Source organism: Chelon labrosus (assembly GCF_963514085.1).
Source record: "Chelon labrosus genome assembly, chromosome: 16".
NCBI lineage: Eukaryota > Metazoa > Chordata > Actinopteri > Mugiliformes > Mugilidae > Chelon > Chelon labrosus.
The window spans coordinates 19,585,452-19,873,809 of record NC_140349.1 but is presented as its reverse complement, the minus strand read 5'-3'; the positions used below and the strand labels follow the sequence as shown (position 1 = coordinate 19,873,809).

General features: G+C 42.0%; 5 protein-coding genes across 6 annotated transcripts in view; 3 read left to right on the top strand and 2 right to left on the bottom strand.

The window, feature by feature from the left end:
- Positions 1-90,851: 90,851 nt before the first annotated feature.
- On the top strand, positions 90,852-194,071 carry LOC311501297 (retinoic acid receptor beta-like; the record flags this gene model as incomplete). The annotated part of the gene is made up of 8 exons (XM_084563022.1): positions 90,852-91,384; positions 136,808-136,956; positions 160,408-160,549; positions 172,213-172,373; positions 181,168-181,344; positions 188,398-188,602; positions 192,302-192,460; positions 193,779-194,071. Exons 1-8 carry the CDS (start codon positions 91,072-91,074, stop codon positions 194,069-194,071), a joined length of 1,599 nt encoding a protein of 532 aa, XP_084419148.1. The 5' UTR covers positions 90,852-91,071.
- Positions 194,072-201,920: 7,849 nt separating this feature from the next.
- top2b (DNA topoisomerase II beta) lies at positions 201,921-223,921 on the bottom strand. 2 transcript variants are annotated; one of them, XM_084562843.1, is made up of 36 exons: positions 223,311-223,921; positions 220,763-220,927; positions 219,406-219,496; positions 217,772-217,835; positions 216,423-216,568; positions 216,000-216,097; positions 215,209-215,421; positions 214,570-214,743; positions 214,375-214,476; positions 214,134-214,271; positions 213,889-214,027; positions 213,250-213,407; positions 212,416-212,541; positions 212,216-212,326; positions 211,931-212,036; positions 211,696-211,805; positions 211,393-211,485; positions 211,088-211,202; positions 210,782-210,903; positions 210,000-210,148; positions 209,557-209,788; positions 208,441-208,575; positions 208,120-208,320; positions 207,834-208,029; positions 207,648-207,739; positions 207,324-207,479; positions 207,033-207,116; positions 206,525-206,719; positions 206,161-206,287; positions 205,633-205,785; positions 204,210-204,417; positions 203,916-203,998; positions 203,530-203,625; positions 203,139-203,270; positions 202,949-203,034; positions 201,921-202,418 (listed from the first exon to the last, which is right to left on the bottom strand). In XM_084562843.1, exons 1-36 carry the CDS (start codon positions 223,350-223,352, stop codon positions 202,236-202,238), a joined length of 4,821 nt encoding a protein of 1,606 aa, XP_084418969.1. In that variant the 5' UTR covers positions 223,353-223,921; the 3' UTR covers positions 201,921-202,235. The 2 variants fall into 2 exon arrangements, with proteins under 2 accessions (XP_084418969.1, XP_084418970.1); XM_084562844.1 differs by lacking the exons at positions 216,423-216,568; positions 217,772-217,835; positions 219,406-219,496; positions 220,763-220,927; positions 223,311-223,921 and adding an exon at positions 215,666-215,691 and having other exon boundaries at positions 216,000-216,094.
- A 111-nt stretch (positions 223,922-224,032) lies between these two features.
- ngly1 (N-glycanase 1) lies at positions 224,033-233,273 on the bottom strand. Its single transcript, XM_084562845.1, has 12 exons — positions 233,146-233,273; positions 232,609-232,723; positions 232,237-232,482; positions 231,232-231,394; positions 230,911-231,130; positions 230,645-230,766; positions 228,748-228,893; positions 227,238-227,348; positions 226,962-227,147; positions 226,264-226,449; positions 224,817-224,994; positions 224,033-224,725 (listed from the first exon to the last, which is right to left on the bottom strand). Exons 1-12 carry the CDS (start codon positions 233,244-233,246, stop codon positions 224,550-224,552), a joined length of 1,950 nt encoding a protein of 649 aa, XP_084418971.1. The 5' UTR covers positions 233,247-233,273; the 3' UTR covers positions 224,033-224,549.
- A 449-nt stretch (positions 233,274-233,722) lies between these two features.
- Positions 233,723-237,382, top strand: oxsm (3-oxoacyl-ACP synthase, mitochondrial). Its single transcript, XM_084562846.1, has 2 exons — positions 233,723-234,762; positions 235,587-237,382. Exons 1-2 carry the CDS (start codon positions 233,768-233,770, stop codon positions 235,987-235,989), a joined length of 1,398 nt encoding a protein of 465 aa, XP_084418972.1. The 5' UTR covers positions 233,723-233,767; the 3' UTR covers positions 235,990-237,382.
- Positions 237,383-286,328: 48,946 nt separating this feature from the next.
- Positions 286,329-288,358, top strand: part of lrrc3b (leucine rich repeat containing 3B) — a 2,373-nt gene continuing 343 nt past the window's right edge. Inside the window, exon 1 of the mRNA XM_084562701.1 lies at positions 286,329-288,358. This exon is cut by the window's right edge and continues 343 nt beyond it. Coding sequence (XP_084418827.1) covers positions 286,507-287,289 — 783 coding nt within the window. The 5' untranslated portion in view covers positions 286,329-286,506 and the 3' untranslated portion in view covers positions 287,290-288,358.

The following is a 288,358-nucleotide window of genomic DNA, read 5'->3' as shown; positions in this document are numbered from 1 at the left end:
TTTTTATCTTTCCTTTTTTTTTTCTTTCGCATGCTGCAGTGACCCAGATTCTCCACGAGATCATTAAAGTTTCATCTGATCCAGTGTAACGTAATCTGATCTAATATTACTCCAACTTTGGCTTTGATGTTTGTATGGCCAAGATGGGCCGTTTCAAGTGGTTCTTACTACGCCTAAAGCTGTGGGGTTTTAACTAAACTGTACATTTAAACTGGTGATGCCTTCTCTTAATGACTGCCCTGGGATTTTATTGTAAAACTTTTTCCAGTTCAGGATGTATTTCGCTCACGTCTTTCTCTTCAGATTATGTTAGAATTGTCGCGTTGGGTTTTACACGAACGCCGATTTTGACATTAATTATCCATTGAACCTTCTGAGAAATCATTATTTTTCTTGTCATAATCCTTGCAACAATATTGAGAGCTAAAATGAAGTAAAGCAGAACAACTTAAACGTTCCAAAATACAATGCTAATAATTACAGAAATATTGTTACAGTATTTCTCCAAAGAGCAATGAAAAAAACGACTGTATAAAGGACCTATTGTATCTAAATCTTCTTCTTCCTCCTTGTTGACAGTGACTCACATTTTTGAGGAAATAAATGCACAACATGCACGACAACACTCAACCTGGCACATGCATCCAGAGTAGTGAAATGTTTCTGTGAGTTTTGGGCTTTGGTGTGACACAATGACTTGATAGCACCCCCACAGAAAACATTAAAGTTGCATCCCTGACAGTTTGTCTTCAGTTCCCCTCAGCTTAGCTTACTAAGTCTATACGATGCAATGCCAGTAGCAATCATTAGTTAAGACTCAGGTGCTCATAAAGACACAATTTCAATCAAACTCTAAATACTAACCTTTATTGTAATCACCTAATGGTTTCAGGTGATTTTGTTGTGCCAGAGATGACTCAACAAAGGAGTGGTTGCCCTCAGCGTAGCTTACGTAGTTTATTTAGCTAAGCTGCAATGACAATGGCAATCATGGGTGAGTTTAAGACTAAGGACGAGGTACTGGGTACTCAGATGTTTTGGCTCAGTGGCTCAATAAGATGCATAGAGAGAACTTCGGTCAAACCTCAGGTGGTTTTGTTCTGACTACAGGGAAGAGAGGACTCGGCAAAAGGGTTGTGCCTCCTTTGGTTGCCTGGACGATAAAACCATACCTGCACCAAGCTGGTCGAGGTGCCGCCCTCATACAGCAATAATACAGCAATCAGCCACAACATTATGACAGGAGAATGTTCAATGTTCTGCTGGGAAACTTTTGGATCTGGCACATTTATGTGGATGTTACATAGCAATGTCAGAGACACACACAAAATGGTTTAGGAACAACTCATAAAAGTATTAACTATTATTATTATGTACAGTTAAAAAATGGTGCAAGACAAACTAATCAATGCAAAACTTGTTCAATGAGTTGTATATGAACAAATTCCCAAGATCAAATCGAAGGGTTACTACAAAACTGCAGTGCCCAATAGAAGCCCAGTGTAGCACTCCATTTGGATTTCATTACATGGTGTGTTTCAACTGATACAGAGAGGGAAAAAAAACCCCTGCATGCAACAGTAACAGATAGTCCTCCAGCCAATCAGAGCCTTTTAGTTGTAAACAAATTCAACACCACGGTTCTCAGGTGACGTGGATTACTATGTCGCTGTCAATTGGCCTGGCAGAACTTTACTAGAGTGTAATCAGTTCTCAGCAGACCCCAGACCAACGTTCTGCCACAAAAACTTGGAAGTTTCCAGGCAACTGAAATATTCTTTTCAAAGAAAACCCAAAGTATGCAATGTACACTGTTAGCATAATACGTCGCTGTGCTAAACAATAGGCAAGATTTTTCATCCTGGTTTTCAGCAGCAGATTCAGGCTGGAGTCTCGGCTTGTTTGCATGAGCCACAAGGAAAGCGGGGATAACTTTATTTATACACCGATCAGCTACAACATTAAAACCACTGACAGGAGAAGTAAATAACATTGACCATCTTGTGACCATACAATGTTCTGCTGGGAAACCTTTGGACCTGGCATTCATGTGGATGTGAGTTAGACATGTAGCACCCACCAAGACCAGACCGGACACCCCCACCCCATAGCAACGACACTCCTTGATGGCAGCAGCAACAGGCACACACACAAAAATGGTTTAGGAACAACTCAGAATAACATGACCTGGCCTCCAAATTCACTAGATCCCAAACTGACCAAGTATCTGTGGGATGATCCACAGTCGCCCCTCCCCTCAACCCATAGGACCCAAAGGTCCCCCACTAACAACATTATATTACCAGACACCACAGGACACCCTCAGAAGGCCCACGTCCATTCTCTGATGAGTCACAACTGTTTTGGAGGCACAAGGGAGACCTACACAATATTAGGAAGGTGGTCATAATCTTATGCCTGATCTGTGTTTATCTTGAAGCCCCTCTCTCATTTATTCCTTGGTGCTGATGCAATGATGGCAACAAAGCATGTGACTTGTGACATATGTAGCAATATGAACAAACCTTGACTGTTGTCTGACATCAGTGTAACTCTGTTTCTTCCTCTCCGGAGCTTTTAGCATGCTACACAGATTCCATATTCTTCACACAAGGCCATGTCTTTGCTTGAGTAAAACAGTTAGTCCATGTAAAAGACATTCTCAACCAAAAATCCCATCAATCTCTTCCATGTTCCCCATGACGCATGCCTTAAAGAGGAATTCTTCTTGTTTTTGTGGTTTGTCCGGAGTGCCATCCAGCAACGGCAGAAACAAACAGCGACATGCCAGTTGCTGACCTCGTGAACCTGTCCTCTCTCCGATCTACTTCACCTATAAATAAAGTATCTCTGTGCAGTTGAGTGCACGCTCCCTCTGGCAACTGGGGCATTTTGTTCTGGGAGCTGTCAAGTAGCATTACGATCAGCATCGACATGGAGCCCTCCAGACCCGTTCACACACATGTGCGCACACCTCCTAAGTTGTTTCACAGGTCACCGTGCAGGTGAACGCACATTAACCTGAGAGTGAGACCGCCCCCCGGTAGTTTGGTTGTTGAATCTGATTATTGCTGGGATAAAGTTGTCTTGTGGAGTAATGTCTCAGAAAACGCTGAATCACGAGGTCATGTAAGATTATAATGTGGCCAGAGAGAAGCATAGTTAGGGATAGTTCTTGAAATCCGTAAGAAATGCAAACACTCATTTGAGTAAATTCAAGGATTTGTCTGCCAAGTCACACCACAATGTTGCTCGCCTAAGTCTACTGAAAAAGAAAGACACTGTAGTATGCTGACACCGGTGCACAGATTGCGCACAGTAAGCCACTGAGTTATTGTCATGAGGGTTAGGGTGGGGGGCTAGTGTGGGGGGTGGTGAAACTGAAAGTGGGCATGTGGTTTTCCATCTTGATGTGGTTTGGTTTTCGGTCTCATTATGCTCCACTACGAACAAACCTAAAAGGACCTAAAAAACATAAAAAACACAGGTTTGCTTAAAAGTTAACATAACTATGGTCAGTAATTAGTTGTGTTCTAAAGAATGGCTCTGACTAAATAAGGGGGAAATTAAAACACGGTTTTGCGTAACTGATTAGTTACTGATTCCATAAGCTTACAAAGATTATTGTTGGTGTAACCTTAGTTATTGCACACGTTAGATTCTTGAATTACTCTAAGGAAAGTTTTATCATATTAAATTATGTTGTTGCACTTTATTTATGTGATGGGTAGCATTTCCCCCTCCCTCCTTTCTAGTTCAGCCACACCCCACAATCACAAATTGTTAACAGGTGAGACTAATCACTTCCGTGGTCCCCTCTTGTTAAATGTAGCTGTGAGCAGCCAGCAGCAGGTTGTGCCTCACTCTGTCCTGACTCCACGTTGTTGCGGAATGCCGATATCCAATTAAGGTATGCATTTGTGGTCCTGTCTGTTTTATAAATGCTGGCACATGCATTAAGCACACCCCTTGCATCTGTACAGGTGTGATTTCAGGAATGAGAGCTAACTGGCGGTGACTGCTCCCCTTGCTCCCCCTTATGCTGTGCAGCACTTAGTGTGGTGTGTATGTGTGCCAGATCAGACTTGGATAAATTGTTTGGTCATGTAGCTCACAGTTCCCAGGTACGCAACTTTTTGGTTTTTATGTTTTGCTAAAGACATCCTTTTCAGTGGTTTTTAGATTTTACCCATTGAAACATTACATATCAACCATAGGTCTGTGATTTTATCTCCATGTTATGATATTCTAACATGTGCTTTTCATAACAGGAATGAAAGTGATGATGTCGGCTCCCGCATGACCTAGTTGCTGTATGTGTAAAGGAGGAGCTCTGGTTACTGCTGTTTTTGCCCCTTTACAAATTTATTTTACATTTTTACGGTCATATTGTTTTGGTTATTAATCTTAGATGGTTGATTTGATTGGTTTCATTAATTTAGTTATTTTGTTTGTTTTTTGTTATATTTCCTTTCATAAACCAACCTCTTGAGGTCGTGACATTTCAGCCCCTTTTTAGTGCCAGTACAGGTGGGCTTTCACAGGATTGCAGGTGGTGAGCCACTGGGTGGCGGGTTCCTCCTCCCTGGGTCTTATTGCATGCTTAAATTTGTTGTGTGCTAACTTGTGTTTTTTTTGTGTTGCAGTGTGTGTGACCTTTTCTTTCCCATACCTGGTGGTGGTGACGCCCCCCTCCTATTCCCCTCACTCTCACTCCTGCGGGCTTCCCTGACATTTCCCATCTTGTACTGGTAATCAGCTGTGTAGGATGTCCTTTTTTAGTAAATTTTATCTACGGTTCTGCAATAAACCTTAAATTTTAACTTGACCCTGTTTATAGTCACTAATTGACTTGTGTCTAAATAAATGACATATTTTTGAAACTGGAAACTCACGTCTCTGCTCCCTTTCTACATATAAGAACCTGTGAAAGTGGTGTATATTCTCTGGGTGAAATTCCCAGAGTGGCGTTGTCATATTAGCTGTCAGGGTTTTAGCCTTCCCTCTCCACATTTACATGTGGATCATTTCAAGAGTTATCTATGACCCCTGTAGTCAGAGAGAGAGAGAGAGTAATTTTGGTTCCTACTTGACTTAGAGGTGTGACAGTCTCACTGGGCTTGTGTAACAGAGGAATAAAGGGTGTGTGTGTGTGTGTTGTCCTGCCATGTTGGTGCTGATCGATGAAGACTCCAGTCTGTAACTAAAAAACGCTACGCCATTAAATCAGAGTTAGATTGGCAAAATTTAGCAAGACGTTCTCGAGTAAATTCTCTTAACATTTTAAATATTTTCTCTTATTAAGTAGATAAGGCCGAATAGGCAGGCACCGTTAGCAGGCAGCTGGTGAACACAGGGGACTGTTTAGCAGCAGACTGATATTCCTTGGTTGGTGGAGACCAAATCAGAGTTTAACTGCAAACTAGGAGTGAATATTGGACTGATGTGGGCTGGGTGGGCAAACCATTAGTTAGCTAGATATTGCAGTGTATCTGAGCTGAGTGTAACTGAGTTATGTTAATTGGTTCTTTAGATTGTACACCGATCAGAAAACAACATTAAAACCACTGATAGGAGAAGTAAAAAACATTGACCATCTTGTGACAATACAATGTTCTGCTGGGAAACTTTTGAACCTGGCATTCATGTGGATGTGATGTCACAAGGTGTTGACCTGGCCTCCAAATGCCCTAGATCTGATCAAGTATCTGCGGGATGATCCACAGAGGCCCCTCCATTCAACTTATAGGACCCAAAGGACCCCGCTAGCAACAATCTGTTGCCAGACACCACAGGACACCCTCAGAAGGCCCATGTCCATTCTCTGATGAGTCACAACTGTTTTGGAGGCACAAGGGAGACCTACACAATATTAGGAAGGTGGTCATAATATTCCGCCTGATTGATGTATTGGTCATTCTTCTGACACTGAAATATCTTTTTATTCTCTTTTCCTTGTGGTCACTTGCAGTCGGGTTTACACTTCTTATGGTAATATATTCTAGCAACATTTAAGTGGAGAAAGAAATGTGCTAAATGATGCCATGGAGGCAAAAAAAATTCCAAATTCATCAGTTTTAAAGTTCTGTATGGTGAGCAGCCCCTGATCTTGTTGTGTTGCGAAACTTGTACACTAAACGTCTGACAGACACAGACCTAAACAAAAGACATCGTGTTAATACACAGTGTAGTTCGGTAGCAGACCCAGCGACCCAGACTGTGGCGCTTCCTTTCAGGCCACAAATCCAGCGAAGACAAGTGGAGGTTTGGTCGATGTTGAAATTTCTGCTCAACACTCAGCACTCCAAGTGTGTAATCTCACCAGCTGGTTGGACGGTTAGAACGCGCGCGCGCACACACACACACACACGCACACACACACTAACCCTAAGCTCGCACTGTCACCATAAAAGCCTCCCCCAGCAATCACATCCAAATGCCTCACTGCGTTCTGGCAGTAGTCCTGGAAAACTGATAAATACCGCTTTGATATGGTTCTTTTATTGCCGTGTCTTTCTTCACCCAGAGTATGAACACATATAAAACAGGAGATAATCACATATGTGATCTGGATGTTTGGCAGTTTTATGGTTTTATCTTATTGGTAGAAGAAGTTCTGTGATCCTGTGCTAAATCGTGCAACACAAAAAAAACAGTCTTTTGTCGCCATCTAGTGGCCATATGTGGTAACTGTGCATACGTCAAATTCACTCTGGATAGTTTGCAACTGGAAGGGTTGTGGAATGTGCCTGTTTTTAGTTTTTGCTGCTCATTTTAGAAAATATAAAAACCTCATAATTCCAAGCTCATGTTTGGTGTCCAGAATAGATGTAATAAAGAACAGATGTTTTAATGTTTGTTGAGTTTAGTCTAATGTGAAGAGAAAAAGAAAAGAATAAAGACTTAGAAAACAAAGCAAACATGCAATATTCAACATGTTAAATGTAACCATAAGTAATTTGTGCACAATAACTATCCAGCTATCCTAACTATGCTAATTTCTTTTCCAGGAGTTTCCCTGCAAGAGCCTGCTTTTTTGTACATCACATTTTTTTTTTTTTTTTTCCCCCAACTCCTCGTAATGATGTTTACCAGCGTTTAATGCCACCATAAAGGGAACAGCTCAATATTTCAGCTCAGATGCATTCAGTATGCCGTAACATTGTACTCCGGGACATCCGCTTTACTGGTTTTGCATGTTTTTGAAATTAGTATCCAGGAAACCATCAAACATCAGCACTCAGCTGTGGCATGAAGTGATGCGTGCTGATAAATCGTGCCTAAAACGTCTCCAAATGTCGCAGCGCATTTATCAACCAAACGGGCCAATTCAGCTGTGGGCCGGGCTGCCACTGGTATGCAGCATTTTTGGACAGCATAGCCCAGACATTTTTAGCATGCGCGCTCACTGTATTCTGCTGCTTTCCTGGTCACGTCTGGTACTCAGGCCTCACTAAAAATGAACGCGTCGCGTGGGATTTGGACACACCCAGAGAGATTATTTTTAGGAAGGAATGATAAAATAAGAAACGACAAAACCCGGAGGAAAGTTTAAGAAAACATAACACTGATGAAGAGTCCAAGATGGTTTAGTAATGCATATTTGAGTGATGTTTGAGAACATAGTGTGCTCATAAATTGTGTTAAAGACCTTTATGACCTCCAGTAAATATTTCCTGTAGTTTCTCAATGCTTTTCTTTCGATACGTTTGCATCGGTGGTGGAGAGGAGGACAAACTGTTATCAGTCCTGGATAACCCTGACCACTTTCTCCACCACACAACAGACAGAAAACAGAGCACCTTCTCCAGAAGGCTCAGACAACTTTGTCTCAAGGAACTGAGTGTCATAACTGCACTGTTGTACGAACACATATTAAAAAGAAATGGTATTTTTATTTATTTATTTATTTTTTCCAAGCAATTACAACAAATCCTTTTCCGCAGTTCCACAAAATACCTTGGGGTCTTTCAGTTGGCAGAGAGTCACTGAGGCCTGTCCAAAAACTGCAGCTACCTTGATCTCGTGAGGTTACCCCTGATTAATTCTACTCTCCTGGCTCATGTCCAATCAGTCTGTTGTCTTAAAGCTTGAAGTGTCTTGGAAATCCTTTATTTATTTCTTTTTTTAAAGTAATTTATTAGCTGAAACTAATTGTTGTTACAGAAATCCCAAAAGCTTCAATGAACTTTAACAATTTAGTAGCCTTACGTTTCCACAAGGTTTAGGAGTGTGTTTATGGGAATCTTTGACCACTCTTCCAGGAGTGCTTTTGTGAGTTGGACGAGGTCTGGCTCACAGTCTTTGCTCTAATTCATCCCAAAGGTGTTCTATCGGGTTAAGGTCAGGACTCTGTGCAGGCCAGTCAAGTTCTTCCACACCAAACTCTCTCATCCATGTCTTTATGGACTTTGCTTTGTGCACTGGTGCACAGTCAGGTTGGAGCAGGAAGGGGCCATCCCCACACTGTTCCCACAAAGTTGGGAGCATGGAATCGTCCAAAATCTCTTGGTATGCTGAAGCATTCAGAGTTTCTTTCATTGGAACTAAGGGGCCAAGCCCAGCTCCTGAAAAACAACCCCCCCCCTCCACCAAACTTCACACTTCTCCTGGCAACCGCCAAACCCAGATTGGTCCATCAGATTGCCAGATGGAAAAGCATGATTCGTCACTCCATAGAACAAGTCTCTACTGCTCTAGAGTCCAGTGTCGGCGTTCTTTACACCACTGCATCCGACGCTTTGCACTGCACTTGGTGATGTATGGCTTGGATGCAGCTGCTTGGCCATGGAAACCTATTCCATGAAGCTCTCTACGCACTGATCTTGAGCTAATATGAAGGCCACATGAAGCTTGGAGGTCTGTAGTGGTTGACTCTACAGAAAGTTGCCGACCTCTGCACACTGCTGACTTTGTGGCTGAGTTGCTGTCGTTCCTAAACGCTTCCACTTTGTTGTAATACCACTGACAGCTGACTGCGGAATATAGCGAGGACTGGACTTGTTGCACAGGTGGCATCCTATCACAGTACCACGTCGGAATTCACTGAGCTCCTGAGAGCGACCCATTCTTTCACAAATGTTTGTAGAAGCAGTCTGCATGCCTAGGTGCTTGATTTTATACACCTGTGGCCATGGAAGTGATTGGAACACATGAATTCAGTTATTTGGATGGGTGAGTGAATACTTTTGGTATTATACTGTATGATTCTCTAAAACTACTATTTTCTCAGTCTCATGTCCCTATGCCGTTGTTTATTCCTATAACAGTAACTATATGAGCACTGTGTACACCCACATAAACATTAGCTAGCCATTCTTTGTTAATCATTAGCAACCTCTCATGCAGCATGCATCAACTATATTTTATACTCTAGTTTATATCATGTTCAGATACTTTATACAGATCTCTATATGACAGATGTATGTGTCACCTTGTTCCTCCTCTTTCCTGCTCTTCTCTCTCTCTCTCCCTCTCAATTTCAAGTATTATTGATGCTTTATAAGTAAAATGTAACTGAATTAGAAGCACTAAAAGTATATGACTGTAAACTAGAAACCGCAGGAAAGTTACCAGCAGTAGAAGCATTCAGCTGAAATACAAATATGAAATATGAAATAGATGAATGTCAAAACTCTCCTCAGTTACAGTACTGCAGTTAATGTGTTTAGTGGCTTCATGACAGAATTCTCTATACAGTACCTACAGTATATAGGTTGTCTAATTATAATTTAGTACCTTTGTGGTATTTCAGTCTGTTGCCACAGTTACAGCAGCTCAAACTTCAGTCATGCTCAGGTGGAACAGGAGATTCTTCAAGTGGACCAGCTGGGTCCCCTCACTAGGGGGAGTGCTTGTTTTTCATATCGGCGTCCCAATATACCCCGACATATGATATCCTTGATGATAAGACGGCCATTTTCAGAGGACTCTATTGTATTGTGTCATTATCTGCTCCGTGTTATTGTTTCCTGCGCTGCCCTCTCTTTGACCCCTTCAATGGTTCCCCTGAGCTGTGCTGCAAACTCAGATAGATGGTCCTCTGAAGCCCGGTGAGCTTACCCCACTGCCTGCTGACAGAGATAAGAAATCATACACCACGGGGCGAACACGGGCCTACATCCATCAGAAAATGAGAGGTGTTGTTCTCAGCAAAAAGCTTTGAACAATATCATTTAACTACAGCATCGGGGCCCCGCTGGAAAGTCTGCGAGGAGCTCAGGAAGGAGTGAAGGAGACGGATGCAGTCGTCCGGTTTCTGAATTCCAGACAGAGGAATGATGAATGCTGGGTGTTTTGATGAACCTCCACTGTCAGTGCTTTCATCTTTTAGTGATAAATTCTCCCGTTTCTGCTGTGATGCATTCACGGACCAGTCCCGCCGCGGATGGCCGGATTGAGTCTCCTCTCCGGAGACGCACACACAAAAAGACTAAAGATGATTAAATTATATCAGCCGGCCTCGATGAAAGTAGCGAATGAAATCATCCATCATAACCACAAAGTCCATACAACAACAAACAAATAAACAAAAGAACGCACCCACAAAATACCGCACATTTTGGGACTGCAATGGGAAAAAAAGCAGGGCAACACACAAATAAAACAAAAACAAATCTCACAATAAACTGAAACACACAAATAAGAACTGCTGGAACAACAAAAAAAAATTATAAAAAATACAATACACAAATAATTAAACACTCAATAACAGAAGATAAGCACAGAATGAAACACAAACACCCAAAAATAAAAATTAAATAATTCAATGAAAATGATCAGAAATAAAAGAAATACACAAAATTAAAAAAAAAAAAATAAAGAAATGGATGGACGAGCTCGCAGGAAAAAACAAAAACACAACTACACCTGCAAAAGTTAAGCACACAGTATTTGGCAAAAAACACAAATGAACACACAAAATAATAAAATGCAATACAATGCAATACAAATGAAAAATGAAAAACTAAATAATCCAATAAAAACAGTCAGAAAAAAAACAGAAAGAATAACACAAAAAAAACAGTGAAAATAGAAACATTATATATAATATAAAATAAAAATAAATGAGAGAAAAGCACAAATAAGCTCTCAGAAAGAAAACAGACAATAATGGAAGAAAAGTGAACTGAAGACACAACATAAAACTTCAAAAATAGATAGATAGATAGATAGATAGATAGATAGACAACTTCATTGATCCCTTTGGGAGGTTCCCGCAGGAAAATTGACATCTCCATCGCATACAGCACTGTCGGACATACATGTACACAAATTGGATAGAAAAACAGTGAATAAACCCCAAATACCCAACACCCAGAAAAGAATAATAATAATATATATTCTGACTGTACATACGTGGCTTGTTATTGCATCAATATTGTGATTGCACATGGTTTGTTTATTGCACATTCTTAGAGAGAAAAATACCAACTGCACATTATTATTGCTACCCTATTATTGCAGATTATTCAGAAAGTGAGAGAGTCAGAGAAGTGAGTGGTGGTTAAACAGTTTGATGGCATGGGGGACAAAGGAGTTCCTCAGTCTATTTGTCCTGCACTTTGGGAGGAGCAGCCTCTCGCTGAAGGTGCTTCTCTGGCCACTGATGGTCGTGTGCAGAGGGTGGCTGGCATTGTCCAGGATACCCGTTAGTTTTTTTTAGTGTCCTTCTCTCTGCTACAATCGCCAGAGGGTCCAGCCTCGTGCCAACCACCGAGCCAGCCCGCCTGGTCAGCTTCTCCAACCTGGAGAGGTGCTGCTTTTGAGGTGCTCCCACCCCAGCACGCCACAGCGTAGGACAGAACGCTGGCGACCATATAGAATATAACAAAATATAGAAAAAAACAAAAATGCTCAGAAATAAAGAAAAACACAAAGAACAATAAAGAAAGGCGCAAATAAGCACACAGAAAGAAAAGAGAAGAAAACCAAAAAATGGCCAGAGATAAAGCAAAAACAAAAAATTCACACAAACCAACCCGAACCACAACTTTTCCTCAAGAGTCTTCGTCACAGAAGAGGAGTGTTTTGAACAAAGCATTGCACTGAAATGATTGTCAACCTCCGTTCTCCACCTCTGTTACAGCTCTGTGTTGACAGGCCCGAGCCGCCTACAAGAGGACAGAGGAAATAATATGAGCACCAGATGGAAGAGCTTGCACAACCGGACCCTCACCGGTCTTATCTTAAAGCAGGAACGGTGTCAACTCAGTGGAGATGAGACAACAAAAACACAACACGGAGAAAGTAAACCATATTCATTGGTCTTCTTCAAATCCTTGATTACAACAATGGAGATTAACAAGTTAAAAAAAAAGAAACGTGGGAACCAAGTGTGAAAACAAATCTAGAGTTTATTAATGAAATGAAAGAAAAAAAGGAGCCTGCAAAAATAGGGTGAACAACAACACAGCAGAACTACATGCTACTAAAACGGCCCCTGTCTGTGCCTGTGAAAAACAGAATTTCGAAATGAAAGTGAAAAAAAAATGGACATTTGCCCCCAGGACCACAGTTGCATGGCTCAGCGCGAGGGGGACCTGGTTTATCACCGGCGTCTCTCCTCCACTGTATAGATGTCCGCTAAGCCACGATGAGCCACAGTTTATCCTCTCACATCAGCTCGATAATTATTTCTCTCTGCGGCGCAGGCCTGCCAGCTCCGCTCCCTCCCTCAGTCGATGGCCAGTAAGAGCCCTCGGAGCCTCGGGACAACGTGGGCATCGATCCGTGTGCGCGGGAGTGTGTGTGGTAAACATGTTGATGACACATAAGACCCTCTGTACGGGCTCTGAGATGAAAAAGAAAAAAAAAAAAAGCATCCGGTCCTGGAGCATCTTTCAGAACGTGGGCTTAAAAGAGGATGATGGACGCCAGCAGCTTCACGTTCATGTTGGAGTGGCCAGAGCCACGCTGTGTTTAGAAGCAACCCACTAAATACACGCTATGAATACATCCAGAGAATATTTATATGTGAGGAATAGTGGTTTTCTTTGAAAGCTCGATGTGATGTAACGTGTGTGGCCTGCTTCACCTCTGATATGAATTCAGGCACTGTGGAACATGAAAGAAAAGATCAATAAAAAGATCTATATTAATTTTGTCCAAGGCTCCTGGTTATGTGTTTTTTTATTATAAAAACCGGGATGGTAATATTCTGGTCTCCCTTGAGCCTCCAAAACAGTTGTGACTCACCAGAGAATGGGCATGGGCCTTCTGAGGGTGTCCTGTGGTGTCTGGCAACAGAATATAGTTGGGGGGGCTTTAAATCTCTTTAAGCTTTTGTTTCTTCAGCATAATTTCCAGCCACAGAATGCAGCTATTTTCTCCATAAAAACCCTGACATTAACAGTGTACGCCACCTGCCGGGCACCAAGCAGCGGGGGGACGAAATCAGACGAGCTTGTTTAACATAAGGCAGCATTTATAACGCGGCCATTTAGGTTTATACATCATCCATTAAAAACCACAATGCGGTTAAAGTAGGCTGAATGTGAGACTCCAAATGATTGACAGTGCTGCTCCGTGTTAACAGCTTGGTAACCTTTGCATTATCAACTTTATATGTTAGCAATCTGTGTGTGTTTGCAGTTTTGTCTGCTGCCCCAAGTGGTGAAAAAGCAAATAACATGCACATTATTACTATTAGCAGCTAGCCAGCAACCAAATTAGCCTCACACTTTTTTGATATTGAGTTTTGAACCTTTTCTGTTCCTCTGTTTTTGGACTTTTTCTGGTTAGTAAGGATCACTTGCCTTGTCTTTCAGTTAGTTGTACTTCCTGTCTTTGTCTGTATTCCGTCCCTTAACGTTGCTCTCACCTGTCTTTACTTGTCTTTTTGTCTCCTCTCTAATTAGTCCCACTTGTCTCTCAGGACACTGTGCGTACATACGGTCCTGTCTTAGGCCTGGGGCCCCGGTGTGTTTGTCTGGGTCGTCCTGGATATGCCTGTTGTTTTTCCTGTCAGCTTCCTGTGTGATTCCCAGTGTTCCCTGCTTCCGTGCATTTTTTGACTTCTTTTAGTTTTTTGATTGTCTTTTGCTTGGATATCCTGTCATGCCACCTCTGCTCTGTTCTCTGTTCACCATGTTGTAAGTTCTCATTAAACTGACTTTTCTTCATCCTGCCTTGTGGCTTAGTATGTCTTGCCGTTGGGTCCTGCCAAGGTAGCTGCTACTTCCTGACACATGTCTCAGTGTCCACAGTCTCAACCTTGGAGCAAGGCTGCATTAGACTTTATCATTGTCCCGTATTTTGATCATCAGGGTGATAGACATTCAGTTGAGACCTCTTAACCCTTCCAATTATTACATTTTTTTTATTTTTAATATTTAATAGCATTTCAGTTTCACAAATGGGGGGCTGGAGCCTATCCCAGCTGTCATTGTCATTGAGTGAGAGGTGGGGTACCTGATGTCCCTGGACAGGTCGCCAGTCTATCGCAGGGCTGACACAGAGAGACAGACAACATCAGCTAACACCCTGTCTATGCCACTTTGCCATTAAAAGCAACAGTATCTTTTTGTTTGGGGTCTTTCTTTAGATCACAGGTGCACTGACAGACCATTGAACTTGCAGTCCTCCGTCCATCAGGTGGAGTTTGTCCTGATGGACAGATTGACTGTGAGGCCCTTCAGACTCATCCTCCCCTCTGACTTTAAATGACTCTAGTTTCTTTAAACCTGGTGTGTGTTTCCCATAAATGTGTCCGTTGTGGTTCTTGGAAACAAGGAGCCTGCACAAAACGGATGCATCAGGTTACAGATCACAAGCTCCCTGCAGCTTTCCTAAAAAACATTTTATATTGTTTTAGACAAGTCTGACCGAAAGTAAACACAAAAGTTGGCCACGCTTGTCTTAGATCTCTGTCCAAGGAAGCTTGCTCTCTGGCTATGCAAATTCCTGCAAGGTTAATCCAAGGTGTACTTATGTCCTAAGTACACTCATTGTACTGCAGTATTGCCCACGTGTACCACCAGGCAGTTGAAGCACATAATCGTTACTTCGCTTCACCATCGGGGTGTACACTAGAAGACTAGCAGTGCGCACTAAAAGACTGGCTTCAGCTGATTTTTTGACCGCATGATTTGTCAAACCAACTGAAACCAACTGAAGGCATCAAAGGACAACAGTTGTGGTATGCACTGCAATCAACTCCTCCTGCCACAAATGGAATATTCTCTCCTCCATTCCTGTGGTCCAGGTTCCCTTTGTCGCCACTCTCCCGCTCTCACTGTTCACCATCGTTGTTTTGATATTCCCATTACTTTCCGTCGTCTTCTGACGCTATTTCCTGTGTCCCACCCTCTGTTTCTCATTGGCTGTTGGCAAGACTTGGTTGCAAGTGTTGTTTGGGTCGGTAATCAGTTCACAGTACCCCATTGCTTCCAGATTCGGGTCAGATTCGGCCAGATTCGGACTGCGACTGAGGTCGGGTTGGGTCTTTTCCCTTCACTCACTTGCAGATTGGCGTCTTCACCCCCTCACACAATAACAGATTTTTGTGCCAACTACCCTTGCCGACTGTCCCCGACTAGTGCAGACAGGTACAGACTTTGCCCAACTGGGAATCATGGGTAAGATCTGTCTTGTAGTGTCTTGTAGTGTGTCCTCAGCTTTAGACAGTCTTGAATAGTGAGCGTAAACCCAGAATATTTTCTGCTCTTTAAGATAAGTACATACAGTTTTTACTTACAATTTCACTCTGAGATTTATTTAATGTGTCTTCTACACATCATATTTTGTGTTTACACTTTCATGTACACATTTGCAATGTTTTGCATTTGTAATCTGACATACGCACAAAGAAGCTAAGAGGCTATTTCACAACTCCAATTCATATTTTCAGATAATATTGCTAATACTTAAATATCATATTAATCCCTTCTAAGTGCTAATTGGTTGGGTCAGCTATCAAAGGACATAAGGTATGTTTACTGATGAATGTATCGTGACTAGAAATCCAGACATCTGTAACCAGGCTAAAGATACCGAGGCCTTGAATGAATCTGGTTGTTTATGCCGACACCTACCCGGGTAAACTTAAAATATAAAAATAGGAGCCGTGACTGAAATTCTCCTCGGCATCTCCTTCAAGGTGTAAAATCCAATCAGCATGGCAGTGTCTGCAGGAACCGAGCTGAGTGCAATCATCAAAAACACTCTGAGAGGAGTGTGATGTGCCATCGATGACCATCACTCTGAAATATGACAGACATTAGGCCCTACTTGCTGACTTTACATTTAAAAAAAAAGATGCGATCCTCTCAATATGTCCTGCGCCATGAAAAAAAATAACAAAAAACAGGGCAGAGGAAATTAATGGTGAGAAGCTGAGCTGACGGTAACAGATAAATATAAGCAGAACATGGCTGGGATCTACATGTGTGCACATTGATCAAAAGCCGAGCAGCAGCAAATAGGCTTTGTGTAATTATGCTGGTGAATTGGAGCGTAGGGAAGGAACGTTTGTCCTCTCAGCTCCTGGGCTACACACCAAACTTGTCTTCTCCACTTCAAGCGTGAGTCAATAGATGGACGAATGATGAACGCTTCCTGTCAAACGCAACGCCTAGGTCTCTGTTAACCGGGACAGGGAACTACGCGAAGACGTTTCTTCCGGAGCAATCTGATTTGAGTCTGATATCACTGATCACCTGTCACAAAGACTGAGATCTTGATTCTGTTTCAGAGGAGGAGATCCAGACTTGATAGAGATTTTATTTTGGTCATTTGTATAAGCCTGTCGGGCAGGATTGACGATGGCGTGAAAAACAATTTTCAAAGCATCAGCACTGTCCAGCAATTACAGATGTTTCTATTTTCTTCCGGTAAACAGACTCTGACTGTGATTACCAGGGAAGCAGCAGGAGAATTCAAGTTCTTTGGAAGGATGACAAAGATAGTGTTTTTAAATGTGTGTGTGTGTTTCTATAAAAAAAAAATTCTCAAACTAAATGATTAAATCGAACCTAGAAAATAAAAGCAGGACACTATGGTAATATTGCCATTGATGAACACATAATAGTCCCCTGTAGAATACAGTATAGTATAGTATAGTCCCCAAGTATAAGGCCACCCAGTCCATCATTTGTATCTGTTGTGGATGTTCTTTTTTATTTTTTGGAGTACGTTTTGTGTCTTTTGCTGCCTGTGCCTTTGTGCTATGTTGGAACATTTTTCTCTTTTTTAATCTTGTACCTTGTTTTTTTATATTTTATTCTTCATAGGTTTTATATTTCTTTTATTTATTTAGTGGCTTTGGTAAGGGAGCCTAGCAAAGTAAGAATTCCATTGTGTGGTCTAAGCTGCTGTTTTTACTGTGAAGACAAACATCTTCAATCTTGAGTTTTGTGATTGTTTAAGGTTGGTTCAGAATTTGCCATCAAGAACATGAATCTATAAGCCCAATCTGCCTTGTGTGAAGTGGGTTTTCAACAGTACAGTCTCTACTACGAGTTCACTCAGAATTGTGTCAAAAGCAAAAACTTGTCCAACTTGTCTTTGATGAGCCACGTCAAGGGAGAAACACTGGATGGAGATAACAGGAAGGCACAGTAAGACAACAGATTTAGAGCTATGCTGAGTAGAAAAGCAAGAGATGGATGGACTGCAAGCACTCTTAGAGGAATAGAAATCTGAACCGCAATGGTGGCAGACCCACCTGGACGAGACCAGAAAAACATAGCCTCCTCTTAAATGGTTCTGCTGAGGCTGCAGATGGTTCAGAATTTGGGCGCCAACAACATGAATCCATCCAGGTCGTCCAGGCTTCAGCTGGGGAAATGGAGATTTACTGATCAGTGTCACAATGGTACTGGAGAATTGTTCTTTCTGAATAAGATCTGGAGCCTAAAGAGGACACGAAAGTCAGTTGAATTCATTGTTCACAAATCCTATTAGAGAGGTCTTGTTATTCAGTGACACAGTGCATTGTAATAGTAGGAGTAGTCATTAGAATTTGCTAAATTGTGACCAAAGAGACATACACTGATCAGGCATAACATTATGACCACCTTCCTAATATTGTATAGATCTCCCTTGTGCCTCCAAAACAGTTGTGACTGATCAGAGAATGGACATGGGCCTTCTGAGGGTGTCCTGTGATGTCCGGCAGCACAATGTTGTTCGTCCAAAAATGCAAGGTCCAAATGTTTCCCAGTAGAACATTGCGTTGTCACAAGATGGTCAATGCTGTTGACTTCTCCTGTCAGTGGTTTTAATATTGTGGTTGGTTGGTGTATATGATCAGCTGCAATACAAAGAGGAGCTATGGCATTCTATTTCTACGGTAGTCCATCAATCTCTTTTTACCCAGCAAAGATGTAAATAAATTATTGACAAGGCAACACAGACCGCACCGGTGAACATCTAAGGACTGGACATCGACATTGTGGCTAGATATAAATACCTGGGTGTTCACCTGAACAATAAACTGGACTGGTTGGACAACATTAATGTCCTGTACAAGAAGGACCAAAGTCGCCTACACCTGCTAAGGAGACTGAGGTCCTTTGGGGTGTGCAGGGCGCTACTCAGGACCTTTTTACTGCTGTGGTTGCACCTGCAGCTTTTTATGCTGAGGTCTGCTGGTGTGGCGGAGTCATGGAGAGGGGACAAAAAAAGACTGGGCAAACTAATAAAGAGGGCCAGCTCCATCCAGGGCTGTCCTCTGGACTCAGTGGAGCAGGTGGGGGAGAGGAGGAGAACAACCCCTTTCACCCCCTGAAGGAGACGGTTGGGATTTTAGGTAGCCCCTTCAGCCAGAGACTGCTGCACCCACAGTGCAAGGAGCATAACGTCAGCATTTGTTAACTCTGCTGCTGAGCTTCGTTCTTGGACATCTAGAAGACATAATATATCTATCTGTACCTAATCATCAATGTATTACTTCACGTCATTGCTTCATGTCATTTAGGTGCAATACTTGGTCTTCGAGAGCAAGTCCTCCTATTGGAGTTTGTCTTTATTCATGATACTGTATTCATGCATGTCATTATGTATATTCAGCCTCCTTACCACTTCAGCCTTCCATTAACATTAGTTGGTTTTTCACTTTTTTGGTTATCGTATCGTATCGTATCGTATCGTACCGTACCGTACCGTACCGTATCGTATCGTGTTATCTTACATTATCTTACTGTCACATTTCTATTATTTCCATCCAGTTTCCTCCCCCAACCTCCCTAATCAAATAAGCGTTGTGTTTTTTTTTTTTATTTTGATGATTTTGAGTGAACTTGAGAGACTGTCCATGAGGAAACTCTGGGAGGTCAGCAGTTTCAGAAATACTCGACATAGCTAGTCTGACAATGTATAATTTTATTACCTTCAGATGTTTGATGTGTAATTTAAGCTCCTGACTTCTACTGGAAAGTTTTTATGCACTGCATTGCTGCACGTGATTGGCTGATTTGCTTGGTTTAAGAAGTAATCCAAGTAGTAATCCAATGGACACCACCTTCTGTATCCATCCGTACACCTCTCCTTAAGATAAAACCAAAGCGCAAACCACTGCATCAGAGCCCTTAGAAACAAACTTTCCCCTCACAAAAATCATTATCTAAGAGACGAGGTCGAGAGTGGATTTTCCTTAAAACACTGTGAGCTCTGATCTGTTGATGTGGGTCAGCTCATCTGCATTTTTACCGCTCTTGAGTCTGCTGCTGCTGCTGTGGGTCCCCGGCGCTGTGCGCTAACAGAGCGAGTGGGTGTGGGAGACTAATTGAGTGTCGGGGCTGTGTGAATAAAGCCACTCTGGTAATCGTCTGGCTCAGCAGCAAATGGGAGCGATAAGGAGCGCCGAGTTGATATGGTGTCAGAAAGAGGAGTTTCCCTCCCCTTTGCTGCTATCACTCTTTCCTTTCTCTGGCTGTCTGCAGATAATATCTCCAGGAAGAGGAATGCACACTCAGGCCTTAGCGCTGATAACAACATCATCTTTTGCCACTGAATGGGCAGCAGAGGGAGGGGAGGGTGGAGTACATTAGGGAGTCACTGGCAAACAGTACAATATCTGGGCTGGTGTATACATCTGGAGTAACAGCAGGACCACAATAGTACGCTATACGTGTATATCTCTGTATTATAGAACAAGCTGCTGGTTCCACACATGCTTGGTACCTTCAGATTATTTTATCTCCTTAATATGATGTCTGTAAATCAAGCTAATATCTACAGTATATTACAGATGGGATGGTTAATGTTAATGTGAGGAATAATGGTCTAAAACAGCGGGTTTAAGTGTTTTAGACACTTGTACGTCATTGATTTGATTATCTAATGAGAGCAGAAGGCATTAGCTAGAAAGATATTGGAGCAGGCGCCCAATACCATGACCCTCCAGGGATAAAAAAAAAAAACAACAAAAAACCACAAACTGTGTTCCTCAAATGGCCGCTTGAAGTTGACTTTCAACTTTGGTCTCTGTAGCTAAATAATGACAACTATACAGGAGCACATTTTTATATAACTCACCTGTTTCCACCATTACATCAAATTAGACGTAAGTAAGAGTGCGGCTACTGCCAACACGCGGGGGGGGGGGGGGGGGGGGGGGTTCATCCATCTCCATATAATGTCAATGTCACTGTGCCAGATCTCTTGTACACAGCGAAAAAACACAGTTAGCAACAAACTGAATGAATAAAATGACCTAAAATTTCCATCAGGAGTTGGTACAAACATAGATAAAAGAAAAGTGAGTGTAGGATCGGGGGTTGCATGACTTCAGATTTTTTTAAAGTCGACTTTTATGTAATAAAAGTCAAGTGAACACAAAGTCATCGCTGATGATATCTCACGTATAAACACAGTAGAAAGTAATGCTTTGCAACAATTATCTTGACCTTAATACAGCTGAGAAGAGACAGCTCGTGCTACATACTGTGCACTGCAGATATGTAGCAACTCAGCATCAGTAGAATTGAATAGTACTCCACAGCTTGTTGCATTTCTCTGAGGCCTTCTCCACGTACTGCAGCTAAGGGTCCAAAAATTCTCAAAGAATGGCAGCTGGATATCTGCGGGATATGTAAAATACATGATGATTATAAATTTATAAGGTGATACTAGTTTCCATCTTGTTCTGCTGTCACCAAATGTCCAAGGACAATAAATGAAATGCTTTAAAATGAGGAAAATTTACGATCCACTGGGATGCTTGTGGTAACCATCTGTCATTTAACATTGTTCACTGGTCCTAAGTCCAGACAGGTGTACTGACTCATTGCACAAACTGTCCCAGACCTGTTGCATCTCCATTTCTCTGTCAATCCAACTAAAGGGATGTTCTTCTCTGTGTAGAGCCGTGACCATTAAACTTTTTTTTTTCTTCTAGTGAATCAGTGTGTCCTGAATTGGGATAAAACGGGAATGTCATAATTGGTATTTTAAGCGGTCAGGTTTAGTATAAAATGCAACCGAGGAGAGGGTCCATATAGCAGAGGAGGCTGAATTAGTGGACTTTACTGGAGATTAAGAACATTTATGGATAATCAGCAGCTAGAGGACACAGAGTCAGGTGAGAGATCGACCGCAAGACTAAATACAAGTCGTGGATTACAGATATGGCAGCAAACAACAGTGACAATCTGGCAAAGGGAGGGGCAAGGGTTGCTGGTGTACATACAGAATGCCAAGGTTAGGGTTAGGGGGAGGTCGAGGAGGGTTAAGATAAGGGGAGATTCTGAGGGCATCTGGTCAAAAGGTGAAATATAACAAGCGTGGAGAGGGTGTCAAGTCAAAGGGTAAAGCAGAACATCCTGAGGCTGAGGGGTGGAAAAATGGGGAACAGAGCAGGTGTCATCTGAACGAATACAATGGTGTCTTTGAGTGATGTATGTCAGAAGCATGCAGGTTCAGGTCCTAAGACTGCAGACTACAGGTATGTAACCGATAACCTTTGACCTTTCATGGTCATAGAAGTTTAATGTGGCTCTTTGGCTGTCTGGTCGACTTCTCCCATTAACACAGTAACTGCTGACAGCCTTTAGGCGTTCCGTGTTTCTACCACAGACTCTTCGTCTAAGGTTAGATAAAAAAGGAAGGCAGAATCTACACTGTGTGTATCTAATCCTGACTTTTATAAAAATGATCATTTATTGCTCATGCACCCCCAAAGAGGATGTGCAGTTGTTTATGGGAAAGTGAGGTGGCTCTGTGCAATCTCTGTGCTGTTCCAGTAACTGGGTCAGTGTATACCAAATATGCTACTTACGTAAACTCCCTGTCTTGCCTTGTTAAAGCTGACAATTTCCGTCCTATTCCTTTTTTATTGTCGACAAATACCAAGAATAGCCCCAAAACCACAATGAAGCCATCCTGCCAGTGTATAAGAGCTTGATATATTTCATTCCACAGGCGTATGCCACATATTTCCCACTGAAAATTATTAAAGCGTATGCTGCTGCGTATACATGACACACGTACGCAAACAGACGCGCTGATAATAAAGCACATTTTGAACATCTATGACAGCCGCAACGGAACGTATGATTTAAGTGTCAAACACAACTGTATATGCATCCAGAATAGAGGTGCCATGTGAACAAATTTAAGGCGTAATGTTTTGGATAGTCACAGAAAATGTCACTGATCTGCTGATAGGAAATTCACATGTGGGTGAGACAAAATGTTCTGCACAAAATGAAAAAATACGTCAAGTATAATGAGACTTTAGTTAAAAGAAATACACATAACACTGTATATTGATTTAACAACTGTGTGAATGTTTGTTTAAATGTATACAGTGCATATATGCACTGCAGAAACGTTGCATGATTGGATGCACATAAAGATAAATGCAGTATGCTTTATATGCATTTGCATATTGCATACTGACTATACTGTTTATATGTGTGTACTGTGCTGTTTGTGTGCCGTACACGTTACAACTCACAAGACGACCAAATATGCTTCAATACTGTCACATAAATGCCAATTAACGTTCCATTGATCTAAATGCAAAGTGTGTTAATGTGTTGTTTGTCCACCACGGATGATGCCAAACGACTCATTAGGAAAGTTTGATAAAACACTGTTTCATCAAATTCATCAAATACAAATTCATCAAATGCCATGCAAACACTAACAAATGAGTCTTTTATGCAGCGACTGTCTGTCCTGTCACTCCATGAGCGATGAGAAAAGGAAAGTTCCAGCAAAACATCAGACTGATCATTAAGGATTGATTACAAACTGGGCAAAGTGTCCAGGAGCCGCAGGCCTCAAGGGGGCACACAAGACACATCCGTCTCCACAGTTTTAGCTATTTGAGTGTTAACAAAAGTTGACCTGGAACACTAAGGAACAACTCAAAGTAAGGTGGGCCGGCGTGATTAGCTAGCTATCATTTTAGTTTATAGTGTCCCTAAGTGTGACACCACCACCACAATATGTGCTGTCCCAGATAATGAGGTCTGGTTGCAGGATATGATGGGAACTTGGAGGAGACGGGTTCACATTCAGAAGGTGGCAGGCCCCACACACCTTATATTCAGGACCCCTCAATCCATGATTATCAGAAGGATAACCCAGGTAGTATACTAAAGGAAAAAGTGTCTCTTCTGTTTCAGCTTACATGAATTCCTCATCATGGTCCTGCAAGATTATGCTTTTCTGATGTAACCAGACAGGAGGTCATGTGATAACCAATTGAACCTGTGCAGTTTCTCACTGCATTAATAAAAGCTCTAGTTCAGGTATAATTCGTTTGCAAGTCGGCATGCCTCCAGGAGTTCACAGGATTTCCCATCTTCGCCCCCCGTGGGGATACAAGCAATCAACAAAGCAAATCACTTGAGGTTAGCTTACAGCTGCTCATCACTGAGACTGTGATTCTGTTGTAATAATCTGTGCCTTACACTTAGTACAGTACGACCCGATGTTTAGTTTAAACCATGTGAGTGACTGCTCATAGAAATAGGCCAAGCCGTACCTTCGTGTGTTTTAACAGGTTTGCAGATCAAGAGTGTGAGTAGGTGATACAGACAGTGGAGGATGTGGTTATTAATCACATGGCTGAATGTGTAAAAAACAACTTAAATTACTCATCATGCCTGCTTTTGCAATAAAAAACTGTTTTTCTGGTTAATACATACAGTAAGTCAAAGTTTGAATCCATTTCTCTGATTAGTGTCACTACTCTTACACAGTACGCAGAAAAATGGAAGAAAGGCGTCTAATCGGATGAAACCTCATTTTCAGCTGAGGAGGCTCAGTGCAGCGGCCCAGAATGAAAGTCCTCTGAGTAGTAAATGTTGCGGCAAGCAGCGTGAGTCAGCTCATTGTGCCATTACGTCTCAGGTTCATTCCGCGTGGGGCATCTCATAACCATGCATAATCAAGCATTTAGGGAACAGTCACCGGCTTTATCTGTTTCATCCAAGAAAGCAAAAGCGTATATTTCTGTAGTTTCCTTGGAAGTGAAATGGCCCCCGGTAGTAACACATTCACTGGAGTTACAACAGAGTTCAGGTGATTTCACCCCGTACCTGCTTGAGCTTCTGGACACAAAGATCAGAGGTCATGGAGGCTTCTGCTCAGGGGCTCAGGGGTTCAGCGCCTAAGTGCACAAGCACACTCAGTGGAGTGGAGGCCTGCTCAGTAGAGTGAACACACAAACAAATAATTGATGTGCTCCTCTGGACATGATGCATTTGTTGAGAAAGTATGACCATAAAAGAAGTTTATTTTCATTGCATATGGTATATACAACGATCAGGCATAACATTATGACCACCTTCCTAATATTGTGTAGGTCTCCATCAGCACATTTCTTTCTCCACTTAAATGTTGCTAGAATATATTACCATAAGAAGTGTAAACCCGACTGCAAGTGACCACAAGGAAAAGAGAATAAAAAGATATTTCAGTGTCAGAAGAATGACCAATACATCAATCAGGCGGAACATTATGACCACCTTCCTAATATTGTGTAGGTCTCCCTCGTGCCTCCAAAACAGTTGTGACTCATCAGAGAATGGACATGGGCCTTCTGAGGGTGTCCTGTCGTGTCCGGCAACAGAATGTTCTTAGTGGGGACATTTGGGTCCTATGCGTTGAGGAGAGGGGCCTCTGTGGATCATCCCACAGATACTTGATCAGTTTGGGTTCTAGTGAATTTGGAGGCCAGGTCAACACCTGTATTGTTGTGGCAGATCGAATGAAATACAGTTTGGTATCTAACCAGAAGGGCAAATAGAAAAAAGTAAAAATTAACCTAATCATAGGGAACAAGTTACGACTATTGTACAGGCTACGACTTTTGTTAAGGAAGTGTCACGACCTGGCTCGTAAGCCGTGACAAAAGACAAAGAAACACGGTAAAACATAAAGGTCAACCGATTTATTAAAATAAACCAAAAGAACCCATAAGAATTAATGAGATTTGTGTGTGAAGATCAGTGTGTCTGTTGATGGGTGCATGATAGTGTATGCGTACTGTTGAAAGGTGTTAACACAAAACAAACAGGCCAATGCCAGCACAACCAAAACCCAGGTTGGAGTCCAGGTGGAAGATGAGAGAGAGAGAGAGAGAGAGAGAGAGGATTGTGACTGCCAGGTTTTATAAGTTCAGGACTGGCCAGGTGCTCCCAATTGCTCCAAATTAGACCCGCCCACTGAGGTACCTGCAGAAACAGACAAGACAAGACAAGGGGAAAACACAAAACAGGCCCTAGTGGCAGGTGGCCGTCACAGAAGTATTTTACAGTAATAGTATTTAATCGATGTAATCCCAATTTGGGAGGTCTGTGTATATACACAAATGGGGCAAACTCTCTTCTGGAGCATTTTTGCATTTTTAAATGTTTAGTGAATGGATGCAACATAAATGTCATCCATTATAAAGACCAACTTCATAATTCATCATCCAGCAAACATTCGAAAAAACCTAATAAAAACATTTAAAGTATGATGAAAAGTATCATTATCATGCAGGGTAAAAAAAAACTTTAGGACTCATTTCTTAACATCCGGTGTTGCTCGCTGATTCGCCAGTGCGCCGACATTCAAAGACACCTTTAACAGATTGAAAATGTCAGATTTTCTTCTCAGTCTCTTCTTTACCCCCCATCAAATGTTGTGGATTTAATAAATCCCAGAAATCTGGAAGGGATCTCGCGGATCTCCGCACTAGGGAACTGCGTAACGGTGCCCCGCTGAAGTCATTAATGAAGGTGAACTGTGCTCCGCGGGTATGAGCGCCACCTAAACGCTCGTGTCATGTGGTTAACGGTGTCAGCTTAACGAGCGCTCACATCACGCTGGGTTAGACCCCGTGTTGCCATGTTGCGGTAGCGCGCCCGTTAGAAATAATAAAGAGCTCCGTCTGTGAGCGGCGGCTGCGCGCCGGGTCGGGTGTCCTGTGCCAAAAGGACTTCACCTCACCTCCCTAAAGAGGAATACCAGCGGCTCTCCTTTCCTCTCTCTCGCTCGGCGAACGCCTGCGTTCGGGCAAAGGTTTAACTGCTGAGGGCGAGGAGCTTCAACTACAGGATGCACGTTTGAAATGAAGATGTCAAGACCAGACGAGGGGTGCGGGTAAGTTTCTCCACGCTTTTTTTTTCTTCTTCCGTGTCTGGGTGCAATTTTGCAACGCATGACTCAGAATTCGTGTAAAATAAAAAATAGAGGACAGAAAGAAAGAATGAAAAGTGGCAGGAAAGTTAAGTGAAATCTGCTGCAACTCATTGATCAGTGAAGTGGGTCAGCGGCTGACGCGAGGGGGGTGGGGTGGGGTTGTGGGGGTGTTCTTGCATCCAGATCCAGGCACCTGACGGGTTTGTTTTGGCGCGTCCGGGAAAGCGAGCATGGGTCAGGACATCCTTGTCTTTTAGCGTGTCTCTGGTGAGGGTGATATTTGCCACATGATGCCAGACACAGTTTGGGATGATGGTGCTGGCGGCGGTGGTGGTGGGTGATGCTTGGGAATGTGACTGCTCATACCTGTTGCGACCATGCTGACCAGCGTGAACGTGTGATCCATCGCTGGTTTGATTTCCTCTACAGCGCTCGGCATTGAGGTGTGCAGCACAGCCACCATCCAGGCATGCACACTCACATCACAGCAACAGCATTCCCACCGTGCCCATGCAATCTCATAATGTGTCAAAGTGCGTGGCAGGTGTAGGTATTCATGCTTGGTTTGAATAAAAAAAAGCTGAGGGTGCATTTATTCATGTCCAGCTGCACAGGTAACTTAATGAAATGCATCAAAACTAGGTGCCAATTGATGCACAAAGAGAGAGGAGAGGGTGGTTAAAAAAAAAAACAAAGAAGCAAGACGTAATTGTTTGAGGTCCTCTTCTGCTCCTCTCCCCTTGCAGCCCGTGGGGGTAGGAGAGCTTGATTGGAGGCTCTCGGTACCTGAGAGTCAGTGAGAGGCTCCTCTCCTCCTGCAGGCTGTGGCACAGCGCAGCTCCTTTTGAAAGCTCATTTCCCATGCTTTTCATGCCTGCAGTTTAAACCCTTTGATGTTTTTCTCCCGCTGAACCCTGTGCATTGAAACCGCTCCCCGGTATGTTAATGTTCTCTGATTGACTTGTGAGTCTTTTAATTAACCCACTTGTATGCGCGCGGCGGCATTGTCCTCCGCGAAATGCCATCAGAGCCGGGGCAGAATGACGCGCAGCCGTCGGGAGTTTCAAAGTCAGTGGCAGCTCGGGCTTTGAATGATGTCTGGGTTGATATTGTCTGCAACTTTTTTTTTTTTTTTTTTTTTTCTGAGAGGCATTTCAGCCCTGGATGAAAATAAATAAATAAATAAATGAAGAAATAAAAAGTACATCGCTTTAAACAGTGAAGTGGTGGAGCCTGTGATTAAGACTTCAGCTACACTATGCAATATTAATGACTTAGGAAGATATCAAAGCATGAACCTCAGAGATGCAATAGCCTGAAGTGAGCCTGTATTAATAATATGCTTAATTCCATCAGCGATGTTTCTTCTGTGCTTTCATGTTGAGCCTTGCACCCAAATCAAAGCCTTTTAATCATTCCATACATTTCCATTTTCTGAAGATTTACATTACCCACATGTGAGCCTCCTCCTCCTTCATCTACATTTGTTTTTAAACCTCTTCTCAAACTCGAGCAAAGCACCACCTCTTTGCATTTGTTTTGTCTTTGTCTTTTTTTTAATCAGGAATAACACAATTGCCACTGTAGCACAAATATGAGGAGGGCTGAAATGAGATTAGAAATGTGATTGCCACTAACAGTCAGCAGGTGGCAAAATGCTCTCAGGGATAAGAGGAGATCTGTCAGACTGCTGTGTGACATTCTGAAGGGCAGCTCGCAGCAGCCAGAGACGCTCGGCGCACTTTCAAAGAGTTGCGGCTGCTTCTCTGTCTCATCCCATTTAAGTCTCTTGAAGATGAAACTCAAACCTCGTTAAAGGAACACATTCGGCCTTATTGCAGTGCTGGAGTCCTCCTCTCTGCAATGCCACTGAGCATCGCCTTCAAATGTCGTTTCATGTCCACATTAACCTGCCATAGGGGGACCCTGGGGCAAAGATCGGCTATGGGGACCCTGGTGCACCTCAGGAACATTTCAAGAGTATGATTTCCACAGGCACAAACACAACCTAAAATCACTTGTTGAGTAACAGATTAGTTGATTTACAACTTTGATAGTGATAATCTTACGCACAAAAAGTCAATTATTATCTTCTGTGAACGTAAAACTTAAAACTGGCCTGAGAAAAAAGATGTGATTATCTTCACGTTAGGATTTTGGAAAAAAAAAATCCTGCTATGAAATCAGTTACGAAACAACAGACCTTGCTCGAGGTTTTCGTCTCGCGACTGCATCTTGACAAAATATGTCTTTGCGCCAAAAATATACCGTCAACCCTAAATTACAAGTTTGTTTAGGAACAATTCTAAGACAGTGTAAAGATACGCAGATGAACAAGTCAAGTTGTGCAATTTTAACATTTGAACAATGCATTATGTTGACGAAAAGTTTGCCACAAAATATAAATGTAAGCATATTGGATACTGTGCATGTTTAGTATAAATGCTTCAATAAATTGTATGTATTGGAATTCTGTATACCATACAGAAGTAGTTTAGTTGTATTTTATATAACTAAAAAAGACATAAGGAATACACTGCAACTAACTGAAATAGAAATACTGTGTTATTTCTACTTATAATACATGCAGTTCAAGCTGTAGTTCAATTAAATTTTCCGTTCAATTTTGTTGTGAAGTGCTTGTTTCAAAGAGGAATTGATTTGTTTTTTTTTTATGACCACCTTCCTAATATTGTGTAGGTCTCCCTTGTGCCTCCAAAACAGTTGTGACTCATCAGAGAATGGACATGGACCTTCTGAGGGTGTCCTGTGGTGTCTGGCAACATAATGTTGTTAGTGGGGGCCTTTGGGTCCTATGGGTTGAGGGGAGGGGCCTCTGTGGATCATACCACAGATCTAGTGAATTTAGAGGCCAGGTCAACACCTTGCACTGTTTTTCATGTTTTTTGAGTTGTTCCTAAACCATCAAGGAGTGTCTGAGGGTGACTGGTCTAGGTGGGTGCTACATGTCTAAGTATGATACGCATGGTAATCAGTAAATAGTCTTGTATTTATATTATACTTTTCTACCCATTGATACTAAAAGCTCTACCCACTCGTTCACACAAACACATACACTCACTCACCAGTGCCAGACATTGGGAGAAACAGTTCTGACCTTGTTCATAGTCATTGCAACCTCTAGTATCCATGTAGCATCATATCATTTCTTATGTGAGGAATGCATCTCCTCTCCTGGTTGTTTCTTTTTGTTTACCTCCTTCGCCGAAGCAGCCATGTATGCTCCCAGAACGTTCACTGGGGCGGAGGGAGTGACAGATCTTCCGCGTACCGCAAGATGAAGGGGAGGAACAAAGGTGTCAGGAAGCTAAACATTGAGCCACATAGAGATTGACTGCGATTGCTTTTAATGATGAATGCATGCAAGGTTGGTTGTGTACAGTTGTGCAGAGGAATTGTTTGGAGACGTTCCCTCTCCCTGCATACCAAGATAGAAACCCTGGCAACAACCGTTCCTTCCTCCAGGGAGTGGGACTCCAAACTCTGGCATTGTTGGCGCAATCATATTAGTCATGGGCAGACAGTCAAACAGTGGGCTTACAATTACGAGTTTTTCTTCTTCAGCAGAGCCAAATATTGTTCACTGTCTGAGCAACAGAATGTAAATGACTGTCACTGTTAAAAGGTTTGAGGCTTTAACCCAAGGTTAAAGAGGTTAAGGGCAGGTGCATGGATGAGGTCAGTGTTCAGGGTACACAAACCCTTGTTGCTCTAAGAAATGGAAGTCCTAACTGTCAAAGGACAAAGCATCTAAGCTACTGTTGGTGATAGATGTCTGTTGTGCCACTATCTGGTGTAGTCGGACTCAATTTATCAGAATATCTGGCAACACTCCATTGGGATGTCATTATGGGGCATGTTTCGACAGAAAAGGAGAAAAAATACCTCTGGCTGCAACGGACTAGTCCTGCAACCAAAGCAACGAAGTACTGGAATGTGATAAGGGCAATCTCCACAAATTCCTTAGTTGCTGTTAATTGTGTGATAGTGGACTTGTAATGACTCGCTTCTCCATTGGCAGAAGTTTTCTTGACTACGTCGCCGTTACTCTTCTGTCCAGCGCCACATAAAGCAAACCCAAACAAGTAGACTGGCCAGGGAGATATTTGCTGGAGCATGTTCAGTTTCCAACAGAATGATTTAAGACCAACTTTCCACCACAAAAAAAATGAGTATGTGTGGAAGCTGATCTGGCTCCGACGCTAAGTATTAGCTGTATCTGCATGCATGTTCCTGCAGAGGAATGGGCAGAACATTACATAAACTCATTCATATATTGTCTGAAATGACCAAAGTCCATCACAACATGTTACTAGACCGACTGGAAATCTGGACTGTGGTGGCTGAGTGTACAAACATGACTTCCTCTCGGCTAACGTCTCATGTCTCTTGAGTTCAACATTTCCACTCTTCATCAGAACTATTTATATAATATTATCACCAGCCTACTCTGGCCAATAGCTCTTGGTACTGTATGTGTTTTGAACAGATGAGTTATTGGATGTTCCAAAATTCCTCCTTTTGAAGAAAGATAAGAGAAGCATTTATTCTTGGACACAATGAGGAGCGATTAAGAGTCAGTCCTCAGCTCCGGGCGCTAATGATAAAGACCCCAAACTAAGCCAGATATCTTGGCGTGACCATGGACTCTAAATCTGAACATCCGCTTTAAGACAGTCCCAAACTGTCAAATGAGACACAGCCCCCGAATAATTTCCTAAACAACGGACGCCTCTGTTGTGGTTACAGCACCTCACCTTAATGCAGGAGGTTGCTTTTTCAGTTAAGCTACACAGGGTGCTAATATGCATTAGTGAATCAATGCACGTGTCAGCCAGCGTAAGCTTTAAAGCACAATGCATCCACGCACAATAAATGCGCTTAAGGATGGAAATGTTGCTCTTAATAAGGATATCACAAATAGCAGCCGCTCCACTGTTCATCCCACTATCATATTATCTACTACAAGCGATAGCATAATTAAACACATATGGCGAGGGAAAGCAGTAAATGAGTAAGATGGACCGTGTAATGTGAAAAGTCAGGGAGCGAAGGGGTGAGAAAAAGAGAAGACAAGATTATAGAGAAGCCTTTGATGCCGAGGCTGGCTATGGGAATCCTAGTGTGCCTTCAGGGGAAAGCTCCTCTCACACAACATCAATAATGAATGAAAGATATCTTGTTCAGTGGAAGACTGAACTTAACTGGCATACTGATTTGTTACCGTGAACCTTATGTAAAAATTGCATCAGGGTGTTTGCTATGCTTCATTAGACAGATAAGGAGCTGTTTCACTGGTGACAACGGGGGAGAAAGGGTGGGGTGCTGAAACAATAAGAACGAAAAAAAAAAAAAAAAACGCCTCTTGTTTTTCACAAATGTCTTTGTTTTGAATGGTCGCTTAACTGATGAGGTTAGAGCTTCACTCAGTCCGTCTATGGTTTCTTTGTTGATTAACCGATTAAGAGTTGCCGCACGAGCCGTTAGCATCTCATCTAGGAGTGTTCGCCTTATCCTGAAACCCAGCTGACAGCTACGACGACCGACAAGCAGCTGACCACCAACCAGACCAAACTCACTGTAATAATGCAAAAAAAACGACGCTTGCTGTCTCGACGTTTTGAGACCGGAGAGAGCCTCAGGATGTTTTTTTGTTTTGCGATGCTCATGCGTAGCGGTTGTTCTGCTAGAGTAGGCTGTTTTTTACTTCTGTGTGCAGAGCACCACTTTAATAAGCCTCTGTTTCATACACTGTTGCCCATAAAGTTGGAATAATTTTGCTTTCAGACACGTTCCCCTTTTTATTCCATGTTTTGAGAAGACTTTATATATCACGAATAAATCACACAGCAGAGGTAGAAAATCCTCATTTGTTTCCCATTATTAAGTATACAACAGCATCCATAGAATATTTGAGGTATGTTTCTATAGAGTCTATTTTTAATATAGCGCATGTGAATTGGAAAGAAAAGCCAGAATTGCTCTAAAGTGAGACTGCATGCCATAATGTATATGTACACGATACTAGATGCTATGTAGCGTCAAATCAATCCTCCTTAAGAAAAATATTATGCACTACTAAGCCGACTTTTCCATATACTGTATATCTTCATTGATTAAATATAAAATGCAACATTCCAGCACTGTGTAACTTAGATGTCCAGCGTAAGCACTAATTTATTGAGGTTGTTTCCTTATTATTCACCGCATTTGATCTAAATACTGTTGCAATTTCCCCCTAGACAGTTGTCATTACAGATGCTAATGGCTGTATCCATAAATTTAAACGTGTGTGCCACTGAACTTCTGGTGTGGCTTCTTTTGAACAGCTGAAGAATCCCACATACATAGAAATACTCACTAGAGAAACCATACCGTGTAATTCACCAACAAGACCACACCTCAGTGTGTACAAATAAGTTTTGACCATGTTAAAGGGAGAGAAAGGTAGGGGATGTGGTTGAGAGGGCTTGAGGGGATGGGATGAAGGCGTCGAGGGGATGGGATGAAGGAAGATGTAGAGACTGATAGTGGTTCTCTGATGTTCGGATGGAGGAAACCAGGGAGTGAGATTCAGGCTGGGTGCATATCTCTGGAATCTTCAGCTCCGTGTCCCCCCGGGTCCTGCAATGAGATTGTAAAGGAGAAGAAAGAACGGAGTGGGTTATGGGGGCGGTGGGCAGTTTGAGAATTGAGCCGAACAGGCGCAAGGAGAGGTTAGACGTGCCTATATAGCCAGGTGTGGGCAAATGGATGTTTGAGGTTTTTTTTTTTTTTTTTTACATAACTTCACATATAGAATAACACCATATTTGACCACAAACATGTACCTCCTGATTCTGAGTTATTATTAGTTAGAATTTAGTTGTCTTGTGGGAAAACATTTTATTTTGTCTCTATTACTTTAACCTGTTATATTATCATCCCTGTACATCGTATGAATCCTTTTTTAATTCTACCACTTCTTAACCCCAAAGATGAATACGAGCACTGATCTGACAGCACACTGTACACCGTATGATCAATTACATGCATATCTGTAAACTTTGTCTGACCTGCCTCGAAGCACCTAATTGATATAAGAAGATGCAGGCTTCAATATTTACTGTATGTACTGTATGCGTTCTCATTTTCCATCTTCAGCACGCACAAGAGCATGTACTCTCTACAGCCGCCCACGCTCCTACATAAATCGGGCGCACTGCATCATCGTGCATCTCCATGACACCTTCCTGTACAGTTTTAGCCCCATGCAATTTGTCTCTTATTGATTCTTTAAGCTATTTAGCTGCAGGATGAACACAGTCGTTCTCATGAATTAATCACGTGTTCGGTTCTCTTACAAAAGCGTCCATGAAATGATCATGACACAGTGTGCTGTATCTAAGAGAGGAGGCTGAGCTGACGATAATTCAGTGCGATAGCGGCGCTCAGAGTGGAAGCACTGACTCTTTCATGTTCCGCGCTTCCCGCCTTATAACTATTTTAACAGGGAGGAGAAGTGGGATTTCTCTGCAGCAGAAGTTATTTGAAGGGCATGTTACTGTGCTTTAAATACTGCTTTAATTTGCAATGCAAATGGCTTCATTCTCATTTGAATAATCCTCTTGGTTACCTAATACTCTGGCATCATCATGCTCTGTAATGTGTCTGTCACAAGCCTGCTGCTGTGGCAAACTGTACTCTTTGTCGGTCCTTGCTCCCTGAGCTCACGGGTCAGAAAGCGTTTACAAGAGCATAGTGGTAATTTTACAGCGTCTCGGGTCTCTGCATGAGTGTGGTTTCTCAGTTCAAGGCGGGTCGCTTTTTGCTAAATATAACTGGAATCTCAAGTTTTTGGAAGTTGACATATTGACTTTTTTGAACAGTACACATCACTAAGTCAGAATGAAGACGCAGAGATGAAGTGATTATTTTGTAGCAATGGTGAATGTCATAGAATGGAAGCCAGACAAAGTTTCTCACCTACAAATCTTTTGTAGGTGAGGAGGATGTGCTGGGACAGTCAACTAATTTAAATAATATGGATGGGCTTTATGGGGTTACGGACAGAAGAGTAACGTAGCAAAGTAGCCATACACGCTACATGAGCTCTGTGGAGTGCTAATGGAGAGATGAAGTGAAGTTGCAGCAGAGGCAGCTGTCATAGCCTGGAAGACAGACGAACTCTGTCACCTACAAATCTTTTGCGGGGAAAAGTTGGTCTGGAAGCGCTCCGTTGGGTTGAGAGTCCAATAATTTGGATGGCTTCATGCGGTGACAGACAGAAGAGTAACGTAGCAACGTGTGTGTTGTCTGAGCGCCATGGAGCTGGGTTTGTTTACAACAAAATAGCTGTGACTGATTGTAGGACTATCCAACTGTGTGCAGAGGTAATTATGTCATTTTTTTTCTGATTGGGCTGAAACGTGAAAACCAATGAAAACCAAATGGAATGTTACCAGACTAATATTCTGATGAGAATCGAGTCCGACTACACGGGGCTATGAATGTGAAGGTCTAGCAGTGGATGGTGAGTGAACACTCTGTTCTTGTAGTCAACCAAACTGATTTTGAGTGATGCAAATAAGAGATAAGTTGCAAAATAAGTTATTTAGCATTATTTTGTATGCAAGTGCGCTGTGGTGTTGTGTTGTAAGTTTAGTGCTTCACCTTCAACTGAAACTTAGGCCTACTGTCACAATAACATAGCGGTCTAATCAGGTTATGTTTATAGGGCAGAGCAGCCTTTTACTTGATCTTGAATGACAACAGCTCTTCAGATGAAGATGTACTTCGGATGATGAAGGAGAATTACTCGGAAATAGCATTAGACCATTTAAAAGAACAACCATTCAGAGCTGAACACGACTCATCTCCATCAGCCCTGATGCTTTTAACTCACAAAGTAGCGTCCCGGGAAACATTTTCTACCTGAGAGCCAGGTCTGGCAATTACTCCAGTGCTGTCTTTCAGTTGCCTGGTGCTCTAAAAAGTTTTACAGAATCAGAACTGGAGAAGAAAAAACAAAAAAGTTGGGGATGCGTCGGTTGCCCGCGCCCCTCTTCGCTCCACCTTTCGGCTTGACTACTTGGAAAAACTATACTTCTGATTTCAGATGTAGTCGGTCAACTTGTCATACAGACCCAATCTAACACTGAACACACTTTAACGACCAGCACCACACACCCTAAAGGAGCACGTATGGCTTACACCTGATTATTGTCACCTCATTTCACACGTTAGGGAATATTCGGCACTGCAGAGATAAAGTTTGCCGAAAAAACATATATAAGCTAGTTTTGCAGCTCAGCAGTGACCTTTTTCCTGCTGTCTCCGCGTAGAAGAGCTCTCGCTGTCACACCTTCTGAAATGTGGATTTATATTTGACATAATGGCTGAGGAGCCTGATGCTGTAGTTCTAATGGTGCCAATAACAAGAGCAACAAGAGACAACCAATGATTTTCTCGATCATTTCTCTTCCTCGCCCTTATTTCACTCCCCGCCTCTCCGGTTTCCCTCTCCGGTTTCCCTCTCCGCCATCCCTTACTTCTTTAATGAGTTTATTTCTGGGCTTTTCTGAAGGTAATTAAAGCAGCCGCGTCAGAAAATGGAACTCATATACGCTCCCTGCTTAGCTGTGCGACTTAGCTGCCTTTTCATGTGCGGGAAGTAGGCGGACACAAAGAGCTACACTCGAGTAAGTCTAGTTAACAACAGATGAAGAAACTCATCCCGCTCACACTTGCTTCTCCTGCTCTTTTTCCTGCTGAGAGCCGAGAGTCAAGTCACTAATTATAGCAGGGATTTTGTCAGGGTTTAAACCTCTGTTGAACTCCAGCCTGTCTGGCACTACTTCCTGACACTTCCTGACACTTTCTGAACTTTGAACTTTGATTGTCAAAGACACCAGACAGGCCAAGGGCATGTCAGACTTTAAAATCAAAGTTCTATTCACACGCATTCAGTTACTTGTCTTTGAGAGCTATGGAACATCTACTCACAGATGGGTCAAATACATAACTGAAGACTTTGTTTTTTTTTAATTTTTTTTTTTTTCTCTGGTGTTGTCAAGTTCTTTGGGGTTGGAAGTGGAGAAATAATTTGAAAGTCTCCTTTGTCTTGTGCTCAAGGACAGTGGAATGAGTGAAGTTCCGCAGTTGTCTGCAGAAAAGACTGACTAAGCTGCATTTCTGGAAAGTCAAACTGAGGACAGTGAAGATTGAATTGAAAACAAACAATACAACAGACAAACATGCCGTAGATGTTGGGACAAAGATCACGCGAGTCTGGGTGTTTAGTCCTCCGCTGTACAGTACTTGCTCAAGACCTCTTTCACAGCGCAACAAAACGATTCTGCCATGGTGATTATATTACACAGAAGCCAACTTAGTTGTAAGTCTTTTACTTTTTCTGACCAATTTTAAATTCGCTGGTCTTGGTTTCTGTTGGCAATTATAAAACATGATCAGTGTGTAATAGGGTTTTAATTTTAAGAACAGAACAGAATAGACTTTATGGACATTTACATAGGAACACTGGAACTCTTGTGCAAAGTTCCCTGAGTCTGCTTTTTTTTATAAAAAACTAAACAAAAAACAAAGGTCAACATTTTAAGCAGAAGCAGAGTAAAGAGCAAGAAGGAGAAATAAATACACACACTATTATTACTGAAATATACACACTTTGTAAAACTGTAAAAATACACACAAGGTTATCGCACTGACATTACTGAAAAGATTAGCTCACTGAGAGACTCATAGAGAGAGCGGGTGGGTTCAGGTAGCTGAGTGAAAAGTAAAGAGGTAAGAAAATGAGAAATAGGTGCAATGAAACACTGTCTAACTTTCATTCATTCATTCATGCATCTTCTGTAACCGCTTGTCCTGCGAAGGGTCGCGCGGGGGGGACTGGAGCCTATCTCAGCTGTCGTCTAATCTAACTTATTTAACTTATTCATTACTTAAGTTATTACATCAGTGATTATACCTGAAATATAAGTGAAACCTGCTGCATGATGGTAACAAACAGGGAATCATTTACCTCAGCTGACTCTATTCCGGCAATCTCCCTGTAGCTTTCGCAAAGAAACAAGCCAAACGTGAATCAGGATCAGAATCAGAATCAGTGTGTTGTGGAGTCTAAGGAGTAGTGAATCATTCTGAACAACTGTTTGTGAGTCTGGCTTTAAGTGCACACAGAAATGAACTCCCTGGAGCGGCAATCTAATGACTGCATCAGTAATCTCCATCTGGGTCAGCTTTAAGCGTTAACTAGACCAATGATGAGAGTCTATTTTAAAGTCTGACCAGCTAATAGAATTCTATTTGTTGCAGTAGGGTGTTAATTCATTAACTCCCTTAAACTGTCATTGTAACAGATAGACGATTAATGGTTCCACGTTATAGCAAACAGAAGAGAGCAGGAGCTGCCCAGATCTCTTTTGGGTTGTTCTAAAAATTTGAATAGCCATAATATAAGTAGACATAATTCACTGTTATAAATGTGTGTTTTAAGAGATTTACAGGGATAATGGGATGGTATAAAAGATTGTCATATAAGTTATTTACTTTGTATTTTTGGCTTGTGATATGCAGCTGATATTTGCAGCTTGCAGCCGCGTGTGCTTTACAGTATGCAGTGCGTTGTTGTGTTTGGGGCTGGTGAGCGATGCTTCACCTCTCACTGAACCTTCGGAGTCAATCGTTGCCAGAGTGGCTGCTGGCAAATCTGTTGCCACACTGTGCCAAGCGTTTGTACCCGTCCGCTGTGTCTGACGAGGGAGGGGGGCGTCCCTGGCATCTTGCCCCCCAACCACCCCCCCCCACCCCTCGCTCTTCCATTCCTCAAAGACGGCAATGATAAGAGGGGAGCAGGGGGAGGGCGGGTGAGTTGTCAAAATCCTCTTCAGGCTCTCAGCTTGTGGGGCCAGAGCCATTCAGCATGTTTCTGAAAATCCTGCTCGGTGAGGACGAGCAGAGGCAGCGCGGTATCAGCGAGCATGGTGCTGGTATTTAACTGTCACTCAGGGCTAATTATGCGCCACGCTGCATTCCAGAGGTTATTTTCGGGGAAGTTAGCAGAGATGAAGACTGAGCAAGGACAGGTCTCTGTATCTGTACTCCACCCCGTCCTCCTCGAGCCTCTCCTTCCTGCCTGACTTTGCTCTCTCTTCCTGTGGGGACATGACTGGTGGAGCCTGTCAGTTAGCTAGGCCTGTGTAACGTCAGCACCCTCTCCGACAGCTGACATAGTGCAGTCTGACTGCATGAGAACTAACTGAAAGAATCCTCCCGGTGTCCTGCAGCTCCCTCATTATTATTCTTCACGCTTCAAATGGCTGTGGACATTTGGGACCACCTCATCACACGATAATGCGGTGTGGTAACATTTGACCTGGAATTGCACTATTAACACAGTGTCTGCACAGGAGGCAAAGTGTGAGCAGCAGGTTAGTGGAGCAACGGCAGAAGAGTTTACACGTGAGGCTGAGTACTGAGTGTGCCGTGTTTGAGCTGTGCACACTTGCACTGTGTAAAACGGGAGAAAGAAGACCTGTGTGAAAGCGTGAATCAGGAACAGTCACACGACCTGTGCCGACGGTGGGAGAAAGCAGCTAAAACGTATTCTATGTAGGTTAGATCTAGATATTTGAAGGCTTCACAAATATTATGATCATAAAAAGCACAAGCAGGTTACCCGTGTTCGATTGAATGAATGATTTTTAAACACTGACACCCTCTAAAAATAACGGCCCAAGTCATCTGAACCAAGTCATATGATAACCCATTATACTACAAGGGTGGAATCACATGATGTGTCCGACTGAGGATGTAGGCCATTACACCTGAAGTACTCAGCACCAGTTTTGTCAAAAAATTACTTAGGCAATTATTTTAGGAAGGTGGCGATATTATAATATATCATGTACTGCAGACTAAAATGATTCTCTGCAGGAAAGTGTTCTCTCCCCCTACTTCCAGTCTTTCTGGAAAAATGACTTAAAAAAAATAAAATACGGTTGTTTACTCACCCATATAACTGTTGTGTAATTCGTATTCCTTCGGGAGATAATTAGATCAGCGTATATCCATGTAGTGGGAGTGACTGGGGCACCGAAACACAGCCTCTAAATAACGCATTATCTGCCGCGAAACTCGTTCATTTCCCCAATATGTTGTTATCGTACGCTAGTGCTATTCCCCGTTGGGTCCGGAGTTAGCTGCTAGTTTTTTTGCAACATGGCTGAATATTTTTCCAACTCTGAGGTTGTGGACGAACCATAGCAGTAGCAAATTACAGGTAAACAAGCCGACCGTCACAGGTGATGAGATCAGAGATGACATCATCCAGGTAAGAAGACGTCATCATCGTATGATGATAACAGGTAACTCCGGACTCAGCGGGGAACAACACTAGCGTACGATAACAAAATGTTGGTGAAATGAACGAGTTTCACGGCAGATAACGCGTTATTTGGAGGCTGCGTTTCGGTGCCCCAGTCACTCCCACTACATGGATATACGCTGATCTGATTATCTCCCGAAAGAATACGAATTACACAAAAATATGGGTGAGTAAATGACTGTATTTTAAGCCAGGCATAAGGTCAAGGTTGTAAAAAACAGTAGTTCCCCTTTAACACATGCTCTATCAAGACACTGCTGCCATTTATTCTAAAAGTAAATACATATGTTCACTATTGGCTGCTTATTATGGGTCGTAATTTCTCAATATAAATATTTTGCAGCTATTTGTATATCCATAAAGTGTTACCAGACTAGAATATTTAACCAGAATATTTATAATTTTGCTATCCTGCCCATACTGTCATTTTGTTAAGAACACACTCCTGAAGGACTTTATACTTTCTTATACGAGTCGGGGGCCTACTTTTAGATGAGGTCCAGTGCAGTACTTTTAGTGAAATAGGGCTCTAGATATGAATGCATGGCTTAACAGATACAGTTTGTGCAAAAAGCTGAAAGTCACACTGTATTTCCACGCGCATACACTCAAGATCAATGCCAGTCTTCTCGTCTCACGCTCGGAATGAGAGCAATCACACCCAACATGTTTAAGATGTCCTTTAACTCACAGGCTAAGTGACAGAGATGAGTGTTTCCTCTCCGCCATACCCTAAGTTTGTGTTCTCTCCCACTTTGCATTTCCTGGTAATTTGCTAATTATATGACGTTCTGACTTTAATAATTATCACGCACTTACAATGTGATTACGGAGTCTAATGATTCCACATGAGCACGATTAGGATATTTTTTTTTTTATTGCCACAATCAAATTTAGTTCGATTTCGCAGAAGAAGGCAACAGCGCAATCTCTCGCTGGAATTTTAATTACACTCTCTCGTTTCACCCGCTGTAAGCACACATTTCTGGCCCTAGGGAAGACTTCCTGACATTCCTGCTCAGTTTCAGAATAAACAGAAGAAGGAGACGGCCCGTCTGTCTGTCTGTCTGTCTGTCTGTCTGTCTTGTGTCACATGTGAGTGCGCCGAGCTCTCAGCGCTGCTCTGTCGCTCGTCCGGTTAATGTGGAACGAGGAGCTGATGGTGTACGTGAGATGTCTAAACTGAATTTGATGCAGTTACTGAAAAACTGTGATGGTGACAGAGATGATTGCTTGTTCTATTACCCAGAAGCAAGTTGGAATGGAGTGGATATGAAAAAGCACGACAGACATAATGGAAATAATCATCAGTAATGGTTGTAGATGCGCAACTGCTGCATATCAGTTCAACTACTTGATTGTTGATACATTGAACTGGTTGTGATTTTATAAATTTAGCATTTAATATACATATTAGTGTCTTCATTGATGATGCTCTCTGCAGCTCAGCTAAGCAGTGACTTATTTATTTCTTTATTTTTTTTAAATATGCTGCATTAGACGCTGAGCCGTTGTCTCTAGCTCAGGTCTTATTCAGGTTAATCTGCCTACATGAACCTTTGACTAAGCCCCTCTCTGTTATCATGAATAAACCAGTTAACAATTATTCGCTCTGCCCGCCCTGACTGATCTGTTGAGTCTTATAGGGAGAGAACTAAAGGAACCTATGACCATATGGTGTCCACGTGCTCGCGTGCTGAATATGAAATGCGGAAAAGGGGCGAAATATTATATACCCACTCATGAAAGTCATCAGACTGAGTGAATGCCACTTAAGCTAATACCTGCGCACTGATTAAATTATGTTTTACTATCATATTTTTCATTTCTGCTAACAGTGTCAGCTGAAACTACATTAGTACAATCACAGTCCAGGAGCACTGTATTGTGTGTGTCCAAGGGGGAACCCAAATATTTAACCACACAGAAGATTCACGAAAATATGAATGCTTGCTGGTTGCAAGTTGTCATTTATCATTTTAACGAACAGAACTGCTGCAATATACATCAATCAGGCGGAACATTATGACCACCTTCCTAATATTGTGTAGGTCTCCTTTGTGCCTCCAGAACAGTTGTGACTCATCAGAGAATGGACATGGGCCTTCTGAGGGTGTCCCGTGGTGTCTGGCAACACAATAGTGGGGGCCTTTGAGTCCTATGGGTTGAGGGGAGGGGCCTCTGTGGATCATCCCACAGATACTTGATCAGTTTGGGATCTAGTGAATTTGGAGGCCATGTTTTTTGAGTTGTTCCTAAACCATCAAGGAGTGTCATTGCTATGGGGTGGGGGTGCCTGGTCTAGTCGAGATGGGTGCTACGTGTTTGAGTGATATCCTCATGAATACCAGGTCCAAAAGTTTCCCAGCAGAACATTGTATTGTCATAAGATGGTCAATGTTGTTTACTTCTCCTGTCAGTGGTTTTAATGTTGTGGCAGATCGGTGTATGGCAGCTGCTTGTGTTCAGATCTTGAAAAACCTGTCATCTCTGCTTTGACCTCAATGGATATCATGTCTGTTATTACCTTAGACCTGGATTTTCTATGCCTTAGAACTCACAAAGATCTGAAGATAACTCACCATTTAAATGACATTACTCACCCACTGAAAACAGAGCAGCTCTAAAGCAATATAACCCCAACAGATTGCATCGCAGTGTCTGCAGACTGAAAAGAACTGGGGCTATTTGCCACCATATTGAAACCACCCAAACGGCCAGGCCAGCTGTATTTCACGGCTTGACGCTGAGCGGACAGTATTCAGACTCACTCGGACCGTATGCAACAGCGACAGTCGCTGACAGCTAGCCAAATAATGAATATGCTGGAAAAAAAATCCCTTTCCTTCTCCACTGTGTGGGCTATTGGCCGATCATCCCTGTGGGGAAACCGCTGATGCTAAGCACCAGGTGACAGTGGTGAGGAAAGCTCCCTATTATCAGGTAGAAACTACCAACTGAAGCAGACCAGTGACCTCGAATGGCTGCGGTGAGAAGAGAGCATTGGGAAAAATGTGAGCCAGACCAAAAAAACAAGGCAGATTTGTGGGGCCAGTTAATGGAGCAAATCAGAAACGAACAACTCCAGATGCAGACATACAGACTGTACCTGCAGAATGGTACAGCACAAGAAAGAGAAGACATAAGTGGACATGCAAGAACGAAATGCAACAGTGACACTTAAATGAATGGAGAGTAAACAAGAGGAGAGAGGAGAGGAAAAGAGATCTGATGACGTCTGAATGAGAATAGCTGTTTAAAAAGAGAGAAAAATACTAAGATTTTGCATCACAAGTATAGAAATAAGTCCTTTGTGAGAGGATAAAGACTACTAGTGACTCCTGCCAGGGCTGTTTCTGTGTTAGAATGTAAGCCCTGACTGAAAATATTCAAACAATTCCTGTGCAAATGTTGAAAAAATTGATTTTCAGCGTCTCTTTCAAGGGTTTTAGACATAAAGGAGAGAATGGTTATACTGCTGATCTACCGTACAATAAAAGAAGGCTTTTTAAGTTCAGGTATAATTACATCACCCTTAAAAGGATGCAGAACCTAGGCTGTTAATGAAGATTGATCAGATCTTTATATGGAAGTGTTAATCGAGGGCAGAGCATTCTTGAGAAGTCTTGTTTCTCACAATGGAGTTGCCAATTACCATAGTTTCTCAGAGGGTGAGTCGCTGAGCGGGGAAAATCGATTCGAAACGTGAACTAGGCTTCTATTTATGGCTGTGCTCTCTCCGTACTCTAACCTAGCCTGCCGGGTTTCCTCAGCTAACAGGGGCTACGTTGGGTCAGTCGACACTGGCGACCGGTGGTGTGGTACGAACCGTCCTGTAAGCCTAGCCTCCACGTTACATTATTCATCAGGTAGCATTCCAATTGGCTCTTTGTGAACCCGGGGCCACACCTCCAGCCAGCTGGGCTAGGTTGTCATGAATAAATTAATAAGTAAAATACATTTGATTAAAACGGTCTCCATATGCTGGAGGGAAGAGGGGAATGTGAGCTGTACGGAAAGATGGATGTAGAGAAATGGGAACAACTCTGATCGAAGACTCACTAGATAGTAGACTCCTTAGAACCAGGTTAAAAAAAAATACTAATACAAAATTTATAATGAATGAATTATTTTGAAAAAACATACCAGTGAGAAGAGAAATTAAATGATATAAAAAAATATACATGTCTGTAGTGACGAATATTAACAGAAAAGAGGAGGTTATGATTCATTACAATACAAAGAGGACATTTTAATTGTCTGTAAGAGATTTCAGATGATATAATTAAAGTTAATTCCCTAAACTTTAGTTGAAACAATGCTTATCCATGCATATTTAGCTTGAGCAGTTTCACTTGGTTAAGCACGTGGGTGTTTAATAATCTACAGCAGAAAGCAAAATTCACAAGCCACTCCTGTCACTTTCATCTACAACAAGATCTTTCTGCTCAATTTAAAGCTCCCATTTGATTATGCTACCTGGTCAGAAGCAGGCACCTTTACAATGTCACGTAATTCCTTTTTTTTTTTCTCTTAACCCTCAGGCATCAGTTTAATTTACTACCCTCATGAGTCATTAAGGACAAAAATGTCCACGTCCAAAAAACTGCTATAAAAACGTATAAATCTCTTAAACCGTTTCAGCACTTTACAAAACTACCAAAAATTCCATCATTTTGAGGATTTTAACCCCTTAAATGCCAGTTAGATCACTTAAAGTCACTGAAAATAACTAAAAAAAATGAGTCATTTTCCATAAAACTAATGTTGGGAGGCTGGGGCATTTTTTTTTTCAAATCAGTTTTGGATATGAACAAGATTATCTAAAATATTGACTTGATTGCATTATTAGTTGCAAGTAAAATCCTCAAAATGATGGATTTTTTGGTAGTTTTGTAAACTGCTGAAGTGGTTTAAGAGATTTATGCACAAAAAAAAGCAGAAAATATTAATCAGTTAAGTTTTTATAGCAGTTTTTTGGATGTGGACATTTGTGTCCTTAATAACTCAAGAGGGTAGTCAATTTTTTTTCCACAGTGTCCTGTTGACTTACTAGATTTATTAATTTTTTTTTGTTTTTGAATTTCAAACTTTGTGTAGAGAGTGACTTCAATACAAAAAATGTGCTACATGCACTAACACAGCCAAAATGATGGCCAAGTGAAGAGTAAAAAAATTTGCTCAAATGGACAAAAATGTCCCTAATGATGCATGACGGCTAAATGGTCTCTACTTCATCTGCTGCATTGCAACATTAAATAATCCTCACATGTCTGTCAAAAGGTAAAATTAAGAAGAAAACGATGAAAAATTCAAAGTCTATCAAATAGAGGTAGAATGAGGAACACACTGGAAATGATTGGACTGGTGATGGCTGCAAAGCAAGTCAAGAATGCTTCATGTACAGTAGGTGTAATCTGTATGCTGCACTGACTGCAATATTGGACACTAAATATTAAATGGTGTCAACCTGAACATGCTGAACAAAAATGTGCACCCGTCTGGATTGTACGTTCAGTTAAAATATGCCACCACAGAGCACAGCTCATCCTTTTTGTCAGTGTCAGGATTAGTCCATCAGGTTACTTACAGAAAGATTTACCTCGTGTAAAGGTGGCCATGAGTATTCTGCCTTTAATGATTATTCACAAATAAAATGCTTCAACTCAACCCCAGCTATATATTCAGTGCCACTTCACCTGTTCAGCACCCCAGCAGCCAACAGGCTTCCATCCCATTTTATCCGCCTCACCTCAGGGCTGATGGAATCCATCACCTCTGCCGAGGCCTCTGACCTGGTCTAGGCAGTCCAGTCACGTCTGCAGGCCCTCAGAGCTGTCTTAAACACTGCACAGATCATCTAGTCTCAGCTGCTTTGATCTCACTGAGACGGCACCGGCTTCTCAGAGGCAAAATCCATACTAAAGCTTTCGGACTTCACAATGCCGAACCAATCTAGCAAATGATGCTAGGATATGAGGAGCCTTACAAATGGTGGTTTGATTTCCGCCTCTTTAGTGAGATGGACTCCGTAGAGGCATCCAGAGAAAGAAAGAAAGGAAGAAAGAGAGAAAAAAAGGGAGCATCGCCGACTGGGCGGCCAACAGAATACAAATGGCTACTTTCGTGTTTGGCCCTAGAGAAATGTGTTACTCATGTGCACCAAAGGCAGAATGATCTGCAGTGTGCTGCAGAGAGGAGCTCTTGACACCAGACTCTGGCTGTCTATTTATTTTTTTTCTAGCAGCACTTAGTCTGTGTCCTGCGGAGGACAAGATATGATGAGATTAATGATTAGGTAAAATGAAATCAACGATCCCTTTGTGGAGCTGAAGTTGTTGTTGGAGCAGTTATGTTGTAATATAATCCAAAAAAAGGGAAATACTTGAACCGACAAAGAACATGTGTCACAATTTGCATCAAAGTAAATGTGTGTTACTGTGGGGGCAATAACAGCAGAAGACCACTGTGAAGCAAAATAACAAAAACACTAAGAATCGCATAGATTAATGCAGAAAACGGATACATAAACCTTGTGCTCAAGTTGCAGATTTATTGTTTTTTTGGGTGAACATAAATATGTAAAGAGGAGAAAACAATGTGCTTGGACTCATTTTTGATCCTGTAGGTACTTTACCTACATTATTTACAACCTGACTCAAAAAAGTGTTGTTTTGTCCCCGAGCCTAACTGACTTCCTGTCTGCCTTTAATAAAGATGACAAACTAACAAAAAATACCTCAAAGCAATTAAATATCTGACTCTACATGCCTGCTTAACTGAACTAAGGAAACTAACCAAGTTGCCATTGTAGAACAAAACATCAATGAGCACTAGGGGTTGCACAAGTTCAGATTTTTTCAAGTCAACTGTTATGTGGTGAAAGTCAAGTCGACACCAACTCATCACTAATAAAAACACAGCAGAAAGCAATGCTTTGTAACAATGGGATCTATGTTCTTGACCTGAATACATATGAGAACAGACAGCTCATGCGGTACATAGTGTGCGCTGTAGACATGTATAGCCTGTATAAAAACAGGCAGCAACTCAGCACCATCAATAGCATTTAATAGTACTCCACAGCGCGTTGGACGGGATAGTATACTCAGGTTAAAAGAAATTCGGTATTTCTCTGAAGCCTTCACCGAGTACTGTAGCTAAAGGCCTAATAACTTTGACAATAAAATTTGCCAGCAAATTGTTCATTTGCAGCCTCATTCTCTCTGTTACCAGGGGACATTTGGTGAAGTCGTAAACTAACTGCTGTAGATAGGCTTTGCATTGCACTGCAGTAGTACATTAGTTGTGTTGATGCTTAAAGCGTCATGGCGCAGCATTGAAGTAGACTAGTCAACTATTCTGTAGAATCCTTAATGAATATCAGACTCCAGAAAGTTATTCATAGTATCCATTAATGCTGAAAAGAGTACCCCCTTATTTGTGTGTCTGCACTACAGGAACTGTCTGTCTTTTTTAAATTTCCTACTTGGGGGAAGGTACTTTCCCAGCACAAGAAGAGCTTCGAGTGATTTAAGTGTACAGTGGTTGGTCCAGGCACAAGACTATGTTGATCAGTTAAATACAAGAATAGGTTTTAAAAACAAATGTACAAACAGTGTGGAACATCAGCCATGTCCTTAACGTTACCCTGAAAAACAGAACAAAATTTCAAGAAACTAACAGTTGGGGCTTTATTGAGTCTAGATCTGAGGCTGCTGTTGTTGCTGTGTGTTGTGGATGTTATTGAACAGTTTGTTGCACTAAGTAGCCCTAGGGCCCCGTTCGGACCTTGCATTAAGAGCTGTCCTGGGGAATCCGATCACAAGTGGCCAGCTTAAAGTACAGGTGTGAAGACACCCAGGAGGCATTGAGGACACATTTGAAATATACAACCACATTTAGTGCTCTTGCGTCAGCTGAGTTTTACCTCATTCATTCAGCAAAAAAACAACAACACGGAACCGCTATTGTAAATGATCGCATGAAAAGGAAAAAGCATCGCAAGTGATGTTCATTAGTAATGAGAGCCTTTTAGAATATTCTGTCCTTGTAGCTTTTCACTAAATAATAAATCAATCTAAACAAGAATTAACAAAGTATTTAATATGAGTACTCTCTGTTTGATTCTGTCATTAAATAAGCCATCATCATGTGGTTAATTATTGATGCGGTCGTGTTGGAGCCCGGTGGAGTTAAGTGTATTTCCTCAATAATCACCGGCGTCTTTATTTTCCTTTATTACCAGAGATTGCAGTATGTATGGAAACTCCCAGGTTTGGAGTTATAATCTGCACAAGATCAATTAATAATAACTTAATGTGCGTGCCAAAGTCATGATTCGCACACACACAAACAAAACAGCGCTGTTCATGGTTCTGGATCCATTAGAGACAGGAGCTGTTACAATATTCTGCTGTTCTGATGAGGTAGGACCAACACGAGGGAGCAAAACTGGATGAAATAACAGGGTTCAGTTTAATGGGAAAAGCAGGGTTATATTCATGCACTCACATGCAAGGGCTGATGGAATAAAGAGAGACAGGTGAGACCAATGAGGGGAGGAGCACGCAGACAAAAGACACAATTCAAGCAGGTGAGTGGAATCGTAGACAAAGACAGGAAGTAAAACTTAAATCCAAGGTCTGAACAGGGTCTAAGTATGTTCTTGAAGGTGCTCCCCAGGTGAGGTAGTTACCCTCAAAGAGTCTCCAGAACTGTCTTAAAGCACATTCATGCTGTCAGACATTGTTTCAGGAGCATAAGTTCCACTGATCTGTGTGTGTGCGCGCACAGATGTGTGTGCCTGGCACTGCATACAGTAGGGTGCACTGTAGACGAGTAAGCTCTTTTGACCTTGCTGCTGTTTCTTCGATTTTCACCACTCACCCTGAGTCAGACAAATTTAATGTGGTGCATTGATCAGGTTGCTACTGGAATAAAACTCCCCTCTCCCGCCCTCGACACTCCATAGCATTCTCCCGTGCACACACAATCAAACAAAAAAACGCTGATTAATTGCACGTCGCGGCGAGTGATAGATGGTGACCTCTGTTTTGCCTTTGCTGTCGTCACTGTCCCACAGGATGAGGGATGGACACGAGAACACAACCCAATGATCTTTTTCCCATCCAGCACAAAGCCTCTGAGTCTGAATAATTCAATTTGTATCCACCAAAGCTGAATTTGTCATAGCTGGTATGTGCTCTCAGGCTCTTTACCCATCATGCTTTGCTCAGTACACTTTGATGCACCGCACTCAGTACTAGTTCGAAGGTATCCGTGTTCACATAGGGAAAGCCAGGGTGATCACAGGACTTCCTCAGAAATGAAATCAGGTGCAGGTTGGACTCTAAAGGTGCCAAACGAATAGTGACATTTTTAGAATTGAAGCATATCAGATTGTGATGGTCTCAGTTCTAGCTTCTCATCCACAGCAGTTACACCTTTAAACGCTGTTGTTTCTAAAAAGGATAATTCTGCTTTACTACACCAGTTTAATTGCTTCTGTATTGTTGCTCATGTAAAGCCAGGGCCCTTTGTCAGTTTAATTTGTGTTATGATTGCCTTAACCATTATTGTTTAGCCAGACCAAGGGCCATTTATGGTCATCGACCCTATCTTCTGTGAGGACCCTCTGATTGGTGTTTGCAAATGTATTTTCCGTAATTTCCGAAACTTTTTGTGCTGAAAGAATGCGGTGCTCTTCCATCACTCAGATTGCAACTAAACAGTTGGCAGTGTTATCAGTGCAGTTTTGCTGTGATCCTAATACCAGTTTTAATGATGCAGAGTCCTTAATGTAGTCTTTTAATGAGCATTGCTCCACTCTGCTGGATATAGTAGCACCACTTAAGACCAGAACTAGGACCATTTGAAACAGATGGATAGATGATGTATGCTGTCAGCTGCTGGAGAGGAAACTTTTGCAGGGCTGAGCGACGGTGGCCACCTATAACATAACAATCTTTTTATATATATATTTGTAGTGTAGCCCAGAAAAATGACCCCATTACAAATATAATTTCTGCCCCAAATAGACTGCTTACTAACATGGTTTCAGTGCCCCGTTCCACGCTTTCCATGTTTCTTGATCCTTTTTTGTGTTTTGGTTGAAAAGGTAATGGCTAGTATTCTTGCTGTGACTAGTTCTTATGTCTTCAGCTTCACTTCCATTTCCCCCTCTTGTGAATCCTTTTTTGGAGCTGACATGTTGAATGATTGGCAAAATTAAACTCCCTTCCTTCTTCAAGAAAGACAGAATCCAACCCATTTTAATGGACCTGACTTGGATCTTGTTGTTCCCAAGAATCATTAGTATTCGTATAATAGTATTCCATACTGGACTCACCTTTGCTTGTATTGTACTACAAACCTATGCCATATTGTGGCACTGGCCCAGAGGAGCCCCAAAATCCACACATTACATGTTTGATAATTTGCTGCTTGTGTTTCTAGCACCGTGGTATGTGTTTAAGCATTTCTTGGTCATGGTTACTAGCTGCAGGCAAGAAATGATGGCCAAAACTAAGGCTGGACTCTTATTTGATGTTTTGACTATTTCACCTGATAGTCCACTTCCTACCTTCCACCCAATCTTTCAGCTGTTTGGCACTTTTCAGCTCTGGATGGAATTTGCTCAGTCATTTTTCTTGTAGTGCATCTTTCTAATATTAGCCATCCTCCACCTATCTGGTGTCACGTAAGTGCTAGAAATTACTTGGTCTAGTGAAAAACAGTATACGCTGACACCTTTCTACAAAATGGACCACAGAATATTGTTACTTCTTTTTTTACGTCTCCAGCCCCAGTTATCATGTAGGCTTCTTACTTTACAGTGTCATGCTTTCCACTGTTTTTTTTTTGTTTTGTTTTTTCATCGAAGCTGAAGGAAATGAAAGGGCTGCTGTCAAATAAACAGTAGACTCATGGGCGTGACCTGCATGTGACCCCAGTGAGAAGGTCACGGTGGAGACTAGCAACAGTTGGCCTCTATTCACCAGATAAATTTAATAATCCTCAGTGTGTTTGTGTCAGTAAAGAGGATGTAAATGACGAGAGAGGGAAGAAGCCTGATGGTCAGAAAACAGTTTGAAGGCAGTAGATGCCTACAGGCTGGACTGTAAGTCAAGTCCAAGTCCAAAAGTACGCTATATGAATTCTACATCTAAATATGGCTTTAGTCGAGAGTGACAAAGTTTATGAAAATCAGTCTTCTACCAGCACCAAAGCTGATGTGGGTGTTAGCTTAGCAGCCTTTGGGACTGTCTCAACCAGTCCATGGTTGACCAGTGATTCCCAAATAAGAACTTAGTTTGCTCTACAACTTTTCTCTTATACAAGTTAAGACACTTTCAGTAAAGCACAGCTGTCAACTATTTGTTACTTGTCCGAGTATACCATTGTCCAATGTTCTGGTGTTGCATCTTGTCTAGTTCACCTCAAAACAAACCTCAACAAGCAGCACAAAGGTGAGATTTATACGTTTTCTGTAGTGTTTTCAAACTGTACTTTTTAGCATTACTAGAGAGTAGAATCCTTGTGTGAAGACAGTTTAGTTTGGCTTGGTTGACCTCCCCATGTCTGCTACAGAACTTTTCTAAGGGAACCATCCAGCACCGTCCCGTCCACTACAAGGGAGACAGTCACTATGACTAGACACAAATCAAAAGTTGCCAGACTATGTTTCTTGCTTCTGGTAGCCTTCCTCCAGAGTAAAGTCAGCCAGGAGCACAGGTATGAATGCTACACAATAACTTACACTTGTGCAAAACTTGAGGAAGATGTCAAGTGAGGTTGACGTCTTCTGTAGCCCCCGCCAGCTATCGTCTGACCTAGCATTTCTAAACACATTTCCACCCAAATTGTGTCTTAAATTAGTTGTCTGCAACTTAAACAAGTCTGCTCTGTGTGCTTTGCTTCTTCCTGCAAAGCATACTGTATCTGTGTTTTCTGAAATACTCTGCAAGGTGTTTGCTAACTTTGGCCTTTTGCTGTCTGCTCATGGACAGACAGCACACAGTGGGTTTATCTGGGTTGAAGGTTGTAAAATCAAAGAAACAAGTGGAAAGATTCTACAATTCTCCTCAGAGCTGACGTCAACTGCTGCAAAATCTGGTAGACAACTGTCTGCGGTTTCTCCACTTCCAGTGTCCACTTTTTGTTAAGTATCCTCTGTTAATACAAACATATTCAGAGCTACTCGTTCAAGTCACTGGATCCTTTAAACCTTAATCCATTACATGCACACTACTTCCCTTCATCTTTGGTCGCAGGATGTGAAAGCCACACTCCCGGCATGCCAAACCATGTAAATACTTTGAGGTTTTACAATCTTCCAAATTTTCTTCATATGTTCCCCACAGCACTTAGCTCTCAGGCTCAACAGGCTGCTTGTGGTTTTAAAATGAGATATTCATCCCTGCGTGTTTACACAGCTGCTTTTTTACGACGAGAGCCTGCCTAGGAAAAATGGACGGAAGGTTGCAGCGCTCAGGTCCCACCTGGCGGTCAAGCCAATGAACCTGTCACTTGAAGACTTCATGGGCTCGCCTCACGGCAGAGTGCACATCTGCTTACCGTACCTTTAAACTCCCCCCTCACCCACACCCACACACACACACACACAGTTGATCAAGACTGTGAATTAAGAGTGGAATGATCACTCCTCCATGCTTTTGTGATGTCTGATGAAAGAGCGGTGCAATATCCAAATCATCCAGAGTGTGTTGCATTAGATGTACAAAGCTCTATTTACTGTTTAAAGCATTGGCAGAGGTGGTAGGGATATGTCCTCGGGGTAAAACTTTATGTGTCGTTTAGTGCCTTAAAACCCATTGTAACTCTTATCTAGTCTGAATTATTGACCCTTAACAACTACTGCTGCCGCCGGCTTTAGGACCTCACTATGGATTATTTTTGTCACTCATTCATTTTTATGGCACTGGTGATCAAAATAAAGCTATGGTGAAGTGCACTCGGAGAACAGAGAGCTCTGATCTGATTGGTAGTATATTGTACAGCTCTACAAGGGGTACTTGTCTTTTATGGCCTCTAGAAAAGCTATGTATACAGCTTGGTTAATTGAGAAAACAACTCGGCTGTGTAGTGTTGATGTGATTCAGCACCTTAGCTGGAGCCACAGAGCCTTGGAACTGGTTTAGGTCTCAGTCTGAGACACAAATTGCATTCATTATATATTAAATAGAGGTTTATATAGTTGCGTACAGTTTTAAACAAACATTATCTTTATAGATGAACAGAGTTCAGTAAAATGAGAAAATACTGCTTCATGTTTAAGATATTAAAGCGGACTTTTAGTCAATTACAGTACATCAGTTGCTGTTGTATGTTCAGTTCTCTCTCTTACGAGAGCTTCAACTACAGTTTTCAGGTGTGTAAATGCCCAGTGTTTTCATATTGATGGTTCACTCAAGCAAACAGATCTGAGCCTGTGCATATCACTGCCCACGCAGCTGCATGATATTTCACGGGACTTGTTCCGTGACGTTCCTCCCCAAGTTCCGTGCTATATCAGACAGCCTGGTGCTGCTGATGCTACACTACGCCTGAAAAGGCCATTTGTCTTGGATGATGATTTGTGTCCCATTTAAATGAGCATTAAGGCGTGAGGTTTGCTCAGAGACCCGGGGTGGGAGATGGATGACACCCTGGAGGGGGCTGGAACACTGCTCCGCCTGCCTGGATTTGTCAATATGAAGGAAGCTGTCAAACTGAATCAATAGGGGGAGGAGGGATTGCACTCGCAAAGCAATTATAGCTCTGTAATTGATAAATATCCTATTTTTCACTCCAAATGTCAGCCATAGATTTATTTTCACGTCATGGTCAATCTTTAATTTGGTATTTTACAAATTACAGCATCTCATTATTCCACAGAATTCAATTGTGCCAGATTTTTGCCTTTCTAAGAATGTGCACAAATGTGCAAGATGTAAATTCTCTTAGCGGGGCCTTTGGTATATAAAACAGGCAGTGGAGCTAGAAGAGAGACATGTCGGGTACTGGTAAAGTATGCACACTGAATATTTAATTAAATATATGCTTATGTAAAAGATAAAAGCAGCACATCCTCCATTTTAATATCAAAAGCCGCTGAGTTCATTACTGATTTCTCATCTGCAAAGAGCAAAAAACAGAAACTCTGATAAGTGGTCCTGGGAGGTTCTGCAGACACCCTGCTAAAATACGCATCCAGTATAGACAGAAGCTGTAGTTATACACCTTGGCAGGGTGCCAGACATAGATCAGATGGCAAAATGCACCGACATTGTGCACTCTTTGAAATGAACACATGTAATAATGTCAAAATTGTTTGAATTGTAAATGAATGAGTTAGAGAACATACAGTAGGTATACATACACATGTTGATGTAAACATGTAAGACAAATCTAAACTCATCATTAATCAGCATCCAAATTTAGAAAAAGTGCAGGTGAAGCAAACTTCACTCACCTAAACTAAATGGAAAGTAGTTGTTTCCAACTATCAATCACACCTGCTGCTATGTGTCATTATGTTTTTCTATGAAAAAGCTCTGTTTTGTTGTTTTATGGTCCACAGCCTATTAACCATTAACTTTACAGCCCTGTAGTTCCACCTATGCAACTGAAACTCCTTAAAAAGTAGCTGAAGAACTTGCCAACATGTGACAGACTGTTCCATATGATAATACAGGGTCTGAATATTTAAGTAACTTTCTGAAATTCACAATCTGACGCACCATTGATGCTGAATTTTGCCAGGTTTTTTGATTTATTTCAGTATTTACGGCAGTTGTTTTTGTGAACCTGGTGTCAGAGACGTCTGCAACAGGTTTCCTGGTGGCGTGACACATTGCTCTTTTGATGTTACTAGACACCAAGAGCAAATGTGTCGTCCATGACACATAGGAGACCTCTGACTAGACAAGTATGTGGCACCCTGGGAATGAGAGCAAGCTCAGTTCCACTGTACCCTGTCTTCATTCTCTCCACCTGAAGACATTTAGTCCTGCTATTGCACCCAAACAAGTTATATTCTACATCAAATCTATAAAGCAGCATCTGCAATTATAGCTGAATGAGAATAAACTAATTTCTGTGAAGAATATGTATTGCTATTATCAGTACTGGATGTTGTATCTTAGGACTTGTTAAACAAGATAAGCTTGAACTTTCAGCTAAAAAAATAAAATAAAAAGTCGCACGTCACAAGTGATTTTATACAAGGCTTGGATATGACCAAAAGAAAACCGACTTTGGCCTGACAATTCACTTTTGCCAGAAAGAACAGGGTTCAAACTTTGATCTATTCTCAGCACATATGGAAACAATCTCCAGACATTCCAGCCAGACTACAGCATGTTTTTAGAAGCCGTTTAAATAGCCTCATTTCTGGCCACGGTGAGTAGAGTTTCAAAGACTGTATAGATTCAGTTACTGTCTTGCACAGGAGTGAAACACAGGCCAGCAGAGAAAGAGAAGGAGGAAGAAACTGAGAAAAAGAAACCCGCTCGTGTGTGTGTGTGACAGAGATAAAGTGTTGCTGTTTTTATGGGTGCATTAATATAAGCGTGCCAAAAAGAGGAATACTGTAAATGCCATACTTAGTCGGAAAAACTGTAATTCCAGCCATCCACAGAGATGAATGGGCGCTTGTATAAAAAAATAAAATAAATGCAAAATAAATAAGTAAATATGTGAGATGAAGTTCAACATGAGGTAAATAGGAGTTCACAGAAATATCTCGCTGTTCCACAACTGGGATTTCTTCTCAGCAATCCCTCTGAGGTGTTCTTAGAAATGTATTCAGTGTATTTATGAGAGTCCGTGTCTGAGGACACTTTCTCACTTGACACATCGAGGACACAATGGTTTTAAAAAAAAAAGAAAACTGCTGCAGAAATAAAAAACAAACTGCTATAAACAAAGGAATTTATGGAGCAGTCTGAAAAAGCTCTGTGCAAATATTCACTTTAGACTTGCTGCTGAATTATCTTGCTTGAAATGAGTTTGACAGAATGTTAAAGAGGGGAAAACATCAGGAAACACCCTGAAGCACCAGGACTGCTTTGTTTTGATAAGTTTGGGAAGTCTTTATTGGAAATACTGGGCTTAGAACTCTATTTGATGTTCCCTGAAAAAAAGGCACATTTCCCAGGCCTGTGAAAAAAATCATAAAATTCCATCTTTTTATCTTGTTTTAGTGTTGTATCCCTGTTAGCTAAAATGGCTTGGGCCAGCAGTGGCCTAAATCTGACAAGCCTGTGATCCACAAGGGAAATTGCTTGGTCACAGTAGTATGTATAAACACTCTTGAAAAGAGTCAAAAGAAAAATAGAAATGAAAGATGTAGAAGATTTGCGTATGTACAAATCTACAAGACATAGAAATGGAAATAAATATACCCTATATACATAAGGAGGATAAATGATAAGTTGTAAAAATATGGATGGACAGACTGGTTGGGCCAGCCCCATGGGCCGAGACTGGCCCTGTGGTTTCTCATATGGAACCGATGCTTGACCCAAGTCAGGCCAAGTCTGCACCATCCATAGCCAAGTTTGGCAGGGTTTGAGTGAGCTCGCTCCTCTGCTGCCCGGCCACGGCCAAGTATGTCAACATTCAGCCAAGTTTGCTGGCCAGCTGTATATCCAGAACATCATCTGATCACAAAGTCGCCACTTCCATACTTCCAGTTTTTTTGTTATTAATTTTTCCTTCCTCTTTTTTTCCTCTTTGCCTTCAGGGTTAATAGTCGTTCTAATTAAATTCCGGACACTGTAGTAGAATAACGGCATCTCAAGGTTCAGTTTAACCTGAGTTGCCAACCAGATCTCACAGTCTTTAGTTTCCCAATAGTTTGTACAATTCCACGAAAAAGGAAGAAGATATCAGAACGTGCACTCCAACAAGCTAAACAAAAGAATGTAGAGTATGTGAAAATCATGTGTGATTTTCAGCAAACAGGTGCACTGACATGCACTGGGTTAATCAATAGCAGAGGAGCTCATATCAGAAAAGACCTGGAAAGTCTTCTCCGCACCATCATGTAATTCAAACAGTACTTAACAGGATGCATGTTAGCATGGATCCAGCAGGCGCACCATGCCTAGGGACATCTTCACCAATCCGCTATTGTGGCTTTACACTCCTCACCCTTTTCTCTACTTTTAGGCAATATAAGTTTATTTAACTTTTCAAAATGTAAATAACTAAAAAGAAATTAATGGTTTGTGTATTTATTTAGTATTTGGTCTGCTCTGGCCTATATGGCCAATGGGAAGCCATTAACCACGTTAGCATCGCAGACTCAAAGGGGAATGGCAGTAGTGTATCTTAGCAAAATATTGGTGAAATGAACGAGTTTAGTAAGATAATGCGTTATTTAGAGGCTGTATTTTGGTGCCCCAGTCACTCCCACTATACGGATATACGTGGATCTATATATCGTCCGAACGATTCCATATGACACCAAAGTTATATGGGTGAGTAAAAAATCAGATTTTATGCCAGAAATAAGGTTCAGGTTGTAAAAAACGGTAATTCCCCATTTAATGCCCTGGCTTTAATTGGAGGAATTCCATGTTCGGTTGATTCAACCTTCTTGAAATAACAAACTCACCCTTTAGGTTTCGAAAAAAATATCCACCTGAAAATTAAAATCCGACCTAAAAAAAGAAATCTAGTCTGAAACATCGATTTGTGTTGGATATTTGCGTTAAAAGGTTTCAGATCAAATGGGCAGAAACAGTCAACTTCCACTCCCATTACAAAAAAACTATATTTGAATTTTGCATTTTTTCCACTATTTTCCTTTAATTGTGGGGCGTAACAATCACTTACATACATTAGGCTCTGCACTGGACTATTATCACCTCTCCTCCACTAGAGACATGAATCCTATCCCATAAACGCAGCTCAAGTCTTCTGTTTTTTTTTCAGAAAAGTTACCATATTGAACCCATTTCATATTGACTAGATAGCTGTAGCTGTATTGCCTGTTAATAGTACCTCAGCTGCACAACATGAACTACTATGTGATTCATTATCATTATTTTTATTATTTTGTAATTTACACCCACTAACCTGCAGATTTTGCTGCTTTTCTGTTTAATATCCCGCCACCTCCCCCCCAGCCCACTCACAGCCCATCATGGTTTTTGAATGATCAGGTTCTTTCGTCCATGCTCGCCTACATTGCTCCGCTAATGTGTTGACTCCATGACACCTTAAATCTGACATTAATGACTAACTCTGTCATCAGCCGCCCCTGTTAATGACTTCAGTCATCAGCGCCGTGGATTAAGGCACGCCGTCATACCCCGAATGAGTTGTACATTTTGTGTATAAATATGCACCGTGAGGAATATTAGCTGCTCTGAGCGTTGCCATTCTGATTTCATAAAAAGGTAATGAATTGTTAATGGCATGATTACTCTGAAAATAGAATAACTGTGGAGAATGGTCCTGGCATTATGGCTCCCATAGCTTTCCCTCCTCCCCTCAAGAAATGGAAGGTTATTCATTATGTGTCAATACTTCCCACAGTCCATTCGTCTAGCTCTGATCAAATGAAGAATCTCATTACAGAATATGAGACCCAATTATTCTGTCTTTGGAAGCCTCAGAGGTCAGTGATCACTGTTAACAAGTGTTTTGTCTCCTGTTTTGTCGCTGACGGATTTTACTGTGAACATCTTAGCGCAGTGTTTTGCCCACGGGCTGGAAAAGACTATTGACTTTTATTCATCGCTTTTTTTAATCAAGGTCTTACATTTGAAAGTTTGCTTGTTTGATGCTGTGTACAAGGCTGGAAGGCTGTACTTTGCCTTTGAGCACGGCTCCCTAACATCAAGGCAGGCGTGTGCATATGTGCTGAGCGAATCTCGAATCTAGAATACCAACAGCAGGGTTGACCATTCATATTACTTAAGTGCGGTTTATGCCTCTGCGGGACATAGACGGCGTAACCTACGCACGTAGATAACGCCAGTGGGAGCCATTTATACTTGTGCGCTCGTCAGTCTGGCTCGCTCTGTAAAAATACCACCCAAATGCTAGTCGGTGCTGTGTCTATTTTGCCAGTTGGGTTAATTTTTGGTTCTACTTCCTACTCCACTTTCAACAACGTCAGCCAACACTTTCTCCAAAATTTCTCCGAAGACGAGTCATGCTAATGTTTGTGTCTCTGAACCTCCTCAATCAACCTTTCCCTGATGTGTTCCTTTATCGATCGAAAACTGCTTAGATGGAGAAGCAGGGCGAATCACAGCTCTTGCGGTCTGTGTCGCCTGTGACGCGTAGTTAAATTTCTGGGGAGGTTACCCCAACGCTGTACAGGCTACGGCGTCGGGGTCTGGGTAGGGTCAAGTTGACGCAGAAGCATAAACCGTGCATTAGTATTCTATCTACTAAAGCTCCTGATATAACAACATGTAAATGTGTATGCTGTTTGCGGGTGGTGGGGGTAGGACCCAAGAGCAGGACACAGCGAGCTGAGCTAGGGTTCAGCGTCTTGCTCAAGGACGGTTCGGCATGTGGAATGTTCATTGGATCTAGCCGCTGACCCTTCGGTTCCCGGACAACCTGCTCTACCTACTGAGCGAGAGCCATTCCACAGTACCCTTTGTGAACTGGATAATGCTGCTGGAAACAAGTTGAATAGGGCAAGCAGACCGAACCAAAACAGTGACGCACTCACTGACTCACTCTTTTTGTCGCTCTTCCGATGCACGTCATGATGAAGCATTTGCTTCATCTGTTGGCACGTTATATTTGCCTGCTCCAACGTGCGATTGAGTGATACTCCAATGGCAACTCCAGCAATTCATCTAGGCTTTTAGTATTTTGAGTGAAAAGGGGTGGCTATTCAATGATTATTGGCAGAATGTACTGTTGAGAAGTCATGTTCCAAGGCTGCAACATCTCGAACAGATGTTTGTGTACAGGCCTTTGATACAGTCTGCCTGGCGCATTCATGACATTGAGAAAAAAATAAAACTATAGCCAGTCTTATCTTTTAATGCCGTTATATTTGGCTTGAAAATTGGCCCGTTTAAAGATATATATAGGAGGCTAGTCACGCCAATAAATCAGTCTGGCTCTCTAAACCCCTCACTGGTCAAACCCAGTTGAGTACCCTCCAGCTTCCCTCCACCGGTAAGCCGCCTCAATGAGCTGTGATGGAAGTGAAGCTGAGAGGCTGACAGCAGAATGCTCACCTGAGCCTCCATTTGTCAGCGGCGTCTTAATATTTCAGAGGCTTCCTCAAACAGCCATCCCCAGCAGTTTCTGTGGGTTTCTCACTGCAGGCAGCTCCAGCACGGGCTTACTTGGCTTTAATTAGAGAAGGAGGGCCCTTATCACAGGAGCAGACGCGGCAGCAGTAGCAGCAGTAGGCGCCAGGATCCTGCTCTGAATGTTTTATCAGACCCTGGGCTGCCAGAGAGCACTCGAGTAGAGGTGTCAAACAGAATGTGGAAAAGTCCCGAGGCGTTGTGTATATCAGCACAGGAAGATGTTTGTATTGGGGGCGTTATTTGTGGGGGGAATGACTAGGAAACCTGTTTTGGTCTGGCACGCTTCCAGTTGCACACAATGTATAATGATCCTCTCATGTCCTCTTGGCATGTGCACATGTTTGGTTGTGTATCAATAAAGTAGTCTTCACGAACTGTGCAGCATTTTCAATTCACATCCCCTCACTGGGTAATCTTTCACAATAAAAGTGGAAAGTTATTTGGCTGTGCGCTTTAAGCATTGCTAGATATTATGAGTGCTGCTGCTTAAATATGAGCAAAAAGTGCCTTATGAAAAAGAATCTTTCGCAGAAATGAAACCGAGCCGCGTGTCTCACGAGTTTGCAAGTGGATTGAGACAACAGCTATAACATATTTATCTACTTTAATTTATAATGGCGCTAGCTATGAGTCCATCACTGGCTGGTATTTTACAGGAAAGATTACAGGCAAAGGAGGGTTGAATCAATTATTTAGGCTAAAATGAAAAGTACAAAAGGAGCCATATCGCTGCCTGCAGCGAGCTTTGGAAATTAGGTCAGTTTCATAATATTCTAGTGGGATCTAAGCTCTGCAGCTGCTGCACTGAAGGAGAACCTGGAAACAGAAATGCCTTCCACGGTTGGGGCTGATGAAAATCTTCTGCTCGGTAGCAGAAATCATTTAGATTAATAAGACATGTGACCAGTCACCAACGTTCTGTACAGCTTGTTTGGTTTAATATTAGTTTGCTGCAGGCAGGAACGATATCTCACACATACGTATGTTCTGTATATGCTATACATTGACATAATAACTATTCTTTGCAATAGGAGTAGCATTCGAGAAAGCTTTTATTTTATTTATTGATCTGACTACTTTCTAATGATGATTCTGCGCAGAGATTTGGGACAATCAGACTTCTGATAAGTCCCAGATCTCGGCCATGTGTGACTGACTGTGGGAATCAAACTGAGGGGATTCTAGAGTCTGTTGTTAACCAATGTTACAGAAAAATACATTGTCTCAATTAGCTTATTTTTCTCGTCCAATGTCTGAAAGGCAGACGCCATGTGTCATCATGTTAGTTCCTAAATTGGTTGTTAAGCGTCAATACTTTAACTTCTACTTACTCATTTTCTTTCAGCCTATGATAACAATCCACACCACAACACAAAATAATATGACGCTAGTGGATGTTATTATGTGTAATAGAAATAGTAGTATAGTAGCAGTATATGTAGATTTGTAGATTATAGAACAGTTATCTATTCCAAATTCCACTACACGACTACACGATGTAACGGGACTGAACGCGCAGATTCGTGTCAGGTGGCGGCCCCTCAGGGAGGTCTCTTACTGTCATAGATAACTTAGCACACTGCCATTACTGTAGTTAAAAGTTTATCAGCCCTTGGCCCTTCTACTGGCCTGGAGCCCAAAGCAGTTGCCTTTTGCCGTGCCTGTCGACAAGCTGATTCAAAATTCAACAGTGCTGAATAGTAAGCAAGCATATTAGTTCTGTCACTGCACTAAAGTACTGCACAGTTTTTATGTGTTTTACTTTCAGCATTATGATTAAAGTCGTCACATTTATGTAACAGCCATGGTTTGTATTAAAATATTAAAGAAATGCAAATCACTGATCACAGACTGAACATCTAAATAGGGTACAGTATAGCTGCAAAGCATTCATCTTCTGCCACCAGTAACTTGCTAATAATATTTTAGTAATAGAATCAGTCAAAACACACATTAAACACATGTTTAACGTGTAACACATTGTATTGTAAAGGTCTGGGCAGCCCTAACATGAACAAAATACTGCAACAGACAAAATAATTCTCAAATCTTCATGTATTACGAAAAAGAATCAGCAATCGTGACATATGCATGACCCTGGTTTGCAGTACACTTGTGTAACTTTACTTCGCTGGCTACTTTATTCATCTACATTTCTGAGGAAAATATGCAACTTCAGCACTATCGACTTGCAAATGTAAACGTCTCTCATGGTTTCATTTCAGTTTGTGTTAAAATGATTTAATTATTCACTCAAATTCAAACTCAAACTCCCCAAATTAGAAAATAAATTTCAACACACGCCATCCCATAAATTATTAATAATAATTCAGAGCATTTGAATCAATATGGCACCGCAGTACTCTTTTTTTTTTCTTCTTATAACAGTCATCAGCAATGCACCATACCAACCTGTTCACCAGTCTTCAGACACCAAGAAACCTTTTTGGGAGTTTAATCCTCATGCTGTAGCGTGTTGGTTTAAAGATTGTTGAAGAGATGCTAATTGTAAAGCATCAAACGAATACTCTGAGTTAACAATCACTCAGATATGAATTATCAAAGCACCACAACACGTTTTTTTTCTGTGGTGTTTAAACATCACAGAATTTCGCTGCTCAATCCTAATCTCGGATAGTTTCCCACCGTGGGCTATCTCTGTGTGCTGTGGCTCGAGTTAGAAAAGGACATGATGTGCCAGGGCCTGTCTGGACTCTGCTGGGGTTTTAATGAGTGCTCTCAGACTGGATCAAGGTCCTAGGGCTGCTATCAAAGAGGAGAGGGATTGGAGGCTGATTATCCTGCCATCAAGAGCTGGATCTTCCCTCGACTTCAGTCAAGCACATCGACGTAAACTTGGCTGCTCACGCTTTATAGGAGAACACTCTCAATGTCTGACCACGCATTCTTACATTTATTACTGGCACGTAGGAATTATCTGACTCTACAACCTGAGTGGAGTCTTATTTACAAAACTCCTGACAGGCTTTTGCTGGTTTGCAGCTCTAGTAGCAATAGAGGGGAAGTTAAACGCCATGGTTGCACTTTTTTTTTTCTAATCGCATTACTATTACATATTAATGCAGCTGAAAGCATAGTTGCATTTGCTGTTGTGTATAATTCAAGCAGTGATGGAATATCTGAATCAGCTGCTAAAGACTTTTTACATATACCGTGCTCAATAAATAAATCAAAACCCAGTGAAAAAAAAAGTAGGCACACTCAACAGCAAGGATTGAACAGAACTTACTGAATTAAAACAGCAGTTCTGAAACTGAAAATCATTCACTCTGGAGTGGAGGTTTGCTAAAGCAGAGAGTGTACCACAGGCAAAGACAAACAATCACTGAATGCCCGGAGTGAACCGATGTGTTAGGAGGCATCCCTTCTGTTCCCCAAGGCTGGACTACTGGTCAAAAAGAGGCCTGTGTGACCCTGAAAAAAATCTAATTCTGTGATTTCATGTTGTATTAAGCTGATTTTGTGGATACTTTTGGGAGGGACGGTCTCAAAATTTGTTTCTCCAAAGGCCTTAGAACAGGGGTGTCAAACTTATTTTGGTTCAGGGGCCCCATACAGCCCAGTTTGATCTTAAGCGGGCTGGACCAGTAACATATTAGAATAATAACCTAACCTAACCTAACCTCCAAATTGTCCCCTTTGTTTTAGTGCAAGAAGTCCAATTACAGTAATGAACTGTGCTATGCAAAACATTTTATGAACAACCTGAAATTTCTTAAGAAAAAAAAATGCTATTCGCTCTAGGTGTTGTCTTCGCTAATCTTACTAAATTAATGGACAAATTAGGAATAGCAGTTAATTTAAGTCGTAAACTTTGCAAATTCATGCCGCAGACCAGATTGGACCCTCTGTTGGGCCAGTTAGGGCCTGCGTGCCATATGTTTGACCTCCCTGCCTTAGAAGATAATAATCCTAATATGACCTATTGGGAGAATATATACATCTATGAACTATAAACGTATATGTTTCAGTCAGTACAGTCAGATCTGCAGCCGATCTACTACAGTGTTTGATGGGTTGTGGTGCTGCACTTGCACTTCCGGTCAGCTACATAATTTAATTTCTGTTATTTAATATCTTTGATGTCTACAGTTTTATTTTACAATGCATGTTATAGTAAGAGTGAAGAGAAATCATCCTTCAATGAGATTGCGTGTCCAAACTTCTGTGGTTCTGTACAAGAGTAATTCTTAAGCCAGGAGAGTATTGCGTTAATTAAAACAACAACATAGCTGTATATATGAGTGGACCAACCATTTACAAAATGTACATTTAAATTTCCATAAGATCAACCCTTATGAACTGATGAGTTCACCAGCTATTCTAGTCCAGGAAAAGAAACCTCACGTAGCAGAGAATAACTCCCAGCATAACATTTGCTCACTCTCAGTCACATAACTTAAAAAAAGCCCAAGCATGTTAACCCCGATTAGAAGACAGCAGATGCAAACCACTGATATATGAATGAATAGATCCACAAGGATAAGTCTTATCTGGTTTTATCTCCGCAGCACACTAACCGCATTGGGGCAGTCTGGATTTCACAAGGCTGACCTGGAAACACTGACTTAGTGTTCAAGGCCACAGGATCCCATGACTTAGCAGACGGCAGTTTTGGCAAAGGAAGTTCTCATCTTTGTTTTTTGTTTGCCTTTCCATTTGGACCCCACAAATCAGTCATGCGCTCCCAGAAGCTCTTTAAAAACATCAACGCTACGTACACAGTCGCCTGCCTCCGCCCTGCAGGACAATGCGTGGCATTGTTTGAGTGTTATTCCAGAAAGACCTTGGGAGACAAAGAAACATCCATTAACACGAGGGGAAATCATTAAGCGATTACTCTTGTTATTGCTTCTTAATGAAGGATTGCACAATAGAGCACCACCAGTGTTGGTCCTTGTTTTTAAATAGCAATCCTAAATTACACTGGACAGCTGTAGTGTGTCTGCTGCTGATTATACGTCGTACTGTTTGTACGGTTTGTAATTCCAACCTGCCCGTCCGGTACGCCGTACAGTAGCGCTAACATCTTATTTTTACAAGAGTTATATTGATCATTTTTGTGCTCTTCAACCAGTTTATGCCTGCATTGATTTCTCCCAGATCCCCGGCACAGCCCATAATGAGAATCGGTGCCCAGTCTGATCCACATTATGTTAAATGGTTCTACTATAGTATACTATTGATGATGTCTCAACAAACTCTCTGGCCCGTCGTGACTTTTCTTTCTTGGCCTTTTATGGTTCAGTAAAAGCGGTCAGCACTTTGAAAATATAAGGAAGAAGTGTGTGTTCGTGGCTGCACTGCAGAGAGCTGCTGTCACATCTGCTTCTGAAGCTTTACTTCAGGGTAGCTGCAGTCAGGTCATGTGCGAATGCCCAAGTTTTTTTGAAATGTTTTCAGTTGAATGTGCTTTTTATTTACACACTTACAAATGTGGTATTTTAAACTTAAATGCAAGCACAATGCTGGTGCATGAAGCATTTTGACACCAAAAAATAAGCTCTTGAGAGTTTCTTTACCTTTTTACATTGAATGCATTACACTGACCTCATATATACCCTGGCGTATTGAGGTAACACTTTGATTTAATTATGTGGCATGTTTCAACGGATATGTGGAAAAAATGCACGCAATTGGATAGTCCTGCAGCCAATCAGAGCCATTTTGTTATAAACAAATTCAACCTCACAGCGTTCAGATAATGTGTATGACTATGTAGCTGTTACTCTTCTGTCCGTCACCGCCTAACGCTTGCCCAAACGATTGGGTTGGCCCAGCAGATATTTGCCAGAGCATAGATCGACTCCAGTCCAGTTTGCAGCCGCAAAGAAATTAGTAGAAATGCACGTTGGACTGGCTTCCAGGCTACCTCATATGTGTAAGGAAACCACAAAAGATCCTCTCGTATCTGTTGCGTATAGCCAGAGTCAATATGTTGTTAGGGTTTAGGACAAAAAAAAATGTGCTTTTGTTTCATGTAACCAAACATGATGATAACCGTGCTGTGTCTCAAATCACTCTGGACCTCTGTGCTAAACCAAACCAGAATCTTTCCTTAACTCTAACCAAGAGCTGCCAGCGGCTAGACATAACCGCAAAAACAGTTGATTCATGCTGTAGTCATTACATGTCAATACAGTACTGCCAAGTCTGTCAACCTCTTATTATATAAATAAATGTTAATTAACAATACTTTTCATGGAAATAATAGAAGGCATAGTTCTGTATTTGCTGTATCAGGCATATAGACCGATCACCCGTAACATTATGACCACCTTGTCATAATCACTGACCAAGGGAAAGATCGTCTTCCTGCCTAGTATATTCCACCCACTGGGAAGTGCGATGATAACAAGCTAAACATTTTATCCCCCAAGTTGATGTGTTAAAAGCAGGAAAAATGGGCAGGCGTAAGGATGTGAGCGACTTTGAGAAGGGCCAAATTGACATTGCTGGACAACTGGGTCAGAGCATCTCCAAATGGCCAGTATCTATCAAAGAAAGTTGTCCAAAGAAGTAAAAGCCATACACTGGCGACAGGCGTCAAAGCTTATTGATGTGTGGCATGAAGGCTTGCCCGTGTGGTCCGATCCAACAGACGAGCAACTGTAGCTCAGACTGCTGAAAAAAGCCGGTTCCGACGGTAAGATGTCAGGACATACACTGCATCGAAATTAGTTTTGTATAGGAGTGTGTAGCCTCTAACCAGCCACCCATGCTAACCACCGTCCACTGCCGAAAGCGCCTTCAATAGGCATATGAGCATCAGAACTGTAACAGAGATCCTCACCAGTTGGTGGTTATAATGTTGTGGCTGATCGGTGTATTTGATACTGGCAGTTTCTAGAAGACAGAGACAAGTCATTGTCACAGTGAGTCAAGGGGTAAGCTCAGTTATTGTCTGAATTCCTATATTCCATAAACACATGCAGTAGAAGACACCATCTTAGTACTCAGTTGTCCTTCAGCAAGACACTGAACCTCGAGTTTCTCTCAGTGGCGTGTGGAAGTGTGTATGTGTAGGAACGAGTTGGTGGATGCGTCATTGTGGCTGTAAAGTGCTTTGAGTACCAGTAGGTAGAAAAGCTCTATATAAATACAAGACTGTTTACCACTTGATACCATTTACTCACTAAGTGCAGGTTGAGGTATTGGAATATCTACCTATTATAAAACACCATTTTCTACTTCTCTACAATCCAGAGACAAAAAAAAGGTATCTTCATCCCCATTACATTTATTTGATAACATTAGCTGTGAAATAATAGGTTGAGACAAAGCTTTCCAGATCCGTGAGCTTCCCCGACCCTTATCAGCAACAATATTTATGTGTCGTACGCATGAATGCATCACATATTCATTCGGCGCCTGTTTTTTTTTTTGTCAGCGTACTTGGATGGCATCTATGACCCTGGCTGACCAAGGATATTGTTGAGCAATGTACAGTACATATTTTACGATTAGAATTTCCCAAGACATTGTGCTGTTAGGGAGTTATCGACCTGCAGCTGTTTTTACGTTCATCCTCCGCTATAATTTGCCATCTTTTCCTCTTACACGTGACACAGTTGTCGTTTTGCATGTCAGGCTGGTTTCCTATGTCCCTCCTGAGCAGAGCAGAGCAGAGCTGCATCGAAACTACAGTGGGAAGTACGAAGCACGAGAAGAGGGAAAAAAGACGAGGCTTTCTTTATTTAACGTTGTCTTCCTCGCATCCCATCATTGCGTCCAACTTCCCACTGCCTTCTGCGAAAATGAGCAAAATCAATTGTTTCCCGTCAAGTTGGTTAAACGGGGTGTATCGTGCTAGAACAGAGTTTTGGCAGATGACACAAATTTAGCCTTGGCGCTCCTGCATCATTTCCTTTCCCCGCCGTCCTGACACGGCAGCTGAATGACAATAGGACCGGAGGCGTCCCTGCGCTCGTTCCTGCCATGCCTGAATAACAACAGGGAGGAAGATGGAACGCCTCTCCGGGCGTCTTGATGCGTTTTCATCCTGGTGTCCCCCAAATGCAATCAGCGAGGGCGCGGAGCGGTGAGGTGCCACGTGCCTCCGAGCCCCAGGGTTAATATTTGCATGAAGATGCTGTCGATCAAAGCGCGAGCCATCTCCTTTCATCGAATCACACAACATTTGGAGAGGCTGGTGTGGATTTCAGGGGCAGGGGGATATTTGTGAAAGACAAGGAGAGTGTGACAGTCGTGTTACTTTGATGAAAGATTTCTTTGTGAGGGAGCAACAAGGTCTGAAACGACTGCGTTACTGAATCTTGTGCTGTTATCGAAAGGAACAACTACAGCTGAATGCATCATTTGAGTGATTGTTCAAAGCAGCATTACCTGATAAATATGTTTTCATTCTGACAATGCATTAAATTATAATGCTAAAAAAAAATATTACAATGTGAAATTGCTCTTGAGCTTTGCAGAGTTTAGTGAGCTTATTGTTGAACTGTCAGGCAGGTAGCTGTTTCCAGACAAAAAAACCAAAAACAAACTCTATAATCCCACTGCATGCTCATCTCAGGAAGTATGGATGCTATTTCCCCCATGAGCCCAATAACTAAAAATAACGTAAATATTGCAGCTGCAACAACACAGCTGCAAAGAAATCTGAAGTGCTGTTAACAGTAAATGTGTCATGTGCAGATCATATTTTGGTTTAGCAGTATTGATAAATTAGACAATCGATCGTTAGAAATCAAATTTAGGATGATAAATGTCAACTAATGTATGTGAACTAATCATCAGATAATTTGTTGTAATTGCATTTGAGCCTGGTGGTAACATGGTGATGATAAATCAGGTGTTTGTCAGCGTCAAAATGCTGCATCAGGCTTGTTGAGTTCATTCAGAGTTAACAGTAAAGTTAAAACGAGTCCACCGTCCTCCTTCAGAATCTCCGCGCCTTTTAACGCACTTCCAAATTCTCGCCGAGCGCAGATCGGCTGGTGGTTAATATCTAAATTTGAACCTCCTGCCTCGCCGCTGAATTCACTCTCCCTCTCAAAGGTGCCCTAATAAATCAGTCATCCACTGATACGCATCTCTCCTCAGAGCTCAGACCAGTTCAGTCTGCAGCACGGAGGCGAGAAGGAGAAAGTCGAAGTCAGTCAGGTGGATACAGAGGAGCCTGTAGGGCTCGCAGGAATCTGTAAGCCGCGTGTCAGTATGAAATTTTAATGATGGCGGATGGTTGGGCATGAGTGCTGCAACGTCTGTATTAGGAGCTGCAGCGCTTGGCAGGCTGGGAGTCCTTGGAGAGACAGATGAGGAGCTCATCCAGGGGAGGAGAGCTTTGATCAGCTCCTCTTATTTCCATATCGCAATACGCCAACTGCTCTTCCCGCTAAATGAAAGACGACATGGATTATGAGTCACTGGGCTCAAGTGGCAGAGCCGCACATGCTTGCTTCTCGGACGAAAACGAGAATGAGGATCCATTATGCTTTTTAGTTCATCCTGTGCCAATGCACTGTTATTTTTGCCAACATTTGCACGCCTCACCTGTAGTATCTTGACCAGTTTTTGCATAGAAATCTTAATTTTACACCCTCAATAAGTCTGACGTTCATATTGACTTGACCACTGAAATGAAGCTGGTAGTGAATTAAGTGCTGCTGATGCTACGTTGTGCGTGCTTTCTAATAATGCTTTGTGTCTGTGGAAACAAACGATACCATGTACAATAGCTTAAGCACTTCTGTAATGTGCATAAGCCAAAAAGCAAGAAATGCAACTAGGATAGAAAAATAAAACAAATTCTAAAATACAAACTAATATACAACTCGGCTGTTTTTCTAGATATGCCCTCATTTTAATGTAAAGCTACAAATGTTGAATTTATGTCTGTACACACTGTACAATAAATTGTTCATCCAATAGAACTTCTGTGCAGGCAACGACTAAACCTCAGATGATGTGATGATAAAAATGTACTTAAATTTAGAAACAAAAACCAGTTGGTGGAGTTTGTTTTACGATGTTTTACGATGTAAAAAAAAAAAATAAAAAAAAAAATAAAGAAAAAAAAAGCTGTTTCGACCATGCATCAGACCATCTTCATTATGCAGGTTTAAAGGCTCCATATCGTCACATGACTTCCTCTTTCGTGACCGCCATGACTACCAGGACCACTAGAGGGCACTGTTGCTCGAACTGACATATATGTAGTACGACATGTAGAGCGTAGAATGATTTTGTTACGGTTCTGGTGAATTTAAATAGTTTTTGCACCAAAATAAAAGCTGAAATGTTGGCTGCTGTTGAGAAACCAAAGTGTATTTGGACTTGCCGTGTGATGTGGGAGAAAAAAGCCTGTCAGTGAAACATCTCGCAACCGCTTGTCTTGCTAGCGCTTGTTGATATCCATTACTGGCTTGTGTAACTTCGTCTGCCATCTCGCTCGGTTTTCACTGACCTACATTTGTCTTCATGTTTGTGCTCATGTTGATGTGTTGGAGCGGTTCTAGAAGCAAAAACCTTTCTGGTAAATGAGCAGCAACAGTGTATGTTTACTCGTGGAATCAGAGTTCTGGTAGCAGGGAAGAAACGTCTCAAAACATTATTTAACGCCGGTTCTCTGCATTTCTAGAAATAAGCTTCAGCCTTATATGAATTCTTCTAGTGCGTATAAGGTACTTTGGTATTGTTTATACTGTACGCTGGTTATACAGTGTGCTTGTCTGTTTTTTTAATACAGCTACTCTGTATGTTTGATGAATGGAGCTCTTTTCTTCTCCTCTGTGTTATATGTTAATCTTCTTCCCACTGACTTGTTCTGTTTTTTTTTTTTTTTTTGCACTGGCATCGAGCTGATGCACTATTCCTCAGGGCTCCAGCATGCATTGTGTGCTTCTGGCATTTGAGGATTGGGTGCGGGGCGGGGGGTACATAAAAGCAAGGAAGGAATCCACAACAGTAGCAGCAATGTGAGATATAGCCATGACAGCTGTACGACCCCCAAGCTTTTTTTTTTTCTTTTTTTTTCTTTTTTTTTTCGCAGGAGCTGCAGTTAAATGAAGATGTTTCCAAAAGCCTCGTCTCTGCGTCTTTGATCAGGGCTATTACTGCCGCACGTGTAATGTTAATCTGCGGCGCATAATGTCCCTATTGTCTCGTAATAGAATCGGACGTGATGGATTTGTCTTCGTTTCTAATTTGTCCCCGCTCTGACACCTTCAAAAGATTATTTTTTTTTTTTCCCTGCTGCAGTTATGCCACATTGCAGCATCCCTCATTCTTCTCCCCGCCATGCTCCTACACAAACTCCACCCGCCCCACTTGGCCCACTTTTTGCTGCATATCCAATCCATTACGCTGTGGTGTTTGTTTGCTTGGCCCCCGTAATGACGGCCACGATGATCACCAAATGAAGTGCGCCGTCGAGTCAGTGAGAGTCACTCGCTGACAGAGTGAAGGGATTTAGAGAGGCTTTTCGGGCTGTTTTCAAATCATAAATGAAGCATGAAAATGAGTCAACAAACTTGACTTGAAAATAACAAAAAATATCTTAATGAGTTCTCCTGACACGGGATATCCTGCAGATATTTACTTTAATTGCGTGAAATCAGCGTAAATGTGAGCGTGGCGTGTTCGTGGACTCAGGCAGATTATTTGGAGGCTTTTCATCTGTTGTGAGCGATGTGCTGAGCGGCATGTACACTATTACCGAGGCACAAGACAAAACCACCGGCTAATGATGTTGCTGCGTGACTCTGATGAATAATGATCTTAAAGTTTCTGCCGTAAATGCAGCCATAAGCCTTTCAGGAAAAGAAGTTCCTTTGAGCATCATTTTTGTCTAGAGTTCTAGTTTTACATGAGACCTTCGTGTGGAAGACAACACAATGTGAAACTCTCTGTGTGTCTTTTAGCTCCCATGAGATTCGGGTTATGTTCAGTTTCTTTAGTTGGACTATTTGTCCAATCGTGATTAGACAAAAAAAAAAAAAAAAAAAAGCTGCAGAGGTAGTCAAGCTCCTTAAGAAAAATCACTGAGACTCTAATTCGCACAGAACTGTATTGCAGTATTTCCGGCCATTTGCCGTGCAATTATGGACAGGACATGACCAATTAGCACGGCTTCATGAACTACTGGAGGTATTTATAAACCAGAAATGACAGGAGGTGGTTTGGGCGGGTAGTCCGTGTACAAACTTTTTGAGTCACATGACCAGGATTCAGGGCATACTCCGTCTTCCTCCCACAGTCCAAAGACATGCTCATTAGGTTCATTGGTGATTCTAAATTGGCCCCCGCAACCCTCCAAGCAGTTACAGAAAATTAATGAATGAATGAATGAGTGACCAGGATTCACATCCAGAGTCCCGTGTGTGGTTAGGCGCTGGCAACAGAAACCACACCGCCATCCTTGTCCTTATCTAACATTATGAGCGGTCAGAATCTAAGCATGATCGTAATCAAGCAAATTAGAGGCCACTGGGGTTTGGCAACAACCAAATGTACTTCTTTCGCCTATCTTGCAATTGAATGTGTTTTCTTAGGGAAAACACTTTTAATTAGAGAATTAGGGGTTGAACAACTTCAGATTATTTAAAGTCGACTAATATATGGTGAAAGTCGAGTCGACGTTGACTAATCGATGACGATACACTTTACAGCGTATTGCACGATCATATAATGTAGCCGAGATTAAAAAAAAGCAGTATATCTCCGAAGTCTTTTCCGTGTATAGCAGCTAAAGATTTAATAACATTAGACAATGAAATTCACCATTCTTGATTTGCAGCCTCCTTCTCTCTGCTACCGCAGGACGTTTGGTGAAGTTGTTAACTGACTGCTGTTGAGAGAATTTGAACCGTTCCTCTGCTAGCATTAGCGGATGCCTTTGCAGATGCATTGCAGTAGTACATTTGTTGTATTTCAGGACTGACTCACATATTCTGCATGTCATAGAATGAGCTTAAAGGGGAACTACTACCATCGTTTACTCACCAGTATCACTTTTGTTTCATTTGCACTCGTGCAGGAGATAATTAGATCAGCGTATATCCATATAGCGGGAGTGATCAGGGCATCGAAGTGCAGCCTCTAAATAACGCGCTATCTGCCGCGAAACGCATTCATTTCGACAATATTTTGTTATGATTCGCTAATGCCATTCCCCTCTGTGTCTGGAGTTAGGTCAATCTACAGACCCCGGATGATGTCTTTTGACCTGGACGATGTCATCTCTGAGCAATCAGAGGCTACCTTATTCTGCTCTTATCAGATCTGAGTGGAGTTTCCAGGTTCCTCCCCAGGGAGTATCTGGTCACTGCGGCTTCAGGTGGACAGTGTACAGGAATCAGTAGGAGCTCCTGCTCCTTCTGGTCCACCACCAGTGACACAAAACTATTTGGACGTGTTTTTTTGGTCCATTGAAATAAACACAGTTCACGCTCAACGCCATAGAAAACTGAAGCATGGCTTGGTAGTTGAATTCTTTAAGATGATTTTTGATTTGTAAAACATATTTACTTCAGCTCAACAGTCTCACATGAGTCATGGATGGTGATTAGACGCAGATAATAAATGTATGCAGGATGAGTGGCACTGTAACAGTTTGTGATATTTTTCGGTTCAATGAGAATCTGAAACACTAGACCAAGATTAAATCCCCTCTGCAGCAGTGGAAATACCCAGAGAACACGCACAAAACTGAGTTATTTTTAATTTATCTTCTCAGTATCAACCACACTATTGTAAATCCGGGGTATAATGACTCTCTGTGGATCATTTGTACCTCTTACAATACTGAGACAATCTCTACAGCCCCCATAGTATCCAGACACACCAGATCACCCCTCTTTCCATTTTTAGTTGCTCATTGATAAAAGAAACAGGACATGCAAAGTGCTCCTCAGTCAGAATATGACAAAGCACTGTTATTGTTCCATTAGGCATTTCCTCATGAGATGTTTGTGTTGGCCCTCTGCTCCAGCACTGCAAATCTTCTCCACTCCCAAGTGTTATAATCACGTCGGGGCTTTTGGTTTTGTTTGTCCTTCACCCGATGATCATTAGAGCAGGTTTAAGTATAGTTTTGGAGGCTGTTAAGGAGGAGAATGGGACTGACTGGAAAAGCAGCATACACGCTAAAAAAACACAAGCAAAAAAAAACAACAAAGCAACAGAGGGTAGTAGTCTATAGGTTGCCGGTGTAGGAGACATGTTTTGCTGATGCAGCGTGTATTGGTGTTGTTAAAGTGTAGAGGTTGATAGAGGTCACTGAAAACTTATAGCTGCAGTTAAAGTACCAGAGGTGAATTCATCCAGGCCTCTGCTGCCTCTGCTGCACTTACCGTGTGTAACCCTAGGTCTAAATTCAGGCTCAGGGTCACTGACATACAGTGTTATGTAGGGATGAACGACTACCAAGTTTTTAAAGTCGACTGATATGTGGTGAAAGTCAAAAGATGTCGACTAGTCGATGACGACCTCAATACATATTGCAGTGTTTCACACAAAGGAAGTTCCGGAGGCTTTTCTGCAAGGTAACTGGAGCTTTTACACAGGCTAGCCCATGCCAACACCCTAAGCACCCGTCAGTCTGACACTTGTAAAATGCGGCTCTCTGCAAAAATAAAAAATAAACAACAACAACAACAACAAAAAAAGCTCTACAACCACAGCAACAATGTCAACTAATAGAACACAACAGAACTGAATATGAACACATGAGCTTATCAGTACTGTGAGCTGCAGACGTGTTCAGCCTATAAACCGTCAGTAGCATTTAATAGCACTTTACAGAGTGTTGTAAGATAATATAATGTAGCTGGGATACAAAATAAAGCAGTATATATATCCGAAGCCTTTTCCGTGAATAGCAGCTAAAGGTCTAATAACTTTAGATAATGAAATACACCATCAAATTGTTGATGTGCAGCCTCCTTCTCTCTGTTACCACCAGTGAAGTAGTTAACTGACTGCCGTTGAGAGGATTTGGACCGTTCCTCTGCTAGCGTTAGCGGATGCCTTTTCAGATGAGTGTGCATTGCAGTAGTACATTTGTTGTATTTCAGGACTGACTTACATATTCTGCATATCACGGTAGAATGAGCTTCATCTTTAGTGAAGTATTTCCACACACTTGATAAACCGCTGCTAGTTTGCTGCAATGACCCTCTGGGCTCCTCACCTGTTTTCTAGGATGCATCCGTGCTGTTATTGTCAAGTGATCAGCGACTAGTTGACTTCCTGTTTAAAGCGTCACGGTACAGCATTAAAGTCGACTAGTCGGTAGTACTCCTACTGTGATGTAGCTGTATTTGTAACAGTGTTACTGGGGTCTCTGCATGCAAGAAGCAACCAAGCCTGGCCTTTCCATAAGCCTGGTAGGACCTGAACCATGATCTACAAGCTTGAATTGTGCTTCTTTGGGGTGCACAGGTTGCTGTGTTTCTACTAGGGGTTGCACGACAGCTGAAAGAATTTCAGGACTTCTGTCATGTCGAGCCCCATGAAACAATGAAACCATCTCGGAGAAGTTGTCAAGCGGATGTGCACACAGTGGGATGCTCGAGCTTTTTTCACTGACCAGTAGTCAGATTGAATGTGGCAGAAAACTTATACAAAGCTCTGATTAATGAATCTCTGCGAGTGTATTTTCTGTTCTTGGACTGGGTTCTGCCTAAGTTCACGGACATTAATGAGCATTTTCAAAGCGAGAAAGTTAAAATGACTCTGAGAAAAACAATGTGTGAAACTTACAAGGCCATCCTTTTATTTTTCATGGACGGGGACTGTGTTCTCCAGCGAGACATCACCCCGATTAGACCCAACAGACGCAGCAAAAGCCCTACCCCACACCCGTAGGTGTGATGCAGCTCCTTGGTAGGAACAAGCTGCAACCTGCCGTTATCACGGACTTTCATATGCGTTGTCAGATGTTTCGCCAAGGTGCTTGCGGAGAAATTAAGAAACGTTACAGGTTTAACGACCCGGTCCTAACCCAAATCGAGTGCCTCTCTCCTGCCACCGTGATTGATGCACAATCACGATCACTATATACAACTCTGTTCCCTCTGATGCAAGCTGTGCCTCGCATTCTGGACCTAGCCGACACAGACAGTGTTCAGGCAATAGATAAGGAGTGGAGAAAGATGGCCTTGATGAACCTGCCTGACAGGTCCGCAGAGATGGATGTGGTATTAATAATAAAAGACATGGATGGGAAACAAGTATTTAAGCACTTGGCATCATTATCTGTGCTTAATGTGCTTGTTCTCCCACATTCAAATGCCTCATGTGAGCGTGTTTTCTCGAACCTTTGACCTTCTGTGATTATAATCATGTGTTTAGATGAGATTATTGTTAAAGTTCACTTCATCCTGTTGAGGCAGTTCTGCATGCAGTGCGAAGTTTCGATGCTTTTTGACGGTTAAGAACGGAAGCGGTGGTCGTGCAAAGAGGTGCAATGGGAGTCCAACAAGCAAGCAAGTTATATGGCGGTCTTGGATAAATATTTTGTACTTTTATAGTATATTCTTTAAGACCCTCCGACTGCAGGGTGATTAGGGGTAGGAGGAATTACATCACAATGTTGTAGTGGCGTGGTGAGCTTCACTCTAAATGTTAAGATGTGAGAAGTCACTCTCTCAGTTAGTCTGATGGTCAGTCCCAGACATAATTTCTTGTGATACACATCGCATTTGTGCAGCTTTGGGGTCCAGCTGTGAAGGTTTTGTGAGCCTGACTGCTGTATCATTTGGACTTAGTGAAGCACAGATTTACCACGCCACAGATCCCAGCCTCTAATCCTGAGTGAGGCCATTTAATACCGGGCTGCATGCAGCTTATCACTAAATACCGTGCTTGTTTCACAGCCATTCTGTAACCATGATTTGAGTGACTTTGAAGGCAGCATCGTCTGCTCGGCTTCTTCCTTTTTTTTAATTTTTTATTTATTTATTTTTTTTTACCCACTGCCTGATTTCTGAGTGTCTGAGCTCCGTAATGAGAATCTGTCACAGAAAATCATGTGACTCAGTTGAAGTACTTAAACTATCTCCCCCACTGTCAAAAACATAGTCATGTCAAGAGCTAGTTAGTGCGTTTCTAGACATATGTTACACAGTCCACAAGAAAAAAACACACAAAAAAATGTATAAATACAAACATTACAGGGAGCTTCTGCAAAACTCTGTCCAAATCTGCTCTTTTTAGCTGTCGCAAACAACCATTAAACTAATCGCTAGACTGACTGTGCAAAACATGTCATTGTCAATTTGCATTGCAGCATTATAAATGTTTTTAGCCAGAAGCACCTGAGAAAACTTGTACACCCGTTCTAATCTAAATACGCAGTTTCCATTCAGCTTTTCTTACTCAGTTCATCATAATATGCATAAAAATACTTGTACTTGAACCTGGCAGCTGTCAGAGGCTTCACACACGGACAGAAACCATCCGAAAGAGTGATCCATGGGGGAAGTGAACACAAAAACTGATAAACAAGAATGTCTGGGTGTTTATGTGCAGATTCTGCGGGGCATTAGCAGGATATCTTGTTTGAGCGAAACAAAAACAAATGGGGAAAATGAAATTTTAGATTTCTGCTCTGAGTCACAAAAGTAAACCAGATGAGGAGAAAAAATGTGATCGGACTGCAACTACTTATCAGTAACGCTGTAGATTAATCTATCGTTTGCTTAAATGTGTGTATAAAATGCTAGAAAATTGTGAAAAGATTATAACACAGAAGAAACACAAACGTAGGACACAAAGGAAGAACATAATGTAACTTCTTAGACTGGCATAGACTGACTCAGTTCTTGTCAGTCTGAGTCTGGTATTACAGCATTTGGATTTCATTATGATGTGTGTTGGAAGAAAAAAAATGCAATTGGATAGTCCTCCAACCAGTCAGAGATATTTTGTCGTAAACAAATTTAACTCCATAGCGTTTAGATCATGCAGATGACTCGGTGGCTGTTACCACTTAAAGCTGGCTTAAACAATTTGATTGCTTCAGAGGATCTTTACCGGAGCATTATCAGTTCCTGATGGAGTGACTCCAGGCTAGTGACTTGTTTTATCTGGTTAATGAACTCAGAGATCAGACACAATAGGGATGAGATAGAGATGGCACTATGATCCATGGTGGAAAAAGAACTTCGACAGACTCTGGTCAAAAGTCAAAAAGGTTTCTTTAATCAACGATTCACTAATTACAGGTTCTCTCTGGAGAGAAGCTCCTCTAGCTCCCTCCCCTACACACACAGCTTTTATACATCATAGTATATGGTTTCCATGGTAATGTGAGAACTCTTATCACTTGTTGCTTGCGACATCCTCAGTGCAATGACTTTGTGAAGACAGAAGAACAGAAGAGAAAACATCGAGCCATAGAGATGTTACATAAAGGGTCATAAAGATGTTAAATAAATCCATTGGTTATACATTTAGTTGAACTTCTTGCAACCAGAGTGGAGCAAAGCTTGTACAGATGGCATAGTGTGTGGCAAAATGTAATTCACTACCTCAAATTCAGTGCACATCTGTGCTTTGTGTACTATATCTGCAAAACAAAAACATAACAACTTTGTTATTTTACATTGGCTGGTTTGAGTTACTTGAATCCGTAGTAAATATTTTAAATGTTATCGATGTCCTCGTATTAAAGCTTTATGTCCTTTCTGGATGGATCTATAATCGACTTGTGATGCACCAACACGCTCCTCGAGTAAAGTGTAACATTTTCTCAGACTTGAGAAGTTTTGCTGGAGCCCACGAGGAGGCAGAGCTAATTGGATGGATAGAGCCTAATCAGGACAACAACCCTATCGAGGACAAGGCTATTCCATGCAACGCAGACAAGAGGATGCTGAGGGGGGAAACAGGAAACAAAAGACAGAGCCCGGCGACTGTTGCCAGAACTGCTGGTACAAACAAGGTGATGAGCTGAAGTGGTTGACTGCCTCGAGGTGTGGACGTGGCTCTACTGGCTTGAGCATATGTACTCAGTGATGACAGAAAGCAGGCAGCTCGACACGGAACTGAAATACTTTTTTTTTTTTGCTGTTAGGCTCGCTTGTAAGCGCATGAAGCTGGGCTAAATAGCTGAGTTTGTAGATCTGTGAGCGCGAGGCGGGAGAAGAAAAGGCCTCTTTCCTCTGGAGCCTCAGTGAGAAATGAAACAATATTGTGCCTGGCTCGGCTCCAGGCTCAGCGAGGGGACGGACAGCTCGGGGTGGCTTTGAGTTTATGAAAACAGCGGAGGATGTTGCTGTGATAGATTGCCTGTAAGGGTTTCTCTTCAGATCTAAAAAGGGGGCTTATGTCCCTTAGTGCTGGCGTTAACATGATGTGCCTCTTCTCTTTATTGACAGTTTATAAGGCATTGTGCATTCCTGAGCCTGTTTCTATACCAAACTCCACTAATTACACTCTTATGTAATGGCCCTGTCCTTTGGCCCCGATGAAATGAGAAATATAAGGCTAAGCATATTAGATGTCAGAGTCCTGATGGAAGCACTGCTGCTTGCTGCTGAGAGCGTATTTTTCCAGTCATGTTGACGCTGGTGATAAAATCACATTACATTAAACATGTTTTCTTCTGAGCTAAAGCCAGAAGATCTATGTCATGATTAGCAGTCACTGCATCTTCCTGAATAGTGTATTTCCTTTCACTGCCAAAGCCAGGCAGTGATTTAGCTGACAGCCTGTTTGAAGGGTATTACTAAAAGCTACTGTATAATCTATATTTGGTGGACTGAAACAGCTTTTCACGATCTTTCTTCACATTGAAAACTATTTCATTAAATATTTACACAGTTTTGTAGACTCTGCAACTACAAGTCTGTACATCGACAAAAAAACAAAACAAAATAAAAACAGCAAACTAAATCAAGGGCAACATGACTTGTAGGGCTTCTTGAAGACCTTTTGCCACTCATGCAAGGGGTTTAAATGGGAACATCTGTAGGTGTTGCCCATCCGAAACTCACATGACCTGTGTCTGTTTACAACTAGACACTTACCCGTAGTTGGAGGAAACTGTTTTGACCCTGTTTTCCTTCCCCAATAAATGGCACTCTAACGACCCATTATCAGCCAGAGACTCTAGACTCAAGCTGTGACCAAGGGTGAAACTTCTTAGGGACAGATGTTAAGACCGTAGATTGTAGATTGATGGCAGATTGTATGTCAGTCCACCTCCCCCCTTCAGAGACACTATGACCTGGATGACCGGGAACCTTGCCGGACATATTCAACTCTGCAGGTATGGAAGAGATTCATTTATAAGTGAACATTGGCATATGAATAAACGCTGAATGAAGGGCTTCTCAGTTTTGCGGATGGTGTGGTTCTGTTGCTTCATAAGATATTTACCTTCAGCATGCCAACAACCCTGGCAGTTGAGTGTGAAGCTGCTGGTCTAAGGGCCCTGTTCAGACCTTGTCGATCTGATCTGGGCAGTAAAACAGATAGTGGTAGGTAGCAATAGGTGGATTGGTGTAATGTCAATGTTGATGTAGGCCTTGCACCTTGTGTTATCATAATTGATAACCAATGCTACAGTTGGGATTCCTCACAATGTTTTAACAACACACAAGGCAGAATCAGAATCAAACACTAGTGTGGAGTCTGTCAAATCTTTCAGTCAAGTCAACACTAGAATCTATGACTCTGCAATGACCTAATCTGACCCAGTGATCATATCAGACAAAAATATGGTCTAAAAGGCACTAGCATCAAAATACACTGATCAGCCATGACAAGTGAACAACATTGACCATCTTGTGACAATACAATGTTCTGCTGGGAAACTTTTGGACCTGGCATTCATGTGGATGTCACTTAGACACGTAGCACCCACCTAGACCAGACCAGGCACCCCCACCCCATAGCAATGACACTCCTTGATGGCAGCAGCCATCTCCAGCAGGATGCAGCCTGACACAGACACACACACAAAAACGGTTTAGGAGCAACTCAAAAAACATGAAGAACAGCACAAGGTGTTGAAATGGCCTCCAAATTCACTAGATCCCAAACTGATCTATTGTATCTCCCTCTCCTCAACCCATAGGACCCAAAGGTCCCCACTAACAACATTCTGTTGCCAGACACCAAAGGACACCCTCAGAAGGCCCATGTCCATTCTCCAGTGAATCACAACTGTTTTGGAGGCACAAGGGAGACGTACATAATGATCATAATGATGTGAATGGATCACAAAGAAATCCCATACTTAGGGGAAGGTTCCAGTGTTTGTTTTTGAAGTGGTCTCTTGTTTTTTGGCTGGTGGATTTAAGGGATTCAGAGACTTTTGCTCAGTCCTGTGAAATTTAGTCTGATGGAAAAATCACTGCCAGTAAGTTTGTTGATTTTAGTTAAAAGGAAAATAGACTCTCTTTGTGACTTGAGAGGACTTTCAATCAAGTTTATATACGTATAGGTATTACGTGGAATTGCAGCTTTTGTTGTTTTACTCAAAACACCCCTTACAAAAACTTAAGAAACTATGTGGCCATTGTATTGTAGACATGCATAATACCCTTGCTGGGGTAGACGGGTCCATACACCGCACCAGTGACCGAAGAGCAAGTGTCTGTTGGGAACCATACATCCCTCAGAAGCTATCATCACAGCCATATGTGTGTTTGCGTGTGTCCTGAGGAGACAGTGGATAGGGTTGGTTAGTCACACTTAGCATGATTAGGAGCAGCTTTCACACGTTTCCCCGGTGTGCCTCTGTGTGGAAATAATACCCAGAGGAACAGGCTCAGCTTGGACACCTTTCTGTCTGAGCTTGTCACACATGTGCAGGTAAAGATATTTGTGGACGTGAGCTCAATGTGAAACACCATCTTCTTAAGGGGCCACTTCACTGATTTTGTATGTTTTAGCCCATTAATTCAAATCGTTCAAATTACTGCTGACTATTCCGAGGCGTGCCATACTATCTCCTAAGCTGCACTTAGTTTCAGTTCATGTTTCTAGTAGTGTAGTATGGTTACCTAACCTGGCTTTCCAGCCTATCCATGTGAGTCGTCAATCAGTCCCCAAGGGTCTAGTAAAAACCAATTCACAGGGATGCATGGAAAAAAATATGGTAATATTTTACAGTATGCCTATGTATGTAATTGCAAGAAGAACTGTCAGTATCTTTGGTAAGTAAGTTTCAAAGAGCATCACAAAAATAAAATCTTGTTAATTCACCTGCAGTATACCAAGACAGTAAACAATACATATTCCTTATTTTCTGGACACTATTTTTGATAAGTTTTCTTTACACTACTTAGTGAATATTCGTTGAATCAATCCTCAGCTTCTAAAAAGAAATTTAAATTAAATCAGTATATGGGCGAACAGTCACTGAGCTCTTTATTATAAATAGCATGCTAATACTGGCAATAGAAGGTAGTAGCTGCTTCGGCTCTCAATCAGCCTCAATTGTTCTTCCACAAGAACTCGTAGCATTCCTTTCGTTTCCTGTAACATTCTGCTCCACGTTAAAATGTCTGAATGTCGATGCTATGTAAATTAGAATTTCAAATTGGATCAAATGGACCACATAAACGGTAAATCTTACTTTACCTCACCCCCACTCCACAACAGCACCAGCAGCAAACCTGGACGTTTAATACAAGTCTACGCCGGCTGCAGGCTCACATTTCTATTTCTGGCTGGCAGGAGAGGAACCTAACCTAACATGTGGCGGTCTGTTGCTGTTGTCCATCCACATCAAGATTGGATGTGTTGTGCATTCTGAGATGTTTTTCTGCTCAATATAAAGATAGAGTACCTCAGTAATGAGAACTCTAGCTCAAGATGTTTTGATGGTGAAAACATAGGAGAGGTGCAGTTTCAGTGATACACAAACAAGTCCATCTACCCAAACAATGATGCCACATTTCCCCTATACTCAGCTGAAGCCCCCTCACCTGAATCTGCAGGTCAAGCCAACTTCTAAATAATTTTACAAATAATGTAGTTACATGTCATGATGAATGCTGCTCAATCACTGATTAGTCAAGTGCTACTTGGGTGACATTTTTCTGGTTCTTGGCACAAGTTCCCAAGAACGTGTTTGAACTTGGAGGTTTACCAGAGCTCACTGGCAGAGGGTTTGTTATTTACGTCCGTATTGCAAATGAAGAATAAAATAAGGGACAAAAAAAGTCTAGAAGAAGGCAAGAACTGGAAACCAAACTCAAAGACACTGTCACATAATCACCACTGCATGAGACAGAATGAACTGGTGAAGCTGTCTTTTATGGAGAGGCTCGATGAGTAGTAGTTGGCATGCAGGTGATTTCAATCAACCAGGTGAGAGGGCTGAAGAGAGAGAGAGATACGCCCAGGGATGAGCTGCCAGAGAACACAGGAGGGGGAGCAGAATATGGAACCCTGACAAGCTCAGGGAGGACAGAGTCCAAGGATGTCATCAGTGGTTGTTTGGTTAGAACGAAATGGACATTTAGCAGGCACGGAGAAAAGAAGACCCGGCTGGTAGCATTTTGAGAGACGCTGAATTCAAAGTTTTGACACATACAGTGGAATAAAAGCCAGGATATCCCAGTTTTCTGTCACTAGTCGACTCCTCCTACTTCTTGGATGTGCAAAACTAAATCAGTTGAGTGCTCCTTTAAAGTGATGCTTTCCATTTGTTTGCAGTGATTACATGAAAAAGCACCTTTCCTCTTCCTTTTGTCTGTTACTAATAATTATGCCTTGCCTTTCCTTTTGTTTCACCCAAAAACATCTTGTATGCAAAAATATTTTCCCAAGGAATAGAATACGAGATAATGAATGTGTGCAACATTCCTGATATTTTCTACAGTGCAGGCATGTGTGTGTGTGTGTGTGTGTGTGTTTCAGTCTGTTTCATGTGTTTGTCCTTTGTGGTAGTGTGTGGGTGAATGTGAATTAATAAAGCGAGATGTACTCTAACACCTGATACTCACAATGGGTCCCAAGAGTCCCAGCTAGAGCAGCGCTCTATGCTCAACATGAAACACCCAGCTCTCCTGCATGTATACCACACTGAGGAAGTTCCCTACATGTAGCATAATGAATAATGCACATCATGAAAGAAAAAAAAATCCATTCATAGCTCCTTTATGAATAATGAGGGTAACGTGTTTGTGCAAGTTTGTCTGATTAGGTGAGAGTCATATATCTTGTGCCTTAAGGGTGCAGAGACTGCTCCCTCTGATTTCCCTGCACCTGAAAATGATGCAGAAATGATTTTGTAATTGATTCCCAAGTGATTGATGTACAATCAATTGTTGGCAGAGCCCCTCTAGCCTCAAATGGATAGCACTGTCTATACCTGTTTTGCCATTCAGGTCTATTGACCTTTCTCTGAGGCATGTTAGCACCACTTGGCCCAGTCATTATGGCTGTGATCCAGATGCCAGGGGTCGGGATCAGGGGAACCTCCATCTATCAGAGGAGCTGCTAAACCAAGCGGAAGATAATAATAGAGGGTGGAGACTGGAAAAAAAAAGAAAGAAAACAATGCAGAAAATCAGTGATAACCATAGAGTATACTGTAGCAGCACAGGTGCACAGCAACAGTTCTTGATGGAAAATTGAGTTTTTGAATCCCAGGTCATTGTCCTAGCCTGAAAAGACATATGACTGCCTTAAGCGGAACACTGAGGAACCACTGCCATTTAAATCTCCAAAAGAAACACCATCCCCGCAGCAAAGTGGACGAGGACCTAAACAGAGTCTGAGGAGATGGGACCTAAATACTCACTGCGTGCTGACACATAAGTCAGTGTTTAAGTCAGTGTATTGAACTATCCAGAAGCTGAAACAAAGGCAACTGGGCTTGTTGTTTTTTTCTTGAAGGCATTACAATACCAATCCAGGTAGCTTTTTCAGTTCTTAATGGTGAGTTTAGGCTCTAATCCGTGAGTGGTGCCCACCTGAAACACACATGGTATTGAAATTGGTTTCTTATTCACCTCTAAAGCACGTGGTGAAATTCTTGTGAGTTTAAGACCAGTTCTTAACTTAATGTAAACATTATGACCACCTTTCTAATATTGGTGTCTGGCAACACAGTGTTGTCAGTGGGGGCCTTTGGGTCCTATGGGTTGAAGGGGCCTCTGTGGATCATCCCACAGATACTTGATCAGTTTGGGATCTAGTGAATTTGGAGGCCAGGTCAACACCTTGTGCTGTTTTTCATGTTTTCTGAGTTGTTCCTAAACCGTTTTTGTGTGTGTGTCTGTGTCAGGCTGCATCCTGCTGGGGATGGCTGCTGCCATCAAAGAGTGTAGCTGCTATGGGGTGGGGGTGCCTGGTCTGGTCTAGGTGGGTGGTACATGTCTTAGTAACATCAATACGAATGCCACATCCAAAAGTTTCCCAGCAGAACACTGTACTGTTAAAATTCTGCGCAGCACAAGAGTATAGTATTTTGCTACTTGCAACACAGTGTACAATATCAATAAGTATAAATTATACAGTAGGTTTAGAATTGTACATATATTAATGCATGTGTGTCATCAAAAGCAAATGAAATAATTTCATGCTCCATAAATAATGATTAAGCTTTAGAAGCAACTGCTACACGGAAACTACAGCCAAGCTGAACTGGAGTAAAAAACATAAATGATTGAATAAGCTTCACCGTGTATATTGCTGTGGCACATGTGAATCACTCCATCAGACTGTCACTTCCACATGCTGCGCTTAATGTGTTCTATTTTTACCCAGCACGTGTTGAGTGGTTGTGGTTTATGCCCGCTATAGCAGCAGGAACAACATTTCTAAATTAGGCCTCATAAATTATTCTTGCTTTACCCCTGGCTTCTTTCTACAATGGCAAGAGAAGTCTTGTTAAAAATGACTGCATTTAGAAATTGCAAGATACAGCTGCAGAAGACAGTAACTCCTCAGTGAATAACACTCGACAGCAAAAAGTTATGTTGCAGTATATACATCTTACAAAGTATTCCCAGATGAATTCTTCTTCTTTGTCTTGTACGCGGAGGCCTCTTCCACAACTATTCAGTTCTTTTTAACAGGTCATTTGAGCAACACCGTTTAGTCTGCCATCCGTTTTGTTTGGATGGTACAATCTCTTCCTAGTAAGTTTAAATGTGGAGCCAGGTGTCTGAACCGTTACTTAAAGACGTTAGCAGGACCTTGATAATTTCAACGACTGGATGCCAAGTGGATAATGTGGGAAATGTTTGGCAAATTTTGCAGAAGCAACAATACTCCAAACTGATAAACAAGTCAAGAAAAAAATGACTAATGTCTACATGGCTGACCTCTGCAAAAAGGCACTCAGTACTGTCTATAGCAATTAAGAATAATTTCATCACAAATGGAATAGTATTCTTAGACTTAAAAGGATGTTTACTTGCTGAGAGCTGCAAAACACATAAATGATGGAAAAAGGGATGGCAAAAGGAACAAAAAGTTAGTATGAATATGGCAAAGAAGAAAACTTTCTGAAAAAAACAAGGCGTTTCAAGGTGCTACACACAGAAAACGATAACAGAAGTTTTTCTGGCTTAGAAGGTTTTCTGACCAATTTGAGATCCTCTGGCAGGGAATTATTGGAAAATAAGGGGCATGAGCAGCAAAACCTCAATCAGCTTTGACCACAAGGCGAGCTTCATACCAGAGGACGTCAAAGAGCGAATGGGCTCACAGAGAGTGGGCTCACAGAGAGTTAAAGTATCACAAATAAAATTTTGGCTGGTTGTGAAAAATAAAAACAAGCAATCAAATATTTAAATCAATTCTAAAGCCAACAGATGACCAGAGAAGGTCAGCAAGAATTGGAGCAATGTTGTCACGTCTACTGGACCAAGTTTGAAGCTGATCATCAGCATTCAGAATGAACTGAAGCCTGTGAATGTTTCACATGTCAGTAAAGTGTATTGCAGTAACAAATGAAAGGTGTTCCTGACCTTTCCTCTGATACAAACAGTCCAACCTTAGAGATCAGTCTAAGCAAAGTAGAAACAGCACTTGACAACTTTTGTCACCTGAGTACTAAAGGAAAGACATGAATGTTAAAATTACATTTATGACAGCCTGCATTTAATATTACCCAAGAAGACAGTAAAGGAGGACGTCATTACTACTAAGCATCAATTGGACAAACAGTTGGGTGTCATTATCAGTGTTAAAGGATATTATATTTGCTGAAAATTTGACCCAGTGAAAACACATTAACAGAAAAGAAGAGGGGCCCAGACTAGAACCCTGTGGAACCCTGCAGCTAACGAGACTCCAAAACTGGCTATTGTAAAAGCTAATTATTTAAGAGTTATTTAGGAATATATTTTGTCAAGCTCTAAAATGTATCAATAAAGTTCTAAATTTTCTTCTGTGAAATGATTAAGAAGACCCAGTTTTTATTTGAGCCATCAGTGTGACATTTAACGATTGTTCACCACTGTGTGATTGTGTGTGCGTGTGTTTCCTCCCTCTTGATTGAACTTGTTACGGTAATGTGTGTCTGACAGAAGGGAACCCCGGGGGAGGGAAGTCTGCTGGAGCCGAACAAGCTGCAGCTCTCCTCCGGCTGGAAGCTGCAGCATCTCTTGTCTCCCACTGCTTCAACCTGTTACTGAGATACAGACAGCTCTCCACCCCTGACCCTAGAGGACTCCTTACACAAAGCAGAGTACATTTGAGAATATGAAAAACAACATTTCTAATTAACCATATGCAGGATTAACAACTTACTGCAAGTGGCTAAAAATGTTTTTTATGGTAGATGTCGAGGAAAGATGTGATTGCATCTGTCTACATCAGTCAGCCACAACATTATGACTGCTGACAGAAGAAGTAAATAACATTGACCATATTGTGACAATACAATGTTCTGCTGGGAAACCTGAGGACCTGGCATTTGTGTGAATGTTACTTAGACATGTACCACCCACCTAGACCAGACCAGGCACCCCCACCAGACCTACACAATATTAGAGGTGGTCATAATGTGATGCCTGATCAGTGTATGTTGGACAGGAAAGGACAGGATTTCATCTGTTGGTTTGTTTAACTTTTGGACAAATTTATAGCCTGGACCAGGCCGACTTCCCCCACCCACAACATTTTTGCATCACAAAGTTGGTCTGGAAATGCTCTGTTGGGGTCTGGTTATGCCCCACCAAAGATCTGCTGGGCCAATCAAACTGTTTGAGTGGGCTTTATGCAGTGGCTGACAGAAGAGTAACAGCAACAACGCAGTCATACACGTCATCCTTCGTTCTACCTTCTGTTCGCTTCTCTCTCTTTTTCTGCCTCTACCCGGCCGGGTAGAGGCAGGTACAGAATGTGTACAGATTTGAACTATTACTTTAAGCACAACCAGGCTTCTGTGTTCTTCCAGTATTACAAAAACTGCTTAACTATGAGCTGCCACAATGAAATGTGGTTTACTTCTCCATATGTCCGTGTATTGTTCAAACAAAATCCAGAAAACTGTGCTGCCTCAACAACATATGGGGTATGGAAAAGGTAAACAAGAAATAAAAATGGAGCCATGGACTCAATGAGTTACCTGGGGGATACAACTCTAGTCCTGTGTGTTTTATGAAATGTCCAATTTGCTATGAGTAGCTCCTGTTTTCAGTGGCTGCACAGATGTCTCCCTCGTAGCCCCTATTCAACTCTCCCTCTTCTACTCACAGGAAACTGGGTTAAAAGTCTATGCTGAGCGTTTAAGCCCTGCATTAAGTAATCTGGATCACATTTTAATACCACCTCCCTGCCATCCCCAACAACTTGCTGCAGAGAGTCAAAGACACTATCTGGTGGTTGTTAATTAGAAAGTGTGGTTACACATCACATTAATAGCCCCCCGGCTGCAGATTACAGTGTTATGAGCACCATTATGCCGTAGCAGTTTATAATACTGCTAACCAGAATTCAGCAGAGGCCACTGATCACACCTCAGCCCCACCCAGCCCATATTCATTTGCGCCTCCAGTCAGGCAGCAGCAGCCTTTGTTTGAGGAAACTCATAGGGTAGATGTGGAAGATGAAAAGAGCTGCAGTTGATTTATATACATACTATTTCTTCTGCTGGATAGTGGGGAATAACTTGGAAATTCCCCAAACCTTGCGGAATTACAGTGTCAGTCTCAACAAATGGACCAAACTTATGGTTTTACTTTATAAAGAGGCTGAGGTTTTCTTTTAATCTCCTCTTTCAACAGGTTTTCTCTTTGTGGCAATACTTGTTGCCGCACCTATTCGTCTTTTTGAGGGTGTAAGAAAGAAGATGAATAAATGTGTGCCTCTAAATTTCATGCCATTTACCAAGTAATAACAGAGATTCTTTTAGGTAGGAGTTGAACGTGAGGAGAAGGCACTGCATATAATACAGCTGTCAGTTACTGTCTGCAACCATACTCTCTACCGCCACATAGTTTTTGAAGTTTTGGAAAACGTTTGATTAATTTTTTTCAAGCACAGTATCCCTATGAATTACATTCCCACTGGACGAGTAACATACATTCACTTGCCAGTTCATTAGGCACACTAGGGAAAACTAATGCATTGTCATCCATGACTGTTCTCATGTGTCAGAAAGGTGGTAGTTCAACTGGATGATCATTTTGGAGGATGCAGTTTGTGTGTCTGTTAAACTGGACTGAACTAAACACCAAATTGTTTCTGTCATTTACTGTGTCCCATAGCCCACTGACTAAAATTCTGGTTGTCACAATACAATTTAGTAGTACTACAATCCACATCCTCCAGAAAGAAAAGTTAAAGCTCTCTCGGTTAAATGCTTGAATACCATAACCTTCACAAAGAAAAGATTTAGTCCAGGACTGTTATACTAGAATGCATTCCTTTTTCTCTAGTGGACTTAATGAACAGGCAAGTGAGTGTATGTGCTGTATAATGTGCTTTCATCCAAAATAATGCATAGTTTTGAGAATAGGTTCATGGTTGAGTCTGCATGTTAATAATAAGAGCACAGGATATATTAAAGCTCAATCTTTCTGTAACCTTCACCAAACATTTCAAACACTATAACAAGACTTCGCCCACCGACTGGGTCAATGTATGCTTAGTTACAGCAATGTCTAGCTGGCATTCACTCCGAGGTATAGTTTCTCAGAAGTACTTCTTAAAATGTACAATTTCAACCTCGTCAACAATCATTGACGATGATTCTTTGGTTTGTATGTTAGCATGATGAGGTTTTCCAAAAAAATGTACCAAAAAACAATACATGGAGTATTTTTGAAAGAAAGAAACAACTTTTCTTTTACTTACCTGACTGGATGTGATCGTTGACACTGTATTCTCAGCTGATCGTAATGCCTTCAACAACATTTGTGTCAGGAAAGCCATTGCTGGAGAAAAAACACCTGAAAGCAGTAATATGACGTTTGGATTTTGGTGTGATTATGTAGTGAACCTTTTAGTGTTGCGGGTGGCCAACTTTCAGATAAGTGCGGCAGACTGATCTAGAATCGGCATCTCACAGTTACACCTGTGGAACCGAGCGGGAAGAATTTAAAACAGAAAAAAAGCAAAAGACAAATACAAAGTGACGGTCACACACTTTGTTATACTCAGTCAAATCCCATGGGTTTCTTCTGTTGGTGAATAGGACTGGATATCTATGCACGAGTATGTGTGGCTTGTTTCATTATCTAATCTTAAAGGAGCTACAGAAATGGAGCCAACTATTAACTCATGTGTGTCTGTGTTCCAGTGTTGGTGGAGCGATCCTCTGAGTCGAGCCGGCTGACACTTTAAACTCCACCGCCATGCATCTCTGGAGTGCTGATGAGGTGGTACCACGTCTGCTCCAGGCACATTAACCGCAGCCAGGGGGTCGCCCGATGGCCTCCCAGCCTCTCCACACCTCAGCTCGCTCAGTGCTCAGCGCGCCCTCCGCCCGTCGCTGTGATGAAGACCGCCAGCCGCGCCCAGCCGCGCGGCAGTCCTCCGCTGGTCCAGATGAGGCGCTACACGCCGGGGGTCTACCCCTTCCTTTTCCCCTCCGTCATCAGCTCCCTGCCTCAGCTGCCGCCGCCATCGCCTCAGAGACTGCAGATCCAGCAGCCGTCCAGCAGTGGCAGCACACCATCCCCTGTTGGTGAGTTCTGCTAAGCTTCCATTCACACTCTGCTGTAAATGTGTACCTGACTGATTGAATGCAAAAAGTGGTCAGCAAGGTCGCCTATGACTTTGAATGGGATGCAAAGTGGGTCCTAAATCTTCAAAGTGGAGGATTGGTAACACAGTATAGTCTGTTTTAGTCTTTAAAACACTTGTGAGGTGTTGACTGAAAAGCGCTTTTAGTCTTCAGAGGTCCATTTAGATTGAGAAGACTATTGTAGCTGCAAACTAAAATCTTAAGATATCACAGTTGAGAGTTGAGGCTAATCAGACAGAACATGACAGCAGGAGCCCAGACAACGGCGAATAATCTAGACAGCTGCACAGCCACGGAATCATTTCTTCACTGTAAGTGGCCCTTGGTGTTTCCCACCGCTGCAGAAATATGTCGACACACTCTCTTTTTTTCTGTTGCCTAAGACCGAGTTCTGCTGTTTTCAGCTTTTAGCTACACATATCTCCTCCCCCTCGTTCTCTCCTTCTTTTGTTCCACCTCTACCTAAAAAAAAAACAAAAAAAAACTGCTCCGACATGAAAACCAGCAGGCGGGTTCACCCACGGGGGGATTCTTCTCCAGCGAGGCGCTCAGGTGTGCGACTCCTTGTGCTGACGAACTCTGAAGTGTAAATAGACTCAACACTGAGATTCGGGCAAATTCAGAGGTTTTATACCTGTTAATTTGACTGGAGAGGATCAGTGAGTGTGTGACAAACAGTTTTGTGGCTATAAATAGTTGCAATGCACGCTCTGCATTCTTGTCTCAATCTGGATAATGGTCTGCGTTACATTTAAAGAAAATTTAACAAATAATATAAACCCCCAAATAGCTGCACCCCAAATAGTGCATTTAGTTTGTACAGTACACTCAACATTTCACTCGTGTTTAGATCATGACTTACAGTCAAAGCTATTTCACATTAGGTGTCTAGAGCTGCTCCAAAAGCTTCTACCAGTGTTGTTTGAAATGACGCATGTTGAGTTCTGATTTGAATCATTGCCCTGTTGTAGAGCCCAGCCTCTTTTCACTGTCTTGACTGAGTGCAGGACACACAATACCCAATATTTAGTGGAATCCATCCTTCTCTCCATCAACGCAGTGTTTCCGTGTCACCGACTGCAACGCCTCCTTGGCAGAATGTTTCCACCTTAATGCTGAAGATCTTTTGTATAGTCCATTTCCTCTAAATCAGCGCTTCTTATTTTTCCCCAAGCATACCTTTGGTGACTGTAGCCAAAGATGTACAGATGAGCTTCCTCTGACCAGCGCACTTGTTTTCGAAACTATCTGGCTGAACCAGATGTTACTTTGTAGACTTCAAACTTTTGACATTTGTGATGACTTAGACTTGGATGCACTTTGTTGATCCATAAGCGAAATTGCTTGGTCACAGTAGCTCAGTTGCACATAAAAAAAACAAAAAAACACTCTTAAAATCGGCATAAGACAATAAAAATAAAAACAATAGTATAAGCCAAAAAAATATGAGATTTGCACGTGTACAAAGTTACGAAAAAATAGAAATAGAAGTGTATATATACTATAAACATGGAGGGAAAAATGCTATAATATGGGCGGAAAAGCACTGACATGAATTAGATGGAGTTATCTGTTACAGAAAGGTGAGTTGTTGTACGGCTGGATTGTGTATGGGGTGAATGAAAAGGGCTCCTTCTGATGACTCATCCATGTAGATCCTGTTTGTGCATCGGTGCTGCAAATTAAAGCACTTTTACATCTTTCCGTAACCTTCCCCTGCTTTTCAGGCCTCGGTTAGCTCCATTTCAGGTCGAAGATCAGCTTATCACGTTCTGAGATGTTGCCAGGTAGAAGTGGCTGCCTAGACTTTCGCCAACAAGGACATGGATGTCAGTCAGAGAGACAAATGACTGTAAATAAAGCTATAGAAAAACAATGTCTAAGTAGATTTAGTTTAAAAATACCACAAAGTTCCTGTGTAAAGAAGATGAAAAGAATATCAGTGCATTAATATAATCTCGCCTTACTGACTGATGCAGGACAGGGCGAAATATGAAATATGCAGCAGCATAAAAATATAGAAAAAAAATAACAGCAATAACAAAAAAGTACATAAAACGAGAACAGATGTGGTCTCCGCCTTGATCATCCTTTGGTGTGAGCAACAAACTAAAGCCGACTCTGTATTATTTACAACATTAGAGACAAAGAGACAAAAGAATAAATTCACGTCTGTCTGCTACAGATATGAACATGTCTGAACTTTGAACATTAATAAATCAAAACAGACAAAACAAACAGTAAGGTAATGAGCACCGCTGCTGAGTGTTATTCACACAAATGACTCCCGCCGCAGTCTCCCAGGGGGACGTACTCAAACACGCGCTGTTTTGGGTCAGCGGTCCGGTTTCGCTCTGCCTGCCGCCTTCTACCTCCGCTGGGGGATTCACAAAGGAAGCTGAACTCCGCTGCATACATCACTCGCCTCCTGGGAACCCCAGCGGCCCAGTCAACTACACATGTGTGAGTGTGTGCGTGCACGAGAGACGGAAAGCAGAAATAAAGACAAAAGAGATATTATAATCAAGCACACGCATTAACACATTTATTCAGAATTTTCCTCTCACATTTCAGTTCAAAAGACTGGGGTTTTCGTGGGCTGGTGCTTGTGCCTTGTTTGATTCTTTTCTGTTGTTTGGACTGAATTTGTGAAGCCTTTTATATCGAAGGTCTATTGAAAATCTACTGTGACCCTGAGGCTTAGTGCAGTGCAGCTTGCACCGCCTCAAATAGACAAAACATGAGCAAAAAATTATGAATGGGATGATTTACTAACAGACTATGTCCCAGTTACTTTTTCCTGAAACCTCTCACTCCTTCACCACACACACTGGTATATCTGATGGCCTTAATAGCAAAAAAAAGATGGTAGCCTAAAAAATATGAGCAGCACTTAGCTCATGCTTTTGTCCCCAGTTCGCTCCATCTTATAAAAGATCGTGTTTGTGAACATGCCTCATAGCAAGAAGGTTCTGGGTTCAAATCCATCAGCCGACTGGGGCCTTTCTGTGTGGAGTTTGCATGTTCTCCCTGTGTCTGTGTCGGTTCTCTCCGGGTACTCCAGCTTCCTCCCACCATCCAAAGACATGCTCGTTAGGTTCATTGGTGATTCTAAATTGGCCGTAGGTATGAGTGTGAAGGGTTGTCTGTCTCTCTGTGTTAGCCCTGAGATAGACCAGGGTGTACCCCGCCTCTTGTCCGATGAGAGCTAGGATAGGCTCCAGCACCCCTGTGACCCTCCAGAGGACAAGCTGTTACAGAAAATGAATGAATGAATGTTTTTCAGCATTTTGACACCAGCCCATTTTCAGCGACGTCTCTAATTTGTAGTTAAAAAGATGAAACTTTTCAAACACAGCAGTTGATTCCACATTTTGTTCCCTTTGCTGATGAAACCTGTTAAACAATACGACAAAATGCAGTGAGGAAAGATACGCCTGCATTCAGTTTCTGTTCTCACAGAGCTCTTTGGTTTCCGCCCTGTCATGACGCTCTCATCAGTAATCAAAATGAGCGGGAAGTGCTGCTCAATTTCTGGAAAAATATCCAAGTTTATCACTGCCCAAAGCCCCCCCCCCCATCCCCTACCTACATTCAGGTTTGGATACTTTGGCAGTGAACATCCATATGAAAGCCTGCTACTTTTGTCAAATACTGTATGTTCAGTCATAACAACCCCTCATTACTTTGACAGAAACGTACAGGGTTCACAGTTACAGCAATTTAGTTGTTTAGAAACATCAGTCATGGTTGGCTGATGTCGATAGGTGAATGAAATGAGGATGACCTGTTCTCAGCACTAATTACAGCCAATGCTCCATTAAAGATTGGGTCACAGTACCCTTTTTGGCAGTGGGTGATGTTAACCCAGTGTTATGCCTGTGCATAACACTGGGTTAACATCACCCACTAACTGAGCACAATAGTCTGCATCTTATCTATCGGTAGGAGAGTACTGTTACCCATGGCACAAAATAATAAAAATAGAAGCTCTGCATTTTCTTAGTGGAGCTGTTTATTGAAGGCCAGTAAAATCAAGTTAAAGCACAGTATTTGCCACTGGATCCAACACTGGCATCATTTCCAGATTCATAACCAGCACAGAAAAGCGTCACCTAAGCATGTCAAGGAGTTGGTAATGGATCCTGTCACTCACACACTTCCGACCTCTCCCCATCTGTCGCTCCCCCTCCCTGTACTCTCTTTCCGCCTGGCCTTGGGGGGGATAGGGGGGATGGGGGGGAGGGGATACCTGTACTTCCAACCTGTCAGTGTCCTACCTGCTTACGACCCCAACAGATTATCAAAGCCTTCATCTGGCAGGGGAACGTCGACATGCTCCTCGTCTCATCCCGAGATGCTTACGGAAACATTCCCGGCCCATCACCCGGGAAATGCCTTTTTCTTTCTGAAAGCATCAGGCCTCCAGCGACCTGTCAACTGTGATAAGGAGGCAGGTATCTAAGGCTAGAGCATTAATGTTGTTGAGGTAAACTTGCAGTACAGCTACACTGCAGTAAGATGCTATACTACTCTAGTGTGACGGGATTTAAGCTTTAAATCTAAGGGGTCCATTTACATCTATCTATCTATCTATCTGTCTGTCTGTCTGTCTATCTATCTATCTATCTCAAAAAATACTTTGTGGTGTCAAGTAGTATGTAGTTGCTGTGCAAACAGTTTCAGTCAAACTTCTACATTACTATTTCTTAAGTAATTAGTCAGTCAGTTATGTGAGTAGCATTGTTAGGATGCACATAATCCTGTGTGTGTGAATGTAGGAAAATAACATAAGAAATTACCTGCATGGATAGATGCCACTGTGAGACAATACACATATTATCGATTGATATTCAAATCACAGGCTAATTTAGTACATCTCATTCCATTCTTTAAATGGGACCCGAGTTACAAATGCCGCACATGGTGAAGTCATTACAATACAGATTTCTGCAGCACTAATTTTGTCAGTACAACAACGGAGTCATATCATACTGCTCTGTGGCATCAGTGAGTACATTCACTGATGATTTAATCTTACACCACGTTGACCTTTTTTCTTTCAAATTTAAGTGTGGTTTATACTTCTGCGGGAGGTAGACGGCGTAACCTACGCACGTAGCCTACGCACATAGCCTACGCCGGTGCGAGCCATTTATACTTGTGCGCTCGTCAGTCTGGCTCGCTCTGTAAAAACACCACCCAAACACTAGGCGGCGCTGTGTCTATTTTGCCAGTCTGGTTAATTTTTGTTTCTTTTTTTTGCTTCACATTCAACAGTGGCGACTGAAACTTTCACCGAAATTTTGCAGAAGATGTGTCGTACGAATGCCCCTGAACCTGTCATCTTTCTTCGGTGTGTTCCATATTTATTGATCCAAAACAATCAATTTGAAAATTCCGGAAGCAGCCGGAAATACTAAAGCGGAAACACGGTACTACCAAGCGGACTAATCCCAGCTCTTCCGGTCTGCGTTGTTGTGACGCATAGTTACATTTCTGGGGAGGTGCACGTCAGGCTACGGCGTTAGGGTCTGCGTAGAGTCTGGGCTGTCGGGGTAGCTATGGCGTCAAATTGACGCAGAAGCGTAAACCGTGCATTACTTTGCAGTAGCTAAAAGAGAGTAATCTGTCTCTTTCCTGATGGACATCTGTGTCAATGACAGTAACGTAACACAAAGAAAAAACCTGACATCCTCTGTTTCTCTCACCCAAATGATCTCACTTATCATTTTTTTAAAGATACTTTTTAAGATACTGTCACTCAAAGTCAACTCACCACTCCCTCCAGATTTGCCTCTACAGCTGTTAGAACAGAACTACAGGAAGATGACTCTCTACCTTATTGAGCGTGCATTCGTCTTTCACACAGCGATTGTTGCTTTCATTAAATATGCTCTCTCACAGGGGTCACCCTTTTATCTGCCACGATCTCTTACACAATATGCGCGTCACCTTTAAAGCAGCAGAGGCACTTAAAGCAGATGCGTGAGCTCGGGGAGTGGAGTCAGACAGGCTCTTTAACGCAGTTACAGAAGGATGACACCTCAAATGTCATTGTAACAAGACCCATATGCTAAATGATACGAATGCACGGACGTGCGTTTTGCATGTGGGCAGCTTTAACGCGCCGTGTACTGCTCTGAACAACACGGCACACCGTAACTAATCTTAAAAGAAACTCAGTATTGCTCTCAAACTTGGCAAACGCACACTCACACCTACACGTTCATCTGTTTTCCCCAAGATGAATCCCCTCCTCTCTCCCTTCCCCTTCCTTTGTGCGCCTCGCTCATTTCAAGTCACTGTCTGCCTGACTGCGTGTCAGTGTTTTCCTGTTGTTATTTTAGAATCCATTGCGGGATATTTAGGTCACTTGCGGTTTCCAGCCCTGGCAAATATGAATAATGCAGACTTTTCTCATTACACCATGTGCTAACCCTCTGGATTGAAAATCAATGTGCACTCAAGTGGCTGGCAAATAAATGTAGCTAACCTGCCAAGAGAAGCGAATGAGAGCAAGGACTACATCTCACAGTTTACCCTAAGGTTTAACAGCATTTCTATTTTAACAGGTTCCAAGCCTTTCCCAAATACAATATGCTTTTCATCTGCTGTCTGTGAGAGTGTGATGAGAACAAGGCTTGTGAAACGAAAGGAAAAAAAAGGAATGAAAAAGATTACTGGTCATTGACAATGCATGGAGGAATGTCTGAAAATGAGACCATTGTCTGCGCTCTATGACTGATTGAAAAAGGGGCTGGGAGTTTTTTTTACCCCCACTGTTTCCAACCTTTCAGTGCACTCCCTCCTACAGTTCAACCATAGTTCACATTGCCAGGAGTCTCCGCACCACCCGCCCCCCACCTTCTCTGTGTAGCGTTTGGAGAATCCTATGCATACATGCCGCAGCACATTCCATACATAGACTAAACCGGTGTTTACTACAAGAACTGCAGTTTGTCTCTTGCTTGGAAATGTGCCCGAGCTGCTGCAAGCAACACCAGTTACCCACTGCCATCGTACTGGCCATGGTTTCTTTTATATGATTTTTTTATGGGGGAGACCCCCCGACATCTGGCACACATCTGGAGCTCTTTAATGAGACGCTCAGTCTGCCCAACTCTTTACTCCGAGTCCACCATCAATCTGCTACTCTCTCAAGATGTCAAGAGATTTCAGCCCTCATCTCGTCTCCGACAAAAGCCAAATGATGTCGATTCATGAATGATAACAGTCTCGGAGGGGAAACATTTTGGAACGGGGTAACTCTAATTGGGGAGGGCTTCAATTTAGAAATGCATCTTATGGTATTTAATCCCCAACGCAATAAGCAACCTGTGAGCCGAGCTGTGCCGATTACAGAGCTTACTGTAGTTTATTGATATAATTTCTGAGCTTTGCACCTGCGGGCAGGCCGAGGGATTTTCTGCGCCGCGTTTGTGTCTCAGAGCCATGAGAATGAGCTTGATAGCGCAGGAGAGATTGTTGTTGGGACTGGATCCAAGCTCATTTTAGATTTCACTTTTGGAAAATAAAAAAAAAACGATTCCTTAGTACACAAACAAACGAGTACGATTCAGTTCTTAAAGTGTTGTTGGTATTTAGTCAGAGGCAGCATCCAAATGCGCATCCTAACATATGGCTTCCCCTGCCCGCAGTCACTGTTCATTCTTCATGGTAGTCTTCCATGAATCAAGAAAATGGCTCTTTTTGTGTGTTCATTAATAGGCACAACATGCGTTCATACAAAACCCCAACTATTCTTTGAAAGGACTTTGATTGAAAGCCGGTCTTTTTAACAACGGCATTCTTATTCTTGCCCTGTAGCAGCTTGTCTAGCTGTCCAGGCTCTTATTTATTACCCCTTGAAGATGAGACAATGAAAAAGCAGTTCTCAGAGCTCTGTTTGCATTGAGAGGCCCACAGTACAAAGCAGCCGGAGAGCATCTCATTGTTCGACAGGGCCAGCAGTAATGCGGCTTGCTTCAAAGATCCCTTCTTTTTTGGTGGTAGTGGGTGGTAAGGGAATGGAGGAGGAGCATCGCAACTAACCATGAGGAGTAGATTTCATCACAGGAAGGGATGCGGGGGGGAGGGGGGTGGCAGTAGAGTGGGGTGGAGCTGGCGATCCAGAAGTCAAACACAGGCCAGCGTGAACTTTCAAGTGCTAAATTTGGTTCACATTTATAGGAAGCTTTACCACACTCAGGTTTGTGGTCTGCAGAGGGTGCAAACACTCTGAAATGTGTTCGAAGCTTGAGATTTAGATAAATGATCACAGGAAGTGTATCCTGCCGTTGCGGTTATGGTTTTCATAAGAGTCTTATACGGCGATGCAAATAGAGCCTGGTAGACGCAGCAAAAAAAACGGGGGAGCGAAGTCCAGTTTTCACACTGCATTTCCCCTTCGTTTGATCTGGACTCAGAAATTGAAAAGGGGGGTAGGAAATGAGTGGTATTCTTAAGCTCCCCACAAAGAAGCTATTTAGTGTGTGTTCATGAGTTGTGTGTATGAACCTGCAATTATGAGGCACACAGCCCAAGTCTGCACTCAGAGATAAGTTGGACGGATGTTCGCTCTCATTCATAGAGAGCCAATGCGCTTTGCTCTGCTAAATGGGCTAGGGATACTCCACAACGTGCAGCCGCAACATACACACAGAGACGGAAAAACATGGGGATATCAATGAAAAGGCACACACACAGAGACACACACACATATACAGAACACACACCAATTTCTTTGTTTCTATTTCTGAAAGGAGCTTGAACAATGCTTTCCCTAGCCCCTTACGCAAACCGTGATCATCTCACTGAGTAACTACAGGAAGTGCCTTAACACTAACCCCTAATTGCAATCTTTACTTTATACTGAAAAATGGCGCCACGAGGATAACATGGCCACACAAGTTTAGTATTCCTCAAACAACTGTCCTCTGCAACAGAATAAAAATAATAATCACACACACACAGTGCATATAAGCAATGTGTACACACTCAAGCCTTTATTTGTAATTTTCATGTCATTTCCAGCCTGTCCTACCTATAAAGGTTGTGTGCCTTTGCAATTGTCCTTAGCAATTACATTTCTGTTGTGCTCACTTTCAATTGTAGCTAAAATAAAGTGGTTTAGATAATCGGGCTACGCTTCTACTTTTGTGATCCTCTAACCTTGCTCCATTGGATATTTGCCGAGTTTGGCATACGGTGGTATAATACCAGATAAAAACTATGTTCAAAGCCACAAAACCAAACAAATAAAGTTGTGAAGGCTACTTAATATGCCATAATGTCCAGTGCTGATGTTCCTGAGGTTATTTCATTCTGAAACGTCGGCTAGGGTAAGATAAATTATATCCCATGCACCCTGGGTGGTGTTCTTTAGCAATGAGTGCTGGTGATATTCCTCAGCAAAATAACAATTAATTGTGTGTGATTCGGCTGACGAAACTATTGTTGCAATTACTGAAAAGGGTCATCTTTTTCTATTAACTGTTGGGATGCTAATGGGAACCTGTGGCCTCTGGAACGGATGTTGTGCCACAAACAAATTCACCGCCCACGCAAGCACGCGCTCCTTACTGGATGAGACTATTGTGCGACACATCCATCCAATATAAACACATTTCACCAGAATCCTGTGTTGGATTAACTGGAATTAGCCTCTAGTGTTGATTTATGTGCACTACCGCTGGCAACCAAACAAGTAAACAGAGATCATATGGCCGTGGACGTTTGGAGGAATGAGAGGGGGCCAGTTCCCACAAACACTCTGAGCCCTGCTTTCTCTATTGTGATCTGTCATGCTGTGGCCTAAACACTGAGCGCTTGTGTTTGAGGTGCGTCTGTCTCAGCTGAACCTTTTGTGTAGCCGGGGCGCTATATTTAGCCTCTGGTCACAACTTAGATCCCAGCTCATCAATTACATTAGACTGAGTGCATTCTTCTAGCATGTGGCTACCAGAGGAATGGATGTTGGTGCAGCAGTAGAGTGAAGAAAAGATAGCAATGTTAGGAGAGTACGGCCATCACATAGAGGCTGCTTTCTTCAGTCCTCTGTCCATTTTCTACTTGGCTGCCGGTTCCTGGCCTCCACCAGCACGCACAATCCATGAACAGATCCCTCTAATCGAGTGAGTTTGTCTTGGGGAGAGGCCAGCAGACTTTGGAGCCTTTTTTTCTGGGGTTGGGGGTTTGAGAGCTTGAACAAAAGGTTGTTTCTGTGTGGAAGCTGTTCCCTCATAGAGGGAGCCTGGTTCACTGTGTCTGTTTGTTCCGATGCAGGCAGGCAGGCTTTGAAAGGCGTTAAGCCACGTACTCCTGGGTCCGGCAGGACAGCGTCAGAGGCACTGGAGAGCTCCAGTGACTGATTAACAACCGCTGGATGTATGGAGCTAAGGCAGGGAACAGAGAGACAAAAGACGAGCTGAGAATAAATAACCCAGTGACAAATTGATGGTTTCAACATTGTACTCCACTGGTTCAGCATCATTTAAAAAAGACATTAAATGATTTCAATGACAGACAAGGAAATGGACAACCACGGAATGATGTATTGACTGAATACTGATAGATTTTTCATGGTTAAGAACTTTTGTAATTTGTATACGTCAGGCCAGTCTCACAGAGGAATAAGAAACATTACCGGTCCTTGACAGTCTTTCTTTCCTTTCATGGGACTAAATACTGATCTTGTTCATGCTGTCATTTTAAAACCAAGCTTTTGCTCACTTTTCCACTTTCAAGTAAAAATGTTCATTTATAAAGGTCAGATAGAGAGTGTCAGCCTCTGGTGACATAGGAGATAATACTGGTTAGGGCTAGGGCTCTAGGAGAGGTTGTCTACTTTTGACTTCTTAAAAGAAGAACTTTTTGTGAAGAGCAATTCATATAAGATGAGTGATTTTTTCATCCTGTTTTCAATCATTTTCATTTTCAGGTCTTTTGCCGGTCACGTAAAGACAGCTGAACCTGTAAAAATCTGATAGAAATCACAGTTGAACTCTTAAAACCTAATAAATTGGTCTGGAAGCCAAACCAACTTCCCCGCCTACAAATTTTTTGCGGCAGAAGCTTGGTCTGGAATTCCTCCACTGGGAGCTAATTATGCTCTGGCAGTGATCTACGAGGCCAATCAAATCATTTGGGCGGGCATGTGGTGATGGACAGATGAGTAACAGTTGACTTGAAGTTGTCTGAATCTGAGGGGCTGCCGTCGGAGAAGCGAGCAGTTTGGAGTCCGCCATCACATCTGTAAATACATATATGATAGCGGACAGCAAGATATTAACAGGGAAGTCATTTTAAAGGAAGGCCGGTTAACTGTGATTAAGGAATTTGTCGGGAATTCCTCAATCACTTAACGCATTCTTCGTTGCTCTCTGGTTGCAGGGCTGTGCAATTTTGTGCAGAGGTATTTTTTTCTCGGTGGCTGAAAATGCGACCCATAATGAAATCCAAATGGAGTGTTACCAGACTCATATTGTGATAAGAATGAAGTCTGGCTACATTAGACGACTAGCACGTTGCCTTTGACTTGAAAATACAGTTCCCAAACAAAGAGATTAACTTTAATGATAAAAACCGTATGTACTTTTTTCCCCTCTCCCTCTTAATCATCTTGACCTCTATCTTTACAGAGAAAGGCTTGGTCTAATACACTTATCAATCAATCATTGACTGAATTTAAAATTACGTTGATTAAAAGACTAGGAACACAAACCTAATGGTGAACCAAGAGAGAGGAAGAAGAAGTAATGGATTTTACAAGGAACCAGACAGATGAAGAACGCGTGCAGCAGAGGAAAGGTTCAGTATCGGGGGGGGGATGTTAACCATCCTTTGGGCAGGACTCTACTCCGGGTCACTGTTGGCCCTCAGGAAGGCCCTACTGCATTCCTGTCCTCTGGGTGACCCCTCCTATAGGGCCGCAAGACTTATTGGAGTAATCAGGCCCTGTCAGCACCTTGGTTATGCTGCATGGACTCAATTCAGTAAATGTGAATTGGACGTGTAATAGCACCTGATGAAAAGTAAGTTTGTTTGCACTGAAAGGAGTCCCTCAGAATTTTTCCTTTCTGTCCACTGTTTTCTTTTTTTTTTAATATATATACTGTGTTTTCTTTCTCCCCTTTGACCCTCTGTTTGTATCAGGAATGGGAAACTAAATGTACAAGGAAAGTCCGAGACCAAAGCCCAGTTACATAAAAAAAAGAAATGTAGATTAGGACCAAGTGTCATATGTGTGCAAAAGTGTAAAGAAGGGTATTCAACGAGGAGAAAAAGGGGTAACAACATTTTTATGCTGGAAATACTGATAAAGATATAAGGTAGTCCGCAAGTCCGTTCACCTGTCAATGCTCCCAACACTCTCTAGCAAATTTTGGTAACGCACGTTTATGCTATCCAGTTAGTCTTTTTCATTTTGCACACTCTTCTTGGGCCATCCCGAGGATACATTGTTACCTCTGTATGTACTGTATGCGTAGCTCTAACAGATACATTAGAAAGAAGCAGCGTGTTGCACGACACCATGAATGAATGTTTTATGTGACTTTCCAGGAACTCCAGTTTTATCTTTAGTCATTTTGATCATGAGGTTCACAGAGCCTCGGGCTGAACGTACACTTTTTTTTGTTCACGTTGAAACATTTTAGCATATTAATTTTCGCTATCATTCGCTTCATTTTTCTGCAAGCTTGCATCCGCTGTGTGCACAGTGACACCTCTTTCCGTTCAGTTCGCTACCCATTTGCAGTGAACACACCTTAACGTTGCCTTAGCTTAAAACATGCATCCTCTGGGTGCCGTTTCCACTTTTACTTTTTCAAGTGACAGTAGAATAGCTGCAGCACGACAGCTACCTGGATCTGATCAGCCACACTGCTACCGTGCATGGCATGTGTAGTCTAGTACACAATCAATATAGACTTTAAGCCTAAAATATGTTCTGAGCTGCAGTGGTGCGTGTAAAGTTCGACCTGCTACATGGCCACTGAAGACAGTATGTGGGTCTGATGGCATGAAAATGTACCTCTGGTGTAGAGCATTAGACTTTTACGTGTTCTTAAATATATGTTACATATAATTTAAACAGTCAATTTATTCTTTATAACATCAGTGGGACATGGTCTTCATTTGTGTGTTTGCAATTACAAGAACCACTCACAGCATGGGTTAGCATTATGGAGACTTAATCAACATATGAGCGTGTGAGATCAGATTTTATATAAGAGGATGTTAAATACAAACAAACAAATGAAGTAATAATTAACACTGAGTCTGCATAATACTGTATGTCTTTGCCTGTTGGGTCATGACTATATAGACTATGTTTGCTGTTTTGTTACTGTACTGTGATGCTCTGGATTTATTTTCCTCAGACACATGGGGAGAAAACAGCAAAACACGAGCTCGGCTGAAAAGTATTGATTTTCTGGCACCGCCCTGCTTAGATTAAGAAATGCCAATACGAGGATTCCACCCCGACTTTCTGGTTCATGTTGAGTTCACTTGTCATTTTCTATAATTCTGACAAAATCAAGATGCTTAACCGTGATGTAGTTAGCCATGCTGGGCCGCCCTTGGGCTTTCTGATTAAATTAGGCGTCTGTGTTCCGCCATTTGGTACCAGCCTGAAGTATTCCCAACACTTAATGGGGGCAGAAGTTATTTGCTGTTTAAAGAGGGGATTTGAAAACATGAACAATACTGCTGTTCATAAATCCAGCAATTAGGAGTCTCCCAGCTTTCTTACAGTTACAGTAAACTGTTTACTTGTCCTCACATGGCATGCTGTGACTGTCTGTGCACACAATGCATCAGCAGTTTTTATATGGGATTTAGATTCTTAAGCCATTTATGTTACAACCTGGATTGAGGGCTGCAATATGGAGGGGAAACATGACAACAGAGCTACAGAACAAAATATTTGTTTCGATATACTATAGTAAAAAAATAAAAAAAATAAAAAAAAAAAAGACAAAGAAGCTCCGGATGTCATGTGGTGAGCTACTGCAGTCAAAGAGTGGTGTCTCCTCAGATCATTCCAGCTGTGCCCTTTGTGGCTGGTTAAACTGATCAAGCCCATGCACCAGCAAAAGACACTTACATTGCTTACAACCCCAAAAAATAAGCAAAGCCCCTCTGCAATTTTGTTCCTTAAATGCGTCAGACCCAGAACACAGAACAAGACGAAAGGGAAAGCCAAGGAAACAGCTGTGCCGTTGCCATAGATCAAGGCTGTTATGCCAATCCCCTATTACCCAATGAGGCAACATGTATGCAACACCCTGGTCCTAATAAACCTCATCTCCTGGATAGTCACAGATGTACTTCCTAAGCATACTCCCACATGCGTCAAGACTTAACGCTCTGTTGGGCTCCCTGTTGGTAAGATGTGCCCAAAATATAAGTGCATGGATGCCCTACACTTGAGGATTTTACACAAATTGCTACACTGAAGACAAATCCCACACAAAAAGTGGAGCCCAACAGATTCAAACCAAGTACCTGCATCCTGTCTAATTGGGATTCTTTATAGTCAAGTTTATTTTTAAGGGAATTCTTAGAGAAGTAGTTTAGCAGTTTAGGAAATACCCATACCATCCTGGATGGAGTAGGCTCCCGTCTTTATACAACACCCTGACTCCAACTCTGTACCGACATGAATCTGAGTATTGTTTTGAATTCCTTCGAATCTGCAAAGCTCTACTGTGTAAAACGGTTTGTTGAAATGGTGCAGTACCGTTCTCTAGAAGCGGTTGTTGTTCGTTCTGTTCAACAGTTGTGAAATACTAAACCCGGTTTCACTTTATTTATATTTTAATGCTGACCCAGTGGTTACATTATAGAAGCTGAGTATGGCACAATTGTGTCTCAATCAAGCTATTTTATGTGATTAATTAATGTGATTATGTGCAGTCTAACCTAAAAATTATCATTTTATTAATTGGCAGTGCTACGTGACTGCTCTGGTGGTTAATGGTTGTATTTTTGTTTCAGTGGCTTTTTGGGTTTGAGCAACAGATATTTGTGCCTACCATCACCACACAAAGCTCAAACACAAAAAAAGATCCAAAAACCTGCATACACGTTGATATTCTGAACGAGCCCGCTGCAGGGATCAGGCCTACCATTTTCTCATTCAATGCTGTTGCTGATGGAGGGAAAAGGGCCTTATACGAGATGTGGTGGAAAACATAGGTGCGGCAAGATGAAAAACAAATCTGTCAGTCCTTCTCTTGTAATATAGTAGTACGTGGAAGGGCAGCGTTACGTCTTCTTCTCATGTTGGATTGAGGACAGATAGGAAACTTTGTGACTTATTATCTCACCTTGTGGTACAGAGTGGTATTACAAGAGGTGACATGCTACGACTGGTTAGTTAGCATGCTTCCGCTGATATATATGAGGCACAATAAATAGATGTCTTTGATATCAAAACTGTTCATATCTTCATATTCTGTTGTGGATTTTTGACATTTTAAACAACAATGGCATGTCTGCGCATTTAGCCATTCTTTTACGTATGCAAGTCTGTGACTATCAGTGTGTCTGTGCATTTATGTTCGAGATGGTCATCAGCAGAAAGAGAGTGGAGGGGAGAGATTAGGCGACTTTGTGTGCTAATCCCTGTGAAATCACGGGCCCCAGGGGTGAGGTGGGGAGATATGCGAGTGCCTCTCTGATCAGACGGGCTGTGGCTCACCGTGTGAAGCCGCCTGAATGCCCAGTAATCTCTCCCCAAGCTACAGAGAAGCCCGCCTGACTGATGGGCAGCTCCCCTCACTGCAAACAACAGGCTTCTGCCTCTAAAGCAGTTCATCACGGCCAGGACTGGGAAGACTACAGGCAGGTTAAGGGGGTGAGGGCTAAGGTGACGGTTTAGCGAGGAGAAAGTTGATTTTGCTGTCAATTAACAGGTGAAATTGCAGCAAGGTTCCTTAGTTTCCTTAGAATCTGTCTTATTTTTATCAATCTCAATATCGATGTCATGACATCACGACTCATGCCCTAGTCACACGGGATTAGTTTTACCTGGGGACGTCCTGTGTTTCAGAAATTCCCCCCTACGTCTCTGTTTCATGGTTTCATAGTTATGTCTCTGTTACTTTCCTCCTCACTCCACTGCATGTCAGAGGACAGCTTTAATTACTTTGCAAATTCTAATAATAAAAAATATATTTTTGATACTATTGATCCCAGGGAAGAAATTACGAACGACCTGGCAGTATTTAAATCAGCCCCACCTTTGCCGGTGAGAACATTCACGCTTGACTTAATGATTTCATCCGTCTTAATGGGTGAATGGGTCAGCGACATCTTTGCTTTGCACTCAAACGTTTCTTCAAACTTTGATTCATAGCACATCCTTCATCATTCTTAATGACAAGAGGTAGAAAAAAGACACGAATCAAACAAAAATCTTGAAAAAGTAAAGTCCCACCACCAAATCACAGAAATGCCAATTTGCACTGGATTGGTATTCTCACAAGACCTCTGTGTTACGAGAAATCGGGTAGATAATTTCCACTATAATTTTTACTTTACAAATTACGGACAGGGACAAGATCACACACAACCTCCGCTATTATTACAAATTACCGGAGGTCCCCACATAAAACTAGTCCAGTGCGAATAGGGCTTTTAGCACGCTTGAAACACAGTAGTTTGTATGACTTTCAACTGCCACTTACACCTCTTGCCTGATAGCTTTGTCTGAGCAATGCCCCAGCTTTATGAAACTCTTTATGACGAAGCCAAAAAGGCCCAGCTTTTCAGATTGCATTGTGTCTGCTGTATCCCAGCGATCATTCTTTGTCACAATGGCAGCAGGATTATCAAAGTAGCCGAGACGTCCTTCTCAGCACCGTTCTCAAAGATTCCCCGAGGGAATCTCAAATTGTTCACAGGCTAGGTGAGATGTGTAGTCCCTCCAGGATGTCCTGGATCTCCACCTGTATCACCTGCATAGGGAGCCATTATATTTCAGTTTATCGGGTTGCTGGATCCTCATCGGGCTCTTTTCTACATGAAGGAGCTGTGGTTCCAGCAAGTTCACACATGCTGTCAGAGATACATCATTCCTTTATCTATGCTCACACAATAAAGTGACGTGCTGCCTCACGTGGAAAAAGGCTTGGGGTTTTCATCACAGCGGTGCTATTCTAGAAAGTGAGATCATCAGGTAAACTGTTGAGGTAGCCGAAAAATAAAAACATCGCACTTTTTCTTGGAATAGGGAGCTCTGATCTCTGACAGTGAGACTATATGTAATATAATATATTGGTTAATTTACAGGCCAGTGTTTACCCCACAGCTTTTTCACTGTAAGAAAGTTCTTCACATGGTTTACCAATGGAGATAGGGTGAAGATCTATGACAGTTAAAGGAGACATTAATGAGTCGACTTCAGGGCAGATGTAGAACACAGTGGAGGGAGCCCAACTATCTTGGAAACATCTTGGCATCCCCTTGGAAGACCTGGGCATTGGGAGATTTGATGTCTGGGCTGTGGGATTGGGCTATTTCTTTTTTCTCCAATGCTTCAAAGTTCAGCACTGGCAAGAGTGGCAACTTATTCTACCGAACCGACATGATTACAGCCTGCCATAGAAACTAACATTACAGATACTAAGACATGAGTCAAGTAAAGATGGACCTGACAAAACATCAACTGGATTTGTGGGGTTTCTTGAAAATGTTTTACCACTCGACCAAGTAGCTTCTTTAGTACTAAAATCCAGGTTTGGAGTGGGGGTTTAACTACTACACAGGATTGGCAGAATCTGTTTTGATCCTGTTTTTATTCCCTGACAAATGTTACCAATGACTGATCAGGGACTCCAGTCTAAAATTATGAACTATTTGTTGACAGATGTTAAAGGGGAACTACTGTTTTTTACAACATGGACCTTATCTCTGGCATAAAAAAAAAAACAATAGTTTACTCACCCATATAACTTTTGTGTAATTTGTAATCCTTCGTGAGATATTTAGATCTGCGTATATCCATATAGTGGGAGTGACTGGGGCACCGAAACGCAGCCTCTAAATAACGTATTAACTACCACAAAACTCGTTCATTTCACCAATATTTTGTTATCATACGCTAGTGCTATTCCCCGTTGAGTCCGGAGTTACTTGTTATCATCATCCGGGGTCTGTAGATTGACCTAGTGACTGGTAAACAAGCCGACCGTCGTGGGTGCGCAAGGCGCTCAGAGATGACATCATCCAGGTCAGAAGACATCGTCCAGTCTGTATCATGTGAGTTTCTGATGGCCAGCAACCACACGTGTTCCTTTGTAAACCACAACTCCCCACCAACCTTTTAGAACTGAAGAAGCTACTTGAATCAATGGCAAATATCTTCAAGAAATTACAAGTCCAGTCGCTCTTGTTTTGTTTTTTAGTAGAGCAAGAAGGCCTTTGTTGTAGATTTAACAAACAAATTGTGCCGGACTGATTATAACATTTTATTGCATTTTGTAAGAGAAAATACACTCTCACACACATACATGCATGTGGAACAAGAAGATATGCACATGCACTCACAGATTTAATTGGAAATGAAAATGATCCATCAGCCAGTGTTTTGCAGGAGACAGAAAAGTAAACAATAGAGGCAGTCACATTAAGACACTTAGACAGAAGTGTAATTACTGCTTCTCCATCGACCCAAATTTCCAGCAGGGGACCCATTGTAGAAGGTACTTATGCTGTTAGGAGTAAATGAGCTCACTTTATTGCCTTCTAGTTTGTAATGGTTCTCTCTTCCATAACTCCGGCCAGTGGTACACGCCTTTAACCAATCGCAATCAGCCCGCACAGTCAATGTTTATTAGCTATTGTCTTGTATAGGGCAGACAATAATGTGCACTTGACTTGAAATGCCTTGTCATGACCACAGGAGGCTGTGCTTATAAATTAAACTCTGTGCATTTTAGTCCAGTGTAGAGGTGGTTCATTACACGTGTTATTTTCCTCACAGCAGGAAAATGTACATGCATGTACTTGAAGATTTGCATTACGGCTACAGCAAGATATGCTGATACTCAAAGAACATGAAGCAACTTTTATTCAAGATTGAAATTACTCTTTCATGAAAGAAGTCAATATCATCACATACACAGATCAGGCATAACATTATGACCACCTTTGTAATGTAGGTCTCCCTTGTGCCTCCGAAATAGTCGTGACTCATCAGAGAATGGACATGGGCCTGTGGATCAGGCTTGTTCCAGTGCATCCAACAGATACTTGATCAGTTTGGGAACTAGGGAATTTGGAGGCCAGGTCAACACCTGCTGCCATCAAGGAGTGCCATTGCTATGGGGTGGGGGTGCCTGGTCTGGTCTAGGTGGGTGCTACATGTCTAAGTAACATCCACATGAATGCCAGGTCCAAAAGTTTTCCAGCAGAACATTGATTTGTCACAAGATGGACAATGTTATTAACTTCTCCTGTCAGTGGTTTTAATGTTGAGGCTGATTGGTGTATATTCAAGATATACAAGTGATGGAGAAAGATAAATGTAATTAATAAAGAAAAAGGAAAGCTTGTACTCGCACCTTTTATTACTCTGTAACGTCTCATATGTCACTTGTTCTTTGGTACGGCACTGGTACTGTTACATAGTATTCTAGTTTAGTTTGTTAATCAGTCTAATTTGTGACATTTAACCTTTTGTTTTGTGCAGATAAGCAAAACTTCTCAACTCATCATATGTCATCTCATCCTTTACTTGATCTGATTTCCCTGCTCATGAAAGCAAGCAGAGGCACCAAAGAGCAAGGGTGAGCAGTAGGTCATCTCGTTAACAAAGAACAAATCTGAATCCAAATTGTATTTTGGTATCAAGCCTCTGTTTCCTGTCGTTTTCTATGCGGCTAATTTTAAGCCGGAAAAATTGAAGGAGGGAGGGATCAATACACTCCTGTGACAGTGAATCATGATGAGTCCACAGGTGGATGTTGGGAGATAATAAACCAGCAGGGACTGAGGAGTGAGAATAAACCTGACTGACGAAACTACCATTCACTGTGGGTGTTCGTTGGTGACTCAGTGAGATCCAGGTCACACCAGCATCCACGTGAGGCTTTATTATATATCACTCAATGTTAAACTGAACCAAAGACTATGAGAACGTTTGTCTTGGTGATTGGTAAAGTCATAAAATATGGACAAAGAAACACAACAAAGGGGAAAAAATGACCATAAAATGGCTAGATAAAGACTAAAAACAGAATGACGACGCAGAAAACCTGCGAAATGACCGCAAACAAAATACAATGAGACACGAAATAGCTATGAACATGCACAAATGTTAGGTGGTGACGTAAAACACAAAGCCACAAAGAGACACAAATCAAGATATTTATAACAGATCAGATGTAGCTGACAGATTTATACTGTTACCGTGGCGCAGCAGCATCATTCATCAGTAGTATTATCTCCGCCTGCTGTTTCGCAACACTTCTATCTCCCAGTACCTTTATGTATGAACAGTATATATTTCATCAGCGTCATATCGTTGCTTACACATATCACACCGCAGCTGCTTTTTCCGACCTTCACCAAAGACTGGATTCTGTTTCTGTTGATATGCTAAATACCGAGCTTCTGATTATGCGTCTACAAGCACTGAATAATCATGAAAGGGGTAAAATTACATTAAATTGATGGCAGTGATTACACAGCTCACTCAATGTTTTGGAATTTAACATATATTATGAGTTTTGCTTGGCCATTGGACAAGACAGGGTAATAAAACATAGGCTTTGAAAACCTTCAGCTCATAATATGAAGAACAGTTAGTGCTTTCATCAGTTAAATTATTCTTTGACCACTGACAGTGTTGACAACCTTTCCTGTAGTGCCCTGTGTTCAAGATGGCAATGGTTCTTCCTCTTTTCAGCATGAATGTGCTCAATAACTCTGAAAGCTTTGCTTGAAATTTGCATTGATATTGAGTGAGTGCAAGTGGAAATTTTGATTTTACAATATGAAAGGCAGAGGAATATCACGTATTAAGCATATCTCTATAGCCCACAAAAGTTTTGCGGCGGAAATTTGGCCCGTCGTTCACTCAGTTGGGAACTGATTAATAATAAAAATTATTTCTCCTTTACTCATCGCTCATGGCGAGAGTCTTTCTCAGCATTTAACCCATCCATTCGTTCACACAGCAGGGTGTACACTCGGAGCCGTGGGCTGCAACCTGTGCAGTAACAAGGGAGCAGTTTAGGGGGTTAGAGACTTGCTCAAGGGACCTCAGCCCCAGCCAAGATCTGCCGGGCCAATCAAATCGCTTGGGCAGGATTTGTGCGTAAGAGAGTAATGACTCTGATTGGTTGTAAGAGTAGATAGAGTTGTGCAGCTGTGGTGCAGTTATTGTATTATATTTTGCGTGTCATGTCAGCAGCAATACACGTAACAGCCACAACATTAAAACCACTGTCAGGTGAAGTGAATAACATTGACCACCTTGTGACAATTCAATGTTCTGCTGGTAAACTTTTGGACGTGGCATTCATGTGGATGTTACTTAGACATGTACCACTCACCTAGACCAGACCAGGCACCCCCACCCCATCGTAATGGCACTCCTTGATGGCAGCACCCAAAAGGATGCAGCCTGACACAGGCACACACACAAAAAAACGGTTTAGGAACAACTCAAAAAAACATGAAGAACAGCACAAGGTGTTGACCTGGCCTCCAAATTCACTGGATCCCAAACTGATCAAGTATCTGTGGGATGATCCACAGAGGCCCCTCCCCTGCACCCACAGGACCCAAAGGCCCCCACAAACAACATCCTGTTGCCAGGCACCAGAGGACACCCTCAGAAGGCCCATGTCCATTCTCTGATGAGTCACAACTGTTTTGGAGGCACAAGGGAGACCTACACAATATTAGGAAGGTGGTCATAATGTCATGCCTGATCGGTGTATGTAGCATAGTGGGAGTAGGAGAAACAGTATTTCACACCTCTGTATGTTTTATTAACATGCTGTGAAAGTGACAATAAACACGACTTGGCTCTTGAATGTGTAAACAAGTCAACATGTGCCAAAGTAATTAAAGAGCTAGCTTATCATTTATATTAACCATTAAAGAGCTGTCCTTATGACACAGTGGCTCCTTTGTCATGAGGATTCACAGATGACTTTTTCCTGTGGCAGTTTCTTGTATGTCTGGGCACTAAAACGCGGAAAAGACGCTACTTGTATTTTACTTCTTTATCAACATGCATGCTATCATGCTTGAAAACCAAGACCAGGCAGAACATCTCCCAACGCAACGTGCACTCTGTATTTTATGAGCTCTTTCGCTCTCTTTTGATTGTTATGTTTTGACTGCATCAGAATCATTCTGATTATGTCTATCCTAAACTCACATTGCGTGCATGGTGATTCTTGTTATGACTTGGCATGTATACTATGAGAAGCGTTCCAGATTGCCACTGTTAAAGAGGTCACCTGCCATGTTAAACAGCTCCACTGTGCCATGGTCGATCACAGTTTGCCCCCGTTTACAGTGGCGTATGACTGTTTTAGGGGAAATAGCTGTCCATGTGAGATCGACAGAAACCATTGAGTCTGGGTTTTATTATTGTTCAAATGTGTTATTGTCTCCGAGTCGCTTGCTGAGTGAGAAGGAAGGGGACACAGACAGATCTCCTGAGGGTCACAGGGTCACAGGGAGCTGGTGAATTGCAGGACTGGAACTGGCTTCCTCTGTTGTTATCAGACGTTGGCTGAACCAAACACAGGCACACAATCGGTGGAAAGAATTGACAGTGCAGTCTCCCAACACATAAATACAAGCCATGTCAAAGTTAGTAGGATTTTGCTACTTTATTTCATTAGGCATCAACATTTGGATGCTTCAGGGAAGGATCACAGAGCAGCAGTGAGTCATGATCTTCACCTGAAAAGAAAGACACACAATAACTACAGACAGACTAAAAAATAGATCAAAACCACTACAAAGAGAGAAATTTGACAACAAAAAAGATGCAATAGAAGTACAAAAAAGACAGAACAATCAGATGCACAGCTCCAGAGAGATGCAAAGTGACTACAAAGACGCACAAAGAAACAGAGAAGCCAAAGTTGCTACAAAAGGACACAAAGAAACATTGATGACAGAACTTTCACGTCTTTGCCAAGGAGACCCTTTCTCTAAGATCCATCTAAGGGATCCTTTAGTGAAGACACTTGATGTTTCTTTATGAATTTATCACTGGGAACATTTGTCAGGTTGTCCACAAACCAGAGGGATGGCCGCTCAATTCCCCCCGTACTTTGACCACATGCTGCAGCACCCTTGAGCAGTTGACTGAACCTGAATGTGTGTGTGCTCGTGTAATCGCATGAGTAGATGTGTTGCTGTGACTGTAAAACACTAAGTAACACCTAACAGACCCGCAGTAGACACAATGAAGCAGCACGTGTTTAATTACCAGAATACACACGAAATACTTGTAAATCTAAAAAAAGTTTTGCACTCAGTAGTGTAAAAACTCTTCATGTGTTCTTTGCCTATTTTGAAACAGATACAAGTTAAATCATTAATGGGAGATGCATTTGGTAGACCTGGAGTATCTTACCATAACACAATAAACACATTCGATAAACAGCTTTAACACACATCACATGACACTTTAAAGTGCATATTTATATCTTCTGTGCTTTGATACACAACACGTTCAAACAGGAGAAATAATGAAGCAGAATGAAGAGAAAACCTGCTGTCATTTGTTGGGAGTTGGCAGCAGTTTACACATTTCTGGATTTCTAAAAAAAAAAATATATATATATATATGTCTGCTATGTTTTATCATGTTTCATGATGTAGGAAATAGGGACTCAACTTGTTGGCAATGCGTCAAGGATTTACATAGGAACAGTTCGGGCAGAAACACAGAATGTAAACTTAATTTACAAGAAAACTTCACATGGCAGCTATAAACAGTAAATCAGGTTTATTTCAGCCTGTCATAGTTCTAGTTAATGTACTTTTTGTGGCTGTGTTAAAATGCTCATTTTTTACATTCTCTGCCGTCATTGCACAGTTTGAAGGAAATGAGGAATCACGCCAAAAATTGCACGTACACTGATCTGCCAAAACATTATGAGGAGAAGTAAATACCATTAACCATCTTGTGACAATACAATGTTCTGCTTGGAAACCTTTGGACCTGGCATTCATGTGGATGTTACTTAGACATGTAGCACCCACCTAGACCAGACCAGACACCCCCAGCATGACACACACACACACAAATGGTTTAGGAACAACTAAAAAAAATCTCAAAATTCACAAGATCCCTAACTGATCAAGTATCTATGGGATGTACTGGAACAAGCCTGATCCACAGAGGCCCCTCCCCTCAACCCATAAGACCCAAAGGCCCCCGCTAACAACATTCTGTTGCCAGACACCACAGGACACCCTCAGAAGGCCCATGTCCATTCTCTGATGAGTCACAACTGTTTTGGAGGCACAAGGGAGACCATCCCCTATTAGGAAGGTGGTCATAATGTTATGGATCGGCATATGTGATGATATGTGAATCTTTTTATAAAAGCGTAATTTCAATCTTGAATAAAAGTTGCTTCATCTTCAAGTACATGCATGTAGGGAGACTAACACAATATTAGGCAGGTGGTCATAATGTTATGCCTGATCGATGTATAGTGCAAGCTCCCTGCAGCTTTCCAAAATTGTTGTTTTGTTGTAAAAGGTCAACTACTATCTGCATTACGTATCACCATCTGTCACCTCATCACCTGTATATTCATCCACCTATGGCAGTTTGCTTGAAGGATGACAGAGTTTCAAATAAACCAGAACTGTCCTTAACTCAAGGTTCACTTGCTTTTCCAGCATCTTTCCTCCTCTTTAACACCAGATAAGGAATCCAGTTGAAAGCTTGATAATTCTGTTCCAATTTACTCTTTTACACATTGGACACTCTGAAATCTTCCCGTACCAACTCTGCTTGCTTGTTTCTTTTCAAGCAACAAATTAATAATAAACTCTCCATGTGCTGATTTAGCAACGATTCGGGAGAATGAGTGAGAATATGTACAGTACTGTGACTGCAAGCGATTGTGAAGGGAAAAAGCAAAATGTAATGAAGGGATGATAAATATTTTTTCACCCCTTCGCCTTTGCTTGGTTTGTGATTTTGTGACTAAAGCACTGCCTCTTCAGATGAACTGCTTTAGTCTGACTCGCCGCTTTGTTCAGTCCTGCAGAGGAGGAGAGCCATTGAGAAATATCTGTAATTTATCTTTCAGGATCTTTCTTCACAGCATTGGAGTTAATATAATCCAATAAATCCACCGAAATGCTCAATATCATGTATAATTTTTTTTTTATTATTATTTTTTTACAAGGTCAGTTTATGTTGGTGTACAGGAATCTGCTGACGGCTGCTTCAGCTTTAACAGTGATGACAGCGAATCGGAGCTTTAAATACAACCTGAAAGGAAACAGCTGTTGATCGTCTGCCTGTTCCCGCCCCTGCTTGTGCTCTTTATGGAAAGAATATAGACATTTTCAAAGCTTATGCACCATCTGTGTGTGGCTCATTTCTAACAAGATCAAAAAAAGTCTGATACGGAAAGGTATTAAAATCCATAAACACTCCCTTACTGTTCACATATGAAGAATTTATGCTAATGATGCTTACCGAAATTAATCCTAATCTTCCGTTTCACCACGTATCACGTTGCAGCACTAAGGCATAATTCCAGTTCACGCTTTGGCATGATATTCAATCTGAATGGAAAATATATTTTCTTCTGCCACGCAGCTTCAATTAAATTACCAATAGGCTAAGTGCAAGTGTAACTAAATATAGCTGTTTGAACGGGGTTTGACCCACCAATGAATTGTGAGCACCAAAGTCAGCTGTGCTCATAAATATGCTATGAAATCAGGGTTTCTTATACAGACGGAATGGGAGTTAAAAGTGCACCTGAAGCTGGAGATGAGGTGGGCAACTTATCCACTTACTGTTGAAGCTCAATACAGAGTAAAACAGCAGCCGCTGCACGTGTGCTATCCTCGAAGCTGTCAGGCTTTACCCGGCCTTATTAAATGATCAGCTACGCTGTGTATTGTCACAGCCTGGTGAGTTTTGGCAGTGACAGCCATGAGCTGTGGAGCACTGATGCCAGAAAGCGGCTTATCTTGATGGATGGGTTCATTATCACCTTCTAATTACAGGTGGATTTTCAGGTGGATTCATTACCTGGGCTGACCGGGGTTGCGTGTATGTGTGCGTTCGGGGGTTACTGTTACACCGGCTGAACTACAGGGGGTCAGCTGGTGTGTGTTGGGGGGTCCAGAGGTTCCTGTTTCAGCTCTGCTGTAGGCTCTATGCAATATTCATGAGCTCCATGGGGATCAGTGTGCTGTGCAGCGCTCAGGCTGCCTCTGCCTCTCAGGCCGCCTCCGTTACTCCATCCTACACTATCACCGGTGGTGGTGGTGTGGATCTGGTTCTCAGCACACCGACCACTGAGGCTGCTGTAAATGTACCATAGTAAAACAGCCCCTAGGGTTATCCTAGTAATTTAGAATTACACTTCTTCAAAACTGGGAGATTCACTGGAGATTCATTGGATACAAGCTATTTGATAGCATCTATTTATAGGAGCCCTCCTTGTTTTATATATGACCATGTGTTTTAACGTTGGTGACATCGCTATAGTAATTTCCACACATCAGGAGACTGTGTCAGACTCATTCTGCTGTAAATACTTCAATGGCAAGTAGGTGGCACAGAGGAGGACGGGACACGCTTGAAATTCTCAAGACATTTACCTATACATTTACTTGCCCCGTGTCCCTAAGTCAGCTTAATATCTGGTTCAGCCGACATGGACATTTGTGTCCTCACATCGAGCTGTGCCGGTTAATGTCTAGACAGGCTGAAGGATGTAGTGTAGACGTGAAAATAGCATCGTTAGGATTCATTTTCACTGATTTGGCCACCCTCCTGCAGAGCCAAAGAATACATTACTGTTCAGCTTGTTTTCACATGCTGCGTACTAGTCCTCATGATGAGTATAATGATAATATGTGGTGTAGGTGTGCATCAAAGGCTACGCTGGAGACAGAACTGATCTGTTGTCGGCTCCAGCTGAAATGAAACCTTTCAGGCTGTCAGTTTTCCGTTGTTCATAGTTTCCATTGCTGATAAAGTGCCACAAAATATCACCAAACTATTCCTGTTTACTTTTCTGACACTGGAAGCAGGTCCTTTAACATAAATAGAGACATTAAATACAAACGAACCTTAGTCTTAATAAGACAGTCTTAAGGCCTTGGAGGGATTGATTCAACAAAAAGTTTCCCAGCAGAACATTGAATTGTCACAAGATGGTCAATGTTATTTACTTCTCATGTCAGTGGTTTTAAATCAATATGAAAGAAAACGCCCTCACATTCATGTTTCAAAGAGGATCACTCTAACTGGTGTGCGTTTCTAGTGTGTATCACAGCCCATTTAATTCTCTGCCTTCAATTAAGATCATGAAATAAGCGCTGGAGTCCTTGCTGGCAGGAAACGCCAAGACTTCTTTTCATGGGTTAAACTATAAAATATAACTGTTCCACATAGTATGCTTCTTAATGGATAGCTGTATGTGCTGCAGAAATTTGAGAAAAACATTAGATTATTTAATAATTAATGAATACATTACAAGCTTGCATGTTAGCAGCAGGTTCCAGGGATGTGGCAAAGTTAGACAATTATAAAGTTTTCCACTTTTATCCAGACTGATATATATATATATATATATATATCCCTCAGAATGTTGGATGAAGTTTGGATAAAACCTACTGCTAGGAGAAGTGTGCATTGTACTGTGTGCACGCAGGAGATGTATTTCCTGCAAAAACAGGTAGATATACAACATTAAAATGCAAGCTGTGTATCCATAGCCTATCATATGCCCTATTAAAACTGCACCATGTCTGGGGAGAGGCCCTGCCTTAAGGACAAACTCAGCGAACAAGTGTCCCAGCCGTTGTCATTATATAAATTACAAGCTCCGCGACTCACACAAATACAAATAGAACCAACAGATCCGTACACTTTTCAACTTTGCCTACAAGAAAATAGCATCTGCCGCAGCTAACAGCGATGCTAGAGGGAGACAAATCTCCAGAAGGAGACGACGTAATGAACATTAGCCAAGAAGTTCAGATTCAGGGAGAAGTAGTATACATGATACTGACTGAACATGTCAGCATGTACTTAAAATATCTCTATATCAGAAATTGGCCCCTGCACAGTGTATTTGGGTTATGTTGAATTATTAAGGCACATTTTAATGCAGCAGCTGGTCAAGGTGGAGTTGGTTTGAATTATTTCTGATACCTTTGCCATCTCTTCGCTAAGTACCCTCTAAGGGCGTAAAATCGATATCAAATTGTGAGTAAAATCTCTCAAACTGTTAAATTTCTGATGTCTAGTTCTACTTTCAATAAGCCCAAGAGGAATGCAGAATCAAGGTAAGTTCATCTCAGGCAGAATGTTTACCACCACACAAACACAAAATAAAAACCACCCTGTCCAGAAGAAACCTTGTATCTGGTTTGCACTACTGTGGGGGGTGGCGGTGGTGGTAGGTGAATGTTTGCAAGTAAATGTGAGTTTTGGAGAAAGTAGTTTTTTAACCTTGAAAAGAGTCTCCAGAATGCAGCTAAGTCATGTATTTGGATGGGGCACTCTGTAGTTGCCTACAGCTCATATTTGCTCCAGGGGCCTGGAGAAGGTTAGTCTGTCTCTGAATGTACACTAACCTTGACCTAGGTGAACTTCCAGCTACTGTCATTTCAAATATTATTTTTAAAGACACTATTCTTGTTCCTAACCATTTGGCCATGTGTTGCTCTTAGTTACATTAATGCCACAGTACTGTACATATTTCACTTGTCATCATGTCTTATTAAGCGTAGAGGGACGGGAAAAATGACTCAACACGATAAAATGTCAAACAGTTCAGTTCATGTGGTTTGCAGTTATAAATAATGAGTTATGAGCAGCTCATGCTGTGTGCAGTACCAACAACACTTTCAGTCAGGAAGCTTCCCAACAGTAAAATTGTTCCTGCAACATGTGCAGCTGGGGCTCCTATAAGGCTGAACTCTGTTTTGCGCTTGTTTGAAGTGATTAATTGCCTGAAGTGGCAGCTGCATCACAGCAGAACAGCATGTGGATTTTAGCTCTAAAAGACTTCATTGCCAGTTTTGGAAATACAAATATATGGCTTTTTTACTTTCCAAAAGCTTGTCACTGTGAGTTTGTGTTGGCATCATGGCTGCCTCCTTGGGAGCGTGGTTGTGCACATTCTCTACCAGTAAAATGTAGTTCAGCTCTAAAAAGTTCAAAGAAGAAATTCCATCTTCAGCAAGAGGATGTGTAGGGGCTCATCTGCGCCGTTGAAGATACACTGCCTGGCCAAAAAAAAAAAACTTGGCACCTGGATTTAACTAGGCAAACAGGTACGAACTGTGTAGCCTTAAAAAAAACACTAATCAGTGAGGCTAACCAGAAAAAAAAGGCTTCAATTTGCTAGGGAGCATAAAGATTAGACTCTGGAGCAATGGAAGAAGGTCATGTGGTCTGATGAGTCCAGATTTACCCTGTTCCAGAGTGATGGGGGCATCAGGGTAAGAAGAGAGGCAGATGAAGTAATGCACCCATCATGCCTAGTGCCTACTGTACAAGCCTGTGGGGGCAGTGCTATGATCTGGGGTTGCTGCAGTTGGTCAGGTCTAGGTTCAGCAACATTATGTGCCCAAAGAATGAGGTCAGCTGACTACCTGAATATACTGAATGACCAGGTTATTCCATCAGTGGATTTTCTTCCCTGATGTTCACGGGCATATTCCAAGATGACAATGCCAGGATTCATCGAGCTCAAATTGTGAAAGAGTGGTTCAGGGAGCATGAGACATCATTTTCACACATGGATTGGCCACCACAGAGTCCAGACCTTAACCCCATTGAGAATCTTTGGGATGTGCCGGAGAAGGCTTTGCGCAGTGGTCAGACTCTCCCATCATCAATACAAGATCTTGGTGGAAAATGAATGCAACACTGGATGGAAATAAATCTGGTGACATTGCAGAAGCTCATCGAAACAATGCCACAGCGAATGCATGTTGTAATCAAAGCTAAAGGCGGTCCAACAAAATATTAGAGTGTGACCTTTTATTTTTGGTGGCAACTTTTTTTTTAATTATTTTGGCCTGGCAGTGTATAATGCTTGATTGTATGTAGACAGTCTGTGTGTTTGGTAAAACGCAAGTAAATCTGCCAGGAACACAGCTTCTTAAAGTGGTGACTGAACTGCCTCACAAGTTGAAGGAGGTGTGCAGAAAGAGTGTGAATTTGAACCCTCAGAGACACTTTGCGTATCAAAAGGCACAAAATGGTCCCCATCGTATTTTCACGAGAACAAAATCTGGGTTTCTGGAGAGTATTGATCTGAGACTTTTTCTGAATTGCTTGTGCTTGTTAAGTGAACATGACTGTACGTTTTCTGTTATAGTTAAACAGTTTAAACAAGTTAACAGGATTCTGTCTTTGTGAATCACTGATTAAGATTCCAAGTTATCAGCACTCAGTTTTGCTGAAATTAGAGACCATCCCTGCTTTAAATGCTGATAATTTACCATTCCTGTTCCCAATAATTTATGATAAAGAATGTAAAACATTCATCTGTCCCTCTCTTTTTAATTTGAGATCCAGCTCTCCATTACAGTTTTACTGTGAAATATAACCTAGAGAACTCTAGAAAATAATATTTATTATCTCATTCATTATCTGTTCCTGCTTATCTTGAAGTGAGTCGGGAGGGGGCTGGAGCCTGTCCCAGCTGACAATGGGTGAGAGGTGAGGTGCAGCCAGTCTATTACAAGGCTAACACAGAAAAGACAAACAACCATTCATACTCACATGCACATCTATGACCAGTTTGCCTAACACACATGTCTTTGGACTGGAATAAGAAGCCAGAGCACCTAGAGAGAATCCACACAGGCACAGGGAGAGCATGCAAATTCCACACCCAAAACCCTCTTACTGTGAGGCATCAGCAAGAAGGTAACTCTCCAAAAGCAGCCACACTTACAAGAAGCCGGTGGAATGACAAGGGAAAAGCACACCTCTCCTGTCAGAGATCAGCTGTATCGCATATCACTAGTTATATCTTAAGTTGCAGGCAAACTAAAGAAATGCATCAAAATTAAACAGATGATAATCAGAAAAGGTATATGTATTTGTGTGATTTTTTTTAATATTATTTTGTAATTGTACTCAAGCTGTGTTATCTGCTTCTCTTCTTCTCAACAAGTCAAAGCTGAAACACTACACAATGCTTATTTTGAGTGCAAACACTAACTAAGTGAATTTTAAAATTCACACTACTCCACACAGATCCGCTGTGAATTCAGTCATATTAATCCATTTCTGAGTGCGCAATCAAACGTTGTACTTAAGAAATTATTCGATAGTTCTTTTCCACAATACAAAAATGATCAAAACAAAAGCAGCTGACTCAGTCGTTGTGCTATTTTAATCAATGGAAAGAAGACACAGGAAGCCTCAGAAATACAGTGCCTGTCAGTAAAAAGAAACTTCGATTTGTTCTCATCTCAGCCAGTTAGTATCATTATGAGTCATCCACAAATCATGCCACTGAGCAGCAGCAACAGTCACATGCATTTCGATTAAGAACTTAATCAAGAACTGCACACTCCCTTTTGTTCCCCTCATAAAAGCCTAATTAAAAAAGTGTGTATAAGTGTAACAGGACCCGTCAACATAAGTCAAAGTAAAGTCTGCTATTAGTCATAGTAATAAATAAATTCCTCCTCGTGATTAATCACGTTGTCTTCCATTGTTTAGCGCCATCCCTGCGTCACAAATGTCCTATGAAAGACGAGATACAAATCTTTACTATAAATAAAGTTCGGTGCAATTTCATAAGCGCATAAATCAGAGGCATGGTGTTTTAAATGGCCATATATCTCGGTAGGAATGAGGCACTTTCATGTCGCCGTGCGTAAAAAGCAACACCCACCAGAGCGCAGACAGTTAGAGCAGCAGTGAACTAATACTATTAAAAAAAATAAGAAAAAAAAAAGAAGCTTGTTTCAGATTTTAAAAAAACCGTCGCGTTTTGTTCTGTTCCAGCAGAAAATAAAAAAAAATCTTTATTATTTTCTCCCTGCGCTTCTTCTCTCCGCCTTGTTCCGCGCTGCGGAGCTGCAGTGATGTCAGCCTGCCTGGGTCATTTGAAGGTCAGCAGCCTCGGAAGGGTTCATACAAAGTTCACTCGCATATATTAGGCAATTCAATCTTTCATTCTCTGTGGCAAAACTAGTTGGAAATGAGCTGCACGGGGGGACGGATAACCCATTCGTCATCGCAGAGGAAAACGCGTGCTTTTAAACGCCGTTCGTGTTATTTTTGATATTAGGAAAGAGCGATCCTCCGGCTCCGGCGAGCTTTACCGCTGCTTTCACTGCTGTCGGTGAAAACCCGTCGGGATATTATTGTTATTATTATGGAGGGATCCGGTTTAGACGTCCGTGGCAGCGCACAGTGTGGTCTAGATGAGTGAAAAGATGCTAACTGAGCTGTTAGAAGAAGTCGTAAAGCATTTTGCTCCGAAATAATTCATGATCCCGGTGCGGGACGAAGGAGAAGAAGAGGAGCGAAATCTACCGTGCCAAGAGGAAGAAGAAGAAGAGGAGGCGGAGGAGGAGGAGGAGGAGGTGGGGGGAGCAGAGGAGTTTGATGGAGTTGTGTGCGCTTATGCCGGCGATTTTATCCATAACGCAATAGAGTAGTTGAACGAAGCGCCCGTCATCATGTTTGACTGCATGGACGTGCTGGCCGTGAGTCCCGGGCAGATGCTGGATTTCTACACGTCCAGCCCGTCCTCCTGCATGCTGCAGGAGAAGGCTCTGAAAGCCTGCATCAGCGGACTGGCGCACAGAGAGTGGCAGCACCGCCGGAGCGCACACTGTAGGTCCAACTTCTCCTCCTCGTCTCTTGTTGTTGTTGTTGTTGTTGTTGTTGTTAATGTTGCTGTTGTGGTTATTGCCTCACTCATAGCTGTAAGGATGAGCTCTAAACGATGACGGGCCAGTGCTGGTGCACATGATTCACAACAAGTTGCCATAAAGGGCCCCGCAGGTGATAATTATAGTGAAACTAGTGAACATAATGAAAAGTCTAGCAGGATTGTTCATTCTTAAATCTAGACAGCAGAGTTTTTGGAACTCTTGGAAAGCTGGTGCATGAACGCATCACGTGTGTTGTATTAAATGTTAGAATGGATAGTTATTAATAAACACATCAACATTCACGGGGAGAATGTTATTTATGAAGCAGCCTAGTCACAGGATTAAATGGGAAAAAAACTATTTTTTTTCTTTTCCTAGACTGTGTAGAAATCTCTTCCAGAGATCATATTTCATGTCAACCTCGCGCCTTCATAAATTCTCAGCAGTGGAAGCAACTCCGAAATGCTGATGTATGGCTTGTCTCAGATCAGTTCAGCTCAGAAAGCAGCCTGCTGGCTGGAGGAATGCAGAGCGTAAACACAGGCGGTGTTTCCACACCTCCCTCCCCGGGCCGCACATGACAGGAGGGGCGGCCTGACGAGCCGCGACCTGCGCTCTCTGACACTGATTTAGATAAACGACCCCGCGGACTTTTCAACAAGATTAGCGGCCTGCTATCGGAACACGAATTGGCCGAGGCTGATAGATGGACTGCTGGTAGTTTTTATCCAGGAGACTAAGTGGATGCATTAAGGACAGCTGCATTCTTGAAATATTAGAACGGATCCTTTCTATTATTAAAACACCGCCTGATTGAATCCACTTTAACTGCACCCTAAACTATAAGAAGACGCAATGCATGATAATTATTATTTACCTAATTGGTGGAAAATGCAGGGAGATGGCGTGCAAGCAATGCACCTTGAAAAATTAGCCGCATGATATTTCAGATCTATCACCATCAGACCTCGCTAACCCTGCGCTCATGAGGCGTTTGTCAGTGTTTGTTTTTCGCTGTCGCCCTGCTGTTGCTGCCCTGTGATTTATCCTCATCTGATAATGACCAGCCTCCAGCTGTCATACCTCAGGAAGCGTTTGCCCAAGGGCACTTCTGTCCTAAGCCTCAGTCTTATCAGCGGAGGGAAAGTGCAAAAGTTTCGGCCGCAACCTTTAACCTATGCAGCTGCCTCACGCAGCGCTCGGCAGCCGTCCAGGTCTCCGATGGAGAGAAAACGGCGACAGTTTCCATCCAAATAAATCTGCTTGCTATATATATATTTTTTTAATCCTCAATCACTGGCTTTAACTGTAAAATGTCAGACTCTGCTGTGGTAGTCCCAGCGCGCAGTGTGGCATCTTTAAACGTCTCGTCGTGTCCAGGATTAGCAGCTCCAAAACTCCAACAAAAGCAGAACATCTGTGGGGATTCATTTAGGGAGCTCCTACCAGTATTTTTGCTCAGACGATTTATTATCAAATTTCTTTGGCAATAATTTTCCGGTGATCTTCTTAATTAGGTAGTTTAATAATTTCATCTTATATTATGCTTGTGATGTTTTATATTTGTCCTCTGTTTAGAGTCAGAGTTCACTTAGTGTGTGTTTTATCATTTATGAAGTTAAGAAAATCTATTAGAGGAATAAGGAAATCGGGAAAGGATTATATTTTGGATATTTTGCCGTTATTAATCTTGTGAATTCACATCTTCCAGATAATAAGCATTCATCGTGAGTTTATTATTGGTAAAATCACCCCAGCTCATTTTTAAAGTACAGTAAAAAACGGTTAGGGGCAAAACACCTTTTAAATGGCATTAAATGGCCTTAATTTGCTATGTAAACACTCAGCATCAGCTCAGATTTTGTAAATGCCTTCAGGGGACAGTTTAGTTAAATAAAGCTTCAGTTAAATTTAAATTAGTCACATATGTAGCTTATGCGTATTTACTTATTTGTTTTTTGTCTATTATTTGAAAAGCAGCTGTCGCGGGCACTTTTTGACATATATTTTTTAACAATACTTAGATCCTACTGTCAGCGGCAAACACACACACACACACACACACAGCTGCTCAGTGTTTTTTTCGGTCACGTGTGTTAATCCTGTAAAGTCACATCTTCCATAGAAACGGGCTCGCGATCATAAATGAATCGGGACGTTGTTTTTCTTCAAGTCGAGAAGGAACCGCGAAATTTGTGACGAAAACATCCTTTAAATTACTTTTAAAAATGTCCTCACTTTCCTGTGCAAACATTCAACATCAGCTCAGCTGTCTTTAACTCGTTTGCTGGCAAGTTACCAAAATAAAGCTTACTGTATTAGATTAAGAGCGTTCTAACCTATTTAAATATTTGTCTGTGTCCCATGCCTTGGAAACACAGCTGGAGCTCTGCGACAGAGCTGTAGGTCTTATTCTTTCTTGTATTTACATATAGGTATAAATGTTCTCAGCCTAATAGCAATTAAGCTTAATGATAATGAAATCAGCCTAGAGAAGAACCACTATCCGTACCCTACAATGTAAACTATAAAAACAATAAAACTCCTGGAAAAATAAGTCGGAGCAATTTAGATGTGAAAACATTGCGGGGCCCGTTTGATTAAATCCCTCCATTAACTTATTCCACTTGTCATAGAATTCAATTAGATCACCTAGCAGAGCCTAGCTCATCTCTCAGGGCACTTAACATAATGTTTGGTGCACACTGCTGTATCAACTTGATGTCGTTTTCCGTGACCCGTCAAATTACTGGAGCAGCACGCCGAGGTGCTTTTGATTTGCCATGCAATTAGACAGCCGGCGCCCTCTAACACAGGTGCTGGCGCTGGCCTTTTAAGACCCGTGATGCACTCAATGGGACGGAAGGAGACAGTGTTGATGTCTGAGCTCTCTCAGGACGGGCTCAGCCTCGGCCTGTAAAGCCACACGGTGACCTTTTGTGCCCCCCAGTACACACACACACACAAATACACACGCTTACCGTGTCTAAATAAGGCGCTGCTTGAATCAGACTTTGATTTGGGAAAGCCTCTCCCAGGGTCACAGAAACGCTGCTTTATTCATTTATTTATTCGGGATAATGGAAACCTCCTGGGTGTTAATTAGCCGCATTGACAATGAGCCGACCATTAATGCACTTCCTCTTCCAGTTTAGATGTTAATTAAGAATGATCAAGGACCTCCTTTGCGCAGATAAAATGCGCTTGGCGGGCTGAGGAATGGCTGTACGTGTTACCCGCGCTGTGCAAAGAAGCAACTGCATCTCAGATTAAAAGCCTCGTTTTGCGGCACCAAAACAAATTCACAAAAGCTACCAGACGAATCAATGGAAAGGTGACTTAAAAGGACAGCATGTGATGTTGCAGCAGGATACGTACTGTACAGCTGATGTGTGCTGTGGGATAATTGGGGCCTTTTTTTTGTCTTCAAGGCTTAAGCGCCTCTGATATGGACATGAAAGGCCATTAGCACAGCTTGCACACCAAGCTAATTTAGTGGGCGTGTGAAATGAAAGGCGGACGGGGGGAAATAAAAAGCCGTGTACAACAGTCAAATGAAAGCAGAGCTGTCTGATGCCAGGCATGTTTAATGGACATGATTAGGACGGCGTTAAGGTCCCACCAGGGTTACACAGTGATACCGCGCGTCAGCAGAGAAACCGGTCTTTTAATAAATATCAAATGCCAACAGGCTCCTGCTCGACCACAGCTGCAGATTACGTGCACCTTTTCACGTTGTTCAAGAGTCATTCATTTCTCTGCAGTGTCTTAAAACATAGGTGGATTATGGGAACTGAATTTTATAATCTGGCTCCAGTTCAGAATTATACTGTTTTACAGTGGAATAACAGCAGCAATAACAGCCGTTTCAGAGGCTTTCCCCCTTTTTTCTGGCTTTATCAAGACAAAGTGGTGAGTAAAAGGCAAGATTTAAAACATAAAATGAACAGTGCAGACTTTAAAAAAATAAATAAAAAAGAAAAATTAGTCATATGGAATAAATAAACTAAACAGAGGAGTCATATAATACTGCAGTGAAAACTACAATTGAATCTAGCAGAATATAAAATAGTAAAAACCAATGTGATCGCAAGCTAATATAATATTTATGTGAGGATATATTTCACAGTAATACATTATCTGATTATACTATGTGATCACTTTTGCTTGGCCTTGCACTTCAAGCCTTTATTTTTTTCAACACGGTTAAATGGCACTACAGGGGCAAGGCCGCCCTTTATCGAGAGTTTGCAGCGTGAAACAACACGCCCAAATAACACAAAGCTTACTAATAGAGATTATATTGCAAAACTTCCAGGAAGTCCTACCTGCCCTGGGACTGCAGATGGAAATGGGCTATTTGCTAAATATGGTACAGTGTATCTTCTCCCTTTTAAGTGATTAATGCATTTTGTACATGGTCCCTGTAAGATATAAACTAAATAAACTAAACTAAGTTACAGTACAAAATAATCATTTTCAATTGGAAAAACCTTTTAGACATTGCATAGATATCTAAAAATTGCATGATTACAATGAAATGGCCTAATGTTCCACATACCGAGGTTACGTCTTGTCTTGTTTTGTCCGACCACATATGTCATCAAAGAAAAGCAGAAAAGCCTCACATCTCCGCCCTTGGAAGAAGCGAATGTTAGTCATTGAGCTGATTGACCTGCAGATGACTAACTATTGTCACAGCTCAGTTCATGAGATTTTGTTGTAACTCGTGTGCCGCAGAAGTCAAGTGAAATTCATTCATGTCATTTGTAATATTTTGCTTCAGGGGGCTTTACAGTCTATTTAGTTCACAGAACTGTCACATAGGGAAAAAGTCCCTCAGAAACATAAAGGGACATGTCGTTTAATTAGAGGCAATTTTAAGGCTTGATTTAGAAGACAGAGCGCGGAGCCGCTCCTCTGTTCCAGATATGACTGCTGGAGACAGTGAGATAAACCTGTGCCAGATCATCCGAGAGTGGCAGGCCAGTCATAACAAAGCAGAGAAGCAGGCTGGGAACCTATACATGAACCTACTGTGTGTCAAACCTGAGCCACTCAGTGCATTATCAACCAACAGTCCTTTGACAGACAGCAAGCCAGTGTAAAGATGTGGACTGATGTGACGCGCTTTTTTTTGGTTTTCGTGAGGCAGCAGCGACCATTAGAGAAGTGGTTTGAGGAATTCAGTGGTTTGAGGCTGACTTAAAAAACAAGATAATTATTTCAGTTTCATCTTCAAAAGAATTAATCAAGTGGGCAATGTCTGACATTTTTTTTTATCATTTAATTGAAACCTTAATTAGAGATTCTGTGGATTTTATTTTTTATATTTGTCCCAGGCATTTTTGAATTTTCATAAATGTGTGAATTTGTCCTACACTTTAACATATTTTGACTGCTTTCTATCCGACATTTGAATCCAGTTTAAGGTTTAAAACAGCTGCCGGGGAGTCAGAATAAAATCATACTGCGCCTGTGCTTTTAAGGCCACAAATTCCTGCGGATTAAAAAGAATCCTCTCACATTTCAACAGCCCCATTCCTTGCTCCTTCCCCGCGCTTTCTATCCCCGCTGCCCCTCTATCGTCTGCTTTTACGGGCGCCTTGGTTTCCAGGTCAGTTTTTATGAACGCTTTGAAGTGGCTTGCACCTGTTGTGCTCGCCTTGTAGAGTCCACGGGCCTCCTTGCGAATGTTCAGCTTGACCTCGGCCGCTGTGGGGTTGCCGTGGGGTCACGGGAGAGTGAATTTGGTCAAATGAATATGCTTTTTTTTTTTTAAAGCAGCCTACACCTCATCAGGCGGAGGAGTCGCGGATGTCAGTTTTTTCTGTCCGACTGGATTTTGAAACCCTGATGAAAAGCAGATCCTCCGCTGTCCTCGTCCATTTCTCCACCAGACTTGAAGTCAAGGGACTGTTCCTCATTGTTATTTTCTTTTCCCTGAGTGTTTAAAGCACTTCTAAAAATGCCTCTCTCCGTGAAGCACGTTGGAGGGCATGCACAGCTTTTAATTCAGTGTACTTTGGGTGAACTCTGGCCATTTCCTCTGACTGGGCCTGCTGTATATGAACTATGCGCTCCGTGCTCCTGCAGAGAAAACCTGGAGGAAAAACACTTCCAGACTGGAAGGAGCGTCAGCTGAGAAGAGGAGGAGGAGGAGGAGGAGGAGTGGAATAGGGACTTGATCCACCGACTGGGAGCAATAGTCTTCTAATCCTCCCGGTCTATGCCCACTACTCCACACCCAAATCACCACAGCTTTCCCCTTAATGCAAACCAAATACACAAATACCCCCAAGGTGCTTCAGGAAATGCCTCTCTTTCCCCTCCTCCACCTCCTCCTCTTTTTGTTCCTTTTTTCTCCTCCATCACGTCTCTGGTGATCTGTTATAATTTGTCAGCTTTAATTCAATCCTGGGATTTATGGTTGTAGCACTCAATCGATTTTTATCTAAAGTAAAAGTAAGTGTTAGATTTTAAGCACACCTTTTATCTGCAGCCAAAAAAAAAAGAAAAAGAAAAAAAAAAGAAAAGAAACAGCTTTGTCCTAATTTCGTAAGCGGCATCATTGTGTTTAATTGCCTGTGTGCAGCAACAGACTCTGCTTCAGGTTCTTCGCCATCTGTTGGTCGTGTGGACATGTGGGCAGAGTTTTACATGTCACTGCTTTTCCAACGGGGGGAACTGGATATAAGGACGTAGAGGGCACAGAGTGGGGACGACTCTGCAGCTCAGCGGACTAACGCCACGTTATCTAAATATCCTGCGTCACGCTAATCATTTACGGTTGAGTACGGCGTAGGTGTCGGCGGGTTATTCGTGTTTTTGGAGGATTGTAACTCAGATATAGCCTAAAATTGATATTCAAGTGTTATGACAGTGAGGCATGACAAACGCTCATGGCATTTAGCCAAATTACAGAAAATAAAGACACATTGAGCTTATGTGGATCTAATAAAAGTCATAAATTAAATATAAAAATCTCCACTAAACCCTGATTAAATAAATGTATAGACAAACAAGGAAATTGCTAAAAGAAAATCAATAAAAAAAAAACATTTAAAAGTGTCACCTGAAAAAAAAAATAAAATGACAAATTCTAATTATAAATAATAAATAATAAAAAATAAAATCATATGTCTCTAGCGATTAGTTGCTATGTGACCCTGTTGAATTATACCATTAAAGGGCTTTTTTTATTTATACTTTATTTATATTCATGTGCTCCAATAATGTCATATTAGAAGTGGACAACACTACGGTACAATCAGCTGTTAAATTTCCTTTTTAAAGACCCAACATTAGAAAATTCTAATTTTAATGGATTAGCTTTGATTGATAATATTTTAAAGCTGCAATAATATATATATATATATTTTGAATTTTTATTCAGTGTTACATCTCTTATCCACCTCGCTCCCAGCGGGCATTTTCAAAAAAAAAAAAAAAAAAAAAAAAAGGCCATTTCCATCGAGTCACCAAAAAACAAACAAACAAAAAAAAAAAACATTGTTTTTTGCAGGTTTAACAATTCATAGCTAGCGCACCGTGTTTTTACAACTGACAGGAACGCTTGCTAATATTATGGAAATCATTTACAAGTAAATGAGCTCATTTCTGGTGTAAGCCACTCCCCTTAGCAGGCCAACTAAGGCCAAACTCTAATTGAATACTGCTGAATTACTGCTTCGACAAATTATTAATGTTTCTGCTTACGTATTCAGCCTTCACGTTGTAAGAGGAACATTGTGTAACTTTTCCTTTCAAACAGGAGAACTCACAGTGAATGTTGATATTACAGTGACTTTATCAGATCCAGACACGTCCTCATGTTAACGGTCAAACAAAACCGAATTTCTCTTCTAATTATAAAATCCCAAACTCAATCAGTAATTGCTTCACAAATGATTTGTCGATGTAGATTTTGGAAACGTCCTGCCAAACAGGACATCAGTTTTAGAAACCGCTGGGACTGGGATCACTTTTGCCGAGCGAGTTAAAAGCGAAGGTTTTCACTCAGTCAGCTGCTCGCCTTGAACTCATCTCTCACACCGACCGGCTGATATATAATAAAAGCCAACGTCGGCCCTGGATATCAGCGTGCTCCTGGTGTCAGTATCCTCAGTCCCGGTGGGCAGGCCAATCAGAGGAGCTGTTTTCTCTAGTCTTTCCCCTCATTCAGCTTGCAGCCTCCAGCAGGGAGTGTGTGCTTTCCTGTTTGACCCCACCGGCAGGTTCAGCCAGAGGCTAAGGGTTCAGCAGCCGACGCAGCCTCGCATTTTTCTCTGCCTGCTCCTAAAGCAGACTCGCCGTGCACGCTTGTCTGTCACCAGCCTTTATTCCTGTAATGGAACTTTCTGTGTATGTTAACATGCAGAGAAGTCGACTCAAAGTTTAATCACGCAGAAAATGGAAAAAGGCTCCCCTGCACCTGATAGGGCCTACACAAGTACCCAATGACCACCCCCACTCACTCATGCACACACACACACGTACACACACACACTGAGGGGTGTAATGCATCCACGTTTATGCGTCCCATCTGTCTGCAGGTGGTCACACTGCCTCTTAGAAGCACTCATGAGTTTCAAATAGGCGGCAGGGTTGAATTGTTGCTGCTGCCTGTCCTCAGTGTGGGACCACTCAGCCGTCACAAATGCTCCGAAGGCATATCAGTAGCAAAAAGTATTTTTTCTCTAGATGTATGTTAAAGTGTGCACCACCTGGCGAAGCCTAATACACATTGTTTTTCCTGTGCTCCGATAGTCATAGATCCTCATCATGACTTTGTTTCACTTATTACATGTTTGATACGGGACAATCTGTGATGTTTCTGTGCAGGGAGGGCAGAAAAGGATCAACTGAACCTGTGGGTAAAATGAACAACACCTTGTAGCTCGGGATATTATGCTGGCATCCATATTTAAGTCATAACAGTACCACCAGAAGGGACATACTTATACCTTTTTCACTATCCAAAACTAAATTACAGAGTTCTTTACATTAGATACTACAGTGATAAGTATGTATATAGTAAAAGTAGGCAGGTGTGCTGCTTAATCCTTCACTGTTTGCATCTTTCCACCACAATAAGAAAGAGGTACCCACGTACAAAATGTGTAGAAGTCAAGGGCTGCCAGTGTTAATTAGATTAGCTCCAATAAATTGATTTTTTCCAAAAATCCCAATTCAAAAATGTACATGTCCGTGTTCAGTTACATTTCCATTTAAATAAAGAAAAATATATAGATTTCCAGTTATATTTCAGTGTCATTAATTTACCTACACACACTGAATTTAAAATTTTAGAAAATTTAACAAAACTATATGACATAATTGTTTTTCCTAGTTGACAGACATTATTTCCTGTCTGGAAATCCCTTTACCACCACCAGACTGAATTGTTATTAAAACACAAACAACTGCTGTTTGTCACAAGTAAATATGTAAATTTATGCTGGGGCTTTTCAGATCAGGTGACTTTTGTCCGGTGATCGGGAAAAAAAGGAACTTCTGCATTTCAAAATTTTCCTGTCTCTCTTGAGCATACAGCCCAGTGTTGTTCATTTTGGCCTTACACATATGGACTTGAACTTTAATGAATTTTAGGATTTTTTTTACAGATGGATATTAACGCTCAAGGGGTTTGGGTTGGATAGGGATTTGAAATTAGAGAGTAAAGTAGTGCAGGAGCAGTGACAATGGGGCTGGGACCTGGGTCAAAAGGATTTGGAGAGTAATTCCAGTTGTTGAAAAGGCAACGTCTCCAGACCAGCTTTAGACCAGCGTCTAAACAGTGTCTTGTTTCTGGGATAGTGGCAGTTTGTCTATGAAGACAAACACTAATTGTCACTGCTCCGTCCATGTGAGTCATCCGTGTGATTCTGTTGACTGATAGTCGTTTGCTAATGCTAGCCAGTACAGAGCTTCTTCTTCTTCTGTTTTTTTTTTTTTTTTTTTGGCCATTACCAAACAACTTCAGGTGCCATATCACTGCCTGATATATTTGTAGCTCAAGAAAACCCTAAATCATTACAATCACATTTGTGAAGTGTAAAAGATATGTTTCAGAAACGTCCTGTGCATGCAGAACATTCGGTTACATTAGCAAACAGTCCAGAGAAACAGGTGTTCCACATTACGCTAAAAGAAGCTCCAGCCCGGCTTGAGCTTGCACTTGCGCCGTATTAATTATATGCGCACATAGATGAACAAAAGTGTCTGTTTTCTCCCTCCTCCCCTATCAGATGGCCGCGTGTGTGTGTCAGAGAACTGGCCCGTCTCCAGTACAGTGTCTCAACATACATCTGCTTTATGTGCAAGCTGCCTCAGCCTGCTCTCTGCCAGCTACAGAGGGGAAACCATTTGGAGAAATGAAATGACCCGACTTCAACGATAACCAATGTCTGTCTGTCTGTCTGTCCTCGTCAGAGAGACCTGGTTGCGCTGCAGTTGTTTACAGCGTGAAGAAATAACGTGGCTGACTTCCCCTACTGAGTCTGAACCTCAAACGAACATCCCTTGAAATTTGCACCAGCAAAACTTTTCTAAATCCTACAGCAGCACCATTATGTCAGCTTTATGCAAGTCTGCTGAAAGATTCTGCAGAAAGTTGGAAGCGGACGACTCTGTCACTGTTTCATAACAACTCAGACTTCTACTTGCTGCCCAGGCTCCTTCTCAAAGCCAGATAAAAAGTAGATTTTTATCTGGCTTATAAATCATCTCATTCTAATTAACCCCAGTGTTCATTGTGCTTTCTTGTCTTTTATTACAGAGGTAACCTCTATCCCTTGCTTACAGCACTGTATGTGTCGCAGACTGGTTAAGTCTTCCCTCAAGCCACTGAAGTTGCCGAGCGCAAAGCTGCAAATTCAACATGCGCAAAAAGTCACACGGGGTGAATATAGCGGGAGATTAGATTAAACCACCAGGGAATTCCATGCAGGGACGAGGGTCCAGTAATTATAAGAGCTTGTCCCTTACCATCAGTAATTGAGTTTGCTCTGATGAAGTACGGAAGAATGTAATCTAATCAGCAGAGATGCTGGAGAGACTGCTCTCCATTTTCTGTGCAGATATTTTGTGTTCATGTGGAGAGCCGCTCGGTCTCTGCACCGCGCCAAAGCCTGGTACATTTTTATTTTAGTGAAAAAAAAAAAAAGTGCTGCGATTGCTGGACTCTGTCTTATGTGCATTTTTTATCCAGATATCGAAGATAAATTTCCCAGTAAACATGTTAAATGCCAAAATACCAAATGTTAAAATCTCTATGTAATGGGTCCTGTTGTTGGAAACCTTCCTCATAATTCTCTAAACCCCAGCTGGTATTTAGTGGAAAATTACAGGGATATTACCAAGAAAGCCTTGTTACAATTATACGTTATGAAGGGAAAACAAGAAAACTACATGTTTGGTTAAGCTTATTTTGGATTGGACCTGTTCCTCGCTGTAAAGAAGAAAGAATTCTGAAGAACTGGTGCCTTCACAGCAGCCCACACTGGTTTTTCAATCTTAGGTGGCTTTTCATTTGTGGTGACTAAAAATCCTTTCCAGAACCTAGAAAGTAAGTCCTTAATCCGGTTCTCTCGATTACCTCCATGGTCCTTGCCTCTGCTTTCGGGGATATTGGAATATCAACTGGTAGTAATGATTTTAGAAGCGTTGCTGTGCCTCTACTAAGAGACCGAGCAAGCATGAATGGATGATGTGAACAATGCACGGTTTTAAATATTCAAAACGTTTCATTTTCAGATGTTCTAAGGAAGGAAATGCATTAACCTGTTTGTTAGATTCCAAAGATACACATTTCTGGGAAGACATGCTGAAATGTACCCATAACTGACTTTAAGAATTTGTGTCCACAGTCTTTCTAACTAGCCTGCTTGTGTTCACCGTGACACTGACAAACCAGACATACAATAGAATCTATTTTTTGTTGAAATACCTGCCTACATACGCAGCTTCCAGGTTCATTCAGAAATCACTGAACACCTCTGAAACTATTCTGTTGCTTACACCATTAGCATTGTAGCTCAAGCAGCACTGTATAGCAGCCCCAGAGGCCGGGTTTCCCCGTCGACATCAAATGAGTGCTTCCTTGGCTGAGAATACACTGAATGCCTTGTTTCCCAGTTTAAAATGTTCATGTGCATTTTCTAGTTCCAGATGTCTAACTGAATCATTTAGTCGTTTTCAGAACAAACCTCTTCATCTCCCTCCTCTTGTTTGCATTCCCTGCAGCCATTGAAACACAGAGCACCAGTTCTGAGGAGCTCGTCCCCAGCCCGCCATCCCCACCGCCCCCTCCCAGAGTCTACAAGCCCTGCTTCGTATGCCAGGACAAGTCCTCCGGATACCACTATGGTGTCAGTGCATGCGAAGGTTGCAAGGTAGGATTCCCGCACCTTGTCACACGAAGTGACGAGTTGTTTTTCTTTCCCGCTCTGCGACGCCGAGACAAAGGCCAGTTTTTAGTCTTTTAAGAACTGAAAGGTTTCTTCCATTTATTGTTGGGTGCTTTGCACAAAAAAATACATAATTTCTATTTCTTCATTTCATTTTCGCTACCCCGTAAGATCCTGGAGTTGCATTCAAAAGGAAAAAAAAAAAAACACTCCTTATTGTGGCCTTTTGTATCCTTGCCTTTTGAAATTTGATGTGGCTCACTCTCAGCAGTTTGCATCGTTTCCCCAGAGCAAGAAGGTTTTAAAGCAACTATGGTAAATGTGTGCTTCTCCTCCAAACTTTTTTACCTGCCAGCAGTATCACGAGGAAGCCATGACTTCCTTCTAATTATTACCTGAACCTATCAGACATCCAATCACCACAATATGTTTCACCGAGAGATTTGTCAGGTGCTCTTGCAGTGACATTATCTCATTGCACCCCGAGCATCTGTAGTGGTATAATGGCACCAACTGGAGACCTGGCATCAATTTGCATTTTCTGTCACCGCTTTTCTTGAAATGTGGCACTGGTATAGAGGAAACACGCTCACTTTAACTCACCGTTCCTGCATACATACTGTACACACACCTTTTTTTTCCTGTGCATTGACACCCGTAAATTCATTTAACTTGTACTGCAGGGCTAAATGCTGTATTAGGTAAGTGAGAAAGCCTGATTAGTTTTATACTTGGACTGCACTGTTCCTTTAAGGCATGACGGCATTTCTGCTCGGCCTCCGTCTGCCATTCTCAAAATGTTCCACTTTTAGAAATTCCTTCCAACATCAGCCTTGCCAGCACTTGTCTGTCTTCTCGTAGTTCCAGCAGCTGTTCCTAGGCAACCACTCACACCTGCATGCACGTAGACACCCAAATATATGTAACATTCAGTAGGCTAGTCAGTAAATAGGCTGGATTTTAACACGTTGGTGAACCCTTTGGATGTGCAAGACTTCGTGGAATCAGAAATTAAGTACACGAATGTTTTCAAAGAAAACCAGATGTATCTGTTTCATATGGGCTGTATAATTTCTTCCCAGGTGATGCGGTTTTCTCACAGGCAGTCAGCCTGCACGGAGTGAAGTCCTATCTCTGACCCGCCTCTGTAATTGAAGCAGTGGTATGCCAGGAATCCTTTGGAGTTTTTGGCCCAGAGGGAGGTGGTGATCGGCTCACTCACTAGACTCTGGGTCAAACCAAGTTCTCCGTGGACTCCCATGCCATTTATGTGCTAATATAAGCCTCATCACAGTGGCCTGTCATGACCTATAAGCAGTCTGCTCTGGCATCAGTTTAAGGGAATCCCACAATGAGAAAAAAAAACGCTGAACTGTCTGTACTGTACAGTGCACAGTGTGGTATGCACACAATAGCTTAGCACACAGCGATGCATATGTGAAGAATCATCACATAACTGGATCACATTACTGTGGGACTGAGCACCCTGAGTGCAGATTGCTCTTCCCTAATGCCACGAAGTAGGCGGTGAATGAAGTGAAAGTGCTGGCAGAGTATTTCTGAGTTTTATTCCGTCCATCTGCTCCTGCTGCACAGCACCGATGTAAAAATAGTTCAGATCGTGGCAGAATGGCCTTGATTTTTGTGACATCCCGACTGAAGCGGATTAGGCAGCGGATTATAGTTTTTTTTGATTCCTGCGCTGCATTTCTGTCTCTATGGCGAAGGCATTGTTGTCTGCGGTGCGAGGGGCAAGTCCCTTCTATTGCACAGATGCAACCAAGCATGCTGTACAGCTGTAGGCTTTTAGCCAGCGAGAGGAGCCAGTGAATGCGCCAATTAGGGCCACAAATAGATTCAAAGACAGACAAGGAGTGTGTCTGTGTGTACACTTTGTAAGCTCTGTGGATGGCAGCGCGAGAGCACGCTTGTTAGATACGACTCGTTTACGTATGCACAGCTATAATATAGCCACAATGCAGGCCGGTCCCAGATGTGGAAACAACAGTGTTACTAATGAGCACTCAAAGTAAATGATATTGCAGAATTTTAAGGTCAATTTAAATAAATGTAATGTTTTTATATACAGCCACCAGCCTTGTCAGCTATTACCGAAGACATGCAAACATTAGACTATGGATGCCATACTCAAAAGAATCAGATTAAAAGACAATCATAGACAAATGGTTTTAACACATTCAAGTTAATTATCATTACGTTGCTGTAGGTAACTAGTAATAAACTATTTATTAACATTAACACTAAACCTGCCATGTTTCTCTGAAACTGTTAAAAAAAATTGAAAATATTCATTTAAATAAATATTTTCATCAAACTATGTAATATAGTATAGTACATCAGTTCAGTATGTATCAGCAGTAAAAAGCTGAATCTCGGAAAAATGTCTATTCATTTCAGAACGTCTAATGACGGGGCGCTCAAGCCACATGTTATCCCAAGAGACTTCTCGTAATGTCAGGAATGTTTTGCTTTCTCAGTTACATTAAATTTCAGGGAGGTTGAGGGTTCGGTGACTGCCCATGGCGGTCAGTTCTTCTCCGCCACGAGATGTAAACCTAGAAAGTGCAGCCGGTCTATGAATAATCTGAGTACTATTTCTCCTTGGTCAGGGTGGAGTGGGGGAGCGGAGGTGTTCAGGTCCAGTCCATCCCACCATCATGTTTCACTGTGGGTTTGAACATTCTCAGAACGTCCCTCCTTTTTTCGATTAATTGTTGGACTTCTGGCGTTTTCGCGTAATTCTGGTGCCACATTCCCCACCATCACGGTGCAGCTCAGCAAGCAGTGTTTGGCTGGAAAATTCACATCACAACACTGTTTCAATGGGAGGAGGCAACTCAAGGAAATCGGAACCCTTGGGCAAAGGAGATAACACTAAATGCCACTGATCTGTTCAGTTTGACACACACTTGCCAGTTCATTAGGTACACTAGTGAAAGTTAATACATCCTAATATAACAGTCCTGCTTTAAGTCTCAGCTTCATGAAGATTATGGTATTCAGCGTTAGTTTTAAGTATCTGAGAGAGCTGTACATTCAACTGTGTTTTCATTTTGGAGGCTGTGATTTGTAGAACTATTGGTGTCCATTATTTTGACAACCCACATTTTAGTCAGTGGGCTAGGCTTGCAAATAACAGAAACACATTAGGGATTTAATTCGATCATCCAGTTGAATTACCACCTTTCTGACGCTGCTCCAGCATAAACTGAGCATTAGAACCGTCACGAAGGGGGATTTAGTGCAGTACTGTTAAAATAGAATGAACTTATTTTCACTAGTGTAATGTTTTGACAAGGCAGTGTAGATATAGAGTATAATCAGAACAGTTTTGTCTTTATCGTACACGTCAGCACGCCTTGTGGGCTTAAATCCTGAAATGTTCTAATTATTTTAATGTTTAAGAAAAACAGTAACAGTGAGCGAGTTAATGTGCTGCCCAGCCTCGTCAGAAGTGCGGTGTCGCCGGAGCTGATTTGAATTGTTAAAACAGGGTGCAGCCATATGGGCCCGCAGACGCACATGCATATGCAACAGATGTCAGTCTCATCCCGCGCTGACCCAAAGTCAAGAAACCCTCCAAAGTCACGGCAGCCTCCACGTCAAGTCACCTCGTACACCTCCTGCTCAGAAGGGACAGTGTCCTTCGGAAAACTCCAGGTGGAAAAAACAAACAAACAAAAAAAAAAAAAACGTGTAACAGGTAGCGCAGGCCCGTGTCGGGAATTACAGAACGAGTCTGATACAAGTTCCTGTAACTTGAGCCGAGCATTCTGCCTGCACACGCCAAGAAAACAAAAAACTAAATTCGTCTTGTCATAGGTGGCTTTCCAAGTAAGAGGAACTGCTGGCTATCAAGTTCCCGTAAACATTAGCATTTTGTCATTATTTCCTGCAGAGCGTTACGGTTCCCACGGAATACGAACACAAGGGTTGATTCAGCCGAACACAAGTGAAGACACACACAGCATAAATGTGATGATTTGCATGACCTTGCATGACCTCGCATCCAAATGACTCCAGATTGATATCATCTTAATTTAAAGATTATGCCACAGAAATTTACACATATAGAAAGAAATTAAAGCCGCTGATATTTTAACTATGTGTTACTGCCACAAACTTTACTACTCTGACTCACTCTCACTGCTCTAATCAGCTGTGTTTCAAGCAGCAGCAGCAGCAAGTTTAACTACTCCGTGTAGTTAAGAATAGATGCAGAGCAGAAAATGACGTCTTAAGGTTGTTTTGCATAAGCCCCCGGAATGTCCAGAAAAGAAAGGGCTGCCCGATTCTGTACGCGTGTCGTCAACGCTGACAGGTCTTTGGGGACGAAGACAAAACTTTGAGCCGTGAACACTCCCTCCCCCCCCTCGCCTACTTGTTGGGTCCTGAGGCGTTGACACAGCAGGATTAGTCTGATGGAACTGGTTTGACAAGCGAGAGACCATAACCTCTGTGAATAAAAACACAATTCAGACTGCTCACACCGGGATAGAAACACTTCTCTTTCTGGACCCCAGCCCTCGGTGCTCAGCTTATCCGCCGCAAACCCACAAGCAGGGGTGCTGTGTTGGGTGAATCTCACCAACGATTGTGATTTCCTAACAAACCAGTTTTTAGGTTGATTTTATTTCCATTTTCAGGGTGTACTTTTCACCACGCACCTGATATCCAAATAATAGATGTACAAAATGAATGTACCTCCAGCTTTACACAAAAAAATATAATTCTTAATAGTGTATAAAGAGAACTTCCTTGTTTTGTTTTATGTCAGGTTTGCTGTATGCACACTGTGCTTTGCGACATACCAATGTGGTGAAGAGAAGGAAAATCTGAAAGAAGCACTTTAGTGGAAAATTTATTTGGAGTCTTAATCTTTGCAAAGCATCGTAACTAGTGAGAAGCTCCTTTTATGTGCATGTATGTGCGTTAAGGAAATAGTTGAAGATCATGATGAGAAATCATCCTGCTTTCATGCTTTGGAAGAGTCTCAGGTCTGTGTACGAAGACACATGACAACTTTATACATATATTTGCTTAAAACCTTGCACTTTTAGAACATGGCTTTCACTTTGCGTTGCATTTTCTCAATTTGCTTCCGTTTTTGCTTGCATTTTCTTTTAAGTTTAGTTGTGCATTGTGTTGCTTTAAAAGCTGTAGAAAACGTGTCACTTCACACAGAGCCAGGCATTTTCACCAATAACACCATTAACAGAATTATAACTTTCAAATCAACCCAGTTTTCCTCATGTTGATATGTTTGATAAATTCACTCTCACATTGGCATAGAGCTACACTGCCTGGCCGAAAAAAAAGTCACCACTTGGATTTAACTAAGCAAACAAGTACGAGCCTCCTATTGGATAATTACTGCATGGGTGATTATCTTTCAGCTGGCAACAAGTTATTTAACCCCAACTGATGCAATGAGTAGCTTCTCATTTCTTAAACAACCATGTTGAAAGACAGATCCTGTGGTCGTGGAAAAGATGTTAGTCTGTTTGAGAAGGGTCAAATCATTGGCATGCATCAAGCAGACACAACATCTAAGGAGACTGGAGAAACTACTAGAACTGGGTTAAGAACTGTCCAACGCATTATTAAAAACTGCGATCACTTAAATGTTTGGTGAAATCAAATCAAACAAAAACAACAATAGAGATCAGGGCTATGTTTAATAGTGAAAGTAAGAGCATTTCCACACGTACAATGTGAAGGGAACTCAAGGGATTGGGACTGAACAGCTGTGTAGCCTTAAGAAAACCACTAATCAGTGAGGCTAACTGGAAAAAAAGGCTTCAATTTGCTAGGGAGCATAAAGATTGGACTCTGGACCAATGGAAGAAGGTCATGTGGTCTGATGAGTCCAGATTTACCCTGTTCCAGAGTGATGGGGGCATCAGGGTAAGAAAAGAGGCAGATGAAGTGATGCACCCATCATGCCTAGTGTCTACTGTACAAGCCTGTGGGGGCAGTGCTATGATCTGGGGTTGCTGCAGTTGGTCAGGTCTAGGTTCAGCAACATTATGTTGCCCAAAGAATGAGTTCAGCTGACTACCTGAATATACTGAATGACCAGGTTATTGCATCAATGGATTGGCACGGGCATATTCCAAGATGACAATGCCAGGATTCATCGAGCTCAAATTGTGAAAGAGTGGTTCAGGGAGCATGAGACATCATTTTCACACATGGATTGGCCACCACAGAGTCCAGACCTTAACCCCATTGAGAATCTTCTCCTGGAGAAGGGTTTGCACAGTGGTCAGACTCTCCCATCATCTATACAAGATACTAGTGAAAAATGAATGCAACACTGGATGGGAATAAATCTTGTGACATTGCAGAAGCTGAATGCTGATTTATTTGACTTTTCTCTACAGTTCATTTCTGCCTTGAGGATGAAGTGACCTAACCAAACACTGATGACCTTACACACAATCATGTCATAGTGCAAATAATTGAAATATTTTGCCCTGTACAGAAAGACATTTGAAACATTACTTTTCTCCAGAGCTTTGGATTTGGTGTGGAGACGTTTGCAGGTATTCTGAGGATACTGAGAATTGCAGATGCAGCCCTGGTAGAAGTTTACAAAAACCCGAGACATGTGGGACTCTGGAGAGAAGATAAATCTTTTTTTAAACTCACATATTTAAAGCAGAAACACTTTCTGCAAATAGGACGAATAATTACATTTTAGTTAATGTGTGGCTGAGGTGCCGTGCGCAGCATGAAACCCTCGCTATTGTCAGAGGACATTCTGCACGCTGGTCGTGGTTTTAAAATACCCAGCTGACTACCAAACACATAAACAAGACCAAAAATATAGCCTCGCTGCAACAATAAATTATGCAGAAGTTTATAAAAGTGGTAACAAGACTGAATCTGCATATTTCTACTTCAGAGTTTGAATGTGCTCTCATGAATCTGCTTGTTAGTATTATATAGTATCTGCCCCCCCCGGCTTAAGTCGACATTGTGACCACTTTGATCCAAAAATCTAATTGTTTGTCATAGAATCCCTGCTTACACTTAACCCATACATCCACAGCCGCCGCCTCCTCCCATGAGCTCTTCATATCTTTATTTACTCCCGGCTGTCAGCCGTTGTTGCAGGATGCTGATGATGAAGAGCCCGGTTGAGCTGACAGTTTACTGCAGAGACGGAGAGTGAAAAGAAGACTGGGATCTGCCGGGGCCTTTCTCCGCCTGTCATCATAATCTATACAGCTCCCCTCGGTGCTAACACGCACTCCATAATGTGATTTGTCAACGGTGTAGTACATAAAAGGAGCCCGGGCGCTAATAGAGAGAGAAAAATCAAACGGAGAGGGTCAGAGCGGGAGAAGTGTGATGGGAAATAGATATGATTGTTGTGCCACGGTATCCCTCTCCTCTCCCTGCAGCTGCAGTGCAATCCTCTGCTCAACTGGTGAAACTGCCTCGTGTCTTTTTCAGTCATCAGTAGATAGCCAGTTAAAAGGGTTTTGTGTGCGTGCTCGAAATCACAAAGAATGCTGGAATTTTAATGCAGTAATTTTTATTTTTTTTAGGTTTTATAGAAGTGCTTGAAATTGTAGTTCGTTGCTTTAAAAAATTTGAATGACCAGTTTGCTTTTTAGATGACAATTAAAATACGTCAGAGGTGAACCTAGTTGCTTTTGCCTTGCACAAGATGGCTTTCAAGAGGATTGAGCCCTACATGCTTGTAGCTGAAGTGTGATCAGCCTCTCTTTTTAGATGTGTGTCTTTGATTTTCCCTGAGCTGACGTGTTGGTGAATTTTGAGGAACCAATGAAAGGTCCCGGTTCTTGTTTCTATGCATGTTTCTTTTTCTTACATGTCAAATGCCTGCCTGTTTATTTATAGTTTTTGGAAATCCAACACATTTTCCATGGAACAATACCGCCCAAGTGCTTTAGTCTTCTGACTTTAAATTACAGCTGATGTCATTGGGTTCAAGTTTCCTCTCTGCAGTTCAACCCTCCATGCCTTTCTTCTGACTTTATCTTTTGGTAAACCGCATCATCTTTTACCGAAGTCACTATTTTTTTTTGTTCTCTGTAGTTGAATTCTATATTTGGAAGGAGTGTATGAAATCTGCCCATGGTCGGGCAGAGTTGTTGTTGTGGATGTATGCAGAGGAGTGACTGAAGTGTGCCTCCGCAGGCTGCCTTGTCGAGGGTCTTGATTCTCTCGTGCTGTTGGTCAGGGAGATTTGTACTCTCTCTGCCGTCGTGTGAAGATGTTTCTTTTTTGGGTAGTAACAGGCTAATATCAGGTCAGCTTCCTACTAAACCAAAGACAGCTATAACAACATTTCTCTTACAAATTACGTTTATTTGCAAGTAGAAGCACCAAGTACATTGTCTTTAAAGTGAGTTACAAAATGTTAATTTGCAGTACGTATTAGGATGCAAATATTTCAAAGACAATCTAATGAGATGTCAGGCAGTGGTGGCTGACACAAAAATATGAAAATATAATAAATATTTTAATCTATTGAATCTTTGGCATATACATGTGTTCTTGTTTGGGTAGGCATAACATTATGACCACCTTGCTAATATCGTGTAGGTCTCCCTTGTGCTTCCAAAACAGTTGTGACGCATGGTCCTATGGGTTGAGGGGAGGGGCCTCTGTGGATGAGGCCATCAAGGTGGTGCCTGGTCTGGTCTAGGTGGGTGGCACATGCACATGAATGCCAGGTCCAAGAGTTTCCCAGCAGAACATTGAATAGTCACAAGATGGTCAATGTTATTTACTTCTCTTATCAGTGGTTGTAATGTTGTGGCTGGTATATTTGTATGTTGTGTATCCATCTACTGGATTTGAAAGTTTGCAGACCTTTGTGTGTGTAAAATGAATAATCAATATAACATAACATATAACAGTGCCTGCAGCGTTTGTCTTTGTTAGTTTGGTTACTTAAATGTCGAAAACTGTTGATCTAGACCTAAGCATTGACATAATTTAAGCCACTTCATTTGAAGTAAGTTTTACAAACAGTAAAGTGACATAAATGAGGCCAATCCACTCATCTTTTAACTCTTGCTCTTAGCTCGGTGTCCATGTCCTCTCCATTCCTTCCCCTCTAATCAAGTGTGTATGAGAGGGATTAGTCTCTGGTGCACCAGCAGCTCAAGTAGCACCAGGTGGTGGATCTGAGGGTACTGCAGAATTATAAGAACCGCTGTTACGTATCTGTCGTTACGGGCCAAGCAGGCAGGCGCAGGTGGATTTTCGAAAGTGAGGATTTTACTTAATCTGGAATTGAAAGAAACTATTTACAGCACATTTATGGCACGAGGAATGTCCTGACGTCGTGGAATAAGTCAGCTGAACAGAAGTAAACGTGATGACAACCTACCAAATAAACTGAACACAAACATTGACAACTGTATAGGGTGACGGTATACAACGGCAACAAAAATTATTTAAATGAATACATTAAAACAGAAAATAATAAAATCTGTAAACCCTCAGTGTAGCATTCCTGTATTTCATATTTCTGTTTGACGCAGTGAATCTTTTGCTCTGACCGTCTTTGTGGAAACAAAGCTTTCTGGAGCGCTGAAGCACAACGACGCAATTCTGCTGATAGTTGTTTAGAAGTATTTGATGCTATCAAAGATGGTGAAATCTGCTGGTCAAAATATTGGGATTCCTTTTGTATGATAGAACTTATTCTGATGAAACAGAATAAGTCTTGTCTTTCTGCATTAATTGTTCAATAAAGCTCCATTTATTTTAACAAGGCATCCCTTTTTAATAACAGATTCAGTTTAAAACGTGTGGCAGATTCATAACCAGTGCAACAAGCGTGAATACAAGTGTTACGTAATGAGGTCCAGCTTAGGGCAATCACATGATCCTTTGTAAATGTTTTACTTTGAAAGGTTGAAGCTGTGTTGAGTAGTGTCTTTGAGCATAACATCTGTTGAAACAAAGCTGTGCTAAGCATTGAACTGTAATTGCTGAATGCCTTTCACTGTCTTAGTTGTTCCTGAGAAACTTTTGAGGCCAGCATCTAGTGGCCAAAGGTGGCATTGCACTATTTCACATGACTTTTGAAGGTAATGTGAGTAGTCTGCTCTGAGGATAGCATAACTAAGCAGGTCACTCTCAGCCCAGTTAACTCAAAAATGTCATCAAACTAAATATGCAGAAAATACAGTATGTCTGAGAGCAGAAGAGTTTCCCACACATAAGTGTGTGCGGTTGCTATACTTTTTCCACAGGGTTCAGTAGCTATACACTGTAGACACCTATAGAAACTCTATGACATATAGTTATCCCAAAATGCCATCAGTCAGTGTCAGTGAAGAGCTCAGTGTAGATTGTACCTCCTGCCTGCGGAGCACGGAACAAGTCAAGGCTGACATGCAGCAGGAGAGGAGACACTACTCAAGTATTCAAAAGTGCTGCTACTTCCCCTGAAACTTTACCAACAGAAAAGCTGCAACGTGCACTGTATAGTTCAGGTAAAGTCTAACTAAGCAGAGCCAACATGAGTGGTCAACGCTGTTGCGAATATTTATACTTTCATGCTGGCATGTATAATTACACCTCTAAAACCCGAGTTGGTGGTGTGATTTCTACACTGCTGTGTTACGTTTTTTCACGCACATCAAACTATGGAAACTGGAACTGAGCAGATCATGTTGGAATTTGACCTGATAAATGTTGAACAACAAATGACTGGGATGCATAAAGGAAGAGGACTGAGGGAGTGACGCTGTGATGTCTAGTTGCATTTGTGGGGAGGCAGACATCAGGCTATGGCATATCCCACGGACAAGTAGCCTGATGGAGGAGCATACATCTAGATTGATGGGACCTGCCCTACAGAAAGCCACTTGTTGAGTCATGGTACCAGCTGGTTATTTCTACATAGCTTGGGGTGGTGTTTTTACAGGTGGCACTATGTAATACACTGATTCTAATTTGCCAGTATCCGAGTTTGGTTCAACTACTGTAATGCTTCTTACTTGGACCCAGAGTGGTAGATGTATCACTATAATGATAGTGATTTACAAATCAAAGGGACAAAACTAACAAGAAAGTCTACTTGCATATAGGATCTTGGAAGGTGTAGCAAATCATTAGGCTATACAGGAATATTGGACTGGACTCATTGACACCAGATTACATTTCCACTGACAGCACCAGCCGACCTTTTGCTCTGGTGTGCCACCCCAAGATTTTCCGTAGCTTCATCTGGACGCCGCTACAAAAAAATCTTTTAAGACCTCTCGAGGTGGCTTGTCGTATCTGCCAAAACAACGTTAGCAGCAGATCCTTTAAGTCCTTTAAGGTGCCAGTTGGTGTTGCTGCAAATCCAATTTGATCCAGCACATCCCAAACACCCTGTCGGTTCATGGACTCTATGTCTTCACACCTCTGTCAAGAGGTACTCACCACAGCAGCCCACAGGCCTTAGCATTTCAGATTGTCTGACCCAGTCATGTGACCATGACAATTTGGAACTTTAAAGAGTCACTAAGGTGTACACCTGCCCACACTGACTGAAGAAGTAGTTGCTCACCTCCATGTGATGTACCCCACCATGGGTGGGCAGAGTTTACATGGTGCTAATAGGATATCTAGTTAATATTATAGCATCTTCAGACAGTTCCCAGTGTTCTATGGTTAGCTGTGGTGCAAGTGTTTCAGTCTTGGCAACTGTGCAAATCTGTATGTATACTTGCCTTGAGTACCGATAGGTAGGAGCCCAAGTGGTTCATTACAGCAAGCTAGCAGCAGTTCATTCAGTGTGTGGAAATAGTTCACTAAAGATGAAGCCCACACTACTGTGACATGCAGAATATGCAAGTCAGTCCTGAAATACCACTAAAGTACTACTGCGATACACACTCATCTGAAAAGACATCTGCTAATACTAGCAGAGGAACGGTCCAAATCCTCTCGACAGCAGTCATTTAACAACTTCCCCAAACAAAACCAAATCAACAATTTGCTGGTGAATTTCATCAAAGATATTAAACCTTCAGCTGCAGTACATTTTTTAACCTGGCTACACCATCCCATCTTACAACAAGCTATGGAGAACTATTAAATGCTGTGGATGGTGCCGAGTTGCTGCCTGTTTTTATACAGGCTATACATATCTTCAGCGCACAGTATGTAGCACATGAGCTGTCTGTTCTCAGCAGATGTACTCAGTTCAAGAATATAGATTTCATTGTTGCAAAGCTTTACTTTCTACTGTGTTTTATTAGTGACGTCATCAATGACTTTCATCACATAATAGTCTACTATAAAAAAAATCTGAAGTTGTGCAACCCCTAATATAGACACTAAGCCAAACTTATAATAAGAGGTGTGCTTGACCTCACTGGTTGAGAAAATGCCTAATTCAAAAAAGTTGTGCGGATGTTTAGAGACAGTATCAAAACTTTACCCCAAATCCTAATGAAGACACTGAGTCTTACAAAATGGCACTTTAACCGTCAGTGTAGACCTTCCTGTGCCCGATGGGACGGGTCATCAACAGGTCTGACCACACAAGAGACTGAGCAGCCCAGCGTCTTTGTGATGTATGTTAATGCAGAATGGAGGCCTCCCATCAGAGAGCGAGTGAGCTTAAAGACGGCTTCTGCTCGTTCCAGGGGCCCTCGTTAGGTCTTTGGTCGAAAGAGAAGTGCAGAATGGTGAGAAGAATAGGGTCACAGTTGGGTGTCCATGGAGGACCAGGTGATCTGAAACCTCCTCATTCTCTCCACCGCCGTCTTTCTATGCCTCTCACTCGGTCTCTGGTTCTCTGTCTTTACAGCTATTCAGAGCAGCCGGGTGAGTAACACAGCAAGTCTGTTCAGGCCTCTCACAAACTATCTCTCCTTTTTCTTCCTCCTCTTGTTCTCTTTTTTTTTTGCCCTCTCCCTTCTACTTTCCCCTTATTCGCTTTTCAATCTCTACTGTATCTCCTGGTCCATCTGTGCTCTTCAGGTGCTCGGGTGAATAGATAAGCACTGATTGGGTTTCAGGGGAGTTGACGTGCAGAGGAACAGAAGAGAGGAGTGGGGGTCTGAGAGAGCTGTGTCTTGTTTTCTGTGTTGTAGCTGTTGACTGCTGCTCTGTTTGCGCCTTATCTATTGAGGTTTCACGTTTGCCACAGTAACAATGCGGGCCTTTGTGCAGTCCGGGCTCCTTTTTTCTGCTGTTCTTCTGTATTTCTAGTTGATACAGCAGGTGAACCACAACATCACTGCCGTCCCCATTCTGCGTTTCCAAAATGTCAGCTTTTAGCTTGTACAAGTACACAAACCCAGTCTTAAATGTGTTCACTGAAAAAAAAAAAAAACGTGTGCACATGGAATATAGAAGAAAAATTTTTGTTGTTGAAGAGCATTTATCTCCAAGTTGTTGACATTTAGAGGCTCAGAAAAGCTTGCCAACCACTGCACTTTATAACCTTTGAAATGGTTTGAGGAATATAAAAGGTTTGTAACCCATAAAAGAGCATGCAGCTCCACGTTTCTTGATCTAGTAGGGCCAGTAACCTATGCTATGTTATGTTGTAATGGTCGCCAAGTGTACGTACTGCCTGGTTGGCGCTGCTAGGTTTTAGGATGTCACATATTCACAGTTTATTGGTTCCACTGTAAAAGTAAAACAAGTAGACTTAGTTCAGATCACCTAACGATGAAGTCTTTAAGCAAGCGAGTCGATCAAATGAATGAATTTGGGACCAGTCCGATTAGTTGAGGGATATCCATCATGTTCTTATCGTTGTCCCTGATCGGGTCACTGTTAGATTGCTGTCATTCCTAAAGCGACCGCTGGCAAGTACCAAAGTTGGTACCTTATTTTATTTTTTTAAATTCTAATACCGATGGGCTCATAAATTCTTTAAACTAAGGATCAGCATTACCTAAACCTTAAATCTGCACGAACACCATCAGTCAATTTAACTTAAGTAGTAAAGTGAGATTAGAAAGTTTTTTTCCGTTAGGCCCGGTCACAACTGATGAACATAGTCCAAACCATAGATGGAACAGCCCTACGGGTATATACTGTATACGTTTTAAATCTGCTTTTATTTTTATAGCATTGCATATTTTATTCTTATGATGTTTTATGCATTGCGGTGACCTTCAGCACTCTGAAAAGATGCCCACAAATAAAATGTATTATTATTTTTTACGGGGCTAAGGGATCACTCGGGCTATGTTTTACTGTGGGCTGTAGTATTTAATATACATCGTGTGTGTGCAGAGCAGGACGCTTTAGACGAACGTCACATACATCATCTCCATGTGTGAACAGCTTCACCTGTAAAATGTTAGTTGACTGAAAAGGACAAAGAGACTACAAAGAGGGAGAGGAGAGTGACTACGGCAAGGTTGAAGGGGACATCGAGTGATGCAAAATACAGAGTGGCTCTTAGAGACTACAGAGCGTGTAAACAAAGTGCAGTGTTGCATTTTCTTCTTTTTGGCATTATGCATTTTTGTTTTTCCAGGCTCTGTGCTTCATCATTTGAAATAAATTAAAGTTACATTAAATTGCCAGACGCCAGCCTCAATTGGAGCAAGTGTCAGTGTTAATAAATGTGTGTGGGAGACTTTGCATTACATGTTCAGGCAACATTTTCTCGCTTGTAAAGGCAAACATCCAAGTTTAAGGCTACCGTATTTCTAGAAATTAAGTAAGCTCAAGCGTTTTGAAAAAGATTTAGCCTTTGCAGCAGAATGTGGCTGGAAAAGTATGCGGAAATCTGGTCATGTCTGCAAGTGTCTTTGCCATCTCCAGTAGCTTGCTGTAACAAGATGCTAAGATGCTCTTTTTTTATTATATTCTATGCTTAAATTTAAATGTTTAAATGTTGTATTTTACACGACAAAAACAAAAATGCACCAGGAGTATTTGATATGGTAGCAGTGAGTGATGTATTTCTGTTTTGTTTCAAACCCGTAGTACGGTTTTCATCACAGACCTTTTTCTCTAACTCTCTCTCTGAACTCTGTTGTGTCTTTCCAGTGAACTCCAGGTGTAAGTAATAGCCCAGACTGGATAAACTGGATAAATATCACCCTGCCGCACACACACCTACTACCCCACCTCCTCCGCTCTACCTCTCCTCATTTTTCTGGAACCCCCCTGGGTCTCCAGTGTCCTCTCCACTTTCCACGGCAGTGATAAGATGTCGACACGATTAAGAGCGAAAGCTAATCCGCCAGTCTGCCTCTCTCTCCCCCCGTTGGCTGTACTGAATGCTCAGGCAACACAAAACGCCGCGGCCCAGTCCAAAGAGCCGGGGCGGGCGAGCCGGACAGCCAGTGCATGGCGGGAGCGGAGAGAAACGGAGGGGGGAGAGAGAAAGAGGATGAGGCCAGGTGGACAAGGGGTTGGATTGTAGCTAAATAATTAATGGGCGGCACTTTCGTTTTTTAATCTGTAAATGAGAAGGCCTAAGATGGCAGGGCCATCGCTCTGACACCCTATCCCTGGCCCATTAAGATAACAAGATGTTGGATAATGATCTCAGTTAAGGTGCAGTTTATCAGTCCAGGGGGAAGTGGCCTCGTCTCCCAGGTGGCTGGGCTCATGTCCCCTGATGCCCTGACATTACATCTCAACATGGCCTTATCTACAGGATAGCATACAGGTAGCTCTGGTATGAAGAAGCTGTCAACATAAACACAGTTACTTTTGGAGAGAGCGTTATCTGTAAATAGTAAAAGCAAATGGATTCATTTAATATACATGGTAACTGGTCTCATCTGGTCGTTTTGCAACTTTACTTGGCATTCTGTGTTGCGTTTGAAATAACTGATATTGTGTACACAAGATTAAATATGACATTATAATTAGTATATAAGTATTACAATATTGATGCAACAATTCTTAAAAATTTGTTTTCGTTATAATACAGTCCGTCTTAAAGAGACAAACCTACATTTTACTGAAAGGTGTAAAAGTATATAACCATGGAAATGGGTGACGAGCTATAATGATCCTGAATGATACAGGATACATATGGTCTAATCCCAAAATATGACATTAGAGAACAATTTAATATGGAAAGAAAAATAGAACTTAAAGCATCATCCAACAACAGTCGAGTATTCTGCATAAATGAATCGGTTAACATTTGTGTTAGAAATGCTTCTTGGGCTGATTAAAGGCTTAGATTGGTTTTAATAATCGTGTCAAGTCTGTTGAACCTGTCCTGTTTCCTGACCACTCAATTGTACATGTACAAATGTACATGAGCTGCCTCTGTCCTAACCTGGCAGCATGTACAAAGCTTGTCGTCGTTTCTGACATATTTTTCCCCCAAAATGGAGTATATTAAATTTCACCACCTCCTTGTTTTGTATTGTGCTGTGACCTGTACAATGAAGCACAATAGTTTTGGGAAAAATAGAGAAAAAAAAAACTTTTGTTCACAGAGTGGTTTTATTATCCTTGGTTTCTATGGAGAATTTTAGAGATCTGTAGTTCATGACAGAATATTGGATTTGAACCCGGCACAAAAGCCATTCATCCGCTTCAATAGAAAATATTAAGATTACATTGTAGAAACTAGGATTCTGTTCTCCTGACAAATACCGCAGGATGCTAAACTGAGTTTAGCAGTTCTGTCCTCACTGTGCACCTGGTGTGATTTATTCTTAGCGCGTCCCCACAGCTGAAACTCTGATTCTATCTTTTATTTAGCCCAACAGCAGCCCTCCACCTCCCCCCCGCTGCACTCCACCTCAGTAAACACCTTTGTACAACACTCGGCTCAAGGGTGTCCTTTGGTTGTGCATTTATGAGCTTCAAATGAGTAAACCCGCAGGACACGCGCCGGGAAATATCAGAGCAGTCTGCAGTCTCAGGTCAACACTTGTGTTCAGTGGCAGCGGGAGGCAATGAATAGAGAGGAGGAAGACAGAGGAAAGAGATGAGAGAAGATACTGATGAGTTAAAGACGCAAAGAAAAAAAAAATCAAGGCTAAAGAGCAGATGTGATGATTGTGTGTCTCCGTGAAGATTTGATGAAGATGTGTGGCTCAGTGTCGTCTCAGACACTGATGGTGTTATCCCTGAAGGCTTGTAGAGATGAAGTGCTTTGAGCGGTGGCATCTGTTCACGACTGCCACTGGAGGTACACAACACATCGCCTTAGCACATATTATACACACAGTTACAGTCTGTATACCATATACAATGGCTTTTATTATTATTTGTTTGGTGTAAGGTCAAGATTTGGATTTAGATGTTGTTGTTTTGGCAACTAAAGGCTCTTTTAGGGTACTGCTGGACATAGACGCCATAACCTACGCACGTAGCCTGCGTCGGTGCAAGCCATTTATGCTTGTGCACTCATCAGTCCGGCTTGCTCTGTAAAAACACTAAATACTAGTCAGTGCTGTGGGTTTTTTTTTTTTTTTTTTTTTTTTTTTTTTAGTTAGTTTCTACTTCCTGCTTCACTTTCAGTAACAACTGAAACTTTTGGAAGAAGAGTCATACACGTTTTTGTTTTTTATCTCTCAACCTCCTCAGTTAACCTTTCCTTAATGTGTTCCACTTTATTGATCCAAAACAATCAATTCGAAAATTGCAGAGATGGAGAAGCAGCCGGAAATACTAAAGCAAAAACATGTTACGACCAAACACGTAGTTACATTTCCAGGTCTAGATGTAAAGAAACAAACTGCTTACAACTGGCGTGGCCATGTGTCAACCAATCGTGTGCGGTTGGTTGACCAGCAACGTCAATGGGCGCCTGAGCAACACTTTAATGGCAACTGCGTAGCTGGCCTAGCTGGCCTAGCTGACCATGTTGGAGCCTTAATATCGCTACAGCAAACTATATGACTAGAAGTTCTGAGATCTAAAATTAAAGCCTGCCTTTGTCTACCTTGATATGCATTTTGATAGTAAATTTGTCTCTTGTTATTGTGCAAACTGCATACTGGATGTGCACGTGACAGTAATTTTGTTAGGAATTTTTGCAAAGTGTAACAAGAAGGTAGGTGGGAAAAAAGCTGGTGAGTAAGGCAGGATAGCAAGATAGCACCAAAAGCAAGACAACACTCAGATAACAGGAAACCACATGGAGCAGAACAGAAACCAGAAGGACCATGAACAGGTAAATTTAGGGTAAGCAAACAGACTAAAAACAACTGGGCTACTCAACAGACATGAAGGACAAATGGAAAGGCAGGACTATATATACACGCTGACACACACAAGGGCTGATGAGTTAACCACACAGGTGAAACCAATGAGGGCGGAGCACACAAGGAGAAACCAATCCAACAATCAGGGGGGGGGGGGGGAACAGGAACAAAAAGAAATCTGGTTATTTGCAACAAATAAGAGACAAAATATCACTATAAGAGTGTTTATCAGTTTTAGGGACTGCACATCTCCAGACAAATTGAATTTGCAGGTTATATATGGCTCAGACATGGAATATTAAAAATAAAAGACTACATCTAAGAGAAAACAGTGAGTTAGAGACAATGGCACGATGTTATTAAAGTTCCAACCACAAAAACTGATAAAATACCAAGCTACCTTGGTTAGTTAGCACATTTGTACCATTTTCGTTTATACAGCAGGGTCCACATACAGTCATTATGAAACATTTTGTCTTCTCTCTCTAGGTCCTTATTTGTGGCAGAAGGTGCTTTAAATTTTCAAATTTTCAAATGAATTCTGAAGCCAAATATTCAAACTGATTTGCATTAAACTGTATTCCTAATGTATTATGTTTACATACTATAGGTACCACTTGGTAGCAAAGACAGTTTATCTTCTGTTTCTATTTTTTTTGTTTGATTTTCCAGACTTAAGTGTGGTTTATACCTCTGCGGGACCAGATGCCGTAACCTACGCGCTTAGACTACGCCAGTGCAAGCCATTTATACTTGTACGCTCGTCAGTCTGGCTCGCTCTGTAACAACGCCACCCAAACGCTAGTCGGTGCTGTGTCTTTTTTGCCAGTCGGGTTCACTTTTGTTTCTGCTTCCTGTGTCACTTTCAACAATGGCGTCTGAGATGAGTCACACAAATGCTTGTACCTTCAAACCTCCTCAGTCAGTCTTTCTTCGATGAGTTCCATCTTTATTGATCCAAAACAATCAATTTGAAAATTGCGGAGATAGAGAAGCAGGCAGAAATACTAAAATGGAAACACGCAACTAACAAGTGGACCAATCACGGTCTGTGTCTGCCGTGTCGCGTAGTTACATTTCTTTATTTATAAAGAGGATTGAGGATAAGGCCTAATTCCTAATTTCAGCTGGAGTTAAACTTCACTTAATTAGCAAATCCAAGTTAAACAAGCTCTCTTCAAACACACTGTAGACTGTTACTTTTTGATGCCAGTTAAATGTTTCCCTCTCTCATCAGTTTGTATATTTAATGTAATATATCCAAGATGGAGATGAGGGACGTTTAAATAATGAGCATTGCAGCTTAGGCCTTGAACTGTCAACAAACCTTCCTCATATAGCTGAAGCTCACAAAATGCAAATCCGTCTTGGGAAACACTGCAGCAACTCCAGCTTCCAGTATAAAGCCCCAGCACACAGTACACACACACACACACACATTTCCAAGGCTAAGTGACCTGCATGCTCTCAGCTTTGAATGACATAAGTACCTAAGTAGCCTTGGGTTCTGCACCCAACCTGAACACACTTATATAGCATCTGATGGGGATGCAGGTCGCTCCCATTGTCATCCATCAGACCTCACTGGTAATGTCTACCAACTCCCTCAGCTTACATCAGCCAGGATAAAGGCCTCTATTAAGAAAATGAGTAATACCAATCGAGGGGAGGTGACCTCAGACCGGTCATGTGCCATCAAGGCTCATTCATGATTGGCTGCTTTTTTGTTAGTATCTATGCTACGGAGGGGGTGGCTTGGCGGTTGACGGATGCTTGATGCAAAGGCGAGATGGGCTACAGAGTCAGCCGTTTCAGTTCTGTGATCTAATCTGTTACCCATCATGCATCCTGCCTCACTAATGAAAAGGCAAGGTCCTATCCGTCACAGGCAGCTATGGTAAATGGAAATTTAACCCCGCCACCACTACCATACTGAATGAAGCTCCTCGGGCACAAATGCCTGCAAACATGTGCAAAAGGGGGCCTGGGTGATGGACGATCATTGCAAAACACCCCAGAGCAACTGAAAATTAATATCAAGGGGGAAATTCAGTGGAGTCTTCTGCTTCCTATAGATGGCCTCAGCTTTCTGTCACTCTGCACAGCAACTAACAGCACCAGGTTCAGCCTCGGGTTCTGTGTCCTGAGATTTTCAAGGAGACTCCACATTGTCTTCACTATTGCTTTCCTTTAAGCAGGCAGGGAAGAATAGGATTTATTATGTGGGCATACGTCATTGGTTTATCCAGCTGCATTAAGATAACTGAAAAGTAGTCGACCGTGGGAAATAATTTTTGGACAGATAAATATTGCAAAGACTTTGAGTTCTCCAGCTACATTTTTTACAATAAGGCTATAGAGTTTGGTCTACCCTCTCCATGTACCTCTGTAATTCATTGCACCTTAGTCTACTCTGTGTCATGGTTCTGCGTTTTGATTTCCTGTGTTCATGTTTTGAGCTTCGTTCATGTTTCGTGTTTTTGAATTTCCTGTTTTATTTTGTTAAGTTTTTCCTTGTTTCCTGTCTTGCCTTCTTCCTGTCCTGTGATTACCCACCTGTGTAATTGTCTGCCCCGCCCTGATTGTTTTCACCTGTGTCTCCTCTGCCCTTGTGTGTGTATATAGTCCTGCCTTTCCCTTTGTCCTCTGTCATGTCATACTGTTTTCTACTGTTTCTCTGCGTTCCCTGTGTTTTCAGGCTCTAGTCTTGTCCTGTTATGTTCTTGTCTTTTTTGAAGGTTTTGCTTTTTGTTTTTGGATCTCCTGCCGTATGCAGTGCCTTGTGTTGCTTTTGGTTTAATTCATTTTTTTGACAACTCCTGCCTCATCGCCTGGTGTCCTGCATTTGGGTCTTAACCCCCTTATCCTGCAAACCATGACACTCTGTCTTGTATCTACAGCCTGCGTTCCACGTGAAGACACTCCTCACTTTTATTTTCCATGAATTTGTCTAATAAATGCCATGCAGTTGTTTTATTCTGGAAATAGATTATGAAGTTTATTGTCTTGCGGCAGTGCAGCTCAAAATATGCTTTGCGCCCCAAATGGGGCCCATTTGCCCATCAACTCCAAATAAATGGATTAAAAACAGTTTTAGCTTTTGTCAGTAAGGATCTCTGATCTTTGAAAAATTGCCAGTAGTGTGAAATATATTACAAGTACAAGACGGCTGACTCACTGTGCCATGTAGTCCCACTGTGGGATAAATTATTATTAGGATTATATTTATACTGTTTTATAAATTCTGTTTGGGTTGTAGTAAGTAGTTTCTGATAAATGTCACAAACGCAGCCATTGCCAAATGTTGGCCACGCCTACACATTAAAGAATATTACTGACATTACCAGAGACCTCAAATCTTTGGTAAAAAACACATTTTAATTCATCTAAAAACCACTGCTGTGACTGCTGTTCAGTGAGTCCTTTGCATAGTTGGCAGTCACAATCGCAGTGGATTTTGCCTGGTGTGCTTGTCTGTCTTTCATTTATTTTCTCATTATGAATTCATAAATTCAGAGAGCTCCTGTTGGAATTGCAGTTCTCATCCTGTCTTGTGGAGCTGTTTTCACCTAATTTACCAAGTCTGAAAGTGGTCAAGTCAGGAGGAGTCCTTACTGTATGGCTCTTTACTTTTAGGATTAGAGTGCTGAGAGTAGCTCCTAATGTCAGGTCCAGATAACGTGATATATGCATGATAAAAGACCTGATCCAAGGTTTGTCATTGGAACTCAAAATGGACATTAGGCATAACTGGTGGCTGCAGCCCATGAAGTGCTTCTAAAATGAATAAAGTGCCTTTGCTCACACCATAAGCCAATATTAGATGATCAGTATTGTCCACTAGGTGCAACCCTCAGCTGGTTCCTTGCTTTTTCTGAACTCGCAAGAAGCCAGTATCAAAACTGCAGGTCCCTGACATCTGCCTCCTGACGACACAAAGCCAGCTGTGAAAAACAGCTTGGACCAATAAATGTATCTCAGACAAGTCATGGCAACAGTTAATGACCCTGTAAAAGCCTAGCTGGGGACTTTGGTATTTTCAGACAACAATGCTGTATTGTGCAGTCTGACAGATACAGTTAGAGGCAGTCCAGAGCATTCCTCCATCTCTAAGACCTGCTCGCAGTCAGTAATGTGCTGAAGGTAATGTTTCCCATTCGTGAGCGATGATGAATTTTTAAACAGCATATTTTGATGGCGGGCGGTTAATTAGGGCTCGGTCGGCTCAGCATGCATGATGAAAAAAATCCAAAGGCACTGGAGATGATAGTCTGCGCTCCGCTATGCGAACACTGGAAAAGTACTATTTGCAGATGTGTGGGCTGTTTGGAGTATCTCAGCTGTCAGACAGAATTATTCCTCAAACCAAAAATTCTCTTTAAATCACACTTTGTCTGACAGTTTAATGACTCATATCCATCTCAGAGGTAGTCGTCATAGTCATTCGCACAGAATGGTAACTTCTCAACCACTAATTGAGCACGCAGGGCCAACATAATTCCGCTATGTGTTGATAAATGGAACAGAGAGACATCCAAAGCAGTATGGTCCACTGTGTCCCTTCCACCATCTCAGGAGTTCTCTTTGTTACCTACTACATAATACTCTCAGCATGACCTCTTCAAAAGATACTAAAAGCTTGGAACTTTTAGTATAGTTTAGAGTGTCCTAGTGATTATAAAACTCTTTGTGAATCCTGGAGCACAGTGCCCTAAACTGTCAGTGTTTTTGGCACTTAGTTACTTATATCTCTTTGAATTCTAACACACAGAATGAGTCCAATTAACATCCGCTTCTTCACTGCTGTGCCAGTGAATTACAATGAAAGACAAGTGGCTTTGGTCTCCCACAGACGCTCAATGTCACCTTGTCACATCCAGACGTGGTGCTCCCCGCCCACAACCCAACCAAAGTCCTTGGGTATTTTTGTCATACTGCACCAGCAGCTTCACCGTTTGATACCCCGAGGTTCTTCGCTCTCTGTTCCCACTAGCACTCCGTTTCTGAGCTTAAATCCAGCATTTGAAGCTTCACAGAGCTCCCAGCAGGGACGCACCAACCGTCTTTTATTCTCGGCCTTAATGGCATAGAAAAGACAAAATATCCAGCACATTGTCATACAGACTGTCGTGACATTATGATATCCAGCACCAGGAGAATTTCAGCAGGGCTGTGTGGATGTTTTTGAATTCGGCTGCCGAAGATTAGGAGCAGTGTTTTACATTGAAAGTGCTACTCGTCATTAATAACCCCCCACTTTGTGTCTCCGTAGGGATTTTTCCGCCGTAGCATCCAGAAGAACATGGTCTACACGTGTCACCGAGACAAGAACTGCATTATCAACAAGGTGACGAGGAACCGCTGTCAGTACTGCCGCTTGCAGAAGTGCTTCGGAGTGGGAATGTCCAAAGAGTGTGAGTTTAAAACGGATGGGTTCTGATCACTTGACTCTGCTTTCACAGACATTTTAGAAATAGCCTACGTAAAAGATAACAACAAATGAAAAAGATTTGTGCAAATATTCACTAATTCATTGGGAAGACACGTATTTCCAAAGACATAGAGGCAGTGTATTCACAAATATGACAGCTCGCTCAACAGATTCACCCGCGATCAGCCAGTTCAGCGTGTTAAATCGCCAGCTGAGGGTGTCGGTGAGGGAGATCACTTTAATTGGCTGTGCGGCAGTGTCCGAGAAGAGAAACGCAACAACATGATCACCTGGAATGAATAAACTGTAAACCCGATCGGCATGGTTCCAGAGAGGCCAGCTCTGAACAACGCTTTGTGGCTCTTCCTAGCCACCTAGCCACCGCTGAGATAGTCCTTGGTCGACCAGTTTCCTCTTTTGAATGACAAATATAGATTTCTGGCACCTGCTGGTTTGGAGAGTTATTTCCTTTCCATTCACACAGGCGCGGAACTTATTGTAACTGAAAACCTACCTCACTAACCCTGAATCCTGCTGTGTAGTACAGGCTCCTGGAAAGAGACAGTTTCACCATGAAAAAGTCACATTATCACTCACATTCTGCTACATATCCTTCCTATTTAATAAGGAAGGAGCTATTCGGTTTTTATTCAGTCTTTTTCAGGATGTCAGGGTAGCAGTATATATTTTATAAAATACTGTGTTCTCCGTTCATGGTTAAATCCATTTACTTTCAGTCTGAAATGAAGAATAAACATCAGTCTCCTGTGTTAGTGTCCATGTCATAAACCTTCTAACTCTAAGTTTGTGGCTCTACAACGTTGTTACCTCAGTTCTTCTTATGCTCCTCTGATAATTACTGCAGCTGCTATAGGGCGAGCTGACAATAAAGCATAACTATGGGGTATAAAAAACTGTCCCGGACAGCACTGGCTGGATGTTCTATGAAACTCTGTGAATGATGCAACCTCAACTCACTGGCTGAAATAGGGGTCAGTAAATGAAACACGGGAGTGAAGCATGAGTCACATCAGAAATGTTACTGTAACAGTCCTGCTGTGGCAACAAACTACTATAAATACTATAAGTTATATCCTGGAATGTACAGATATATATTTATTATTATTATTTATATTTTGCAAAGTGTGATTAAATCACCCAAGTCCCATCCACTAACATGGAGGAGGTGGAGCTTATGACCTATACTGCAGCCAGTCACCAGGGGGAGCTCTACTTGCTTTGGCTTTACTTTTGAGGAGCAGTTTCGCATCCAGGTTTTTACAGTCATGGTTCGAGGTGGCAGTGATTTTTAAAACTAGGCCGCATGACCTCAGGGCATGAGGTCTTTATTATTATGAGGAGTTTATTTATTATTATAGCACATATCATAAGAAAGTCTTCTGTTTGTATCCAACCCCTGATTCCTCACTATACCCTACGGCAAGATAAACATCTGTCCTGTATTTTAGGATGCTTCTATTCAATTTAGGGACAAATGATCTACATGGTCTGTCAGGCTGGAGGACTGGTTAAAGAAATCATGTTATGAGAAGATGCAAATGAGTGAGTAAAAAAAAAGCGCTCACAGTGATAACATATTCAGAAAACCTTGTCTATTGCTGTTGTCAGGGCCCTTGTCTTGAGTCTGTTCCTTTCTCATCCATAGGAACAGTTTGCATTTCACAGGTTATTGGCATCCTTTGATTGCATCAGCATTTATAGCTCAGGTCCACTTCATGCTCCATTAGCCTCTGCAAGGTGGGGTCTGGGGTGGGGGTGGGGGTGGTATTCCTTTCTGTTATGCTGTTTCACACCTCAGCAGAGTCATGGAAAAGATGATGTCTTGATATCCTCAGGCTAAACCCCCCCACAGGGTCACTGATGAGAAAGGGGACTACTCTTCTTCCCCATATGCGTGAATGGAGGGGGAGCATCCTGCTCTCAATTTCTGCTGTAGAAGGCCCATACCAGCTGGATGCTTCATGTGTTTAGAGCAACCGTTGCTAACATCGAGATCACTTGAAGAGTTGGTCTAGGGGAATATCCACATGCACTGCAACTGAAGAGGAAAAGACTTACTTTATTATTCATCTGATACTAGTTACTGTGACTCTCTGCATTCTAAAAATGGTCGTTTTAGGACCTTCATCTCCAGGAATATTCACTGGAGATTATGTATTCATCATCCATTAACGTGTGATGCTCCAGGTTTCCTTTGGTGTCGGTTTCGTGACGTACCAGTCCTGCCATTGATTTGATGCTGAGAGCAAATGTTCTGGCAACATATAGGAGAGCTTCTACTCTTAAACACCAACAAAGCCCATAGAAGCAGGTCTAGAGGCCTCTACTCCTGTCACGGGTGGGTTAACACTGGTGTGAATTCCTTCGAGACCTTGTGCATACCTCTGTGACACCGGCGACATTGATGAAAAGGGAGTTTTTGACAGCCTGGGAATGAGAGCGGGCTCATCATTCCCTTTAAGCTCCGGTTTTATCATCCCTCAGAGATCTCCAGCCCGAGAGAGGTCGGGAACCACGGTATGTCTTAAAGCTGAGTCAGAAGAGGGAGCATCTGTGTTTGCACATAAGACTTGGAGCCTTCAAGAGCCAGTTTTTAACATCTGTAGTGTGAACATTTGTTAAGCAAGAATTCAGGGTTTTGCTAATGGAGCAGTCCATCAGTAGATAGAGGGTCTATCCAGGACCTTCTCCAAAGTCAGGTGAATGTAGTATAAGCTGTTGAAGGCAATTGAGTGGTATCTATCCCCACTGTGGCACCACCCTGGTAGAGCATCTAAAGTCACCATAGCAACCCCCAGGCTAGATATTGGCAGACAATGTCCAGGAGACGGAAAGGCATATTATAAGCCAGCTGCAGACACACCAAGCAGACCAAACAGCTGCTTATTTGTAGTCTTTCATTAGCCTTGACCATACCAAGTTTGCATGTATTACAGAAGCTGCTGTATCAGTCAAGGTGCTAACTTATAGCTGGTGAATCCACTGTGGAAAAAGTTGATTGGTCCAGACCTTGGTATATTAAGTTGTTTGGCTTCAGTGATCCCCCAGTCTTTTCCTCTTGGATCACCATAGTGTCTGTTTAACACCTGTGATTGGTGTCGCCATGAAATTTATCACAGAGAGCCGCTGGATACCAGTGGGTGGATCCCAGTGGCTTTATGATGCTTTGACTTTTCATCTGGCAGAACTTTGGTTGATGACACAATACAAGGTCAGCATTCTGACATTTGCATTTCACTAAAAGCCCTGCTATGCACCAGTTCAGAGTCACTGATATAGTTGTAGATTCTTATGGCATTTGCACCTCATTACCAGTAGAGCTATTGATAGGGAAACACAAAGCTCAACTGTGCTGACACTAGGGTTTGCATGAGTAAAGTTGACTGTTGAAACTCAAGTTGACACCAACTAGTTGCTGATGATGTGACTAATAAAAACACAGTAGGAAGAAATGCTTTGAAACAATGAACTCTATATTCTTGATCTGAATATAGTGAGAACAGACAGCTCATGTGCTACATAGTGTGCGCTGCAAATATGTATAGCCTGTATAAAAACAGGCCGCAACTCAGCACCATCAATAGCATTTAAGCGTGTTGTAAGATGGGATAGTGTAGCCGGGGGGAAAAAAAAAAAAATCTGCATTTCTCTGAAACCTTCTCTGTGTACTGCAGCTAAAGGTCTAATAATTTTGACAATGAAATTGTTGATTTGTAGCCTCCTTCTTTCTGTTACCACAGGGCGTTTGGTGAAGTTGACTGCCGGATATCATTAGCGGATGCCTTTTCAGTTGAGTGTGCATTGCAGTAGTACTTTTGTTGTGTTTCTGGACTGACTTACCTGAGTTACTGCATGTATTTCCACACACTTGATGAACTGCTGCTAGTTTGCCGAGACGACCCACTGGTCTCCTCACCTGTCTTCTTGGAGGTGTCTATGTTGTTATTGTCACGTGATCAGTGACTGTTTGACACGATGTTTAAAGCGCCATGGCACAGCAGTAAAGTTGACAAACCGACTAGTTGACTACTTGGTACAACCCCTAGCTGACACATAAAGTACTACTTACCTACTTGGATGGAATCCTCTTACCGGTGCTTTTCTCCCGAGGTCCAAAAGCAAGCTTGTGTCACATAACTGAGGGAATTCAGACACCTACAATATCAACTATTTCTTTATTTAGCCTTCAGTGACAGCTGGCTCTTATCTATTGGCCACATTTGTCACAGTTTGCAGCGGTCAAAATGCTAAGTTGAACTCAGCTAACAGCGCGTTCTGCTGCACTTGTGCTTTGCAAACAGTTGTGGCATCTGGAAGCCCCCATATGCCCTTTACATCATAATTGATGTCTTAATATCAGACACATAGATTAAATTAATTTTCTGAAATGATCTTTTCATCTGGGTTTGATGCGATAAAGAATATTTAAAAAAAAAAAATGCTATTTCTTTCTTTCTCCTGTTAGTGTAAAAAATGCTCAGAAGCAGCATTTCATCACTTCTAAATTGCTACTTTCATTCCCTTGTTGCGCCAAGGTCATATTTTTACAAAGCAGGTCTCCCTTCTCTCCTCCACCCATTTTCCCATCAGGCCCATTAGCTTAATCTCAACACTCTGAAGGCAGCAAAGAATTATTATCATTCCTCGACACCCACCTGGTTAGTGTTAGGGAGCTTCCATGTTAAGTACCGTAGCAAGCGGCCCGGGGGCTACACTACGCCAGTTACAGATAGATGGTGTTTATTTACTGTTGCATCTGTTTGTTCACTGGGACACAGAACTTGGCAGCATGCAGATGGTCGGCCAGCGGCTCCGCAAAACGACCGCCATCCGTGCACCCATGCATCCTGCTGCCACTGAGCCACAACGCATCCTGGTGGTGGGACTAAGGGGCAGTCATGAAAAAAAAACAAAAAAACACACAAATAAACAGGAGGACAAAAGACGCAGGGTGAAATGCTGCTCGCTGAGTAAAAGAGAGCGAGCCCTGGAAGCCTGAGGGATGGGAGGCTGACATTAGGCATCGCTGCGTGTTTAACAACGTGTCTGATCTGCTCTCAATGACCCTTAATCCTCTGGTCTAACACTCTGGAGAGTACTTCAGAAACACTCAACACTCATTCACAGGGCTCCCTGAAAGCCTGACAGAGTGGCAGGGTCCTATTGAATACCTAACACAGAGATCTCTCAACCTTCAGAAAGTTAGATGGCCGTAGCCAACGTTGAGATCCCCAAGGTGTATGTAATAAGTTCATAATGACTCTTTATTAGTGCTGCTAAGACACTGTTCAGTGCCAAGATATTCAACTTTCTCCTCCATTTCTTGTTTGTGTGCGTATGTGTGAGTGGGTGGAATGAATGCTCTGGTCGCTAATACAATATGTTTGATTACCATGGACGTTCTCTGACCGCCGCAACAAACAGACATGCATCTGAACCCACAGGAGCTTGAGGAAACTAGAGTATCGGTAGGCCACTGTAGCTCAGTGTTACTCATTCCCAAACATGATCTGAATAACGGTGCACTACTTGAAACGGTGTTCTTGTGAATCACACTTGTCAGTTTCCCTCGAATTAATTAAACAGTTTGCTTGCCAGCTAACATTACACTACCTATCCAGATAAACTTTCAATGGCTTAAGTTCAGTTTTTGGACCAGTCTTTTCATGGCTTAAACCCTATTCACAGGATACATTATAGGCTGCTACATGATAACTGTTGAGCCTGTTGAAATACAGGAAAATCGTACCTACCGCAAGCTACCAGGCACGTGATCCATCGAATCATCGTTTAAAATTCGGATCTTCAGATGGTAGTGAGCTTGTCTTTTCCATGAGTGAGTCTCCACGTGTCCAACAACACGAGCCTCTTCATTATGCACCCAAAATGTTGTCCAATTTTCTCAATTTACAAGATGGGACTGATATTATCACAGGAACTGCACGCTGGACGGACGTGGCAGGTTTATGATCACAGACGTCGACTAAAATTATCACCATTATCCACATGTCCCCAGTTAATTCCCATGTATAAAGGGCTATAGACACCTCTTGACTGCTGTTAGTTTTGGTGACCTTTTGGCTGACAAAATGAATTTACAAAGAAATTATTGATTCAGGGTAGAGCTGAGAGAATACTTGGATTGGTCATTTGGACATTTGATAATAGATTAAAAATTGATGATTTTATTTGTTAATAATATTCTCTACCCGTAATCCAAGACGCGCACTCACCATTCACAAGTCAGGGACATGAAGCCGTTCAGATAGATTACAGCACTGCATAGCAAAACACAGCTTCTTTTCTGGCAAAAACTCCTGCGCTGTGATGCCTGATCAACTTTCAGACTTAACAGCCGTTGCTCACGCCGTTTGGTTTGAAAAGAAAATGTACATAAAACCTCTGTTTAAGGAGCTAAAAATGGAGGACGGACACTTTTCATGTTAAAGCCAGAAGTAGTGATCACAGACACAACATTATGATGAGACTCGCGGCGCTGGATGAGTTCCCTCTGCTCCTTTTGTGGATATTAAAAAGCCATACGTTGTCACGGCCTCTTGTCCAATGCATCATTCGGATGTATCTGCTCATGCTTGCGGTAATTTGCTTGGAGTGCAGTGGTAATTGATTGCAGTGGTCGGGCGTGGGTGTGGGGTGCACTTGCCAAGTTGCTGTCTTCTTAAATCACATCTCGCGGTTTGCCGGGCCCTGTGAGGACCACAGCCCCCTTGCCAGACGTCGTTTGTCAGCGCACTGTGACAAATGACACACAGGCAAACACACACACGTGAGCAGATTGTCGACCATCCCCCCTTTCGACAACATTATTTGTGCCGTCCATGGAGCAGCACATCTTTGTGTGTTTTTTTTTTTTTTTTTTGTGTGTGTTGAAAGTAAAGAAGTGTCTTGGTTTAACCATCAGACCACCACAGAGACTGACATTTTGTACAGAGCTAATAATAATAATACAGTAATGATATATTGTAAATGCAGAAGTGTCCTTGAGCAAGACACTGTAAATGTGTGTGGGCAAGTTTGTAGATGTTACTGTAAAGCTCTTTGGGTGGCGAGAGGTTGAAAGCACTTTATAAACACTGGACCATTTAACATTTACAAGTGTACTAGAGCCTGTCTTTAATGACCATGACGATAAATGCCTGGCATTCAATTAAAAACAACTTTTTATCCTAAAAGAAAGGCAACTGGACTTGTTTGAGTTTTCATGAGGACATTTCACCACTTATCCAAGTGGCTTCCTTACAGTAGAAGTGTATTTTTTCATATATAACATCTCTGGGTGATGTACACAAACTCAAATGACCAGGATCTCTTAGTGACTCAACACTTGCCTGCAATTAGAGGCATTTATTGAGATTTTTTTTTACACAGTTAATGGTTCTGTAAACTCAAGATTCAAGGTGTTAATGGTGGTGAATTTTCTTTCTTTTTGGGGGTGAAGTTCCGAAGTGGCTGACAAATTATGTCTCTCCGTGACTTCTCTGTCTTCTCAGTCTAAAGGTTGCACATTGTTGTCCTCGAAAGTGTGTCCCTTGTCCTTCAAGTGTAGGTGGACTGCTTAGTCCTGATGTCAGCGGTCCTGACCCGAAGAACTGGTGTGGTGTTGAGTCGTGCATCTGTGAAAACATCCTAAAGAAAACTCTACCAAGTCCAACTGCCTTTGTTGTAGCAATGGTGGATGTGCCGTGACCTGGCTGACGGAGAATCTTGTTCATTTTGAAGAAGAAATGTATAATAGAAATTATACTCGTTTTAATTTGTGCCATCTCGCATGACATTCGAAGTATTTCCAGACATATTTTTTCACACTTGAAATAGGATTTTCTTTCTCATAGAGTATGCTGCATGCCTTTTAAAGATTCCACATTAGACTAATTCACAATACAGCCAACACTGTCAGCAGTTTTGAGATTTTCATATGTAGACATTTCATATGACAGGTTTTTCATCACGTTGCGTTGTAGAACAGTTATTTCTAACCATTTTCTTCAATATTTGTTTAGTGTATAAAATGTTAAACAGTGAAATATGCCCATCATTGTTCAGTGAGACCTTGAATTTATGTCTTCTAAATGTGTCGTTGGGGCTTGGGATTCCATGTTTCTGTGGCAGAAATCACAGGAATATACATGTTTTGCTTACGTGCGCTTGAGAGTTTGTGCCGCGGGGCTCTTGCTCCACTCTAAATCTCCTCTTTGCTGTCTGCCTTATCTGCTGCTGCCGTGTTCAGGCCCAGGGCTCTCTATCCTCTGTCGGTCAAACTCCTCCCACGTGCCCCTGCACTGACACTATAAACCCTGATGACATACAAGGTTAGGATCCATTGTCACACCACTGGGTTCATTTTATATCTTTGAAGATTATCGTTGTCGGGTATAAAGCAAGCGATAGGGCTTATACCAATCCAGAATCTTTCTGTCCTTTGTCTCATTTCTTTTGATGAATACAGTTAATAGGCATGTATTTTAATAAGATTTAATTAACTTCACCGCTGTCAGTGTTTGTTACAATGACAGTATGATGGTAGCTGTCTAATGCACAATCATATACTCCCATGTAATGGACATATATTATAGGTCAGATATGTAGGTCAAAATGTATGGAGCAATTAATGTAAGCACATTATCACTGCCTCCCAGCGGTGACAGTAAGCAGCATGAGGTGACAGCATGAGGCTATGACTGACCACAACAATTGATTTTTAAGAGACAGTGATTGGAATGTTAGATGTCTTACAGCGTATGTCCGAATTAAAAAGATGCTGTGATGCTAAGCAAAAAATACATACAGTAAATAAATAAATCTAGCTGTGTGTATGGATTGTGTTGATGCAGGCATCGTTTCAATCATGAGACTGGCTTAGAGAGATATGTAAAGTGTTGATAAAACTGGATTCCATTTGGGTTAATGCCTGATTATAAGCAGTATAAGTCAATATCTTGACCTCTCTGAGCAGACTGGTCACTGGTTGAGCATATAAGTATTGGCATCTTAGCAGGATATTAGCATTAGCGTGCTACAATTGAAGGAGTTAAACAGTTAAATTTGACAACTGGTATCAGTTTTGACGTTTTTAGGTCCAAAGTGGAAAAATAGAAAATCAGTGACCCTGTTAGTGTGGAAGCAAACTGTAGGTTGAAAAGTCAACACATGATATGGAGATTTGATAATCCCTAATCATCAGTATGAGACTCCCGGATCAGAGTGCATGTACTGTATCTATATTGCACTAAGCTAAAGATACTCATCTGCTGATGTGGGAATGTGCACATACGACCTTCTCACTGCAGCCAGTCATTCAGAATTATTTTAATAACAACTTGGAATTATTTAAAGCTTCAATAAGGTGGAAATGTATCACTTTAGTAAGGCAAAGGTAGCAATAGTATTTTTTTTTGCTGACAGATAAACGTTTTCTGTGTAACATTATTGTCAATGGCCATGTGTTTATATAGCACCTTTCTACCCACTGGTAGTCAAAGCACTGTACAGTCACAATGACGCATCTACCTGCTCATTCACACTATTCCTACTCAAGCACAATATATTGCTCAAAGACAGTTGTCGTCCATGCACCAGTGATCGAAATCTCTAGTTCGTGGATAATATGTGCTACCCGCTGAGTTGCAGTCACCTCCTAATTTATTCATTCCAATTTTTTTTTTTCCCCCCCTAAACCTAACCAGGTAATGCACGGCACAGTTTCAAGTTCAACTGGAAACCTTCAAAAGCCGACTTAATTGCTCTTTATTACCTCAGTTGAATGTGAATGACCACGCATGTTGTTTCTGCAAACATCTATGTCATTTGAAGAGTTGCTGGAATCCAGCTATTCTCCCGTTTAGTTGTGTCGGTCACCGGGTCAACACTTCTTTGTGACGCATCACATGTCTTCTCATTGCACCCCTACAAATCTGTGTCAGAATTAAGCCCATGTTCACACATGTTCAAAATAAATGAGTTGTTTGGACATATCCAGAGTGTTAAATGCTACAGCTATAATTTCGGCCTACAACTTGTTCCCTATTGCTTTTGTGTGCATCACAGTTCCCTCTGCCAACCTTGTTCACACCTCTCAAATGCTACATGTTCAGGTTTCAGATAATTGACGTGCAACACAAAGAGCCGGGGAGGTTTCATAAGGTTCAGCAGTTATTTCGTGTTTTCTCTCCTATTCTGTTTTTTTGTTTGTTTGTTTTGTTTTTTTAAAAATCTGCAAAAAACAAGTCTATAGAATGGCTTTAAAACTTTCGAACTGCAGTTTCAGTGTGGGGATATAAAGAATTTCGTGGTTGGGAAATAGGGCAGTGGATGCGACGGTTGTGTTGCCACCCAACAAATGAACTCCCTTGGGTGTCTCAGCACTGACAATGGGGCCCAGCTCTCTCCCTCTCGCTCCTGTGCCACTCATTCATACGTTAAAGGCGCTCCTGTGGCTGATCAGAGCCTCACGATATAGGGATGGTTATGCTGTGTGTTGAGTAACAACCCCGGTCGGTTTGTTTGGTTTGCCCGTTGCGACAGACTTCAGAGATCTGCACCTAATGCAGCAAAGGCCTCCGTGGACTGCAGTCTCTCGGGGGGGACTTTAAACACAACAGGCCTGGGCTTTGTGCTGTTGGACTGCATGTTGCACTTAACTTATCTTACTGCAGAGATGGTATAATAAACTGAAGCCAATATGACATGCCCCTAAACATAAGCGGCAGAACCACAAGCAGCACTGTTTGCGTGTGCGTCATGACAAGAAGCGTTGGGGACATGAGGCCAATTTTGGAACAAACTGTAAAGTTTCTGTCACTCACTGAAACGACGCACATACTTTAATTTATTATTTATGTGTTGATCTCCCCCCTGACATTGCCAGTATGTTCTCTTCCAGCCTTCTGTGTTTTTATTCTTCTTTTTTTAATGAAGTGATGCTGACGAGAAGAAGAATAAACAACATAAGCATGACTTAAGTCGGTGAAAAGAAATCAGGCTGCATGGTTCTGTTGGTCCAGAGATCTAGTTATATTCTCCAGTTGCACTGTAATTTTCCACCTCCAACCACCTCTCCTAAACATTAAAACTCAATGATTTTTATTTGTGATGCATTTTTTTTCCACCATCTTTACAAACCCAGGAGTTTTGACTGTATAAATCATTTTGTATTTCATAACTTCTCTATGAATAGAACTTGTTAATCTTGTATAGGGATTTTATGTAAGATACAAAAAAAACAATGGCTCTAAATGTGTCTGTTTGACAGACCAAACGAGTCACACAAAGCACCACGATAGCTCTGAGAGGAAACAAGTCAAAGTAGTTAATCCAAATTTATCACATAAATCATACAACCCATTTGTGAAGCACTAGTTCGTACTGGTGTTGACTCTTGGCTGGTGGAACTGAGCTGACGGAGCAGGCTGTATCTCACCTTATGTTCGGCCTTTCCTTTCCTAACCCGACAACTTGCTGCATGTCCAAAAAGTACGAGCAACAAAGTTCCGTTGTTCCTTTTGCTTCTGTTCGGTTTCGATTAACCAACAGCTTGCTACAGTGATCACATTATCAATTTGAAACTGCGATCACTCATGCTAATCCAAATCCTTTGTTGCCTTTCAGCTGTTCGAAATGACCGGAATAAGAAGAAGAAGGAGAGCCCAAAGCCTGAGCTGGCAGAGAGCTACGAGCTGTCGGCCGAGCTGGAGACCATCATCGAAAAGATTCGTAAGGCCCATCAAGAAACCTTCCCCTCCCTCTGCCAGCTCGGCAAATACACCACGGTGAGTGAGCCAAGGAGCCTGACAAAACAAACATCTTTCTTCAAGTATACATGTATTAAACATGTTTCTACGATTCCATGGGCCTGCATTGCCGATGACACTGTGACTCTTTGATCCGGCCTCGCTCGCTTGCAGCAAGTGCAGAGCGCCTAATGATAATCGATCCCTTGTACTGTAGTCTAAATCTCCCTCTGACGCAACCCGAGACCTCAGACGTACGCCTCTGACTGTACAGGCAAATCCACTTCTTATTCTTCTCTCGGTAGCTATTGATTGGACATGAAGTGTGATGGAAAGACAGTTGGGAGTCAGCCATCATAATAACACTGAGCAGCTAACGCGGGACTGCCGGCTGCCCCTGGTGATCTGGATGTGAGATAGTAACAGGTTTTTTTTAATCCATCCTGCTTTATACAGTACGTTGCAATAGTGAGGAGACATTAAAAAAAGTTGTCAGGACTGGTGAAACTAGCAAACCCTCATTAAGGACATGCTTGCAAACCAGGCAGCTGTCCAGCGGTCTCTCTGGGGCTTGTTCCAGCCTCCAGTTTTTAACAATAAATGCAGTTAACCTACTTCGCGTTATTATCAGCTGCTGTAAGTGACAGCTCCAAATCCATCATCCTGGAGATGTCAAAGCCGAGACAGGCATGATAGCTAGGGGATGCTAAGCCACACAAGCCCGCGCGAAGGTTCAGACAAGAACCTCACCTCACCCGAGTGCCAACGCGCTTCACCTTCCCAGTGAGGACAGTTCTGCACTCGTCATGACTCGGTGCAAAAGTTGGAGGTCACAGAAGTGTCGAGAGGAGCTCCAGAAGCAAACGCACACTCGACGTCAACAAAACCCTCGTTCGGCAGAGCTCTGTGATGCTCTGACAGGCAAATGGTTGGAGCCGCAGGACGGCTCGTAGCTTGATAACGAGCAGAGATAGCGAGGCATTGATTGACACGTAGACATGGCAGCGTTGAGCAGGGAGCTGACAGCGTCTAATGTGTTTGTTTTTTTTAAGATGACTTACATATAGATTACAGTCGGCGAGAGTGAGCCGTGATTGACGCGGGCACTCCACAACCGCTCCTCTGCAGGGAGCGTTTGGGAGCAGAGGGGGGGAGGGGCGTGCCTGACAATTCGGCGGTGCCGGTTTTAGAAATCTCATGACACTTGTCAATCATCTAAAATACTGTTTATACTAAGATAAACAAATCTGTTGGCAGCCATAATGTGTGGTAATGTCTCTCTTGTCGCGGTGATGAAATTCATTCAGTGGCTGACAATGAACTTCTGAGCGGAGATGGGTAAGAGACGGTAAAATGGAGCAAATTGGCATACAGTGCGGTTATTAGCTCTCCGCTGCGTGCAGCTGCACACCGCCGCTGCTGTCGTCTCAGTGTACAATAAGCCTCCATCTCCATAACTGTGTGTTTTTCCCCTTTCAATCCCTGCACAAAGCTACTAATCACCCCTCTCTACTCCGCTCTCCATCCCGTTCCCTCTCCCATGAGACACTTCCTGATTTTCCAAAATAAATAGCCTGCATAGAGGCAAAAATCCACAGCTGAAAATAGGAGGACATAATAGAGAAAATATTTCTCTCTGGTTATGATATAAGCCAGTGTTGTTGTTTCTGTTTGCTGGAGTGGCAGTCAGGGCTTAGATAAAGCCGTAATCTGGATCAGTAGTAATTATGCTTGCTCACAGACTGTGAGAAGTTCCTCATTATTACAAGCGATTGGATCCTGATGCGCCTTTTGAGTCCTCCTCGTCGGAAACAGTAGAGGAGCTCCCGCGCCCCTAGATTAGGTTAAAGCTCCAATTATGTGGTGAAATATTCAAATCCTAGTCTGCAGTGATTTAGGAGTTCATTGCTGGGTTAGCAGAGATAGCTGCGCGAGTGAGAGGGCTTAGCTCGACAATGAATAACGCTTCATTGACAGTGATGGTGATGAAAAACGAGCCTGGCCGTTTCAAAGACAAAATAAAACATTAGCGCTCAGCGAGGAGGCCAGACAGGCTCCGGGCTGCAGCAGCGGCTGCTGCTGTGCGGTACACGGCTCAGGCTGGTGATATTAGCCACATTAGAGTTTGTCCGCCATCGCCATCCGTCACAGGTGCTGGCTTGCTTTTACTGCCTTTTCCCTTTCTGCATCTGTACACACGAGCCCGCTGATGTACTGCAGAGCGCTCATTTCTACACGGCCAGCTCCTTCTCTAATGTTGCAACTTGTCTAATTTGTTTGGACAAATGTTCTGAAATGAAATTAGAATTCCCTGGCAACTTCCTTGTTTCGCTCTATTGAATTATGGGACTGGTGTAATTGACTGAGATTGCGGAGTGTTGGGGAGGTTGGAAAAAAGAAATCCAACTGCGAATTATCTCACCCTCTTCCCTCCTCGGCTCTTCCTTTCTACCTCTTGCTTCTCCACCCAGAGGGAAGAACAAGATAAGTTGCTTTAATATCAGCTACCGCCACCCTCCCCATCATATGTGTGTGGGGCAAACACAGTCTCTCTCTCTCTCTCTCTCTCTCTCTCTCTCTCTCTCTCTCTCTCTCTCTCTCTCTCTCTCTCTCTCTCTCTCTCTCTCTCTCTCTCTCTCTCTCTCATATTCACACTCATGCGTTGCACCTCCACCTCCTCCCTCCCCATCAAATCGGACGTCAATCAGTGGAATGTGCGTCCGTAGTGCTGTTGTGTCGACTGCAGCTCGTTGTCTGTGATTTAAGCACGGCCCTAATGTGCCTCTCACTTAACCCCAGATCATATTTAATGATCTCTCGCTCTCTCTCCCTCTCTCTGCGGAGTTCTCTGTCTCCCTTTATCTCCCTGTCTTTCTCGGGTGGCCACACAATAGATTGTTTGCTTGTGACAATGTCCAGCAGCCGCGGCGCTAACTGCCTCAGTGTAACAACCTCAGTGGGATGGATGTGCTGTGAAGCGGAGGGCTCGCTCTGGCAGTCTCTGCAGTCGCCTCAGTAGGCTGGAGGGGCGCTACATCGGTCTGAGTCCTCTCATCCTGATAGAGCTCCCGGGTCCAGTCTTAGACTGATGGTGAAGTTTGCCAACATATTGAGTACATATTGGATTCTCAGTAAAGGATGTCTCATTAGGTTGTCAGTTTTTGCACCTGCGTGTTTTTCTTCCAACAGCTTCAGGGGTATAAAACCCACCCCACCGTCAAACGCATGATTGGCTTCACCTCTAAACCAATATGTTGACGTATTGTTCATATTACTTTGCTGGTTTCACAAGAACTGTTGAAAGATAGGTTGAAATTCTTGTTGGAAGGCACACCAATCCGGCATAACATTATGACCACCTTTCACCTCCCTTGTGCTTCCAAACTCATCAGAGAACAGACATGGGCCTTCTGAGGGTGTCCTGTGGTGTCTGGCAACAGAATGTTGTCAGTGGGGGCCTTTGGGTTGTATGGGTTGAGGGGAGGGGCCTCTGTGGAGCATCCCACAGATACTTGATCGGTTTGGGATCTAGTGAATTTGGAGGCCAGGTCAGCACCTTGTGCTGTTTTTCATGTTTTTTTTGGTTGTTCCTAAACTGTTTTTGTGTGTGTGTCTGTGTCAGGCTGCATCCTGCTGGGGATGGCTGCTGCCATCAAGGAGTGTCATTGCTATGGGGTGGGGGTGCCTGGTCTGGTCTAGGTGGGTGCTACATGTCTAAAAAGTTTCCCAGCAGAACATTGTACTGTCACAAGATGGTCAATGTTATTTACTTAACTTGTCAGTGGTTTTAATGTTGTGGCTGATTTACTGTACTCAAAATCAAATGCAATTAACTAAATCAAATGATGGTGAGGAGTCCACTCAAGTTGCACTGCTTAATGCAGTTGTTGTTTCATTCTTACTAAATTAGTTGTATTTGTAACTAAATAAATGAAGTTGTTATAATTAGCAGTGGGTTAGATTCCAAAAACTTTCTGATCAGTGTCTTCTGTTTGTGTGTAAGTCTGTATACTATACTTTTGCTTTCTGCTACTGACTTCATTGTGCTGAATAAACAACCTGAATGTACAAGGCGTTTGCTTGGAGACACAAAGGGCTCTTTGTCAGCGTCTCTTTGCTGTTGGGTTCATGATCAGAAAATGAAAAAGGCTATGCAACAGTCAATTACAGCTGCACAAAAGCTTTGTTTCCAAAGCTCCCGGGGACAGTGAATCATACTGTGTACCTAACACATCACAGGGTTTCTGCAGGCCAGGGCCACGGCACGAACCTTTTTGATGCTGTCAGGAGCACTTCTCACATAGCTGTGGATTGTTTGTTCGTGTGCTAGGGCTGTTTTCTAATGGGAAAATTAAAATGAGGGAACACAGAAAACATATCAGTCATGATATGTGGAACAATATTAACATCCAGACGGAACTAGATTCTGGTTGCAACATTCTGACTGCAGAATTTTATAAAGAATTTATATAACTCACAACTTGTATTCCTTATATAATTGATATACTCAAATAGTTTAGTATAGTTTATTAAGTATAGTTTAATATATATTCTTCATATGCTTATCTCTATGTATTTGTATATAATGACCAGAACACACATATAACAAACTAATCACGATCACAAAAATGCACTCTTGCATTTGAATTAAACTGAAACGCTGTATCTCACCTGACAGTTTCCCTGATTTCAGCCATTTGATCACATTTGCAAAAATTAATGACGTAAGAGGCACTGTTTATGCGCTAGGTGCGCATAAACAGTGCGTAGAAGATGATAACTTCACCTCCGCCGTTATATTTTTCATCTTGCGGACCCCCTAGAGGCAGCTCTAAGACAAGATGGTTGTCTGTGCAAAACTGTCATTGTGCAGAGAAGTCTATATGCACAAATTTAAATTTAAAAATTGCCATCTGCACCTGAAAAAAAAAAGAAATGAAACGTATCAAAGTGTTTCACAGCAATTGTTTTGCACCTCACCTTTTGCTTGTTGGCAGCCACTCATTGTTCGCAGTGCTTCATGACTGAAGCGGTAAGGAGTGCAGTGGATCACTGGCATAGACTGCATAAAGATGGACAGAACTGCTCCTTAAAAGTGAAGCCAAAGCAAGTAGAGCTCCCCCTGATGGCTGGCTGCAGTATAAGTCATAAGCTCCACCTCCTCCATGCTAGTGGATGGGACTTGGACCAAATGAAAACACTAAAGCACACATCAAATACATTTTTTTTTTCAAGGATGGTTTCTATCATTTTAGGTAGTTAATATAATACTGATGCATATTCAAGTATCCATTCTTCTCAGAAGTTTCATTTTAGTTAGTTATTTGATGCTATAGAAACAGGATGTGACATCATTCAGTTAAATTAAATTTTATGTATATAGCGTCAATAACAATACAAATGGTCTCAAGATGCTTTACAACATCCAGTCTGAAACACGGCCTGATTCATAGCAACCCTGAAGGCGAAGGCGGCAAGGAAAAACTCCCTTTTAACAGGAAGAAACCTTGAGCAGAACCTTAAGCTCATCCATCTGCCTAAGGCCGGCCAGGTAGAGACAGGAAAGAGAGAACAGCAGGAGAAGCGAGTTAAACATACATCTGTCATAGACACATACATCTGACTGCAGCGTACATGTAGAATCTGATCATGATACAAATACAAGATATATCTGATAATGTTACATGACAGTATGAGAATATAAGAGGAACCATAGGCAGGTTGGAGGATTGTTCGTTCAGGTAGGAGTGGATAACTGCAGGAGGCCATGAAGAGGCAGGTTGATCATTACAAGTTGCCATGCCAACCACAAACCTTTTTGAAGCGGGCTTCAATCTACGGTGATAGTTTCATCATTGTTTCAAATCTGGAAAGAAAAAACACCAATAATCTATGATCTATCAATTTAAAAGATATTTTAGATAGAATATACAATAGAGTTTCAATTGCTGCAATTTATTTCCCCCACATGGTTACTCCAGGGGGAGTAACAGATGTGGACATATGGGTACTGTTGCTTTCAGAATAGCTTTACTTCATAAGTTGATGAGTTTATTATCAGCTCACATAGAGCAGAAGAGCCGAATTGCTTGTTGACCAGTCACAGCCCGGCTACACGTGGAGACTCCCTGATGTAGGATACACGGGCTATTTCCCTGTAAACCATCCACAAAGAAATCATCATCACGTTCGCTATCCACGCCGCGATCCAGCGCAACAGGACTTTCCCTCGATTACAGCCAAACAAGTCCTCAACTAGCGCTCATTCATCTCCTGTCTGCATGGATCCATCACATTATCTTCTGCTCTGATGGCCTTCGTTCGCCTGCTCTCTTTCCCCGTTTCCCCATTTTCTCCTGGCTGTTTCCTGTCATGTCAAACCCACTCCTAGCTCTGTTCAGTGTTCAAGAACGTGTTATCGAAAATAAGGTTAAGCTCGGAAAAATGTCATTAGTCTGAGTTATTACTGGAGAGGTTTTAGTGTCCCATCACAGTCTGACAGCTGTTTCTCAGGCTGTCCAAGCATCACCTGGCAAAACCTCTGGAGGAGTCGCAAATTTAGATGGTGCTGCATACTCGAGGGACATCATTTATCATAATCAGTGGCTTGGCGTATGGCAATACTCTGGAATGTGTCTAGTCTTATGTTGAGTTTGAAGTGTGTGCTCCTGTAAGCTAATTGGGTTGTGTAGTAGCATCGTCGCTACTCAGTCGTTCCTCATGGGAATTACACAACACATTAAACATTTCTACATTATGGTCAGAAGATATTTCAGACTGTTCCTTCTCACAGAACTGCTTCAGTTCAACCAGTTTCTCAGGATGTCTAATGTCAATGATTCTCTTGGGGTTATTTCTTGCGAAATTTATTGGGTTAAGGTCTGGACCCCTCCAAAAGACAAATATCCTTCATTTTATGTCATTACGTAGCAGATTTACTTTGAAGGCAAACTTTCCCTGAACTTCAGCATAGACTACACACTATACTTAGGAATGATTCATCCCGAATAATAGCGAGCTGTCTGTGCCCAGAGACACTAACACAAGCCCCAAATCATGATTCTATCTATGATTCTTCACCTTTGTGATGAAGACACTGGTGTCCAATGGAATTCAGCCTTCGTTACAGCACAAAAATAAAAAAAATGTCCCAGTAGTTTTGTGGAGCACGGAAGCGAAGCACTCAAGCCCATAAGTAGATGTTTCTCTTGTGAACAGTGAAATGGTTTAAGCGCTTTTAATAGGTCTGGCCCGCAAGTCCACTTAGCGTGATGTGTCATATTTCCAAATCATTTTCATTTATTTGAGATTTGACTGCTTCTCTTTTGAATTTTCCCCTGCAGTGTTTTGGCAATTCAAACAAAATATGTATTTACAATTGGACAGTCTGTGGAAGACCACAGGTTCAAATAATAAGATGACACTAATTTTGGACCTGGCATTCATGTGGATGTTACTTCCACATGTACCACCCACCTAGACCAGACCAGGCACCCCACCCCATAGCAATGACACTCCTTGATGGTAGCAGCCATCCCCAGCAGGATGCAGTCTGATACAGACACACACACAAAAATGGTTTAGGAACAACTCGAAAAAACATGAAAAACAGCACAAGGTGTTGACCTGGCCTCCAAATTCACTAGATCCCAAACTGATCAAGTATCTGTAGGATGTCTGTGAAGGTTCTCAGTCATCCAGGTCATGGTTGTTGGATGTATCTGTAGGATGATCCACAGAGGCCTGCCCGTTGTCTCCCTTCCCCTCAACCCATAGGACCCAAAGGGAGACCTACACAACACTAGGAAGGCGGTAATAATGTTATGAATGGTTGGTGTATGTGAAACTAATACTGTTGGAATTCTTCCGACAATGATCTGCTGGGCCAGTCTAATCATTTGGGTGGGTTTCATGTGGTCATGGACAGAAGAGTAACAGAGACGTTGTCATACATGTCATCTGAGTTGAATTTGTTTGTTTGGTCTGATTGGTTGGAGGTCCATCCAGTCCAGGTGCAGTGGTATTTTTTTTCTGTATGAGCTCAAACACGCCCCATAATGAAATCTAAATTGGTATCAAGCTTGCCGAATTCTTCTTCTTGGTAAACAAAAATGATAACATAACCAAGGTGGATGACACTAGCTTTCAGGTCATTTGCAGTGAAAGCTGGTTGCAGCCTCATAAATTAACAAACTGATGCATCCATCTCACCTTACCTCACACATCACCTCTCATGAGACAGTCTCCCAGGATTCATTCTCTTGCCTCCTGCCCCCTCCCACGGTGCCTCACTGCTCTCACATATTTAACTTTCCTCCTTTTCATCTGTCATTACCTCTCTTTCCTCTCTCTGCGCCTTACAGATCTTTTACTTCCACTTTTTCCTCTTTCCGTGCACGTCTTCATTGCTCTGCAGCTTCCTTCCACCCATCCACGTTTCCCTCTTGTGTTTGTGTAGGGTCTGGACCGTATAGCTGCATTAATGGCACCTCTGGCTTCAAACTGCTCTGTGCTACCTGTCACAGCTCTGTTTCTGCATCCCATCATTGCCAAAGCATCCCACTGACACTGTTAGGCTCATTATCGCAGGGCCCGGCCACCCAGCTCTGCTCTGCGTATTCGCAACAACAATCCCGCCAGTGTTTCTGGGAGCTCAGGTCTTATGGAGCCTATTTACTGTATGTAAGCGTTGACATATATAGAGCAGAGTGAAGAGGGTGCACTGAGGAGATCATTAGCAGCAGTCTGTGCAATGACAAAAGCAGCTGCCTCTTCGCCTGACGCCTTGTTCTCTGTTTGTGTATCTGCGCGGATGCGTGTGTGTGTGTTGCAGAACTCGAGCGCTGACCACCGCGTGAGGCTGGACCTGGGCCTGTGGGACAAGTTCAGCGAGCTGGCCACAAAGTGCATTATCAAGATCGTGGAGTTTGCCAAACGAGTGCCTGGCTTCACGGGGCTGACCATCGCGGACCAGATCACGCTCCTGAAAGCTGCCTGCCTGGACATTCTGGTAGGTGTCGGACAAACGCTTTGGTTAGGGATGCTGTTGCAAATGCAGTTCATGTTGCTAATAAAAGCAATTTCAGCACACATGTCCTTGTTGCCGGAGACATATCGGCCAATCAAAAAAGTTTTCTGGCTGGATTTCCGCAATTTTCAATATTCAGGGGTCAGATAAGCCTAGTGCTGGATGTCTAGACACTAAGGGGAGGCAGGAGCTGACAACTAAACAAATTTAACAAAAACTTATGAAACAGCAACAAAAGGCGCTGCAGCTGAGCGGCAGGGTAATCCAAGAACACAAATCCAAAAAACAGGAAAGGACAAAAACCCGAAACTTGGGAAAACAAGAAACATGAGGAACAAACAGGGATAACATCGCAGACAGCTTGACAAAGGACAAAGGGAAAGGCAGGGTTATATATGCAGTCACACGCAACGGGCTGACGGAATAACAAGAGACAGGTGAGACCAGTGAGGGGAGGAGCACACAAGGAGAAAAACACAGGAAGTAAAACAAGACAAGAAACACCAAGGAAAACCAGACAGGGTCTCAGAAAACACTCCAAATTCCAAACCACCACACCCGCTGCCTTTGCCAAGTGAGCAGTATTCAGCCGGATGTAACACACCCCTCAAGGCCCGCACCAGCAGGCTGCAAAACAGGCTGCACAAGCAAAGTTCGTGGTATTGTTTTTTACTGTGCAATGGAACTACCGTGGCCCGGTAAAACACGTGCAAATAGAGAAAACACAAGCTTAACATGTGCACTGCAAATAGAAACAACCCCAGCAAATGCGGGAACCCGCCGCAAACACACACAACAAAAAACAAATGCAGAAATGCAACGCAAGCAGCGCGAACGTCAACAGAAATGTTTGCAACGGATACCAAAAAGCGATGAACATGTCTGGGTTGCTTTTTGTTCTCAAAGCTTGATGACTTTTGGTGTTTGCTACTCATCCAGATAGTATGATAACCTAGCATTATAAGCTTTTTGCTTATTATTAGCCTGCCACTTCAAATAATCTGACAACATTTCTGTGTGTCGTCGTGTGCGAAACAAGCAGCGCATTTCTGTATTTGCTGGTGTTGTCTGCGTTTGCATGGAGTTCGTGCATGCGGTTCCGGTGTGAGTATTTGCAGCTCATGTGTTGACACTGTCTTCATGTGCTTGTGTTTTCTTAAGATGCTGTGCGTCGAGCACTCCCGGACACGATAAAAAAACAGAGCCGAACACTAGCGAATAAATGAATAATGATGTTGCTCTGTAACGGCTGCGTGTGTAAACAAGGAAAGGTTCTCTAATAAGTTCGCCGTCTCATCTCAAAGTAATAATATGTTGGTCGTGGTTTTGTTTTTGGGCACTGGCTAACAAATTAAAATCTGAATTTTCTGAAAATTGGTAGTTGGTGCAGCAGTGTTTGATAAAAATGTGAAATTATTAATTGTGTATGTAGTCACTTTGAAGTAGCTTGACACATCGTATTTTCAGATAAAGAGCACAATGTCACCTTCGTCCCTTTGCATTGAGTAATCTAACTTTGACCAAGTTAGATGCAAAGCGTCTTCTTAAAACATTCTGTAATAAGCTAAAAACCTCAACCATTCACTGCGGTGACATGACAAAGTTACACAAACGCACCTCTTTACCAAACACGGAGTTGTCCACGTGAGTCTATTTGAATTTCTATTTTCTAATTCCCCTCTTGGTACTCAGAGTGTAAAAATCCATCCATTCCTTTAAAGTGCGTGGTGAGTCAATAGTTTCAGATCGCCAGGGGATTGGTTTATTTAACCTCCGGCCAGACTCCCATTACACCGACCCCTCAAATTTTATTGGATGACCTACTCAGCTGGCCAATGGGAGTCAGGAAGATCCAATTAATTGATCATGCCAATCAATCTAATTCATCATGTGGAGTCGCTGTCTGTTGTGGAGATTAGATTACCAACGCAGGGACATTTCTCAGCCCCTAATCTTTTTTACGATGTGTGTGTGTTTTTTTTTTTTTGGCCGCCGCTCGCTCCGCATTTGTTAATGATGCTGCGTGTTCTTCGCGGAGTACAGATGCGGAAATGTCTGTAGGCTGCCGGCGGGGCCAAATGTTATGTTATTTAGGAGTTGTTAAGTGGAGTGATGTACTGTACTAATGTAGCAGCAGTAATGAGATGGAAAAAAAAAAAAAAGGCAAATGGCTGTCTCTGTTCCTCTTCTGTCTGGATCATGCATGCTTGGCTGTTGTGGTGTTTCAGGGAAGGAGGAAGGATGGGGAGCTGGGGAGGCAGTGATTTAATTAGCATTCATTGCTTAGAGGGAGAGGAAGGAAGAGAAAGTGGAAAGGAAATAATGATATGATTGGTATGTCTTTTATTTTGTGGACCAACATTCAGTGTTTATGTATCACGAGTAATTTTAAGATATGCTTTATTGATCCGCCAAATTTGAGTTGACACAGCAGCCAAAAACATATTATACTGTGTTGTGTACTTTGCACCCCTAGGGAAGGAAACCTGATCCTAGTCCCAACGAAGACTAGCCCGTCAGAGTGTCTTTATCTTCTCTTGCCTCGCGTGAAAACTTTAAATGTCATTGAGAAGTATGAGCACCGACTGCCATGCACCACTATAAACATAGCAAAGAGAAAGATGGTCTGCAGGGATGGACAAACCCTTTGTTCTTCTCGCGCCATCAACAGACCGGTCCACGGTAGTTTCCCGAGGTCAGCCCCTGACTCCTCCTGCCCAGTGACGTAACGCATCTGTGACTGGTGAGGGACCAACGTGGAGAGTCTGTGACATCACCTAAGCTGACACAGAAACATCTAATCAGGCACAGATATGCTGAACTCTTCAACTCTTCACACATGGCTAAATAAAATCTGCAGCATATGCGTGTGAATGATTTATCAACCACTAATAAACACATTAATTATGAATTATAAGGATGTTAATAAGAAAGTAGCAGCCTAAATTCTCCCCGCAGTCTGGTACATGTTGAAGGGCCTAAAATGGAACTGGATGAATGGATGTTTTTTTTTGTTGTTCTGTTTTTTTTTTTGGTTTGGTGATTAATACATGAAGACTGATATGAATATGAGTTGCAAATACAAAGCAGCTAAGTCTCACCCAGACATGACCTGGGTTCTGTGAATGCTGATGGAAATGACGTCTGGTTGGCAGCACATACAGTATTAATTATTCCGTGCGTTTATGTTGTTAATGGGTTCAGTTGCAGTGGCATCGCTGTATGAATAGATGGCTTTGGGAGTTTGTATTGACCAAGTCATACTTGTCAAATGTGACAAAGCAGCGGAGTGAACTCCCAGGGACGCGGAGGTGAGAAGTTGAAGGCCGACTGTGATGACTTTCTGGCTCTCGCTCAGTCATCAACATCAGCTCACCAGCACATTTTTATTGTGAAGGGCGTAGATATCGCGCACAAGGACTGGGTAAGGGAGTGTCAGAGGAAAGATCAAACACTATGTGTGTATATGTGTGCGTATAAGTGTGTATATATATATGCGTGTGTGTGTGTGTGTGTCTAAGCGCAGGCCTGGCCAGCCGGTGCAAGTCACCGCCAGTAGCCATGTTTTATTCTGTTTCATGTTGCAGACACGCCTGCCACTCACTGTCAGAGCCAGCCCACTCAAATAGCTTCAAAGGCTACTGTAGGCTTCACATCCACCATCAGTTGATTCATTAGGAGTAGACACACACACACACACACACACAAACACACACATGCAGTGATGCAGGGAGACCCAAAGGTTGTTCTCTTTGAGTGTGTGGAAGGTCATTGTTTTTGTTGTGGTGATGTTTCTGCTGCTGTTTATGGGAAACTTGTTCAGACGGTTTCAGACCATAGACTGTATATAAATATGGACAATGCATCCTCACTTCCGTGCATTGGCCAAACTGACTCTGTTTTCCTGGGAAGACGAGTTTGGAACCAGAGTCTGCGCAGTACGGTTCGAGAGTTATCGATGACCCGCCCACTCACATGCATTTTTATTTATTTAATACCACGCTGTTCTCCCTGTGTCTGCGTGGGTTCTCTCCAGCTTCCTCTCACTGTCCAAAGACATGCTGGTTAGGTTAATTGGTGATTCTAAATTGGCCGTAGGTGTGAGTTTGAGTGTGAATGGTTGTCTGTCTCTCTGTGTTAGCCCTGCGATGGACTGGCGACCTGTCCAGTGTACCCCGCCTCTCGCCCGATGACAGCTGGGATAGGCTCCACCAGGTGGGGCGGCTGTGGTAGAGCAGGTTGTCCACAAACCAGAGGGTTAGCGGTTCGATCCCCGGAATGTGCCACATGCTGAAGTGTCCTTGAGCAAGACACTGAACCCCCAGTTGCTCCCAGTGCGTGGCACTGGTGTGTGAATGTGCGAGTGCTTGTGTGAGCGAATGGGTAGATGCGTCTGTAAAGTGTGACTGTAAAGCGCTTTGAGTACCAATAGGTAGAAAAGCGCTATATAAAAGCAAGACCATTTACCATTACCATTACCAGCCCCCCGTGACCCCTCACAGACAAGCAGTTACAGAATGAATACGGTTACAGATGAATGAATGAATTAATAATCCTACGCTCTGCTCTACCTTCACCAGTAACAAAGAAATGTTGGATTATACACTGCACTTTTTTTAAAATTTCTTTTTCAACTCTCATGGTCCAACAGGACTTGTGCTGATCATGATGTCAGATCCTGTTGGACACTTGAATGTGAATGGACACTTGAATGTGAATCAGTATTATATTAACTACTACCTATGAATGAAACCATCCTTGAAAAAAAAAAATGTTTCCATCCAAGTCCCATCCACTAACATGGAGGGGGTGGCGCTTATGACGTATACTGCAGGCAGTCACCAGGGGGAGCTCTACATGTTTTGGCTTTATTTTTGAGGAGCTGTTCCACCATCCATTTTCATACAGTCTATGCCTCAGACTGGTATAGTCTGTAATAGTCTGCAAGTCCAAGTAAAGTTTTAGGTAGTTTAATCTGCATTTCTGATATTCTGTTATTTGATTCCTTAGCAGGTAGTAGTATTTTCTCCCTTTAAAGCTAACATGTTAGCAAACAACTAACGCAACATCACACAGACACAGAGCAACATTACCATTCATTTAGTCCCACTTGCTCGCTTGATTTTCAATAAACACCATATCCCTGGGCACCTCAGGCCTAGCAACACACTGAGGCAGAAACTTGTTCACCCCAAAGACTGCTCAGTGCAGTGAGGAATGTACAGATGTTCACTGGGGGGAACAAAACAACCTCTGCACCAATCCAAAGGAGATCCACCTCTTCAGGTCCCTGTTGTTTTTGTACATATTTTAGCCAGAGAAGACAGATGCCTTGAAAGAGTGTTCTAAAGGGAGTATGTAGAATTGGGGGAAACTAGCAGATGTTCCAAATAAAAACCTAAACACACATTTAGAAAAATCTACTTGGATGAGTGAAGAGTGATCTTCAAGAAATCAAGTCCGGTTTCCTTTGTTTTGGCTTCGTTTTTTCGGGGGGGATATTTGAAATAAACAATTCCACTGAAAGGAAAAACCTTGACACGTAGCAGAGATTTTAAATGACAGCCAATACAGGACAGGCTGCACCAGAAACTTCAACCTAACCCAACACCCAATAGAGTGTTTAATGCAGAAATAAAATTAAAAAGACAGATTTCACCACAGTCAAAATTGTTGATGTCACAGTGCATGTGTCTCTACTCAGAAAGTGAATGCACAAATGTTCTGTTGGCATGGCAGGAAAAAAGCATTTGCAAAACTAGAACTTTCCATTTCTATAGGTGTATTTTAATGTTATTTCTACCAACAGCAACAACAGGCACTTTAATTGTTTGCTAATTCTTTCATTCAAGTGCATTCTGATTTTTTTTTGGGTGCCTCTTTGGCAGCTAAATGTACAACTGTGTTCATCAGCTAGTTGCTGTGTTTGTCTGTGACCTGTTAGGTGCTTGTCAGGTACCGCACAGTGGGCTGTGTGCTACCTATTTTCACTAAAATAGAATGCGTTTTGTGAAAACAAGTTGCAGTCCAAACTCATTAGTGTTTTTGCAGAACATTTTTATGTTAAAGTTGACCTTTTACCTTTTGGATACACATGTACAATGGCATCTCTTATCCTCATATCATCCTTTGTGTGAAGTTTTGTCATGACTGTATGTTGGCTTATAGTCTACATGGTTTGTGAGATCACTAAATGCCAATCGCTGGGTCCAAGTGAATGTTTGTCCCAAACTTGAAGGAAAACCACTGAGGGGTTTCTGAAATATAACATCAGCGAGAACCAAGGCGAGGTCACAGCCACCTTTTAACCCTACATCTAAATTCAAATTATTGAGTTCTGGTGACCATATGTGGCAAATTTGAAAAAATTCTCTGTGGCATTCTTGAAATATCTTATTCAAAACAAATAATGGAAATACTGCTCGAAGGATGGACGAACCTGAAGCTTTCAGGGCCATGGCCTTTTCTGACGCAAATGCACTTGTGACTCATCAGAGAATGGACATGGGGCTTCTGAGGGTGTCCTGTGGTGTCTGGCAACACAGTGTTGTTAGTGGGGGCCTTTGGGTCCTATGGGTTGATGGGAGGGGCCTCTGTGGATCATCCCACAGATAATTGATCAGTTTGGGATCTAGTGAATTTGGAGGCCAGGTCAACACCTTGTGCTGTTTTTCATGTTTTTTGAGTTGTTCCTAAACCGCTCTTGCGTGTGTGCCTGTGTCAGGCTGCATCCTGCTATAAATAAATTTTGTCCTGCATTACTTTGACATTGAAGTTACACTGGAACTGTGTCCAAAATCACTTCCTTGTTCACAGGCTCAGTAGGTAGCAGTGAAGTGAGTCTAGCATAGGTCCAAATGGTTATTTAATCCTTTTTGGAAACCTTTTATATACTGGCTTGTCAGTTTTATAATAAAAAAAAAAGCTTGTGATGTTGAATGCCATTCTTACAACAACTGTATTCCACTTAAAGTTTCCTGTCCACTAAATCCCTGCTGACTGACCGTCTCTCTGCCTTCCTTCCCCGTCTGCCAGATCCTGCGCATCTGTACGAGGTACACCCCCGACCAGGACACGATGACCTTTTCAGACGGACTGACCCTCAACCGGACGCAGATGCACAATGCTGGCTTCGGCCCGCTCACCGACTTGGTGTTCACTTTTGCCAACCAGCTGCTGCCCATCGAGATGGACGACACGGAGACAGGCCTCCTCAGCGCCATCTGTCTCATCTCGGGAGGTGGGAGAACCAGAGCAGAGTGGACACTTTAGATCGGAGAGGAGGGGAGGGGGGAAAGAGGGAAGAAGGATGAGATGAAGAGAAAAAGACATAAGTACCATTGTGAAGCACTTCCTCCTAAGTGATGCTTAATGCTTGTGCCATCCCCAGCAGGATGCAGCCTGACACAGACACACACACAAAAACGCTTTAGGAACAACTCAGACAACATGAAGAACATGACCTGGCCTCCAAATTCACTAGATCCCAAACGGATCAAGTATCTGTGGGATGATCCACGGAGATCCCTCCCCTCAACCCATAGGACCCAAAGGTCCCCACTAACAACATTCTGTTGCCAGACACCACAGGACACCCTCAGAAGGCCCATGTCCATTCTCTGATGAGTCACAGCTGTTTTGGAGGAACAAGAGAGACCTACACAATATTAGGAAGGTGGTCATAATGTTATGCCTGATCAGTGTATATTCAGAGTCATGACATTATGAAGCATTAGCAGACATTAACAGACTTGTCACTGATTGCTAGGCTGGCTAATTACGACATCTTCGGGAAAAAAAATTTAACTGAAAAGGCAAAGATTTGACAAAATAATGTGTGTCAATATGTTTTTTTTTTTTTTACCCCTCGGCTCAGTGTCTTAATCATCCCGCGACCCCACAGACTAATCTCGTGCCCTGACAAAATAGACACATCAAATTAAAGGCCGTTTGAAGCCTCATTACTTCATATATTTAGAATCATCCCAGATATAAAGGCGTAAACAGAGCTGATAATGTGGCGCACATCAAGTGGAATGAATAAACGGATCCACTCCGCGTTCAAACCACGCTTGAACGCTCTCCATTCAACACAGTCAGCCCTTATTGATTCGTCAAGTTAAATATTGAGTGGAGCTGCAACCCAGTTTGGGGATGAAAGTAAGCCAGCCTCCGCCGGAGTCTGAAACCAGGTCAACTGCAGGTTGCGTTCAGTGAGGCAGCAGTATTCTGACTGCCAAACAAGGGAAGGAGACAGGGGAGAGGTATGATATACAGGCATGTCACAGCAGTCACTTAGCCGAGCGGAATGTTTGAACTGTCCTCCCAGAGGAAATGAGCCGGCGCTGCCTGTTTTCCACAACGATATCCGAGGCATGACTAACTCACTCATGTCAGGCTACACACACGTTAACACATGGTCTCTGTCCTCTACTCCTCTCTCTCTCTCACACACACACACACACTTCCACTGTAAGTCCAACAAAAGTTACACAGCTTCAGTTCACAGTACCCCCCTCCCCATCATTTTCATCAGTCCTTTGGCTCCATCACTGCTGAGTTTTCATTCAGCAACTTATATTTATATACTCAACGCCACAGATCTTCTGCAAATATTACAGGCTCTTGCATAATCCATGAAATGTACAAGACACCTCTGATTGCGTGTGTAATCACACACCTTGACTGCAGGGCCGACACCTCTTGATCTGAATGCCCACACTGCCACCTAATGGCCTGATGGTGTAGCGTGTGTGATGAAACCACAGAAATGGGAGCATCCTCTCATGAAGTATTAAAAACAGATGCTTCACACAGTTCATACACAATATCTAAACCATAGATTTTATAGAAATGTGGTCTACATCCCATGAATTTCAAAGAGAAGTGTACAATATACACCGATCAGCCACAACATTAAAACCACTGACAGAAGAAGTAAATAACATTGACCATCTTGTGACAACATGAATCCCTTTTAGACCTGACATTCATGTGGATGTTACTTAGACATGTAGCACCTTGATGGCAGCAGCCATCTCCAGCAGGATACAACCTGACACAGACACACACACAAAAACGCTTTAGGAACAACTCAAATAACATGAAAAACAGCACAAGGTGTTGAACTGGCCTCCAAATTTACTAGATCCCAAACTGTTCAAGTATCTGTAGGATGATCCACAGAGGCCCCTCCCCTCAACCCATAGGACCCAAAGGCCCGCACTAACAACATTCTGTTGCAAGACACCACAGGACATGTCTGTCTGTTATGTCTGACCAGTGTATAGTAATTAGATGAAGGTATTCAACCAGACCTTGTCAGATTTGACGTGGGAGAGCAAAAGTTGCATGGACAATGGGAAGATAATGCAATGGTTAAATGTAGTTCTTCATTTATTTATTCAAAACGTTGTGCCTAAATGTAATCCAGGATGTTCTTACAAAACTATGGAAAAACAATGTAGTTATATAGATTCCTTTGACATTTCTTAAGGATTTCTCGAAAAGCACATCAGGTAATTGTACAGAGGAGACCACTATATCCTTGGACAGTGACAAAATGAATGTGAGAACTGGGTGAAGTTCTTTTCTGCGTATGCTCCCGTGGTCAGTATGTAGAGCAGGTTGTCCACAAACCAAATGGTTTTTGATTTGATCCCTGAATATGGACCAGTGCGCTCAAGCAAGACCCTGAATCAGACGGAAAAGCACTGCTGGTGAACTACCACACGGTTCTTTCATAACAGGTTCAAATAGACCATGGTGGTGACCCTAAGATGCCCCAGTACACATTGTGCCTTTGCAAATTTAAAACTAATCAAATCATTTTGAGTTAGATGCAAAACTCCCGTATTTTGTTCATTTGATCAACAAAAAGAATCCAAACATGAATGTACTGTTCACCGACCTAAAAAATAGTACTAATTGTACCCATCTAAGAGCTTTTCCTTCCTGATCTCACAATACCAGAATTAGGCTGTCTTGTACACTCGGCATGTCAGAGCAAAAACCTCTTTAACTGAGTTGAATCATTGTCCTGTTGTAGAATCCTGCCTCTTTTCGCCTTTGCTGCAGAACTGTTGCTATATAGTGGATATTAGTGTCACACAGCCCCAAATCATTTTGAACAGTCGCCAAGGTGTTCTCTATTTCTTCCAAACAGTCATTTTTGATTTTTAAAAGTCATCTGTCCACAGCAGTTGTTTCCGACTCCCTGTTGCTTTGCCGAGTGCCGACAGGCTAAAAAGTGCTGTAAAAATACAAGACCATTTACAATACTGCCTCTTCCAGTTGGAATGAAGTCAAAAATAACTGTCTATATCTCAATATTAAAATGCTCCGTCTACCACCTGTGACAGAAAGCTAATGACGCAGTTTGCTCTAAATGATATAAAGGCTAATTTCCTCATTTCCAGTGGCTGAAACCAAATAAAGCCACTAAAATGATAATTACGTTGTGGGGAAGTCAAATTACAAAACACGTTTTGATGGCAGATTTGAGCCGACGTCTCCGTCCGGTGGTGCCTTTGACCACTGAGTCATCCTAATAATCACTGTTTACAGAAAGCCTCTGAATAGATGCGCCGCTTTGAACAGCACGTCGGCAGATCAGCTCTGATTGCGTTCAATAGTTGCTTCCCTGCTGTTTCAGACTTCACAGTTATCAGGGCTGAACAGCGCCAGCCAAACAAGGGATTCAGATGAGTGTTTGGCTTGAGTTATCTAACTGTCGCCATCTCTGCAATCTCTCCTCCGAAGCAAATGAGTTGACATAATGAGATAAACTCTTCCTTCAAAATCAAGCCAGGCGTCGTGCTGTGATACTTGTATGAGCCTCCAGCTTGTCTGCATCAGATAAAGCCAAGACATGGATTTGTCATAGCCGAGCTTTGAGTCTGTCTTTTTAATTGTGTGTGTATTTGTGTGTGCGTATCAGACCGCCAGGACCTGGAGGAGCCCTCCAAGGTGGACCAGCTGCAGGAGCCGCTGCTGGAAGCCCTGAAGATCTACGTGAGGAAGCGTCGACCCAGCAAACCGCACATGTTCCCCAAAACCCTGATGAAGATCACAGACCTGCGCAGCATCAGCGCTAAAGGTGGGAAGGAGATCCGCCTGCGAAATAAAAACTTTTCTAAAAAGTTAAAACTGATGTAAAATCCTGACCTATGTGGAGATAAAACTTTTGCTTTTACAGACCCAAAATTGTACCAGATCCATATCAGTGTACAATGTGTGCATGTTTCTCCTCCAGTGATGTGCTGCCAGGATTATTTTCGCACTTTAGATATATGTATTTGACACCTTGGAGGCAGTCTAATGTTGCTTGGTTGCTAGAATCAAACCATTGATTCTTGGTTGGTTGTGAGTTGGATATAAATTCATCCCAAGTGTTAAAAAGCTGTTGTTTTGGGTTATTTTGACCTTAAACCCTGGGTTCAGGGTTTCCACCTATATAATGCAAGCACAGCAGCCCACCAGGCCTAAGCACCAGGGATTATTTTTATTTTATATTTTATTTATTGTACCTTATTTTATAGGAAATTTTTTAAATTAGTTGGACGGCTTGGTCTGAAAATCATATATTAGTCAAATGCTCAACATCCCATTAGCATGTGTTTTTAATGCTAACGTTGGCTCACTGGATTCCTGCTGCCATGTTTTTGTAGTCCCGACCACATCCACCTTACAAACATGGGTTGGAAGCCTTCCCTCAGAGTGCCTCTCCTTGAAATCATTCGTAACGGTGCGCTCAGATCAGAAAACTGACAAGAGGCCCTGTCCACCGTCATGCTTATCAAAAAATCGGTTGGGAAAAAGGAAACGGTAGTTCTCAAATGCAGCAAGACAGGTAACAGGAAGGGAGTGTTTTACCTCACCTTAACCTCAGCTGCTCTAGCTGCCTGTAAAACAGTTGATCTTTTCTAACTTTTAATGCACATTTTGGACTAACTTAGTGCTGAGCCTCAAACCCCAGGTGAGCCTGAGGCTGCTTCAAATTCCTTTCTGGAAGCTTGTGCAGACCTGGGCCCCTTGACTTCAGGACGACCTGTGTGAAGATGTTATCGTAGACATCCCTATATTCCACCTCCTCTGGATCTCTCTTCAAACCCCTCTTTTAAAGTTGGCTCGTTGTAATGTTGCAGAGGTTTACCTGGTTGCATTAGGGGCTTATGTTCTTACCGATGCTTTTACTGTTTGTACTGGTTTTAATCCCCGGAGTGTCATTTATTTTCGATTTTGTCTTTGGCTTCACCTTTTCTTTCATTTAAAGCAGCTGCTGTGCACTAAATAAATTAAATGAAGGTTGTAAAGTTCATAAATTCCTTCAGCTGAAAGCTTTTATATGATTTTTGTTTCACAAAACCTAACCTCAATTTAAAATGGAAATGTTTGCCCACATTGTGGTCTTGCAGGAGCAGAGAGGGTCATCTCACTGAAGATGGAAATCCCAGGTTCCATGCCGCCACTCATCCAGGAGATGCTCGAGAATTCAGAGGGTCAAGACGGCCAGAGCAGCAGCAGCAGCAGCAGCAGCAGCAGCAGCAGCAGCAGCAACAGCAACAACAGCTCTGGTGCCGAGGCGGGTGCCAGCCCCAGCGGCAAAAGCAGCCCCAAGGAGGACGCCGCCGCCGCGGAGTCGCCAGAGTCCTTGGAGGCCGAGGAGGCTGCGGCCACACCGAGCGACGAGACAAGTGACGAGCCCTAAGAGGTGCCTGCGGGTCCCGGTGAAACTCTCTCTGATATTCCTTTGCACAAAAAAAGAACAGCTGACCCCCCCAACCCCGCCCTATCACCCTTCTACCCCGACTCCTTTGCTTGGTATTACGTTATCTTTATATCCTCGTCCTATTTTTCGCTCCAATTTCCCCTAAATTCTCCCCCCAAAAAGAAATCGTCAACACGGAGGCCTCAAAGGATCAGTGCTTTGTGTATAATTCTGAATTGAGCTCTTATTTAGCGTGGTGTCTCCGGGGGCCAGGACTGTGACAGGAAGGGCATGGCCCTCACAAATCCCCAGAGATGATACTCCTCAGGTCTCCTGTGTAAATTCTTATCTGCATGACGGGAGTTTGATAAGTGGTTTCGCTCTCTCTTTCTCTTTCTCTCTCTCTTTCTCTCTCTCTTTCTCTGTCAACTCTTCGTCTCTCGTATTGTTGGCATACATGCATTGTACATACCATTGTATGGTTAGATCTCTGTTTCTATGATGAATTTTGTGGTGCTTTTTTCATTGTCTTAAATATTATCTTTGAGGCGATACATCAAGGTTTAAAGCAGGACTCGTTGTAAGTCCATCAAAAAGTTATCTAGAATGTTATTGCATATTGACATTATGGAAGTCTAATATTTTATATTTGTTCCTATATTTAAAACTGTTTTCGTCTTTTATAACACTTATCGTTTCATGTCTCTACGTGAATAAGTGTACATCCACACCGCCAGAATGCAAAGCTTCTCTCCATATCGACAGCCGAGTCTGTTCAACCGTTTCCTCAAGAGGAGGGAAGCACAACAGCAGAAGCCTTCGATACGCACTCATCAGGCCGACCACGTCTGTTTCATTTTCCAGTTTCAAATTGAACTGGCGAGACCTGACGTAGCAGATTAGATTTACAATAACGGCCCACCAAATCTACTCATTTGGTGGCTGTGTCTCCTCAGCAAATCCGTTTACCTCACTGTCAAAACGGAAATTAGGTAGCTGATGGATGCCAGAGATTTCTCTGCACCAGGCTGTGATCACGTTGGATCTGTTTCCCTGTTACTCAATACTTCTGTTATGCACTTTATGATTATCATCTCCTCATTTAAGACGTTTCACAAGCTTAATATTTAGTTACTCTGAAATGTCTATTTCCTGAGGCCTTAGGATTTTTGTTTTACTGGTGCCCATTGATTCACTGACATGTGGAAAATGTCTGGCTTCACATGAGTCTACTTTCTATTTATTAATCTAATTTCCACCAACATGACTTCAGTGTTCAGAGGACAGAGTACAAAAAAAGCTTCACTGCCAGGGAAACTAGACAATATCAGAGAATACAAGAGAACACAGATGCTGGCGAACAACAAATTCTTGGTGAACGAATAAATCCTTGAAATGGGGGTTTCCAGACTGGTAGGTTGGCCTTCTGCTGTAGCAAGAGGAGACAAAACTTATCTGATGTGGTTTTAACAAGTCTAGATTCAGTCGAAGGGCAGCTCAAGATGCTATAAACGTTATAGCACAGTAGCAACAGTAGCAGCAAGAAAATTGCTTTTTTTTTTCTTTTTTTTTTAAGTTTAATAGTCTTGATGTAAAGAATCATTCATGTTCACATCTCAGCTGCTCTGGACACCATGTGTTACACTAACAATGAGCTGATCAGGGTAATGGGCGGAATAGACTTCTGTGTCAATTTGATGCTACAGTGACAGCGCCCCGTAGCTGACATGCACCTCCCAAGAAATGTAACTACGGCGACGCAGTCCGCAAGAGCTGCGATTGGTCCGCTTGGTAGTAGCGTGTTTCTGCTTTAGTATTTCCGGCTTCTTCTCCATCTCTGCAATTTTGAATTGATTGTTTTGGATCAAAAAGATGGACCACATCGAGGAAAGGTTAACTGTATAACTCGCAAAATTCCGGGAAAAGTTTCAGTCGCCATTGTTGAATGTGAAGCAGGAAGTGGAAAGTGAAGCAGGAAGTAGAAACAAAAATGAACCTGACTAGCAAAAAAGACATAGCGCTGACTAGCGTTTTGGGTGGCATTGTTACAGAGCAAGAGAGACTGACGAGCACACATGTATAAATGGCTTGCACCGGCACAGGCTACGTGCGTAGATTACGGCATATGTGTCCCGCAGTACTATAAAAGAGCCTTAACTGCTTACATCTACCACTACATTTAGAGGTGAAATTGAAAGTCAGTACAACCAGTGTGTTAGCAACATCTCTTTGCTGCAAAGGAGAAGTACAAACTGCTAGCTTAAATAGCCACACACTGGAAGGTAAACAATAATATTAGCTACTCAGTTCAGGTTAGTTTAAAATCAAATCCCCTGACTGCCTCCTGTTAGTCATGCTGCTAAGTTCTTAACGCTCAGCAACTATTTGAGGAGTGCAGTGTGATTATTAGCTTTATGAATAATGCAAAAGACTGATGGAATACATTCATTCATTTTCTGTAATGGCTTGTCCTCTAGAGGGTCATGGCGGGGGGCTGGAGCCTATCCCAGCTGCCAGAGGCGGGGTACACCCTGGACAGGTCGCCAGCAAACATTCAAACTCACAAAGACAACTTCATCCAATTTAGAATCACCACTTCACCTAGCATATATGTGGGAAGACCACACAGGCTAACCACTACACCTACACGACTTAATAACCTGTTTTGATAGTTTTCATAAATCAGAATGATGAAACATTACTCGAAACACTTTGAAAAGGCATGAAATCAGAAATCAGATCTTCAGTTTTTATACAGTTTGGAAGAGGACTGTAAATTTGTTGTTTTATTACACACGCTAATCTTGCTAAACTGCACACAACTGTTCTGTTCACTTATTTAAGTCGATGTTGAGTCGTTCCAAGGTCTTAGCAATTACCTTGGGGATTACAACATTATACACCGTTATGTTGCTCTTGAGATTCTTGCTTTTTACGTTAGCGAGCAGTGCTAGCGTTTGTGATAACCCAGTCTGATCACAGCCTAATGGCAGCTTTCTTTTTTTTTTTTTTTTTTTTTTTTTTTAAGAATGAATACCTGAATGTCAGCCTAATGAGTGTGTATCTACCGCTAACAGCATGAACTACCAACCGCACATGGGCTCTGTTATGGCCTTATGAGCAGAGCCCACTCAACCTGCTTATTATCTCTCCCTTTTCAGAAGTGTCTTGTTTGAACTGGTGAAACACTGGGGCAATGCAATGCTTGAAACACACCGATGGCTGAGCCGTGTGGGCCTGGACAATTGTACACTATGTAGAAAGCACACGGTGGGGGTGGGACCTGCGAATCCACTTCGAACGTTTGCCTCGCTCTTCAGACTTGACAGTGTAAGCTACATTTAACGATGCAAAAGGAGATTCCAGATGACCTTTCAGCCCCGACTGAGAAGTACAGCCGAGCAAAGCTTCTCTTTGGACAGTCGACCCAACTGAGCTCTTAATCTCACTGGCAGGGAAGTGGGTGGTGTGTTTTACATCGGACGAGGTGTTCCGATAGAAATTAAAAGATGATCGTGGAAAGCTGCTTTTCTCCACAGCCAAGGTCACATATGATACTGAACAATAAGGAACAAACTCTGCTACATCCTCTTCGAAGACCCAGATCCGTCACCAGCTCGCTGAATAATGGCTCCGTTCACTCTAAAATCAAGTGGCTGTTCACAGTACACCAATGAGCTAACTGTAGCACTTAAACACGTGGAAACTTTAAAAAGTAGCAGCAGTACTGAATCTGAACAGATGCTAACAGTAACCAAAGACCAATGTTTAGGTCATTAAGCACAAAAGGTATACATCACAGAACATATTGGTGTTACAACTGCTTCAAAATCTTTTTTTTTAGTTTCAGAATGATCTTGGAAGTCATGGAACTTTTTAAGCATTTGGTGAATGTAATGGTTGGAAAACACCATATTTTCTTGTTCATAGCTAAATGAGTACCGTAGCTAGGCCTTAAGCCTGGAGTGAGCCAGCCATCATCTCTAAACTCATGCGGATGCTTCATTCTTAACCATGAGAGCAGTGGCCGTTAAATGATTCAATTTAATGTTAAGTCCTTAAAAACTAATGCAAATTCAAAATCTGCTTTCAAACCAAATTTGCCTGTGGCACCTGCTTTTTTGGAACACACGTTTGCTCTTCTATGTATTGTCTTGAAGTGTAGACTACTCACCTGAGTCATTCGGGCTTCTCGCACTTGATCTGAATCAGCAAAACAAACAAAAAAAAAAACAGCCTTTAGGCCAGTGACGGGTTCTGGGTCTCAGCGGCAAACCCATCTTCATTCCATCCCTGCTCAGAAGTACATATCAAAAGGGAAACCAGAGCTGAGTGAGTTTATTGTTTTAACGCGTTTGAATGTGAATAATGTCATGGACCCTGTCAGAAGAATGATATGCAGTGTTAAAGAAAACTTACTTCTATCTCAATGTAACATAGGATCTCTCCTTTGCTTCTCTGTCTTGCTCTCCTGGTGAGAGATGAAGGGAAACATATTGGTGTTTTCCTCTCTTTTTTCTTTCTTTCTTTTTTTTTTTTTTTGGAAGCTGGAAAACCTTCACAGCTGAAGAATGTCCACATCCACCCCTGACGCATCAGGCTAGCCCCCAGGCTCCTGGACGTGGCAGGGACCTCTTATCTGTTCCTTTTGGAAATGACTTCACAATGCTGAATTTCTCTCGTTCGTTTCTGTTGAATGTTGTACCGATGTAACTGTAATACTCTACTATCTAGCTCACTGCAGAGATGTTATATAAATGGTGTGTGCTTTGCATTCCAACTGGCAGCTCTGTGGAAAAGACGCTCTGTCATTCGTCCTTGGAAACATCCACTCATATCCAAAAGACTGAAAACACGAGAAAACACGAAAAGGAGGAACTGGAACACGGTGGGCTGATCTGAAGGTCCAGGTCACACCACATACATATGGGATTTAGGACAATGAGAAAGAGAAGCCCAGGAATTGGGAAATGGACGACCAAGTCACCTCAACACCGGATATTATTCTTATGTTCTGTTGCTGTACCATATCAAACAGCAGAGCTGCTCCCCTTCTCCTCTGCCAGAAAGCCGATCAGCTGTCGTCAATCAATCAAACCCAATCAACTGACAGCTGTTTGGTTAGTAGGCCAAATAATGAGCTAGGGTTTGACCGATATGGGCTTTTGGAATTGACTCCCCTGGATCAAATAAATGTACTGAACAAGATGTGTCACCTGTAGTAACAAAACAATTGAAAAAATACTTACCCAATTCACGCATCACCAGCCTTTCCCCCACTGTACGAAAGTGAAGCCACAACACGGGAACACACCCCTTGGACTTTATGTGGCCAGTGTTGCCAGATTTACTTTGAATTTGACTTTGTTGGACGGGTGAACGCAAATAAGGCTGGTTTGGGGTCATTTTGGTGTTTTTTTTTTTAATGTTAATGCTGATCTTAGCTTTAGTTATTAATTCAGTTTGCAAAACACAAACTCAGATAGCTCTGAAAGGCCCAAACAGCAGAAAGACAGGTTAGCAACAAGCTAACCGCTAACGGACAGAATAGAACAGCATGAATCAATGGAAAATTTTACTTTGTGGTGGTTGTGTTAACAGCCATGTGCTAGCTGACAGCCGTTTCAAGCTGATATCCCACTAGTCCGTTCACCCTTGCAGTTCTTTTAGCAATGTATCAGAGTATATCTAACATAAAATTCAAGAGGGGGGCTAATGTTAACATCTCACTATTAATTTTTCCATTATGTAAAGAGCAGTAGGGAACTTTGACATTCTGTTTGACCTTATTGAGAGTTGATGCTAGATGGCTAACGTTAGCCACAGAAACATTAAAAGGAACTTTTAGCAGGACTTCTAGAGAGCACCGGCCCCACATATCGGTCTTACCCTAGATGAAACAACCTAACCAGGAGCCACAAGTCATGACTGTGAACCTCAATATGAATCATTAACAGTAGCTCTGTTGTCGTCTGTCCTGAAGGTGTTCTTGGCAAACATCAATGTCCACAATCGCCTTTTTCCTGTCAGTATCAGAGAACCTCACCACCAGTCATATGCAGTGCTGTACAGTTTCGTTAAAGACATAACTGCTCACATCTTGCTGGGCTTGAGGGTGGAAGTGAGTGGGGGGCTGTCGCGGACCCATTCCGTCGACCTCTGCTGCCGGCCTGTAGAAAGAAGTCGACCACGGGAGCTGCTTCAAGGTTTGAGCTCGGATCCGTTTCCGCTCTCCATTTTAAATATTGTTCTCGTTTGTACATTAACATATGCTTTTTATGTTCATATACTGTTTAACTTTACCATGAACTGTCCTGGCAAAGTAATAAAATATATTTATTTTAAAACGTGTGTTCTTAATGCTTCATGTCAGATTATACTGATTACTTTTCCGTGTATAGCAGCTAAAGTTTTTGAGCAGTGTATTTCCATTTCTGTCCGTAGATCCATCCAAATCTACACATTAGACTTTAAAGGTGGGGTTAATGTGGTTTGTCTGGAGTCCAACTAATAGGAGAAGCAACATCTGACGTTGGAACATTTTGATGGTGAATTTCCACTTTAGATTTCACAATGTGCACTCAATGTTATGACAACTGACCCTTAGATTATCATATTTTGCACACGTGGACAACAAACTTGATATATTTTTAATTTGAATATCCACAGCATGATGCGTTGATGGCACTCAGGAATGCTCTACATGTTAATGTTTAGTAAATTCTAGTTGCATACTAGCTTCATAATCAACTACATTTACCCGTAGATTGGGTGTGCTCTTAGCTTCCTAGCTACAATATCAGCATTAACTTCAAAACTTTTTCAGTGGTATTGATAATAGTGACAACATAGGGTTTTTTTTCTATAATCAAATAACTTTTCACTGATCAGTAGCTACTTGGAAGTGGTGAGAATTTATGATGGCCAAGCCTGATCCATATTTTGGCTTCCCTTCTGAGCCATCATGTCACACTATCATAGTCTGACATGTAAAGGTTTAGAAGAAAAATCTGCAGAACATTTATGACATATCCTAGAGATATTAAGTACATATGAATTTGAATTCAGAGTAACTAGTTAAAAGATATGTAATATTAACCTTTCCCTGTCCGTTAAGATATCTAGAAATAACATAATGTGCTGTGACTAGTCAAAATTACAAATGTCTTTTTCCAAGTATACCATCATTCTAGGTGTCACTTGGTTTTTCTTTTGCATATGTAAAAGACGTGACGAGTTGAAATTTAGCCAACGTGCATTTTGACAAATCAGATTAAGGGTTATTTAACTAACTAACCTATACCAACAATAAAACAGAGAATTTAAAAAAGTCAAAGCTAAAAGTATTACCCCAAAAATACGTTTAAATACAGCACAAAAAAGCTAAGAATAATAGTTATTAAGAAATCGATTGAAAAGGTGGACAAATGTATGAGGACCCACATTTTTCATCTATACCCGCAACAGAGATATTCCCAGGTCATCCATTTTCCATTTCTATTTCTTAATGCTACAAAACAAAACCCGCTCCCTGAATGTTGAGTCTGCAACATTAATTACCATGGCAACTCAAATGATCATGAACTTGAGCTTTATTGTGTATGAAAAACCCTAGCTTCCCTAAATTCACAAAAGCTTGCAAAACCAACTCTGCTCTTGCTAATAATTAATGGACCAAGTAGAGTAAACATCTCTACTTCCTCCTCCTGCATCTTGAGTGCTGTAACTAAAAAGTCCTACCATTTAATGGATACGCCGTCTGTTGAATCAAACTGCCATTCTTTCGAGTGTCTGCTGAGCTCTTCTACCTCCAGGATTTCTCATAAAAGAGTCAGACAGCAAACCAAAGGACATTTCATTGTTTACTTTCAACTTCATGTTCAAAAAGTTACATAGTATTTTAACAGTTAAAATGTGCTAAAGCACAGCGTTCTAAACTTCTAAAAGCCGCCTCAGACAAATACAGAACATTTCAATGAGCGTAAAAAAAAAAGAAACCTGTATATGTGTCATAATAAAAAGTGTAAAACACCTACACATAAAAAATCATTGAACATCACCGTTAATGAAAAGAAAATGAAACAGGAAATGTACAAAAGTCTGTGGGGGACACAGGAGGAGGAAACTTCTGTACGAGTGTGTTTGAAAGGGATGGAAGTTTGCTTTAATCAAACATGTCGTCGTCATCTTCTTCCTCGTTGTCTGACTCGTGGAAGTACTTCACTTCCTTCTTGGAGCGGCCCGGCCGGTCGCGGGATGGGGCACTGGTGGCACTCGGGCTGTTGCTTTCGTCATCGTCGTCGTCATCCGATGGAGGTTTCTGTGGCTTCTGAGGCTTCTGAGGCTTCTGTGCAGCAAGATGAGAAAACACTTTATGATGGTGACCCTTCAGATAAGTACTGCACTAGACAGGGTGTTTAGATCATATTCAGATCCTTCATTTAAGTATGGGAGCATTACCACAATATAATGATCTCATTTACAGTCAGGGTCTGTGTTACCAATGTCACTGTAAGGAGAACTAGGGAAATGAGCCTATATCAGGGAAAAATCACAAGCTCCCTCCAGCCTTGGAAAAAACGTCACTCAGACATGCTGTTCTTCCAACATTATATTCACTTATTTCAGCTGGTTTTCAGTTGCACCTCTACAGACCTTCAGTTTAGACGCTTGTCTCAGTGCTCAGATTGGATTTGTAGAGTTTTCTAAACTGAGAATAAATATTACTGAAGGTAAAACATGAACCACTGGCAGTACGAAATGTTTCACTGGCTCTCAATACACTATGTTCTAAGAATCTTTTCATGTTAATTCCTGATAATGCACATCTTCAAATATTTATGATGCTGCCTTCTCTAAACACAACAACATACTCACTCTGCCGGCAGGTTTTGCCATTTTCTTCATCGGACTGTAATCATCTTCAGAGCCGGAGCCCTTCCTCTTCCGCCCCCGACCTTTGCCTACAACAAAATCAAACGGTGACAAAAGGCACCCCACCAACAAAGTGATTTTCATTCACTTATTTAAATTATGTTATGATAAATAAATGAAATGTCCACAGTACCTTTAAGAGCTGGTGCTGGCTTCTTGGACCCGGTGTCAGAGTCAGAGTCCCAGATGGATTTATCTGGTTTCTTTGCTTTTGGTGCTGGTGGTTTCTTGGTTTTGGGAGCTGCATCTGAGGGCTTTTTAGCTGCTGCACATCACAAATAAAAACATGGTCATTAAACATGAAATGTGCACTCTATTAAAGGGACATGTAAAGCACCACATAATAAAATCTATCACAACACTGTAAGCCACGATGGAGGCACAAAATGGAGCCTGCTAAGACAATGCCTTGATAGGTTGCATCCACAATGTCCTGGTTCATATTAGATCACTTTAGGCTCTCACAGCGTGGCAGCCATCATGCTGAGTGAGAGCAGTCTCTGCTGGACATACTGGGACATTACCTTTCTTTGCTGGCGATAGTTTGTCAAATGCAGAGCTGCTGGAGTAAGTAGACAACACTGGACCGTTGTCATCATCACTCTCAGACTTGGATCCGTCTACAAGACAAACACAAGCCAGTGGTCAACTGCTGCACACTGCTGCACTTCCTGTACAGGTCCCTGCTGCCTGGGGCATTAAATAATACATGTCTATGTCTATATAATGGCGATGTGAACAGCACATTTTCATTCTCTATTATGGCCCATAATGATCTTATGATGATGTTTTTACTGTGTGCATAAGCTGTGTTTTTCTATTTGTATCCAGTTCATTGAAAAAAAGATAAAGGATGGTGCCACTGGTGTCTCTACACATGACCGTACACGGACACTGAGTTGATACTCACCACTGTCATTGCTCTTTTCAGAGAAGGCTGACTTCGAAGAGAAGATGCTGGTTGTGTCTTTCTTTTTAGCTACAGGAGCAGAACTTCAAAGAAGCAAAAACAAAGGATTCAACATTTATTTTCTGAATATTCTGGGACATTTTTGAGATGACGGGATGCGAGTGGACAGAAAAGATGAATGACATGGAAGAGCTGCATTTGAACCAGGGGCAATGTCCGTGAGGATAATGGCTGTGATCCAACTGTAACAACTACCACCGTCTCATGAACATGCTGTGCACTCCTAAACCTTACGTCGTCTTTTGTTTCGCGGGAGAGTAGGAGTCTTCATTGTCTTCTTCTTCGTCTTCATCATTATGGTCGTCGTAGCGATCCTTGGTGTCAGAGAAACTGAAGTCATCTTTCAACGACCTCACTGGAGAAGAAGCGGCGTCGTCATCTCCGTTCTCCTCTTCATCTCCCTCCTCCTCTGAGAAGTCGAACGTGTATTTTGGCTTGGCAGCTGAAAGATGAGAGCAGATTCTGTGTCACACCCCATTATGAGTGCAGGGAGTTCTGATACCCTGTTCAATAATTATTTGTGTTGCGGCTAGGTTGCATCAGACTGCACCGTCAGACACTTGAAGCCAACAGAGACTAATCAGTTATTTTCGGCCCCAGGTGATTTAAAGTCAAGGAGTTCAGTGTGGATTGAAATGAAACGGTACCAGTCACCAAAACCAGCTACCTCAGCCTGACGGTGGGTCATATCAAAGAATCTGGGCGTATTAATAAAAGATTTTGAAATTTGTTACTAGTAAACAACTTTAATACTTTTAATTATTCAACTTCCTCCGAAATTCTCAGGATTCAAAAAAGTGTCTTTATTATTCCAAGTGAATGACGCTGCACTTTCATAGTTTTATAGTTCTGCCTAAAATCAAAATATCAAATTCCCAGTGAGGCTTCCCCGAGTCTTCCAGTTAAATTACTTAAAAGCCTAAACCTGTTTTCCATCATAAATAGCTCTACTGCACTTGACTGTGATATTAAAATTCATGTGTGTCATGACCAACAAAGTTTTGTTTCTATTTTGTTCAAAAATACAATCAGGCCAGAATAAAAGGTTAGGAATACAGCTTTGATACTATACAGAAAGCCAGGTGTATCTGACAGCTGTGGCAGCTGCAGCAGCTCTGTCAAATTATTCAACAGTGGTCTGACTGCATAGTGATGCTCAGTGTCTGAAAGAATAGGGCTGAACTATTGGAAATCTTTGACTTTGTCAACAAATCCCACAAAATGACCAGAGCTATCAATTCATTTACATGTTCAACAATCTTCTCTTTTTATCCAAATATGACAATGGATTTATTTTTACAAAAAGGTTTCAAAGAGCTCATCGTGGTAGTTTTCAACCAACGTTCCACAAAAAAGTGGAAACAAAACATTTGTCGGGAACTATTTTCAGCAGCAATCCATATTTGATGCTCTATTGAGTATTTAAAGCAGAAGGGTGCTGGATGAAGGACTGCTTGAAAATAAAGTACAATGTGCATGTGTTTATGAATGAATGTTTTTCATAAGTTATGAATAATAGTGAAGCTCTATGGCATAGAGGAATAACATATTTCAAGCTTTGGGACATACATAGTACTTGTTAGATTGAAAAATAATGCAGTACAACAATACAGTGCAACTGATGAGTAGTAACTGCTGATACTAAATATAAGCATACCTGATGACCTCTGGGACTTGGTCTCTCTAGGACGGACGGGTTCACTGTTCTCCATGTCACTGTCTGACTTGGACTCGTCTTCAGACCAGGGGTTTCTCTTCTTCACCTTCTTAGCAGTTTTGGGAGCAGGAGGTTTCCTCACTCTGGGAGCTCCTGTAACCAAGTAAACAAGGTTATCAGACTGTCTGTATCTTCACTTAGGACTGAGAAGTTTGTGCTTCTTCAATAATGGATTAGTGTTTTCTCACTGCAGCACAAAGCACTAAAAGAGGCAAGGGGTAATATGTACTTTTCAAAGTGATATATACAGAAAAACCAACACAATACTTGTTAGAAAATGGTTGGTAAATATCTGCCAGCAGTAATAAATCATTTATTCTACAGCAAGCACAATTCCATTCCTTCTCACAAAATAAGATCATCCTCAACCTTCAAAAAGTTTGCAACTGAGAAATATTTGTTCTTTTTCAAAGTAACACACCGGGATGGGAAAATAAAAGTGATGGTCTGAACATGAAAAGTACTTACCAGGTTCTTTCTTCTCTTTCTTGACACGTGGAGCTTTTGGTTTGGCTACAGAGTTTTCTCCTGTAACTCCTTCGCCACCCAAGCCATCATCATCAAATTCTAACTTCACCGCTGGGTCTGAGTCACCCTGAGAGGAGAACACAACCGGAGACATACCTGGATTTATTCCTTTTAATTTGGCAATTAAAATAGCTGGGACTCGTATTTGTCTCATTATTTGCCATTGTACCTGTGTGATGATTTGTGTTCTAGTCATAATGCAGTGGAAGCTATGTTACATCAAATGTGTGTGTAGTTCTACACCAGTTTATAGTGTGAATTAAGATTCATTCTAAAAATATTTTAAGCCAAACCCAGTAGCTACCTTCTTCTTTTTGGTTAGTTTCTTGGCTGCATCAGATTTGATAGCCTGAGTTGGAGGCTCCACCCTGCGGCCAAATGGTGAGGGCATAGTCTCCTCCAGGTTCAGCTTTTTCGCTTTAGGTTTGCCCACTTTACCCTTCACCAGTTTGATGGCCCTTCCGGCACTTTGATCCTCTCGCTCCTGAGCCTCGACATTCTAACAGAAGAAAAACAGAAATTAAATCATACAACTTTCCTAATACAATAAAGTCTTAAATAAAGGCTAATATTGAAAAAGAAATAATGTTGGTGGCCAACACAAACACATCGCTAATACATCCGCTAATAAAAACTATTAAAAAAACATGGAAAAAGTAGTTGTTTGAGGTAACAAATTCCATCTACCAGCACTACTAAAGCTCATCAACTAGAACGCTGTGCAAATTGAACAAACAGTAAACTCTCAGCTGTGACTGTCCACAAGTTTGGATGGTGGTACAGTAGTAAATGACTATCGGCCCAAAACTTACATCGAGCTCGTTAATGAAGACCGCTAAGTCCTCCTTCCACAGATCCTCTGAAGATTTCTTCTGCAGGTCATTCAGCTCTCCTCTCTGCACAAACACACATTCAGTTTGTTAATCAACACATGTCAACTACACATTTTCATGGTCCCAGATCACAGCAGGTTAAGGAAGTCTCTTGGCACTTGTTTTATTTAGCTAACCCCTGAACTACAACTGCTACAATAACTCTTCAAAGACATGACATAATGCCAGTGACTGATGTCAGTCAGTGAAATAAGTCATACAACAATATACCTTTAGGTCCCTCTGTTTGAGCAGTTCTTCCACTTTCTCTTTAGTCAAGCACCACAGAGGCATGTTGAGGATGTAGTTGAAGTTTGGTCCTGATGAGGAACCAGAGTCCACTGAGCTGTCACTGTCATTCCCATCACGGTAATCTTCTTCCTGAGCCTGTCAGAGGTAAAACAAAATCGTATCATGCAAAATCACACATGTTGCTCTCTTTATGTGTAATGTGGATTTACTGACTTGCTGCCATGACCAGTAACAATGACTGTATACCTAATGATTTTCTGTGAGCATTGCATGTGTATGTATTTTCAAGCAACTCTTTCATACCTTTTCCTGAGCTTTGGCCCAGGCAGCCACTGGATCTGATTCATAGCCTTTCTGAACCAGCATGCGGATCAGCTCACGCTTGGATTTGTTCTCTATTTGAACAGAAAAAATGGGTTAGAAGAAAAACATAGTGATAAGACTCTTAAATGAGGCGAATAGAGCTGCAAGTATTTTAAGTATTCCTACCTATTGAAATTTTCCCCTCAATCTTTTCCAACACAAAGCGAGCCTGATTAGACAGTTTGGAAGCCTCTGCTCCCAGGCTGCCCAGTAACCAGTCCTTCCTCAGTTTGTAGTAGTGCAGGCGAAGCTCAAAGAACTCCTTGAGGATGTCTTGGACTGAATCGTATCTCTTCAGACAACCCATGTGGTCAAACAGCACCTAAAAATTAAACAGTAAAGCAATTATTTCAATACACACCATATTTTAAAACAGGAAATAAAACACAACCAGCCAACGTTAACCATTTACCATGGAGTTGCAGGTGAGACTGGACTGCAGTTTGAAGACTTTGTGGAGGCCAACTGCCTCTGCCTGGGCCAGTTTCTCCTCAGACATGCGTACCACAAACTTGACTGTGGTGTCAGTGTGGTATTCCTTATAGTCATTGATGAGAGCTGGTGTTTTGTCAGTGCCCTGCAGCATGGGCTCTAGCACAGACTCCTTATAAGCCTGTAAACCAGAGCAAAGATGCACAGTTATTCACAATGATACATCCAATTCATTTACCATGCATGCTGTTTAAATTATTATGATTTTTAGATCCTCCAGAGAAAGGAAGCTGAACTGTACCTGCGTCCATGTCCGGACTGGAAGCTCAGTGATCTCAATGGTGTTTTTGTCTATAACCGACACCTCTCCACTGACCAGGAACTGGTTCTGACCCAGTTCATGGATCACCCCTTTGAAGTTTTTGTAACTGGGCAGCTGTTTGGTGACAAAAAATACAGAGGGAAGAGTAAAACTGAGAGAATTGTCTTGTTTTTCATCTAAATAGATGCATCAAACTTGCATCAATGCACATCATCAAATGCAAAGATTTTATTCACAACTTTAGCAACAAGCCGTGCGCTGTGTGCATGTGTCATGGCTGCAAACATTCTCCCTTTGTTTAATTTCCACAAGAAGATGAGTTCAATTTTAGAATTAAAAAAAGTATGGACTAAACAATGCAAAACCAGCCATTGATTACGTAGTTGTTAAAGGTTTCTAGTTATAGCATTTTCTGGTCTTTACATGTTAGCTAGATTTGCACCTTTCACCAATTTATTTTACATTACTTGTACCCATACTACTTGCTGAGAAGGTTCACTATCAATCAAACTTAACATGCACATTTATCCCTGTTTAGTTTTACCCGTTATATCAAGCTGCACTGAAACAGTCCATCTTTTGTGTCCTTATACCAACATCATGTCAAAAGTCAGGACCTGCTGATATTCAGATCTGATTGATACTAAAAGCAGTTTGACTTAAGCAATGATTCATTAATATGCTTCTGTTTATAAGTTTGCTGTTTAGGTTTCTCAGCTTTACTGATTGATGCTCTCTTTTCACTCCTCCATCTTATGAACTATGAATGCTCACTTTATTCAGTAGAAAATTTCCTGCTCATTAGTGAATTTGTTTAAGAAATGAATTACTACTTCCACAATCTTTGAGCTGACACACAGTTAGATATGATTAATATTTAATCATATTATCTTTAACTTGTTAAACTGATGTCTTGTTAAATGTGAACATCTGGAAAATCAATAGAGAATGTGTGGGGCAAACAACTTGGAGAGGATACTTTCCAGCAGTACCATGGTCAATGTCAAACCTCTCAACCAAGCTGCTGGCAGTGTACACGCAAAGTCCATTAGTGAATGGTTTTCTTTTCAAGTACTGAGTTTTCAGACTGTTTACCATGGGCAGGGGATCCTGGTGGTTGAGCAATCTGTTGATGTTGTTGACAATCTCTCTGGGGTCGTAGTTAGGAATCTTACAAGCCCAGCCTGTCCCAATGCCTTCTGCACCGTTCACCAGCAACAGTGGAATGATGGGAATGTACCACTCTGGCTCCACCTTCTGGTTGTCATCATACAGGAATTTGAGGAGGTTGAAGTCCATGGCTGGGAATAACAGCTTGGCAAGTGGACTGTGGGAAATAAGACCACCATTATGCATTCAAGTTAATCTTTATTAATGATATTGATAATATAATGATACGTATTAAGGGTCCGTATAACAAACACATTTTGTGAATGAATAAAGGTGTCACAAAAAGCCTATAAATAAAACACTCATGTTGGTATCATCACCTAACATGAACAAAAAAAAAAAAAAAAACAGGTTTCTTGTCACTTTACCTGAGCATTGTGAAGATATAACGAGGGCTGGCAGCATCCTTGCCTCCATTGATGCGAGTACCAAACTGACCCAGAGGCTGCAGGATGTTCACATTGTTGCTACCCACAAAGTTCTGGGCCAAGTTCACTATGGTCATCATGAGGGCTTGCTGTATAGACAAATTGGAAGTGGGTGGTGAGTAACAGTCAACAGGACAGAGAGTCCATGAGTTTATGGGTTTACGTCAAAAGTATCATTGTATTCACTGAATTTCTGGAGCATTCAGTTGTTGTGTTTTGAGTTTAGTGTGCATGTAAACTTTACGTCCTGATTTCAGAGACACAGTTTCCTATGTTAACCAGCAGAAATTTCATGATTAAAAATTGGTTAATGCATAACATATGCATACATGGGCCCAAACGTCACGCTAGCCAAATCACCAAGAGTAAAAGTGACATGTGTTATCTGGCACCAAGATTAAGACTAGCAGTAGGTCTTGTAAGTTGAAAGTTTGAGCCGCATATCACGCTTGGGCTTTCACATCAGCAAACTCTTGTGAACGGTTCATGGTCTCTCTTTAGACCAATGTCAGCATGAATCCCCCACAAACAACGAGAACTGTTCACTGAACTAGCATATAGGGCCGAGAATGAGAATAGAGAATGTAAAATAAGGTCAAACTCAAACTACATTTTATTTAGTCTAAATAAAATGCCTAATTACAATTATATATGACAGATCCTAGTAACTGCATCTTTCTCCATTTTTATGACTGTTAGGACACTTAATGAATTAAATGTACCTCTCCATGATGGTATGCAGACATCTCTGCCACTGAACCGGCCAGTTGTGCTACCTTCACTTCCCTCTTGTCATTCCTCTTTAAGCAGGTAAACAACACCTTCCTCTGACCTGGCTTTAAACCTGAAAGCAACACATACATACCATCAGCATCTCATCTCTTCTAAAGTCAAAACAGATAGTGATGGTAAAAACGATCATAGCTTTACACAAAATTGACTTTATAAAATTGATACAAAAAGATACATTACTCCACAAAAGCAATGCAGCACATCAAACAGTTTAGAGATACAGGGAGTATACCAACCATCAACCAAGGATGGAATAGATCGCTCGTTGTCAGAGTTAGAAAACAGAATCAGCTCTTTGTTGATGAAGTCATTGTAGGAGAGGTGCCTGGCATTAGTTCCATAAAGGAATTGCTAAAATAATAAAGAAAAAACGATTTCACTGTTAAACAATTTTCACTTCAAACTGGTATCTGAAAAAAAAGACACAAATCATCAAATGCTGCTGCAATACAGTGTGCGAAGCGAATACGCAGAAAAAAAACAATCATCTTCACAAAGACCTTTCTTCTGCCTCACATAAGTTTTACGCAAAGTCACAGACCTCTGGCAAGCCGTGCATCCTCCTCTGACGTCTGTCCTCCATGAAGTTAGTCAGCCACTCCTTCCTGTCATCTGTCTTCTTCTTACTGAAGGCCTGGAGCAAAACAGGCATTATATTATTATATTATCAGCGTCCAGTTGTTCATCATATATACTAATGGTTAAATCCCGTATGACATCACAACAACATCCACTTTCTTGATTCTCTCCCCAAAAAAATCAGTTTTAAGGTTTAAGTTCACAGACAGCTTTTTCCAGTCTTGTTCCTCCTAACAACAATATTGGACCATAAGATTAAACTCACCAGAGTGATGGCAGCGTCATCCTCTGCACCGCTGTATCTAAATGTGATGCGGTGCTTCTCCATGTCAGCAAAGTATTCTTTTGCCTCTTTGCTTGTGCTTGTACCCAAACCTGGAACATAAATCAGAAGCTTTTAGAGGAAACAACTTTGAGTAATTATCAAACTGAAACATTTTACTGAGTCTATAAAATTACTCTTATCTAAAGATTAAATAATAAATATTCAACGAACAAACCTTTGTAGTACTTTATATGCCAGGTTTTATTATTTTCTGTTTGTTTCTTCCACTCTTCAAACTCTGGAAGGCTGTAGAAGGCCAGCTCCTGCTTGTTCTTGGTCGCCTGCAGAAATATAAATCATAGCAACAATCATGTCATCTGTGTTCACTTTTTGTCCTTGAGACATCTGAAAGTTATGTCTCTGTGGTGAAAACCTGTCTGTGCTAAATGATACTTTGCATATTTTGCTGCTTTGTGCTGACAAAAGCTTAGAAGTATTTGTCAGTGTGTTACTCTCTTACCTTGACAATGGGTGTGATAAACTCCTCCAGGAATGTGTGTTTGAGCAGAGAGGGCCAGTTGTGGTGGAAGAAATTGATGAGCAGACCTTTGATATGCGATCCGTCTTGATCCTGGGACAACATAAGAAATGTTAAAACTACTTTCTGAGGAACTACTAATCACACCAGGTCTGTGAGAGCATGTTCATGAGGCAAGTCACCTGATCTGTCATAATCATGATCTTGCCATAGCGCAGGCTCCTCAGTGACTCTGCGTCGTCATAGCTCTTCTTGTACTGGAGGCCAACGATTTTGATGATGTTATTAATCTCAGCGTTTTCCATAATCTGTTGACAAAAAGGATAACAACAGATTTAAGTGAAAACTTAATTCAGACACAGATTCCCACAGATAATAAACAAATTCCAGTCTACACTGATTTTGGCTACCTTTAAGTTTATTGATTTGACAAAATCAAAACAGTGCTGCGTCGTGTAAACCAGCCTCCAGCAAAGAAGCTGATAATTTTTACGTCATTGGGTGACGTTTTACTTTTACTCCTGACTCATTACTTGCTGTTTGCATTATCTCTTTTCCAAAGTCCTAATGCAACGAACAAAAAACTGTAAAATAATGTTATTAGCCCAAAGAAACGTGTTCACCGGATTTCATTCATTACTTGATTATTGATTGCTAACATGGCCTCTGCATCCTTATGAGCTACAGATAGTGAGGCTCCACATGTACAGTAAGCCCAACAAGAAGGGTGAAGCATGATTCCTCACACCATATTTTTTCCATTGCTGATTGATCCCTCTTTACCAATGACATTTATGCCATTTTTGTTAAAAGAACTACAGCACTTCCATAAAGTTGAGGGACTTACAGAAGACAATAATGAAAGAATGATCAAAATCAAAGAAGCAGAGGTTGAAATGTTTTGAATCCAATATCCAAGTATGGACCAGGTTAAAAGACCCTGCTCCATAAACAACATTTACTGACGACAACTGCTTTTTCTGTTGGTGTTTGTATTGTATTATGCAGCCTCGTACCTGCTTGTGCGTTGCCTCTCGCACATTCAGGATCTTGCCTCTCAGTGGGAAAACGCCGTAGCGGTCACGTCCGATGACTCCCAGTCCAGAGACCGCCAGAGACTTAGCTGAGTCTCCCTCAGTGAGGATGAGAGTGCATTCAGAGGAGTGTTTGCCACCTTGGACACAGATATGAAAAGCATTATTAGCTCATGAGTGTTTAACACTGTACAGATCTCATCTCGACTTGAATTAGCTATATTTATTCTATTGTAAGTCACGATGTTATAGTAAAGCTATAGTAAATATTATTTACACCAGTGCTGAGCAGTGAGTATGTCATGAATTCTAGCTGTTGCTGGAATATTATGGTAACATGAAAAAGTTTACATTAACTGTAATGTAAAGTTGGGCAATTACTAGTAAAGCAAATAGTCAGGGTAAACATAGACTATTAGGTAAGACTCATATAATGCACCCCTAAGGCATTGTAATTGCTTATTCTATTGTTTTTTTTAGCACTGAAGTGTTCTGTAATCCTCACTCTCAAATCCATATCAGCACTCATGATTTAGTTTCAGAGGCAGCAACCACACCAGCTGGACACTGAGGTTGTGCCATTCTTCTACACATTAATAAGTAATCACACTGTTAACACACCAGCATCATTGGCGTCATCTAGCTTGGGGATGCCTTTGATCTTGCTGTGCTTCACAGATGAGCACTTCTTATTCAGCTGTGTTTGAGCTTTGAACTTCACCCAGTTGAGTATACTCTCCACGATCCCGCAGTTGGTTGCCTGTAGATCACAAAGAGGAAAACTCTGTTTCATGACTGTCGTCCAACTATTTTACAACAAAATGGATTAAATAAAACCGTGAAAAGTGAGTCAGAAATGTCCTTACAGCTCTGATAAACTTCTCTGACAGAACACACTTGGAGCCAAAGCTCTTGGTCTGGAGTGTCATGTTCTCCTTGGTTTGGGAGTCAAAGCTTGGATTCTCGATCAGCGCGTTCACAAACACCCAGATATGGTTCTTCACCTAAAGTACAAATTAGAGGAAAGTTAACTGGTTTTCAGACATCTGTAGTAAATCCCCCCTTATAGTCCCACTGAAATGTTTGACAAATCATTGGTTATTTCACCTGGAAAGGTTTCACCGTCACTCCTGCCTTATTCTTCTTCTTCACCACTTCAATAAGTTTGGACACAATCTGGTCCACCACATAATCAATATGTCTGCCGCCCTACAACATATTCTCAGTATCAGAAACATGTTTACTCTTGGATTCCACGTTTATTCGTACCACTTTTTATCCACACTGTTCATATGAAGTTACCTTCGTCGTGGCAATGCTGTTTACAAAGCTGATTTGCTGGAATCCTTTCTCGCTCATGGTGAGGCAAACCTCCCACCGATCGCTCACAGTTTCATTCACCACCTTCAGGGCCACGCCTGTTTCATCTAGCTTGTCTTTCACGTACAGATCCACATAGCTGCGGAACCCAGTAACCTTTATTGACAGAGAGAACAGATAGACTTTTTTGTTATGCATAACGAAAAGCCACCATATATATTGCACTGTGAAAAGTTCATATTATAAATATAACATAAGTCAGTTTGGTTCTAAATTCATTAAGCAGCATGACCAGTTGATCTATTTTCAGTTACAAGAAGAACAAGGACCACCGCAACAGATGGTCTGACCCCCACAGAGCCTCAGGCATGATGTTGAGCCTCTCAACATCATGCCTGAGGCTTAAGAGAGAAAGACACTAACACAGACTAAATCCACAGATGACTTGTGGCAAATTGTCGAAGACGCTTTGCAGGCAATCATGGATCACAGCTTCATGGAACTGTACACTTGAAATGTAATGTCTTTCACCGTCAAAATCCCAAACCAGTTAAACCTCAACACAAACTTTATATCTAATACAGCAGGAAAATGTGTAATGAGACAGAGAAAGAGACTTACAGGTAATTTCTTGCCATTCAGTGTAACTTTGACTCCTCTGCAAGAGCCAGCTATATCATATGCTCTGCGGGTAAGAAGCGCCACAATATCCTTATCCAGTTTCTCCATCTTGAACTTGGAGAGGTCTGGCTGGAACGTCACGCAGGTGAAGTCATCCCCGTCGAAGAACTTGATCTTGGGGTCAGTCGTCTTTGTCATGTTGTTCTGCCACGTCTGAAGATGACCAAACATATAATAACGTATAAATAAACCTGCTGTTCCTGCAAAGCCTCGTCTTCTCTTCTATGACTTATAGTGTAATAAACAATCTCACTGTTCATACAGCTCTATGTGCTCGAAGTCGCTGTATTGAGTGCATTTATGTCCCACACAGCCTTGACATGAAACACCCGGTGGATTAGTAATTGTGCTTGTGCAACCCTTGAAGGTGCAAAAGTAATAACATACACAACCCTACCTGAGGTATGATCAACTGTCACAACCCTATAAGAACAACAATTACTTCATTCACACATCAACAAGCACGGGTCAAGATTTTGTATCAAACTCTTAAGGCGTTACAGTTTGTGAACAAGCACGACTATGGCCTCAAGGTGACTATAACTGAACTGAAATTTATTTAGAGTGCGTAATGGCTTCCACAGACATCAGCTGTATTTAGCTCACAAAGTAAACACCCTCTTTGAGACAAGCAATAGAACTACCTATAATCTGTAAAATAAAAAATAAAACCAATGACAATATTATTACTCAGAACTAGTTACTCTGATCTGCTTGAAGAGGAACCTCACCTGTTTGAAACTGTGTCTATACTCCTTGCAAGCAGTTTCCACAGTAAACTTAGTGCTGAAGATGTTGCAGAGTTTAGCACCGTACCCATTCCTTCCACCTGAAGACAAATAAAGGGTTAGTTTGCAGACAGCAGTTAGCAACATTGCCCTTTCTGCAATGACAATAATAGACCATTTTCACAGCAGTGAGTTTGACTTGTCGAAGCAGGGTAAACAGGCATAATTATTACCATTAATTATAGCTCTGTTACATTAAGGTTGCCTAGGGATCTGGTATTTTGCATGCTAGGTTACCAGAATGGTTATGAAATACATCAAATATAACAGGACAATTACACATGTGTTGACGTTTGACATATTAAACTGGCTGCTGTGAAAAGGGCCTAGAACTACTGATTAAGATGTTGATGTAGCTGCTCTCACCTGTGACTTTCTTCTCATCATCATCATAGTTGCTGGAGGTGAGCAAGTGGCCAAAAATGAGAGCTGGGACGTACATCTTCTCATCCTTATGCTCCACCACAGGAATTCCTTTACCATTGTTCCAGATAGAAATGGTGTTGGATTCACTGGTGGAGGCAGAAAAAAAAGAGTATATTGGTAGTACACAGTGTAAGCCACTGCCCCCTTCCATACTGGTTGAGATGCTATACATCTATGAACATCCATATTCTTTCTGTACAGACTCTGCTGCATCTTAAGCTTCAAGTCACAAATGAAACATGAGCCATTATACAAAAAGGGGCATAATAGGAGTTAGTATGTAACTTAAGCTTGGTTTATAGTCGGGAATCACTTCTACGCTGCAGCCTACACCATAGCCTGACACGCCTCTCCCCAGCAATATAACTACGCATTGCGACGACACAGATCGCAAAAGACATGACCGGTCTGAAATCTATTACCTTGACATAGCTCCGCGGCCTGACAAAAGAACAGAAAATTCGCCTTTTTTCAGCCTTTTACAAAGCATCTACTCAGATGTCTTCCTAGTGATTTAGTGGCATAATTACAGAACAGATTTAATGCTTTCAGCGGACTGTCTCCATACAGCATAGAGTCTGCATAGACCAGTTGTGGGAGTATAAAGTAAGCTTTAGATAACCAGCAGCTATTTCATCTAGACATTCACGGAGGCCAGAGGTGTAGGCCTATAAACTAAAAAATGAAAACTATCCAAGACATCCGAGACCAATAAATTTGAGATAACATGAAGTGTTTAGATTGTGGTGAGAAGAAAAATATAAATGAGTGCTTAATGAGCTCAGGCCACAAACATGGACTGAGGGAGCGGAGCATCAAGATCTCTGTGAAGCCACATTAGCAGCAGAGACCTGAGTGCAGCAGGGCTAATGCTATCATGTATACAGCAGGGGACATTAGAGAGAGGAGCAGCTCAGCTGAAGGACATGATGATGTTTAAGCTGTCAGCTTAAACATCATCATGTCCTTCAGTTGGCAGGATTGAAGTGAACCACAAATAAACAAAAGCGCTCATTCAATTTAAGAACAGAATCTTTATACTGTGATTTCACATGAAACAAGTTCTCAAACGTCTCCCATCTACTCTATTCATTCACAATGTCCAAGTTATATTCACTGCATGATGGTACAGAGCATTCAGCTGAATACAGGCAGGAGTAGTCACGTGGCCAGACAGACCATCCACATCACACGTACACTCACTGCCTAATTGTTGGTTCTTAAAGACAAAGATTTAATGTTTGACAGAAATTCATATCTTTCTGTTAATTATATGGTGATGTACTCACGGGTCAATGGTGATCTTAATGCCAGTCATGTTCTTGTCCCTTTGTTTGTTGTCGGCTGCATTGACTGAAGAAGAAACATCAAAACACAAAGTAAGGCACAAAGAGTTAACCAACTGAGGATTTCATAGCAAACATCAGAATGATAATTGTTATCTTCTCAGCTTGTTAGTCTTTAACATGCCAGAAAGACAAGAGTGCTCATCAGAATTTCCCACAGAGCATGGTGATATATTGTTGTCTAACCAACCATATGAGGCCCAAATAAACCTGCACATTTTTGGCATTTATGCTTAATAATGCCTTCAAAAACTGCAAAATGTCATTGTTCATTTTCTTATTTATAACATGAACAAATGTCAGGATTATACTAAAGTGAAAAATAATTTCCCTGTTTCCTCCATGATTGACTTAAGCTGTTTAAAGTTATTAATATATTATTTCATTCTGGCTGATTAGAGATTTGCTCTCTTTTACTCAAAGTACTACTTAGCTCTCAACTGCACCGCACAGACATCAGTACCAGATTTATAAAATCCAGAGAGATGCTGTGGAAAGCCATGGGAAAAAAACTAGCATACATTGTTAATATATATATATATATATATATATGTTATCCATGTACATTTAACCATCACAACCCTTCAAAATCACCTCAAATGGAAAGGAATCAACCTGAGAATCTGAGACTTCTCTGCTTACACTGAATGTAATCACCAACTACCCACTCGCTTTATTCACTGACAATTCGACAGTGACAAAGTGGATTTTTCAAACAAATGACTCAACATTATATAGTATTACAACACTGAATTTAATTGAACAGATGTAATATTTTGCATGTAAAGAAGAGATCAATGTGGGAACTATTTGTGATACGAAAGCTACAGGAGTATCTTCCAAAATGGGTTGAAATAATTAGTGCAAACAATGAGGAGGCTGTCATATCTGGATACAATTTAGAACACTGCGGACTTAAAAGCAATTAAACGAGAACAATCTACCACACTTGGTTTAGTTCGGCGCTCAATAAGACAATGAAACTGTGTCATTAATCAAACACCTTCATAAACACACAGGCTAAGGGGGCTAAGTGTGCAGAGGAAAGTGATCATCAACAGCACTCCTGTGTGGCGCACACTGTTGAGTAGCATCATTTAAAAGCTGATTACACTAGTGCACTTTACAAGCACAGGCATCAAGCACAGCATTACTCCCACATTTAACTGAGTCATTAAAACAAATATCTAACAGAGCGCCTTATTAACTTTTTGTTTAGCCAGGGAAAGTAGGGAGTGCCGGCACGTTACAGAGAAAAATAAACTGCAGCTCTGACTGTAGCCGCCTCAAACAATGAAATGATTCCTAAGTCAACTTCTCATCTGTCACAGATGTGTGCAGTGGGACTCCAGACAGCACATACAAAGATAGCTCACAGAGGGACACTAATCTCAACGTCCAGACCTAGATGAGTGCTGATAAGCAATGCCAAGAGCACAGAGACTCAGTGAATGATGCTGTCAGTTTTACAGTGATAACAAGCCTCCGGTGCCCCAGGTATAAGAAAGAAGAATCAACTGACAAATGGACCTTCACATTAACTGTGCAGAGTAAAGGAATAATTTGGATTCACTCACCGAGAATTTCATCAAAGATTTTGTACAATCCGGGAACATAGGTGATTTCCCTCTGGTTCATTCCTATTTCTTCATCAAAGACCCACATTTGCTGTAAAATGTTCAAAATAAAAACATTAACACAAGGCTGAAGCAGTAAGTTCCAATTTAATTTTATTCTCATTCAACTGTCCATCATAAGATGCAGAGCGGAAAGAAATTACTATGCACCACGAATACAAATAGGAAAACACTACAGAAAAAAAAAAAAAACATTTATGCACTGCATGTAGTGAAAGGAAATAATCACTTATTAGGCTAATCATGTGCCAGCTTTGCATCTGCTGCAGTCTTAACTAAATTTGGATATGGAAATCTATTCTCTCAATTAATGATGCTGCATGAAGGCTGAATAACAGACATAAGTTTCATTTCTTGATTGCTTAAAAGACTAATCAATTACCAAATTTCCACTGACTGAACTCTATTAACTTTTATTGGCAGCAATTCTGGGTCACTAACACACCAACTGTAATTTTGTGTATACTAGATGACATAATGTCATGTCATCCTCAGCCCATTTGTGAAAATAACAGCCTTCTGCCTTTTTGCACCTGCTGCTGTTTCTGTTATGGAGAAGTTCTCACACAGTAAACAGCATGTGAAACTAGGCAAAGCAGGAAGTTACGTATGCACAAAACACTGTTTACTGCAGTATGCTGCTGAGCCGTTAGCTTCCCCCTCAGCATGAAGGAAGGGCTAATTTCAACATCAGAGCAGTATTTAGACATTGTCAGTGTGATTGCAATCAAGAGGGTCTCTTCTGTTACAGAGATCTCTATGACTTCATGACATGTTAAATGGAAAACATCCTACACATGAATGTCAAAAATGCCTGGAGTCATATAATAGCTAAAGACACCCTGCAATGTTTCAGAGGCAGACAACAGCTAAATTCAAAGATGGCCACTCAAAAGTAGTTTCTTCCAGTGATCTGTTACAATCTGTAGAATGAACCAGAGGTTGTCCTGATTCCGGTCAGGTTTACAGACAAGGAAAAATCTTAATCCTGCAAGTTCTCTCTGTCTAAAGTATGTTGTCTCATTCTATGAGACATACATATCATTGAATGTTAAAATGAATTACAGATGTCCAATTGTTTTTGTTGTTGAAATTTGAACTACATAGTGTCTCAACGATCAGTCAGCTGTTACTCAATGTTAACTATGATAACATGCCATCACATCTGGTTCCTCTAGGTCAGATTTTAATAAATGAGTCTGTCATTTAGGCTGTTAGTGCATATACAATTTTCTTCTGCAGTTCCAAAACTTTCTGCCTGTAGTCAACAACAGAAGGCCATTTACTCCTGACTCACCTGGGTAATGGGTTCCACAGTGCCAATGTATGTGTCTGGACGGAGAAGGATGTGCTCTAGTTGGGTCTTCTTCTGGTACACTCGCTCCACGGACAACTTGGAGCCTGCCTTTTCTTTCTTGGTCCCTTCCATCTTTCCAGTCTCACCCCTTCCATTTGCAGCCTCCTGTTGGGGAGAACATGGTTGTTGTTAATAAGATGCATAATTGCAGGATAACCCCTGCACATGTGAGAAAGTGGCAATGCTGCGCTGTGCTGTTGACATCACTATCAGTGCTCATCACCACTGCAGAATCCCAGGTCATATCAGGGGCTTGTGAGTTTGGAGACAGATAAACTGTATCTACCATTATTGTATAACTGTATAGGCTCTTTTAGAGTACTGTGGGACCTAGATGTCGTAACTTACGCACGCATCCTACGCCAGTGCGAGCCATTTATACTTGTGCACTCGTCAGTCTGGCTCCCTCTGTAACAACGCCACCCAAATGCTAGTTGGCGCTGTCTTTTTTGCCAATCAGGTTATTTTTTGTTTGTACTGCCTGCCTGCCTTACAACAATGGCAACTGAAACTTTCGCTGAAATTTCACCAAAGACGAGTCATATAAATGTTCATATCTCCGAACCTCCTCAGTTAACCTTTCCTCGATGTGTTCCAGAGATGGAGAAGCAGATGGAAATACTAAAGCAGAAACACGCTACTATCAAGTGGACCAGTCACAGCTCTTGTGGTCTGTGTTCCCGCGGCATGTAGTTATTTCTGGGGAGGTGCACACCAGTTACAGAGTTAGGGTCTGCGCTGTCGCCGTAGGTTCAGCGGCAACTTAACGCAGAAGTCTAAACTGCCTGTAACACTGTAAATTCTCCCTCTATTCCAAACTAGAGTAAATTTTGTCAATGGATCTACAGATAATAACTGGTGAGCATATGACAATAAAATGAATACATGAGAATAGACAATAAAATAATATATTTGTGACTTGTATTTATATCGTATATTTCATATGCATTTTTATTAGAAGACAGGGTTGTTTGCATTTTTTGTCTAACTTCCTTTTTTTTATTTTGTCTTCAATGTGAAATGTTAAAGACAACTAGCACGCTAATATTATCACTTTACGCTATTATACTAATGGGCAGGAATTACCAAAGGCCCAGTGGCAGGCAATTCATACAAGAGTAATGACCTCCACAGTGACCCAAGTGACCCCAGACACCCCCACCCCCTACACATTCACACAAAAGGCTTCCTCTGTGCGATTCCCCTGAAGAAAAGCCCCTTTAAATATATCCAGTAAACAAACACAGTCCATATTTTTAGAATACACAGAAGAAATGATAAAAAAATGAATGTAACACTGTGTTGTGTTTGCTACTCCACTATGCAGCACATAGTACCAGCAAGGCTCTTAAAGTCTACCGATTAGAAACCCTTTAACAACAATTCAACATGCTTCACATACTGCGTAAAGAGTATAGAGACCAAATGTAAAACAAACAGCAGCTAAAACAGAATCCAAAAGACCACTGGGTTAAGAGGCTTGTGTCCACATTATACAGGATGGCAGCAAAGGTTTGTTGTTAATCACAGGGTTATTATGAGCTAAGACCTCATACATATCTAGTATTTAAAGCCAATTTAATGAATGCAACCCCAGACCAGACAGTTCAAGTTAGGTCGGACTCTTGAGATGAATGTGTGTGAGCGGGTAAGGCTCTGGGAGTCTGGGTCACCCGACTACTCTTTAAGTGTTTGCACCTACACCGACGGGAATTCCGGCTCACTCTCAGTAGTACACATCTCCTGCTGCTTATTACAAGACTTGCAGAAGGTAAGAGAATAGTTGTACAGTGCAAGGACATTGTTTCAGTTCTGTAAGAAGCCCAGTATGAACAACATAAAAAACAGTACGGAAAAGGATAATCTAAAGAAGGAAGTGGAATATAAATATGACAAAAAATATGAATCTGATTGTGGAATAGAGGTAATACTGCAGTAAATACTTTAAAACCAGGTTGTAGAACCACTAGGGTACCGTGAAAGCTACGTTCGCTGAGATAAGCGTGTCCATTCATAATATTTACACTATAATAAACATTACTCATAACTACTGCTGTGAGTTAGCTCTGTGAATTCAACTTTGTGGGTTAAAGTTGAAATAAAACCAAAGTTAATTTAACTCAACCTTAACGTTAACCTTGTCGAGGTAAACTGTTCTCTCCAACTTTAACTTGAAAGTGTAAACTCTTCGGGGTGCAAGACTCAGACAGGAGTTCAAAAACTCTCCCAGGCTCTTTAAACCGGTGTTGGGGTATTTAAAATCCGGTCTGAAATTTAAATGGAGACCGCAGCTGGCTAACATTTAACGAGCGTATTTGGGGTAGGTAAATAAACACTACGGACTCGCCAGGAGATTTAAATGCTAAGCTGGAACCAACCCACATCTGATATGAGTGGGATAACACGGAAGCTTTAATAAAAAAAAAAACGCAACAACACTAAATTAAAAACGTCTAAGTTAGTTAGTTAGTATACCAAACTAACTCACCATCCAAGCCAGACCCCCGCTTCCCGCAGCGCCGTTGGACATCTTCCTTTGTGATCCTCTTGTTATTTTTTGTGATGCAGCTGGCAAAACGTCTTCAGTTCCAGTGAAATTAAAAGTCCGCCAACATAGCAAACGTCTCACTGGCTGAAAGGAACCCAGACCTGCTTACCGCCCATGTTCTTTCTTCGTTTGCCGAGACGATAATCCTTACAGAGTGTATCAAAACAAGCAGAGGAGGGGAGTGTATCGCAGCTATTGTTAAAATCGACAAGCGGTGGCACAGTAGGCCTAAACTTCCAACAAAGATGCTAACCGGGATACTTGCTTCAAAATAAATACTGTACAAAACGCACGCGTTAAATAGGTTTACAATTTCACGTGGAGAAAAAAACACATTAAAACAGTCGTTTGACTGGAACGCTTGGGGAAAGGATATTAATTAAATACGTTTCATTTAGAAATAAAACGAATATTAGCTAACAGTAGCTACCGATGTCCGGCTCCGCCATCTGCAAGATAGACGGCGAATCGTCTCGCATATAAATCGACCAATCAGATGGCTGCTTTTCAAAAGCACCGGTATTTAGACCAATAGGAAACGCCGGCTTGTTTTTTTTCCAACGCAAGATGGCGGCAAAAACTCAGTCAAGCATCAGCACTGAAAGAGCAGACAGTCAATAATATAACACATATTGTCACAGCTTTACACTAGACTCGACTACCAGACTGCAAAAATAACTTTATTACCATACACATATGTGTTCTAACATTCAGCCCTTACATCACAAAAAAATCAAACATTAATCTGATTCATTTATAATTACACATTACTGGGTATGACCAGATGTAAAAAATATCTTAACACACTCACCAACAGAGACAGTTTATTACAAGAAGCAGATCTGGAGACACCTGCGCTCCCTTGTGTACTATGTGGAATATCTCCATGCATCACAAATTACAGACAAATTCACAGTGGAGGCAAATATTGCAAAAAACTTCTATGGCTTTATGGTTTAAACTGTTTGTGTTTAAAAGGTTTAAACATTAAAAGGTTCAATTCGTTCATCTATCATCAGGCCATGCATGTTTTATCGTCCTTCAGAAAATACACATTTAAATATTGCACTGACTTTGTCAACGGGTGCCAGTTTTAGAAATCAAACCATCACCTCAACAGTTTGGCGAAGAAGATTTAAGTTTTTTTTTTTTTTTTTTTTTTTAAGTTAAAAGCTACTGTTAAGCATCTTGTAGGTAGATTAGAATTTCAAACGATGACTCCTCTGTGTCCTTCAGGCTCTGTCTGAACAGCTGAGTGTGCTGCCATGAGGCGTCCCCATCTCCCCCGCTGAGTTCTGCTGCAACAATGAGCTCCGAAGCGCCAGACAGACTGGAGAACGACTGCATCTTTCCATCTAAGGGTTCAAAAGCAGATAAATTATCGGGAGGAATCATGTGACACACTGACATTTGGTGTATTTTACACAGTATAGCAGGTAACTATACCTCCAGAAAGCTCTGTAGTAATCTGGCCTGACTGCAACTGCCAACAGACTTTCCCAGAGTGGAACGTCTGGCTGCTGGCCATGATAGAGACAGACTCTATCTTCATTCCCACTGAAGCAAAGTCAAACTTCCAGCTGATTCTGCCCGATGAAGATCCTTCCGTTCGGGCTATGTACACCTGAAGAAGAAATCCAATCAGGTCATTACACCCCAAGGCTGTTTGTATTTCCATGGGTCATTACATTCTTCTATTGATTACTTTAATTTGCTCGTGTTGTTAAGAGATTTCATTCTTCGTTACATTCAACAGCCCCGTGCTCAAACTAAACTGCCATTTACCATAATTTTATTCACTCAGCCTGACACTGTCAGTGAAATTCTTGTGAGCTGCCACCATATGTCAATCAACTGCAAGACAATAAATCTGCAACTGTTTTTGTGACCGTTTGTTGTTGATATGCAAGAATAAATACCTAATAACAGCTGGTTCCAGGTTCTCACATGAGGATTTTCATTGTGCAGGATAGTAAATTAAATATTGCTGGTGCTGAACTGTCACTTGGTTACGAAAAATTTTAAGGATACTATAGTGTTGAAATCAATTCCAGACTGACTTTTTATTTAAGATTTCCTGTTAACATTATTCTGTTTACATTTAGTGGCTAGTTACACATCCAGCCTGCTAGTATTAAGTGGTCACAGCAGTTTCTAGTACCAGGTAACTTTCTTCTTAAAGATCACGTACATTTTCATCCAGGTAAATAGGATGCTGAGCTGATTTAATTCAGCATTACACCAATTCTATTTGAACATCTAAACATATCAGAGATGTGGGAAGGGATTTGTAGTTCTGGAACAAGGCTGCTCCTTCCTTTCTTCCGTTTAATCTCAAACACCACCTACAACTTCTTTCAAACGTTAATGTTGTCCATTGTCATTACAACAGAATTTAACGACACGCGGTATTCCTGTGAAACCAGTTTTACAGTGAATACTTTCAGCCTGTTGTATCATCTCTGCTGTGACTTCTGCAGAGCTTTATCTGGATTATTTTACCTTAAAATTTTACTACTAAATTGACTTTTTAAAATACTACAGGGCTGAAAGTCAAGATATCTCGACTGCCACATCATTTTAAACACAATATGTCTATTGAAGATCTCCAAATGTTATGGATTTGCCAATCTAAATCAGTGAGGTGCTCCTTAAAAGTGATAGTTTATGCTCATAAGCAGATTTAAAAGCCTCTGAAATTGTGTACTGAGCTTTTCGTAACTTAGAGATTTAAAGTATCAAATCAATGTGTATACATGTAATAAAAATGTCCCTTTTGACACAAAATGAATTGAATAGTTCTTCAGTTGCAGTGGAATTAAACAGAAACATTAGTTTGTAGGCTTTAAAATTATGTGGTAGAGTTTTGTTACTCCCAGAACAGTAAACCTACCATCTGCCAGTCATTCTCCTCCTTTCTGAAGACAGACTCCTTCCTCCACACACACTGATCCCAGCTCTGGATGATTTCAGAGTTGTTGGACACTCGACAGTACTGGTCTTTGGTGGCACTGTAGCGCACATGTAGTAACCTGGCACTCTTTTCTTTCTCGGTAGCAGTAAACACAAAACCTGCAACCTGAAGGAAAAAAAACAAAAAACAAAACACATTTAAAGATAATCTTAATAAAGGTAATCTTTCTTCAGTAAAATAAGCATCTGAAGTCTACATGCAGTATAAGATAATTCAAACTATTAGACTGTTCAGAGATGGTTTAGACCCCCAGCACTCGTCTTTTGGGTCTGGAGGCCGACTTCGAGTTCCATGTTGGTTTCCATTTATGTAGTTCCACCTCTGTGCAAAGTGAATTCAACAAACATGGAAACTACCGAGTCTCACCTGCATTCAGTCCTACAAGCATGCTGCCTATGGGTGCCGCAACATTTCTAGTTCTTTCACATATTTTAGACATTGCCTGCAAGTCGCAGCAGACAACAGGTAGTCAAAAAGTCGCCATGTTGTAATGAACTCAAGTGTTCAAGTATTCCATTAATGAAGTTCTTTGTGAGACAAAGTTGTGTTGGTGATGAGGATAGGTCTACTGAATGTTCAATCAATGTATGCGTAAGCCCATTTGTAATGCACTGTACCTGTTTGGAGGTCCCTGCATCCGCCGCTCTAGTCTCGCCCCGGGCTACCCTCCAAGCCAGAGACCCAGAGTTGCGCCCCCCCAGCTCTCCTGGTTTTGGTTTCTTTGGAGAAATGAACTCAACCAGCTCAACAAGCAACCTCTCCGTCAGCTCCTTCTTCCTGTTAGGACTCAGCGATTGCTGCCTCTTCAGAGTCAGAGCAGAAAGCAGGGTGGTTTACATTACAACCTCTAAAACACTTACTCTTGTATGCAAGGTTAAAGGGTAAAGACTTACTGAGGCATTGAGGCCATTGATGGTGTGCAGCAGCCAGGCCTCCTGAACTCTGGTCCTTCTGGACAAAACCTCTGGATGTTTGCAGGAGTACCTCCATGTCACATCAACTACCTGCCCCACAAACACACATTTGTCATTCTATACTAGTGAAGACTCTTTTTTAACACAAGTCATTGTCTTATCTTCACCATCACAACAAAAAAATGTATCCTAAAACAAAATTGGATCTAAAAACTGATTTGCCAAAGACCAGAACAAACTAAACTAAAAATACCCAAATGTCACAATGTAACCTGAAATAGGTCCTCTCAAAGATAGTCTTACAAGCCTATACACATATATACTAAAGCACTCTACTGTCTGTTGGACCTGGAATAGAATCCATATGTAAACAGTACGCAGTGAGAAAAACCTCAAACACAATCAGAAAAATTAAACAGAAATGTGGGATTTGAGAATTTCTAACCTAAACTGTCTTAGCCAACTGGTGCTGCCAATTCTTACACTTAAATTTTTTAAAAAACAAATCAAAACTGGAAAGGTATGCAATTTCCTCGCCCTGGGGTGTTTAGCCTATAAAACAGCTTAAAAGAGAGACCTATCCCAGAATACACAACCATTCATACATGTACATAGCACAATATATTCAGACTCAAGTATCCAATAAAGCAAAATCACACTCAACAAAAAATATGATAAACATTGCATGAAGCAATAAAACATTTAAAATTACACTATTTCACGCAATGAAACTATTCAACTCATAGTTTCCTTTAACACCACCTACAACAATCATCAGTGTAAAAAACGAATGTCTGAAATACAGATTATTCCGTTTGGTCAAAATAATCTTGACACATACTTTATGTGTGTAATCCAAAGCCTGGTACAGCTCATGTCTGTGCTACAGACCTTGTCCAAAGGCTTGCCAACTATGACTGTATTAAGCAGTTACTCATGTTTGAGTATCATTTGGTCATAATGATTTAATATACGATTTGTGATTCCCAAATGACACCATAGTAGGCAGAGTAAAAAGCTTCTTGACATAAAGAGGAGGGAGATATAGTGTAGTTTAAAAACTGGGATGAACACTGCAATATCTCCCAGGAGACATTGGCAGACTGTGATGGGTTATACACATAAAAAGAAGCAAAGGGGCATAAAGTTCCCAGGTTCTTTAATTTAGTTAACTTTGTTTACGACCGGCAGAGACACAACAGTTTTCCTTTGTCAGAAAAGGGGTCGGGAGAAGGGCTGTCTTTTGCTGTTTGGACAGACTATATATCCATCTCTTAAAATATTAAGAGACAGGCTTTCGTCACTTCATCTGTAGATCAGTCATTAATATATAGAATGGAACTACATTTAAACCTTTCCATCTACTCGTTCACTTGCTGTCATCTGACCCCAGAAACAAGATCTTACAAAGATCTCAAGTGAAAGTCAGCTTTTAACTACTAAAGCATCAGAAGCGGCAACAGTCCTATTATGTGTCCATTTTTCTGACCTGGTCCTTTGAGAAAGCCAGAATGTAGGACAGTTTCTTTCCCCAGCCGGCCTCATACAGCAGCGGTTTATCACAGACGTTCTCACACGGGTCACAGTGGAGCCAACGGCGCTGAGAGACAGAGTAAACCTCCGTCCACACGTGGTCTGCAACGACACAGAGCGGTTCACTAAACCTGTCATACACGACATACTGAAAATAGCACAACATGCTCCTGGTGTATTAAATTCATGTTTGAAGATGACATGCCAACATATAATAAAAGTGAAAGTCATCTACATGTGAACATAAATAATAACTAGTGTTCAGATGTCTGCGATGCTTCTCAGTCACCCAGGTGATGTTAAATCTAAATATTTGAAACAAGCCACTGGAATGGATTGATTCTCTTAAGGTGCTTTCACACCTATATTTTGTTGATTCAAGGAGCAATATAATATCCTTGGTTTAGTTCGTGTTCACAGGGCAATCGAGACAAAGTCCTGACACTATGTTCTTACAAAACAGTTTTTTGATAATGAAACTGAAAATAAAGCATCAGCAGCAGGTGTGAGCACTGGCCTTCATTGCCCTTCTGTGGTTCATCAACATGTTCGGTTTGATCAAGCATCTAGGTAACGAGTAGAAAACGTTTATGTATATATTATTACAAGGCGCACTAAAAGACATCTCTCTCAGGCGCACAGCAGTGTGCACAGTACACACTCCTCCAAAGACACATCAGGAAAATTGCCTGATTATATGATTATGAGGCAGTCACATCGATCCGTGGGTGGCGCGTCTTCTCACTGCAAACGAATCGCTTCGGGGAGCAATCGCAAGCGGTGCCGAGACCACCCTCTGTAACCGGGCTTAGCTTGGATCATTTGTTTTGGAACGGAGTGAGATTGCTAAATTCATACCTGTGAACGCTGACATTGAGGATGATAGATGCCCCGACACTGACTGGTACAGAAAGTCCACATACAGATCAATATTTACTATTTGATTTTCACCACCCTCTGGAACACAAGCTTTGAGGTTATCAGAATCCTACACAACTGGGTGAAGGGGGGAAGGAGAGGAAGCACGGGCACTAGAGAAACACTAGCTGTTACCCGAACAGGGCCTCTGTCAAAGCCACAAATAGACAAAGAACAGACAGTAAAAGAACAATAAACGAAAGAACACTGTTAAGCCTTTCGTGGCTGGAGTATCTGAAAAATAAACAAGGAATCCCTGCGTACTTCATACCAAATAACATAGTGAGGAAGAAGCTTGACCATCCTTGGTACAAAAGCAGAGAAGTGTACTGTACTGTATGCAGTGCAGTAAGGGATGTACAGGCCTGTACATTGTGGAAACAAAACTAAACCTGAGCATCAATGTACTCTCTTTTGAGGACAAGAATGTACACATTTCTTCCAAAGAAGAAGAGATGTGAAAGAAGCCATCAATGACAAACTGACACTTATCAGCCTCTTACAGTACAGTCTAGTGTCTCCTCAAACACCTCAACACAACACCTATTCATGCCTTGTCTCTTGTAAAACTAACAACTCACTTATACTCATATACTACGACCTGGATGACTGAGAATCTCACAGGAAAGCTAAGGGGTTGTCAACGCTATTGCTGTAACAAACAAATTAAATGACCCTCAAAATCCCCACAAGAAGTTAAAAAGCTTGGGACTTCTAGCAGTCTGCTTAGAACAGAAGAAGGAGGAGAGGCTTTTAAGAAACTCAAGAAAGTCTAGTTGCTTTGTTTTAAATACTTAAGCATGTACAACTAACTATAATAACATATTCAAATAGGACTGCAAGGAAAATGTGTAAGATTAACAAACTGACAGCTTTCCTCTTTGTGCAGAAATAAAAACAAATCCAGGCGCCTCTCTGGTCATTGATGTTCATACCTGTGCTGTCCCAGATGTACCTGGCCTCAAGGCCGAGGGCTCTGCAGCACAGGGTAAAACAGTTTGCCCACTCCCCACAGCGCCCCCTCCTGGTTTCCAACAACTTCTCAGGATTGTTATACCTGGTGTTCACAACAAAGAGAGAGTAGGCTTACAAAATGTATACGGTATAGAAAACAGAAGAAAATACTAACTGCCTAACTTGTTCTGCAACTTGAATCAAACATCACCTAACACTAACTCATTCACTTAAGTAGGGAACACACCTGGGGAATCTGGTGGAGAGCTGGCAGCTCTCACAGTAGTGGTTCTCCACTCGCTGAGCTCCCCAGCGGAGATCATCTGCGCTGGGACTGAGGGAGCTTGTGTTCTTGGTCGAACCTCCACAGCGGCTGCAGGGCAAGCAGTTGACCCAAGAGAAGAAGTCCTGCTTGAACCATCTGAGTAACTCTAGTACCAGGAAGTCTTCTATTCCAAGTTTACAATCTGCAAACAAGACACAAAGTCATTCATTTAAACTCCCCCGACTCAACCAGACCTCAAACAGATATACAGCTAACTCTTCTGAATGTGTGAAGGGACTTCACCTGGGTCAGCGTCATTAGCATCTTTCAGTTTCTGTTGCGCAGCAGAGGACAGCTCATGATGAGGGATGCAGTCCCTGGCTTTCTGTTGCAGCTCAGGGTTTTCATACATCATCACATGTTGGAAGTTCGACTGAAGAGTCACAAAGAAGCTCATGCTGCTCTCCTGACAAACAGAAAAACATCCAGATTGCATCTCATGTCACCGAAAGAAGCAGATGCTCATTTCAACCTGGTGTATTTACAAAATAACATACACATATCAGAGGGAAAAGTATGAGTTCCCTGCAGCAAAGAAATATGAATTAACGTTTTGTTTTCAGACTGACTTAAAACACAGAATTGTAACACCTACAACGGCTGTAACTGTGTAAGGGATCTCCACTGGACAGCTTGGTTGACCATATCACCTGCACATTCGTATATGATACTATTATAGGCAATACCCTAATCACACTCCTATCACTACACTATAACACATAAATAAAGGTTACTGGATGATCCGTAGCCATCTTGATGCCGACCTGCACTGTCGGCCTTCTCTGTGTCCCTTGTACCCTGATAATACAGGTGAATATTGGGGATGCACCGAAATGAAAATTCTTGGCTGAAACCGAAAACTGAAAATGAGGAAATAAAGGTCCGAGAACCAAAAACCGAAACACAGAAACAAATTATTATTCCAATTATAAGTACCATTGCATTTATGGCTATGACTGTGTACTAACCTCACTAAAATCAAGGCATTGCAATTGCATAAATTAATATTAATGTTTCAAAGAATAAATCAATTACAAAAATATGAAAATATTTATTTAGCACATGCCAACAATGCACAATATAAAATAAAATAAAATTCAAAATAAAATGTTTAACAACATTAAACAGCACAGGCCATTTTCGGGTTGAAAATTTTCGGTGGCCAAATATTCGGTGCATCCCTAGTGAATACTTTAGATGTGTTCATTCAGTCTCTACAACTGAATTCATCGATGAAAACGTCCTTACCAGGGATGATGGCTGCTGTGCAGGTGGTGCTACTGGCTGGCTGGGGGCAGCAGCAGAGCTCGCTGGTGCTGGTGCTGGTGCTGCTGCTGGTGCTGGTGCTGAGGCCGAGGCCACAACTGGCTGAGTGGCAGGTTGGACAGGACGCCCGCCACGCAGCCTCTGATCCCTCTCTGCAGCAATGGATTCTCTGATGAGCTTAAGCTGCTCCACAGATGCAGACTTGGGGAAGATCAAGTGAGTCTCAGCCTGAAAAACGAGTAGTTCACTCTCAGGTATGCAAATGTAAGATGAGCAAAAGGGTTATAGGCGGCAATGACACAGAGTTACACTTAAGAAATGCTGGCTTCAGCCTGTAAGTTACTAAACAGTTACCTCCTCAAATCCCATCTCAAAGAGACATTCCACTGCACCCTTGATGGGCAACAGCTTGGTGGAGAAAGTAGGATTGCCAATACGAATAGATCTGTACTTCTCTTCATTGGGATATCTGTTGGGGTGATGCATGATGAACATATGAGGAAGTAGTAGCTTGCTAGTTTTTCACTTAATATATAAGAAATACACCAATGTTTAGAACTTTTCTCACAGATGTTTTAATATTTACCGACAACAAGGCATTATTATTATACTCAAACGCATTAATACACTACTTCTACTTCTTGGTACAAATTTGGGAGAGGCACAAGTGCATAGTTGAGGTTAACAACTATGAAGTGGGCGAGCCAAAATCCACTATGCTGAGTTCACAACACCACCGTGGCGCCTGTTAAATACATGGGCGTGTTGTCACACATAAAACCAAAAGACACGGGTGTTAGCTACTAATGTATTGCACAGCCTGTTTGTAAAAAAAAGAACCTAAGCGTGACATAGAAGATCTCCGGTGTTACTCTGTTGTGAGAAGCTTACCTTAAAATATTGTCCGCGTATGTTAGTAACAACTTGGCGACGTCTAAGAACACTTCAGTTGGATTCTCACACAACGTTGTGACTGCTGGTGATGCAGCCATATTTGCATTTAATGTACAAACCGCACCGTCCTGTCACTTTTGAATTTGATTGCTAATGCTACTAGAGCGATGTAGCTAACAGGACGTTTCGGGGTCCTGAATGAAGCTGCCTTACAAAAGCCTGTATAAATGCTTTTTGTAAAGCAGCTTGAAAAATATAACAAAACAAATTTTGTCTTGCTTTTGTGCATAGGTATGTGCAATTAAGCAATGCTAGATATTTTCATACTGTGGTATTGGGTTACGTGCATTTATTGTATATTTAAAAGTTCAGGCGGATCAGGCGTTCATTAACGCTACCTAAAGTTAGCTAAAGTCAAATCAGAGGATGGCATAAACACGTCTTTTTAACAAGTGACGCTTAACGTTTAGCAAGTTCTCTGCTGAGTAAATTTCGAGATTAACATCCGTTTTGCGTGGAGAATATTTCACCTTTTGTTGTGTGAAGTCTCCCTTTTTATAGTAATAGGAGAGTCACCGAAGCTTCAAGCTAGCTAGTCAAAGTTGATAGAGATAGCACAATGTCTGCATTATCAATGTCTTCTTGCACTAAACTCCATTTGAGGACACAGAACATAATGACTCTTCTTCAAAAGAATGTCTGCATTTGTCCAAATCAAAACGCAAGGCATCACAGCTCTGGACAGCTGCAAAGAAGGAGGGTTGTTGTTACTGGCATTGGCTTGGTGTGTCCTCTGGGCACGGGGACTGCTCTGCCCTGGGACCGCCTGATCAAAGGTCAGAGTGGCATTGTTGCTCTTGAGTCCCAGGACTACAGGACTGTCCCTTGTAGAGTGGCAGCTTTGGTACCGAGAGGGACAGAAGAGGGACAGTTTATGGATCAGAGGTTTGCCTCACGTGGGGAGATAAACAGCATGTCTCCAGCCACTGTAATGGCCCTCGGAGCCGCTCAGCTGGCTCTGGAGGACTCAGGGTGGTTCCCCAAAAGTGAAGAGGAGCAGCTCAACACTGGGGTGGCTGTTGGCATGGGCATGGTGTCACTGGAAGAGATTGCTCGCACCTCCGCTGCCTTCCAGGAAAAGGGCTACAACAAAATCAGTCCCTTCTTTGTGCCTCGCATCCTGGTCAACATGGCTGCTGGGCACATCAGCATAAAGCACAAACTGAAGGGTCCCAACCATGCTGTGTCTACAGCGTGCACCACAGGCGCGCACGCAATAGGCGATGCAGCTAGGTTCATTGCCCATGGGGATGCTGTTGCTATGGTCGCAGGGGGAACAGAATCATGCGTCGGGCCTCTTTCAATAGCCGGTTTTGCCAGGGCACGTGCACTCGCCACAAAATGGAACGACAGCCCCACGCTGGCATCGAGACCCTTTCACCCAGAGAGAGAGGGCTTTGTGATGGGAGAAGGAGCAGCGGTGCTCCTGCTGGAGGAACTGGACCACGCAGTGAAAAGAGGTGCCAGGATCTACGCAGAGGTCCTGGGATATGGACTCTCAGGAGACGCTAGCCACATCACTGCACCCACTGCAGATGGGGATGGAGCATTCAGGTGACTGACTTTCATTCATGCAGGTTGAACATCAAACCCTAAATCTGCTTAACCTGCATCTGAGGGGTCACAGGATTGTGACCAGAACAGAAAGGCAGAGTTGATTTTGTAGGTTTGTCTCTTCTTGAATTGCAAAATAAACAAGGGAATTGCAGTTGGGTTGCCAACAGTTCTGCAGGTGAACTGGAATATTAGTAATTGCTACATGTGTAGTAGCCACATTCACAGCCATTGCTTTAAAGAATTATTTTCTAATAATATTCTTATAGTTTTCTTGTAGTTTTTGTCGCCATTTATCGTCAGTAATAATAGCATTGTGTGCACCAAGTTAAAGTCTGCTTGTTTTCAAATCAGCAGTGATGGCAGCGCACCAGTGTGGGTTTTAAGTACTGTCCTAACTAACGCACATTAAAGATAATTTATATCATCCAGCAGATGGTCATGCAGATGGTGAGAAAAGATGATGAGATTTCTGGAAATACCTTCAAAGCAGTTATTATCCAACATTATGGGGTTTCCAAACACTCTGTTAATTAGTTTTGTATGCAAAACATGAGAGGCATACACTGGGGCTACTCTGGGGCAACAAATCACCAAAAAAAATCTGTAGTTATGTCTGCAGAATTGAGTGATAAATTTGAGATTTTGGAAAAAAAAAAGTGAAGTGTGAAGTACAGTATACCTTAAAGAAATTCAGTGGAGCAAGAAACCTAGAATATACAAGTGTAAGGAAACCGAACAGTAACATCAGTGGCAGCCAAAACATCACTAAAGTAGTTGTTGTAAACCTGCAGTATTCTTCACCTCATCCATTGTCCCTGCAGGTGCATGTCAGCAGCCTTAAGAGATGCAGGTGTCTCACCGGAAGACGTCACGTACGTCAACGCCCACGCCACATCAACTCCTCTGGGTGACGCAGCTGAAAATGCGGCCGTCAAGAGGCTCTTCCAGCAAAGCGCAACCAACCTGGCCGTCTCCTCCACCAAGGGAGCCACAGGACATCTGCTCGGGGCCGCTGGTGCTCTAGAGGCAGCATTCACCGCTATGGCCTGCTACCACGGGGTCCTGCCTCCAACGCTCAACCTGGACCGCACAGAGCCAGAGTTCGACCTGAACTATGTCCCCTGCACAGCGCAGGCGTGGCGGACTTTGGGACGGCGCGTTGCCCTCACAAACTCATTTGGATTCGGTGGCACTAATGCCTCACTGTGTCTCAGTAGTGTGTGATAACACATTAAGACTGTTGTGTTAAAAATATGCTCTGATCCAGGCTGTACTCTTTAACTCTGAAGTTGTTCTAATGAGCTGGTTATGATGTAACCTCATCCACAGACATTGGGACTAATGTTGTGGGTTTTCATGGCTTTAAACAGTATAGGATAAAAATTCAGATACTCAAACACACTGTGAAAGTCAGAGGACACCGTATTACGGTCTGTGAATCAAGCTAAAATGCACTGATCAGCCACATAGACATAGATGCGGGGACCTACACACGTAGCCTACGCCGGTGCGAGCCATTCATACTTGTGCTCTCATCAGTCTGGCTCGCCCTGTAAAAACTCCACCCAAACGTGTCTTTTTTGCCAGTCTGGTTAATTTTTGTTTCTACTTCCTGCTTCTTTTTCGGTAATGTTGACTGAAACTTCCGTCGAAACGTCGCTGAAGACGAGTCATACACATGCTTGTATCTCCGAACCTCCTCAGCTAACCTTTCCTCGACGTGACGGAACATGGCATGCGATCGCAGATTTACAGGAGGGAGACGGTCCACTAGTTCAGTGATTGCAGGTGATGTTGTTCTCTCAACCAGATAAGGAAGTGAAAATAAAAACGCAATAATGGGTCTATATGTGAGAAACATTGTTTGACATTGATTTAAAGGGGGCACCAGTCTCATGGAGGTAACCGAGAAGGAAGGATGGCCATAACAGCCCCACAGAAAAGATTTTGACCTTGAAAGCATCTCTGGAGAAAAGAGAGGAAGGTCATAGCAAAAAGAAGTAGCGGTTTGTTTGTGCTGTGTTGTGACTCCTGTGTTTCTAGCTTTCATTATTAGTGATGAGGTAGGCATGTGGTGTTAAGGACCTTGCCTAAGGGCCCACACCAGAGACTCCCTGAACGAGAACTGAACCCCCACCTGCTGTATCGAAGCCGGTCAGCTATCCAGCTAGTGATCCCCCATCCAAAAGGAGAGGGGCTCCAGCAGATTGCATTAAAAAACATCAGAGATCTTTGTCCAGATGAAAGCAGAACCAGGAACAGGTGAGATACTGCACAGGACCTTCAAGCTGCCAGGCAGAGGATCGGAGCTTGAAGGAAAAAGGCAAGTGTATCTATTTAGTGTATCTAAAAATTAGATACTCTCGTGAAGACAAATGCATTCTAATACACCCGGAGGTAATTTCCACGAATGATCATTTTGGAGGAGGTAGTTTGTGATGCTGTTGAACTGGAGTTAAATATTAAAGTGTTTCTGTTATTTGCTTAAGCCAAATGGCTAAAATGGGGTTGTCAAAATAATAGAAATGTGTCGGTACAACACAATAGAATTCAACAAATTTTTAGTATTTTTATCATCTTGTGTAACCCCGCCTCTCGCCCAGTGACAGCTGGGATATGCTCCAGCCCCCCGGGACCCTCCAGAGGACAAGCGGTTACAGAAAACGAATGAATGATTGTTATAACTTGTGTATGGTGTGCGTGCGTGCTGCGTGCGTGCGTGCGTGCGTGCGTGCTATGTCCGTGTGTGCTCTGTGTGTGTGTGTGTGTGTGTGTGTGTGTGTGTGTGTGTGTGTGTGAGTACGTTGTCTGGCACCAGTAGGTGGCATCGGCTCACTGCAAGTCATAGGTAATACGTCGCTTCGATTTGCAGTACAGTTTACAGGATTTAAGATCTAAACAAGTTTGTATCGAGCTCATTTTTGCCAAGCTGTGTTAGATCACATTGCTTACATTGTTTGTATGTAAGCAATTAGATAACGCAGAAAACCATCAGCAGGGTCAAATTATTTTATAATACAATAGAAAGGCTGCAGCCATCATCGTCAGTAACAGTACTCGAGAAAATACTTCTCAGGTGCTGAGTCAAATATGTCACATTGTGTACTTTATATAGAGAACCTTGGATAACTATGCAAATCATATGCAAAAGAAAAAAGAAAGAAAGAAAGATCTAAATGTAAGCATTTAAAACCCTTATCAGTATCAGAATACGAGAAGTAGTGTTCAGAATTCTATGGTGCAAATGTCAAAACAGCAAAAATAAAGAGTCAAATGGAAATAAAAGATAACATTTATACCTACAAGCAATATGTACATGTTCTTTGACCATACAGACCACAGAAGAGTGCAACAAGAGAGAGACGCAGGAGGCTTTTAGCTCCATTAGAATAAACAGAGACTGTATTATAAAGCTAGTGGTGCTGAGGTTGTATGCTGTGGACCTTAATAACATCTTAACAGGAGCGTGATCTCAGTAGTGCCTTTTATGATCACTTATGAAGGCACTCTGCTAACAGATACTTTACTTTTAATGCTGAGAAAACAGAAATCACCACGGCACAGAGGATGACTGAGAGAGGTTAATTAGGTACACAATGATGTTGCATCAGGATTAAAATGCTAAGTAAAAGGGTCCCCTAAGGCAAAGGGACAGTTTTCCAAACTGTTACCTTTCTCCAGAGTTTGTACAACATCATTATTGTTGGTCTGCTGCTTTATCTGGAAACAGAGACGGGCAGTTCATGTCTCCCGTCCTGGGGGAAACATACGTACAGTGTAATGACTATAAAGGGACACAGAGTGCCTGTATGGGGCCTATATCAACTGAAATGATCGCTGTATTTATGGTGATTATTTTAGACGCTGTGGGTGACCCTTCGTCATTCAATAAAAAAATAAGGCCACATTTTGAGAGCAGGAAGTGAAACTGGGTTTGTAGTGCAGCAAACAGACCAACATTACACAAACAGAAAAATAAAATATGCAGTTTTATAGGGAGTTTAAGAGTTTTCTCTTGAACTATGTAGCATTGTTTTTGCGAATGGGTCCATGTTTTAGGAAATGCGTTATGTTTATTAGGCACCAAAGATATGCATAATGAGTTCATCCTTGAAATCTTCAGCAGTTCTTGCGGTCTTGATTACCTCCATTAAACCCAACCACCCAGACAATGAGGCGGTTGGCTCATCGGGAGGCCTTTTGCTGTTGCTGTACCATATCTCACCATGCTATCCATTCTTATTAATGCACATTGCTTCAGTGCTGTGCCCTGTGTACAGTATATGCAGAATAACTGTTCTCTTCCTGACCCCACTATCCACTCACTCCTCCTCAGACTTTACGTTAGTATCTAATCCCACACATAATGTAGCTTTTCTAGGCCTTGGGTGTATTTTGCAAAGAAGGTGAAATACGTCTGTGCTAACTAACTTGCAGAATTACATAAAAAGAAGATTTCAAATATGTCCCACCTTTATCTTTATGTTCAATGGTGGCCATTGAACATGTGGTCAAATGTGGTCTGACAGGACTTTAGGCTTGTAGATTTATCACTTCTAGGAATGTGTTTAATCATCTTACCCATACATCTGCATTTCTTTAAATGAATTAAGTTTTCTGTATTAAGGTGAGTTAAGTTCACCTTGAGAAAGATGCCAGAAGAAGAGAAGAAGAAGTACAAAATAATAATGATTTACCTTTTAAGCAATGACAGATTACACTCTGTGGGTGTCCTTCAGCCTAACAGACCCCTAACACCTCCTGTTTGTTGCATATTTTCTCTGTGGAAAAATTGGATTTGACAGAAACTCATTTTGAAATGTGTACTTTGTAGCCTACATCCATTATTGACTCAGGGCCTTAAGACCTGGAAATAAATACCTTTATTGTATAATTTCTGATTCATTTCAGTCCCTATTGCCATACTCTCAAAGAGAAACAAATCTGAACCCTTGCCACTTTGCCGGAGTCGGTAAATGATCTTGCAATTTGCTTATTAGATTTACTTGGCCTGATTATTGCACCAGAGGAAATATTGAAGGTGTCACCTAAAACACTGGGATTTATCCTCTGATTATCTCTTATATCCACAGCTACCATGTGATTATTGTCAATTACTTGGTGAATGGATCACACTACTTATGGTAATTTTGTATGACAAAACAAGCCTTAAAGTCAAAGAACACACTCAGGGATTAGGTTCAGTTTGGTTGCAATGATGTCCACCAGGGATTCAAATGTGATATATGTGATACAGCGGAGTGCAAAGTAGACGTCAATAGGGGCCCAACAGCGTATTTTTGTCCCTTGGTCATTTAGAATGATCTGGTCGTCCGTGGGAACCGTGAATCTGGCCAGAGGTGGAAATATTTGAGCTGGACTAATAGGCGGTTTAGACTTCTGAGTTAATTTGCCACCATAGCTACAGCGACAGCGCAGAGCATACGCAGACCCTAGCACCATAACGTGCATCTCCCCAGAAATGTAACTATGCACCACGGCAACGCAGACCGCAAGAGCTGCGATTGGTCCTCTTGGTAGTAGCATGTTTCCGCTTTAGTATTTCCAGCTGCTTCTCCACCTCCGCAATTGTCAAATTGATTGTTTTGGATCAATAAAGATGGAACACATCGAGGAAAGGTTAACTGAGGAGGTTTGGAGATACAAACATTTGTATGACCCGTCTTCAGCGAAATTTCGGCGAAGGTTTCAGTCGCCATTGTTGAAAGTGAAGCAGGAAGTAGCAACAAAACTTAGCCCGACTGGCAAAAAAGACACAGCTCTGACTACCACTTGGGTGGCATTTTTACAGAGCGAGCCAGACTGACAAGCGCACAAGTATAAATGACTTGCACCGGCGAGGGCTACGTGCGTAGGTTATGGCGTCTATGTCCCGCAATACCTTGACTGAGCCTTAAGAAAGACATAACCTTGATTTGGTCATGGGCTTAAATGTTCCTACAATGTGCTTACAATGCCTTTTTCGCTGCACTGCTTTGTGAGCGGTATCCAAAGCTAAATTTGACCAAACCCTGAGTGTGAAAGCTTAGTTTCATGCTTGGACTTCTTTTTCTGTTTTTTACCATTTATTAGCGTGATGTAAAGCCAGACCCAGATGATGAATTACTGTGCTGGGGAACGTCTCTCCAGATCCATTTTTAGAGATTAAGTTTTATTAACTCTTCTGGATGTCATATCCAGCTAATGAATAAATCAATTATTCATTCATTAAAAAAAAATAAAAAATTGAAATAACCTGACATGGATAAATTAGCCATGACAAGCCTTTTTTGTGGGGTTAGAAAGGAAAGCCCAGCGTCTTCATGGGGGATGTTTTGTCCTCAGGACGGTTTTGACATCTCAGACAGTTTTGACATCACATATGTTGCACCTGCAAACCAGGTTGTACATTATAACCATCAATTTTTTTTTCGTTAATGGGATGTATATCTTTACATGGTATGAGAAGTGAAATGACATTTATACAACTGTAAAAATGTGTTGCAGCATTAAGATACACTGTACATCTACAGGATGAGCGTTTTGCCCTGTGTCCCTGTCCTCTCAGAGTTAAGTCTTCCACATCAAAAGTTCACTGGCAGGGCAGGAGTTATCGATTCACATTGCTGTTGTGATTATGACTTTCGTTCATGATATTCCTTTTTTTTTTTTTACATCTCTACCTCCTAATTAGGAGATATCCAAGCTGAATTATGATCACCATGGCAACAGAGTCAGCATGCATTCCCTTTGATATCACCCTGTCCCACAGGGAGCACAGCTCATCACCAGAGTCTAAAATTAGACCTCCTCTCTCAGGCTGTGGCGTGGCCTTCATTCCTCTGCTTTGACCATTATTCAGGTCCGGGGTTGGTCTTCTGTTCAACTATGTTCATATGTTTTAACACAGTTGTAACACAGTAATAATAGTAATATTTGTCAACACATCAAATGCACTTGTTGAGTAATTTTAGGAAGTTGACGAGAAAAGATTAATATAATCCACAAAAATCCGGTGTGATGTTTGACAGTAAAGATAACTCATATAAGTCTTTGCTTTGCTTGTTTTAAAGGGTTGCTGCTAAAATGTTTTGGAGACCGAGTGGCGACCACTAGTCCGGAAAAATGCAACTAATGAAGTGCCAGCCCATTTCGCCAGTGAGTGTTTGCATGGTAATGTTCTCCTTTATGGAGAAAACATCTTTTGGCACGAGTCCGATCTGTTTGGAAGGTGGCCAGCGTCTTCCCAAAATGGCAAACTGAAAACTCCCACCAAAAAAGGGCCTTGATTGGACATTAGCTTGGGAAATTGATATGGACTAAAATCCAACTTCTAACTCTAATTGGCTGCATCTGGGATATGTTACACGCTACGAAAGTTTTGATGTCAGGTTTTGACATCGTGGACTGATAAGATTACAGAAGGAACGCCACCAGATAATTGGAAGCACCATCACAGTGAGATAATTCCATAAATCATCCAGTGTGCAAAATGGTACACGGTATTACAAGAACTAGAATAGTTAGGACTGGGTGCCATGAAAATGTATTAAAAAAGCACCTATTGTGGTTGTACTAACTGCAGTACTGTTGCATATTTTGTCTGTACATGCGCAGCCAGGTTACGCGATAGAACTTTGGGTTACATTACGTAACCCCTGGTTCTTTGATAATAGAGTGAGGTGTTTCATTATGGAAATGTGGAAATGAACCCGACTGGCATATTAAGACACAGTGCCGACTAGCGCTTCTTTTTACACAGCAAGCCAGACTGACGAGGCACAAGTATAAATGGCTCACACCGGCGTAGGCCACGTACGAAGGTCACGCAGTCTTTGTCCTGCAGTACCTTAAATGAGCCTTAAGAAATAACAAAGACATAACTTTGATTTGGTCATGGGCCTAAATGTTCCTGCAAAAATCCTATAGTGAAACACAACTTAGAAAAAGAAACATAGAATTAAAGTGTATAATTTCTGGGAAACTGGAGAGACATTATTTTGTCTTAAATATACTTCATCATTCATATGGCTGAAAACATCAAACCACTGACCTATGCTCGTCTGCTTCAGACAAATTATAGCCCAGTTACTGCAGAAACATTTGTCAACAAAGCCAAATACCTACCCCATGAATCTCTACCCCATGTGTCTCACATGCTGGCAAAAGTCACACCCTGACACCAGTCAAAATGACAGGCATACTGAATATTGCTGAAGAAGACAAATGCCCATAATGTTGCCTTATAATAGTATTCCACCTCCATGTTAATTCAAATACCAGTGTGCGAGATTTAATGGCATCTAGTAGTGAAGGTGTAGATCACAACCAATTAAAAACCTCTACCTCAACCTTCTTTTCCAAACATGTAGAAAAACCTCTGGTGGCTTCAGTACGTACTTCCAAAAGGAAGTCATTAGCCAGACAGTTTTACTTGTTGCAGCGGGGAAAACGTGGCTGTATTTTATATATTGTGTACATTGTCAATGACTGCATCGAGTAGCCCTAATATGTCAAAAGTTAAGGTTACTTTACATAGGTATTTATAAGTTGTATTTAGCTATTTACTATAAAAAAAAACTATAGGTCATAGCTTCCATGTAAGAAAGCTAATGGTATTGCCACATTGTGATAGTGTTTGGTTTGTCCATTCTGGGCAACTGTACAAACGTGGTGGTGCAACATGGTGAGCTCCATGGAAAAGGACCCTCTTCCTGTACATATATAGGGCTCATTTTAAAATAAAAATACAACATTCTTATTGTAGGTGATTATACAGTAATGAAAATGTAATTATGAATACTACTGATTTACTAACACATACAAGAATGCTGATTTAACTGCTTCAGAATTGCCATTTGTATGTTATTATTATAGCATCCTAATTTAAAGAAGTAATTATTAAAAAACAATTGAGGTGAACCTTGGAATTGTGGGTCCACATTGGGAGTTAGGTCTGTTTACTTTTATGCATGTAAAGATCTAGAACACATGTTGCCCACACACAGCAGAAGAAACTCCAACCTTCCATACACTCTATACAGAGCACACACTGATCCCAGAATGCCGTGTGACGTGAACTCCAAATGAAGACGACATTTTCCAAGCGGACACTGTAGCAGGATGAGCACCTACGCATTTTAAATGAAGCTACGGTCGCAAAGAAATGAGAGGAATGGCGAGTTCTATAGTCGGGGATGATGGTCGTAAACTGCAGGTCAGTGCAGACAGCAGGGGTCAAGGATGGTGCACCCTGCCTCACATGCCACAGTTGTTGCATCGGATTTTCCAAAAGGGAACACGACTCTTGCTCTTTCCTTCCCAGTGTATAGTATTAGCCGTAGTATGCTCTTTTCTTTTAATGAAATGTCAGTTGGAGGCGTGATTGCTGACAGGCGTGTATAATTAACTGGCTTCCCTCAAAAGGGGAAATATTTATGATCTCCTTACAAAGCGGGCTAATAATAACTGACTGCAGCTTTTTACTTTTTTTTTCAAACTCTTCTCCAAACTCTTTTGGACTGTTTTTTTGTTTCATTCTTCAGAAGAGCCAACAGAGAGGAACCCCTCCAAAGGTACACATTTTAATTTAAATTCATTAAGTTATTAAAGATAATTCAAAGGTACAGAGACTGGAACATGATTGTCTTTCCTCCAGCTCTTCTGGCTTTGTATGTGTGTGCAAGTCGCTACAATGGAATACACAATTAAATGCATATAATGACACCCTCGCAGTTGCCCTCAAAAACCATTTGCACTGCAATGTGAAAAAAATAAATTCTTACTGTGCTGGGCTTTGATGAGTGTACCTCCACTTCTACAAGTTATTGGACTCAAAAAACTTATTCAGCGTATTGAACACACTGTCACTATCAAGTTTATGTAATATCGGTCATCGTTTAGAAAAAATATCTATAGAAATAGTCACACATTCATCTCATAAAAGCATGATGAAGGATAGTTTATTGCCATTACCACTGACCAGTATTCATGCCTTCTGACAAACATTAAATATCAAAGATTTAGAGCTGACTCCAAGGCCGTTTTCTCCATCGTGACGCACCGCAAAAAAAGGGATTTTTTTTTTTCTATTATATTCAACTTTGCCTGTTGTTTGTTTAGTTTTTTTTAACTTCCAGTCACTGTGGCAGCCAGTAAGCTAACCATCAAGGCATTACTGCGAAACGCAATAGGTTGGGAACATCTAACTGCAGTGGCCATGCTTTCTATGGAATGTGACCAAGTCAGGAACCTGTGTGTGTTTTTAGAAAGTGCTTTCATCTTAAGTAGTAAGTCAGTTGGCAGATTTGGCCCCCACGTCAGTGTAGATGGATGGACTGAGCATGTGGAACAACTTTATAAAAACATTATGATGCTCCTCCTTATATGGGGCCACCTTTGTTGGCCTATATTCAGTTCTCCTTGGTACAAACGTGAGCCGTCATGTCGTCCATCTTCATTTAAAGTCACTGATCAAGACCCCTCTGTTGTTTGAAAAATACAAATGTATCTACAAAGTAACTATTAAATGTAGCTGCCAAATACTTGTAAAAGTGCAGTGAAAAGTCCACTGTGTGCCTTTGGAATGAATGAGTGTAAGCTCAGGAAGACTATATTTATACTCAGTCATTCACCTCTCTCTCTCTCTCCCTGTCTCTCTCTCTCTCTCTCTCTCTCTCTCTCTCTCTCTCTCTCTGTCCAGCTTAACCATTCAGATTTTGCCTCCGTTTCCATCAGCCAATCATGTCATTGCTGTCAAACCTTAAATATGTTCTCCTCTGCTGCTGTCAGCTGTCACTTCAATCTGAAACTGTTGCAACCCCCCCTCCACCCCGTTCACCCCTAGTTTCCATAACCAGTCCTCATTGGAGCTCATTAGAGACCACTCCTCACTCCATACAGATCTCTGACATTTTTTTCCTGTACTAAGCACAGCCTTAACCTCTCCCTCAAATATGTTGACGTTTCAATCCAATAGCCAAAGACTGTCACATTTCTCTTATTGTGCATGTTGCTATAAAAAATCTGCTGAGTTGCTCACTCAGAAGTAGGTCACTCCTGATTGAAATGTAGTATTAAGTGTAGCACGTAGCTGGTAATGAATTGAGTTCAAATATAGTTTTGGTGTAATTTGGTGTTTATTTACCCTAGACATGTGCTCGTACATTTTGTTCAGTTGTGCTTCCATGCACTTGGCGTATGAGTTTTTTTGAACACTTTAGGTGTATTTTCAGGGACTGTGCATCTAGATTCTACATGCTACATGTCCATTCTCTTCACATCTCTAACAAAAGAAGCTAGTAAGTTCTGCCTGAGCTGTCTGAGCTTTAGGTTTTTGTTTTCTGATATAATCGGGTGTACATCTTGAGTTAGCGGTGGATTTTACAGTCATCACTCCTATTTGTTCTTTGAGAGTGTTCGCTTCTTTCTTTAGAGACTTCATTTTCATGTCTGGTTTACTTTTTGCTGTTGTCTTTGGCCTTGACTTTCTTGCAGGGTGCTCAGTGGTTAACTGGTAGAGCTTGTTTCTCTGTACTTTGACCTTTGCCTTTAACTCTTGGACCTCTGCTCTAAGGCACATAAATAAATACTCGTAAGTATCTAAATTAAAATCCATATAGGCACAAGCAACATGTGCAAACGATTTAACAGAATTCAAACAGGCTTATTCATGACACTCAGTTCCATGCTGATATTTCTGACTTGTGCACCTTAGGCAGCTGAAATCCATCTTTTGTTCTCTACCTTTGAACACCGAAATTACAGAATAAATTGGTGCCATAGATTTTCTGAGGTGTTCTGTCTGAAAGCAGAGCAAAGCTGCTGAAAAGATGTTTTCACTGATTGTGCACTCAGTAAAACTGACAAACCACACTGAAGCACGAACTAAAAATCCTTTTCTGCCCTTTCAGCAGTCCCATTCATTCCTCCCTAACAAAGCCATCCCTGCCAACACTCAGGACCCTTAACCTGAACAGCTGTTGCATATCATAACAGCGGCCATTACAGCCCTCATGACATTCACATGAGCTATTTAGGAGCTGTTATCCTATCTGGTGATTAGAAGTCATTATAAAGCACAGCGTGTGCAGTAATCAGCCATTTAAAAAGTGTTTAGTACCGTACTGCATTCTGCCGTCGTCCTTGTAATTATCTACCAAAAGAGAATATTTTGCAGCAGCCATTATAGTCAAGGACTGCAACAATTGCTTGCATAATGTGATGAGTCTCTCCAGCCTAGGTAGAAAAAGAATGCAGTCATCAAAGCAGTGCTGAAGTCGCACAACAAATTTATTAGCATGGAAATCAGATTTTTAATAAACTGCATTAAATATCTGGCAACTAGACTTGTGCGGTTTTCTTGATGATGTTTTGCCACTCATCCAAGTAGCTTCTTCGGGTCTTTGTTTCAGCTTGTGTTTTGGATACACCATGACCTGAAGAGCCTTCACAGCCAAACTGTAATAAAGCAGTCAGTCATAGATTTACCATTAGACTTTTTCCCTAATAGTTTAATATTCATCATTATTTCATTGGGATGTCGACTTATTTTTTTGCTAATTTGTTTTTGGGTTAACTGAGTTCTGTTAACAACACAGCAAAGACACTGATATGTTAACCATCCCAATAGAGACCTCCTCTTCCTTCTTTTTGTTGTTGCTTCTGGTTTGCCTGGGAAACAAAACCGTCTCAAATAGTATTAAAATAAATAAGTATTAAAGATGGACACTGGTTCCTCACTAAATCCAATCAAATGTCAGAGGTAGATTATACTGAACCATGGGTGTCACATACAACAAACAACCACAACATTAGGTTCTGCTGGGAAACTTTTGGACCTGGCACCCCCACCCCATAGCAATGACACTCCTTGATGGCAGCAGCCATCCCCAGCAGGATGCAGCCTGACACAGACACACGCACAAAAATGGTTTAGGAACAAACGGCACAAGGTGTTGACCTGGCCTCCGAATTCACTAGATCCCAAACTGATCAAGTACCTGTGGGATGATCCACAGAGGCCCCTCCCCTCAACCCATTGGACCCAAAGGCCCCCACTAACAACATTATTATGATGACACCATAGGACACCCTCAGAAGGCCCCTGTCCATTCTCTGATGAGTCACAACTGCTTTGGAGGCACAACGGAGACCTACACAATATTAGGTCATAATGTTATGCCTGATCGATGTATACTCAATATCCCTGCATAAAACCCGCCTAAAGGATTGGATTGGCTCAGCAGATCATAATCAGTTCCCAACAGAGTGACAAATATGTGGGCAGAGAAGTGGGTCTGGCTTCCAGGCAAGGAAAACACAATCACAACACAGAAGTAAAACAATCAGAGACACAAAAAGTAAACCTTCTTCCCCTGAGAAACTGAGAAAAACAAAAACACTCACCATGACAATAATGACATGAGACAGGACAACATAACCAAAAGAGGAGGAAGGCACAGCAGAGCAGGTGGAGGTGGCTGGAACACTCACAGACAACAGACAACACAGTGAGATGTAGACAGAGCAGTACAGGAGGCTCAGGAAAACAGTAAGGGAAAACAGACATGGCCAAGTCCATGACAGCTCAATATTATCCCTGTTACGCTCCGACGGCAAACGCAGTAACAAGCACTATTTCTATGGCTCCTGCATTTAAGGTGTTTTTGATTTGAAAATTTTGTTGTTACATATAAATCGTGCCTCATGTCATTTCGACTTTTTCCTGAAAGTCGAGACTGTCTGTTTTTATTTCATGCTTTTCACCATCTATTTTAGTACTCTACCTTTAGTCCTCTTCTTTCAGAGGTGCAAATGTTTACAGATGAAGGCCAAAGGAAACAAAAGTGAGAAAATCTAATATTTTGTTGCAGCACAAAAATATTCTGTCAAAAGTTTCTTCTTTGGATGCTTTTCCACGTCCTCAAAGTACCTGGCTAGAGTTCATGTCTCTTAGAGGGCTCTCTGTCTTTACCGTCCTTTTCAGTAGACAGGATTTTAAACTGGTGACTGACTTGGCAAGCTTTGGTTGACAGCCAGTGTGTCTGGTTGCAGGATAAAGATCTGGACAGGCACTCTGCTGCTAACGTCATTTGTTTCCTGATCAAAAAAAGATGAGTGTACCAGAAAAAGCAGCCATACATGCCCAGCCCAGGATATAACCTTCCCCATATTTCACTGATGAGCTGAATATTTTATGTCCAAATATTTTCGGCCTCTCGGTGGTGATAAAAGATTTGTACTTCACAGCCTCTGTAACTCTGCTGTAGGAGCCTTCTACCCAAGGTTCGAGCATTTTCAAATAAAATGTGTGTTTTTTTCACATTTTCTAGGTAAACAGGCCAAAAAAGAAACACGCTTTTTGAAAGAATCGCGAACAACGCAGTATAATCTCTTCTGAATGACAGTACGCCTGCACTCCACCGCCAAGCCTCCATGGAGCACAATAGAAAATTGTGCAAACATCTTTTGTGTCAAAACAATGGGTTGCTATCACTATCACTGTTGTTTCAGTTGCTTCCGCCTGTTTGTTGTGTGTATGGGATGTGTGCACGACAAAGACAAGTGGGCTGCTGTGTGCTCTGTGTGTGCTCTTGTTTTTTAATATGTTGTGGAGGGCTAAAATCTTTTGCAGAATGTGTTGTGAGACCACGTTGTCCACATGGGGCCATTTTTCTGGATCCCACAACTTTTGGAGGATTATAAGCTGTTGAAACTCGATTTGAGGGTTAAAGTTAGGTAGTGTGAGTGTGTGTGTGGGTGGGTGTGTGCGTGTGTGTGTTCTTGCATAGCTATCATTCTGGGGACTGAGATGTGCACCATTGTAATGGGGACATTTGTACAAAGTGAGGACATTTTGGCCAGTCCTCACTTTTTCACAAGGCTATTTGAGGGTTAAGAAAGTTTTAGGGTAAAGTTTTAGGGTAAAGTTTACGATTAGGTTATGGTTAGGATTAGGGTAAGGTTTAGGGTTAGGCACTTAGTTGAGATGGTTAGGGTCAACCCTAATTCTACCAACTGTAGATATACATTTACACCCATGTGTTCCGTAGATGTTGTTTTGGGGATCTTCTTCACAGCTTCTAAAGATGTTTTCTATGGGCAACCTGTCCTATGTTTATCTCCTTGTGCGCCTACGATTTCTTTAATGACACGCAATTTAAAAAGCACTATAGAAACTACAAGTATTATATTGTTATTTCCAAAAGATTATGACAATAATGTCAGAATATAAACCATATATCTAATATTACACCTTTAAAAGTATTTTTTATTTTTTTTGGTAACAGAAGCAGATGTCATTTCTACAATTAATGTTTGACCCATATGATTGCGGTCAGTTCAAGGTAAAGACTACCACCTGTTATCAGCTGTGGCTGCGGCGTTGCCATGATGTGGCTATCTATTTGTCCTGTCATCACAGAACATTGATAAAACACTACCAGATGACTGCAGAATAAACTAATGAGCAGCACAGCTCTACAAACACTGCCTAATTAACCCAAATAAGCTTTTCTCCTGGAGACTGTGAGAGCCTGTATAGACTAATGGCTTTTGTGTTCCACACTCTTTGGGGTGTGTCCAAGAATACGTCTTCCTGTTCTTCTCAGCAGATTATTTGACTAACAGATTGCAGAAGCAAAAGGAAGCATGAGAGGCCTCCACCATCTGCTCCTGTTATAATATGGAAGAAGGCCTCATGAGATGATGCTGAATTGTTAAATGCCTGGCATCTCATTCATTGAGTTCCCATAAAACGTTGTCTCTCTCTGTCTTCTCAGCATGTTATAATCAAGTTTGTGTCACAAAAGCAAGATTAGGTATTTTATCACTTTTCCATAAAAAATGAGAATGGCTATATCCTTTTCAGTGTGTTGATATTCATAAGTCAGTGTTGTGCAATTGTTGGAGCAGCACCATTGTAGTGTTTAGATAGTCTCTGTGAGCTGTCATGAATTGAACAGACGCCTCTTACACAGCACAGATGGAAACGTTTCTCAAAACACAGTGGCACTGCCACTTACCCAAGGCCTTTCACTGTTTCATTAGTATTTCACAAGCCGTCTTTTAGTAGCCATTGATCGTATTAGCCATTAGCATCGATTATTCTTCTTTACATCCACACCCTGCAAGAAACCACTCATAAAACCAAACATTACATAAATACTAGCACAATGGTGTCTGGAAAATGACGCCTGAACTTAGAATAATCCCAATTCATCAGAAATCATATTATGAAAGGATGGCAGTGTGACATCCTTAACTAATTAATACAACATTTGTATTTGAATAAGAGCAGAGCTGATAAACCAAACTGATCAAGTATCTGTGGGATGCGCTGGAAAAAGCCTGATCCACTGATGCCCCTCCCCTCAACCCATAGGACCCAAAGGCCCCCACTAACAACAATCTGTTGCCAGACACCACAGGACACCCTCAGAAGGACCATGTCCATTCTCTGATGAGTCACAACTGTTTTGAAAGCACAAAGGAGACCTACACAATATTAGGAAGGTGGTTAAAACTGTATATCTAAAACAAAGACTTGCTTGAGTTTTCTTGAAGATGTTTCACTGCTCATCCAAGTGACTTGTTCAGTTCTACCTGAATGCTGGAGAGTTTAGGTTTTTGTTTAGATCTGCAATCCAACCACCCAATACTCAACTTAATTATAATTTGCACAATATTCTGGTCTGGCTGAAAACAAAATAGGGATAATACTGTTCACTCTCATAGTATCAACCTTTATACTTACAAGAACATCTGCCTCATCGCTGCTTCCTGCACTCCAAAACTTGAAACGTGTGAAGGAACTTGGTTTTCTGAAAACGGTTGAACAACTAAACAAGTACATCTTAGACAGAAGCAAACGGGATTCATGTTCTGTTGGATAGCATTCAACACTTCCTTCCCCACTCCTTTCCAATGTTGTATAGTCATCCATTACCTGTAAGTTTCTGAAAGCACTTTCAGCACAGTTGCCCAACTGTGTGATGGTGAGGGATGGGTGGAGTGTTGTACTTCTCTTTCTATTTTATTTTTTTCATTTAAACTCTTTGTAGCACCTGTCATGTGAACAACCCAGTGAATGCTATGACAGCCTTTTCACTCTAATTTAAAGTGGACCTTTTCTAAAAAACTGTAAGTGCTTTTGGAACTGAGTATCTCATGGCCATACGGCAGAAACTGATGATTACTGCCACTGTGAGTGTACAGACATAAGGGTACGCTGTAAGAAAAATGGAGGATAACACTTGGTCTGATAGACCACCATTATTTCTACCCATTATTGTATGTCATGACGTTGACTCACAAATGGCACTTCAGCATTCCTATTGGACAGAGCATAAGCCCCTAACGGTATGTAGTTCTTGGATCTTTTCACAAGTGAGTAGTTATTCATGAGAGTCCCAAAAACTGGCGCCTCGGTCTTTGACCCAAGGGTGAGTCTAGAATAAAAGTGTCCAGAATGAAAGGAAATGAGAATTTAATTGCAATATATCTATTAAATTTAGATCACATTTGCTGAGCTACCAGTAATTCTGCCAATTAATTCTGCACATATCACTATGATGATGAGTCACCTTTAGAAGTTCACCCTCCTGGGGATCGTTGACACCCATTACAAATGTAAAGGTAACCTGAGCAGCGTCTGTCATGGCATCTTGGTCTTGGATGAAAGGCTTTCCATTTGTAGGAGCAGGTGGTACTTCTGTATGTTACTTAAATGAATGAGAACTGTTTGTAGTCATATACAAGTATTTCAAAGTTATGTAATGTCTGCATAGTCCGTCCCTCGGTTCTCATCTGCACTTGAGACATTAACATTGAGTACTTGACATTGTGCTTGACACTGTGTCCTGGATACATGACTCAACAAGACTTGAATTGTTATGGCAGGGTGAAGACAAGTCAACAAATCCCAGAGAGAGGGCCTGCACTATTTCTAGACTCTTAGACTCCTGCTGACCTCAGTCTCCTGGCTTTGTTTGAGATGTGCAAATGTTATTTAAATCATGAAAAGACATTCATCTGAAATCATGGACATTTATGTTATTAAATGTTGCCAAATAAATTCCATAAAGTAGGCTACACCATTACTATGGACCCTGTTTAGTCATGATTCATGTTTAAAAAACAATTTCCTGTCTCATTACATCCATATTATGCACATTTTGTTACATTTGACAACAGTTAGTGCTTGGGCTTGACAACATAATACAGTGTGTTAACACCATGCGTCTCAGTCCGGCGTTTTATCATGGCCTCTGACCTGTTTACGTCAGCTTCGTGCATTGTTCATAAGCCAAGAAGCCAGCAGTTAGCAAAGGTAAGGACAGAGATGCATGTCCAAAATATCTACAACAAAGCTTAAACATAGGCAAGTGGACTTGTTTGAGTTTTGTTGGAGATGTTTCAACACGGGAGTTGGACTGAGACATCATAGAGGACCACCAATCAAGCAAAAGAAGATGCCACCTAACCTGATGAATCCCACCATTTGCAGACCCTGTTTATGTGAGTTTCCGATGCACAACACCCGTAGATGTTCCTAATATACACCTAAACTCCTTGTGAAATGCCTCCAAGAAAACTCACACAAGTCCAGCTCCTTCGTTTTAGGTTTGTTTTCGATATATCATGACCTGGATAGCTGAGAATCTTCACAGGGCTAAGGGAAAAGCCCATGCGTTTAAATGTTGTGAAATGCTCAGACATCAGCAGGTGTTTGGATGTGCACAAATATCGCTATGCCCACCTTTCCCAGAAGGTGTTTTTAGAAGAATAGAGGGAGGCCCTGTTTGCACATTCTCACAAGTCTGCCAGCAGAAGAAATGTAAACAGGAAAATGAGTGGTACATTCACTTCCAATGGCCAAGTAAACAGCTAAGTAGGAACAAAGCTGTATTGTATTTTGCATCTAAACTTAGTGATTGTTTTGTTTGGAACAAGGGCAAAAAAACTAACCCTGTGAAGAAGAGCCAATAGGGATGAAATACAAATACAGATATTATCCTATTCAGTGCTGTTGAGACCCCTTTTTACTTATAAGGTTAGGCTTAAAACATAAAGCTAGTTAGCACTGGCTCTTACCCTGAATCATCCCTTAGTTATACTGCTATAGGTCTAGGCTGCTGGGGCACTTCCCATGATGCACTGATCCCTCTGCTTTTTTCCCTCTCGCTACCCATGCATCCATGTGCCACTACTGTATAGCACGTTATTAGCTATGTGTCCATCACTCTTTCCCTCCCAAACCTCTCTCCTCCTCCCCCTACTTCTCGTGAGTGTCCCCAGCCTGGAGCCGTGTGCTTCTGATCTGCAGAGCTGCACAGTATTCATCTGTGGCCCTGGTCCCATTGACGATGTTTAAACGCTGCATGTATGCTTTATTCAGATGTATGTATGAACTCATCTCATTCCCTCTGTTGCTCCTCCTCCACTCCTCCTCTCATCTCTCTTTTTCTCTCTCTACCTGGCCGGCCTCAAGCAGATGGGTCCCCCCTATGTAAGCTGGGTTCTGCTCACAGTTGCCACCCTGCTTGCTCTAGCGGTTTCAGGCTATGGGTTCCATGAAGTGTTTTGATACAGTTTGGATTGGATTTTAGAAGAGATTTAAAGGTATTTAATGCTACTATCTTCTAAATTGTCTCTCTTCATTTTTTAAACCCAAAATATTACATTGTGTGTTTAATGTGTATTGACTAATTGAACCAACATATATGTTCACAAACTACATTAATAAATGACAGAATACACTTTGCTCACATACTGGATGAAAGATAATGGATTAGATTGCATGTGCCTTCTTTCTTTTAAAATGTAGGTGCAGGGACAAACCAGTACGATGCACGTCTTACAGCACCTTATATACTGACAGGAAAGCCCTGTAAACTTTAATAGCCTTCAGTGCCGATGAGACGGCTGCCCGTCCTTGTCACCCTAATCCTGGATGTATCCTGCCAGTATAACAGTATTCATTGTTAAGGATGTGGTACCTTAGCTCTCATTTATATTCCTGTATTTCCTGTATATCAAAAGCACAACAACAAGCAGTACATAAAAACTTGCAGATCTGAGAATGCGGCCTCTGTGACTTTGAATCTGATAGCATTAACCATTCACATTCACATGCACACCTACGGCCAATTTAGAGTCACCAATGAACCTAAACAGCATGTCTTTGGACAGTGGGAGGAAGCCGGAGTACCCGGAGAGAACCCACGCAGACACAGGGAGAACATGCAAACTCCACACAGAAAGGACTAGTCTAACCCAGAACCTTCTTGCTGTGAAGCATTAGTGCTAAGCACCACGCCACTGTGCCGCTCGTGTGGAATTATTATTTAGAAATTATTGTTATTATCCAGTCATGTGGACATGGATCTCACAATATCTCAAATCTCTCAATAATGTTATCTTGTGGAAACCGTGACACCAAGAGTGTTTTGAGAGCAAAGGTAGGCCAGAGCCAGGATTGGTATGCTGCTCCTCTTAAACACCTCCGTGAGTTAACATTCAGTCAGTGCTTTTCAGTTGAAATTGGAATCAAGAAAGACTTGGGGCAAAACTGTCCTCCCACGACAACCACTGGTATAGGCCACCCATGTTTTTCACACAGTAGAACCAGAGGAAGGACAAACCCAGACATACTACATTTACTGCTCTTCACTACACCTCTGATTACAATTAAGTTCATCAAGATGAATCCTAATATAATATTTTGACAGCATGTCATTTTCAATTACTATTACACCCTGTATCAGTGGAAATGTTCTTTGTTTCAGAAGCTTTAGCAGCATGCTAACATGTCACTGAATGCTGACTATTCTACATAAAGATAATTTCCAGATGTGCCTACTGGCAACTGGTAAAAACATTAATACCGACTTAAAAACTGCACTAATTAACATTTTTATATTAACAATGGATGATGTTCTCGTGTGTAAGCACTTATTTATAGAACACACAAAGATAAATCATTCTGATTTTTGAACTCATCGGTTTTGTTTTCTGGCCCATAAACCCCCTTCTATCTCGCTTGCAGCTGCAGCACCGAGCAGCTGTTTTCACTGATAAATCCTCCGTAGAAGACCTGCTGAACAGTGACTGTACATAAAGAAGGCTCAGTCAAGTGTCTTCGGCAATCGCTGTCTTGATGCAACCCTGGATAATTAAAAAATGCATAAAGAAGAGGAGCATGATTGGAGCTTAGGTGGAGGTGTGGTAGCAGGGGTGGGACCACCAGCTTTAATCTTTTGCAGCACCCACCTGTCACTCAAAGCAGCCATTCCCTTTATGCATAGCTAATTTTGCATAATGCATGCATTGATATTATGCATAACCTCATATAAAACTTCACCCTGTGCAGTGGTGCTGGCGAATGTGTTAAATATTGCTTAATAAAAAAGAAAAAGAGAAAGCTAAACAAATGAAAACAGACATTCAAACTGAAGCCACTGATTGTAGCTTTAAAAATAACCAAACATTAGGCTCCCACAGTCATGAAATGTCAAAATATCACATAATGTACCAGGCATTGTTTTTCATGCTTGACAGAGCTGGTTCTTTGGATCAGTTTCAAAGATTTTCAAGGCCAAAAGCAATAACACAGAGTTCAGTATTTTGTCGAGTTAAATTCTTGCATTACTTGCCATTTGACAGTATACTGACCTCTTTGTGGGGCTTCGCAGGCAGAGCCACAGTGTGTTGCTCATGGTGTGCAAGCATGTCAAGTGTTATTAATGTTAGACCGGGGAGGGGGGAAGGAGGACCCCAGCTGCAGCTGTCAGTGTGGGCAATGTAGAGGTTATTACACCAAATATCAGGGGAAACAGCACTGCCCTGCTCACCATGAGAGTCTGTCAGTCTTGACCCAGCCGAGAGGATCCACATGCCTGTTTTAGTGACTGAATTCAACTCGGTATATTCAGAATACTGAAGGAATCTCTTCTGTGTAGTCTGAATTAATCAACATAATTTTCATGGGTAAGATATTTCACCAAATGAGGTTGTGTGGTCAGTAGAGGTTGTGTGAGTTCAGATTTTTTTTTAACTGTTGTGTCACGAAAGTCAAGTCGACACCGACTAGTCGCTGATGACGTCACTAATAAAATCTTGACATGAATATATATGCTGAGAACAGACAGCTCATGTGCTACACTGCAGATATGTATAGCCTGTATAAAAACAGGCTGCAGCTCAGCACCATCAATAGCATTAAATTGTACCTCACAGCGTGTTGCAAGATCTTTGTGTACTGCAGCTCAAGGTTTAACGACAATGAAATTTACTAGTAAATTGTTGACTTGCAGCCTCCTTCTCTCTGTTACCGCAGGTGAAGTTGTTAATTGACTGCCGCTGAGACAATCTGGACCGTTCCTCTGCTAGTGCCTTTTCAGATGAGTATGTATTGCAGTCGTACTTTTGTTGTATTGCATTTCAGGACTGACTTACATATTTTGCATGTCATAGTAAAAATGGGCTTCATCTTTAGTGAAGTATTTCCCCACACTTGATGAACCGCTGCCAGTTTGCTGCAATCACCCGCTGGGCTCCTCATCTGTCTTCTTGGAGGCGCTTGTGTTGTTATTGTCACATGATCAGTAACTAGTTGACTAGTTGTTTAAAGCACGGCGACTAGTTGACTATTCTGTCCAACCCACTGGATCATTCACCTCGCTGAGCTGTACCTTGAACTATGCCGTAAACATTAGTTCCCATTAATATTTGTTTGATGTGGGTGTTCATGTAATCTTTTCTCTTGCAGAGCTGCAAACCTTTCAGTTTGGTTTGGAGTGAAATTTGGTATTGCTGAAGTCACCACACTTCAACCTTTTATGAATTTAGTTTAAGCCAATGATGGATAAGTACAGCTGATCATCATACTTGCCAACCTCCAGACATCCCAGCCTAAATTGGGAGATCAAAACAAACCAGGGTGTCTGGGGATCTTTTCCCAGGGTCCTGTTCATTTCAGAGACAGTTTTCCTCCATTCTAGTGAATTTATGGACTCATTTCAGGACCAATATGCGGGGAGCAGGGCGGGGAACTCACTGAACCATCTGGAGTGTTGGCAGTCTACTATGATCTACAAACAAATGATATTTAAAGGAAGAAAAAAAAGAAAGGAAACACATTGTTCAGAGACAGCGCATCCCACAGGATGATTTTAAAACTAGAAAGGCAGATCAGATCAGAAAAGGAAAGGAAAAAAGTTTTTGTGCTGAACTACTTTGTTTGACTTTGTCACATTTCTCTTCTTATAAAGGCAATAGATGCTCTGTATCATGCTATTATTGAATTATTAATGAATAATTAGCACTGTCTGATGATGACAGTCAGTCAGTGATCCAGCTTTTGACATGCCTTATCTAACTCTTAAAACATACTGGCTGTTTCCACTCAGGTCTGATTTGGATCATTCAGTTCAGTAGCATACTCAGCCCGTTGCTAGCTCAAGCTGAAGGTTAAGTTCAGTAAAATTAGCCAATACAAGCACTGCACAGTAACCAGCTGTTCACATCAGAGCCTGCAGATTATGACTTTCTGGGCCTATGACTGTGTCTGATATGCTTTTAACCAGAATGCAACACACATGAGTCACCCTTGGTCACCCCTGAGGAGATGATTCATTCTGTTACAGTTGTCAATTCAGTCTTTTTATTTTATTCCTTGAAAGAAAGTAAATGCACACTCACTGAGGTTACAGTATAAGGTGAAAGCGATGCCATGCGATCGTGCTCATGGAAGCAAAGAAAATCTGTATTCAAAGGTCTCTTTTCATTCTTGTAACTTTGGGTTAAACAGCTCAAACAAATGTTATGTTTTGCATGTGAATACAGCAGGTTTCACAGTGAAGGAATCTGGCCCTTCACTGCAACGTTTGTCTCCCTCGTTCCGCACCGTCTTCCAGCAATTAGCTACCATCCATAAAAGTGTTGGGGCTGCTTCTAAACATAGACAGACCGAACACTTTCCCCCCCAAAGGCTATTTCAGTTTTTCTTCCAGATCCAAATGTAACCCGAAGATTTGACTATATATCAGTTCTGCAAAGCGTTAATTAACTGTGAATGACACAGAAGGTGTTCCTCATTCTTTAATACTGAAGTTAAGACGGGTGAGAGCCTTCCCAGGGGGGTGAGCTGAGAAGATCAGAAGGTGAAATGGCTGGATAATCGTGTCCTGTTCATATTTAATTGCTGTATGAAAGAAGACCATTTTCAACCCCTTTATCAGAAAGGCAAGTTTAGCTACAGTGCATATGAATCTACTGTATCTGTACATTGACTCTACATGCCACTATACAATGTTATGAGGATTGATAAGAGCAAATCACAGACAAGACTGTAAGGAAAGATCAGATCTGCATGTTGGTTAGTCTTTTCTGTTACGTTAAATACCTTAGCAACTATCAGATAGACTGGAATGTTATTATTTTAGAGACATTCACTCTGACCATTAGATTAATCCTAGAGACACTGGTGACCCCCTTAGCTTTTCATCCACGGCCCCCGACAGTTAACATGTTCCTTTTTTCAGTGCAACATAACCGTGTAATATATCCATTACATTATACAGTACAGATTTCCATGTTCCACAGAGGATATATTTTTTACTGATGCAACAGGAACATTTTTTTTTTCCTCCTCCAGTGTTATATCTTAAAGGGGTCAAGGAGTTATTAGTAAACTGTCCCCAGATTTGTTGCACTCTCTAACAAATTAACGTGCGGTCTAATTTTGATTTGTCCACCACTTGTTATTTTACTCATTATCTTTTACCGCTTACACTCGGTAATAAAGGGTCGAGGGGAGATTTTAGCCTATCCTGGCAGTCGTTATTCGAGAGGCGGGGTGCACCCTAGTCACCAGTCTTTTAGAAAGACAAAAAGCCATCACATGGACACCTAGGCTACCTTTACACGGAAACTATCTGAACCAAAAGCGCAAAAGTGGCGTTTCGTTTTCACTTTTAACTCCGCATTTAGACGAGCGTTTCTGAAACAAATCTGTGTTCAAACGGAAACGCAAAAGTGTGTGAAATTTCATACACATAGATGCAGTATACCGCCAGATGGCTAGGTGGCAACACTCCCAAGAGTGCCTGCGTAGAGGTATTTACTTTTCTTCTACTTTTCCACGCTTAGCGCGCGAAATACATTAACCAAAACAACCACTTGGATACAAATGATTGCGGCTAGGGCCTGTTGAACCTCCATCGCGGAGCTCGACATGTTGTTTACTTGTTTTTCCGGTCCTGTCGCATGCTTGTCACGTCATTTCTATTTGACGAGAAACGCAGTTTTGCGTTATTCACCCTTTGCACGGTGACGCGAGGGTGGAGCGTTTTTAAGATTTCCACTCTGGAGGGTGGTTTCACTTTTTTGCGTTTTCAACCCCCAAAAACGGCGTCACCATCTAAACGATATAGGACATCCGATAAAATGTTTTGCGCTTTTCGCCTCCAATCGTTTCCGTGTAAAGTTTGGCACGCTGTGGCACGCTGTGCTTAAACATTTGACGGTGGGAATTATCCTGTTTTTACGGACCGATCAGTTCAGACTGAATTCAGAAATAAGACAGAGTCTGTTCAAAACTTTTAATTATTTATTTATTTTTAACTATTGGACAGACCGATCGTTTTAATTTTCCACCGGATTTGACCGGCCTGCTCCCCGGCTGTTTGGCTAGCTGGGAGTGTTTTTAGCACCTGAAGCTAACCTCACCTGCCCTGCTCACCGGACGCCTTGTATCCTCGCCAGCTGCAGGTATGCTGGCGGTGTGCGAGTCCTGCCTCCCCACCCTCTCAAAACTAAGGGACAGCGTCTCTGGTCTGAGGGCTGACCTTAAGGAGAGGGACAAAATCCTTATGGATTTCTCCATGGTTGCCACGACTCAGGCGAAGCTGATTAGCCACCTGAAGACATCCGGGGCTGGTGACCGGAGCATGACGGCCACGGACAACACCACCCTGCCGTGGACCGGCTCCATTACCACCGGATCTCCGGCACCAGCACTAGCCGAGTCCCGCTGGCACCGCCAGGGAGCTAAGCCCAAGACATCGGCACCCTCCACCTCCTGCCTACGTCCCGTGGAGGCGCAGGGCTTCACCCGGGAGGTTGGAATGGTGAGCTCGACTCCACTCAAGGTGAGGGAACCCTGGTCAGTGGTGCACAGGGGCGCTGGGGCCCATCCATCCACTCCTCCTCCGCCTCCTGATCTGCCACTGGACAACAGGTTTGACGTCCTGAGCCTGCAGGATTTCCCCCCCGTGGGGGTTTCGTCCAGCCTACCCCCGGAACCTGACCATCCAGTTGGTCGTGGCTCTCACCACTCCAGGATCCGGGGCTCATTCGTCCAGCTGGACCCTTCTCCTCCATCTCGGCCAGGAACAACCGCGGCCAGGATCCGGGGCCCACTCGTCCAGCCAGGCACCTCCCCCCAATCTCGGCCGGGAGCAACCGCGGCCAGGCGTCACCAACCTGATCGCCAGGCTCCGTCCCGCCTCCGTCGCACCTCCAGGCAGCCAGCGGAGCGGCGCACCCCCTCTGTGCTGGTCATCGGGACCTCCATGGTCAGGCACGTGGCGGTGCACGGTGGCCGGACCTTCTGCCACCCTGGAGCCCGCGTCAACCAGGTCGCATCCTCTGCCCTCCAGCTGAGTGCACATCACAACTCGGCCTCCACGCTGGTCCTGGAGGCCGGCATCAACGACCTCAAAAACCGCCAGTCGGAGGTCCTCAAGCAGGACTTCGTCTCCCTGGTGGACCGCCTGCTGGACACGGGGAAGCAGCTGATTATCTCCGGCCCGCTTCCCCCACCCAGGTATGGTGACGTCACCACCAGCCGCCTTCGTCAGCTGCACCTGTGGCTGAAGGGGTACTGCCTCAACAAACGCATACCGTTTGTTGACAACTTTGCAGCTTTTTTAAACAGGCCTCACCTTTTTAAACAAGATGGCCTCCACCCAAATCAGGAGGGTTCTCGGCTTTTATCAGTAAACATCAACCTGACTGTCCGGTCTTGCACCTCAGCCACCTCCTGACTCACCGTTAGACCATGTGCACACAGAGTCTCTGCCCCTCACTCACCCTCACCCTCCCCCACTACACGTTACACCCACACCATATACGCCTCTCCATCACCAGAACCTCAGGACATACACACCATCAACACCATCAAAACCATCATTACACATAGACAACCGAAACACAGCAAAGGTTTTAGAACTACAGGAGTTTTTAACCTCCATGTAAAATGTGATGATAAGCGCACGTTCAGCGCAGACATCAAAATGGCTGTGCTGAACGTGCGCTCTCTTTTAAACAAATCTTTTATCATAAATGATTTAATTGTAGATAATAACCTAGACTGCATTCTACTTACAGAGACATGGCTTGGCACTGATGCACCTGTTGTTCTCACTGAGGCTTCCCCACCAGATTTTAACTTTTTGTTTTCTATTAGGGGGGGCAAAAAAGGTGGAGGAACGGCATCTATATCAAGAACCACGTTGGCCTCGCATGAAGTTCCTTTTAACAGCTACTCTTCATTCGAACATCATGCTTTTATTCTTAGCACCCCTCCTATTCTATGCATAATAGTCTACAGGCCACCCCAGTACTCCACCTCTTTTATCAGCGAATTTTCAGAATTTTTATCAATTATTCACAACACCTATAATAGGATTTTAATAACTGGTGATTTTAATCTACACATAGACAACACCTCGGACCCTGTGTCCAGAGAATTTTTAAACCTCTTAAACTGTATGGATTTTAAACAGCATGTCACACAGCCAACCCACAGCAGGGGGCGCACCCTGGACCTGGTCATAACTTATGGCCTGTCCGTGGGTGTGTCTTCTGTTGTGGACTTGGCTGTGTCCGACCACTACTGTGTGTTTTTTAACATCACCTACTTTAACCAGCAGGAGGCCCCGGTGAGAACGGTGAGGAAACGCTACCTTACTTCTGAAGTGGCTGCAAATTTTATAGAGATTTTACAGAGCACTCCTGCAGAGATTTTACCAGCATCCTGTGATTTTATCGTGAATAGTTTTAACAAAAATCTGAAATCAGCGCTGGACTCAGTGGCTCCTCTTTTAACAAAAACAGTTAAGACAAAACCTACACCCCCATGGAGAACTGAGGAGATAAAGAAACTAAAAAGAGACTGCAGGAGTGCTGAAAGGAGATGGAGAAAATCTAAACTAACGGTTCACTACGAAATATTACACCAACAACTCAAAATCTATAATAACACAATCAAGCAGGCAAGAATTTCTCATTTCAAAAAACTCATCTCCGACCATAAAAATAACCCTAAATTCCTTTTCTCCACCATAGACTTTTTAACAAACAGTAATTTTAACAAGTCCCACAAACCAACATCAGATACCCTCTGTGAGGACTTTGCAGACCACTTCAGAGGTAAAATTGATGATATCAGATCCAGGCTTTTACCTCAACAGATTTTAACTGTCACCACACCTGGATCTTTAATTTTACCTGAGGAAACACTGGAGAGTTTTGCCCTGGTTGATGCAAGGACACTTGGTCGAGTTTTCTCCCAGGTAAACCCCACAACCTGCCTTTTAGATCCAATTCCCACACCGTTTTTTAAAACATTTTATGGGCTCCTTGAGGAACAGCTTTTAAACATTGTGAATTGCTCTCTTCAGACGGGTGTCTTCCCCACCTCCTTCAAAACGGCGGAGGTGAAGCCCCTTCTGAAGAAGAGCAATCTAGACCATAACATTCTTAATAATTACCGGCCTGTATCCAACTTACCATTTTTAAGTAAAATTTTAGAAAAACTGGTTTTTAACCAATTAAATTATTTTTTAAAGACAAACAATATTCTAGAGAGGCATCAGTCTGGTTTTAGGACGAACCACAGTACAGAGACAGCCCTTTTAAAGATTTTAAATGATATCAGGTTCAACTTGGATAATCATAAACTTACAGTCTTGGTACTACTGGATCTAACCGCCGCCTTTGATACAGTAGACCATCACATTTTATTAAACAGATTGAAGAACCTGGTCGGCCTCTCTGGTACTGTTTTCAACTGGTTCGTCTCTTACCTCACAGATCGCCACTTTTTTGTGAGTATGGATACATGTTCCTCAGGAACCCATGAGATCAAGTGTGGGGTTCCCCAGGGGTCAATTTTAGGTCCAGTTCTTTTTAATCTATACATGATTCCCCTTGGGGATGTCATCAGGAGGCACGGCATCAGCTTCCATAGTTATGCTGACGATACACAACTGTACATGGCCGTGTCTCCTGATGACACAGGGCCTATTGATGCCCTTTTTAATTGCATTTTAGATATCAAGTCATGGATGGCAGCGAATTTCCTGCAGCTCAACCAGGACAAAACAGAGGTTTTAGTCATTGGTCCTGAAGGCCAGAGAGAGAAACTTTTAACAAAATTACAAGATTTTAAACCATCGCAAATTGTAAAAAACCTGGGCGTGATTTTTGACTCTGAGCTTAGTTTTATTCCACATATCAAAAACATAACAAAGATTGGTTTTTACCATCTTAAGAATATAGCCAGAGTCCGCCCATTTCTCTCTCAGGCCAGCACGGAGGTACTGATGCATGCTTTTATCTCTTGTCGTTTAGATTATTGTAATGCCCTGCTCTCTGGTCTTCCCAAAAAAAGTATCTCTAATCTTCAGCTACTTCAGAATTCAGCCGCACGAGTGCTGACGAGGACCAGAGGGCGGGAGCACATTACACCGGTTTTAAAATCGCTGCATTGGCTTCCCGTGCGCTTCAGGATCGATTTCAAGGTTCTTTTACTTGTTTTTAAGTGTCTTAACAGTCTTGGGCCTTCTTATTTATCTGACTTACTTTTACCATATCAACCCTCGCGGACCCTGAGGTCTTCCGGCACTGGCCTTTTAATCATACCTAAAGTTAAATCAAAAACACACGGGGAGGCGGCTTTTAGTTATTATGGTCCCCGATTATGGAACAGCCTGCCGGAGAACCTCAGGGCCGCAGAGACTGTTGATGTTTTTAAAAAGAGGCTCAAGACCCACCTTTTCAACCAAGCTTTTAATTGATTCTCTTAATATATTTTTATGGTACGTCAGAAAGCATTTTATCTATATTGTTCCTTTCTTTCCCATTTTACAGTTTTAGTCCCTCAGTTTTTAGCAATTTTTAGTTTTTAGTAGTTTTTATCAGACTTTTTATTATTTCCTTTTCTATTTTTATTTTAATTATACGTTATAACGACATGTTTTAATTTTATGAGCTGAAAAGCATTTTATCCATATTGGTCGTTTTTAGCCCCAGTGTTTCCTCATGGGGGCCGACCACACTGGGAGTTGCGGCTGGTCTACTGACGGGGGTGCTGTCCTGTGGGCGGCTCTGGCCCTGGTGGCTGGAGGGCTCTGCACCTTGGTGTGGGGCCTCCTGTCTGCCCGGGTCGGGGCTGTCTCTATGGCGGTGCTCCCTACAGTCGTGGGCTGGAGGCCCTCTCGGTGTGGTCGGCTCCCAAAGGTGGCTTTCTCCTTGCGCCGGGTCTTGGTGCCCGGCCATGTCTCTTGTGGGTGTGTGGGTGGGGTGTGTGGGACATGTCTGTGTGTGTTTGTGTGTGTGTGTGTGTGTGTGTGCGTGTGTGTTGGGGGGGGGGGCGGTGTTTGTGTCTCGTGTCTCTGTGTTTTTATGGGGGTGGGAGGGTTCGATTTTTTGTTCTGTTTTTGCTGTTTTTAGCCTCTGTGAGGCACTTTGTGTTGCTTTTAAAAGGCATGAAAAGTGCAATATAAATAAATTTTGATTGATTGATTGATTGATAAAGTGCCCCCTACTGTCAACGTAGAATCACAGGTTAACCAAACAGAGGGATGAAGCCGGCGCAGAAAACCCACGCAGGCATAGCTTTCTTGTTGTTAAGCATCAGTGCTATCCACTATACCACGGTGTCATTAGCAAATATGCCAAATATAGCAAATAAAATGAAATATTCCCATTAAACTTGACTGAAAATTGTGCTGTCTAAATATCCGAATGTTAACATTGTCTAATTGAGCAAGTACCATGTTGATTTTGGCACTTAAGGACCACTGTCCCCTTATCTAAAGAGAGACACTGGATAATCCGGCTTGTTTACAATCTTGCTGATCATCTGAGTCTTCACGTCTTGCCCCAATCTGAGATAAGTGAATTTTATTGGATTTTGGGAATCATGATGGCTCCGTGGTTTGCGTTATCACGGCCAAAAATGTCCTAGTTTCAGACCTGTCAGCAAGCCAGGGCTTTGTCCCAGTAGAAGTGAGTTGTGAGAGTTGTGATCAGACACAGGACTTCCACCCAGGACACTGGTGATTACGTCCTGTGTCAGACTATTGTTTTATCAAAATGGTAATTACTTTTTCATGTAGTGGACGATTATTTTTTTATTTCACTTGCAGCTTGGTTAGATTTAGGCAGCAAAACTGCTTGGTTAGAGTTATTCATTCATTGCTTGGGTTAAAACACACCTTTTCATCTCCTCATTTTCTTGGCCACCATCATCACGATTAGCGGCACATGTTACATGCATTTATTCAGACGGAGGTTTCTCACATAAACGTCAGTTAAACCGTTCAATAATCAGCCGTGATTGTCACTTTTCCTGTGAGGTCATGCTGCTTTGAATGCTGATGTGAGTTTTCTCAGAGTTCTCCAGTGTCTCCCTGCCCCAGTTGCCGTCGTAGATGAGCGGATACAGCTAATGGATGTATGGCCAATCCTTGTCAATAAAAAAAATGTATCTCTCCAGGAGCATTAGCGACTTTAATGGGGAGATATCCATTTGGACATGGAATTGCTTTACTGCAGGGCAGAGCTAACATCTTGCCCCAGCACTTAAGTGCGTAGAAAATTTATTTGCTGTTTGCCCATTACTTTTTGATCACTGGACATTTTGAACATTTTATCATTTTTATTTTGACGGCTCAAAACAAAGGGCAACAGGTCACCATAATAGTCGGGTTAATTCTGTAGCGACAATGATTATCCATAACAATGTAATTTAGCCCTGTGATCAACCAAAATGTTGGTCACCAGAAGGTCGGGGAATCGCCAAATCAGGCACAATAAATATCCATAGTAAATGTCATGGTAAGTCATCGTGGTGGGGTGATATCAGCAGTTTGATGACAAATGGATCAACAGGCTAACTAATGTATTAATAGATGGAGACAATAATTGGACTGGGTGAAGCTGGCAATTTCTAGCTGAAATAGTATTACACTGGTGTATTTTATAAATACAGTCTGTAACATGTGGCGGTTCAAGAAATCCTTCCATTGGTGCTCCTCTGCCTAACACTCCTCCATCATTCAGTTTTTATCCACCACTGAGACTCTGCTAGCCCTCCGCATTGGAGTGGCCGACCTTTCCATGTGAGCATTGCAGTTCGATGAAATGTTATCTGATGGTCGTGTTGATGTTCAAAGAAATTGCGGGCGCCCACTGTATCATCCAAACTCAATACAATAATGATTCATGAATGATTTATGAGCGGCTGGTATTACTTCTCCGTGGACAAAAACGCGTGTATTTAATTCCTAACCTCGGTCTCTGTTTTGTCAAGCTTCTGTCTGTATTATATTTGTAAAATTGCATGGCTACAAATTGTATTAGAAAGATATTAAAAACATGAGTCTTGCGCGGCATTTGAACAGGAAGCATTATTTATATATTCACGCCAGGTGAAAGGCATAATGAGCTGTGTATTGAGCTGATAAAAGCCTCCCAAGCATTTATTAAGCTTCTCTTTCCTCTGGCTCCATTTACAGCATGTAATTATCTCCAAGCTAAATGGAGACAGACCACTTACCAGAAGAAGGAACACATCATAATTGTGTTCCCCATAAATGAAATGGAATTCCTCTGTTTTTCTTTTTTTCTAAACGTCAGCAAACACATTCCGAACGAGCACTGGGAGTGAAGGGGAAGCGGGTGTTGGCCCTTTCCAGTCTGGGATAATGACTCATCTTGCGCTAATGAAGCTCCCGGAGATGTACTCAAAGTAATAAACAAGCAGTTCACCTGAACACAGTCGGTTTCTCGTGACAACAGAGTTGCCAAGGAATCTAAAGGAAAACCAAGCATCGTCATAAGCGTTGTTTGTCCTGTCAGGAATTTGCTGGAGGGCGATCACAAGCTGGATTTCTGTACAAACGGTGGCACAGATTGTTGGATGAATTTCGAGGAAATCGTCAAAAGAAAATGTGAGCTAACACTAGTTTCCATCCAATATTGTGGCAACAGTAAGAGTTGCCTGGTCGAGATTATCCCCCTGGGCGCCTCCGAACTCCTGCAGAAGAACAACCGAAAAGATGATGTAACTTAATGTGCTCAAATTATACTTCAGACGGTGAAAAAGAGTGTAAAAAATAAGTGGAAATATATCGCTTTATTGTGCCAGCTTAACACAGCCAGGGGTAGCTGATTGTGTCCCTGAGGTCCACTAGCCGGTTGACAAAGTGCTAATTAAAGACATTAAACCCTTGCAGCTTTTCTACAGAATTGTCAGACTGATCGCCGTTATCATGAATTTTCACATGGCAAGTGTTACAACATATTTCTTTCTGTGTGTGTTTTCTCTTCTCTCCCGTGTACCTTCAGGTGCTGCCCTTTTCCCCATGCTGCAGCAGGGGACTGAGTGCACCTGATGCCAGTCGTCTGTCAGGGGAAGAGAGCATAAATAGTGAGAGGGAAGGCACAACCAGTCACCACTGGGCCATTTTCACTCCTGATGGAAAAAGCAGCAGGATACAAGTTGGTGAGCTGAAACGTATAACTGATGCCCAGCATTTGTTGCCTAGGACCCTTGGGTCCTATGGGTCGAGGGGAGGGGCCTCTGTGGATCATCCCACAGATGCTTGATCAGTTTGGGATCTAGTGAATTTGGAGGCCAGGTCAACACCTTGTGCTGTTTTTCATGTTTTTTGAGTTGTTCCTAAACCATTTTTGTGTGTGTGCCTGTGTCAGGCTGAATCCTGCTGGGGATGGCTGCTACCATTAAGGAGAGTCATTGCTACGGGGCTGGGGTGTCTGGTCTGGTCTAGGAGGGTGCTACATGTCTAAGTAACATCCACATGAATGCCAGGTCCAAAGGTTTCCCAGTAGAACAGTGTATTGTCACAAGATGGTCAATGTTATTAATTTCTCCTGTCAGTAGTTTTAATGTTGTGGCTGATCGGTGTAGCTTGGAGATATATTACCATCCAGCTATTATTATTAGACAGCATACAAAACAGCCATTGTAGAACATCTTAATGGGTACACAGTGTGCTTATAAAGTTGGTGTTATCATAAGCAGGTTGGGGAATTATGACATTTAGGTGGGAGAGGATAACTGTATGCCATGCACACCAGGCACGTTGATGAGGCCAGGAACACAGATGAGAAACAAGCAGCTCAAGAACTTACTCGCAGAAAAGTGAGGTGAAGAGAAGAGGGGATGGAAGGGGGAGAGGAACTAGACACAGGGACACAGAGTAGGGATACCCCAATCCACCTTTGGAGATGAAACATACCACGTGGTGAGATCTGATGTCTGACTATGCTTTGGTTTGATTGAGAGTGAAGGATGACTGGCTGCAGGCAGAGAGCCGTGGCCTGGATTGGCATGAATGTGTCTGATCTGGTTGCCTTTGCTTCAGTGTGACTAGCTGAAAGGCCAGGACAATTTCATCAGCAACGTTCAGCAACGTTCAGCTACAGCAACTAATCTGAGATAGTCTCTAATTTGCGGCATGTGCCATGTAAGATATGGGGGCCTCAAATAATAATCCTTGCTCAACCCCACCCTACATCTCCCAGAAACATGCACTATATTGCCAAAAGTATTCACTCACCCATCCAAATAATTTAATTCATGTGTTCCAAACACTGCCATGGCCACAGGTGTATAAAATCAAGCACCTAGGCATGCAGACTGCTTCTACAAACATTTGTGAAATAATGGTGGAGGTGGAGGGGGTATTATGGTGTGGGCTTGGCCCCTTAGTTCCAGTGAAAGGAACTCTGAATGCTTCAGCATACCAAGAGATTTTGGACAATTCCACGCTCCTAACTTTGTGGGAACAGTTTGGGGATGGCCCCTTCCTGTTCCAACCTGACTGTGCACAAGTGCACAAAGCAAAGTCCATAAAAACATGGATGATTGAGTTTGGTGTGGAAGAACCTGACTGGCCATAAACACACTCTTAAACCTTGTGGAAAGCCTTCCCAGAAGAGTTGAAGATGTTACAGCAGCAAAGGGTGGGCCGACGTCATATTACACCCTATGGATTAAGAATGGGATGTCACTTAAATTCATATGCGTGTAAAGGCAGATGAGCAAATACATTTGTGTATTATAGTGTATTACCAGTGACCTTCCATTCATTGTATCTGCTCTTTACACAGTGAATGCTACAGCTGCATCAAGTTGCTGACGTTAGCCACAGGCAGGAAACCAGGTGAGTCTGCCGTCAAAAATAAGGCAGACATCAGGTATGAAATTGTATCGGAGACGTTTAAACACTTCATTTGCATATTGTATCCTGTTCAACTGATTTCTGTCTTTTTTTTTTCCCCAAGACAGCACCTTATAAAGATCATTCTAAACATTTTAACAAACTACACACACAACTATTGTCCAAACAATTTTACAACTACACACACAACTATTAACCTGCGCTTAAAGTACAATAGTTGGTGTATTTCTGGTGAGTTTCTGAGGGTGCAAACATGGCCGTAGCACAGTTCAGTCCTGAAAATACATTGGGTTGACGATTAAAATCTTTGAAACTTGAACGTGATTGTTTCGCCAGGTGGTAGTAAGAGATCGTCATTCAGTACTACCAACTTGATTTGGCAAGGAATAGGCCTACGTCAAGCACACACAACGCCGGCAATGAAACAACGCCAACAGACACTGAACTCTGTCTTTAAAAGAAGAGAAAAGTCAGCCTTGGGGTAAAAAATATTCCAGGGAGGGTTACAGAGTTTTTGGCTCTGGGTGACCAGCCCATTTCTGTACTTGGAGCATCTGGAGCCAAGGTATGAGCCACCGTCTTCTCGCTACATTACTGGATTAAATACAGTCGCACGGTGTACATGTGGTCTAGGAGAACACAATAAGGAAAGCCTTTCTGAATCTCCAGGGGATGAAGCTTTGTTTATTTCAAATATTGGGATCGGGACTCGGATGGGCTGATGCTCATATTGAAAGATCGGTATGGATCGGGGGTCAAAACAGCTTGATCGGGGCATTCCTGGTGATTAATGTGCTGACTGACTTGGGTTTGATTTCTAAATGAGTGGGGTAAAAGTTATGAACAATTATTTTAGCACCAACATGCCACCTATTATGAAAACCGCTTTATGCTGAAGCCTGAGACCGGAAGCGGTGTCTGTCTTTATCGCACGGCGGCTTCACACATCGAACCCCTCCCTTTCTCTCCATTCACTCTCCTGTGCAGTGTTTTACACTGAAAGGTGAAAGATGCGAATTCACACTGCGACTTGTACCTCAGTGAGCGGATACTACAGCAGGAAGGCTGCTCTCTCAGCCTCTCTGATCGGCTTCATGTGGTGAGGTTTCCACTCCAGCAGCGGCTGACTGTCTGCAGGTGAGCGGACTTGAGCCGCCTGTTGCTTCTGTCTGTCTCGCTGTGTTGTGTTTGAGCCGTCTGTCCTCTGCCGCGGTCTCTGCTTTCAGGGATGTTTGCATGGAACAACTGTTTACGATACATTAAATGCATAATCTTGATTTTCTTTTGTTGGTTATTGTGGATAGCTGCTTGTGCCCAACGTTTTTTTTGGTGTTTTTCTTGGTCTCTTTTCACAATTACACAGCGCGGAGCTTTGATTTGGTGCCGCCAGCGCAGGTAGGCTGATGCGTGATGTTTTCACAGGGACGTCGTTCCAGACGCCATTTTAAAAAATAGAGTTTCATGTTTATTTGGTTATTGTTGAAATACCACAGCACGGCCAACCTACGCCCGTACGCCGCTCAAGAGCTGAGAAGGCGCACATTAATTCGGCTTACTAATAACTCGTAAAAAAGTATTTCCTTTATGCATAATTCCAACTTTATTCCGGCTTCAGCCGCAATTCCTTGCGATCTTTTCATAGCAAAACGCTCCTTCTAGGGCGGTAGCGGCCAATACGAAGCAGTCACGAAAGTTAAAATATTATTAATTCAACCACAGCTGGTTGTGTTTGTTGTATGCCGAATTGTTATAGTCCCTCTATATATTAAAATCCCGCTTCTTAATTCGTAACGAGTTTAGCTAGTGTTTGCCAGCAAGGGCGGGTATGTTAAATGACTGAATTATCAAACAGTGGTTTTTCGTGACGTTCTCTCCATTTCATCGCGGCCAAATTTTTCAGACGGCGTTAGGTGTATTGGGCTGCCAGTGCTGACGGCTAATTGTTATGTCATCTGCTTCTGTTTGCTCGGGTCACAGAAGCGACAGGCTGTGTTTGCAGACTCTGTCATACGATAGCACAGCTTTCCGTGCATCACATTCGTGCAGCAGTTGAATAGTTGGGATGTGAGCAGAGGTGAGGTTTTCCCTCACGTCAGGCAACAGCTGGATCCTCGGGGCTTTCTCTGTGCATCCCTTCAGACTGCAGGAGCACCCCGGCCAGAAGATGCTGTTTTTATTCACATCTGCTTCTTTCATTTAGACTATCACACTCGCAAGGCGACGACCGTGGCTCCTGGTGGATGAGGTAAACCCCCCAACAGCTATGGAGTCCAGTCTCATTTGTATTGAGAGTGCCATCTATTAAAATGCACATGCACATAGAGATTTGTTTCTATGGAGGATTTAGCCCAGAAAAACATGTCTCTGGAATCTGGCACTGTACTTAAACTACTGCGCCCAACCATCTACTTTCGATTATTTTCAGATAGCAAAACAATCAAATTATTAATTATAAAATGCCAGAGTAGCAATAATAACGCCCATTGCAAGTTCTCAGTCCAAGGTCATCTCTTCGGATGTGTCGTTTCATCTCACAAACAACGAGTTTGAGAATAATCGCTCCTCTGTAGGCAGATAAAAGAGGCAGTTTCTGTGGCTCCATCTTCCAACATTCGGGGAATGTCTGCAATTCAGAATGGGATTGATTCAGGGATTGCAGGTGAGAAGAATGGCTCCAGTTTCCACTGTGAATGTGAGTGAATAGTGTTTATTCATAGCAAAATAGCAAATGTCATATTTCATTTGTTCGGTTAATTGTTCAGTTGTCAATATTCCGACATGGAAAGTCTCTCTTTTTTTTTTTTTTTTGGCTCTTGTTATTTTTGCAGGGCTAGGTATTGAATATCAGTACTTTGTTTGGTGGGGAACATGATGTGTCCATAGCTGCTAGGTCTATTCCCTTCTTTACTGATTTATTGATTTGATGTTTGTGGATTTGAGTCAACAGAGAGGCTTTACCATAATGAAGTCTTATTGTTGAAATGCAGTCCGTGTTAAGGTGGTTCCTTCCTCTGGGAATCTGATGCATCTCAGGGATGGATTCCGTGTTGATTTGATGTGCGGGGCTGCGTGTTGACGTGACTGATGGTGTTGAATTAGTGCAGTCTAGATTGTGGACCGTTTCCTGACCTGAAGTGTCGTGACTAAATTCAATAAATCTATTTAGCGCGTGCATACTCTAACATGAAGCACTGATTTTAAATTGTATTGAAATGTATCCTATATTTAATATAGAATATATAATGTTTCTACCTTTACCCAGGATTTGGAAGGTATTTAATGAAGTCAAAATGATCAGATGCAATTTTGACCACCACCTGCTGCTTTTCTGGGCAGGAAAAACCTCAAGTGTACTACTTGCTCATCATTGAAGAAATGGATGTTTTGAGAATTGTATTTTTTTTGGTAGAAACACACTTCTAGCAAACTGAAACATAACTACTGCGTGCTAGAGATACATTTTGATGGTGGTGCTACGATATGTCTGAACAAGTCTATCCTTTTCCTAGCATGAAACAAGTTTTTCTTTCTTTTTTTTGTCACATAACCGACATATTTGGGAAAAAAAAGAAGGGAAATACTGCAACCATTCTTGATCGACGATGGCGCTAGCCTCTAGAGTCATTGTATCAAACCTGACTCATCTGACATTGGAAAGGTCGGGTGGAAATCTGTTGCAACAGAAACTATTGATCTGCCCATAGCTGCCTAATGTTCAACTATTTGACTATGTTAAAATACAATCTCTACATGCGTCCCCAGCCAGCTCTTGAGAGGCAATCACAATTTTGCACTGTGTGTAAATAAACACCGACATCACTTTGGGTGCAGTAGAACATTATGGCCATGTAACTGATCTCTACCACTGCATCAAAACCACAACCAGCTGTTTGCTGTGTGCATCATGACCTGGAGGGAATGAGACATATTTTTGAACAATCTAAAATCTCTCTTACTCACTGAAAGCGCACACGTGTTATTCACGTCCGCCCTGACGTTAGTAATTTTAGAAACCTGCACACAGCTCAGATTGTAACTGGAGCCCTGAAAATGTCCACTGTTATTTCACTGCTGTGCTGTTTGAAGCAATAAAAGTACAAAAAGGAGGAAATGTTTAACTCCACACAGCTCCTCATACGTCGGCATGATCACATCAACCATTAACCACATGGCGATACATTCTTTAATGACAGAATCAAAGTGTACTCCTGTTAAATAATTTCATCTGTCAGTCCTTGTTCATATTTATTTTTTATTTATTTTACCAGCTACAAGGACAACACTGTTTAAAAGGCTCCTATTATGCTTTCTTTTTCTCTTGTTTCCACTTAAGCTTGTTACGTACTCCGTGAGAAACGAGAAATTTGTTCTCATTCTCGGGATAGCAAGAACAAAGTTCGTTCTGGCCAGGTCATTTATACTTCACGAGAAACTCAAGTGCCAAACTCTGGGCAAGTTCTCATAGGGCCCTCCAACTGCAGCATACGTCACACGCACTAAGTATTGCAGGAGATGGAGGACGAGAGGCACCTTTCTTATTATTTCCGGATATCGGCCATTCGTTCTAACATTCGTGTCCGTTGGTTCACGTCGTTCATTCAGCATGCACCCACACACAGTATGCCGACCTCTACCCTGGTGAGTTTAGCGGTTACACTGCGAATATTAGCATCTGGGAGCTCACTGAATGGCCACTAGTATTTCCGCTCTTCGGCATTAACCGCGGCCACTTCCGATTTCTGACTAACCACAAAATAGTTGTCAGACACCGCACGAGAAAAAAGTTCTGTGATGTGTTGAGAACTTCCAAACGAGGGCTGTGAGGGCTGCCTGTTACTAATGACAGAATTTGTTAAATTTGCGTCTTATATCAAACTAGAAAAGTTAATAAGCACAAATAAACATGTTTCAGACATAAAATCTGATGAGGTTTTGTACCTTGTCCACTTTTGTCTCATGATCGGATGTAGAATGATTCTGCTGAAATACTGGCTATCATGTTTTTACACTGACCAGTGTATTGACCCTTTGCTACCACTAGATGGCAGACAAAAGCGTCTACTTATGAGGACAACAGGTCTAAATGAAGCAGAATGCAAAATAAGCTGCCATAGACCTAAAGCTTAATGTCCACATATGAGGACGTAGGGTCTCAGGAGGTGTGAACCAGGACACACTGTGTGTTCACAGCTACACTTTAAAGTGGCCACTTGGGATCGGATTGCCTAGGACATACATTAAGCTCCAAGACGATAAGATCAGAGATTATAAAGAACTTGAGAATGTCAGTTTGGTAAAATTTTCATGCGGGGTTGTTACTATGTGAGATACTTTTCCTGGCACAGGTAGTAATTTATGTCATTTTATAAATGAAAACCTTTAGTAAAGAACTAACTTCTACCGTAACTAACTATGGGTCGGTCACTAAGAATATAATTATTCTAAATCTAAAGAACCTCTCTGGTTGTGCAACATTTGACCTTAACAACTGCCATAATATTAAAGTGTGTATAGTTCCTTAAATGATACAAGACAGTCTATTTGCACACTGGAACAGTGGAGTGACATATCTCCTGATATATTAAACTGTTGGCATGTAATCCTTCACTCACAGACAGGATGATCTGACCTTTCACAATGTAGCCTATAATAACAGTGAAGCAGCTTTGCTGTGAGATTGCCGTGTGTCAGACCTGCCAGCCTTTCATCCTGCTGGGGAAAAAAAATAAAATAAAAAATCAGTGGCAAGCAGAGAGACAGTAAGTGCTTCTCACCAGCAGGCTAATGATACGTTGATTGCAAGCTCCTCCCTTCTCTGGAAAAGTACAAACATTCTGATTGCAGGCAATTTTGAGGAAGGTGGTAACAGCCCTATTTTCCTCAATTTGGCCTCCTCTAAAATAGAGCTATGTTTGTCAACTGTTACCAGTGGTGAAATACATGGGCTAATGCTGTATATGTATTCAGCCTGTATATTGTTTTCACCTAAAACGATCCTGATCACGTATTTCTCTATATATTTAGCGAAATGAGAAATCTTTGTTTGAAGAGTGTCATTCCTATATTCTATAGTATTCAAGATTGTGACAGATTGAACGGTTTACAGGTCAAGTATGGGAGGAGAGGGGAAGAGAGCTCCTATGTCAATATTATTATCAAAATGCAGGTGAAACAGGCTCCACTGTGCTTTGAATTAAATCGAATAGTCTGAAACCCTGTTTCCAGTCAATTTCAATTTATTTCACACTGACAATGCAGCCAGTTTCAAAAGTATGCGGTAAAAGTTTCAACATTCTCATGCTGTTTTCATTCATTTTTCACTTTCCTGCTTCTTTCACCTCTAGTTCTCAAAACCGCCATTCGCCCCAGTGGTACAATTCATTGGGCTAAGGCTTGAAAGGCACTCAAAAGTTCTTGTGGAACAGCGGGAAATGTGTCACAGCTCAGAAATACGGGACTCAAATGCACAACTCAAGAGAGACCAATATAAAGTTCAAACAGCTTACCTTTAGCAAAGTTGATGCTGGTAAGAGCGGGTATTATATTAGATTCAACTTTATTGTCATTACACATGTATAAGGCCACGAAATGCAGTTCGCAGCATCCAGCCAGAAGTGCAGAAGCAGTAGGAGTGCAGAGTATGAACATATGGATAAATGTATATACAAACAAACAGTGTTCCAGTGTACACAATGACTCTAGACATCAGGATGTGTACAGATATTGCCGCAGGATATTTACAGTATGGAACTTTGGTTAATAGAAACAACGGCAATTACAGCAAGATATATACAAACTACGGTTGACGACTATATGAGTGGCAGTAAAGTGTCAGTAGTGCAAGGGTAGAAGGAGGATTGAAGTTCTGGAGGGGTTCAGCAGCGTAGTGGGGTGTTAGAGCAGGGTAGAGGTCAGTCATGAGACAGCTGTGGAGCAAAAGCTGTTCCAGAGCTTGCTGGTTTTGGACTACTGGGGCCTGTAGCACCCACCTGAGGGTAGGAGGACAAACAGTCTTTGTGCTGGGGGGGGAAGCATCCTTGACAATGCTGCGTGAGGGAGGGAAGTCAGCTGGCAGACAGCGGACTGCAACAGACGACGAGAAGGGAGAAGGGAGCAGACGAAAGGCAAAATCCAAAAACATGCAGAAGGTCAGATGAAGAAAAAAAAAACTAAATTAAAAAGACTAAACTAAAAAAAAACACAGGGAGGCAAAAGAAGAAGCTGCATGACACGATAACTAATATAGAAATTAATTCGACCAGTATATATAGTATGGTGCCAATGAGAGAATGGGGAACAGGTGAGCAGGTGGGTGTGTGGAGTCAGGTGCTTGGTAAGGGCAGGAACTGGTTACCCAGATCATCCATATCTTGCAGAAACAATCCTGTTGCTTTTTTCCCTTCTTCGTTTTTCCCCAGAATGAAGTTATGACAAACACATTTGCTGGCTGAAGTATGTTCAGAGGCAACATTTTGAATGAATGACGTGCCACATGTATAAACGGCTTCAGAGTGGGCAGAAAGGAGATGGTGGAGGTGGATGGTGGGCACAAGTGGATATTGGACTCTATGGTCAGATTAAAAAATAAAAAAACATTGTCAGTGAGCATCTTTGTTCAACATGCTGAGTGTCAACATGCTGGCATACATAAGTTATTATGATTTATTTGTTACTTTAATAGAAAATAAAAAAATTTCACTTTACATTTACGTCCGATCATATAGGCAGGACATCAGCAGCTTCCAAAAGTCCAACTTGGAATCAACAAAAGTCCTTATACCTGCTTAACTGAAGAAAGCGTCCAATTACCTATTGGTTCTCTTGAAAATAGGGAGATATACAGTATTTTGAGGAGAGCTTCTTCCCATTTGGATGTGAATACCGCCAAACTTGAATATGTTTTGGTAAACAGCTCAAATAGCAAATTATGTCCGTGTCCAACAACATATGATTCTAAAAATTAGAAAGCGAGAAATGAAACAAAATGGAACCCAAGACCAACAAAAGGAAGAAAAGTGTTTCTTCTGCAGTAGAAACTTTGCCTAATGAAGTGTCGTGACATCTATTTAGTGGTGTCCTATGTCCGGAAAAGCACACCATCAGTGCAATTAATGTTGTACACTAGCTATGTTCAGAAGAAAAATAATTTAATCTGACGATGGAAGGCAAAAAGGCACGTGCACATGGAGCCGTTATTCTAACTTTGTCCGGGGTGCAGTCTGATATTCCAGTTGACCGTGACCTACCACAGCCAGGAAACATCCTGTGAGCACCAAACAGCATCAGCTGGGATCAGTTAGCAAGAGCCAAAAGGAAATGGTAAGCGTGAATACAGACTTTAATCTGTAATCTGTAATCAAAGGGAATTTAATAAAACTCGTTGCTGCATTTCATTCCACATTAGGCAAAGTGTCCAAATTCTATTTTATCCACAGCCCTTTTTGGTTAGAAGTCAATTAACAATTAAAACAATCCATCTGAGACTTGAAGCAAGATATTGGTGACTCATCAGCATATTTTATCACATTTTTCACAAATTAATGACAGAGGAGAAATAAAATAAATGTGTAGTGTAATTAGTTGAAATTATTAGACGATTGAATGGCTGTAGAACATTTTTCTTCATGTCTTAATTTAGTAAATTACATTTTCGGCATCATTATTAATATTTTACAGCACTACATCCAGGCTGACTTTTATGCCTACTGCCATAAGAGTGGTGGGCACTCAAATCTTGATCTTACCTAAAACCCAACGGGAGGTTCGTAATTATTGACGAATGCCACAGACGTTCTTAAAGCATGTGTTCAATATGTGTTTTTTTTTTTTTTTTTGTGCATATGCAGTTAAGGGCATGAGTCCAATTGTGCTTTGTGTGAATGGGGCAGTTACTGTAATTCTTTTCCTATGCCAGTCTTGAATCATTAGGCACCTAAGTGGCTACATTTTCAGTGAATAATAGCGAGAGGTTTAACAACACAGGCTAAGAGTCCTTGAAATAATGCAAATAAAATACTGGACTACCAAGCACAAGTTTCTCTAAACCATCAATCCCTGCAACAGGAGATACCTCACTTGCAGATTCTGGAATTCTGAACTAGAAAATGAAATGAAGTTCACCAGTTTCTTCCTGCCTTTCATAAAGGTCAGTATGTCAGACAAATCTGTGTGCACCGTTGTGTCGGTCCTTCTTGTGTTGCCAAAACAGTTGTGACTCATCAGAGAAGGACATGGGCCTTCTGAGGGTGTCCTGTGGTGTCTGGCAACAGAATGTTGTTAGTGGGGGCCTTTGGATCCTATGGGTTGAGGGCTGGGCCTTATACCAGTTCTTCCCACAGATGCTTGATCAGTTTGGGATCTAGTGAATTTGGAGGCCAGGTCAACACCTTATACCTGGTCAGTTTATGTAAGACATACACTGGTAACGCTCTAGTACTTAATTTTGGAGCATTTCAGATACTGAAACATGGATTGATTTTAAATATAGCCGAGGTCTGTACGTCTGTTGATGAGATGGGAAGAGACTAGTTCAGAAGGTTATGTGCCTCACGGAGAGGGAAAAAACAGCCAGCTCTCACTTCAAGAAGGAAGACACATCTGAAATAGCCCAGCATTTTTAATGTCTAATATGAAACTCGGAGTGATAGAACAGAGGGTTGTGGAGGGTCACACCGCCGAGATTTGAAGTTTCTCCAGCTGCAACCTTTCTGTTCTACAGCAAGGTGGTTAACATTTTTTTGTACATACTGTGCATATGGTAGGGTCAGAAATTATCAGTAGGCTTGAAGTCAGTTGACTGTGGAGGAAAGTATATGACTGTACGCACTCATTAGTTTCCAAGTAGTTCTTGATGAGTGGACCAAGACCACCCGAGACTCATTACTGCTTCAGTGGAAGGACCTGACTCAACAAGTTAAGTACTAATCTAGTGTACATAACCAATGCTACCGCCTTGTAGAATTGTTGACCTAGAAATACTGCACAATGTGAAATATTTCTGCATCCTCAAACTTTCTGATTATTTTCAGGTTTGTGTGAGAACACCAGGGCACCACCATAAATGTTTTCCTCTTGAAAAGACCAATGTGGCTTTTAAAGTCATTAATCTTCATCCGAAAACCCTTAAAAGCATCAATCTAAATAGACTGCTCCTATGCCTGTTTTAATGCATGTGAGGGATATGAAACAATTTAGATTTGCACATAATCTGTCTGTGATAAAAAAACAAAAACAATGATGAATTTGCAAAAGAGAGTTTAAAACTGCGATCTCTCTCTTAGGATAGCATCACAAGGCAAACTAACACAGCATGTATTTATGGTATTACCACGTTGTGCTGAGGAAATGTACAGAACATGAGGTCAATAACGCACAATCTCTGGTTTCCCTGGTCCTTCCACAAGCTACCTTGTTGCCTAGGTTACCCATATAGATTGTCGTGACTCAAGATGCACACTCATACTTACCTTCTTGACTTGAACCCCCTCTGATTGGTCTTGCCTGTGTTCACTGAAGATAAAATACACTTTGTTTACTAAAGATACAAAATGACAACACTTCAATCTGATTTAGAGTCAGCAAACACAATAACAAAGGAGATTTCAAGTCTAATTTTAATCTCATGTAATGCACGTTGACTGTAATCTATTAACAAAACACCGATGTGACCAATGTACCATACAGATCCAAGTCAGAATCCTCTCAACAGCAGTTAAAGACATTAGACCTTAAGCTGCAGTACACAGAGAAGGCTTCAGAGAAATACTGCTTTTTTTTTTTCTTTTTCTTTTTTAACCCGGCTACACTACCCCATCTACAAGATGCTGTGGAATACTGTTAAATGCTATTGATGGTGCTGAGTTGCTGCCTGTTTTTATACAGGCTATACATATCTGCAGCACACACTATGTAGCACATGAGCAGTCTGTTCTCAGCATATCAGGTGTTTTTATTAGTGATGCCATCGCATAATAGTCGACTTAAAAAAATTTGAAATCATGCAACCCCTACTCCACAGCAGACTACACCTGGGAACTTATTTTCTTGCCCAGCGACCTAGCCGTGCTCCGGCGCTAATGTAGTACTTGGCCCCAGGTTTGCTCTCTGTTAATTAGCTTGTGGTAATTGACAACCCATTCACATGCTTTACAGCTATAAGTTATGCACCTTGTGAGCACAAAGTTAACTAAAAGAGTATTAAAACTGGAGTTACACTTTGTAAGGCAGCTAGCTAATAATCCAGAGTGCTGTAGTGCTCTTATTACTGTAGTTGTTAATGAAAATGGATCATAAAACAGCTGTGCTCTGTAGCTGTCAACAAATGTTAATCAAACAGATGGAAATGGTGTATTTGTTGGGGACTATTTCTGCTGTGGATTAATACACATTTGCTCCTCTGGTGGGTATTTCTGGCAGCAGGGTAGCCTGTGTGGTCCTTAGTCAAAACAAACTACAGTGTGTGTTCATTATAATGAAAGAACGTGTCACCCAGTGCAACAGTACAGCCACTTAATGGTTTTTTAACACTGGTGCTCAGTGGCATAGAGGAATAAGATGCAATAGTACGCAGTGCCTAGGGGATCAGTTCTTTGCTGGTTTGGGTATGCACATGGGATTCACTGACAATAAGAAGGATACTTCATCACACGCCGTGTTGAGAAATATATAGCACAGGAGCAGACTGGGACTGAAATAACAAAAGTCTTAAAGCAAGCCTTGAGCCATTTGAGACCGTACTCTGGAACAAGGCTGTTGGTTAAACCCACAGAAATAAGACTTCACCCAATAGCCTGCTCATGTCGTCTGAAACGCCCTTCAAGCTAAAAGCGCCAAATACTATTTGACAGCACAATATTTTTTAGTCACGCTGGCTGTGCAGCTGTAATGATGCCAGTGTCGATCAGTCCGTCACCTTGAGCCAGAGTGAAACATCTCAAAAACTGTTCAATGAGACAGTTACGGTACACGGAGGATGAATAGCTGTTATAATCCTGACTTTGCTGTTCCACCACCTTGAGGCCGTTCTCTCCACTCCCTGTGAAACCACTCGCAGCTGTTATTGTGCCGGACTCTTCCTGATGACCCAACCCGTGGAGGTAATTGATGAGGGGGATTTTAATGAAGTGTAATAATGTCAATAATGTGCGTGTCAGAGGATCAGGCCTGCCACAAGCACTGTGCAGGTTTAATAGATTCCGCATAAAGCCTGTTTCCATACAACAACAGGTTTTACTCGTGACGGAGCAGCAGCTGGATAAACAGCTTGATGTGGGCCTGGTGGCTGCCAATGGTCATCGCCGTGCTGCGGAAAACAGATGATCCCTCGCCTCCTCTCCTCCTCATAGACTGCTGTTAGACATTATTGCCACCTTTGCGCCGGCAGATAAATGGGAGACGCCTCTAAGAGAGCCTTTTCGGAGTCTGCCTGTCTCTTGGCATGTGGTGAGCGAAGAGAGCAGCTGTCTGGATGTATTAGTGCTGTATATCTTTTCATTTTTCTCCAATGTTCCTCAGAAAAATCTGTTCATGCTTTTCAATTTACAAAGGTTTACAAGCCAAGATATTATTTCTCTCTTCGTTTCCCTGGGAAAAACCAGAACAGCAGGACAGTAATTAAAGCTTTTATGAGCAAACAAAACAGAAAGAAGTGTTTGTCACTTTAAAACTTTTATATAGTTCATTTCACTTCAATTCAATCTTATTTATATAGCCTCAGTAACAGTTCAACTTGTCTCAGGATGCTCTACAAAGGGAGACTGTTTTATGATAATACCGATACAGAAAAAACATCCCCTACAGTATCTCGTATCCTTGTTTGTATCACGTTTCGATGCTGCATGACAGATCTACGTATCATTTTGTTGTTCTTACTGCTCTCTTCTCCCCCTCACCTCCTCCTCTCCTCAAGCAGATGTGTCCCTCCACACGAGCTGGCTTCTGCTCAATGTTTCTTCCTGTTAAACGGGAGTTTTTAGCGCTTGCTATGGGGGTTTTTCAATGAGTTGTACAATTTCAGTGGTTATAGATGCTATATAAGTTAAACTGAAAATATAATTGTAGAAAAAGAGCCGGCCAGCCCGCGTGGCATCGGATAGTTCAAAAGCCTGCAAACTGTGTTAATTGTCGTGTTCGTTAAAATACGTTTCTGGAGACTTCCAGCTGATAAAAACTGGGGTGACCAGTGTGCAGAACGTACGCAAAACCGAACCGGTTATGGTGAATTCTGTTCTTGGATCTCTCTGCAATACTGTGACACACTGTGACAGCTGTAATTTGACCAGATTTAAATCAGCAACTGTGTGGGTGCCCACGTTTTGAGAATCAAAAAGAAGTGGACGGACAAAATCCTCTTGTTTAATTACTAGAGTAAAATCCTTTTTAGTCAGTGACTGTGTGAAGTGACCTTCACTGCAGCCTTCAGGCCTGCCTTGCTGTGGGTGTCTCTGTGTACACTCCTGGAGTGGATTGAGATTGGAGAGTCACCCACTCAGCTCAGCATATTCTACCTCTTTGCCCTGGAAAGATCTTGGGTTGCTTTGACCGTTAAGGATCAAAGTGCTGAAAGATTAAACGTGGTCCAACGTATTTGTCTGAATGTGAGCACACGCAGTGTTTATTTATACCATTGTCTACATCGTGTAGCCTATGTTAACCGTGTTTCAGTATCTTTGACGGCCATACATTCCCATGCAATAGCCAGAAACGGTGCCATAATTGACAAGTGAAATGGCATCTGTCTTTGTTCTTCCTCCACGCTTTCCTCTTGCCATGACTTTGGAAGAGGAAGACTTTTGTTTCACAAGTCCATAGAACCTTTAGGCCTTTTCAGTCCTGCCACAGATTTGCATCTTGAGCTAGATTCTGTGAGGTTCTGCTCACGAAGGCTCCTCCTGGTTGTTGACAAGTAAACAAGCTCTCCTACATCCTCCAGAGCGTTGCCGTGCAGTCGCAAACGTATGCGAGGATAGGAACGCTTTTCCTCTCATCCACGAGACTTTCTACAAAGCAGCTGACTCCAAGAGCTCACACAGATCTTTGCTTTGTTCAGCACCTCATTATCACCTTCTGCACCTTCATGTTTGCGTCTTTTCTCCTCATTTTGACAGACAACTCCCAGGTAACTTTGAGCCATGAACTAAAGTCGAACTGACACACAGCTGCCAAAGAAACATTTAGTAACCAAGTGTCTTTTTGACTGTTGCAATTTGTGCATTGTGTTAAAATGGCCATGTTTCCCCAAACACTGATTTAAACCCATTCATCTCCAACCAGAGACTTCACAATTTAACGTAGTGTTAATTACTTCATTGCATGTTTTCAAAGTTTCCAATACTTTTCATGTATCGTAGAAACTTATAATTGCATTTATTTGGTGTGTGTGATATATGAATGCATCATGGACAGCGCTGTTTTCAGGAAAAGGTGAGTTAGGCATTTAGCTAGGATGCTGAATGTTGTTGTCAAGTAAGACAAATGGCTTTGCTGCAATGTACTGTGTACCTGGTTTTGAGAGGACCTGCTAGCTGACCGGATTCTGTATGGGAATAATCTGCTTGGGGTTCTTGCTATAGGATTGTACATGTATTTTATTTTATTATCATTTGTCATATGCAGTTTCTAGATGGTATGGTGAAATTGATAAAACATTCCTTAAATACAAATCCTGTGTTTATTTCACCCTATCCAATATTCACCCTTGCTGCTTTTGGTCTTTATCAACTCCCTAAGAAAGAAACCGTTACTCTCGCTGAAGCATGTCTGGGTTTAACTGCAGCTGGGCGTGAGATCAAGGCTCCGGCGTATCTCGTCTGGAGAAAAAAAAAAAAAATGTGTCTGTTCTCTGTGAAATCAAACACTGGCAAAGCCTCTAAAATAAGACACCAAAGAGACTGTGATACGGGAGTTGAAATAAAAAGTGTAAGGCGAGTTAAAATTGTGTGCGAAGGCAATATTCCCCGAATGCATGCATGCCCCTTATTATGAGTCTGTGTCACAATGTACTCTTATCTCGATTCTGTTTGAGATGTTTCGTTCTGGCCCAAAAAAAAAAAAAAATATATATATATATTGAAAAAAGGACTGAATTACTTACCGTCATCCCTTAAGCCATGCTGCTAGAGGGGCTAAAAATGGCTATTAATTACCAAGCGGCCACGTATTCGTCTCAGAAGTTGGCTGGTATAGGGAGACGTGTCAGTGTGGGGTTCACAATTTTAAAAGATATGCTATTAAAGGCCACATTTACCTCCTTTGGGCTTCAACAGCTGCTTTCAGGATATAATTAGGATGTGCAGTAAAACGTGTGGCTGGCGGTAGTGTGTATGTGTTTGTAGAAGCTCCCATTTAAGGTATTTTGGAGATTTAAACGAATCACTCAACATAATACACCAAGGTATGTGAACCATTATTTAACGCCATTTAAAAATAAAACCATGTTGCACTTGATATGGCAATTCCCTTTTGCAAGCAAGCTGGACACGCAGGCTGAAATGATTGTCAAATTACGTCGTTAATAAATTACCTGCCTCCCCTTAAGGTCTGCGTTAATGCCTTCGCACATCTATTTATCATATTCTCTTTTTTTCTTTTTTATCTGACGTTTGATGAAACACTGTTATTGTGACAGAAGCCTCGCACGCTGTGTTTGTGCACGTTTTTGTTATTGCGCTCTTGCAAAATGGAGCTGTCAAGCAGTGATAGTGATTTCGTGTTCCCACTTTTTTGAAAGTAGAAAGAGAAAATGTTGGGTTCATCCAATGCTGGGAGGGAAGAAAGTGGCAGAGGAGAGCTTTTGAGGTGTGTAAACGTGTCTGACACGATATAAAGCCATATTTAGTTTTACAACGTGCTCCACTTTTGGACGAAAAATATGGACGTGGCGTGCAAACTCCTTTAGACTTGTTTTTTAAGTTTGGTTTGTCTGCTTTCTGAGCCTAAGGACTTGAAATGGACAAAGGACTTCAAATCTGATGAATATATGTATTTATAAGATTAAAACAATACGTACCAGTGAAGGACACCTAATGGTGGTAATAACAAAGAGGAAAACTAATAAAATGTCACCACTGCTGACTTTCTGTTTCTTCTCATTCCAGGCCACAACACAGCATGATATCGTCTGTTCACGCACCAGTATCAGTTTTGGGTGGATTGTGAGGACCAGTTGCCACTATGCGATGTGTGTAAGGGACCAGTGGTGGTGTTGCAGCCCCAGGCGGGATGCTGCTGGCGGCCGGTCAGAATGACTCTGCTGGACTTGTGGCTGTCACGCTCCATCCCCATGTGCCTGCTCCTTCAGAGCCTTGTCCTCATGGCCCTGTGCTTCCCCTCGGCCAGCATGTGTCCAAAGGGCTGCATCTGCCAGCGCGACCTCCACCTCCACGGCCTCAACGTTACGTGCAGTCAGTCCCGTCTCAAAGAGATCCCCCCGAGCCTACCCGTCGACACCGTCCTGCTGAGGCTGGACCACAACCAGATAGGCGCTGTGCCCGATCAAGCCTTCCATGGACTCAGGCTTTTGAGGGAACTCAACCTCTCTTACAATGCAGTGGAGACTTTAGGGGAAGGTGCGTTCAGTGGCTTAGAGGCGACTTTACAGGTACTGGACCTTTCCCACAACCGCATCACTAGCGTACACAAGGATGCCTTTGCTCGGCTGAAGGCCCGCGTCATCGTGGATGATAACCCCTGGCATTGTGACTGCGCCCTCCAGCAGGCCATCGGTGGGATGGCTCACAACCACGAGGCGGCCGCCAGGGTCCTCTGCAGGAGCTCGGAGCTTCTTGATCAGGAGGGACGACCCTTCTTGGCGGTGGACACCGACCTCTGTAACCTGGCCAAAAGGACCACAGACTACGCTATGTTGGTGACCATGTTTGGCTGGTTTGCCATGGTCATTTCGTATGTGGTGTATTATGTACGTCAGAACCAGGAGGACGCCCGACGCCACCTGGAGTACCTCAAGTCTCTTCCCAGCAAACCCAAGAAACCCGACGAGGCTGACGACATAAGCACCGTTGTCTGACGGCAGCGTCATCGTGACTGTGTCCACCACAAACCTAACGAACACCAAAACGTTTATGTAACAGGACCCACATTTATAGTGTTTACTATTTTAAACCTTTAGGTGACGTGAGCATCAGAATCTTTGTATTTTGCAAATGTTGTTGTATGTCCCTACCCAAGTGTGTTCATGATCTGAGATGAGAAGGGAGGCCACACCAACATCGTTTTTTTCTACAAAAGAACAAAAAAAACTTATAGAGTAAGGAAAATTTGAATCTCAGGTTTAAATAATGACATGGTAATGGCTTTTTTAGACGAAAATTTGGAATATCTGAAAAAAAATATTTATATTTGTAAATCAAGGCACCCAGTACTCCTTTTCAGAAAGCCCACAATGAGTCAAAGGTATAGAAATTTTAAGAAATCTCACCAAATTATGTTTTTGTATTTGTTTTTTGCGTTTCACATACCCGTTAAAAACAAATTTTAATTTGATCCACATTAACAGCATAATTAGCATTTCTGAATCCATGGCATGCTAATGGGATCTATTTAATCCATACATTGTGTGGTATTGCTTTGGATATGGTGAATGCCGACATGAGGTATAAAGTAGTCTCAGTTTAAATTAATACAGACATATCATTATTAGGACCAGTTTTAATACGAGACAAGAATATGAAGGTTTCTTAAACCTTATTACATCTGGCAAGTGGATGTAATAAGATGGCAGTGTTTTTGACTTGGGTATATGTTGGAATTTTGACTTCATTTTGACAATTTGGTCCCAACACGAATAGCATTATAATGATCACCTGTTAAATCTGGGTTCTTTTACTGGCGGTAATGTCATTGGTTGTAGTGGATCACTGCTTGTTTAGCTAGGCTAAAGCCTATCTCAGTTGCTGGAGTAGGAAAATAATGACCAGAGTGACAAACAAACCCAAAAATTGTGTCCAATTTAGGAGTGTACCACTCCAAAATTTTGAGAATGCTTTACAAAAAATTTATTGATCAGAGAAGTCATAATCCACTCCAACCTGTGCAGGTATCAATCCATAATGCTTGCTATGAAGGCAAGTAGCCCA

Excerpts from the sequence above, each read along its gene's own strand:
- top2b (XM_084562843.1), bottom strand. The coding sequence starts at position 223,352 with ATGTCCAACGGCGCTGCGGGAAGCGGGGGTCTGGCTTGGATG. Across the intron at positions 214,028-214,133 it reads CAGAGAAGTTTATCAGAGCT|GCAACCAACTGCGGGATCGT; the intron begins GTAAGGACATTT and ends TGTGATCTACAG. Across the intron at positions 207,740-207,833 it reads TGAGGGGAAAATTTCAATAG|AGAACAAATCCAAGCGTGAG; the intron begins GTAGGAATACTT and ends CTGTTCAAATAG.
- ngly1 (XM_084562845.1), bottom strand. The coding sequence starts at position 233,246 with ATGGCTGCATCACCAGCAGTCACAACGTTGTGTGAGAATCCAACTGAA. Across the intron at positions 231,395-232,236 it reads CACAGCAGCCATCATCCCTG|GAGAGCAGCATGAGCTTCTT; the intron begins GTAAGGACGTTT and ends TCTGTTTGTCAG. Across the intron at positions 224,995-226,263 it reads AGGAGAATGACTGGCAGATG|GTGTACATAGCCCGAACGGA; the intron begins GTAGGTTTACTG and ends TTTCTTCTTCAG.
- oxsm (XM_084562846.1), top strand. The coding sequence starts at position 233,768 with ATGTCTGCATTATCAATGTCTTCTTGCACTAAACTCCATTTGAGGACA. Across the intron at positions 234,763-235,586 it reads GATGGGGATGGAGCATTCAG|GTGCATGTCAGCAGCCTTAA; the intron begins GTGACTGACTTT and ends TTGTCCCTGCAG.